Below are 227,102 nucleotides of genomic sequence, written 5' to 3' on the forward strand. Positions count from 1 at the left end.
GTGTGGACAGAGGAGGGTGTAATTTCTGGTTCCCTCTTCACTAACCTTTTAATGCACAGTGCCCCATAGGGGGTGTCAAAGAGAAGCCAGGCCCTGCTCCCCTCCCTCTCCATTGCCCCACAGACTGGATCCAGGGCAACACAGATCTGTTAAGGTTCCCAGATTAGCAAGAAGATCTCCAGTTTTGTGGATCCCTGCCTGGGACCCTGAGCAGCTGTGTCATTCTCCTAATCGGGAGAGCTGCAGAGCTATGGAGAGGGACTCTAGGCTGTGTCTTTATAGTTAGAGACCCTGCCTAGATGGAACTATCCTCAGAGTCAACCAGGAAATTAACCATGGCAATCCCACACACAATACAGCCCTGAACCCACCTACAGCTCTTCCATGGTGATGTCAGAAGTCAGCTAACTTGAGCTGGCATGGCTCCTTTTGTGCTCATTTTAAAACTGGGAGAACAAATTCTGTTAATAGCTTGTTGAAATTTTATTCAAAACTAAAACTGTTTTTGGTCTTTTATTTTAAGAGTGTTGTTGGTAAATGTATTTGAATTTTTTTCTGATATTTACAAAAATCCCCCAAAATCCAAAATGAATTTTGTTTTCAGTTTTTAGTTATTTTAGCTTTGTGACCCTTTTTTCATCTCCCTCAATTTTCCCTTTTCCCATTTTGTTGCTGAAATGGTGGGGGAAGGGAGGAGGAGAAAAGTGTGTGGCGAGGTGAGGGGGGAAAACACTGTGACGAAACGGTAATTTTCTGAAATATTTTTAGGAAGCCTATATGTGTCTCAGTTTCCCCTGTATTTCACTTGGCTATTCAGTGGGGATGACGGGGAAGCACTGTTTGCACTCAGGGCAGGCTAAGGCCTGGCCTATACTAAAAAGTTAGGTTGATCCGGATATATTGTTCATCAGTGTGAAAAATCCACACCTCTGAGTGGTGTGGTTAATCCAACCTAATCCCTGTTGACCTAGCTACTGCCTGTCAGGGAGGTGGATTAACAGAAGAACTCCTCCTATTGGCATTGATAGTGTCTACACTGAAACAGTACAGCAGCACAGCTGTGCCATTTTAGGTGTAGACAGACCTTAAGTTTTCATTGTAAACCAGCCCTCAGAGAGACATGAGCCTAAACAATGGGGTTCTCAACAGTTTGGCTGGGGCTCTGGCTAACCACAATGGACTATTCTTTAGCCTTCATTTCTCTGTGCTAACCTAAGGACTTCCTATGTTGTGTTGCCCTGGACTAATAAACTCTGTTTTGACGATGCTGTTTGAGTGTTACTGCAAACGCTTGGTGAGGTGTGTTAATTCCAGAAGAGTGTATGCTTCTTTACCTAGGGTGACCAGGATGGGGGTAGGGGGCAATAGGAGCCTATATAAGAAAAAGACCCCAAAATCGGGACATCTGGTCACTCTATCTTTACCAGGAGTCTGTCTCAGTTGGACTCACTGAACAGCGCTCACAATGTGTGACAGGAGTGCTGAAGCCCCAAATGCTGTCTGGTGCAATCACGTGGCCTACCCTGTGCAGGAAGAGTTAGACCCTTTGGGTCTGGCACACTGGAGGGGATTCTCCTAGATACTTTCAAATTTTTAATAAATTAAAAAAAAAACAAAAAAAAAGTTTCACCTCTCTTTTTCCTCCCTTCCAGAAAGATAACAGACTAGCAAGCTGGGATGTAAAGCTACCCCGCACACACCAACTGTCCATTTTGACCATGCTGTCGTGTACTAGAAGCTCCCTCGTGTGCTTTGATCTACTTCTGTTTTGGGTGCAGGATAGATTTACTAACCAGTTGCCACTAATTAACTGTTTGTATGAGACAAGGCCTTAGATCGATGGCTGATCCTCAATATTTGAGCTTTAATGTATTTGCTTTTCTTAGCTCTAGAAACAGTTTTGCCAGTGTGTGTTTCTATAGGAAACAGATGTTTTTTTAGTTTCAGCTTCTACTACTTGTTGAGTTCTGCATTTTTACAAAATTATTTAAAGGATGAAGAATTGTTTCCTTAGCTGTTGTTTCTTTCCTATCAACTAAATGTATATGTTTTCAGTCTTCTTGGAAATCCCCACCCCTGATCCCCCGGAGTGATGCAAGTTTTGCGCTGTCCACACTGGTGTTATGTCAGTGGGAGACGCTCTCCTGCAAAATAGCTTCCTCTTCTTGCTGGGGTGAAGTAATTATACCGATGGGAGACTGCTCTCCCATCGTCATAGTGCATCTTCACCAGATGTGCTGCACTGGCACAGCTGCGATGGTGTGCAAAATCCAAAATCAAACATTTTAATTTGGGAACACCAGAAGTTTTTATTTTGATCAAAAATGCCAAAATGAAAATTTCTGAAAAATTTCAGTTCAGAACTTTTAAGAAATAAAGATGTTGAAATATTGGAATTTTATTATGGATGGAAATTCCAATTTAAACTCAACTCCATACAGAACGCTGTAGCATATCTTCTCAGCATGTCAAACCTGCCCTCCGCTCTCTTCACTAGCTTCCCTTAGACTATCATGTCAAGTTCAAGGTTCTTATCTTCAAGGTACTCAGTGGCCTGAGCCCCTGCATATTTGAAGATCACCTAAAGCTCCAGGACCAGGGCCGGCTTTATGACCCATGGGGCCCCATTGGAATACTCGGCGGCGGTCAGGGGCTTCGGCGGCACTTCAGCGGCGGGGGGTCCGCTCCGGGTCTTCCATGGCACCGAAGGACCTCTCGCTGCCAAAATGCCGCCAAAGACCCTGGAGCGGACCCTCCCGCTGCCAAAATGCCACCAAAGACCCCCGGAGTAGGGCCCCTTTAGGCGTGGGGCCCTCTTTGTCACGGAGCCTTATTCTGGAGAATCGGCGTAAAGCCGGCCCTGTCTAGGGCAAAGACCATAGTAGACAATTCCAGTCCTCAGACAGCAAAGAGTCCTGTGGCACCTTATAGACTAACAGACGTTTTACAGCATGCCACAGGACTCTTTGCTGCTTCTATAGAACCAGACTAACATGGCTACCCCTCTGATACTTGACTCCTCAGACAATGGAACTTTCTACAATAAGTGTTTAAAGTTCAGCTGGGTAGGAGACAGAACTTTCTTGTCAGCCAGTCCAAGACAACGGAAGGAACTTTCCTCTTCTCCCCGCCCCCCCAGAACTAAGGACCATCATAAAGCTCTCTGCCTTCTGCTCCAAGTACAGAGTGCACTTCTTTGACCTTCTCTAATATAAAACAATAAACCCACTACAAAAACAAAACCCTACACACACAATTCTTCTCTTGGGGAGAGGACGAGAGGGAATGAACTACATGTGACAGTTGTTGAATGTGCGATTGGAAGCTGCTTGGATACTACAGCGAAGGGGGCAGTATAAGACCACATATAGTATAGACTGGTCGTTCTTTAATGTTTGAGCTAATTCAAAACTGTCAGTTAAGGAAGGTTAGCAAATCCTTTAAAATTAGGGCAGGGAACTGGCATCTTTTTGGCATGGAGTCTCCTGCCCTCATAACAATTCCCTTTCCTGGTACACAGGAGCCAAATGTGGCTTGGCAAGTGGAGAGCTATGATCATGACATGACCGGCCAAGGAATTGTGCACATCCTATTACTGTATTTATTTTTTTACCCTGTTTCACCTCTCTCTGGCTGTCTCATCTACCTGCTATGTCTTATCTAGCATAATAGAGCCCAGCCTGGTTGTGGCATTTAGATGCTACACAATATAAATGTTTAATAATTCTACTACTAATAGTAATATAATTTATTTCCTTCAATCAGTCACCTAACATTAAAATCAATGATTACCAGCTTACCTATGTCATACAAGAATTTTGTCCTGGTCTTACTGTGGTGCCATTAGAAAGTGACACAGTCAACAAATATGCAACCAGTAAAGTCTTGTTGAGCTGGTAGATGATCTGGCAGGACTTGCATCAGTCCAGTGAAGTAAATGGGATAATCTTGCTGATGACATGTGTCCTGGGGCTAATGCATGTCTGAGTGGTCGGGGACTGGTACTGCAGGATGCTGCTGTGATGGTAGCAGATACAAAGCAATTTATTCAGATAGGAAGAGTTAGTATTCTACTTTACAAGCAGTTTTAGGGAACTAGTGGTTTAAATGGTTTACATGATTTCAAATGGGACTAATTAACATTAAAAATGAGAAAAACATTACAACTCCTTCTTTGGTTTTAAAATGTCTTAAATGGTGAGATTCAGGATTATATGTATTTCTTGCAGGAACATTTTCAGGGTGTCCATGAGCCAAATTAGTCTTTGCATAAAATTACACATTGACTTTGTAGTCTATGTTCCTTTCTTTAGAAGACAAACTTTAATTTATACCACTGAATATTACTCAGCATCTGTGGAGTGTAGCAATGAGTAGAGAGAGAACCATCAATAAGACCCTACAAAGCATATTCCTTTTCAGTGGTGTAGCCATTCAGTAGAATAGAAATGCCTTGTACATGCTTGGAATATATATTTTAAAAGTATTCCCAGGTGTAATATAATTAGAATCACAAAATATTCTAATATTTGCTATGCTACAATATATACCAAAATGATATTCTGACAATGTGTACACCCATATAGTTGAGCAAAAGTTCTCTTTTCATTAGCTATGTCTGGAAGATATTATAAATCTTGGTGACTGGAAATTTTGGGGGGCAGGGACTGTCACTTCTGTGTATGTGTCAGTTCCTTGCACAGTGGGGCTCAACCTGATTGAAGCCTGTAGGTGTTGCCACAATGTAAATATTAAGTAGTACTAATTAATACCAATGACAATGATTGATTTAAAAAAAACAAAACCACCATATGGTTTTGAGGATGCTGTCATGCTGCAATTCCATGAGCTCCCATCTTAATAAATACAAAGGTACTGATTGAAGCCAAGAAAAAAAAAACATTTGTTCTCTCCAGGCAAAATTAACAACAGAACATGAAAAATCTTGGACAAAACAGATACTCTAGAGAATGCTGGTGATATTGTTGAGGGGAAGGATTATATTTGCTTTGCTTTTCGTTACTGTTACCTATTTTGTCATAATTTCAAAAGGCAAAATTCTACCAGCTTTGTCCTTAATTTCCTACTATCTGTATATTAAGCTTCTATAGAATTTTATTATTCAGTGATTCATTCAATTCCTCTTTTTTATTTTGGTCTTGCAGACTTGCTTAAGGATCTGCCTTTCCCTTTGAGTTTTCTGCTGTGTAGCCAAATCAGGCGGGTTGACTAATTCTTTGTATTTAGGCATCTCCATTGTAATAATAGCAGAGATTGATGAGTTTTCCTGCTGTCACAGCTTCCCTTTAGATTCTGAATAAATATATTATTGTGCTTGAGGTGGTTATTTCACCTCACACATGTTTTATAATTTCATGTCCCAACTTGTCTTAACTTCAGTGAAAGGAAAGAAACTGGTGGGATCTGTCTAGATGGAGAAATTAACCGACATAACTATGCCAGTATCATTATATAACACCGCAGGTGGACACTGATTCTAGAATAGTTCCTTTTTCCGATTTAGTTTAATATGCTTATACCGGAAATGCCATGTCAGTAAATTCCACTGTGTAGACAAGACTGTAGTTTTGTCTGACAAAAGTATTCTGGTACAAAGTCCAGTCCTCACACGTACTATGGGAGCGGGATTGGCCTGTACAGTCAGACTCACCCCTTCTACCTCTACCTCTACCTCCAGAAATGTGGTGGTAATATTCACCAGTTCAACAATATAATGTACAGAACTATTGAATATTCCCACTGCAGGTATTTAGATAAATGTCATGACCTTTCTTGAAGAAGGCCCTTGGAAATGGTGTATGACAGTTGTCTAGTCTCTACACAGGAAAGCTAGAAATTACCTTTGAAATGCACTGTTCCTGAGATACCTTTTGGCCAGATACCCAAATTGTGTATGCTGAGGCTGGCACATCTGGCAATCCTAATTCAGCAATCTTTGTTTTCGGAATTAAAATTCTGCTTGTCCTGCCGGGAGATTTTAACTGAATAATGCTGTAAAGTTAATTCCTTACCTTCCAGACAGGTGAAATGTGAGCTGTACCAATGTTACTGGAATACTGGAAGTGTTGTCTCACTATCTGTCTGAGGTGTACAGTTTAAATGTAGAGGCTGAGCTTTTATCTGTGTTCTGCTGCAGGCTTTACACTGTTAGCTCCCTAATATCTTTTAGCAATTTCATTGGCCTGGAAACCCAACAACTGACCCAACATTGTCCCAGGAAACTGCACTGAATTGTAACCACTTTGTTTATCACCTGCATTTCTATGGAAAGAGACTTTGCCCTCAGTAAAGAGCGATTCACTTACAAAAGCAAAGTTTGCTCTGTTAATTCCTGCTATTTCAAAATGCCACATGTGACAGGATAGTTCCTTATTTAGAGCCCAGAGCTTTCCCCTGGTCTGTCAGCCCTTTGAAACATAGTAGGATCTGCCAGCCGGCTCCTTACAGAAGGATTTTATTGACAGCAACTAATTACCATTCATCACTTAGTGGAAAGGAAGAAAGGAATGAAACATTTGCCATGACATTCTCCACATTGCTTGTTTTCCTCTCTCTCGTTCACAGTACTTTGCAGCTGCTGGGTAAGTCTCCACTGTGTGTCCACTGTAAAAATTGGATATTAAAGATCTTCACTTCATGCTTTTCCTTGGGCATTTTGATACTTTTTGGTGTAGAGTCTGGCTATTCTTTCTTTGTTAGTAACCTTATAGCTGTGATGTGTGGGACCCGCCTCAGGGAAAGTTGCAGATTCACATAGGATGCACGGGAAGGCACAGGGCCTAGCAGGGTAACAGAAACAGGTACAGAGGGGGAGACAGGACCGGAATTCTGAATGTCATGACTTGCAAATGGTTGTGGCCAGCTTATTGATGGCTCTGCATGGGTGTGCAATGGGGGAAGAAGGTGTAAATAGCTTTCTCTGCCTTCCCTTGCAATGACACCGCTTGTGCAGTGATCACCCCGAGGACAGTTGCTTTGTGGAGCCATTTCTTCATGGCAGCATTATCCAGGTCTCTACCCTCTTTGAGGAAGAGACTACAAGAGCAGGAAATTGCTTCCCCCCCACATTAGGCTGGAGTCTCGTTTCTGATCTGGTCGGTGTGTTTACATGATGGATGAAGGAATGGATGTAGATGATAAAGGATACATCTACACTGCAATCGGAGGTGTGAATTCAGCTCAGGTCGGCATACACGTTCTAACTTTACTCTAGCTAGTACTAGTAAAAATAGCAGCGAAATGTGGCCGCTCAGGCTTCAGTGCAGACTAGCAACACGAGTACATGCCTAGGGTTTCAGGCAAGCTTGTACAGCCTGAGCTGAAGCCCATGCCACTATTTTCAGCTGTGCTAGTTAGCTTTAATCTACCACAAGAATGCCTGCCCGAGCTGCAATCACTTCTTTGACTGCAGTGCAGACATACCCAAACATATAAAGTGTGTGTGTGCATGCACATAGATAGAAAGACCCTACATTTTTAAAAGTGACATGATTTGTGTGCCTCTGTGTTTTGAGCTCCCAACTTTAAACACTTTCAGTGGCTGGATTGGGGCAAGTGTGCAAAAATCACTAGTTAGATATGAAATCTTAAGTCATATTGTAGGCTGAGCTGTTAGGCTGACCTATTATTAAGATTGCCCAACACTCTCCATTATAAGACCATCCTTTTAGTTGCTTATCACTTTGCCAAACTTTAATTGTTTGGGCTGAAATTTTTCATGGATATCTTCCTCAGGCTGAATTTTTTTGGTTCAGCCACTTCTGAGAATGTAATTAGGGAAAATAAAGTTGTTTTTCAATATTAAATTCTGATGACTGGCTTTGGAGAAGAGACTGTATAATTGGCAAGGGCTACCCTTTGTGTCTGGGATCTGGCTTATGCCATTCCTGTGGAAATCTGTCTGAATTTGGTCAAGTTATAAGCTTTTGGAAAATCACAGTTGGCACATATTCCGTGGAGACGATGTATATTTTAGTAACTAATATCTCTGAAGATTCTGTCTTCACAGAGCATATCTGAGCCTCTCTCGGCTACTCTTACAGCTGATCAGACTGCTCATGCACCATTCCCGTAGTGTAACATCGTTTCACAATTCATAAATGTGACCAGACTGCACATGCACCATCCACACAGAGTGACTGTGGGGGGAAATCAGTGCATAGATGGAGGCATGGGATTGGCTGGGTGAGGCTAGGCCTGGGAGCCAGGGAAGGAAACAGGTGGAGAGGGAGACAGTGGATGGTGAACTGAAATTGAATGAGGAGCCAGGGGAGAGTGGGACTGACAGGGCAAGGAAACTGGCAACTGGAACTGGTTGGAGGTGGGAGGAGGTGCAGGGAGGGAAAACAGATCTGATGAGGAGCCAGGCTGCATGGGGGATAACTAGGATTGGCTGGGCAAACCGACTGGGACAAGAAGCCAAGGGAGGGGAGAACAAGGAATCTGGAGAAGGAGACTGGCACTGGGAGCCAGTGGGAACAGAGAGCATGGCCAGGGAAATAGGTGACTGGGGAGATATGGGGGACACATCTGGGCATGGTGGAGGGAACTGGGAATAGCTAGGCAGAGAGACTTGGAGCATGATGAGGGAGATGTGGACTGGAAGAAACTGGTAAAGGGAGTCTGGAGTGGGAGACTAGGACTTGTACAGCAAGGAAATTGGGACTGGGACCAGTAGCCTGAGGAGTGAAGACTGGGACTAACTAGATGAGGAGAATGGGCTTGGGACTTGGAGTCAGTACTAGGACTGGGGCAGGTTGAGGGTTCAAGACTGGGGACAAAGGAGTCTGTGATATCTAAAGCACACTCACCTTCAGAGTCTGAAATGGAACTCAAGATCCCTGAAGCCCACCATTCCTCTGCTGTCAAAGGCAATTGACCGTGGGCCTGGGTGAGCATGAGTGACAGCTCATCTGAATGCCCACCCTTCTCCTTTCACCTATGTTTAAGGCTATCTTGGATTTTGTGAGCAAAACCACATTTAAAATACCCACCCACCCCTTGCTCTCCCCCCTCCCTGCAAAAAAAAAATTCAGAAGTTTAGAAGACTATACAAAATAGAATTGTACTAATAGAATTCAACTCCTGGTTTGATTTTAGTGTTGCTGTTGCTTTAGAATTGATGGTATTTTACAATTAATATCATACATTGATGGACTCTGACAGATTTTGCATTCCATAGAAGTACAGACTGCATAACAGAGTCTATTTGGGCCAATCATAATTAATATTATATATCTTTCTTCCCTTTCCAGGTGACACTGAAAGATTTTGGACTACAGATTCTTTGACAGGTTTCCACTACCAGATAAACTCCCAATCAGCTCTAACATGGCACCAAGCAAGGAAAAGCTGCCAGCAACTGAACGCAGAATTATTAAGCATCACAGAGATACAGGAGCAAACATACCTGAGAGGTAAAGTAACAAAGTAATCAAGAGTGAAAAAGCTGCATTGAAGTTAATGGAAACTCACATTCAGGGCCGGCTTTAGGAAGTGTGGGGCCCAATTCGAACAGTTTCGACGGGGCCCCGGCAGGGATGACTATTTTATATATATAAATAAAAACACATGGGGCTTGTACTCACCTAGCGGTGCTTCGAGTCTTCGGTGGCACTTCGGTGGTGGGTCCTTCACTCGCTCCAGGTCTTCGGCGGCACTGAAGGACCCGCTGCCGAAGTGCCGCCGAAGACCCGGAGCGCTGCCAGGTGAGTAAAAATTAAAAAGGCGCCTCTAGCCAGGGAAGGGATTCTCACTGGGTGCAGGGCCCTCTTAGGCGTGGGGCCCGATTCGGGGGAATTGGTGGAATTGGCCTAAAGCCGGCCCTGCTCGCATTGATGTCAGTGGGACCAGGGTTTCACCCACAGTGATATTTCTGTTTTTGTGTCAATTCTAAATATATCTCAATGGTCTGAGAAACCTTTTCAGTGAGGCAGCAGCATTTACATCACCCTTTAAAGGGATAAAACACATCCCCCCACCCACTAGCCTGCAGTACAGGAAGACTGGCCATTCCCCTATGGGGAGCATAGTGACATTGGCCATTATAGTTGGTCCTATCTTGCATTCCACAAAAAACCAAGAAGCAAGTCTTGGTGCAAAGGTTGTCTCCACATCTCTGCTTCCTCCCACCACTGATCAGGAGTAGCCATAATCTGATCCATAGATTATATGTTTCCTGTAATCTTTAGTGATTATTTATAACTCCAAGAGAATACATGAAGGTCGTTAGTCTCATCCTAATATGGGTGGATTTTACATGCATCAACTTCCAATAACGCCAGTGGAGTTAATGATTTAAGTTCCTTTATAAAAGTCATGAAGGAGGCATCATAAACACCAGTTTGGAACAGGACCAGAAGAGAGCTAATGAATCTTTCATGTGCTATGTTTGTGCTGAAATGAAAAGTTCATTTATTCCTTTTATTTCCTACAGAAATCTCTGTAACCTTTCCACATATATGCTCACATGTATATTGTGTTCCTATTTTCATCTATATATTTTACTAATTGGAAAAGTGATATTTTTATTGGCTCTGTCTGAGAAATGTAAATTTCCTATTTTTAGTTTTACTTCTTTTGGTTCAAAGATTCATTTAATTTCTTTTGTAATTTAGAGATAACTAAAAATATGGATTCTGCTCTCTGGATTGGACTTAATAGTTTGAATTTTAACAGTGGATGGCAGTGGATTGGTAGCAGTCCTCTCAGATATTTAAACTGGGCTCCAGGTAGGTAAATCTGTTTATAATAATCAAAATAGATCTTCTGTTGGTGTAATGTGGTATAGCTCTACTGAAGTCACTGATTTACACTAGCTGATGGTCTGCCCCATCATTTTTAAGAGTAAAATTCTCTGACGCACATTATAGATTTCAACGCCAGTATTTTTTATCACTACAAGCATGGAACTTGTCTATAGAAATGAGTATCATTTGGAGTTAATAATCACTAAACAGATCTGATCCAAATTTTTCCTTAAAATGTAATCCAAAAATGAAAAATATAAATTGAAGCTTCCAGAAGCAGCAAAATATTTAGGAAATAAAGGCATTGCATCTTCTTCACATATTCTCAATATTATACAGCGTTAGAGTAAAACTGATGCTTCATCAAAAATCTTCAACACATTCTATTTAGAGAACAGGGACCACTGCATCCTTTGATGACAGTGTAACTGCAATAATGCAGTAGAAATCAAGCCCACTCTTGCTTACATATTTTCTATTTTTTATTTCTAGGGCCAGTTCCATGAAAACTTGATTGTAACTTGTATGTGTTCATCTGCTTTTGTAGCTGATTTGTTGCTGTAATCAATAATCCAATGCTTGTGACAGGGTATGATTCAGGGGGGAACATGATGGTTTCCAAGCTGCTTCCACAAAATAAACTGGCCATGTAAGTTGACAAATGAGCAGCTGCTCATAGTGGATTGTGCAGATGTTCAAAATATGATCATGTGAACTGCTAGGCTTCTCCTCAGTAGGTCTTGAATATACCTATATGCTTCACTGGGCTTGGCTCTTTGATTAAAGAAAAAGGAAAAAAAGCGGATCTGTCTTCCAAACTCCACCCACTTGTGGCACCAAAATAAGACATCACTCACAATAACATGTGTGGAGCTATCCTTCCCTCTCTACTCTTTCTGATATGTACAATGAAGTAATCAACAATGTTGACATTTAAATTATCATTACTGGGTGTCTGCATTAACACCTCACAGAAATGAATGGGGCAGTTCACACCAGTCAGAGCTATTGCTCCAGGGTCTCTGCAGACACATCTCTGCAGCTTATGCCAGGTCTGCACTACAAAGTTATGTCAACATAAGCCATCACATGCATCTGACGAAGTGGGTATTCACCCATGAAAGCTCATGCTCCAAAACGTCTGTTAGTCTATAAGGTGCCACAAGACTCTTTGCTGCTTTTACAGATCCAGACTAACACGGTTACCCCTCTGATCTATAAGCCACCTTGTGTCAACTTAGGCCTTGGCTACACTTGCAAGTTAGAGCACATTAACTCAGTCCCAGGCGCCCTAACTCCCAAGGTGTCCACACTGGCAAGGCACGTAGAGCACCCTGACTCCACGGCTGGAGCGCCCCTGGTAATCCACTTCCATGAGAAACATAAAGCTTGTTGCGCCACAGCTGGAGTGCCACCGGGCCAGTGTGGATGCCGTGGTCTGTTAATGTGCTCTGATCAGCTTCCAGAAGTGTCCCACAATGCCTGTGCTAGCCACTCTGGTCATTACTTTGAATTCTACTGCCCTTCCCTCAGGTGACCAACCGTCAGACCTGCCCTTCAAATTCTCTGGGAATTTTGAAATTCCCCTCCCTGTTTGCTCAGCAAGGCGTGGAGTGCTCTCAGCACATCTTTCCAGGTGACCATGCCTCCATGCGCCAGGTGATCCCCACTATGGGGCAATGGCGAGGTGCTGGACCTCATTAGTGTTTGGGGGGAGAAAGGAATGCTGTCTAGTCCCAGCTGTGCTCCAGATGTAGGAATTATGATACCTACGGGCAGATATCAAGGGCCATAAGAGAAAGGGGCCATGACCAGGACACACTGCAGTGCAGCGTTAAAGTGAAGGAGCTGCAGAGTGCCTACCACAAAGCGCAGGAAGCAAACCACCGCTCCAGTACTGCCTCCACGACCTGCCGTTTCTACAAAGAGCTGGACGTGATACTTGGGGGTGACCCCACCTCCATAATGAATGAATGGGAATCTTGACTTGGAACAGAGGTTATTTTACCTTTGAATTTTGCAGGAATACTGTGTCCAGTCCTGGTATCCACAATTCAGAAATGATGTTGATAAATTGGAAGGGGTTCAGAAAAGATCCATGAGAATGATTAAAGGATTAGAAAATATGCTTTATAGTGATAGATTCAAAGAGCTCACTCTGTTTAGCTTACCTAAGAGAAGGCTACGGGGTGAGTGTCTGTATGTATCTATACGGGGAACAAACATTTAATAATGAGCTCTTCAGTCTAGCAGAGAAAGGTACAACACAATTCCGTGGCTGGAAGTTGAAGCCAGACAAATTCAGACCGGAAATAAGGAGTAAATGTTTAATGGTGACAATAATTAACCATTGGAACAATTTACCAAGAGTGATGGTAGATTCTCCATCACTGAAATGTTTAAAATCAGGATTGGCACTTTTTCTACAAGCTCTGCTCTAGGAATTATTTTGGGGAAGTTCTGTGGCCTGTGTTATACAGGAGGTCAGGCTAGATGATCCCAAGGTTCCCTTCTGGCCTCAGAATCTATTAACTTTTTTCAGTTTGATTAATCTGTGCAGCTGCTAGCGCTCTACGTCTATTCAGTTTAACAATCATAAAGGCAAGAGAGATCACCAAAAAATTGTTCCTTCTATTGGTGACATGATTTTTTGCAGTGATTACATGGAGATTCTGTTGTATATGTTTGTCAAAGGAAGCCCCGTTCCAGCTCCTGGTAAACTCTGTGCCATGCTGAATCCCAGAAGAGCTTCTAAATGGGAAAACCAGGCATGTAATCAGAAATGTGGCTACATTTGTAAAAGAGGAAATTCCACTTTAGAGTCTCTCAATATGCCTTCAGGTAAGTGTGTCAATTTAATAAAAGGTGATTTGGTTTTTTGTTTTGTTTTGTTTTTGGTAGAAACTGCAGCCTGCAAAGATGTTCAATGGATAAAAAGGAGATGCATTTTGATCGCCATGAAATTACAGAAGTTGTTATTTTTTTAGCCTAGAATAATACTTTAAAAACACTCGTGTGTGTGTGCATGCCTTTGTGCACAAGCAGGTGGGGACACACAATTTTCTATACTGCTTGGTACAAAAGGCCATTATTCCGCCCTTATCCTATATTAACCACTCTGGGAAGAATTCCATTACTCCATTCATCTAAAGCAGGGTGGCTAAATTTTACACAACTAAAAGCCGTATTGGCAATTTGACAGGAGCCAAGGATCGAATTTGCATAAACCATAATTGTAATTTCATGTCCCTAATTGCACAACAGGCACACACCACAGCCACCCTAACCTTTAATGCAAAGAGCTATGGCTACACTTGCACTTCAAAGCACTGCCGCGGCAGCGCTTTGAAGCGCTAAGTGTAGTCAAAGCGCCAGCGTTGGGAGAGAGCTCTCGCAGCACTGTCCGTACTCCACCTCCCTGTGGGGAATAATGTACAGTGCTGGGAGCCGCGCTCCCAGCGCTGGGGCTTTGACCACACTGGCGCTTTGCAGCGCCGCAATTTGCAGCGCTGGAGAGGGTGTGTTTTCACACCTGCTGCAGCGCTGCAAATTTGCAAGTGTAGCCATGCCCACGTCTGTGATGACTACAGCATGCAACGCTTCACGTCCATCTGATCAGGACAGCAGGAGCACTAGTTTTCATTATCCACGTCTCTGTATTAAAAAGCAGCTATGGGCTACATTTTACATTTCCTTGGACTACATTTAGACTGCAGGCTGCCTTTGACCTAAAGCATAGAAATGACAAGTTAGTAGCAGTCACATGCTATACCTAGAAACGATCTTCAATAGGCTGTTTCCAAGGGATGCTTTGAAAGCTGCTGTAAATGCTCAGTGACAAACTTATTAAACTAGAGAGAGATTTTTTTTAAAGAATATTTTAACTGACAATAATAACATGAAAAGGAAATGAGTCAAGATATTTTAAAAAGGGGACCGAAAATTAGGGTCTGAAACCTGTATTCAGTCACCTAAGTGGCCCAATGTAAAAAGGTGACAATTTAAAGACGAGACAATTAGTTGCAATAGTTTACAAAATTATTTCTGTTACTGATAAGCAGTTACTAGAGATTTAGACCATGAGCGTCAATACCTGAAATTTCAAGGGAGCTGCACTATGTGACAAGTCTGGGTAGCTCTGTCCAAGTCTGGGTATTTTATGATATTTAGATGTTTAAATGATAAAGAACCATATTTTATCTATATTCACGTTTAACATATTTAAAATTTGTCATATTTCAATTCTTACTAGAATGTTCTTGAATTTCTGACCTCAAATTTCACCTATATTCAGCTAGATCTCCTGTATTTTATGCACAATAACAGAAAATACTGCCGGTCTCATTTACGTTGTTCCCTTTTACATTGCTCTAAAACATTTTTTATTTTTATTTTAGATCACTTGGGGCCTATTAAATGCCCAGATGGGTGGCTACCATACTCAGGTCACTGTTACATGATTCACAGAGAGCCCAAAGTATGGAAAGAAGCTTTGACCTCATGTAAGAACCAAGATGGAAATTTGGCGAGTATGCATAATATTGCAGAGAACAGCTTTATTGTTTCTCAGCTTGGCTACCGTAAGTATTTCTACAGGCAACTGTTTTGTCTGCAGTATTTATAATGAACAGTTAGCTGGTTTTTATTTTGAACACTACCACTAACATTTATAGCCAAAGAATAGATCAGACTTAAGAGGTGTTTTTTACATAAACACAGAAGAATATTTTTTGTTGACTTATGAAGTAAAAATCTAAGCACAACTAAGTAAAAGTTGTACAGTAGGAAAGGAAAAATTCTATAGCCCCTGAGGCCCAGCTTGTGTGTGCCAACCTGCTTTCTTAGTACATAACGGGGGTGAATCTTGTGCCTCCAACCCCAGTCCCATGCATTGGAGCCTGATGAGTTCTGCAGTGATGAAGGTCTTCTCAGCTCGGCCTCAAGCCAACATTTGAGCATGTGCTTAACTTTAAGCATTGGAGGAGTCCCATTAAAATTGATAGAACTACTCATGCTTAAAGTTGAGCATATGCTTAAATGCATTGCTGCATTGGGGCCCTAGTGAAGAACAGTTGGCAAAAAAAAAAACTCTGCTACTTTGTAAAAACAAAATATGGGCTACTGTGGTTGGTGTCAGCATAAGTTATTTCAGCTTCCTCTCTCTCTAAGAAACCACCAAGTTCCTCCTCCTGTTTGTTTCATGGACCTGCAGGAGACAGTCAGGCTGAGGTGTCTCCAAAGAGTTTTTGGGCTGCCAACATTTTGTAAATCTATTTTTTTTCTTGTGAACCATAATGAGGAAAATGTATTTTTTTTTATAAAGAGAAGTCGAAAAGGTGAACAAGGTACATAGAACTTCATCAAATATGTGACAGGCCAACCACCACAACCGGTGCTGAATTGTGGGATAGCTGGTCTGGTTCTGCAGTTTTCCAGTCAATGGCAACCCTCTGTTGTTAAGAGGGATGCTATTGCTCAATCTCAGCACCTCTAAGGCCACTGCTGACAGAAGACAGAACCAGGCACAAACCAGCATATTCCTGCCTTTATTTTGTCGCTTTAAGTTATCAATAAAGTTTATCAAAAATTGTTTGTATCCCTCCTCTGCCATTGCAAAGGGCATATGTCCCTTTGTTAAAGGCAAGACTTTTTGAGTGAGTCTAAGACTTAACCATGTTAAAATGTAGGCCAGCTTACCCCTCACAGCAGAGAGGAATATGAAGGAGCAACCGGCATTTTTGCTAAAGGAGAAAGACTTACCATAACTCTCTTAGTGCTATATCCCAAAATCCATGACTGAAATCTCATTCCAGACATGGAAATGTACTCTGTTACCTGTAAAAACATCATTAACACACCAACTGCTTTTATGTTAGAGCCAACAGAAGAGCTGTGGATTGGACTGAATGCCCTTAAGATTCAAATGTATTTTGAATGGAGTGATGGGACTCCTGTGACATATATTAAATGGCTACGCGGTCAACCCAGCTATGTAAAGAGACAAGAAGACTGTGTTGTTATGAAGGGACAGGTAAAATAATCCAATTATTTTTCATAGCTCTATAGATTTGAAGGCCAGAAGGGACAGCTGTGATCATCTAGTCTGACCTCCTGTATAACACAAACCATAGAATTTTCCCCTAAATAATTCTAGAGCAGCTCGTTTAGAAAAATATTGAATCATGATTTAAAAATGTGGCTGCTGGAGAATCCACCATGACCCTGGGTAAATTGTTCCAAGGGTTAATTTACTCTCACTGTTAAGAATTTGTGCCTTTTAGTGATGCTAATCAATACATAGTTCAGGCTGAAACTGCCATTCATTATAAGCCTGATTCTGAAACGTTCACATACCTCTCTTCTCCATAACCTTACCAAAAACACATGAAACCACTTGAAATTTCACGTGCCAGATCTCAGCCTAAAGTAAGTTTTCATATAAGTTTGGGACTAATCAGACAGGACATTTATAAGATGTGTGAGATCAAAAGTGAAGGAGTAATATTTTCCTAATGTCTTTTAGCATTTCATATCTCCTAAAGAACTCCTCATTCGTGATTACTGAGCATCTCAGGTTGGCAATACTGCTGCGCCAAAGCATGAAGCTTTTGGAGTAAATGATTATAAGATTTTTTTTTAACATGGGCAAAACAACCTCTTTTTATCTAACCTTGTTCTGAGAGGCAGCAGAACTGTTTTTGTTGAAACTTTCAAAAGAAAAGTTCAACTTCAGGGAAAATTTAAGCTCAAACGGTTAAAGTTTGGCAAATTATAAGCAAATGAAAGCAGGGTCTTATAATGAGAGGTATTAGGCAATTTAGGTGTCACTACTAGCTCGGCCTAGGATATTTTTTTGTTTCCCTCAATGGTAAATGTTAATCCCCTCCCACCATTAAATGGGGGGAAGAACAGAGCTACTGAAGAACAGAAAAATTAAGTAGTTTACATAGTGGGTACTGTGGTCTAATGGATTAAGCATGGACCAGGGCATGCTTGTGGTGGGAGGGATAGCTCAGTGGGTTGAGCATTGGCCTGCTAAACCCAGGGTTGTGAGTTCAATCCTTGAGGGGGCCATTTGGGGAACTGGGGTAAAAATCTGCAGAACGGTCCTGCTTTGAGCAAGGACTTGGACTAGATGACCTCCTGAAGTCCCTTCCAATTCTATGATTCCATTTTAAACCTGGTTCTGACTCTAACTCACTGTATGACACTGTGCATGGGCTAAACTGAGCATCTAGGTTCAGCCTGTGTAAAAGGCAGCATGTAGATGCATACTGGGAAGGAACTGTAACTCAGTCCCCAATCCTTCCCTCTTGCTCAGGGTGCAGCTTACTCTCCTTGCTTGAGCCTGACTAGCTCTCCTGAGGGAGGAGGGACCTATCGCTTCATCTACTTCTTGGTCCTCCCAGTTTCCTCATTCATGCAGGGCAGTATGCAAACGTAGCCAGATTTGTTAAAAATAAATAAATGGAAGGTCACAAAACACCCCAAACCACCATAAATAAAAACAAAAATCATTTCAAGTTGACTGTTTCTCAGCAAAGATCTAATGGCAGATAGCTCTTAGGTCTCTTTTATATAATATAATAAATAATTAAAGAGAAATGTCTAACATCAAAATTAATTAACATTTTGTGGGACATTATGATTTATTTTTAGGTGTGTTTTTCACTTTCTCTCTCACAAAATTCACTGGCTTTCAACGAGTCTGCTACTCATAAGTGTGACATCGTCATACTTATGGGGACATGTTCAAGCCTGCATTACTCCAGTTCTACTCCTTTCACTGGAGTTACAGTAGTGTAGAACTGGAGTAACGCTGTGATGAATCTGGCACATCAATTTTTGATGCAATCTATATTTATCAACCAATTCATGCAACAGATTAAAAATGAGCATGAGCAAGGAGAGAGGAAATGAGCAGTTTTCTAAAGATTATGCGTCCTTCTTCCTGGACATTCTTTTCTCTCTCCCATCATGTTCAGGATGGATATTGGGCAGCTAATGTTTGTGAAAAGAAACTTGGTTATATCTGCAAAAGGACACCTTTACCACAAGCTCCCAGGGAAGTGGAGATCATCGATCCAGGCTGCCAGAGAGTAAGTGTGAAATTGATTATATGGGGAATCTAATAAAGGTCATTTAGCCTATTGGGTTTCATGCTCTTTAAAGTACTTTGTCTCTTCCATCTATTTAGTAACTGCTTTTGAAGGAGCCTGGTGTTTTTTTCCCTTAGCAAGCTGCTCATGTATGTACAGTTTTTATTATCATTCTTTTTCAGATGCAAATCTACTCTGAATTCATTTTTCATTTATATGAATGCTTCCATCTCCTCCCTCTTCTTTATAATGGAGTCCGGCTTCCCTCTCAGTAATAGATATACATAGACCATTTTGGTTAAAAGTCTTCACAACATTCTGTGTTTATTTAAGGCTCTTAACCCAATGAAATAACAAACATAGCACTCACCACAGGCCTCTCTGTCTCAAGTCTCAGATATTCTGTCTCTTCATAGTCTTTAGCATAAGCAACTAATAAGAAAAGGAAATCAATTGAAAGCAGAGAAGAATCTCCCTTCCCAGGCTCCCAGCTCTTCTGGTTCAGATTCCTTACTTGTGGGCTGCCTGGCTGGACTTTCAACATCCCCAACAGGTGATATGGTTCCTAGTCAGCAAACTTAGCAAGTCTCACCTGCCCAGAAATCCACTTGTTTACTCTATGCTGGTTTGGGGTAAGCCTCTGTAGTAGACTCAGGAGTAACAAGCCTAAGGTGGATCACAAGGGGTCCTTCTTTGAATTCTGAAGAGCCACTGTAGTCCGATATTTGTAGCTCTGGTTATATTTAAATAATTTAAATCGTTTTTGTATTTCAAGGTTTTAGAGGCCACAATTCTTGAGCTACATAGACATAATTTCCCTCTGAGCTGAGCAAAGTCAGTGTTTTGTTCTTCTGCCGTGTGCATAACCAAGCCTGCAAATCAGTGTAAGGCCATCCTGATCAGGAAAGATAATCTTCCACTCCAGGAAAATCATACCAACATAAGAGGAGGAAAAGATGGGGAGGGGAGCATTCCCCAGCATTCAGGGGAGGGATAGCTCAGTGGTTTAAGCATTGGCCTGCTAAACCCAGGGTTGTGAGTTCATTTCTTGAGAAGACCACTTAGGGATCTGGGGCAAAATTTGGTCCTGCTAGTGAAGGCAGGGGGCTGGACTCAATGACCTTTTGAGGTCCCTTCCAGTTCTAGGAGATTGGTATATCTCCAATTATTACCCTTTTTATTACCTTTATTAGGTGTGAGCTGCCCCTGGCAGACCTCCCAGCATGATCCCCTGAGTAATAACAATACTGATCTCTGTAGAGGCAGGGAGCTTCCTTTTTTGTTAAATAACAGACCTGCCTATCTGTGGTGATCACAGTCTCTTTTGTTTTCTCAATCAATTCAGTCGATTTCACTTTAATATGTATTTATATGTTAAAGGGCAGAACAGAATCAATATGTTAATCTGTCAAGAACTCATGTGTTTACATCATGTTTGTCACAGGGCTGGAAAAGACATGGTATTCACTGTTATTTGGTTGGACACATGTCTGTAACATTCTCAGAAGCAAATAAGACATGTGAAAGGAGCAATGGTTACCTAGCTACTGTGGAAGACAGGTATGAAAAATATTTTTTTCTACTTTTAAATTTGTGCTGATGACAGGAAAAGCTTTGAAAGTTTTAAATTTTAAAATACTCTAGAACTTTTCTAGTGCTGAGCCAAATACAAAGGATCTCCACAGAGAAAATGAATGCCTATGTGCCTTGGGGTTTTCTATAGTCTCTGTCGTGGTAGTATCTGAGTGCTTCCCAGATCAAATTAGATTTGCAGAGATGGTTCCTCATGGGCTAAATGGAGTCTTATGTTCTTTTCCATTTCCTGGTTATAGGAAGGCTTTATTATTTATTCATTTGCTTCTTTTTCCTTCCAGGTCTCATTCTGACTTTTGATGTTCTGTTTCTGATATTAACCATATCCTACAGCTCCATTATGACCTCACTTGCAAAGAAGAGACACTTCTGGGATTGGATTTTAACTTTCAAGTTTATATTTTGATTTGGTTTATTGAGATGAATATAGTGGTTTAAATTTGGTTTGGCCATTCTTTCATACTGCTTTCATGCATGCATCTACTTCTGTGCATCTCCATACTTGTTGGGATGCTATATCATTTCAGAAATCTTTCCTTACTCTTATCCAGGATTTTCAAATAATGTTTTCTTACTTGTTTCCAGGTTTTCTTTCCTTCATCTCTTCTCACTGCTCAGTCCAAGCATATGTAAACTATGCTTATTGGTCCAGATTTGGCTTGTGAGGGAAATGTAGTGCACACATCTTTCAGTATTCAAAACTGCCAGTGTGTGACATGAGCCATCAGAATGTGTGACAAATGACCAAAATGTGGAACACCTTGTGTTGATGGATTCTAATGACTTTTAATGGTTTATCATTTTAATTTTAATTGACAGATTGTAATAGTTATAAATCTTTCTTTAAACTATTAGTTTAATTAGTTTATATATCCTTGAGGTGAAATATTTGAGCAAAAATATCAGGGGAAAAATATTTTTTTAGTAATAGTTCTTTGTAACAGGGTCAGCACCCACCTCTCGTGAGTGCCCCCTTGTGGTCAGGTGTGAGCCTGCTGTTTCTTAGTTCTTGGAATGAGGTGGCACCCACCTCTCACAAGCAACCCCCCACCCCCCGGCCAGTGGTTTCTTTGGAGGGTCTTCAATGACTCAGCCCTCTGGCTGAATCTCAAACACTGTCTATAGGTGGAACAGCATGAACAAACCCCTTCTGAGATATACAGTGTTTACTTTCCACCACAGCTTCCTCCCTGGAGGCACTGCCCTCTATACCAGCTCAACAGGGCCCAACAAGGTACTCTCCATTGGTACATTCTTTTCGGCAGCAACCCCACCCCCACCCCGCTTAGTCTTTAACTAGATCAACAGGGCCCATTGTGGTACCCTTGCTTAGTTTAGCTAAGTTGTGGGCTCAGTCCTTGCTTGGTCCCCTCAGCCATCCAGGAGTTCCTTCTTAACTCCCTTGGTCTTCAGCACCCCTCCGTGGGCTCAGCCCTGCCATAACTCAGCTGTCTGTGGTCCTGCTGTTCTTTCAGCTGGCCACAAACCTGGTTCTCTCTCTTCTAGCTCCAGGCAGCAACTGACTGCTTTGTCTCTGCTCCTTCTTTTTATATGGTGCTCCATCCGCCCCTCTGATTGGCTGCTTCCCCTATAGCCATTCTAGGCCACCTGGAGGGCTTCTCCTCTTCTCTTTTCTGAGGCAGAGTGAGGCAGGCCTGCGAGGCCTCCAGCAGAGGACCTCTGGACATAGTCCAGCCTATCACATTCCTTTATTAAAAATCAGAGGATAAAGGTTTGTGGGGTCTCTCTTAGCATATGGCCCTCTGTTTCCTAAGGCAGTGATAGCCTCAAAATTTAAACAACAAAACAAAATGCAACGTATAAGGAGCTAATAGACAGCAGCTCCACCATGACCAAACTAGGATCTGCCTCTGCCTTCTCCCTTTTAATTCTCAGGGTACGTCTACACTATGGGATTATTCCAAATTTACAGAAACCGGTTTAGTAAAACAGATTGTATAAAATCAAGTGCACGCAGCCACACTAAGCACATTAATTCGGTGGTGTGCGTCCACGGTCCGAGGCTAGCGTCGATTTCTGGAGCGTTGCACTGTGGGTAGCTATTCCATAGCTATCCCATAGTTCCCACAGTCTCTCCCGCCCTTTGGAATTCTGGGTTGAGTTCCCAGTGCCTGATGGGGCAAAAATCATTGTCGTGGGTGGTTCTGGGTACAGCCTCACCCCTCCCTCCCTGAAAGCAGCAGACAACCGTTTCGCGCCTTTTTTGCTTTGTGAACTGTGCAGACGCCATAACACAGCAAGCATGGACCCTGCTCAGCTCAATACTGTAATCGTGGATGTTTTAAACACCTCGCGCACTCTCGTGCAGTATATGGTGAACCAGGACCTTCAAACCGAGGCGAGGAGGAGGCAGATACGGCAGCGCGGCGATGACAGTGATGAGGATGTAGACACAGAATTCTCTCAAACCGCGGGCCCCTTTGCTTTGGAGATCCTGATGGTAATGGGGCAGATTCTATCCATTGAACGCTGATTTTGGGCCCGGGAAACAAGCACTGACTGGTGGGACCACATTGTGTTGCAGGTGTGGGACGATTCCCAGTGGCTGCGAAACTTTCGCATGCGTAAGGGCACTTTCATGGAACTTTGTGACTTGCTTGCCCCTGCCCTGAAACGCCATAATACCAAGATGAGAGCAGTCCTCACAGTAGAGAAGCGAGTGGCGATAGCCCTGTGGAAGCTTGCAATGCCTGACAGCTACCGGTCAGTCGGGAATCAATTTGGAGTTGGAAAATCTACTGTGGGGGCTGCTGTGATGCAAGTAGCCAAAGCAATCATTAAGCTGCTGCTACGAAAGGTTGTGACTCTGGGAAACGTGCAGGCCATAGTGGATGGCTTTGCTGCACTGGGATTCCCTAACTGTGGTGGGGGGGCAATAGATGGAACCCATATCCCTATCTTGGCACCGGAGCGCCAGGGCACCCAGTACTTTTCAATGGTGCTGCGAGCACTGGTGGATCACAAGGGACGTTTCACCAACATCCACGTGGGATGGCCAGGGAGGATTCATGACGCTCACGTATTCAGAAGCACTACTCTGTTTAAACGGCTGCAGCAAGGGAATTACTTCCCAGACCAGAAAATAACAGTTGGGGATGTTGAAATGCCTGTCGTTATCCTGGGGGACCCAGCCTACCCCTCGATGCCATGGCTCATGAAGCCATACACAGGCAGCCTGGACAGTGGTCAGGATCTGTTCAATTACAGGCTGAGCAAGTGCAGAATGGTGGTGGAATGTGCATTTGGCTGTTTAAAGGCGCGCTGGCGGACATTACTGACTCGCTCAGACCTCAGCCAAACCAATGTCCCCTATGTTATTGCTGCTTGCTGTGTGCTCCACAATCTCTGTGAGAGTAAGGGGGAGACCTTTATGGCGGGGTGGGAGGCTGAGGCAAATCACCTGGCCGCTGATTACACACAGCCAGACACTAGGGAGATTAGAAGAGCACACCAGGAAGCGGTGCGCATCAGAGAAGCTTTGAAAACGAGCTTCATCAATGGCCAGGGTACAGTGTGACTGCTGTGTTTGTTGATGAACTCCCACCCCCCTTGATTGACTCATTCCCTGTAAGCAACTCACCCTCCCCCTTCAAGTACAGCTTACTTATGCAAATAAAGTCACTATAGTTTAAAAATCATGAATTCTTTATTAATTCATTATAAAAAGAGGGAGAGAAGTAAGGGTGTGGTTTGGGAGGAGGATAGGAGGGATGGAGAAGGCCACTAAAATAATTTCACATTAATGCCAGCCTTCTGGTTGGGCTGTCCACAGGGGTGGAGTGGGCGGGTGCACGGAGCCTCCCCCCACGCGTTCTTACACGTCTGGGTGAGGAGGATGTGGAACATGGTGAGGGGTGAGGGTGGTTATACAGGGGCTGCAGCGGCACTCTGTGATCCTGCTGCCATTCCTGAAGCTCCACAGATGCCGGAGCATGTCAGTTTGATCACGCAGCAGCCCCAGAGTTGCATCCCGCCACCGCTGATCTTCCTGCCGCCACCGCTGATTTTCCTGCCGATCTTCCTGCCGCCACCTCTCATCTCGGGTGTCCCTCCTGTCCTCACGTTCACTGGCATCTTTCCTGTAATTTGATACCACCTCCTTCCACTCATTCAGATGAGCTCTTTCCTTGCGTGTAACTTCCATAATATCCGAGAACATTTCATCTCGCGTCTTCTTTTTCCTCCGCCTTATCTGGGCTAGCCTTTGGGATGGAGTAGTGCGGCTTGAAATATTTGCAGCTGCATGAGGGAGAGAAGTATTTAAAAAGGTACATTTTACAGAACAATGGTTATACTCTTTCACAGTGAACAGCACTATTCACCTTACATAGCACATGTGATTTCCCTACAAGGTCACATTTTTCATCTTAATACTGAGTGCCTGCAGCTCTGGGGTTACAGATCTCACAGACACAGGTCCGGGCATCAGAATTCAGCTTGCATGCGGCCATGATAAGCCACTGTCTTTTGGCTTCTGCAGTGATTTACCCCTTCCCCCAACGCATGGCTAATACCATGCTAGTTCCCTGATAATCACCACCCTTCCCCCCGACCACTGCGTGGCTGGTAGCTGGGAAGATCCCCGCTGACCAAACGCGAAAAAGATCATCGGCATTTCACTCCTCCCCTCCCCCCGCTTGGCTACGTGCAGGAAAGGATTTTTTTAAGCTGCTGCAGTACACGAACCCAGTAGGAAAATGGCCATCTCCCTTACTTAAATTCCTGATTTTCAACCAGGTCACAGTGAACAATATCACTTTGCTGAGGATAACACAGCGAGATAAAGAACGGATGCTTCTTGAATGCCAGCAATCACCGGGGCCATTCGCAGCTATGCTTTGCCATGCAATGATACCTGATTACTTGCTACATGCATGGCGTGGTAAAGTGTCCTACCATGGTGGACGGAACAAGGCTGCCTTGCCCAGAAACCTTCTGCAAAGGCTTCTGGAACAAACTTTTCTAAGTAACTATACTGTCTGCGAATGCATCCCAAGTCCTCAGAGCAAATCAATCATTAAAAAACGCTTGCTTAAAAAACAATGTTTGATATTTGCAAAGGTACACTCACCAGAGCTCCCTTCCAGGGCGTCATTGTCTGGGGTAGTGGCTTAGGAGGGTAATTCCGTCAGGGTGAGAAAAAGCTCCTGGCTGTTGGGGCTCACGGAGTGCTGTGTGCTCTCTGCTAGCTCGTCCTCCTCTTCTTCATCGTCATCTTCCCCGTCCGCATAATCCTCAGCCATGGCAGAGATTACAACCCCCACCTCGGAATCCACGGACAGGGGTGGGGTACTTGTGGCGCAGCCCCCTAAAATTGCATGCAGCTCAGCGTAGAAGCGGCATGTTTTTGGCCCTGCACCGGACCTTCCGTTTGCTTCTTTGGTTTTCTGGTAGGCTTGTCTGAGCTCCTTAACTTTCACTCTGCACTGCAGTGAGTCCCTGCTGTGGCCTTTATCCGTCATAGACCTTGAAATTCTTTCAAATACTTTTTCATTTCGTTTTTTGGAACGCAGTTCTGTTAGCACTGAATCCTCTCCCCATATAGCGATCAGATCCAGTACCTCCCATGCAGTCCATGCTGCGGCTCTTTTTCGATTCTCAGGAGACTGCATTGTTACCTGTGCAGATGAGCTGTGCGTGGTCACCTGTGCTGATGAGCTCTCCACGCTGGGGAAGCAGGAAATGAATTTCAAAAGTTTGCGGGGCTTTTCCTGTTTATCTGGCCAGTGCATCAGAGTTCAGAATGCTGTCCAGAGCGGTCACAGTGGTGCACTGTGGGATAGTGCCCGGAGACCAATACCGTCGATTTGCGGCCACACTAACCCTATTCTGATATGTTCATCCCGATATTAGCGCTACTCCTCTCGTCGGGGAGGAGTACAGAAACCGATTTAAAGAGCCATTAAAATCGATATAAGGTGCCTCTTAGTGTGGACGGGTGTGGCGTTAAATCGGTTTAACGCTCCTAAAACCGGTTTAAACGCCTAGTGTAGACCAGGCCTCAGACAAACGTATAATGTCTTATATTATGCAGGAGGAGAAGGAATCATTCCAAATTATTAATAGGCCATAATTAGCATAGAATCTCAGGGTTGGAAGGGACCTCAGGAGGTCATCTAGTCCAACCTCCAATCATGCTTCCTTTCTGGTGTCAGCAGCAGAATTTGTTCAAAGTATAAATTAATAGATTTAAACCAACCATTTTATCAACTTTTAATTCTTTTATCAAGTTTTCCATTCTGAATGATTTCATTAAAAAGAAAACCCATGATTAAATCTTAGTTCTGAAATGTTATTTTCCTTAACAGAAATGAACAAGCCTATCTGATTAGTCTGATTGGGCTAAGGCCTGAAAAGTATTTCTGGATAGGTCTTTCAGATGTAGAGGAACCAGGGACTTTCAAGTGGACCGATGGTGAAGCAGTTCTGTTCTCTCATTGGAATTCAGCAATGCCTGGTATGCACTGCAGTGCTGTGTGATATGTGCTGTCTGTGGTTTTAGTATGTGTTAAGACTGAATATTGAAATTCCCATGAATTTCCACTCTCCGTCCTCTGGTGGATTAGACAGGATTCAGCCATGGGCCCTCTTCTGTATTCTTGCAGGGGAGGAAGGGAGGAGTAAGGAGCAGGCTAGCCACATGAAAATTAGTGGGCTGCTACTCCCGGTCTTGTGTAGTTGTGAAAGCAGGGGCTTTGAAGGTCTAGAGACAATGCTAAGCAGGGGCTGAAGGGGCCTCAACGTTTTCAGAACTTTATCACAGCATTAATGGTTGACATAGTTCATCACACTGGGGAAAATTAGTGCTGGACTTAAGTGGCCAAACAATTAGACCTATAGGGTGCTTAGTCGAGAAATGAAGTAATGGCAAATATATAGATTATTAAACTAAAAATGGTTACACTAGGGTGGGAAGAAGTGACTATCAATGTTCACCTTTTGTGTGTTTTCTCACCGTTTGGCAGAGGTGGGCTCATGGGATTTGTTAACGTACCTGTGCTACTGTTCTGTGTATTCCTATGACACATGGAACCAAGACCCAGATTTTTAAAAGTATGTAGTCATTGTTGCACTCAGTGTTGCAACACCTAACCGATTAGAAGCCTAAATCTTACTTTCAAATGGAATTTAGGCACAATTAATGGAATTTAGGCTCCTAAGTGCCTAAATTCCTTTTGACAATAAGACTTTGCCTTCTAGGTGAGATATGTATTGCAATGCTGAGCACAGCAATGCCTATATACCTTTAAAAATCTGGACCCAACTGACTTTGCATCTGCATTAGAATTTCCATCCTTTGGCTTATAAAAAACAAATTAAAATAGAAATGGAAACAGAAGTTTAATTTCTTTGAGAGAAATATGTAATTATCAATTAGGTTTTTTAAATTTCTTTCATGAAGGAGGAAAGTCAGGCTGTGTTGCCATGGGAACTGGAATTGCAGCTGGATTATGGGATGTTCTTAGTTGTGAGAAGACAGCAAAATTTCTCTGCAAACAGTGGGCTGAGGGTGTGACACATCCTCTGATTCCACTAACAACTCTTGCCCCCACGTGCCCTGAAGGCTGGGATTCAAGCAATTTTATTAGCTCATGCTTCAAAGTAAGTACTAAACTTTCCTGCCTCATTCACTACACACTGTCCATCCCATGCACTGAAAGTTAAAATCTGCTCTCAGTTGTTCCCTAACCTGCATTGTGTAGCGAAATGCACACTTTTTAGAGATTCCATTTCGCAACACTATTGTCAACACCAGGTATTGGAAAATTATGAGTCAGGGTTCCAAGAAATCATGATATTGGCTTAAAATCATGAGTTTTTGTTTTGTTTTGTTTTTTAAATATTGGGTTCTTTTCTACATTGTTTTCAAGCTTTTCCCCTCAACCATGAGGGCTTGAAACATACTTTTCTCTTTTTAAATGAAAGCTGAGATTCTCAGCTGATCGAACTGTGTGTAACTCACGATAAAATCATGAAGGTTGGCAACAGTGTTAAGATAACATTTTCCATGAATAGACATAGGAACCTGGCACCATTCCAAACTTTTTGCACAAAGCACATAATGTGATAGCAAACAAACTCAGTTTCACGTTTGGGATCTGGTGGCACCTAGGCAAATAGAACAACAACATTTAAAAAGTGCTTTCCCTAGTTACTTAAAAGATAAAATAGAAAATTCCTCCTTGTATATATTAAGATAATATATACAAGAAAGCAAAGTAATTTACAGAAACAAAAGTGAATCAGTGACTTCCTAGCCAGAGCTTCCCAGAGGCATTCTTCCATCTCTGTCTCCCAAGCAGTCATTTATACTCTTCCCCTTGTATACCTGGGCAAGCATAAGGAGTAAACAAAGCTGAGGTTAAGCTCTTACTCTTCAGAGACTATGTAATTCTGTTACATTGTATCACACTCAAATTCTTATTTATTTATTTGGATTCCCATTTATGAGATCAAATACTTTCCTGCTGCTGAGACCTCTTCCCCTAGACTTAAATAACCTTAGTTATGGGCTCAGTCCTGCAAGGTGCTGAGCATTCTGGGCCCACAATCCAGCAAAGCACTTAAGCATGTGCTTAAAGTCAGGGCCAGAGTGCTACATCCACATCTCCCTTTCACTCCCATTACTTTGGGTTTTGCTCCAGTCATTTCTCAGTAATCTCCTGATTTTCACACCCCTTGGATATTTAGATATAATCACTCTATTTTTTTCTTCACCAGTTTCAGTGGTCAGAGCTCCTATTAAGTTATACAAACTAGCCTTTTCCCTCTCTGTGTATTGTGACAGCTATGGGTCTTCTCAGTCCTCCCCTTTACTTTTGCTCAAACAAAGTGAAACAATGGACGCTAAGAATTAGGCATTCTATAATCCATATTCCAGGTGTTATTTTCCTTCTGGGTGTTCTTTTGATTTGGTTAGCTGGATTGTATGAAATCCCACTACTGAGAAAGTAGCTGCACTGGGTGTTGTTTGATTTTATTACATAGGGAGGGTATTGTTATATAGTAGCTTATTATGAAATTTGTCCTCATTAGATTTTTGTGAGAGAAGGAAACCAAAAGAAATCATGGTTTGAAGCTGAAGATTTTTGTAGAGAAATGGGAGGACACTTGATCACTATCAACAGAAAAGAAGTAAAGGATTTAATATGGCAGATGGTTTTGTGAGTATTTACAAAATTATTTCTTCTTTCACTTTAATGGCATGTATAAGAAGAATAACAAAAAACACTCTTGTATTCATTCTGAAAGGTTTTAGAAGCCTAAATCTTACTTTCAAATGGGATTTATGCACAGTTAATGGAATTTAGGCTCCTAAGTGCCTAAATCCCTTTTGACAATAAGACTTTGCCTTCTAGGTGAGTTATGCATTGCAATGCTGAGGACAGCAATGCCTGAAAGGGTTAATTTCAAGAAAATATCTGTTCATTATATCTTTATCATTATACCCCACTTATTTTTTAATTACTATATTTAAAATAAACCCCAGGAATTTAGGTGTAACAGAAATCTCAGAATTCAGGAACTTGATGTGCAAATGTTTGTGTATGGGTTGGAGACTTCTAAAAGTGATAACAGAGTTAATTTATGATAATATATCAAATTTACTAACAATTAGAAGAGTTTTATGTCCTGACTATGAAAAGTTGATGGTGGTTGTTAGGATGTTTTTGTTTTTTGTTTTGTTTTGTTTTGCAGATGTAAATGCTAAAATTGGTCATCTAACTGCATGATTGCGCCCACAAATCAGGTAGTTAGGCCTCTAACTGCTAGCATGAGCAGGTGCCAAAATGTGTCCACAAAAATTGAGGTTGCTGTGAAACTTCTTTCAAAATCAGGCCACTTTAGTGTGACTGTACTCTGAAAAGTAACTCTATACAAATGATACAAAGTCTCAATATCTGGTGTTTCCCAGTGAATTCATATCAAAGGCTCTCATTGGCATATACAAGATGGTAGTTTTGTTTGTTTTTTCTTGTTGTTTAAATTGCCAGGTGATGGTGTACTATAAACTTATTTTTCCAATAGATTTAAGAGTGGGAAAGAGACTTTTTGACACTTTGTCCATTTTAGTTTTATATATAATAATATGTAGGATGTATTTGCTTTTTTCATTTTTGTTTTGCTTGGTCATCTGTCTACCAATAGATAGATTAGAGATTCATATCTTGTCTACCCTTTTTTCCTGGAAGAATCTATGGCTTAGTGTAGCTATAAGCTTTTTGGGTCAGGAACTCATTCCTGTGATGTGTTTATACAATACAGAGGACAAGGAGGCCTAGATCTCAGTCTGGGACTGTATCCGCTACTGCACTGGAAATAATAATGAGTATCATGAAAGTGAAACCTAAGCATTGAGAAACAGATTTTTAGTTAGTTAAATTGTTTTACAATTCTTTATTTTTGTTTTAAATGTTGTTGAAATCTCTTAACCCAAACTCCTAACATATAGTTGAGAGAAAAGATCTCTGAGAAAAGCCTGCACCCCTCACCACTTTGATAGAGGGCTGAGATAGCTCCCTCCCACTTCTCTGGTCCTTCAAGTTGTTCTCCATCAAACACAAGGATGACAAATATTTATATTCCCCGTGGGCCTGATGATCTGCTGCAGTCAAGATCTACTTGGTGTGGTAGACAGGAAGCACCATCAGAAGCTGATTATGACACTCTGATCATTGGGCCAGTTCTGTGGTGGCTGCTAGTGGCTATTCTAAACTCTACCAGCTAGTAATGGTTCACAAGGAATTGTCTATCAGCTCAGAATTGTCAGAGACCAGCATGCCTCACATGGAAACTGTGACAGATTTAGGGTAGGAGCTGGTTCTATGTCCTCTGGAGAGATGGGGCTGTTTTTCTCCTACTGGAGTAACACAAACAGAGTGGAATATGGGCCAATATGTCTATGACAGAAAACAAGGAGAAAACACTTTCCCAAGAGGAATACATCATTGTACATCATGAAGAAAGGCAAATGAATATAAACACATTTTCTTCCTTTGCAGGTTCCTTTTATGATATAATTGTATAGAGATTTCAAAATTTTTGAACTGCTATAAGTTCTAAAATGTCTTTTGTATAAAGAGCTTATATCATTGTCCTATTATATACAACCACATATCAAATCATATAATATATTTTAGGGACAAAGGATTTATCTTTCAGCATTTCTGGATGGGTTTGATTTACTTGAATCCTGATGAAGGATATACCTGGATTGATGGTTCTCCAGTGAGTATATTAGTTGTTAGACAATCATTGTCTTTCTGGCTTTTATAATATCTTTTTTGTAATCTTTTCTGAGCCTTTTCTTACTCCCTTCCCATGCCCTCCTAAACTTTCATACCCAGTTCCATAGAACACTCTCTGCCACTGCACTAAACAAGTGCAGTAGTTTAGTCTTCACAGAGGCTATGATGGAGGAAAAGAATCACTTCATATCTTCCACCCCAGCCACACAACCATAAAACAGGAGCATATGCAATCTGAATCCCATGAAATATTCCAACTGGAAAATGTCTTCCATCACCCAAGCTCTAGTGGCCTTCCTTGCTGCTTCATAATATATGGACATGGATATCAATCTGGAAGAAAGATGTGGGGGAAGGGAGCCTTGATGGTTAATAGGTTGATATATGTGGCTCAAAGACAGTTATAATGTCCCACTAGGTCAGCATTACCCCTCAGAGCAATCTGCTTCTAACAGGGCCTATTCATGTCTGAGGTTGGACTATCAAAACTAGTCTGCCACCTCATGGAAGTGAGAGTAGGCTCTGACCTCAGCCTGGAGATGATAAACTGACTTTGACATAGGTAAAATAGAATGCTTCTATAGGGATGTACTACACTTCCTCTGATTTTACACCATTTTACAACCCCATCATTGCAGCCCTGAGTCATAGTTATCAACTAGTAGATGTAATTTCTTCAGCCCATCAGGGTTGCCCTTTTCAGCTATATCAGTGTGCATATAGTACAAGGTGCTCATCTCCCTCTGTACAAAGACTGAGCTTTTTGGTTCCACGACACTTGCTCCTACTGGCCTCAGAAATGATACACTTGGAAGGATCAACCCTTGAGGCTTTTTGACAATGCAGTTCACAACTATAGAAGTAACTAGTAATAGAGCTGTGTTTCCATCATAGGTGATTTATGAAAACTGGAATGAAGAAGAACCCAATAATGACAAAGGAATTGAACACTGTGGAACATTTCAGGGAAGTCCAAAAATGCAGTGGAATGACTTGTATTGTGAGCATTTACTTAATTGGATTTGTGAAATAAAAAAAGGTAGGACTACTGATCTATTTAATTAGAGCAATATAAACAAAGTACAGTACAGACTAACTAAAATTAAAAATAGGTAGGACACTGAGAATCACTCTTTGTCTGAAAGCACAGGAAGGGAACACAGTAGATAAAGAGCAAGGCCATGAATTCTGATCTCTTAACTAAATACAGAGATACAGAAGGTCAAAAAAGGTCCCTTGTATTTTATTTGTGGCCATAGCTCACTATCCCATATATTGAAAATTTTTGCAGTGCAAGGATGCCTATCTCTTTAAGAGGAGTATCTCTCTTTCTTATCTCCTCCCTTTATCTGGATCAGTTTTGTCCAAAGGAGAGCTGGAAGGCAGGAGGTATAGAGCTTCAATTTCCTTGAGCAAAAGTAGCTCTGTTTTATATTGTCTGAGAATATAATAAAAGCGAATGGACCAGTTGGTGTAAAAATCACTTGCTCTGACAAGGAGGAAAAAATAGAGGTTGATTTAGCTTATACTAGCATTGTCCAAGGGGCAGGGCTCTCAGCAGTAGAAAATCCGCAAAAGGTCATTGTGGCAACATGATTGACCCCAAAGCCCACTTTGTCATGTGGCTCACAGGTTGCCCCAATGTCACCCACACTCTAGCAAAACCCAAAAGTGAGTGGTACCACGAGGTGCTGTTTCCCTGGGAGTGCAGGGATTCAGAGAAATAAGGGTTATAGGAATAACTGACCGATACTGAAATAAATACTAAATAAAATAAATATTTAGCTTATTTTGACCCTCTGCCTAATTTTCCTTCCCTCCCCTCCCCGGTTGTGTGTAGAATTTCTGCCCCCTCCCCCTAGTTGAGTATTTGAGTACATAAGCAGAGGGCATGGGCACCAGAACCTGTCTGAACGAGAAGAGAGGGGCAATGTCATCCGTGGTACAGAAATATCTTCGAGGCAAGTTTGAAAGCACCCACTACCCATGTCCCTAAAATAAAAGGAAAGCTGGGGGCACACAAAAAACTGGCTGAGGGTGAGGTGAGGGATGGCAGCACCTGCCCCCAGGCAATGAAACTTCTGAACCCCTGAGATCCATCCTGACAGAAAGACTATTCTGGAACACCAGGAGAGGTACTGGACTGTCACGTTAAAAACCATTTGTCATTTGATTAATCGAAGTTATCTTTCTAGTAAATTACTCATGACTAGGATGTCATCAGAATATTGGCTTCTGTGTACCAACTGAGCAAGCACATCCTGTGCAGCCCCTTTTTAGCATTCTGAACGCTATGTTTTGGTTGGTATCTGTTTATCAGTTATCAATAAGGCTTGACAGGAGGATTTGAGAAACTGTGGGTGGGAGCCCTGATCAGTTCATCTTCATCTTGGACAACCTTTCAGAAATAGAATGAAAAGAAGTAAATGTTGTTATGAATAAGTATTATTATTCTATCACTTTTGGATCTCTGCAGAGAGAGGTTAGCAGTTCTGTTATCAATTCCTGTATTTTGTAATGTTTAACTCTTTTGTTTGGCCTCGGTGTGACCAAGGGACTGTCTTTTGTACGATACAATATTGCTCATGCAGTGTCTTAACATACTGTTCCATAGGGAAGGGATTGTAAAAGTATATAAACTAGCATATTGATATTATATTTTGTAAAATCACCATTATTATTTCTATTGCAGCATTGCCAGGGGAAATGAAACATAGATATAGGGGGAGCCCATAAATGGCAGAGATGTTGGAACTCTGGGACTCAGCACCCTCTTTTCACACAGTGCTGCCCTCAGTAACACAGCGCTCTAAACCAATATCAGTTGTAAACTGAGAGCCAAATTCACTGGTATGCTTTAGCTGCTTTGCACTGCTCTAGCAACGTGAAGCACATGTAAACTCATCTCAGTTAATCAGGGGCTCTGGCTATTTTGCACTGGCAAATCACCCTTAAATGTTAAAACCAAGAAAAATTTATTTTAGGCTGCTACTGCATATCTTCAACTCAATGGAAACATCCTCTTTGGGTTCCTTGATTACTGTTCATGTATGAGATTCTGAGTAATTTTAAAAAATAAGACCAAAAAACCCCAACTAGGTTAAGATGGAGCTAAGGATAGGAGAACTTTAGAGTAATTTAGAGAAATTGGATTTCAGAGATACTGTAATTGTGTTCAAACCAAGCATTACAAATCCAGGAAATTCAGAGTTCAGGTCACACTTAAAAGAAATCCAAATATGATAAGGTTGGAAAATGCACAATTAAGGCACCTAAACAACCTTAACTCTGCCCTGTAATATCACCATGTGGGGAAAAATATGAAAAAAAATAAAATAATTATAAATCACTTTTATCTTTATCAATGACCACAAACAATACTGCATGTGATCACTGCAAGGCAAACTTAAGGTTATTTGACCATTAGATCCCAAATTGAAGCAATAACCTACAGAAGCCTGTTTCTCATTCATACTGTTTCATAAAATCTTCCCCTCAAACAAAATCAGAGAAGGAAGGAGGAAAGGTAACAGCAAAAATAATGGCCTTTGTGCAAACCCCCCCCCCCCAAGGCATACTGAAGAAAGAAGAAGAATTTTCAAGGGGCCAGACCTGGGGCAAGGGACAGGATGGTTTCTTCCTCATTGTCCACTTTCTAACTAGGGCATTAGGACTGTTCTGTTAGAGCCAGGCTTTGGGGCTCTGTGTAAATCTAGCCCTTATAACCAGTGCTTAATTTGTACCAGGGGCTTGCTTGCACTGAGCCCCGGCACCTCTGGGCTTGGCAGTTTGTAGTCCCGGCACCTCTGGGCTTGGCAGTTTGTAGTCCCGGCACCTCTGGGCTTGCTGCATCAGTTATGGATGTAAAATAACTGCTTGAGCCCCGGCACCTCTTTCATTACAAATTAAGCACTGCTTACAATCTATCCTCCTGCATCACCTCCTTCCCACTCTGCCAGTGTTCCCACCTTGTCTGCCTCCTTCTTACTTTCTCAAACAGTCACCTCCATGGGTTCTTCCACACTGTCCTCTGCTTGGTTTGACTCCCCTGAACTCATCTGCAAGATGCCTACCCTCTCTCTCCTTAAATTTCTCTTTAAACTCCACTTTTCTAACACAAACCAAACCATCAAGATAGCACAAGTCAGTGAGGACATGGAGAATTACTTGTAATATTTTTGAAAAATCTGTGTCAAGCTTTGAATCCTCGTGTCTGGTTTGCACCGGTGTAAATGGCAGCATCACTGCTGACACAGGCCTGCAATGGCTTGCTCTGACCCCTACCATATCGTAGAATGTTAATGAAATAATTAATTTCTGTCTAAGTAGGAACATTGAGGGTCTGAACCCATGGATTTCACCTAAGGCAATATATTTTAGAGCACATTTAAAAGTACTATACAGAGTGCATACTTATTGCAACCTAGTACTTTTTATGGACATGTGTGTTTTCTTCAAATGTAACTATTCAATGATATTATGCTAAATGATAAATATATTTTATGTTAGTCTTGTGAAGTTCATGCCAAAAACCTGTGCAATGCATAAGATAATGCTTGATTCCTTTTTTCCCCTGCAAGTCATTGTCATTAGCTACTGCACAAAATCAATTTCTTTGAATAAGTGTTTGAAACATAGCTCATGCTGATATTTTGTTTTACAGGCATACCATTAAAACCTGAACCAAGTACCAAGTTTGGTAGGTATTTTTCCCTCTTGCCAGAAAAAAATACAACTGTATGATGAAAACGTGTACAGTACAGATACCACATATGTCACTTTATTTATCTTTCAGATTACAAAGTCACTGATGATGGATGGGTTATCTATGAAGACAAGCAGTACTACTTCAGCATAGAAAATGTCCCTATGGAGAAAGCTTGGGATATTTGCAAGAAGAAGTTTGCAGATCTTGCTGTCATTGACAGTGAAAGTGAAAGGAAATTTCTATGGAGATATGTAAGAGCCAGACATATTGATTCAAAAATATGTTCAATATAGTGATCATAGACATCTCACGCTCTGTTTCCGAAACTTTGGAGAGAATGCAGAGAGTCCCTTCAGACCCACACCACATCTCATCAGGAGTTAATTGTACAATAGACCAGCATGGTTAATTCATTACATTTACATTTGTACATAAATTAACTTCTTAACAGCCAAATTGCAGTGCAAAATAATAATTTCCAAACTCCACTGTTGTTCCACTTGTTAGGGTCAAAAGTTCCAAAGATAATGGGAGTTTGGACTGAGTCAGGCATGCCGGATAGGCCTTAATGGCCCAATGAAACACCATCTGATGTTGATGTGAGTGCTTCAGGCATGAGCTGCAGTGAAGCAGCTGAGAAAATAAAGGCAACGATCCAGAGAAAAGCACAGGCCCACAATCTTATTTTAGGATTTTATTTACTTTTGGTGAGTAGAGAAAAAGTATGTGACTGCTGAGGAGGTAGAGAGGGAGAAACTGCCATGGGCTGTATTATCTTGGCTGTCTGAGCTCTGCAGAGCTGAGGAGCAGAGAGATGATGTGCATTCCTGTCCTGTTCTATACATTCCTCCCACCATCACTCTTCCTGGCTTTACTTCCTAGCCACAGCATGGATCCTGGATCTGTTCTCGGTGCCCCCTGGGATCCAAAGAAGGGAGAAACAGCACCACAAAGGTGGCTGAGCCCCTTCTAGTTTTCTGCTCAGTATAAAAGATAAATTGTTTTAAATTAGTGTAATCTCTTCATGTTTTAGATTTACACTAAAAACAGAATGAATTCATATTTCATTGGCCTAACTGTCAGCTTTGATCAAAAATTTAGGTAAGTAAAGAAGCAACTTTAAAGTGTGTAATGTGTAATGAATGACTGCTCTTTAGCACTGCTATATTTGAATTTCTTAGATATTCCATTTCCAGGTTTGCTAACTGTGTTGCGAAAATTTACTGTAACTTAGTTTCAGCAGAAAAGTCTGTGTGAAAATGGTTTTCCAGTGTTATACAAACAAAATCTTTTCTTTTTCAATTTCTGAATTTTGGGAGAAAATGTGAGCAAGTCAAGTCCATGTGCCACACTCTGCAGATTTTCATTCTTGGGATTAGTGCCCCTTGCTATGGGCATATTTAGTGTGAGAAGTGTGGTTTCCTTTTTTCCAAAAAGGACAATGATATTGTCTACATCAGGAGTAGACAACCTATGGCGTGCGTGCCAAAGGCAGCATGCAAGCTGATTTTCAGTGGCACTCACACTGCCCAGGTCCTGGCCACTGGTCCGTGGGGCTCTGCATTTTAATTTAATATTAAATAAAGCTTCTTAAACATTTTAAAAACCTTATTTACTTTACGTACAACAATAGTTTAGTTATATATTATAGACCTGTAGAAAGAGACCTTCTAAAAATGTTAAAATGTATTACTGGCACGCAAAACCTTAAATTAGAGTGAATAAATTAAGACTCCGCACACCACTTCTGAAATGTTGCCGACCCCTGGTCAACCTGTACTCTTCATTTCATCATCCTCTACCATCGATTCAGCAGGAAACAAGAACAGGATGGGACCAGACAGCTCTCTGTGGATCATTACTGTTTTAGAAACATACTTGGAAAGGGTTTTCTGGAGCAGATGGGAGTGGAGGAGAAGCATTGGCAATGCCAGCTCCCTCACCCTCACTGGATCATTAAGAGGAGGGGAGGTCAAATGAGCTGCTAGAAATAAGTTCATTCTTCCACATCAGCATGCCAAGTAGAAAGAAAGCAAATGAAGACCAAACATGCAGTGACGTGCTCCCACTCCAGCACTAAAATCTTGAGGGAACAAAGAGATGACTGGGACACTAGTGAGACCTTGAGGTTTCAGGTTTTCTCAGCTTTTGGGGAAGGGCCTGACTTTTACTATATATCTAGCTGTACTAGTAAAATGGAGCAACAACTAGGTTGTGACCTATAGGTGATACCATAATACAAACAATAAATAATAGTAATAATATTAATAATGAATAAAGACTATGTCCGCTACTTGATGCGTAGGGCTTTCACCATGTAACTCTCGCTATTGCGAATGGTATTTCTCTTAAATTTGTTTGCCAAATGATTCCTGTAATGCTAAAACAGTTATGAGGCTCGATATCCAGTAGCTACTGTCATACTGTTTCTTTTAGCTGGCTGGATGGAACCCCAGTGAACTATGTAGCCTGGGCCCCAAACGAACCTAACTTTGCAAATAATGATGAAAACTGTGTGGTCATGAACAAAGATTTTGGTGAGTAATGTGACAATATTTTTGGATAAATGTTAAGGAATGAGTTGTGATAGGGGTGGGGTGAATCCTCCAAAGAAATCTCAATTCTGTTTAACTGACAATGTTGGAGGCTCACCGTTCTGAGGGTGATACTACAAATGTCAATCTCCGAAAGTGATTTTCTCTATTTAATTATTTCCAGGGTTTTGGAATGACATAAACTGTGGTATTAAAAATGCCTTTATTTGTGAAAGGCACAACCATTCTACTCACTCAGAATTTGCTCCAACAGCACCTTCTCCTCTGGGAGGATGTCCTGAAACCTGGCTTTTGTTTAATAATAAGGTACAGTAACAAACATCTACAGTATTTTTCAAGGAAATTAAATATGGAACAAATGAATTATTATCTTTATATATCATTCTATACAGAAAGCTGCATTCTAACTGGATGGTTGAGCCATTTTGGTGATGTCATACTCATATTTAAATCTCTAATGAATTAATTTGAGTGCTTTAAGTGCCTTTAACAGAGGAGTGATTTTTGTATCTGTTAGTAGGCCTAAATCAAAGTTATCCTTCTTTTTTCTGCTATTTGGGTTTGTTTTAGACAAGTTTAGTGAATGAAAATACCAACTGTTCTATTGAGCAGAAAGTTTAAACAGTTTTCTGAATGAGGGTGAACTGGAAAAAATGCAGTAGGTCCACTTTAAATAAATAGCAGGACATCTTAATGTTGTCAGCTTAAATATCAGCAAACTAATAGCTGACAAGGAAAACAAATGTTAAACCTTCTTGTGAAAATACTACTTTGTTCCCTGGCTATGGTAAATGGAAATAGACATGACCACAAGAACATGATAATAAGGAACTACTCCCCTTATGCAAGGGCAGGAAAAGAGGGAAGTAGCAAGTTTCATTAAGAAAAATATACCTCTTCAGTCACTGAGCACTCAGACAAATCAGGGAGATAACTTTTTGTATCAGCATTGCAGAAAGAGAGTCAGATCTTCCTGCTAAATATATATGCACTGAATGAAAAACCTTCTTCTCTTTTTATGTCTAACTGGGTCACTGCCCAAACTATCCCAGAAACCAACTGAATGGGGAGATTTAGTTGTTGATTAAACTTTACAAAAGATTGATTACCCAATGGGTCAGAGCCTCAGCAGGTGTAAATTGATACTGCTCCTTTCACTTCAAAGCTGGTTTACACTAGCTGAAAGTTTTGGCCTAAAAACTTTAATATGCTAATGAGAGACCTAGACTTGAGAGAGATCTGGGAAAGCGGAAATGCCAAAGGTACTATACACAAAGTTTGCTCCAGAGCAGACCCCTTTCTTATCCCTAAAGCAAACCTACTAGAAATACTCAAATGTAAAATCCTCTGCTTATTTCTCTTAGACCATTCTTCTATTCTTTTGCCAGTCCTTAGACAATAATATTTTCAAGAGATAAATAGCATTCATAATTTTTCAGTCTAAGTGACTTTCTTTTTCTGAATTTTAGCCACATTCATGAAGACGATAATGTGTTCCATAAGAAAGCACAGTATGTGTCTCCTTTGTTACAGGCTCCATTTGAACTGAATGCAAAGACTTTGTCTACACTTGCAGCACTGGCACATAGGGTGCGTGTAGCTGTATACCACAGTGAAAAGCAGCCTATGTCTACACTGTGGTGTGTAACTCCATGTGGCAGCAAAAGGCTCTGGTAGTGGGGAAGCAGCTGGGAAAGGTCCTGGCAAGGGAGAGGTGGGGGGAAAGGCTCTGGCAGCATGCTGCTGCTGGAATCTTGCCTCACTGCCTCACTCCTGGGGGAGCCTTTCCCTGCTGTTGGATTCTTTCTCTGTGGCTGGGAAAAGCTCGGTCAACAGGAAGGCAGAGAGGCACTACACTGCTTAAAAAAAAGCAGGGGCGGCGCTGCTTGGGCGAGAAGAGAATTGTGTAGGATATATACCATAAGGTTCTGATGCATCTTTATTCACCTAAGCAGTGTCCCACCATCTACACTGCTGTTTATACCCATGCCAGGGGGCATGCAAAGTCTGCTTTCTACACATCTCTATAAGTGTAGATATAACCAAAATGGCAGCTGCCTCCAGCAGAGAGCACATTCCTAGATCTTTAAAGGTTAAGTACATATAAAAGAAAACAGGTTTTATGATCATGATGATGATGAAAAAAACTAACTCTTATATAGCAGTTTTCTTCAGTAGCTCTCAAAGCGCTTTGCAAGGGAAGTTAATATCATTATCCCATTCTTACAGGTTGGGAAACTAAGGCTCAGAGAGGTGAAATGATTTGCCCAAGGTCATCTAGCAGGCTAGCAGCAGAGCCAGGAATAGAACATAGGTTTCCTAAATCCCAGTCCAGTGCTCTGTCTGTTAGATCACAACTCTCTCCCAATTGACAAACAGCAACCAGCAGGGTGCTGCCAAAACAGGCCTGGATTTAACCCAGTCTGCATCGTATTGTTCAGTTCCTTCTCCCCTTTGGACATTGATAGTTACATTTCACCTTATCCTACAATTATTGCCTAACCTCACTGATGAACTTGGACCAGACATAGTTCCTGCTTGGACGCTCTTAGAGAATTCACTCCTTCTAGCTCACCCCTGAAATCAATGTCCTTTATCAATAGACCTTCTAAATCATAAGTTCTTCCCCAATGCTCATCTTGGATGGCCTGTTGGGGTGGAAGTACTGCACATCCTGCCAGCTCCACTCCTTTTTATCTGGCATTACAAACATTCCCCCACTCTTTGTTCTCAGTATGCATGTGCACTAGGACTGGGTCAAATCTCATGGTTTATGCTTTCTTTGGCATTTTACAGTAAAATGTCCCATTTTCCCCCACAGTGTTATAAAATATTCGGCTCCAGTGAAGCAGAGAGACTGACTTGGCATGCTGCACGAAATACTTGCGTAAAGTTAGGAGGAAACCTGGCTTCTGTACATAACGAACAAGTGCAAGGTATAATATCTGGTCCCTTTGGTACTAGATGAGACAGCTACCCATCTCTAACAATCATAAACATAGTTTATGTAGCTGTAATTTTGAGGCTGCTCCAGTAAACTATGCTGCCTTTGTAGCTAATAGTTAATATAAGAATTAATGAAAACTACTTTGAGAAAAATGTCTGATACCTGCCTAACTTCCAAAGTTCGATGCTAGCATGCATCACCATAGTACTTGAATGCCTTCTGTAACACACTATGCATAGAGGGTACTGAACAGCAGTTCCTAGGTGTGGGGTACAAATTACCTGTGTTGTGGCTGTACTATTTCTGTGTCCTCTCCCAAGGGGCTGTGGTTAGGGTTTTTACACTGAAAACCTTTACTTGTACTTTTCTTAATTGAATCCTCCTATCTCTTTTAAATTACTATTTTTGTAACCGACATTCCTTTCAATCTCACCATCAGGCAATAATCTAGAGTAATAAATTGTAGCATTTGCAAGTTTTTTTAATTCAATACTTAAGCAGTAATTTTATTTTTATTATTTTTTACCATTGTTCAAGTTTTGGGCATGCTGGTGTCTTCAGAGATTGGAGAAAGGGAATCCATTTTTTGTAAAACATATACCTCTGGGGTTTTTGCAGCTTTCCTCACCTTTCATTTGAAGGATGTCATGGCTGAAACCTGGATTGGACTGAACGATGTTAACCAGGAGGGCCATTATCTTTGGACAGATGGGAGTTTATTTGACTATGCAAAGTGGGCCAGGAATTTCCCATTTAGAGATCGTTACATACAAGTTGACTGGACATTTATTACACAGGAGGTAAATAGAACAAATATGACTAAGCCACCATAACCTGGGGCAGAGTAAAGCTTTATGCAAGCAGTTCAACTTGTCTTATTTAGCATCCTTTCATTCAATGAAACCATCGACTGCCACGGAAGGCAGTACTGCAAGAGGAGGGTTTAGGTTTTTTACATTGTCTCCATGTACTAGCAGTTCTGATTGCAAATCTTTTTTTTTTTGCAGAAATCCAGAACTATAGTAGCATGGTGCTTTAACATATTCATTGCAGATATTCAGCGTCCAGTATGTTTTTTTTTAACTTTGCATTATTGTCTTTTACACTATAGGTTGTATGATAATAGTGTAATAGTCTGGATGCACTGTAAGGGATTGCCAGCACTTAACAAATGCTCTTATACCAATCAAATGCAAGCCCCGAAGTTCATTTTTGCTTTTTAAGAAAATACTTATATTTAACCCGCCTCCTCCCAGAATTTTAAATACTTATTTTCTTTTCTTAAAAAGGTCATTTTACGTACACTATGCCACAGAATCAAAATTAGAACAGAAAAAGATTTATTGGGTCTCATTATTAACAGGTAACTTCTATTATTTTGCCAGCATTTTTTTCACTTTTATTAATTCATGTATTCTCTGTCCCGAGACTGACTGTATTGCAATGATGAAGAGATCGGTAGGAGAGGAAGGGAACTGGGGAAACAATGATTGTCAGCAGAACAAAAGCTATATATGCCAGATGGACAGCAGTGAGTTTCATTTTATCAGCCTTCTAATTTAAAGCACATTTAATAACTCCTCTGAGTTCTAGAGTTCCTTGTTTACACAGATACTGTGGCTGCCAATATCTCAAGCATCTGGTGCCAAGAAGCTGCATCTTCTGTCACAGCCCAGAAATTCTAGATGGAATAGCTGTCACCCTATGTTATAGCTCTGAGTTGGGGCTAGATTTCACCTCCAATTTATCTGCACTTCACCCACAGAGTCTGAACACTCAGGTTTTACCCAGGAAGAGTAGATTCCACTCCGGATTTGAGTGAAAAGGGAAAAGTTTATTATTTCAGTTTTCCCATTTGTAAGTTGTGGCCAAGATTTTCAGAAGCGACTAATAATTTTGGGTGCCTGAATTTTTCAGTGCCCATCTTGAGACCCCTCAAAAGGATGTGATTTTCAGAGGGCTGGTGGTCAGCACTTTCTGAAAATCAGAACCATTGAAGAGGTCTCAAGTTGAACACCCTGAAACTGAAGAACTTAAAATCACTTTTGAAAATCTTGTCCTGGAAAAATAGGTAGGGTTTATGTCAAAGTGCTGAACGATAATAAAAGCTAATAAGTAATTACTGTTTTCATAATATTGAAATGCCATACCATTGGTCATGGCATTGTTGGGTTTCTTTGCTGCAATTACAAAAATAAATTGCTGCAATTTAACTGGCACTGCTTGGGAAGGTATAATGTCTGGCCTTAAAGTCTGTGAGTCAAAAGACTTGTCGTCACTACTGGGGAGATCAACTTTGCTGAAATCGATGCAGTGGGTGTCGATTTGGGGGAGGGATCTAATGAAGACCTGCTAAATCAATGGCAGAGTGCTCCCTGGTCAACTCCAGTACTTCAGCTCCCCAAGAAGAGTAAGGTAATTCGATGGGAGAGCATCTCCCATCGATGTAGTGCAGTGAAGACACCGGGATAAGTTGACCTAAGCTATGTCAACTTCAGTTACGTTATTCACGTAGCTGGAGTAGCGTAACTTAGGTCGACTTACCCTGGTAGTGTAGACAAGGCCTCTGTAAACTTCTCTGCAAAATTCTACTGCTGTACCTCATGCCTGCAGCTGTTTTTTTTCTAGTTTTGAGCCTCTCATGACCAGAGATGTCCCTCTGTACATTACTTTGTTGTAGTTTTCCATGCGCTTATTTAATTTATAAGAACAACCACAAAAAGTGCCTATCCCAACATCTACGTGCCCTGGCTAATATTTAAAAAGCACAAGTCCAACAGTAACCTTCACAATATAGGGTATAACTAACAAAATTGTACCCCTTAAAAATCATTAACAGAGAAAAAATGTCTACTGGGGATTAAGTTAAGGACACGATAACAGGTTATACTACTCATCTGGGTCTGTGGGGACTTCACGTAATTTCACTGGCATTACCCAGGTAGGGTCAAAGCTCACAACCCAATTTTCCTCTAGATTTGCAGAGTGGGAAGTGGCTGGAGAACAGATGCATAAAAAGCTCATTTTTGCTCATAGAGCCCAGAGGACGAGGAAAGATGTGGCTAGTTATGGGGAAATGCTGGTCTCAGCTTGATAGCAGACTGGGTGCCACAGCTGGCACTACCGGAAGAACAAAAATTTGGGTCAGAGGATGGCAGCTGAGGATTCCCTTTACATAAGGGAATCTCTGGCTGGCATAAAGCATTCCCCAGTTGCTACTAAAACTGGGTAAGCACAAAGGCAGCAGCTTTAAGCCATTTTTGCCCTACCTTTTCAGGCCCTGTATTGAGCACAACTCAGCCAAGGTCTTTGTGTCTTATTTCTGTATACCATACCATCAGAAGGATAACTCTGGTTTGGTTTTTCGTTTGTACCCCAAACTCTTTCGATTAAACTCTGGAAAGGGAAGAATGAATATTTATTTGTTTGCTTTGCTTGTCCGTTTAGGAAGCAATTTGCCCCAACCCTGTGTACTCATATTTTGAGGATTTAAGTGGTGTCTGTGTTGGGTGAATTTCACAGCTGGCTAGAGGGAAGTCTATCCTGTGACAAGCACCCAGCTGATTTTCACTTGTGACCTAAAGAAGGTGTGGATTCATAGCTCTAGATTTGAACAGCAAACACGATTCATCAAAATATATTCTTTATATTTCTTTGGGTTGTAAATGAGGAATGATTTTCACATATTGCTTGTGCTGTCCCACTAAATTTTTGTAATGCTGCATTTATTTGTGGTGCAATGGTACGACTAACCAGGCCTGAAAACATTTTCATTGTTTTTTTTTCCCCCAAAAAACAACAGATCCTGATTTATTTCATTCCCCAGCAATTCCAGCCTCAGACATTATTCAATATGGTAACAGTAGCTATTCAGTTATCCGCTCCAAAATGAATTGGGAAGAGGCACGAAACAACTGCAAGGAAAAATCTTTAGAACTTGCCAGCACTTTGGATTACTATAGTGCTTTATTCCTGTGGTTACACGTGTTGCAGTTTGGAGAGCCTGCATGGATTGGTCTCAACAGCAATGTGGTAAGAACATGAAATGGGTGAGGTTTGAATAGTACGCTGCTACTCCAAATAGACCTTGAATTTTCCTTTAAATTTTGACCGTATCCATTTTATAGGGCTTTAATAGGTAGACTCTTGATGGTCTCAAGCTGAGTATCAAGTTATGTAGGAATCCTTAACCCTTCTACGTCACGGTTATTCAAAGATATCCTGAGATGCAGCTAGAGTAGCAGGGAAGCTATACTAGGAGAAACAAGTAGTGAGTGGAAAAGGAGAACAATAGAAATGGGGTGAGGAAAGCTGCTTAGCAGTTGGAGGGGAAGTCTAGGAAATGTGGTTCGGATGATAAAGACTGTAGAAAGTTCTTTTCTGTTTCTGAGGAAGCTGCTATTTAACAGATATTGCAAAAGCCCCACTCTTTGCGTGATGGTTGTTTATCCCAGTGGTTGTGGCTGTGGTGGGTGCAAATTCTGCTAGCAAAGACCAACACATTTAGTGTGGATTGGCAGAGGGGTATGTGGTGCTTGTGGAGCTTTTTTCTTCTATTTGAATTTCTGTCTGCAGTTTTTTCAGTAACACAGTTGGGAGTATTACGGGTAGAAGCTTATGGTCTCGTGCTTTTAAATAGTGATTGTGATGTTTTCCCAAATTAATGCTGGGTCACTTTTCCTTTTTAATAAAAGCTTTATTTTGTTGTACACGGACTCAGTGCTTGCAAATGGGGAAATATTGCCTCTGAGAGGTGCCCCAGGGTGGTTTTTAGTTTTCCCAGCTTGGTGGGGCTCAATCCGGTTCTATTTTGTGTTGTTAAGAGGAATCCCTAGATATTGAACCCGGCCCTTGCTGCTGCCAACTCCACCTGGCAGAAGGGTTACAAATGCATAAGGCACACTGTTCTACATCACCCTCAGACCTGCTCAGTACTCATTTGAATGGTGTCATAATAACAATGGCATATGGGTGTTTCCTGCAAAGATAGAGCTGCATATATCATCAGAGGATGTGTGTGAATCCTCTGATCTGAAACAGGAGGCTAGAGTGCAAACAGAAAGTATCATGTTTATGCCTATGAGCTGCCATTTGTTAATTCCATTTGTTTTGCTTTTAGACTGATGGCTATTACAAATGGACTGATAACAGGAGAATCAAATATTCTAACTGGGCTAGAGGGGAACCAAAACAGAAAATAGCCTGTGTCTATCTAGACCTTGATGGAACCTGGAAGACAGCATCCTGTGATGAAAATTATTTCTCTGTCTGTAAACAATCTGATGGTAAGCAATTGAATGTAACATTTTTAGTTTGGTGCCCTGGAATTTGAGAACCTGCACTAGAGGTTGGATTTGGTTTTACAACAAAATATAATATTTAACATATATTAACGGAGAGAGAACCTGTGTCTGTCAAGTACATAACCCTATTTTGCATTAATATTGCATTTTTTCAAACACGTACTCAATGACACAGATTGCTGTTGCTTTTTGGAACTCAGGAGATAGCTAATGAGTTATCTACAATTTCAAAGTCATTCCTTAAAGCCAAACAGAACATGTGTATTATTGGGATAAGTGTCAGTACTTTTAAAGTCTGTAACATGGAGTCTCTATCCAGTTGAAGAAATAAACAGGAGTTTATGGGAGTAGCTCTGGTCTATGAAGTCCAATTGTTGGAGGAAACACTCTGTTCCTTCAAAATAAGCCAAGTGTATACAGTAGCAGAAACTTCTATGTTCTGCCCAATAATGCCACTACATTGCAACAGTTGGAGGGTAGCCTAGATAATTACATCTGGTTACTCCTATTAGCTATGGAAACAATGACTTCTAGATGGCTAATGTGCTATAGGATGCAAAAAAAATCACTGGTGGGACAAGCAGAAATATTACACTTGCAGTGACTCTATAGACTGCATATATAGGCATCATCTATGATAGAACCCAACCTCTTCTGCTTCAGAAAATCAGATCACTTGAACTACAGGAGACTCACCATTAGCTATAGCAGCAGGAGATTTAAAAGTGTGGAGAACTCCACATTTTTGGCTTTAAAGAGTCAGGCCAAGCTTTTTGGTGTGTGTTTCGGCTCATATGAATTTGCATCCCCAAAGTTTCATTGGAATTTTAGATTTACCTGAAAATATTATTTGTTTTCATTTTTGCAAGGTTTGCAAACCTGTACTTATCATCCCTTTGTGAGCCAAATGATAGAATCACATATACCAATCACACAGATTTTAGCAGTTCTGAAATTACATCTTCTAGGCTGCTCTAACCTTTGCTCGCAGCTAATTGTGTGAGCATAGCCAGAGTATGCTGTACTCCAGCCAGTCCTCCTCCCCATGCCTCTCTGCACCAGAGGCTGTGGGAAGGGCATCCTAGAGGTCATAGGAGTAATTTATTTGTTTACATACTTGACCATCAGATGGAGGCCCTGAGCACAAGAACACAGAGCCCATTGGTCCTAAAATGGATTGCTAGGCCCCTGAAGAGAGAGGAATAAGGGATTCTACCACTCTTAGGGATTAAAATTAAAATAGCCTATATTTCTTGAGTGTAGGGTTCTTTTCTTTTCTTTTTACAGGTCATGCACTGAGCTTGATCTGCATATTCAACTCCCACTGATGTCAATGGGAGGTGCTTGTACAGACTGACAGGATTACTGATTTGTGGCCTGACATGATTAATTGCAGAGTATTCTGCGTAACAAGAGGCTGCAACATTAATATATCACAAGTTTAAGGTTGTGCTATACAATGTAATGATTGGAACTGGTTGAAAATTTTCTGCTGGCAGTTTTCCTGTTAGGATGGCTGATTCAACAAAATCTATAGCTCCAACAGAAATGTGTCAATTTTGCTGAAATTTTGTTTTAAAAAAATAAAAAAATATTTATTTCAATAGGATTAACTGTTTTATTTCAACCTTATCAAAGTTTGGCTTTTTTTCTTATGAAATTGTTTATATTATATTATTTATTTAAAAAAATAGAAGAAAACAAAATGTCAAAAACTCTAAATTTCCCAGGGATTAAAATTCTGAGTTTTGCTCAGCTCTAGTGATAATGAAGATTCTGATTTGTATACATTTGATTGTGTTGATGAGCTGTGATTGGGAGCTTCTGCTATTTGGTATCTTTTTTGAGCTTGTAGTATCTACTTACTAAAACGTGCTTAGCAGCTTTTTAATTAACTTTTAAGAACCCTATTTTTTGAAGTCATTGAAGTCAATAGCAAAATTCCCACTGACTTTGCTTTTTAACTGTTTCTTAACAGTTATAGCTCCTACTGATCCTCCACAACTCCCTGGAAAATGTCCTAAATCAAGAAACCCCTTATCTTGGATTCCTTTTCGTGGCCATTGCTACTCCTTTAATGCCCACGGTACCAGCTGGGCTGAATCCTCTACTGAATGCATTCGGTTAGGTGAGTGTTCTCTTTTATTAAAAGGTCAGACTTTAGTATTCACATAAAATTCACATTTAAAAATCATTAATTGTATTACTAATATGGTAAAACATTTGCATGTTAAAACAAAGAATTTTAACATTTAATTTATTTTCTACCATTATTGCTGTTTTCTTGCTTTTTGCATTTCACTCACCTCGGACAATGAAACTAGGCTGATTAGTTTCCCTGGTCATTTATAGTCATCTCAGCTCTTTGGTTCTAATGCATGTGTGTACTGCTTCAATGCTCTTAGGTCTGAGTTTCTATCATCACATTTTATCATTTTATTTTACAATTATAGAGCTAACTATAACAGGATCACTTGGAAATAGTGACCATGATATAATAACATTTAACGTTCCTGTGGTGGGAAGAACACCTCAGCAGCCCAACACTGTGGCATTTAATTTCAGAAAGGGGAACTATGCAAAAATGAGGAGGTTAGTTAAACAGAATTTAAAAGGTACAGTGACTAGAGTGAAATCCCTGCAAGCTACACGGTCACTTTTCAAAGACACCATAATAGAGGCCCAACTTAAATGTATACCCCAAATTAAAAAACATAGTAAAAGAACTAAAAAAGAGCCACCAGGGCTTAACAGCCATGTAAAAGAAGCAGTGAGGGATAAAAAGACATCTTTTAAAAAGTGGAAGTCAAATCCTAGTGAGGTAAATAGAAAGGAGCATAAACACTGCCAAATTAAGTGTAAAAATTTAATAAGAAAAGCCAGAAAGGAGTCTGAAGAACAGCTAGCCAAAAACTCAAAAGATAATAACAAAATGTTTTAAAGTACATCAGAAGCAGGAAGCCTGCTAAACAACTAGTGGGGCCCATGGATGATCGAGATACAAAAGGACCACTTAAAGACAATAAAGTGGAGAAACTAAATGAATTCTTTACATCAGTCTTCATGGCTGAGCATAGGGTGACCAGACATCCTGATATTTAGGTGTTTGTCCCATGTCCTGACCGATCTTTGGTCGGGACACAATTTGTCCCGATATTTTGCTCTGCTGACAGCACTCAGCTTTTTTTTTTGCTCCATCGGCAGCCCTCCTCCCCTCCCCCTCCCCCTCCCCCTCCATCCCCATGTGTCCCGATATTTTCTTCCTCTCATCTGGTCACCCTAACTGAGGATGTTAGGAAGATTCCCAACCCTGAGTCATCCTTTGTAGGTGACAAATCTCAGGAATTGTCACAGATTGAAGTGTCACTAGAGGAGGTTTTGGAATTAATTGATAAACAGTAACAAGTCACTGAGACCAGATGGCATTCACCCAAGAGTTCTGAAAGAACTCAAATGTGAAATTGCAGAACTATTAACTATGGTTTGTAACCTGTCCTTTAAATCAGCTTCTGTACCCAGTGACTGGAAGATAGCTAATTTAATGCCAATATTTAAAAAGGGCTCTAGAGGTATCCCTGCAATTACAGACTGGTATGTCTAACATCAGTACCGAGCAAATTAGTTGAAACAATAGTAAAGAATAAAATTGTTGGACACATAGAAGAACATAAATTGTTGGGCAAAAGTCAACATGATTTCTGTAAAGGGAAATCATGTCTTACTAATCTATTAGAGTTCTTTGAAGGGGTCAACAAACATGTGGACAGGGGGGACCAGTGGACATAGTGTACTTAGATTTCCAGAAAGCCTTTGACAAGGTCCCTCACCAAAGGCTCTTACGTAAATTAAGTTGTCATGGGATAAGAGGGAAGATCCTTTCATGGATTAAGAACTGGTTAAAAGACAGGGAACAAAGGGAATAAATAGTAAATTTTCAGAATAGACAGAGGTAACTAGTGGTGTTCCTCAAGGGTCAGTCCTAGGACCAATCCTATTCAATTTATTCATAAATGATCTGGAGAAAGAAAGAAGAGTAAAAAGTGTAAAAAGGGTAAAAAGTGAGGTGGCAAAGTTTGCAGATGATACTAAACTGCTCAAGATAGTTAAGACCAAAGCAGACTGTAAAGAACTTCAAAAAGATCTCACAAAACTAAGTGATTGGGCAACAAAATGGCAAATGAAATTTAATGTGGATAAATGTAAAGTAATGCACGTTGGAAAAAATAACCCCAACTATACATACAATACGATGGAGGCTAATTTAGCTACAACTAATCAGGAAAGAGATCTTGGAGTCATCATGGATAGTTCTCTGAATGCAGTGTGAGGCGGCAGTCAAAAAAGCAAACAGGATGTTAGGAATCATTTAAAAAGGGACAGAGAATAAGACAGAGAATATCTTATTGCCCTTATATAAATCCATGGTACGCCCACATCTCGAACACTGCCTACAGATGTGGTCGCCTCATCTCAAAAAAGATATACTGGCTTTAGAAAAGGTTCAGAGAAGGGCAACTAAAATGATTAGGGGTTTGGAAAAGAGGCTAGGACTTTTCAGCTTGGAAAAGAGGAGACTAAGGGGAGATATGATAGAGGTATATAAAATCATGAGTGGTATGAAGAAAGTGAATAAGGAAAAGTTATTTACCTGTTCCCATAATAGAAGAACTAGGGGCCACCAAATGAAATTAATAGGCAGCAGGTTTAAAACACACAGCGCACAGTCAACCTGTGGAACTCCTTGCCTGAGGAGGTTGTGAAGGCTAGGACCATAACAGGGTTTAACAGAGAGCTAGATAAATTCATGGAGGTTAAGTCCATTAATGGTTATTAGCCAGGATGGATAAGGAATGGTGTCCCTAGCCTCTGTTTGTCAGAGGGTGGCAATTGATGGCAGGAGAGAGATCACTTGATCATTACCTGTTAGGTTCACTCCCTCTGGGGCACATGGCATTGGCCACTGTCGGTAGACAGGATACTGTACTGGATGGACCTTTGGTCTGACCCAGTATGGCCGTTATGTTCTTTAATCATAAATTGAAAACCTCAATTTTTGTCCGAAACCATTTCAGAGTATCCTTATAAATTTAGAAACAGGAGCGCGCACACAAAAATTCCCAAACTGTGGTTATATCATCAACTGGTGAGGCATGGTCCAAAAGTGGGTTGCACCTATTGCATGAAAGCTGCAAAATCCCTCCTTAGTAAGACCCACCAGTAATCTAGGGAGGGAAAGGAAGAAGCAGCTTTCTCCTTTCTTCTTCCTAATGCTATTGCCTGTGCCGTGCTCCTTCCTCTCTCACCCGCCAACCAATCCAAGAGCAGCACCTCACCCTCCACACCACTCCATTCCAGGGTAGGGAAAGGGAAAGTGATACTTCAAGGGGTGGTGGGACCATCTGCTGAGCTTCCCAACATCCAGAGCTGCATGCTGCACAGACAAGGGTAAGGAGGGAGAAGTTACTCCAGCCTGGGGGAATTAACCTTTTCATCCCTAGCCTCCATCAAGGTCCTCTTCATCCCAACACTTTTGGATCTCCAGCCCACAAAATTCCCCACAAACCAAATCCCATTACCATTTGCTGCAAAATACTATGGACTATAGCGAGTTCCATGCAGGGGTGAAAGTAATTTAAAGGACTTATGAGTACGCCAGAGTCCTGAGCAGGGGGCATGGCCTCAACTGGAAGAGGCGGGGCCTTTAAATACCCAAACCCTTTCCATCAAGATTTAAAGGCCCCAGGGCTTCGGCTGTGACTGGGAGCCCCAGGGCCTTTAAATCACCCCCAGAGCTATCAACTGCAGAGGCAGCTGGGAGCCCCGTGGCTCAAAGGTGATTTAAAGGGCCCAGGACTCCGGCTGCCGCTACCACAGCAGAGCTCCGGGTCCTTTAAATCACCAACAGAAGCCTGCCGCAGCTACCCCGGGGCTCCAACAGCAGGGCTCAAGCAGTGATTTAAAGGGCCCAGGACTCTCCACAGCGGCCAGAGCCCCTGGCCCTTTAAATCACCACTGGAGCCTTGCCGCTGCTACCCTAGGCTCTGGCAGCTGGGCTCGGGTGGCGATTTAAAAGGCCTGGGGCTCTGGCTGTTGCGGGGAGCCCCGGGCCCTTTAAATCGCCAGCCGGGGGAAGCCAGTCTAGTCCAGCATGACGTACTGGTTCTTGCCGGTGTGCCATACTGGACCATACCCCTTTACTTTCACCTCTGGTTCCATGAGATTATTTTGGCTCACTTGCCAAACAAGAATGACAACCATCGGTATATATTGTCTATAAAAATGTACTTTCCCCAATAGCCTCAAAATAGTACTCTGTTTGTGTGATGTAACCTAAAGTTTTCAAATTATGTTTACATTGAAATCCATGTCTTTATTTTCGATTACATCACTTAGGATCCACACTGTTCCCTCCCCTACAGCCTTACCACCTTCTGTATTCTTTATTCATACACCCGCCTATACCCTATTAACTGCAGGGGCATTTATTACAGAACCTTGTACTGTATCAAAAGCCATAACCTGAGACAGGTTTCTATGGCAGGATACAACTTATTTGTTTCCTAATGTTTTGCAGGTGCTACTTTGGTTTCAATAGAAGATTTAGCTGAATCCAAATTTCTAGCAGACACTATAGAGCCACATAAAGGAGAGACAAGTGGGTTTTGGACAGGAATATATAGAAACGTTGATGGTAATTATTTTAGTTTTGATATTTAATCATACATATTCTGTATTAAATAGACTGAAACCTGATTAAAATATGTCATAACTTAGGCTGTAATGAATAGAAAATAGAAATTCATCTGGAAAGATTACTAAGCAGTTACAAAACACAAATTAAACCTATGGTATCTTAATCTGAAAATCTTACTTGGAGGTTTTGGTTTCATCTAGCAAAAGTATGTCCTGTGAAATATTGTAAAAGAGAGAGATTTCTGACTCTTTGGTTTGGTTTCAGTTTTAGGGCCCAAGCATGTAATAAGATCCAAATGAGTGGACCCTTATGCCTGCATGGAGACCTAAGGAATTCAATGGCCTTATGCTTATTAGCTATGTTTTGTGATAAGTGTCTGAACAGCATAACAGGACAGATTCTCATACACCTCCTGAGATGCACAACACAATAGGTGCAGTTCATAGGAAGAGGGGACAGAGGTGCCTTTGCACTGCCTATATTCTTGGCTGTTATGGGGGCCAAAATGAGAGCTGTCTATCGAGGTCTCTTACAGATGCCTATGGACTGTACTGCAGTCCAGAATTCACATAGCACCAAGTGCTGTGGCATGCCCTCTCCCATCCCTTTGAATATCTCCTTATTCTCCCATCACTACCTCCACCATGGCCCCTACTGCTAGCCTGCAAGGGGGCAGCATATCACATCTTGCATCGCCCTACGCTGCTCCTGTGCCAGGGAAATTCTCCCCATCCTCTTGCAGCTCCTTTACAACCCCTTTACACCTCACTTGACTAGTGTGCAAGGAGCAGAGCCAGGGCCAAATTTGGACCCAAAGAGACCCAATGTGAACCTGGCTAGAGGATGTCATCTTTCCGCAGCTGCAGACTAGTTAATCAATACTGGTCATGAGCGGTAAGGAAAGAATTAGACTTACGGTTACCAGGAAAACAGGATTTTTGGAGAACAAGGAAAGAAAATGTTGGAATGGAAGGGAGCAAAATTAGCCTCAGTCTAATGTCATCAGAAGGTTTTCACTCCCCTCCCCCACAATACTTCCAGGATCTTTAAGATCTTTTAGAAACTATGATGAAAATTTTCAAACCAGGGTACCCAAAGTGAAGTATGTAAGTGTCTATATTTAAGCACTTCAGAAAAATCAGCTTTCTTTTCAGTGGGAGTTACCTACACATGACTTTAGGTACTTAAATAAAAGTTGCCTGACTTTGTGGATTTAGGTGCCCAATCCCCAAGTTTGAAACTTTTGTCCCATATACCTGAGAAATACGGGCATATATCATAGAAAACTAGGAAAATGTAATTCTCCATATCTAAGAATGATAATTTGCAAAGATAATGGCAGTATTTCCTTTGGAAAAGAGTAAAGGGAAGTAAAAATCTATTTGCATGTAATGAAATAAGCACCATGAAGATTTTTTAAAATTTTCTTTTTAGAAACTAAGAAAATTAAATATAAATTCAGAGTGACACATATTACCCAAGATTGTTTATAGTGAGTTATGGCTACATTTTTAATGCATTTTGTCATTAGGGTTGTGGTTATGGCTAGACAAAACTGCAGTAGATTTTGTCAACTGGAATAAAGGACAGCCTTCAAATAATCAGTTTGAGTACTGTGTGGAAATGTCTGCATCATCTGGGTACTGGAATACCATTCCCTGCTCTTCCCAAAAGGGGTCCATTTGTAAGAAACCAAAGAGTAAGTGATATGTTAAATCATATGATTTGATGTTGATGGTTTTATTTTAGTAGTAATGCACAGTACATATACTACAAAATACATACTGTTTGTGCTGTGTGAAGTACAGTGTGTCCACATTTCTCCTTTGCTGTTTGCGATTACAACATAAAGCCAAAAATGACTGAACATTCACATAAGGTAAATACCACAGATTAAAGGCCCTATTCACAAATATCATGTGTAAATATAATCTAGAGCCAGTTTTTCTGCATTTCACATTCACATATCAAAAACCTCAGCGCATGCTCTGTGACTCTGTCCATACTTAGAGTGCAAGGGTACAATTTGCTCTAACATGCTGAGGTGGTAAATGGGAGGGCGAAAGCAAAACTTAAGAAAAAGCAAGTAACAAAATGTAACTGAGATTTTAAAAAAATATTCTAAGTTTTACAAAGTTTAATGGACCAGTTGAGTATCCCTCCCCAATTCTTGTGCAAATGTAATGTATGCCTCATATGGCTTACCCAAAACTAACTGCATGTAACTTCACGAGCATTCCTTCCAGGCTTTCCTTCCACCTACTGCTGTAGATGTTTCGATATCTTATTTATTACCTAGTATCAGTGACTACCGCATAGGCACATAAGTAATATCAAGATTTGGGTATCCTCCATGATGTATTCCTACAGTTTCAGACTGTCCCACATAGTTGCACTCAGTGAGCACAGACCAAAGAATGTTCAAGTAATAACTCAGGATGTTACTGAATTTGAAAATTCTTTAAACGTTTCTGCATTTTTTTTCTTTCCTTTTCCAACCTCCTTTAATTTTTTTTGCCTTTGGAGAACAAGAACTGCATTTAAGTGATTTTCTTTTCTTCCTCTTGCCATGTGAAGATACATGGTGTACTGTGTTCCAGTGGCAGGGAGGAAGGCCAGTTCCGGTTAAGCAATCACTAAACTGGATCTTCACCCAGAACTCAAATAGAAATCTTTTAAAAGCTAGAAAAAATGTTTTGGTTAGCATTTATCTTATTGCTGTGCAACTCAGCACCATCTGCCTTTGTCAGGAAGCAGCTCTATCAAAATATCATGAGCTATGCTGCTCTTGTGGTATTTCTGACTCAACTCAAACAGCAAGTACTAGAAATATGATACAAAAGCTTGATTTCCTGTCCAATTTTGCAACATACACAGATTGGTATAAGTTCTACATTTTGTGAGGTTCACCTATTATTAGTCTCTTCTCCTAAGTGGGTGCCCCAGACATCAGCTTTTCATGCAAGTGGTAGCATTAGGGCCTTCCAGATGAGTGAGTGCCTGATTTGAGACAATTCTCCTATATCTTTTATCATGAGTTCATAGCATTATAGACCAATAAACGTTTTGTTGCCAAATATATTGGAAAGTACTAAGTCAGTGCTGACACCTGGTTAGTACTTGTGGGACTGATTGTCTCCAACCCCTATGTGGAAGCTCAATGTGGGGTGAACATGCAAGGAGCCTTCCTACCCTTTTGTTCCCCGAAACAGGGCCCAGCCACAATTGACAGAAAGGGAGCATAGCTGTGGTCACATGGTGGCATAGTAGGCACATTCCCTTTGCACTCCTGTATGCACTGGAAGGCACTATGCCTCCCTCCAGCATGACATTTCGGGGTGCTCCTCTTGGAGATGTGCAAATCTGTACTGCCTCCTGCTCAGGGCTGTGTCTGAAAGATACAGTCTGCCTTTTAATAGCAGTGAAGTCCCACTGCCCATATTTGAAATTTGCACTTGAGTTCATAATCATCCAGTTGCCATTGAAGTATTGGTAAGTGGTATTCATTGTAAAAGCCTTGAAGACAGCGCTCTCATTGCAGACAGCACAGTGAAATAGCATAAGACAACTGAGCTGGTACAAATCAAGTGTTTGAGAACTGAACCCTGTAGATGCAAAAATTATGAGCTGCAAATACTGGAGCATGTTAAACTAAAACCTACCATGTCTTGACTAGGCTGTGTACAGTACAGAAAAGTAGGACATTTTTTCATCATTTGAACATGCTAGGCCAGTTTCTCTCCTGTACTGAGATCTCTTCAGTGCAAGAGATTCGGGGCCATCAGGGAGCCAGCTATGCCAGGGCTGAGTGGGCAGTTGGTATAGGAGCCAGCTCTGGAGTCTTTGCATCAGCAGAGCCCTCCCACAGGGAGAATTCTCAGCTAGGAGGCTGTGGCCAGATCTGGTATCTTTGCACTGCCTGAGAGGTACAACAGGAAAAGTGGTCAGGACAGTGGGGGTGGGAGACTGGCCATTCTCTCAGAGTGGCAGCCATGTTAGTCTGTATCAGCAAAAACAACAAGAAGTATTTGTGGCACCTTAGAGACTAACAGATTTATTTGGGCATAAGCTTTCATGGGCTAAAACCCACTTCATCAGATGCATTTTATGCCCAAATAAATTTGTTAGTCTCTAAGGTGCCACAAGTACTCCTTGTTGTTTTTGGCCATTCTTTGGGGATTATCATTAAATGAGCTATAAAACATGACTGGTGCATCACACATTTTAAGTAATTCCCAAACTTTTTTGGCAGAATGACAACTGCAAATATCTATGTTCACATTAGGCCGTTAGGTCATTAGGTCATTAGGCACATGTTTAACTGTGAGCATGTGAGTAATGCCATTGAAGTCAATGGGACTACTCACATCCTTAAATATCTTCATGAATCAGAGTCTCACTGTGCTTGGACATTATTTGATTATTTATCAAGAAGCAAGTACAGTAAGAAACTTTTATCGCTAAAGTGTTTGGGTTCTGCTACAATGAATGTCAAGTTAAAGTGGGTACCACATTTTTCATCTTTGTTAGTTTCATTTAGGAAATGCATCTACAATAAATGAATAAAGCAGTATGACTAAAGCAGTAATTGTTTGTACAGTGTGTGCTTTACTGCATATATAATTTTAAGGGTAAAATGCAGCTGTTTGCAGATTTTGACTAAATGTGGGGTTATTTGTTTTTGTTTTTGCAAGTGATTGAAGCTCAACCAAGTGAGAATCTAATAATTAAGAAAGGTAGGACTATTTTCTTCACAAATAACTTCAAAGATAAATCCACATAAGTTTATAACTGTTATTTATTGTGTTTTCTGCCATAATTACTATAAAATGCATGTCAATGTCCTAAAATATCCATATATCTTGTTCATGCCTAAGGGCAGGACTCTCTCCCTCCTTAAGTGGGAGTGAGTTTTGAATAACGTTGAGGGGTAAGGTTATTCTTTTTCCATATTCTCCTTTCCATGGTGTCACTTCTTTACAGTCAAAAAATATCTCTGCAAACTGACAATATATTCAAACATAAAATACTGTCTTTCCGCTCCCCTGATCCTGGGCCAGCCAGGGGCTAAATGACCCCCAGATTACCCTGAGGCTACAGGCACCTATAAGGACTATGGCACAGCCTGGGGATCAAGGGAAGTGCCATGTGCTGTGTCCCTCAGCCTGCCCTCTCCCAGGGCTGCCCAGAGGATTCAGGGGGCCTGGGGCAAAACAATTTCAGGGGCCCCTTCCATAAGAAAAAGTTGCAATACTGTAGAATACTATATTCTCGTGGGGGCCCCTGCAGGGTCCGGGGCAAATTGCCCCACTTGCTCCCCCTCTCTGGGCGGCCCTGCCCTCTCCCCTCCCCAATATGCTCCTATGTGGCCTCACAGGTGTAAATCAGCGGTTTGACCAAATGCTCCCTGCTCTCTGAGCTACACTCAACATAGGACTGTAGGTGGGGTGAAGGGGGTGGGGGAAGAAGGTGACTTTAAGTTCATCCCCAGCATGACTTAGAGCTACCTATGACCCCAGGAGGCTGTTGTGGCATCTCAGAATAGCTGAAGTGCATTGGCACCCTGACTGTTTCCTCTTTATCTCAGCCATTTTCTCCATGCTCAGGGCCAGGAGCAGATTGACCTAGAGACAGTGTGCTAGCCTGAGAAAATTCTAGGCTAGGGAAATCATCAGTAGACTGGCTGAGCTAGCTTTCTGGTCTTTTTTAGCTGCCTGAACAGTGCAGAGGGGTCACAGGATGGTTGAGGGTTCTTCAAAAGGAATTAACTCCTGATTTACATCAGTGTGAGTGAGAAGAGACTAAAGCCAATGTTTTTTCTCTAGTCTGCTGCCTAATATCTATCCTAAGAATTGTCTCTCTAGTAATTATTTTTCATTTATTTTCAGAAACACCTGCCCATGGCACAGTTTGGATTCTAAGTATTCTGGTCCTTATTCTAGTAGGAGCAGGCCTCACAGCCTATTTCTTATTCAGGAAAAAAAGACAAAATAAACTACAAACAGATGCCAGCTTCAATAATGTGCTATTAGAACACAGAGATACCGTAACTGGAGAGAGTGACACAAAGGATTCTGCGGACAAGAAAGAGCAAAATGAACACACTGTCATCTAGTGTGATAAAATAACTGAATTGCATGTCTGATTTTGAGAAAAAATTATGTAACTGGAATGAATGAAATCTTAAGCAAATTTGCATTCTCCTAGTACACTGTTTTGAACTCCTCATATATACCTAGTAGCCAAGGCAATTATCCCTTTTATAATCTTGAAAATGTCCTGGAACAATTTCACAGGAGGGAGACTTTTGAACATGCACAGTGTGGATAACTAACAAGTATGGCAAATAGACAACTGAAGAAAACTAAAATGAAACACGTAGCAGTGTGAATTAACACTCAGGCATCTTTGGTTTTTAGAGTCTTGCATCGCCATTAACCATAAAGAGTGTCAAGACAGCTGAATAGTGAGAATTGTCTCAGCAAAGCAGGTATCCTATAAATGTCACTCAAGAGATCCAGCTGTTTAGACTATACATCAGTTCAACATTTAAAAGACTGTAGTGTTATTTCAGTCAAGATAACTTTGATATGTATAATTTATAATTATATAATATATGTAATTATATTATATAATATATAAAAATTTGATCTACAAAATAGATCACAATAATCTTACTTTTACACAAATTGTTTTACCCACTTTATTAGTTCAGTATTATAATCTTAGTTTGTGACTTTGTAATACGATTTCTGTAAGCTAATCAAATTTATGTCATGTGTGGATTAAAATATTTTTCTCACAATATATGAATAGGTGAAAGTCAAATGTAAATGTTTTTCCCTCATTCATACCTCCAGTTTCAGTTTTGTAAAATAAATAAGGCTGTTTATTTCCTACAGGCTTGCATTTTTATGATTCTATGACTATGAATATTTTTGTATCAGCTTCAAATTAACATTAAATATGTAAAGAAAAGGATTTGTTAGATAAGCAATGATCAGCTTAACATGCAGAGCTGCTGATCAAGTGAAGTATTTACTTGTGAGATGGATTGGCTAAGACCATGTGGGAACAATAAAGTATGTACAACAAACGCCTGTCTAAAAAGAGAAATAAACAATAGGGCAGATGCAAAATAAAGCTGTCTGTGCCCATTTTTATTTCAGTTTGATGTGGGTTGTGCATTTCATTATCGTGCCCTCCATGACTTGCTTTGGAAACTGTAACAGTGCTTGAATTGAAATGCTCTGGACCATATGACATACCAACATTTCTTGGTAGCATTCCACCTGACAGAGATACTGGACTCTCTTACCTTTCTGTAAATCTTAGGACATCTGTGCCAGATTGCAGAAAGACCTGTGTCCAAGGAACAAGAGAGAGCCAGGAAATCAAGTGTTCTGAGAAGAAAAACCTGCAAAACCAAACTCTCCTCAAAGCAGAGCCCCCGCTCTGGAACTCCTTTCCTCTGCAATCCCTCTGAGCCAATGTCTAGCCACTTTTAAAATATGGTTCACGATACACCTTTATTTGGCTTCTTCCAGATAATGACATTTTACTTATGGCCCTTATATGTTTGGTTGCTGGGAAGAGGGCTTAGGGGAGAGTCAGTTTCTGTCTCTTTAAGGACTGGGTGAAAGGGTGTGTTTTGTTTTATTTTTTGGTGGCACCTGGGTGACATGATGGTAGGTACCTAAGATAACCCTCATACTAAATAGGTAAAGACAGGTTTCTACATTTCAAAAATGGGCAGTTATGTTTTTGAGGTGAAAAAGAACATGATTTTTAATCTGGGTTTTCTATGGCAGGCAAAGTCAAAGGCCAGATCCTCATGTCACCAGGGTTTGAATCCCCTTCCTCTTGTTTAAAAGCGGTTTGCCAACAAAATTTTGATCCAGATACACGAACAAAACAAAGACAAAGGTGCTCAAAAACACACAAGTAATGTCCCATAATGAAGAAATAGTAACTTACATAAGAAATAGAGAAAAAGGAAACAGCACTTTTAAGTTCTTACGTAAGTTTATAATACAGAGATCTGTTAGCAAGACTAGCAGAAACAGGAGCTAGAAATACTGCACCATCTGTTTCCTGTCAAAACCAATAAGAACATAAGAATGGCCCTACTGGGTCAGACCAAAGGTCCAGCTAGCCAAGTATCCTGTCTTCCGATAGTGGCCAATGACAGGTGCCCCAGAGGGAATGAACAGAACAGGCAATCATCAAATGATCCATCTCCTGTCGCTCGTTTTATCAATAATGATAAAATTGCTTCCAATAGACAATAGAAAACAAATATTAGAAGTTCACATCATAAAGTTCATAACATGAGACATCTCTATAAGACTTAGAGTAGGAGGGACCCTCATTACTCCTTTGTTTCTGGCCTCAAACCCATTTCTTTTGTCATAGTCATGTACTTGTAAGTCAATTCTGAGGCGGACACAGCTTCATTTCAGACCCAGAGGTCTACAAAGTGCTTTTTGATCTCAGATGAAATTATGCTTTCCCTTGCAGTGCATCTTGCAAGAACTGACTTCATAATGGAATTGATTGAAAATTTTTAAAATTTTTAGAAAAATAAATTAGCAAATACTCACCAGCAATCACACACCACACAACAAAAACACTAACCCAGGAACCTATCCTTGCAACAAAGCCCATTGCCAACTCTGTCCACATATCTATTCAGGGGACACCATCATAAGACCTAATCACATCAGCCACATTAGCAGAGGCTCGTTCACCTGCACATCTACCAATGTGATATGTACCAGCAATGTCCCTCTGCCATGTACATTGGCCAAAACGGACAGTCTCTACGTAACAGAATAAATGGACACAAATCAGACGTCAAGAATTATAACATTCAAAAACCAGTAAGAGAACACTTCAATCTCCCCAGTCACTCAATTAACAGACCTAAAAGTTGCAATATTACAACAAAAAAACTTCAAAAACAGACGCCAATGAGAGACTGCTGAATTGGAATTAATTTGCAAAATGGACACCATTAAATTAGGCTTGAATAAAGACTGGAAGTGGATGGGTCATTACACAAAGTAAAATTATTTCCCCATGTTTATTCTTCCCCCACACACACATACTGTTCCTCACACCTTCTTGTCAACTGCTGCAAATGGACCATTTTGATTATCACTACAAAAAGTTTTTTTTCTCTACTGATGGTAATAGCTCACCTTAATTGATCACTCTTGTTAGTGTGTGTATGGTAACACCCATTGTTTCATGTTCTCTATGGGTATATATATATATATCTTCCTACTGTATTTTCCACTGCATGCATCCGATGAAGTGGGCTGTAGCTCACTTAAATTTGTTAGTCTCATTCATACATTCGATGTTGTGTCCCCACTAACGCACATGAATTCAGTGGAGTGCATCCACAGTACCGAGGCTAGCATCGAATAGCGGAGCGTTGCACTGTGGTACCTATCCCACAGTTCCCGCAGTCTCTGCCGTCCATTGGAATTGTGGGTTAAGCTCCCAGTGCATGATGGGGCAAAAAACATTCTTATGGGTTTTTTCTGGGCATATGCCTTCACTCGCTCCTCCCTCCATGAAAGCTACGACAGACACCATGCTGCCAGCAGACGGTGCAGCACGGTGCACCGCCTGTCTCCTGGTATGTTCAATCCACTTCAAATGTGCTCCCCTCTTTCTACCTACTCTTTCATCTAACTATTTTCCGCCATTTCTCAGCCATCGTGAATAGAGCTGCACAGCTTCCACTGCTTTTTCCATGTTGTCTGTCCTTGGCTCCCGTGGAAGCTACAGAAGGCAACAATTCCCTGCCGTCTCTCACCCATCGTGAACAGAGCCACACAGCTTCTGCCACAAACTCTGCTCTCGCCACTTTTTCCATGTTGTCGATCCTGGGCTTCCATTGAAGCTACAGAAGGCAACAATTCCCTGCTGTTTCTCAGCCATCGTGAACAGAGCCGCACAGACAATCTGGAGAAAGCAGCAGAAGCTGTCCTGGGCTCCCATGGAAGCTACAGAAGACAACCATTTACCGCCTTTTATCAGCCATCTTGAACGAAACAGCTCATTTTGTGCCCTTTTTCAAGGATTACCCATGCAGGCGCCATTGCGTGGCAAACATGGAGCCCGCTCAGATCTCTGCTGCAGTTTTGACCATTGTAAATACCTCACACATATCCAGCAGTATGTTCAGTACGTGCAAAACCGGGCAAGGAAGCGACAACAGTGCAATTACTATACTGATGAGAACATGGACACAGACGTTCCTAGATGCAGGGCATGTGGCGATTGGGAGATCATAGTGGCATTGGGGCAGGTTCATGCTGTGGAACGCCGATTCTGGGCCTGGGAAACAAGCACAGACTGGTGGGACTGCATAGTGTTGCAGGTCTAGGATGATTCCCAGTGGCTGCGAAACTTTCTAATACATAGGGCCACTTTCATGGAACTTTGTGACTTGCCGTCCCCTGCCCTGAAGTGCAAAGACACCAAAATGAAAGCAGCCCTCACTGCTGAGAAGTGAGTGGCCATAGCACTGTGGAAGCTTGCAATGCCCGACAGCTACCGGTCAGTCGGGAATCAGTTTGGAGTGGGCAAATCTACTGTAGGGTCTGCTGTGCTGCAAGTAGCCAACACAATCATTGAGCAGCTGCTATGAAGGGTAGTGACTTTGGGAAATGTGCAGACCACTGTGGATGGCTTTTATGTGCTGGGGTTCCCTAACTGCAGCAGGGTGATAGACGGAACGCATATCCCCATTTTGGCCCCAGCACACCATAGCAGCCAGTACATAAACTGCAAGGGGTACTTTTGCATGGTGCTGCAAGCACTGGTGGATCACAAGGGACATTTCACCGACATCAGTGTGGGATGGCCGGGAAAGGTGCATGACGCTCGCATCTTCAGGAACTCTGGTCTGTTTGAACAGCTGCAGGAAGGGACTTACTTTCCAGACCAGAAAATTACTGTTGGGGATGTTGAAATGCCTATAGTTATCCTTGGGGACCCAGCCTACCCCTTAATGCCATGGTTCATGAAGCTGTACACAGGCACCCTGGACAGTAGTAAGGAGCAGTTCAACTATAGGCTGAGCAAGTGCAGCATGGTGGTGGACTGTGCTTTTGGACGTTTGAAAGGGCGCTGGCACAGTTTACTGACTCGGTTAGATCTCGGCACAACCAATATTCCCATTGTTATTGCTGCTTGTTGTGTGCTCCACAATATCTGTGAGAGTAAGGGGGAGATGTTTATGGCGGGGTGGGAGGTTGAGGCAACTCACCTGGCTGCCAGTTTTGCACAGCCAGACAACAGGGCGATTAGAAGAGTGTGTTCCTGTAATGCTTTATGAGACTCCGCAATTGTTTGCCTCCATGCATTCAGCTGGGCCCTATCAGTGCGGGAGGACTGCATGAGCTCAGCGAACATGTCCTCCCGAGTTCGTTTTTTCCGCCTTCTAATCTGGACCAGCCTCTGGGACGGAGTAGATAGGGGCCAAGTTCAAACATTTGCACCTGCGGGAGGAGAAAAAGGGAGGGTAGTATTTTAAAAAATACATTGCAGAGAACAAAGGGGGCACTTTGGTATGAGTAAGCCATCACACACGGCCAGGCAACAGAATTCAGCTTGCAGGCAGCCCCTAGGGGCACGCAGGGTTCTGCTTCTTCTACATTCATTTCAATGCTTTCAAACTGCTGGGCCCCCTTTCCCACAGCAAGCAAAGCCTCGTGGGTTTGCCATGTAAAAGGAGGTCCTGCGGACTCTCTGGGATGATCACTGCACACATAACCACCACCCCTCGCCCCCCACCGCATGGCTCCAGTCAGCTTAGTAAACGCGAACAACCCAGCGCGGCTGGGTCCCCCCACTCACCGCGTGGCCCCGATCAGGCTCTCACTCACCAGGGTCATGGAACAGGAGCCCACCTTGGGAGTGAGGGGAGGCTATTGGATCCAGCGTTAAGATTAGTTCCTGGCTAGAGGGGAAAACGGATTTCCCACTTGCCGCCTGTGCACTGTCCTCCTTCTCCTCCTCCTCTTCGTCCTCCAATGTCTCTTCCTCCTCGCTCCGTGCAACTCCCCCCTTGCAGGTGTCCACGGACAGTGGTGGCATCACCCCCCATAATTGCATGAAGCTCATAATCGCAGAAGCAGAATGTATGGGGCTGTGACCCAGAGTGCCTGGCTTTTTGGTATGCTTGCCTGAGCTCCTTGAATTTTGTACAACACTGCTCTGGGTCCCTGGAGTAGCCTCTTTCCGTCATGGCCCTGGAGACTTTAGCATAGGTATTTGCTTTCTGGGTTTTGGAATGTAGTTCTGCCATAACAGACTCATCTGCCCAGCATGCGATGAGATACAGTACCTCCCGTTCGGACTATGCTGGGGCTCGTCTGCGAATCCAGGACTGCATGGTCACCTGTGATGGTGGACTGTGCTGATGGTCACCTGTGCTACTGGTGACCAAACAGGAAATGAAATTCAAAAGTTCCCGGGGATTTTCCTGCCCACCTGGCTAGCACATTGGAGTTGAGAGTGTTGACCAGAGCGGTCACAAGGGAGCATCCTGGGATAGCTCCCGGAGGCCAATAATGTCGAATTGCATCCACAATACCTTTAACCCAGGACTGCGATCTTGATTTAAGCACTACTCCACTTGCCGAGATGGAGTACAGAAATTGAATTAAAGAGCCCTTTAAATCGAAAAAACCCGTTTGGTCATGTGGACAGAATCTTTTTCTTCTGAAATAACTCAGCTAATTCCAAAATAACAGGCTAGTGTAGACCAGGCCTTAGTTTGTCACAGTGTGGAGGCAACTTCCTGCTTAGCTCTCCTGCTGTTGTAAAAAAGGGGTAGTGAAACAGTCTGAAGCTGGCCTGGATGAACTCATTGATACTCAGACAGGAAACAGGCAAAACCTTACATTCCATAGCTATTTGTTTATCAGCATTTCTTTAGAATTCAGCAGCTTATCCAATGCCTCCCATTTTGCAGAGCTCCTTAAGGATTGTCCTTCCCTCTTGAGTTTATGTGGAGCTGTTATATCAGACAGCTTGTCTAATAGAGCTGTGTGGAGGATGGAAGATCCATTTTGCAACGAATTTTGAGATTTCAAAAACTGGCTTTTTTCTAAACTGGAACCACCCCTGCCTCCCCCCAACACCACATTGTGAAATTCTCCGCAAAGTAGTCAGCTCAACTGAAACATTTCATTTTGATTCATACTCTTGTTTATCATTTTGTATTATAAGATATATTCATAATGTATCATACAAAACAGAAACCATTTTAAATGAAGTCATTTTGAAATAATTGAAATGCTTCATTATGAAAATGTTATAATGGGACATTCTTCTGAAACAGAATTCCAGCTAAGTTGACCTGATTTCTCAAAGCATTTAAATGCTGATGGAATATGGTTCAAAGTTTCTCCAACCAGCTCTGTTCTCTAATGCTTGCATTTGGACCTCTCTATTTCATTATTGCTGCATTGGTAAATCTGATTTTGGATTTTATGAGCACATAAGCACACAGATACCTACCCACCTTTAATTCAAGTTACCACTTCTCTCAGCCTACCTGGTATATGAGGAAGTATAACTATGTAGATTAATTGTTGAGTCAGAACTCTTCTAGCACATATATAGATCCATAATGTCCTGATTAGGTGTGTCACCATTGATTGCCAGGATCCAATACAACTTTCCCTTCACAGAAGTGTGTCCTCATTGATAGATGTGATGCCGTCACTCTCTAGCTAGCTGAATGCCTTCTCTTTTAAATCATATTTTTCAAACAGTGCAATCCGTAATTGTGAGAACTAACTCGCAAAAAAATATAAAATCATGCATGCTATTTCCCCTCTTCATCTTCCCCACCCCTGCCTTCCTCCTTTCATGCTGGAAGAAATGTTAAACATACTGTGGAAGTTTACTCTTGGCTTACACAGTGTAAACCAGGTAGCAGGTCCGGTGGTGGAAGGTCAGCGTTGTGGAGTTTGTGGTGATGCAAGACAGCACATGGGGTGAAACTTTCAAAAGCACCTAGTAGCCCTAGTCTCTTTTTCAGAAGGTGGCTTTCTCTGGCAAATGGAGAATAAACTAAGATAAAGGCCAGCTGTAATGTTAGTGTTAGAACCTTAGCTATTTCCAAGCATTTTGACATTCAGGATTTTGGTCTACAATATTTTAAATTCCTAATGCTTCAATGGCAGCTTGGTCCAGGGGATAGGGTACATGATGGCACAGCCCTGACAACTTGCCTTCTCTGCTAAAAAAGGTATATTTTTAACTCAAGGAAACTAATGTATACAAGCTATCCTGAGGTAAAAACACAGGAAAGAATAGGCATGTTTGTTTTGCTGTGAGATAAACTATGCAAGGTCAACCCCAGGCATATGTATTGTGCTGACCCAGCCTAGCTTACTTCATGATACAACTAAAGTGCCTTGTCTTCACTGTGTTTTGTTTTTTAACCTCAGGAGAGCTCGTGTACGTTAGTTTCCTTGAGGTAAAATATATATTTTTTTAAAGTAATGACAAGGCCTGGGAGTCAGAAGACCTTTTTCTATTCTCTGCTCCACTGCTGGCTTTCTAAGTATGTTTTTGAGAGTTAAAGTTCATTTTTGACGGAAAGGGAACAGCTTTGCTCTTTTATTCTGTTTGCTCCCTGATACCTTCACTAGAGAGTTGATTGACCTGACAGTCCAACAACTGATTCATCTGTGAAACTAACGTAAGTCCAGAAAAACAGTATTGATCTGCCACTATTTATTGCCTGCATTTCTATGGAAGGACATTTTGTTCTTAGGAGCGAAGTTTACACTCTGAATTTGAGTTAGTTTAAAAAGCCACGTGACAGGATATTTCCTTATTTAGAGCCCAGAGCTTTCCCCTGATCTGTCAGCCTTTTGAAACTGAGGAGGACCTGCCACCTAGCTTGTTTGAGAAGGATTTTATTGACAGCAACAAATTACAATACATCTCTTGGTGGAAAGGAGTTAAACATTTGTGATGACTCTCTCCATTTTGCTGGTTTTTCTCTCTCTCATTCACAGTACTTTGCAGCTACTGGGTAAGTCACTGTTTTGTCTCCGGTATCAGAGTGGATTTGAAAATGCTTCTCCTTCTTACCCTTTTCCTTTAACCTTTGACACTCTGGTCCAGTCTGTTTATTTTGCATTTATTATTATTCCTAATTTGAGTGATTTAAAGAAATGGGCTAGAGAGGCTTATCCAGATGTGTTGGATCCTTCTCAGAATAAGGTAAATATTTACTGAAGCAGCAGGGTCCAGGCCTAGCAGGGGAGCAGAAGTAATAGCAGAGGCAGACACACTTAGGTGCAATCTTGAAGATTCCTGTAGGATCTGATTTAATCAGCAATATATATCTATATAAAAGAATAAAACATATTGGATGTGTACCTTCTTCCACTTTAGATGAGCTTGTAAAGGAAAAGATGTGACTTGCAAATAAATAATTGGATGTTGAAGTGGGGCTATGTGGCTGTTAGAAATATATAAGCTTGTGTGTAAAAATGTGTGAAAGATATAGGCAGAAACTGGTTGTGAGCATTGGCACATAAGATTGGATGTGCATATTTAACTCTGAATAAGAACTTTTGGCTCAAATCATGGTTGGCCCTGCATTCTTAGAATCATAGAATCTCAGGGTTGGAAGGGACCTCAGGAGGTCATCTAGTCCAACCCCCTGCTCAAAGCAGGACCAATCCCCAACTAAATCATCCCAGCCAGGGCTTTGTCAAGCCTGATCTTAAAAACCTCTAAGGAAGGAGATTCCACCCCACTCCCCTAAGTAACCCATTCCATGGCTCCACCACCCTCCTAGTGAAAAAGTTTTTCCTAATATCCAACCTAAACCTCCCCCACTGCAACTTGAGACTATTACTCCTTGTTCTGTCATCTGCTACCACTGAGAACAGTCTAGATCCATCCTCTTTGGAACCCCCTCATTCCAAAGAGGATGGCTCTAGATCAGGTAGTTGAAGCAGCTATCAAATCCCCCCTCATTCCTCTCTTCTGCAGACTAAACAATCCCAGTTCCCTCAGCTTCTCCTCATAAGTCCTGTGCTCCAGCCCCCTAATCATTTTTGTTGCCCTCCAATGGACTCTTTCCAATTTTCCCACATCTTTCTTGTAGTGTGGGGCCCAAAACTGGACACAGTACTCCAGATGAGGCCTCACCAATGTCAAATAGAGGGGAATGATCACATCCCTTGATCTGCTGGCAATGCCCCTACTTATACAACCCGAAGTGCCGTTCGCCTTCTTGGCAACAAGGGCACACTGTTGACTCATAACCAGCTTCTCATCCACTGTTATCGCTAGGTCCTTTTCTGCAGAACTGCTGCATAGCCATTCAGTTCCTAGTCTGTAGCAGTCCATGGGATACTTCCATCCTAAGTGCAGAACTTTGCACTTGTCCTTGTTGAATCTCATCAGATTTCTTTTGACCCAATCCTCTAATTTGTCTAGGTCCCTCTGTATCCTATCCCTACCCTCCAGCATATCTACCACTCCTCCCAGTTTAGTGTCATCTGCAAACTTGCTGAAGGTGCAGTCCACGCCATCCTCCAGATCATTAATGAATATGTTGAACAAAACCATCCACAGGACCAGCCCTTGGGGCACTCTGCTTGATACTGGCTGCCAACTAGACATGGAGTCATTGATCATTATCCGTTAAGCATGATGATCTAGACAGCTTTCTATCCACCTTATAGTTAATTCATCCAGTCCATAATTCTTTAACTTGCCAGCAAGAATACTGTGGGAGACCATATCAAAAGCTTTGCTAAAGTCAAGGAATAACACATCCACTGCTTTCCCCTCATCCACAGAGCCAGTTATCTCCTCATAGAAGGCAATTAGGTTAGTCAGGCATGACTTGCCCTTGGTGAATCCATGCTGACTGTTCCTGATCCTCTCCTCTAAGTGCTTCAGAATTGACTCCTTGAGGACCTGCTCCATGATTTTTCCAGGGACTGAGGTGAGGCTGACTGACCTGTAGTTCCCTGGATCCTCCTCCTTCCCTTTTTTAAAGATGGGCACTACATTAGCCTTTTTCCAGTCATCTGGGACCTCCCCCGACTGCCATAAGTTTTCAAAGATAATGGCCAAAGGCTCTGCAATCACATCTGCCAACTCCTTTAGCACTCTCGGATGCAGTGCATCCGGCCCCATGGACTTGTGCTCATCCAGCTTTTCTAAATAGTCCTGAACCACTTCTTTCTCCACAGAGGGCTGGTCACCTCCTTCCCATGCTGTGCTGCCCAGTGCAGCAGTCTGGGACCTGATCTTGTTCATGAAGACAGAGGCAAAAAAAGCATTGAGTACATTAGCTTTTTCCACATCCTCTGTCACTAGGTTGCCTCCCTCACTTAGTAAGGGGCCCACACTTTCATTGACTTTCTTCTTGTTGCTAACATACCTGAAGAAACCCTTCTTGTTACTCATAACATCTCTTGCTAGCTGCAACTCCAAGTGTGACTTCACCTTCCTGATTTCACTCCTGCATTCCTGAGCAATATTTTTATACTCCTCTCTGGTCATTTGTCCAATCTTCCACTTCTTGTAAGTTTCTTTTTTCTGTTTAAGATTAGCAAGGATTCACTGTTAAGCCAAGCTGGTTGCCTGCCATATTTACTATTCTTTCTACACATCAGGATAATTTGTTCCTGCAACCTCTTTAAAATACAGCCAGCTCTCCTGGACTCCTTTCCCCCTCATGTTATTCTCCCAGGGGATCCTGCCCATCAGTTCCCTGAGGGAGTCAGTCTGCTTTTCTGAAGTCCAGGGTCTGTATTCTGCTGCTCTCCTTTCTTCTTTGTGTCAGGATCCTGAACTAGACCATCTCCTGGTCACTGCCTCCCAGCTTCCCATCCACTTTTGCTTCCCCTACTAATTCTTCCCTGTTAGTGAGCAGCAGGTCAAGAAGAGCTCTGCCCCTAGTTGGTTTCTCCAGCACTTGCACCAGGAAATTGTCCCCCACACTTTCTAAAAACGTCCTGGATTGTCTGTGCATTGCTGTATTGTTCTCCCAGCAGCTATCAGGGTCTCCCATGAGAACCAGGGCCTGTAATCTAGTAACTTCTGTTAGTTGCATCTAAAGACCCTAACTAGCATTGGAGCCACTATGCTAAGTACTTTATAAACACATAGTAAGAAACAGTTTCTGCCCATTTGATGCTTACCATCTAAACACACAAAACTGACAGAGTAGAAGAAAATATTTTTTTTATTATTCCCATTGTACAGCTGGAAAACTGAGGCACAGAGAGATTAAATGACTTGTTCAATGTCACACAGGAAAATGGTAGGCAAACTGGGGAGTGAACCCATATCTCCTGATCCTAATCCAGTACCTTAGTCACAAGACCATCTTTCTTCATGGATCTTGATTACTTGGAGTTTCTCAGATTCTGCTCTGTGGCTTCAACTCTGTTCACCACAGAGCTGTGATGTTAAGACACAATCTAACCATTAGGAATGGAAGTCACTGGGAGCTGTGAGTGTTCTGGAGTCTGAAAATGAGGATTATTCCATTTAGATGCCTAAATATGGATTTAGAACCCTAATTTTGGATACCCAAGTTTGAAACATTTAGTGATAATATAGAATAATTCCTCTTCAGTCTTAACTATACCTAATAGTTGTGTGTAGAGCTCTGTTCGATAAGAAATTCTGTGGTCACACTACAACTGCAGCATGGAATTGTGGGCAATAGACTTGTTTAAAATCACTGATCAGAGGTAGGGCCAAAGCCTATTATACATCTAAGAGAGGTTATTTTTATTTTGAAATTCCATAAAGGTATATTCAGTATATTCATTTGATTTAGAAAAGTTAATGTAACAAGATACAGTTAACATCTATACAGGTGATTGAGGCAATTGATCCCCTCAGCCGCCCCCCGCATTAATTTTTTGTTTTGTTTTATCCATTTAAAAACAATTTGACTTCTTAGCCTCCACTGAGAAGAATAAAGTAAGAGGCCCCTGGCACTGACCACACAGGAATACACAATGACAACAAATAAATGAGGAAAAAGCTTCCTCAGCTGATGCTCAGCCTCTTGGCAGCCTTGTCACTCATTCTCGGAGTTCAGATGGATCCTCCTCAGCTGGGTTGTGGGTAATTGTTCTGCCTTGTCACAAAGGGGCTCCTGTGGCACCTGCTTTGCCAGGCCAAGCAGCCTCTCTGCCTCTTCTGTTGCTGAATTCCCCCTGTTGGAGCTGAGCAGGGAAAGAACAGCCAGCAGGAGCACGTGGTGCCAACATGTGAGGCAGCTCAGAACTGTCCCCAGGCTCCTCCAGCCAGACTCAGCCATCCAGCAAGAATTCCCCGCACCAGCCACTGAGCAACCATAGCCCTCCAATAACACCTTAGCTACCCTCCCAGGTAGCACACACTCACCTGAAAATCCTAACACCCAGCTGTCGCCCAACAGCACTCTGTTTACACCCAAAGAACACCCAGGTACCCCAGTCTCCTATCTAAATCCTGCACCTGTGTCCTATCCTTGCCATAGCTTGGAGCAGGGTGTGTTGACCATAAGATGAGATTTATGGTTATAAGCAAATTATTTACAATATAAAAAATAGCTCATTAAATAATTCGTATAAAATGCTACACATGAGCTCCTTCAACACTTGTGTAAGCTCCAGAGCTAGAACATAGGTACTTCTACAGAGGAAATGCCAGTTCTAGCTTTCCCTATTTATGTTAATTGTAATGTTGCTTAACCATAATTACATATTCTGTGTTTCGTTGCTGTAGTGGAATTTGCCTATCATCTGATTGTATAAGTTATATTAGACTCTTACTGTAACTGCACTAATGAAACATTGGATAACAAGCTATTAGTTTTGTATGCAGTGTAGTTGTAACCATGTCAGTCCCAGGATATTAGTGAGACAAGCTGGGCGAGGTAACGTCTTTTATTGGACCCACTTCGGGTTTCCTTTGACGATGAGGCCTGATAGGTATGATATAGCAAGATCATTCTGTGAAAAGTGTTCACCCACAGGTGATAGGGTATTTTTATCTTTTATCATTTTCCTTTGTGAGTTCATTCAAGAGCAGGGTGATTGTGTGGTTTCACCCACATAGTTATTATTGAGGCATTTAGTGCATCCAGAAAAGCTTCTTGGAAGAAGTTTGTTTCACCCACATAGTTGTTATTGGGCCATTTAGTGCAATCAGAAAAAACTTCTTGGAAGAAGTGTGTTTTTGGGACAAAGTTAAAGGAAAAAAGAAAGTTCCATTATAATTATTGCTTTGTTAAAATGAGGTATAATATAAATTCTTACATTTCTTCTTTGCTTGATTGTCTCTTTGTGTTGTGTATGCACAGGTCACACCTGATTTTTTTTTCCTTCCTACTTACTAGGGCTCCTGAAGATACTGCCTCTGTCGCTATAAGTGGGACTTGAACCCACAATCACTTGCCATGAGTAAAAGGCCCATTCTTGATTTAATAAAACAACACCTCACATCGGCTCACTGTTTTCCTCTCAACCTCTCTCCAACCCAAATGCATTAATTATTCTCATTTTGTTTTGCAGATAATGAAATATTTTTAATATATAATAAAGACCTCAAGCACTGTGTACAAGCTCAGAGTTCTAACTCCGTCACAACTGCCACTTGCAACCAGGACACTGAGTCACAAAAATTCAGGTGGGTCTCTGATCACCAGCTTATGAGTGTAGCATTGAGGCTATGCTTGGGAGTGCCTTCAAAGAAAGACCAGGTGGTGATCACTCTGTATCCTTGTAACAAGACAAGTGAACTCCAACACTGGGAATGCAGAAATGAAACCCTTCTTGCAATCCAAGGAGAAGATTTGTTTTTTAACTCTGGCAGCAGAGAAGAAGGAAAAGTTATGCTGCAGAAGGAATCAGGTGTGAGGAGTAAGTGGAAGATCTATGGAACCACAGATGATTTGTGCTCTCAGGGCTATGAAGGTAAAGTCTGAAAATTAATCTTTTTATTGTTCTGAACTAATTTATTTGTGTATGTGTTAGAGTAATTTGATGTATATTCATCTGATTGTATAATCAGCCATGCTCAGTTCTCATATGAGACTATGGCAGAGCATGACCAGGCTTATACATCCCAACCCTGCAAACACACTCTTCACTTTACACACGAATCATACCATGATATGATTTATTCAGCACCATGAAGGAAAAAAGTGTAACATTTGTTGTCTTATTTGTAAAACAAAAATGGAATTACATTATTTTTAATTATTAAATGTAACTGTTAGTCTAGTCAGCTGCAGTATATGTGCTAGTAAAGTACATTGTAGTTACTGGATGAGAGGCACAAATTTATCTCTGCTTACTTTACACTTCAACTTTGATGGCCCATTAATATCAGAAAAGAAAATCAATTCTGTGTACAGTTCCTCCAAATGCTCTAAGTGACTTTAGAAGATGAAAAGTCCTTTTAAAAGTGAACTGAAAAGATATTTACTTAAAAATAAACAATTGTTAAAAATGAAGCTATACAAGGAACACTTTTTTTTTCCATTCAAAGAAATTTATCTTAAAATGAATTTAGTGAAAATAACTAGGTGCTTCCACCAGCTCATGAGCATGAGTTCCGAAAGTTCAATTTCCAGCTGCCACAGCTAATGATAACACTGACCAAATGTGTAAGTCACACAGTGTTTCCTTGGCTGTCTTATGCTGCTCTGAGAGTAACAGTTGGCCATCAGTGACCATGCATGCAGTGGCCCTCCCACGTGGGATACAGAGGATTAGAGAGTTGGGCACCTCAAGCTTCCTTATTTTTATTACTATTTCTATACTGACTTCTATCATTTTGTATCCTCAGATTTGTTTACATTGCTAGGAAATGCCAATGGGGCACCCTGTGTATTCCCTTTCAAGCTGAGTGGTAAATGGTACGCCGAGTGTACAGATGCTGCCAGGTCAGATGGCTTGCTCTGGTGTGGAACAACAGCAGACTTTGACACAGACCAATTGTATGGATTTTGCCCGTTAAAATGTAAGTTCTGAATGTTGATTTAGAATATATAATAGCACAATATTTAGGAAACAGAACAACACTGCTGAAATGTCACTGACAGTGTCATGTTCACAAGGCAGAAACTTGAAGTGATTTATTTTGCATCATCCTCTATCTCCACCCTATAACATTTCGTACAGGGCAATAATGTGAAATCTAGTGCAGTGGAGGCAGCCATATAACATGGTACCTGTGTGCATCTATAATTATAGAAAAAGAACTCTGGCTAATTGGGGACTGTTATCAACTGCAGAGTTTTGAGCAGTATCTCTAGGCAACTCTAAATTCTACTGTAGTCAGCATAAAACCACCAGTGAATCAGGCAGCCACTATCAGTTGCCTCAAGGGCTACTTCCCTTACTGCCAGCTATGGATAGCAGCAGCATATTGCCTCTCCATCTTTGGCAGGCCCCCTATGTTGCAGTTGCAGGTAGGGTGACCAGATGTCTCGATTTTATAGGGACAGTCCTGATATTTGGGGCTTTGTCTTATATTGGTGCCTATTTCTCCCCGTCCTCTGTCCTGATTTTTCACACTTGCTATCTGGGTACCCTAGACATAGGAGCTGGCTATGCTAGATCTATATCCCCTTGGAAGATGTCAGCAGTCGCTTGTGTGGTGAAAGGGAATAGAATGGGCCACAGGACCTGACTCAGCATGAGTAAGGGTTGTAGAATCAGGCCATTACAATCTTCCTGGCGAGCCACATACTCAGTTGATAGCCATATGTAGGGTCAGGAAGGAATTTTCCCCAGGTCAGATTGGCAGTGCCCTTGGTTTTTTTCACTGTTCTTTGCAGCATGTGGGTACAGGCCTCCAGCACTGGTGCACCTTGGTCTGTCGTATTCTTTGCCTGTAGCATATAGTAGTCTAGTCTTCTGTAGGTTGTAATACTTTGATTTGATTTCAGTTGTTGTGCTTAGTGTTTGGGTGCTGGGTGGTGTTGGTGGCCTATGATTTGCAGGAGGTCAGACTAGATGATCTAGTGGTCCCTTCTGGCCCTAAACTCTCTAGCTCCATGACCCTATTGAAATGGATACACACATGAGGTTAGAGAGGTCACACTAGGAAGCTGAACTCTGACTTTACAGAAGATAATACAAATGCAATCTCAGCCTTCATCTTGCATCAATGTCATCATTTGCTTTTAATTTTCTTGCTTTTTCAGAATGAGAAAGTCAAAGACCAGATTCACCAGTTTGCTGTGACTGTTTTGTGCCACTCCTGTGATGCAAAGCAGCTGTGAATCTGCCTTAACCTGTGCTGAATTTGTCCATTAAACTAGAAACAAATAACTCCTTCCTGAGGGTGCAATGGCTGTTGAGTCAACTCTCATCCTTTCTTGGCCTGCCTAACCCCACCTCCCAAATATGGCAGCATGGGAATGCACAGGGAGCCACCCAAGAGTTGTGCTTTATCGTGTCTGAGACTGTAGATATTCTGGGCAGGAATCCCAAATTCTTCCCTACTCTCTACCCCTTGTTGTGGAACCATGTTCAATCTATTATGACTGGGGCTGTGTAGTGCCATGGAGGAAGGAGCAGGATTTGCCCCAGTGTATTTCTTTCTTTGGAAGATTGTCACGTCTGAGCTATGAAACCGAATATATCAGGTGAAATCTTGGCCCCGTTGAAATCAGTGGCTTATCCCATTGACTTCAGTGTGGTCAGGATTTCATCCATGGAGCAAAATAACAGACTCCCACTTTTAAAGAAAGGGTTCTGTTTTCTCGATTGGAATAGTGCAACTTTATAAGTACACTCACAGTTAAATTTTATCATACATTTTATATGTATTAGTCAGAATAAATGTCAACATTTTGTATCCCACTTCTCTCATGCAGATAATGAAACTCACAAATTTTGGACTACAGACCCTTTGACAGGCACCCACTACCAGATAAACTTCCAATCAGCTCTAACATGGCACCAAGCAAGGAAAAGCTGCCAGCAACAGAGTGCAGAATTATTAAGTATCACAGAGATACATGAGCAAATGTATCTGAGAGGTGAATTATGGAAGCAATTCTGAGTGAAAACAAGTTATTTTTCAATATTGGTTCACTAACTTTTCAGTGGTTTAATCATCTATTGTAATTAATGAGACTTTTGAATATTAGCAATATGTGCTAACTCATAGGAAAAAAAACCTAAGCGCAGAAAGTGATGTTTTTGAAACGTGATGTGGAATTACCATTCAAATGGCTTAGAAAGTGTCTGATTTAATTCCTTTTGCAGTAAATACAAGGATATCAACCTCAAAGAAAAGTAGTTTAGGAAATGTCCTTGATATGATAAGACTGAAGGAAGAGCTGTTTTGTTGCATATTACACTAGATACTGCCACTTATAAGCTTACAGTACTGGAAATTCAGCTGTTCCTCATATAGAAATTCCAATACATACAGCATTCTGGGAATTTCCTTTCATATGAAGCACCTGACTGGATTAACTCTGTCAGCAGCTCACATAAATATTGTGCACATAAATATAGGCTCTGTTTGAATTAAGCCTTTGAATGATTTTGCATCAAAACTTAGAGTGAATTTAGTAATAAAAATATTTGCACCACTTAATGCTTTTCATTGCCAAAGCTTATTGCAAACACTTTTGGAAACCACTAAACAGACATCTATTAGCATCTTCAAAACGTTGTGCCTGTAAAGTATTTTACAACTAATATGTGATGATGTATTTTAATTTCTTTTGGTTTAGATTTGATTGACAGGATGAGATCTGCTCTGTGGATTGGACTTAACAGTCTGAATTTCAACTATGGATGGCAATGGAGTGGTGGCAGTCCTTTCAGATATTTAAACTGGGATCTAGGTATGGGTAATTTTTAGAATGGTTTTAAGGATGAAAATCTGCCGCTAGACTGTTGAATGGATCTCAGTTACAATTTTGTACTATCCGACATATAAATATAGCATTTGTAATGAAAGCCATGTGAATAGATCATCATTGGAGCTGAGCTCCACTTTAAAGATCTGACAGTGGAGTTATACTTTAATATGTAATCTGAAAATAAAAAACAAAAACAAAACAGAAATCATCATCTTAAGGAAACCAAGTTCATTAGAAAAGTAAGAGAAAATCGTATATCAAAAGTAAAATGCAATAAAATCCTACAGAGCCTCTGTCTGGGTAACAGCTGGGTTGCATAAGGCATGTATTTAGAGGTAATGTTGAGTCATTTAAGACATCTAACATTCTCTTGGTGCCCCTTAAACTTCACCATCTCCATCTGAGAGCATCTCAAAGTGTCAGTTCTCAGTGGCAGTGGGTTTTAGTCTTTTTCAGAGTTTCTCCTCCTTATTTTTGGGACTTTCTTCTCGTTTTATATCCTAAAGAGTCTTTGATCATCTGAGTCCCTGTGCATTTACATTCTAGCCCTGAAGTAATCTCTACTGTCATCACAGTAACAATGAGGTGGCTCAAATTCAAAATTCCTGTTATGATCTCAGCTGCCTCACAAACCCCAATTTTATTCAACATTATATTTGCTTTCTGAGCAAATGTATTTCATTTTCTTTTCCTGACCCTCACCAAATCTGAAAGTTCCTTTGGTGTTGGGGTATATGGCTACCTACCTTTCCTGACACCATGTCTGGGGGGACGGCTTCAGACGTAGGCCTGCCTCTATCTTCCCCACGACTCCAGGGTTTGTCTATTCCCTGCTGGTCCCATCAAACTTCCTGTCCCACCCTGTTGATTCAAGAGGTAGGGGAGCCTTGTGCCTTGGCCTCCTACCGCCTTCACCCAGGTTGTTTCTGCATTCCCTTGACAATGGGTCATATAGGTCAGTAATAAAATTATCATGTCCGATAATTTTAGCAAATATGATTTTCCACTTATCTTCTTTTACTTTCTAAAAGATAAATAGAATTTATAAAAGGAAAATTAATGTTTCCCTTAAATGCATACAATTTCTCTTAATTGTTAGTGTCTGATTATTCAAACACTGGGGTACATTCTTCTTTCAATACATATGTATATAATTCCTAGCATGAGCTGAAATTATGCACAAGAATCAATAGGAGAACATGCAGTGCACAAAAATATTGGGCCAAATTGTGTCCTCAGATTTCATGAGAGTAAATGAGGGCAGAATTTGTCTCATTAAGTTCACAATTCAGCAGTCATATCAGTATGACCTGACCCCAGTTGAATATTACATCAGATGTTATGTAATTCATATTTTATCATAAGTGTTTAAGGAGACATTGTCAAGTAAAGAGCTATTTTTGAACACATTTCTTTAGCTACAGTATAAAAATAATAATACCAATGAAATGCTGAGTCCATATTCTATATGGGAAAAGATACAAAACAAACCTGAGGATCTGCACTGCCTCTGAGGAATTTCATTGGCTTTGAATTCATTTTTTGAAGGAAATCCTTCTCTGGAACCTGAGAAAATCTGTGCAGTACTAAATCCTAGAAAAGGAGCTAAATGGGAAAACCGTGAATGCGATCAGAAAGTTGGCTATATTTGTAAAAGGGAAAACTCCACTTTGGATTCTTTCTCTCTTCCCTCAGGTAGGTCTGTCAATAAAAATTACAGTAAAAGCTTTTTATTTAAATTGTATGGATTTGGTCTGCAGAGATATGCAACAGAAATGCATTTTTATTTATATGAAATTACAAACTTGCTTCATCCAAGAGTAATTCTTTTTAAAAATCACATATGTTCTGTTTTGCTGGTTGCACAGAACAAACCATTCTACCCATTCCCCTGTTTTAAATACTCTAGGAATAATACCGTTATTTAATTTTACTAAAGTAGGATGCAGGGCCGGCTCCAGACCCCAGCGCGACAAGCACGTGCGTGGGGCGGCACTTGCCGGCAGGGGCGGCAGATTGGGCCGGCGGACCTGCAACAGTCACGCCTGCGGGAGGTCCACCGGAGCCCCGGGGACGACCAGACCTGCCGCAGGCATGACTGCGGAGGGGGCGCTCCTCCCGCGGCTCCAGTGGACCTCCCGCAGGCATGGAGCCGCCGGACCAGCGAACCACCCGCAGCTGCGGGAGGTCCAGCTGAGCCGCGCGACTAGCGGACCCTCACCAGTCAAGCCCGCGGGAGGTCCGCTGCTCCCGGGGCTCCGGGGCGCCTCCCACGCATGACTGCTTGGGGCGGCGGAATATGTAGAGCCGGCCCTGGTAGGATGTCTAATCTTTGGCAACTTTTCTAGAACTCAAATCACACCTAAGTTTAAACAATTTATTTTTATTTTTTTTTAATTTATAAAAACAGAGATGACCATCCAAACCATGGACATCCTGACATAATTTAACTTCACAAAGAAATAAAATGGATTGTGCTTCCCCGCGTAAAGCCAATAGGAGTTCAGGATTTTTAGCACCTGCTACAATGTGTTCTGAACTTCCAAGAATGACTCCCCTTGACTTGAGAGGTCACTGGATCTGGGCCTTAGCAAGCAGCAAGGTGATCACTGGAAGCCCTATAAAGACTGCAGTATGGGCTCATATCACCTCCTGATAAAGTCAAATGGAATTGGTCCCTAGGTATTAGAACCTGTAACTAGCAAAGGGAAAGATTTACTGCAGCACCACTTTTCTGAGAAAATAAAGGCAGCTATCCTGTCTCTGGCAAACTATTTAATGAGAACCTATGATGTAGAAAGTAAACATATACAGAGAGGTAATTGCTACTGTTGGGATTTTGTGGTTCACAATGAGTCTGATGCTGGGTAGAATCAAGGGACTTCGATTCTATGCGATGCGATTCAATGCGATTCAATTCAACAAGGCTTTATTCAATGTGTACAAAGGGAGAGCCCCTGGTACAAAAAATCAGGCAGAGTCCCTCCAGCAAGGAGCCCCTCCCCCTGCTATTTTATAGCACATGGCACTTACATAACAAGTTACATCACATGAACATCTAACCAATCAGATGTTACCATCTAACCAATCAAACATCTAACCTTTCCATAAATGGATTTGTTTATCACATGCTCATAGTTTCTCATTCCACATGCTCATAGTTTCTCATTCCACATGCTGAGCTCACTCCCCTCCCCCTGGCCTTCTCTAGAATGTTCCTAGGGTGGTGAGTCACAGCATGCTTCCCTATGCATAAGCACCCTGCAAACCACATTCCATCCAAAATGAACATAGGCATACCCTTCACTACTGTTGTGATAATATACAAAACATAATTAGATTCAATGCATCATGTGAAAATATTACATCTGGAATTATAAAACATCATTTTGTCCAAATTTGCACATTTTGCAGTGTTGATGTTTTCAAACTGTGAAGTCCAGTTGGCACTGATCTCATTTTTTTCTGTCTTGGTTGAATGTGTTTATATTTTCTACCCCAAATTCTGTGTATCATAGCAGATAGATCTAATAGCCTTACATATTTATATGCAGAATGAGAAAAAAATACTTCCAGTATCTTAACTCTGCTTTTATTTTTAATTAATTGCATAATTAATTTCAAATTTAACCACACTTATTCCAGCCTCTAACTTGAATTGTTCTGAAATATTTTTATTTATTGTAGAGCTCTCTGCATCTCGTAAATGCCCAGAGGACTGGTTGCCATACACAGGTCACTGTTACGTGATTCACAGGGAGCCCAAAGTGTGGAAAGAAGCCTTGGCTTCCTGTAGAAAGAAGGATGGTGATCTGGCCAGTATCCGCAACATTGAAGAGCACAGCTTTATAGTGTCTCAGCTTGGGTACAGTGAGTATTTCCACTATCCTGTAATGTGCACATGTGGATAATTTTAAAAATTAGAAATGTTGTAGCTTTTTAATGGTTTCTATTTAATTTATATGGATATTTACAGGTAAGCACACACATAAATATACATAAATGATACCAGATGACTGATACTAACTTACCATCGCTGTTAATTTACAACATGTCTTTTGAAGGAAATCACAGCCCCCAGTTACTGCAGCGTAGGGTAACTGCAGTGGTCACAAAAGGAGCAGCCGATACTGCTGCTAAGTAGAATGATTTGCTTTCCTGGTGGTATCTCCTATCTCTTCTTGAATGAACGTGAAATAGACATTAAGTAGACATCATTGCCAATTTATCTGGAATGGCTTTGTAATGCAATGTAACAATTTCACCTCATCATCATAAACTCTGCTCCTGAAAATTATTACAATGCAGATAAAAACATAGCCGAATTTATGTTCTTAGAGCCAATTGATGAGCTGTGGATTGGTTTGAATGACCTCAGGATTCAAATGTATTTTGAATGGAGTGATAAGATGCCTGTGACATACACAAAGTGGCTCCATGGAGAACCAACCACTGCAAACAGCAGACAAGAAGATTGTGTTGTTATGAAAGGACAGGTGAAATAATGCAATTATATCTATGCATTAACATCATATTTTCTTTCTGTTTTTTATTTTCAATTAGATGTCCAAAAACTGGAGAACTTGTTTTAGAATAATGCCATATGATGATATCTCTAGTTGCTCGGCAAATTTATGCTTTAAATTTTAGAGAAATTTAGATCAGTATTCAGATATGATAATACATTTACTTCTCTAGCATATCCAGCAATCCTTGTAACTCTGCACCCATGCTTCAGGCCAACTCAATTCAATAGCTGTAGCTGCTTTATGAATCAATTCATGGACTAGCTTCAGGGAAAAATAATAAGCATATTTCTTTTTTACTTTTAAAGGAATGTTACAAAAAAAAGAAAGAAAGAAAGAGAAAATAAGCAGTTGTGTAAAAAATTTTAGTTCCTCTTAACTAACAATCTTCTTCCCAAACTGCCTTCAGGATGGATACTGGGCAGACAGTGTTTGTGATAAGAAATTTGGATACATTTGCAAAAAGAGTCCATTGCAAGACACTCCTGGAACAGTGAAGCACATTGATCCTGGCTGCCAGAAGGTAAGGACAAAATAAATTATGTTTAGATCAGATAAAATCATCCTTGAAATAGCTTGGTATTTTTGTATCTTTGACTAGGACGTTGCTAGTTTATATTTGGTGATGATTTTCAATCTGAAAAAAATGTGGTCCTTCATTTAAACTAAATTTGATTTGAATTCCTTCAGACACATGCACACACACCCCCACATATATATATATAAGCTCTATTTTTTCTCAGTACCCTCTCTGAATGAAACAGAAACTGGTATTGTAGCTTTGGGCATACACGATTCATGTTGGTGTACATATATTTCAACACTGTAATTAGCTATTGGGTAGCACAGTGTGGGGATTTCCGAACTATGTGACATCACTTTCTCAGTGGGTGCAGAATGATGCTGTGTTCTACCAGTGGGAATCTGAATTATTAGAAATGACTAAGCACTAGAACTGTATTCATGAAACCATTTTAAAACAATTTTCTGTGTTTCCTGTTGTTATTTTTCTTCTCTCTTTCCCCTCCTTTTGTTTTCCTTAATATATCATAGAATCATAGGATTAGAAGGGACCGCAATGGTCATCTAGTCTAACCCCCTGCCAAGATGCAGGATTTGTTGTGTCTAAGCCATCCAAGACAGATGGCTCTCCAGCCACTTTTTGAAAAGCTCCTGTGACGAAGCTTCCACAACTTCCGAGGCAGTCTGTTCCATTGTCCTACTGTTCTTACAGTTAGGAAGGTTTTCCTGAGAGTTAATCTAAATCTGCTGTGCTATAATTTGAAGAACCTATTGCCTCTTGTACTGATCTCTATGGCAAAAGAGAACAACTTTTCTCCATCTTTTTTATGGCAGCCTTTCACATATTTGAAGACTGCTAGCATGTTCCCCCCGCCTCTTTATCTCCTCAATATACCCAGTTAATTCAGCCTGTGCTCACAGGTTTAGCATTCAATCCCTTTGATCATCTTTGTCACTCATCTCTGGCTCCTTTACAGTTTCTCTACATCCTTTCTATACATTGGTGTCCAAAATGGGACACAGTATTGCTGGGGCCTAGCCAGCACCGAGTAGAGTGGTACGATCACCTCCCATGACTTGCCTAAAATTGCATTTGCTTTTTTTACAACATCGCATTGGAGGTCGTGATCCACCACACCTCCCAGATCCTTCTGAGCTGTACTGCTTCCAAGCCAGTTTTCCCCCATTCTGTATTTGTGAATTTGGTTTTTCTTCCCTACATTGTAGCACCTTATTTCTTTGTTGAATTTCATTTTATTGTCTATAGTCCAGTTCTCCAATTTATCCCTCTGAATTTTAGCTCTATCCTCCAAAGTATTGGTAACCCTCCCAGCTTTGTTTCATCTGAAAATCTGATCAGTGTGCTCTCTATTCGTACATCCAGGTAGTCAATAAAGATGTTAAACAACACTAGACCCAGAACAGATCCCTGTGGAACCCCACTTGAGACCTCCCTCCAATCTGATTCATTCCATTAATAGTTACTCTTTGTTTGTGGTTGTTTAACTGATTATGTATCCACTTAATGACAGTTCTGTTGAACCCACATTTCTCCTGCTTTCTTATTAGAATGTTATGTGGGACTGTGTCAACTGCTTTGATGAAGTCCAGATATATTATGTCCACCACATTCCCCTATCTACTAAATCAGTTACCCTGCCAAAGAAGGAAATCAAGCTCTTTTGGCATAATTTGTTCTTGGTAAATCCATGCTGGCTGCTAGCGATCACCCCTTTATCCTCCAGGTATTCACAAATTGAATATTTTATACAGTGCTCTAGTGGTTCCCAGGTATTGAAGTCAACCTGACTGGTCTATAGTTTCCCAGCTCCTCCTTTTCCCCCTTGTTAAAGATGGGCACTACGTTAGCCCTTCTCCAGTCTTCTGGGACCCCACCTGTCATCCATGAGTCTGTAAATATTATTGCGAGTGGCTCTAAGATTCCTTCAGCTAATTCTTTCAGTACCTCAGTTAAATAGCATCCAGCCCCGCTGATTTGAAGTCATTGAAATTGATCAGAAGATTTCAGACATGTCCTTTATTTATTTTGATCTGCATCCCTTCCCCTTTATTGTCTATGGTAACTTTGCTAGTCATCTGGGTACATGTTCTTTTTTGTGAGAAGACTGAAGAAATAGAGGCACTGGGCAGCTCTGCCTTCCTATCATCTTGACCGTTACCAGCTCACCTTCTCCTTTGAGCAGCAGACCCACACCACCCTGGATCTTTCTTTTTGTTTGACATATTTGAAGAACCCCTTCTTGTTGTCTCTAACATTTCTTGCAGGTGTAACTCATTCTTTGCCTTGGCTTTCCTGATTTTGTCCCTACACTATTGCACTGTTCCCATGTATACTTCCTTGGTGATGTGCCCCTCCTTCCATTTCCTGTATGTATCCCTTTTGGTTTTTCAATTTTTCAATTTTTTTTTAAACCATTTGAACTAAATTGTGCCTTTTTGTCCGATGAGTTTGGTGATGTTAATGGGCCACTTCACCTTGAATGGTTCCTTAGAGTATGTGTTAACTACTTATGTTGAACTATCTGTTCAACCTTGTATTCAGTTGTGGCACTCTGAGTACCTTTTCCAGGCCTAAGGAAGAGATCTGTGTGTAACCCTTCTGCCAGATGAAGCCAGCAGCAACCAGGGCTGGGTTCAATATCTAGGGGTTCCTTTCCATTGATACAACACAGACCCAGCTCGAGCCCCCACCCAGTAACCTGGGAAATTTACACACCATCCCTGGGTGCCTCTGAGAGGCAATGCTTCCGCACTCTCAAGCACACAGTCTGAGTGTAGAAAAGAAACTTTTAATAAAAAGAGGGAAGTAACTCGACATTAATTTGGGAAAACTCCAAAAACAGGGTTCATAAACATAAACCAGTGTAAAAGACCCACCTCCAAGTAGGTTGTGCAGTGTCCTTTTCCCCTCAGGTTCTTAAGTCCAGCAACCCAAAAGTCCCTTTCATATGCCCAATCCTTCTCTGCACCCCACTCACGGTTACTGTCCTTGGTCAGTGCAGACCCAGAGTTCAGAGGTGCATCTGCAGAGTTCACCTCCCCCCGCCTGGGTGGGCTAAAGAGGTACCTTACTCGCTCCACTGCTCAGGCACTTGCTCACCACCCTTCTCTGACAGCCACCCTGCCTGCCACCTGCTCACAGCTGTCACCGCGCGTCTCCATCAGCTGCCCTGCTGGTGGCTTGCTCACTGCTCTGGCTGCGCCTCTCCACTCTGCGGCATCAGCCACTCATTCACCAGCTGACTGTCAGTCGCCTTCTGCTGCTACCTGCCTTTCTGCTGTGACCTCTGCACATCAGTCATTAGTGATTTTTGGCTCTTTGCAGGCTGGGCAGAAACACAGATTTCAGCTCTGATAGGGCATTTAAATATAACAAAGAGGTGCCTAATTAGCTCTATTCTGTGAACAGTGGGGAGGAACACGTTAAACCAGTCTAGAGAGGACCCTTGATGAGAGTGTGCAGCCTCCTGGCTGGGGATACCTGTTCCCACTCCTCTTACTTTCACAGGGCTCTGACTTTTGAGCCTCTGGCTTATCAAGGTTCTTTCAACTGAGGGCCCCCTCATTTGGGACAGGTTAAGCACAGTCCTGGTTCCCTGTATTCCTACAATAATTACAACATTGGTAACCATATTTCACTATCCCTGCATTCAGAACTAAGATGATTTGTAACCCAACCCCATCCAAAGTTGATCACTTTGACACCACTCTATCTGCTGAATATCTAAGCAGAGCAGGACCAAACTGTATTTACATTAACACACCCAAGTCATTCTCCCTCCCAGCTAGCTGTCAGGGAAGTATTCATTCAAACCCTGCTTACTTGTGTAGCTCAAAAGTTGTCTTTCTCATCAACAGAAGTTGATCCAATAGAAAATATTACCTCACTTACCTTGTCTCTCTTAGGCCAGGTCTACCTACAGAGTTAAGTCGACTTAAGTTATGTCAATGTTCATAAATCACTGTAATTACATCACTTGTGCAAGTTCACACAACGCTCCTAGTGTTGGCAGAGCATGTCCACAGTTGGTGCTTTAGCACCAACAGAGAGAGCAGTGCACCATGGGAAGCTAGCCCACTCTGCAAATTGCCACCTTCTCCTGGTAGGATTTCTGGGAATGGATCACAGTGTATCATGGGGGTGGGCTCAGCACCCCATGATGCAGTTTTCTCTATCCCATAATTCTAAGGGCTTCTGATTGCATTTCCTGCCATTTTTCAGCTGTGACTGTAAAATTTGTGCCCCCCATGTCTGACTGAAAGTATGGACCCTGCTCTGCTCACCAGTCTTGTGATAAGCATTTTGAACATAACAGAGTTGATCCTGTTGTATTATATGAGCTGAAAATCTGAACAGGAATCCATGCTGCCTGCCGTGCTGTGTGCTATGGACAGAAACAATTCAAGATTGATGTTTGCATTCACAGTGCTGCACATGGTGGACTGTTGCTATTGGGTTCAGGAAACAAGCACTGAGTGGTAGTATCAGAGTGTGATGCAGGTATGGGATGACAAGCAGTGGCTGCAGAACTTTGGTATGCACACAGCCACCTTCCTTCAACTCTGGGTGGAGCTCATCCCGACCCTGTGGTGCCAGAACACCAAAATGAAAGCTGTCCTAACAGTGGGAAAGCATGTGGCGATCGCTGTGTGGAAGCTGGCAACTCCCGGCTGCTACCAATCAGTCATTAATCAGTTCAGAGTTGGGAAGTCCACTGTGGGGGTTGCAGTGATTCAAGTGTGCAGGGCCATTAATCGCCTCCTGCTATGAAGGTCAGGGACTCTGGGCAATGTGCTGGAAATAGTGGATGGCTTTGTGGTAACTGGATTCCCTAATAGCGGCAGGGCAATAGGCGCCAACTTCTTATCCATAACACGAGCAATCTGACACTGCCTTGCTCTAATTTTGTTACAAAAAGCTCTATGCAGCTTGTCGAGATGGTTTTATGATGTCGGCGTAGCAGGAGAGTTAAATTGGCAGCAGGAGCATTGTTGTGTGAACACCTCCACAGATTTGTCAACAAAACTTAATTAAATAGACAGAGGAAACCCTAATCAAATAATCCCATTTGTTTTGAATTACTGTTCTTTCCACATCAACTATATCAGCACTACAAAACAAATACTCCCATCTTCTATTTTGATCAAGGACATTGCTTCATTAATTAATTAATTTGTTCTATTGTTGAATAAATTCTCTGTTCTGTATGGTTATAATTTTTTTAACTACAGTAACACCTATTTATCAGCTGTTAAGTGTCAAAAGAGGATAATGCATCATCACTTTGATTTGTAGGTTTGTGGATGTTTACTTAGGCTTAGTTACTTTTGTGAGTTTATTATTGGATTCCAAATTAATATATCATTTTGCAAGGTCAGAGTATAGTCAATATATTATATCACAATCTTTTACTAATTCATGGTCATTCCTGATTGATGTTGACAGGGCTGGGAAAGACGTGGTTTTTACTGTTACTTGATTGGACATACATTTGTAACATTTTCAGAGGCAAAGAAAACCTGTGAAAGGAGTAAAGGTTATCTAACAACTGTTGGAGACAGGTATGAAAAACACTTTTAAATTTGTGCTTTTGATGGAATAATCTTAAAACTTTCTAAAATACTTAAGAACTTTAAAAAAAAATTCCAGAGTTAAAACAGATAAATATAAAAAGTTTGAATCAATACCAAAAATGTTCTATTTCATGAGAAGTTACTCAGAAAATGCATGTTTTTTTCAGACTAACTATTATATTTTGATATGTTCACTTTTGACAGTTCTCCAAACAGGTAGAAAGTAAAGCCATTTGCATCTGTAGCGCTACAAAATTACATTTGAGAAGAAAAAAAACATTTTTGTTTTGGAAAAAAATCGCATTTCCGCTTTACCAGATCTCACCCCCTGCCATGGCTGTCTCTGCTTTATAAGAGCTAGTGTTCAGTACAGCAGTTACTCATGCTACAAACTATGTAACTCAGAGAAGCATTTTCACATAAAAACAAATGTTATTGAAACTAAATTTTATGAGTGTATCACAATAGCTTGGTGTGCTAGGTCCTTATCAAAGAGTCAGCAATACAAGGATTATTCAGATCCAAAAAAAAACAAACCCCAAATGCAAGTCGGTAAATTAAATCAAAGCCTAGGAGGGCTTTTAGAGCAGTGTCAGCATGAGATGATGGCATGATAATGAAGAACAAAGTGGGGAAAATAAGCAGAAAGAGAAAAACACGAAAAAGTCAGAATGAGAGCTGGGAGCAAATGAAGGACCTGCTGGTGAGAGACAGCGATCCTGGATGAAAGAAAGGGCTCAAAGGGGATAGTTTGAAAGGGTCTGGGAGAATGGAGAAAGTGAAAGAGGGATATACAATAGTAAAGGACACTGAAGACTGGAACACCATTAATGCAGCTATAGAAAGGGGATGGTGCCTCGCAGCAGAGAGGAAATATACCTGTGCCAGCACTTGGTAAACTTTTGAAATCTCAGTCATTTGTGGACATTACAAATTATGAGAAAATTAGGTTTAATCTCAGTTTGCCACTTCCTCTCTTTACAGATATGAGCAAGCCTATCTAACTAGTCTGATTGGGCTGAGGCCTGAAAAATATTTTTGGATCGGTCTTTCAGATGTAGAGAAACAAGGGACTTTCAAGTGGACCGACGGTGAAGAAGTTCTGTTCACTCACTGGAATTCAGCAATGCCTGGTATGTTTTGTCATAGGTATTTTCCATGGGCTTGTCTACTTTGTGCAGCAACACACCCCACAGGTGTGTAAATTCTAATGCACATTGCAACAGGGCTGCCACTTCCTGAGCAGTCTCTCTTGGTCATAGTGCCCATTACAGTGGCTTCCCCTTGTTCGTCCCCCTACTGGGCCACTTAGACTCCCCACAGGAGGGTCGGCTCTAGGTATTTTGCCGCCCCAAGCATGGCAGGCAGGCTGCCTTCAGCGGCTTACCTGCAGGAGGTCCCCGGTCCTGCAGATTCAGCGGCACGCCTGCGGGAGGTCCACCGAAGCTGCGGGACCAGCGGAGCCTCCACAGGCATGCCACTGAAGGCAACCTGCCTGCTGCCCTCGCGGCGACCGGCAGTGCCCCCCGTGGCTTGCCGCCCCGGGCACGCGCTTGGCGTGCTGGTGCCTGGAGCCGCCCCTGCCCCACAGCCTTCCTTATAAATCCTACTACCCTCCACTTGAGGTTGGTTTAATGCCCATAAACAGTCCTGCCCATAAAGTCCCATCACTGCAATCCAAAGGGTCACACTTATCTCTGGCTCTTCTACCATCCACACAGAGCTCTTTTCCTGCCACAGCCCACTCTTCACAGGGTTGCTTCTCATAGCCCTGGAGTTCAGCTTTCTGGCTCTGGCTTCTTCTCTTGCCAGCATCCCTCCTCCCCTCCCCCCCGTTCCAAGGAAGAAGGCAATCAATTTACTGTCCTGCTCCAGAGAGCTCCTCCAAATTGGCTGAAAGAGAGGGGAGCCCTGCCCCACCCTACATTCCATGGCTCCCAATACTGGGCCCTTAACAGAACAGCATCCTGGGGTTTTCCCTGTATCCAACTCCTTATTCCCTGGGACTGCTTCCTCTCTTCCACTACCAGGCCATTTCCTCAGCCTTTGTTCATTCCAAGTCCCTGGAACAGAGTCTTCTGGATCCCCTCTACTCTTAAAGGGCCAGTATACCCTGTTACATGCAGCAGCAGCATGGGGCACACTAAGTGGCTCGTGTCGACTCTGCTGGCATGCACTAAAAGTTCCTTAGTGCAGGTCATTGTAGTACTGTTTCAATCTTACTTCATTAATGTGTATTAGAGAACTTTTAGTGCATGCCAACAAGGTCTACATGGGCCTGTTAGTGTGCAACGTGTTGGTGCGCATTAGAATTAAGACCAGAGTGTATTGCTATACCATGCAGAGGAGCCCCATGGCTTGAATCCATTTTTTAAAGGCTGGATTTTGAAATTCCAGTGAAATTTCATTCTTCAGCAGGGGTGATGTATAGACTGGTTAGCAACTCTCAAATACATCTTCAGTGAATGTTGCCATGATTACAGTGGTAGCTGCATCTCTGTGCCCTTTATGGTTTCTCTGAGTGCTCCTCCTCAGGTATTAGGTCACATGCCTTTACCTATTCCAGGGTAGAATTTCACAATTCTCCCATTCTTTGGCTGATCCTGGGCTACAGGACCCTGTGTATCAACTGCTATTACCCTGCAGATCTGGCTGAGTTTGGGCACCTGCAGTTCTTCCATTGAGGAGTTTGTGACCAGTGGTATACAGAGATCAGATTAGAGCTGGGCAAATATTGGAGGGAAATAGTAAATTTGCCAAAAATGCATTTTGGGGGTTATCCAAACTATTTGGCCATTTCAGAACAAAGTATTTTGACTTTTCATTCAGAAGCAGAGTTTCATTTTGAAAATTAGGTGGTTTTTTTTTTCTTTTTAAAGTGTGGATGAAAAGACACCCAAAACAAAAGGTAAAACAGAAAAAAATCATTTCAAATTGAAGGAAAGGTTTCTTTCAACTCAAAATCATTTTTTTCCCATCCTTTTCATTTTGGGGAGAAAAAAATGAAAAAAAGATCATGTAAGTTTAAATGGAAGTGATTTTTTTTCCATTAATTATTTACTCTACTATAGCTCAGACAGCCTTCTTTTTTAAAAAAGTGTTGATTTGAACATTGTAGGAACAAAGCCTCTTTAAAGAAAAAAGGATTTTAAAACAACAAACAGTCTTCATGTATATCTATCATAAATGTCTTGTCTTAGACCCTGATGTTAGACCTATGCAGGCCTAACTTCTTTCAGCTCACCCAACAGTTTATTATGTCTCAGTCTGGTTCCCTTCAATTAACTATTGCCTTGAGAGTGTGACCCTCTTTTAACTTGGCTATAGTTCTTTTGTTCTTCTATGTTGCCAGACTTTCACCCTTCCTGGTCCAAACCATTTTGCAGGTTGGCTGAAGAGGAGGTCAAACCATCCAAGCTAACAGTTGTGGCATTGTCTCTTAACAACTCTTGAATGTTTCCTGAGAAGTGGCTAGCTTGAGTCATTCTTTTCTTTCCTGCCTGTTTTCCAAGACAACCCACTACTGAGTTAACCGAATATATTCATATAGTTAACATCCCAAAAACGAGGCCAATATATATTATTCACAAAGCACTACAGAGCAGTTCCAAATCTGTCACAAATGACTCTATTGCCAGCTTGGTACCACTATGAAAGATGTCATGAGTGATCTGCTGTTTATATCAGTTTAGTCAGCTTTTAACCCACCAAGACAAAAAGCCAAAACGTAGGATCAGAATCCTGAAATTTGCTATTGTTGTTTATGGGCAAGTATCACAGACCACTAAGTACTAGGGCCTGATCCTCCTTTGGCCTGCCCAATGTATAGCCATTTACATCAGGGTCAAGTGGGTGTAAATACTGTCATTCTGATCTGGTAGCATTTTCCGTTCACTTTTCACTTATTTTTGCACCACTGCAAAGAATCAGACTCCAGGTCTGTGTAGCTCGTGTCTCATTGACCTACCATGAACATCTAATAGATTTCTCCTTTAAGGGCTACACTCTTAGCTTCTCTTGGAATTAAAAGGAGTTTCCCAGGCTCAGGGTTGTGATTCCAAACTATTTTCTGTTTTTCCAACTAGCCAGGACCAAAGCATTTCTCCTTATTGTGCTTTTGAGATAATAACCAAGATTGCATTCATAGACTGATAGAAGATTAGGGTTGGAAGAGACCTCAGGAGGCCATCTAGTCCAACCCTCTGCTCCACACCAACTAAATCTTCCCAGCCAAGGCTTTATCAAGCCGGGCCTTAAAAAACCTCTAAGGATGGAGATTCCACCACCTCCCTAGGTAACCCATTCCAGTGCTTCATCACCCTCCCAGTGAAATAGTTTTTCCTAATATCCAATCTAGACCGCCCCCACTGCAACTTGAGACCATTGCTCTTTGTTCTGTCATCTGCCACCACAGAGAATAGCCGAGATCCATCCTCTTTAGAACCCCCCTTCAGGTAGTTGAAGGCTGCTACCAAATCCCCCCTCACTTTTCTCTAAATAAGCCCAGTTACCTCAGCCTCTTCTTGTAAGCTATGTGCCCCAGCTCCCTAATCATTTGTTGTGCCAAATAGAGGGGAATAATCACTTCCCTCAATCTGCTGGCAATGCTCCTACTAATGCAGCCCAATATGCCATTGGCCTTCTTGGCAACAAGGGCACACTGTTGACTCATACCCAGCTACTCATCCACTGTAATCCCCAGGTCCTTTTCTGCAGAACTGCCACTTAGCCAGTCAGTCCCCAGCCTGTAGCAGTGCATTGGATTTTTCTGTCCTAAGTGCAGGACTCTGCACTTGTCCTTGTTGAACCTCATCAGATATCTTTTGGCCCAATCCTCCAATTTGTCTAGGTCACTCTGGACCCTATCCTTACCCTCCAGTGTATCTACCTCTTCCCCCAGCTTAGTGTCATCTGCAAACTTTCTGAGGGTGCAATCCATCCCATCATCTGGCTCATTAATGAAGATGTTGAACAAAATCAGCCCCAGGACCAACCCCGGGGCACTCCACTTGATACCAGCTGTCTACTAGACATTGAACCATTGATCACTACCCATTCAGCCTGGTGATCTATCCCCCTTTCTATCCACCTTATTCACTCAAGCCATACTTTTTTAACTTGCTGGCAAGAATACTATGGGAGACAGTATCAAAAGCTTTGCTAAAGTCCAAGATATATCACCGCTTTCCCCATATTCACAGAGCTAGTTATCTCATCATAGAAGGCAATCAGGTTGGTCAGGCATGACCTGCCCTTGTTGAATCCATGTTGACTGTTCCTGATCACCTTCCTCTCCTCCAAGTGTTTCAAAATGGATTCCTTAAAGACCTGCTCCATGATTTTTCCAGGGACTTAGGTGAGGCTGACCGGTCTGTAGTTCCCTGGATTCTCCTCCTTCCCTTTTTTAAAGATGGATACTATATTTGCCTTGTTCCAGTTGTCCAAGATCTCCCACTATCACCACAAGTTTTCAAAGATAATGGCTAATGGATCTGCAATCACATCAGCCAACTCCCTTAGCACCTTTGGATGCATTAGATCTGGACCCATGGACTTGTGCATGCCCAGCTTTTCTAAATAGTCCTTAACCTGTTCTTTCGCCACTGAGGGTTGCTCACCTCCTTCCCATAATTCCTTAAATATATATTGCAGTCAGAGGTATTTGTAGTTCTTCTTTCACAATCCTTACAAGGGTACAAGCTACCTTGTGTAGAGAATGAAAGGAGGATGGATTGGATAGAAAAAGTACTACAGAAAACTGGCTGTAAGATGTTGACTAGTTTGCAGGCATGTGTTTAGCTGCTCTCAGGTGGTTTCTGTATCTGCTTTCCATGCTCCTATCTATTCATCCATTTTGTTCCTCTTATCTCTTTATTACTGGGTTAGACAGCTTGCGGTAAGATTTCTTTTAAATAATACAATACATATGATCAACAGAACCACAGAAAAGTTTGACAAAAACTGGTTGCTTTATGGAAGTGGTCCATGGAATATTGTTCCAAATGGCTTTCAGGCTCTGAGACCACATACTGCCAAATAAAGAATGTGAAAGTCAGGTGAGTATGTGGATGTGTGAACATTTCAGAAGTTATTTGTAGGATCTTGATCATTTCAAGATGACAGACTACCAGTTACTTGCATTGTCACAGAAAAGACCTAGGCAGGGTGTCCTTTAGATACCAATGATTGCCCATGCATTTGAGATTTAAAATTTTTGGCACAGGAGTTAAGATGCTGGACAACTCCAATCTCGTCTTTTCAGTTTAAATGATTCACTTTGCAAAACTCTTTATTCGAGCAGCCAGATAACTATTACCCAATTCCAATACAGGTTTCACTCTCATAAAACATAATAAAATGAGATATGCAAATTACAGGGGGAACAAAAAGAAAAAAAAAGTGTGCATTTTAATTTCATTTATATCTCATGAAGGAAGAAAGCCAGGGTGTGTAGCAATGAGAACTGGAAGTGCAGCTGGACTATGGCATGTTCAGGACTGTGAAGAAAAGGCAAAATTTCTCTGCAAACAACCAGCTGAAGCAATGACCCTTCATCCTCCTGTTCCAGAAAAAAAATCTTACTCCAAATGCCCCATGGGTTGGGATTCAAACAATAACATCAGTTCATGCTTCAAAGTAAGTATTAAATTTCCAAACTAATAATGAACTGGATACATGCAGATAGATACAAAGAAAGTCTAGACTTCAGAGACTACCAGGCTATGGTACAAACATAACAAGCTAGTGTATAGACTATGTATAGGTCTTGTTTTAACTGTCAATTATCAGTGAAACAGCCGACTATCTGAACAGGGCATTCTGTAATCCAATTTAAATACATTTACTTTTATATGATTAGCTATTTGATTTCCCAGATTGTCTTAAATCCCCATACAGGAAAATAGCAAGGATGTCTTTTTTTCAATGCATATAACCTAATATACAGTGTTTAATTGTAAAATATATCATTAGCCTTTTGTGAGAGAAGGAAACCAAAAGAAATCATGGCTTGAAGCTCGAGATTTTTGTAGAGAGATAGGAGGAGATCTGGCTGCCATCAATAGTGAAGAAGAAGAAGAAGTGATACAGCATTCAATAGTGTAAGTATAGGCATCATAATTGGTCTTTCAGTATAACAATATTGCAGTATCAGAGAGGTAGCTGTGTTAGTCTGGATCTGTAAAAGCAGCAAAGAGTCCTGTGGCACCTTATAGACTAACAGAAGTTTTGAAGCATGAGCTTTCATGGGTGAATACCCACTTTGTCGGATGCATGTATATTGCAGTATAACATGTTGTATAACAAAACTAAAAATGCTATTGGATCCTTCCTAAGATAGTCAGTTGAAAATCTATTAATATGTATAGTTAGGTTTATTAGAAAAAGGGTTGAGTCAATACAAAAACTTCACAAGTTAAACAGACTTGCTATGTACTAATTTCTAAGTATGGTTGGGAAGATTGGTTCAGATGGTACAAAAAACTTAAGAACAATGGGAAGAAATGAATGGCCAATGTTTCCATTTAGGACTCATTTCTAACTACATTTCCTAGAAATGTAGGACAGGAAGGGACCTCGAGGTCATCCATTTTCCCATACTGAGGCCAGACCAAATATATCTGGATATATCTGATAGCTATAAGTGGTTCTGAACGTTTCCAGGCTAATGTACTCCTCTCAGGAGTCTGATTTGTCTTGGCTAACCCCAAGTTTCATCTCACTTAAAAACTACTTGGTTAAAAATCAGACATAAAAATACAAAAGTGCAACAGCACACTATTTCTGAAAAATTGCTTACTTTTCTATTTTTATGATATAATTATAAAACAAATCAGTTGGAATATAAATATTTTACTTATATTTCAGTGTATAATATATAGAGCACTATAAACAAGTTAGTAGGAAATTTTAGTTTGTACTGATTTCCCTACTGCTTTTTATGTAGCCTGCTATAAAATTAGGCAAATATCTAGATGAGTCGATGTACCCCAGGAATACCTCTGGGTATCCCCAGTGGCATGTGTACCCCTGGTTGAGAACCACTGGCCTAGACTGTTCCTAACAGGTGTTTGTTTAACCTGTTCTTAAAAACCTTTGGAGACGGGGATTCCACAACTGCCTTGGTGACCTATTCCAGTATTTAACAATCCTTATACTTAGAATGTTTTTCCTAATATCTAAGCTAAATGTCCATTGCTGCAGATTAAGCCAATTACTTCTTTTCCTAACTTTAGTGGACATGGAGAACAATTGATTCCCACCCTCTTTATAACAGCCCTTAAAATATTTGAAGACTATTACTAGGTTCTCCCTCGGTCTCCTTTTCTCTAGGCTAAGTGTACCCATTTTTAAACCTTTCCTCATACTCAGGTTTTCTAAATCTTTTAACATTTTTTTGTTGGTCTCCTCTGGACTCTCTCCAATTTGTCCACTTTTCCAAGTGTGGCACCCAAAACTGGACACTGTACTACAACTGATGCCTCACTAGTGCAGACTACAAAGGGACAATTACCTCCCATGTCATACAGACGATATTCATGTTAACATACCCAATAATGATATTAGTCTTTTTAGCAACTGTATCACACTATTGGCACATACTCAATGTGATCCACTATAGCCCCCAGATCTTCTGCAGTACTACTGCGTAGCCAGTTATTCCTCATTTTGTATTTGTATATTTGATTTTTCTTTCCTAAGTGTATTACTTTGCACTTGTCTTTATTGAATTTCATCTTGTTGGTTTTAGATGAGTTCTCCAATTTGTCAATGTCATTTTGAACTCTAACCCTGCCCTCCAAAGTTCTTGCAATCCTTCCCTACTTGCTGTCATATGCAAATTTTATAAGCAGACTCTTCACTCCATTATCCAAGTCATTAATGAAAATAATGAATAGTAGTGGACCCCTCTACATATATCCTCCCAGTCTGACAGTAAACCATTGATAACTACTCTGTGATTATGGTCGTTCAACAAGTTGTGCACCCACGTTATAGCTGTTTCAGCTAGATCTTATTTCCCTACTTTGATTATAAGAATATCCTGTGGGACTATGTCAAAAGCCTGACTAAAATCAAGATATATCTCATCAACTGCTTCCCCTCTATCCACTAGACCAGTAATCTGATCAAAGAATATTTGCTACACCATTTTCAAACAAAGTAGTAGTTTATAATCTATGTGGACTATTTTTTCCTAAAGGAAGGCAATAATGAAACATTAAAAAAGAAAAACAAGCTAACAATTTTTTTCATCGGCATTTGTCACACAAGGGAATATTTTGCATCGCGTTGATGATTATGAAAATTTATGGGGGCTAGATGCCTAACTGCACTTTCTGCTTTTGAAAATCTCCATCAAAATTAGTTGATGGTAATTTAGTACTTGAGACGTCTCCTATGCAGAGGTTTGTGTCAACACTTCACTACCATGTACCAGAATATTTATCTGCAGATCCTGACACAATTAATTTAAATTATTAGGTTTAAAGTTCTGAGTATTCCTCTAAGCCTCCAACAGATATGAGAGATTTGTATAGAGAGCCTTCAAATTTGCTGAACTGCTGTAAGTACTAACATTGATTGTGTATAATGATGACCTATATCCTGTGATATTTATGTGCTATTCTATTTCTATCTCACATTTTAGGGACAAAGGACTGTCATTTCGGCCTTTCTGGATTGGTTTATTTTGTCTGGATCCTGATGAGGGCTTTTTTTGGAGCGATGGGTCTCCAGTGAGTGATTTAGTTTTTAGCCATATAGCTGTGTTTCTAACTTCATCATCCTTGGAGTGACTGGGGGCCAGTTCAGTAAGGGATATGGACTGAAGATAACTATAATCTTCCAGTAGGCCATCAGCTCACTGGTGAAATGATTGGACAGCAATCTCCTCAGTGTGTTCTGGAATCAAGTGGGGCCCATTAGTCTTTGAGATTATACCATCGAAACAAGTGGTAGTAGGGACTATTGAAGGACTCTGACTACTGGCTTGGAGACAATTATATTACTGTAACAAAGATATAATAAAGCCTGTCCAAAATGTATTTAGTTACTGCATGCAGATATATAATGCAGTTCCCGTTCTCAAATTAATTTTTAGCCCCACTTGATATCTCTTCTTACAAAGGCTGAATTTGTTGCTTCCATAACACATCCATCTGGTGTTGGCACAAAAAGCAAGAGCCTGGCTTGAAATTAAACCTGGGTGTTCTCACCTCCCTTGCCAGTGAGAGCATAATTTTTGTCCCTCTTTAGGAAGAAAATAAAAACCAAATTGTGTTTCTACTATAGATGAGGTACAAAAACTGGTATAATGCTGAACCTAATAATGAGCATGGAATTGAATATTGTGGAACAGTCAATGAAGAGTTTTCCATGAACTGGATTAACACACACTGTGAACATTTTAATGATTGGATTTGTCAAATAGAGAAAGGTAGGTTAAATTCTATTTTAAATTAGAATAGTAAACAAAAAAACAATGACCAGTTAGCTGGACTAATTATATTAAATTGATGTGACCCTGAGAATCATTCTTTCCATAAGGGGACGTGCAGTGAGACTGAGACACAATGGTTCTCACAGATATAATGAGATGGAGTTAATTCAGACCTTAAAACAATGTCATTAAAGTCGCTCATTGACCAAAACACACACAAAAGGAGACAGAAAAGAACAGCAAACATAGAAAATGCAGCTTCTATCTCTGGTGCTGAGTCTTACCTGCAACCTCACTGTTGTAGATGCACAGACACAGCACCAGTTGTTATCAGCCACTCTGTCACTGTTACCTGGTAAAATTCTATCAGCATCAGGTTGTTTAGGGTGTTGCTTTTGCTGCCTCATTAGTCACAGGCTCATAAGAGTATTGCAAAAGAGATTGTCTTGGTTGCTTAAACTCATCTCTTATTAAACAAAAGGCAAAAAAGACAGACAGACAAAAGAGAAGAAATAAGGGAGGAAAGGGACACATGAGATAGGGGTCTCACATTCCAGGTTTAGCCAGAACGGGTGGAGGTGACAAAGTCACCTGGGTCCCTCTCTCTGGCCCTGTCTATTCAGCACATCTCTCAGGATCAGGACAGTGAAGCTCCAATGGTGGCACAGTGGATCCTGGGGTCCCAAGAGATGGTAGGGGTGGCAGCCACACTGGTAAAGTTCAGTCCTTTAAGTCAACTCTTCTAATTATTTTGACCCTCCCTCTGAAGTCTCTTTTTAGGACCCCAAAAGGGAGTGATGGGCAGAATAGCCCACTACTTCATTATTTTGTCCACCAGTGAAGCCAAATTTCCAACACACCAGTTTTGGTCCATTAATTTCCAGTTCCATCCTCCTCTGTTTACCAGTAGACCTGGTTTTTGGACTAATTCAGTCTTCCTGGCTTTAACTTTTGATGACTTTCATAACCAACTTTATGTAACAGACTGAGTTGGGCTTTTGATACTTTGGAGAACTTTCATCCCTCCCCTCCCCTAGGCTTTTAAGGAGGCAGCGAGCTGTCCTGTCCTGTCCTTCCCCTCTTTACATCTTTGGAATTACAATCAAAGTAGGTCTTTGTCTAACAAATCAACTGGTAAGAATGTTCAGTAGACAGGCTACCCACCCTTTATCCAGCTGCAAGACTCAAAATCTGCTGCAGGGCTGAGAGGTGCTAGGGCACCTGCAGTTGTACCTCAGTTCTGGAGCATCTTGAAGCCCTATAGTTAAAGGGCTAGCAGCAGTGGAAGAAACAGCAGAGTTCCATTCCTATTATTGCTAAAGTGGTAGGAGCTGGGGAGTCAATCTGAACATACCAATGATTTGGAGCATATCACTTCATTGTATTTTCCCTCTTATTCTTCCCAAAGGCATAAGTTAGTTTCACCCCCCCCCATAAAACACATTTTATTACACAAATATAAAAGTAATATATAGTGTGTCATATGATGGATTGCTAAAATCCAGTACATTGGAGGGATTCATGCTTTCTTTAAACTTAAAAACTTGGGGGCTCAAAATAATATTTTGCTGAATGAAAAAAATCCTTTAATATCATGAGCATATGTCAAAAATATAGAAAATTAATTTTTCCTTTCCTTTACAGGAACACCACTTAAACCAGAACAAACAAGCTCTTCTGCGAGTAAGCTCCTGTCTATTTCATCTTATCTGGAGAATAGTACAATATAACAAGAATAGCCTACCTTCATGCACACTAGGTATAGAACATGGAGTTTCATTATTTATCTTGCAGAGTATGAACTCACTGAAGATGGATGGATTATATATGGGGGCAAGCAATATTTTTTCAGCACAGAAAGTTTCCCCTTGGAAAAAGCTAGGGAGTTCTGCAAGAAGAATTTTGGAGACCTTGTTGTCATTGAGAGCAACAGTGAAAGAAAGTTTCTATGGAAATATGTAAGCAAACACTTTATTACTTAATTCAGCACAGTCAGCATATGCCACATATGCTTATGAAATACAGGAGAATGTGCATTTTCACATCATCTCTCCTCTACAGTGTCTGCAATAATTTGAATATTAATTGGAAAAGGACATATATAAAGCAGCTTCTTAACAGAAAATTAAATGTTCAAAATAATAGCTGGCAGATTCTGCTGCTGCTCCACTTATTAGGCTCAAAAGTCAACTATACCTGGTCTTAGTCAATTATACTCCTCTGAATCCAGTGGATGTTTTGCTTGAGTCAGGTGTTGCCCAATCAGGCCCTTGAAAGGTTCAAAATGTTGCAAGTGTGGGAACTGACAGAGTTGCTAATATCATAAAGTCCCTATTGCAAAAAAATCACTGCATTAGGCTGGTGATTTTGGTGTGTGAGAGAATATGAACAAGCAGAGAAGGAGATTTTGAGGCATAGTTAATTAACGGATTGATCTAAAAGAAAACATGTAGGTGTTTTTTTACCCTGAACAACCTAAATAATTTAAACTAGATTCTTCCTAAAATTAAGGATGGAATACTTACCTTCCATGCAGCCTCACCAGGGCAATAATCTCCCTCCTGGAAGGCATTGTGCAGCGCTGCACACAGTGCCCCACAAAGAATTCTCTTAAAATCAGGAATATGCTTGCCAGGCTGGCTTGGATACATTTCTAACTGCTTTGATTATAGCAGTATGGCATCCAGAACTAGCTGGAAAGCATTCAAGCTAATAAGGCAAAAGTTTGTATTCTTGCAGATGTGATCCATATTTCCACTGAGTTGCAAGTCATTTTCAGCTGTACAGACAGTCGACAAGATTATTCCAATCCAAATAATTTCAAAATAATCTGCTTTTCATATCAAATAGCTTTTGTTATATATATGGAAGAATTTAATTAAAATCACATCCTTGTGTTTAGATTTTAAGAAACGGCAAAAAGGAGTCATATTTCATTGGTTTAATTCTGAGTGTCGATCAACAGTTTACGTAAGTAAACAAGCGATATCTAGTTTTATTCCATGGAGTAGTTAACATCTTGTATGTAGTGCATTGATTCATAAAGGGACTTGGTAGGGTTCACGATCATCACCAGTGTCTCCCCTTGTATCCTGGTAAGCTGTTCCAGTGGTTTTCATCTCCAGCGGCCCTGTAGGCCTCTGTGTGTAATTCAGCTTTCCGGCTGAGAAGCAGCTAAGTCAAATCCCTTTTGGGGTAACAAAAGCTCAAACGAATATCCCAAAGTCTCTCAACAATCAGCCCTTCCTTGGGACTCTGTTTTCAATCTCCTTTCTCAGCTACTCGAGAGTCTTCTTCCTCAGCTCCAGTATTGGACAGTGGCCCCTCCAGCTGCCTTCCTGAGGTATCGGTTCTCCTGCAGTATCTGTCTCAGGCCCCTTCATGGGAGTCACTCTGCTCCATGTGATTCCTCCCTTCAGACTGAACTCTCTCCCTTTGATGATGACCCCATGTCCATTAACTTATCACCGGATACCGCTTATTCAGACCTTCTGGCTGAAAAGCCACTTATTAATTACAGCATAGATGCAACAGAGGTAACTAATTGGCTATTAACTCCTTTCCAGCTAAAATGGGGTTTCATCCCATCACGTGACCCTTAAAAAGGAGTTATAAAAATGGTTTCAGGTAGTTATATTATGTGTTGAAAGATAAACTCAGTGAGTTTAATTATGTTTCAAATGACCTGCATCTTAATGAAGGGTTTTTTTATGGGGAATGTAAGTGCTGTGAATACAGAGATAATCACCATGTAAAATAAAATTTATACTATATTCTTTACCTTATGTGCAGGGCTTTAGTTACCTTTAATCCTAACAGAAGTTGAGCCTAACATCACATATGCAAAGTAGTAAATATACTTATACACTTGTGATATTTCTATCAAATGATTTCTGTAATAAAACAAATGGATTTGCGTAATTTCTTTTGTAAAAAGAAAGTAACCAGTAATTACTAGGCTATTTGGTTTTTTAGCTGGATGGATGGAAGCCCAGTGCACTACGTAGCTTGGGCAAAGAATGAGCCAAACTATGCAAATGCTGAAGAAAATTGTGTGGTCATGTATAAAAACTTCGGTGAGCTACACATTTTGATGTTTGTGTATGTATACGTGTTTGTGTGGCTATATCTTTCCCCCATGTGTTTGTTAACTGGCTTCCCCTCTTTTTATATGTAGAAAAGATAACTTTGGAAAAAAACAATGTACCCATAATAAAAGATTCTCACTCTTGCGGGTTATATCCCACCCAGGCAAATGCAGTGTTGGGCAAAAGTGTAAGCTAAAAAGTGATGAGTGGAACCAGGCGTGCAGGGGAATCCAGCCCACTTTAAAAAGTTTACTGCTCTGCAGACAAATAGGGCAAAATCCAGGCCCCACTGAAGTTGATGGGAGTTTTGCCATTGACTTCACGGGGGCCAGGATTTAACCCCCAGTTGGTAACCAGAGTAAGGCTGGCCAAAGAATGGGGAACATAGTTAAGTGCCTAATGGGCATGTTGAGGTTTGTGTTTAATCCTGTATTTCCTCAAAGAAAGCCACACACTGTCTCTTTTTTAGTTTGAGCTCTCGAGAATAAGGAAATAGGTGCCCAAAAGCTTGAAACTTTGGCTGAGAGTACAGGATGGCAGTACATTAATTGCTTAACTGTACGTCTCCCCAGGGGCGGCTCTAGGTATTTTGCCGCCCCAAGCATGGCAGGCAGGCTGCCTTCGGCGGCTTGCCTGCGGGAGGTCCCACGGATTTGGCGGCACGCCTGCAGGAGGTCCGCTAAAGCCACGAGACCAGCAGACCCTCCTCAGGCATGCCGCCGAAGGCAACCTGCCTGCCGCCCTCACAGCAACTGGCAGAGCGCCCCCCGTGGCTTGCCGTCCCAGGCACGTGCTTGGCGTGCTGGTACCTGGAGCCGCCCCTGCGTTTCCCCCACATAGTCTCTGTTCCCACTTACACTGGATTCCAGATACCTAAACTATGCACCACCCAAGGATTAGCGGGCTCAAAGCCTTTGTGCAAGCATTGCAGGTGGGATGTAATTAATAAACTTTCCCAATTCCAGGAACTAGTGACAGTTGACTTGACACACAGTCTGTGGCATTCCCAGGGGGAATAAAAACATGGGGAGGTGATAAATTTTCACCAGAAATGTCAAACTCATCCAATGGCTTATTTTCTATATTTAAATTGCTTTCAGGTTTGTGGAATGATATCAACTGTGGTAATCCAGATGCCTTTATCTGTGAAAGGCATAGTAGTAGTGCTGTAAACTCAACATTTGCTGTGACAGCACCTTCTCCTCCAGGAGGGTGTCCTGAAAGTTGGCTTTTGTTTAGAAATAAGGTATGGTAGCAAACTTCTACAATACATTTATCATAAGAAGAAGGGAAATTCAGATCTGAATTTGAACACTATATATTATAGCTAATGCAACTCAATTAACTTCTATTTTCTTTTGCTTATAAAGTAAATATCTGACTTTTCCCCAGTGTTACAAATTTTTTGGCTCCAGAGATGAAGATAGAGTTATGTGGATTCCTGCACGTAGAACTTGTGTAAAGTTTGGAGGAAACCTGGCTAGCATACCTAATGAACAAGTGCAAGGTACAGTATATAGACCCTTTAGGGATTAGATGAGACACCAATCAATTCCTGCAAAAAAAAGCATGCCAAAATAGGGGAGTGTGTATTATACTATCTCTTCCTGTTATTGTTCAGGTGAAAGAATTTATGAACCTTCCTTCTAAGAAATATATATATTTTGATAACATATACAAGTCCTTTATTATACCAGCCAGGCCAATGGAAGTGGCAAACACCAGGTATATTGGGTGGCGATGGTAGTTGTGGTGCTAAAAGTTGGTTCCCTGTGCTTACCCCATATTCCCTGACCACACCAAATGGGATATGTTTAGTCTACTGGTGTACTGGTAAAATAAATAAATAAATAAAAGGCGGGTAAACTAACTGAAACTAAACTTAAGCTATGTCTACACTACCACTTATGTTGGTATATCTTATGTCACTCAGAGGTGTGAATAAGCCACCGTCCCCGAGCGACATAAGTTACATCAACCTAAGCACCAGCATGAACAGCGCTATGTCAGTGGGAGAGCTTCACTAGAGAGCTTATAGCAGCTCAGCTGCATCAGTGTAGCCTCTAGTATAGCCATAGCCTGAGAGAGACAGGGTGGGTGAGATAATATCTTTTATTCCTCCAACTTCTCTTGCTGAAAGAGATGAGCTTTTGAGCTTCACAGAATTCTTCTTGTGATCCCATAAAAGATATTAACTCTACATATTGTTATTCTGGAAGGTGTTAATGGGTACCATCAAGTGGATGTCTGATCTATAGACAAATACAGACCTGTTTCAAGTGGATGGGTATGCTAAGCATCCTTCTTTCAGACTCAATGAAAGGAACAAATAAGCCCCCTTAATATAGTGATAGCTGGAAACAATCAGAATCTGCTGGCCAAGGCACTGAGCAACATGGCAAATCCTGGGAGTGGTTGCAAACACAGTGGCTAGAGGATTGACTCTGAGCTGTGTGCATGGGCACCTGGTTATATGGGTCTGTGAGAAAGAAAGATGGCAGCTTGATAACCTGGACAGCCCAGGTTACTGAAACACCATCTTTCCTTCTGGAGCTGGCCTAGAAGCAGAAGAGGTGGAGGAGGCAAGGATGGCATCTCCTCATGCTGCTTCCTCCACATCTTCCGTTTCTGGGCCTGCTCCAGAAGGGGAGAAGATAGCTCAGTAATCAGGTTGCCTAGCCACCATCTTTCCTTCTAGAAAAAAAAAAGCCAGGTCTGGGGTTATCCCCTGGGGTTCACCCGGATTATTGAGCCACCATCTTTCTTTCCAGAGTGAGGAGCCAGGTCCAGGGGTTCCCCCAGGGTCCACCCAGGTTACCAACCTGCCATATCACATTCTGGAGCAGGGAGCCAGGCCCGGGGGATCCCCCTGGGGCCCACCCAGGTTAATAAGCTGCCATTTCTCTTTCTGGAGTAGGGAGCTGGGTCCCGAGAATATTTTCAAATTTTTCTCCTACCTGGGGGGCTCCACCCTCAGGCTCCAAAGTATAGAGGACTTTGCCCCTTATACCTCCACTCAGGACTTCACCCTCAGACCCCAGGATCCCACCAAAAAATTCACAAATCTGGCAGCTATGTATGTGTGTCTGTGTGTGGTGGGGAGGGGGAAAGGGGATGTAGAAAGCTAGCAAACAGCGAGAGAAGTGTCATGAGTGCAACCCTGGGAAGGAGCAGAGAGCCAGAGATCCTTGGACATAGGACTCACTGGCAAGATAAGGTTGGAAGTACTGAGCATGGAAACTACCTGTTGCTGTTGGTTTCTACTGTGCTCGGGGAAACAGGACTTCGTGTACCTTCTTCATCAATGGACAGGATTACACCAAAGAAACCTCCGAGTTGTGTCCTCAATTTCTCCTCCTAATGGAAAAAAATCCTGAATTTTGGCTAACTGCTCGGGACAAGGGGCAACAACATTAATCGCAGCTGTTTCAATAGAAGACCAACTTCATGCACCATTCACCTGCCCCTACTGCCATTCATGTTCATCCTTAAATGTCGTGTGTTACGGTGCTATTCGCTATGGGGCGTCTCAGGGTGCCTTGCCATGCAAGGGAACTTTTAGTGCACCATAGCAGCAAGCTGCCGCACTGAAGAAACACAATCTGGCTTGCTGTACACTAACTCATCATGTAGACACTGAATTCGGATACATGGATGTTAAATTCAAGCACATGAGTGAACAACAATATGAGCAGGCAGGACTTAGTAGATTTTCAGTGGCCTTAGATATGATGCCCTGCTTTGCCCTTACCCATGTTTCTCCACAGATCCAGGCCTTTTGCCCTCTGAGCCTTTTCCCAGCCAAGAGCCTGGATCCATGGTTCTGGCCCAATTCTGCTCTGCCAGATACTAATCTAAAGATGTAAAATGTTGCATTTACAAGATTATTTAAAATTAAATAATTAAGCAGATTTTGTTTGTTTTTTGTAACCATGCCCTAGTCCTGGACATGCTGGCATTTTCCTTGATTAGAGGAAGGCATGTGCCAGGTTTCCTTCCCTTCCTTCCTCATGCATCTTCCTTTCCTATAAACATTTATTTGGCTTTATTTCAGCTTTCCTCACTTACCACTTAAAAGATGCTAAAACTGATACCTGGATTGGATTGAATGATATAAATTCTGAGCTCAACTTTGTTTGGGCAGATGGAAGTGGTGTCTACTACACCAACTGGATTGCAGGTTCACCTGTAGTTGGAGAAATCATCCTATACGATTCTCTGCGGCCAGAGACTGGCGACAATCTGCTTCAGGTAAACAATAATTAGAGATTTCCAATAAACACTCCATGCATCTGAAGAAGTTGTTTTTTTTAACCCATGAAAGCTTCTGTCCAAATAAATCTGTTAGTCTTTAAGGTGCCACCAGACTCCTCGTTGTTTTAATAAACTCATTGGAAAAGGCAATCCAACTTTAAATAACCTGCTCAATTTACTTCCTATATAGGTGACTTTGTTTTCCCAGTGTTCATGTCTGTTGCATTTGGGAATAGAGTGGCAATATTGCAAGGGTCAGGTCTTCTGTTGATGTAATAGGAAAGTTTAAATGGTGGCTTTCATCACTCCCCTATTTCTCAAGTAAGAACAAAGTGAATTTTGCAATGATGTTCTAAAATATTGTAGGAGAGTTGGGCTGACTTCAGTCACAAGGATACAAGAGGAAACTATTAGCTATTTGTTTTGGAGAACATTTTTTAATGTATTACTGACATAAAAAGAGACACCATCTGTTTTGAAAGAGCTTGTGGGTAACAAAAAGAGAAGATGTATCTATGAAGCTGGGAAGATACCACATGCATTCAACTTTTATTTTACTTCCAATCTTTTTAAAGAATAGTTAGTTTGAAGATATTTCAGTGTCAATAGATATTTCTGAAGTAGCACTGGTAGAAATTAGAAACTGGCAATCAGGCTCATTGTTTAATGGTGAGTTAACACTGGGAAAATCATCATGCATCCCTGTCAACATTTGAAATAAAAAAATAGTATATTTTAATTAACACAATTTTGCATACACTTGCACAAATATACATTGATTTGCATTGACATATTGCCTATTTACCCCTCTTACATCCATTCCCTGCATTCAAAACTTACATTTTCACACCACTCTATTCCCAGCCTTTCCACCTACCCACAGACACATTCTCCATTCCCAACTCACTCCACGCCTCTTCCAATTTCTTCTGCATTTACCCATCCATTTATTCTTCACATGCACACACATCCGGTACCTGCCCCTGATTGCTAGCTGCTATGGAATCTTTCCCTTGCTCAGTAAAATGTACAAATGATCAAAACCAAAAGGAGAGTGTAAAATGAAGGAATATGTCACTCTTATTATTTTTGTTTGCTACCAATTTATTCACCTTCTGATCCTCCCTCTCACGCACATCCCCTCTCCACATACAGACACTTTACACATTTTTGAAATTGGGTGTAAATTATCTATTATACCATCTTTAACCTGTGGAGTTTTTATTTAAAATATCTGAGTTTTTATCAGTCTGATCATTTGACTTGTCCTTCCCTCTTTGCGAACATTATTACCCAAAGACCTAACTAGGGAGATAGGATGGTCCTAATTGGTGCTGTGAAATGTAATTGGTAACAAGTAAAGCTGATGGCGTGACAGAATGTTTATAGTCCTATTTTAGTACATTTGCTTTTTGTATTTAATTCTCTTCTCAAGAATAGTAGTATCTCTCCAGTATCTCCAGAATAATAACAGAAATGTGAAATTGATAAGCAGGCAGAGGCTAGAGCTGAGGAAGTAGCTGCACTGAAACAGCCCCTAGGAATAGGAGCAGGGGGCTTGGCTACACTTGCAGGTGTGCAGCGCTGGGAGTTACAGCTGTGTTCGTACAGCTGTGTAGGGAAAGCGCTGGAGTGTGGCCACACTGACAGCTACCAGCGCTGCAGTGTGGCCATATTTGCAGCATTTGCAGCGGTGTTGGGAGTGGTGCATTATGGGCAGCTATCCCAGCATTCAAGTGGCTGCAACGTGCTTTTCAAAAGAGGAGGGTGGGGTGGAGTGTGACAGGGAGCGGGGGGGAGAGAGAGAGAGTGGATTTTTGGAGCCGACACTATCGGCTCCCTGCCTTGCAAATTCTGAGCACTTCCCCGACCCCTCATTCACTCTTAAATGCAAATAGCCTGCAGACCAGATAAGCAGCTGCTCCGGCTGACTCCCATCTCCCCCCCCTCCCCCCCGCCCCGCCGTGCTGTTTCTGTCCTCAAGCAAACACTAGGCTGTGGACATTCATCCCCCTGCCTGCCTCATTCACAGCAAACAGTAGCTGTGTTTGTTTTTTAGATAAGCAGCTCCGGGAGCCCCGAGTTCACAACAAAACAAAGAGAGTTCTTTAGTTATAAGCATTATGGGAAAATTGTGGAGGTCAGTTACAGCATAGTAAGATTAATCACTGTTTACACTGGCACTCCAGCGCTGCAGCACCTGCGCTGCAGTCGTTATTCCCCAGGCAGACGTGGAGTACAACCAGCGCTGTAGCCAGGAAGATACAGTGCTGTATGTGCCTTGCAAGTGTGGACGGTGAGTGAGTTGCAGCCCTGTAAAGCCACCACCAGTGCTGCAACTCTCCAGTGTAGCCAAGCCCTGTGTGTAAAAGAATGCCACATGGGAGAAGGTGTTGCTGGATGTAAATTACACACCAAATACCAGCAGAATTCAAATGTGCAAGAATACAGGGACTGAAACTGCCCAGGGCTATAATTCCAGAAGAAGAAAAAGGCTTTCTTCTTTGTTGCTGACGTTTTTTTAGTAATTCATATATGCTTTTTTCCCCTAGCTGGATTGTGTTGTTGTGAAAACAGGTCCTGTTGATAAGATAGGGCAATGGAAGGATGAACCGTGTTATGAAGACAGAGGATTTATATGCCAGATGGACAGTGGTGAGCTCTGTTTCACTAGTTCTGCAAACTAAAAACACATTAAAAACTCATTTTGCAATTGTTTGTGGATTAAACATGGTTTGTATGCATCGTAGATCAATCCTGTTCTTAAGTTATATGAGTTTCTCTGCCTCAATGATACTAGTGCACTTCATAAAAATAAATATATAGGGTCACATGTTCTCCTCTTTCCTGTGGCACAAAAGGGAGCGTTCAGAGTAACATTTTGCTAAATCTATCCTGATGTCTCTTTGTGAGTAAGCCATGAGTACATGGCATGCTCCCTGAAGCAGACATTGTACCACTGGAATGGAACCAAGGGGCAGGAATACTGCAGTCCCTAATTATTCACCCTTTCTCCAAACATTTGGTACCATGAGGGTACAGGAATGTGGCTTCAAGTCTCAGCTTTTTGAAGGTTTTTGACTTTAACATTTAGAGTGTTTGTGTTTGCATCCGTAAGAGAGTGGATCTGCATAAGTTTTTGCAAAAAAAAAATCTAAATGATAATGAAAGCAGCTAAGAATTGGAATGCTACTTTTCCTGTTTTGTTTTACCACATGGGGATGTTAATGCTAATGCTGAGGGTGTAATGCAGTGGCACTTGTTTGATCTAGCCATGGTCTGTGCCAATGTTATGTAAAGTTCCATAGCAACTGGAGTATACCTCATGGTGGGTCTATAACAGTCTACTAGTCCTGATCTTCTCTTGAGCAGCGAAATTGAATGATATCTAATTTAGTTGTGGATCTGTACTGGGAATAAATTACTTCTATGGATTATGGAAATGGTACCAAACTCACTCTCGCTTTTGGCCTACCAAGGTATGAATTCAACATTGTAGATGTAAACCACTACTGCATTACTCCACTTTGTCACCATGCCACCCTCCCCAACCTGAAAATGCAGCGTTTTCAGTCAGAAGTGTTCACTGCTGTTTTGAAAATGTCAGTTTCTCATGAATGTCCAGTGAGGAAGGTTTTTCATTAATAATTAATGCTACACTACTTATGTTCTGAAGACTTCAGATGCTTGTTGTTCACTGGCACAAGATAAATCTTTGCACCCAAAGTTTATCTTTGCATGTTTTGTTTTGTTTTTGTGCTACAGACCCTAAACTGTCTCATTCCCCAACAACAATTCCAGCCTCTGACTTTACTCGTTGTGGTGATAGTAGCTGTTTAGTCATCCGTTCCAAAATGAAATGGGAAGAGGCACGAAAAAATTGCCAGGAGAAATCCTCAGAACTTGCCAGTATTTTAGATCCCTACAGCCAATCATTTCTGTGGCTCCAGGTGTTAGAATATGGAGAGCCTGTATGGATTGGTCTTAACAGCAATGTGGTAAGAACAACAAATACGTTGCTGCTTCTCCAGGTAATATTAGAACTCTTATTCCCTTTTTAAATGGTAGGAGCATCTATTATCACAAGACTGTTTTAGCTGCACCCCTTATGGTCTCACACTGAGCATCTGAAACCTCTATGAAATCCTGTCAGAATGCAAGGGTGAGACCAGCAAGACATGAGGATGAGGGAGGCTACAGGAAACGTGGAGGAGACAAGCAACAGGCAGCTATGGGTACAAGGTGTGGTGGCAAGACATAAAGCCATAGTAATGGGAAAAGGGGGAAACATAGAGGAGAGTTGAGCAGTGAAGCAGTGGGTGAGGGCAGCCTTTGAAAGACTTGGTAGGTAAAGAAGCAGAGTGTGGAAAAGGAAGACCGACAGAAGTGGAGGTAGGGGCTGAAGACCAGCAGCAGGCAGAAGAGGTCATTTTTCCTTTATACCAGTTCTTAAACTTAGCGATCAGTAGTTTAAACCCTTCCTTCTCTGTTGTGTATTTGTTTATCCCAGTGGGTAGCTCTGCAGTGACACCACATCTAAGGTTCCCTAATGGCTACTTAAAAATTTTTCCCAATGAAGAAATCTTTTGGATTGTTTCTTAAATATACAATTTATAAGCTTTGGGGGGAGGGATAGCTCAGTGGTTTGAGCAGTGGCCTGCTAAACCTAGGGCTGTGAGTTCAATCCTTGAGGGGGTCATTTAGGGATTCGTTCTGCTTTGAGCAGGGGGTTAGACTAGATGCTCTCTTGAGGTTCCTTCCAACCCTAATAATCTATGAATTCCTAAAGAATTTCAGCTATAAGGGCTGCAACCTATTCTGTTTTCATTCTTTTATAACCTACTTTATTATTCTAACATATCTGTTCAGCACACTTCCCCCCTTGTACAGTGCCATAGTCATGTAGGTCCTATATAAATAATAAATTTACAATATGACATTATTAATCTTATTATTCCTGTGCTGCTGACAAGAGGTGCTCACTTCAAATTTTAAATTATATATAGATACCAAATTACTTTAATACTATATAATGCTATAATTATGCTAAAAGCCACCCTTGAATTGATTTTGCTTCCAGACCAATGGCAATTACAAATGGATCGATAAATGGAGAATGGGGTATTCTAAGTGGGCCAGTGACGAGCCAAAGCAGACAATAGCTTGTGTCTATCTAGACCTTGATGGAACCTGGAAGACAGCATCTTGTGATCAAAAATACTTCTCTGTCTGTAAACAGTCTGATGGTAAGCAATAAAATTTAACAGTTTACATTGTGGAGCCTGGAGATTCATTTAAGTTCACTGACGAGTTGTATTATAAGCATTCAGAAAAGATACTTGCTTCCTCTCTTGAAAAACCCAATCCTAAACCATAATACAAGATTTAGAGGCTATCAAGTTCTAAAAACTCAAAATTCTTCCCAGAAACCAATCAGTTTACTCATTATTAAGGTCACTTTTCAGTTCCTTTGGACTGAGCAGGCATCATGCTCTACACGTAGGCTATTTAAGCATTTGACAAGGGTAATGGAGAGGAATACTCTGCATGACCTCGAACTGCAAGTGAATGCAAACATTTCTTCATAATAAAACATTTAATCAATGAAACAACTTTGTAAACAAAGTTGTTTCATTGATTAAATGTTTTATTATATGAGCTTCTGGACATAAATAAAACCATAGTGCTTTGCAGTGAGGGACAATATTAATAGTTATGTTTAATTTTTTGGCTTAAATTTTTACAAAACATATTTTTCAGTGAGAAATAGGTTTTGTCAAACAGTTCCTCCCTGCCCTCCTTTTTAACAACTAAATGTTTGTTTTTTCAAAAAAAAGAAAAATTTTGGAGGGGGGGAGAATTTTTGTCATATTTGAAATTTTTCATTGTAAAATTGTGTGGAAATTCCTACCTTCTCTCAGCTTTTTACTGTTTCCCCCACTGAATAGGTGAGAGGAAAAGTTAAAAAGGTGAGAGAGAAAGTAACGCTTTTACTTTAAAGTCTTATTATGAAAACTTTTCATTTTTAACAGTAACACTTACTTTGTACTTTTTAATTTTCATTTTAAGTGAGAGAAGATCATTTTTTTCCAGTGGAAAAAAAAATTATAAAATGAGTTTTCCCCACTTAGTTTCTTTTTTTAAAATCTCCATATCCTCTCCCCCTACCAAAAAAACATAATAATAATAATGATACCCCAAATCAAAAACCCTTGAAGAACAAACAAAACAAAACAAAAACAATGTATACCTTTTCTAGTTATTTTTATCATCTATCTAAACAATCACTCCTTAATCTACTTGGCCCATTTAATCACTCTGCAAAACAAAATAATAATAATAATAATAAAATAAATAATATGGGCCCAGTTACCCCTTGCCATAGGAAAACCCATTCATTTAGATAAGTAAGTTTTATTGTGATTTCCAGATTTTAAACTTCATCTAAAAAAATAATTACAATCTCCCTAACAAAGTTCGGGAAGCTGGGATAGATGGTTTAGTTTTGCGTCATTAGTATATAATGGAAAAGCCAGGTTGGTTGTGGTTTCACAAAATCGTGTCAGGCCATTCATAGAAGTAATATAGTTTCTGTGGTCCAGCATCTCCCACAATTTTGTACGTCTGGGCTGCTTTCCTCTCTCTGCAGTTCAGACAGAAGCGCTCCTTTTGCTCCTCATTCTCACAGATGTACCAGGAGACAAAATATTCCCCTAGAAAAAAGACTGGAATTTAGGTTGGGGGGGGGAGTTCAGAGGGACCTCAGCCCCCCCAAATCCACTGAATGACAGAGATTGCATAGGCTTCCACCCAGAGCTGAAGCTGGGGGACAGGATTTCCTATTTCAGAGAGAAATGATTTTCATTGACCACAGCCAGGGAAATAGTGAGCCATGAGCTAATGCTCCCACATGACATCATCTCCAGAGATCCTTTAAAACATAGTCTGATCCAGAATGAAAATATCTCATCTTCTGAATACGGGAGTGATAAAAAGTGTTTTCTCAGAAGAAGGATTCTCTGGGTTCTACTCCATCATTTTCTTCATTGTACAGAAACTCATGGGGGGTATCAGAGCCATTCTCAACCTCCAAAGGCTGAAGAAGTGGATGAAAATAGTGGTGATGATAAGAGCCAGAGTCAGGTCATAGGGAACTCACCTGTACCCCTTCCTGGACAACATCCTGATCAGAGCTCCATTGCAATCAGCAGCACACAGGATCATGTCTAGGATGTTGAATCTCCTCCAGGCACAAGGCTTCATCATCAGTGCCAAGAAAAGTTCTCTGGCTCCATCCAGAAATTTGTTTTCTTGCTCCAGAGCCACAGGAGACCTGCTATAGCACTATGCCTCCAACTGCTATGTCATGTGCATGGATCACACCATGACGATAATCACGTATCATAAATCTTTAAGCCTTCATACTAAAGATGTGGGAACACTCCCTGCAACACAGGGGATCAAGTATGGGTTCCAGCACAGGTGTTCAACACTTTACAGTGGTGGTCAGGCCATTACAGTGTCCACAAGGGCATGCCCATCTGCCTTCCAGATTTTTTAGTTTTCACAACCAATGCCAGCCTCAAGGGCTGGCAAGCACCCATGGAAATCCAAACAGCCTAGGGCATATGGAACCAGGAAGAAAAGGCTCACAGAATGAACCTCCTAGAGCTGAGAGTGGTGAAGCTAGATCTTCAAAGATTCCAGCCCCACCCTAAGGAGGAACCATGTCGTGACTACAGTCGCGTATTTAAACAACCAAAGGGGAACCAAGGAGTCTGGCACTACAAACGAAAGCAATGGAAATAATAATGTGGGCAGAACAGTTCCTCCTTTCCCTCAATGATTCACATCAAAGGGGACCTGAACTAAAAGGTGCAGGGTCAGCACCTCCAAGTGTTGCCTGAATCAGGTTTTCAATCTCATTGTTCAGATGTTCAGCCTCCCTTCAAACAATCTGTTCTCAAATAGTGTAAACAAAAAGAGGCCAAAATACTTCACAGGAGAGGCAGAGCCCAGATCCATGGAGACAGATACTTTATTGCACAGTTGGCTGCAGGGCCTACTTCGTCCTTTTCACCCGTGCCACTATTGGGGACCATGATCAAGAAAATACAATGAGAACAGGAGATGGTAATACTGATAACTCCTCACTGACCAAGGAAACCTTGGTTCTCAAACCTGATAGAGCTGACACTGGACCCCATTCCAGCTTCAGTGTAGACCAGACATCCTCTTGCAAGGTCCTCTTCTTTATCTGGACCTGAAATGGCTTCAGCTAACAGCCTGGCTATTACGACGGAAGTACTAGAAGGTCTCATTCTGTCCTCCAGCATCATTAAGACATTGCTTTCATCTAGGAGAGTATCAACACAAATATACTCTGTGTGGGCCAGATTCAACAACTGGTGCCAGGAGCACAAGGTGTATCCCAGAAATCTAGGAATTCCAACCATTCTTGACTTTCTAGGAACACATGGACAGAGGCCCTCAGCCCAGCACTATTGTACATCAGCTCTTTGCACCATTATACATTCTTCCCTGCACTATTGCCTGCTCTTAATAGCATGCTATTCACAGGATTCTTTGGCTCCCTGTCAGACAGTCCAGAGTAGCCGGATTCCTCCAGTCTAATTAGCCAGACTGACAGTCAATCCACTCTTCCCAAAATGAAACCTTCTACTAGTGTTGAGGGCTCTAACAAGCCATCTCTCTGAGTCTCTTACTTCAATGTCAGCCTTTTATTTATCGATTAAAACTTGTTTTTTAGTATCTGTCATGTGTGCCAGACAAGGTTTGGGGCTGACAGTCTTATCTATACCAGAGCCATACTGCATGTTCCACAAGGAAAAGCTGATGCTCAGGACATCAGAATCCTTTCTTCCCAAGGTAAATTCCTCCTTCCATACTTCCCAAGAGGTTGTGCTTCCTTTGTTCTGTCCAAAACGTAAATATCCAATGGAAAATGTGTCACACCATAGATGTCCGAAGAGTGTTGAAAATCTCAAGCATATAGAATCCATGAGAAGATTAGGGTCACTATTTGTGTCCTTCCACCCAATATGCTAGAGACTCAAAGCTTCCAAGTCCTCCATAATTAGGTGGCTTGACCTATGTATTGTGGAAGCCTACAAATCATTGGAGGTCCCTGTCTCAGAAGGGATCAAGCCGCACTCCAGAAGATCCAAAGCATGGATGGAACAAGGAAGTGCATCCACTTCGGAAATTTGAAAAGCAATCACTTGGTCTATCATGAATACCTTCATTATGTACTACGTGGTGGATCCTCCAACTTCTGCAAAGGCTCCTTCATCAGGAATGTGCTGCAGGTGGTAGCCCTGAAATAATACAGACCTTTGAGCAAGCTCACAAAAAGGGGATATTTCTTTTCTACCAACATTTCACTGCTCACTACTTTCCAGACATCCAGAATTGTGGAAGACACTAGGCTGCAAAATGGTGCTTACTGATAATTTCCTTTCTGCTAGCAGTGTTTTCCATGATTCTACCCACTCTGGGAGCTCATAAGTCAGGGTCATATATTAAGTGGTTAGACCATCTTCCTTGGGCTAATGTATTTATTTTGTTACTTCTAGAATATTTATTAATAATGCTGTTGTGCAAGTTTTACAGCTAGGGAATAACTCATTGGGCAGCAAGCAGCAACAGAGGTGGTATGGTCAGACAATGGAGGCACCAAAACACTGATCATTTCTGTGAGCTGCAGAGAAGACAGCAGCCCAGCCCAGATGTCCAGAATTGTGGGTGATACTGCTAGAAGAAAGGAAATAATTGGTAAGAAATTTTCTATTCTTAACAGTTATGGCCCCTACTGATTCTCCACAACTCTTTGGAAGATGCCCTGAATCAGAGGAACACAGATCTTGGGTTCATTTCCGCAGTCATTGCTACTACATCGAGTCCTCGTATACAAGAAACTGGGCCCAGGCTTCCCGAGAATGCACTCGATTAGGTGAGTATCATTTTTTTAAGAATGAAGACTTAGACACATGTAAAAACAATATTATTCAAAAAATAGTCATCAAACTTTAGATCATTAAAAAACAAATTGACTTTTTCAGTGTTAATGATTTTTATTTATTATTTAGATTTCACACGACTTGGACAACAAAACTAGATTGATTAGCTTCACTGTCTAGTTTTCATGCATTAGAAATTTCATAGTTGTTTAGCACCCAGATCAGGTGGAAGACTCTCAGTTTTGGGCACCTCCTCCCAAGCTGGTGAGCATCTGCTAGTGGCAGAAAAGGGAAGCTGGGGGAGGGAGGAAGGAAGAAAAGCACTCTAACCCTCATCTCTGTGGGTAAGTCTGGGAGAACTGCTCAAGGGTAATAACTCATAGAGATTCTGCCTAGATGGTAATCCCTAACCTCCCCCATGTTTCCTTAATTGTTCCAATATATTTCTGACTTCTAGCCAGATTTCATAACAGATTAAATATTAGACACTATATTTCTGAATGTTTAATAACAATTTAAACTCAAGAGTGGGTACAAAGATTTTCAGGAGCATTGCATATAGTTGCTGGGAAGCAATAACAATGTTCAGCAAATAGCAAAAATGCAATATACATAGGCATTTTACTGTGCAAGTGTGTTAAAAATAAACCACTAAAATGATTACACAAATATGTAATTTAGTCATAAGGAAAAGGGTAATTTTACACTAACAAGCAAAATTCAAGGAGAGCTATATTGTTCCATTGTATCACACACAGAACTTCCATTCTCTGCAGTGGATGTTTTGTGCAAAAATCAGTGATATGACACAGCCTCAAGAATTAATTGCTTTCAGTTGTTCATAAAACTTAGAAAATTAGCTTTTCTCCCAAAAGGCAGATTTTTTTCAGTTATGTCTTGTTAATGCTTTTTTTCAGATGCTACTTTGGCTTCTGTAGAAGACCATGCTGAATCCATCTTTCTGTCACATAGCATAAAGCCACTTGAAAGTAAAATAACAAGCTTTTGGATAGGAATGACCAAAAATGTGAATGGTAATTTCTTACTTTCAGTAGTCAATAATATAAATAGACCATTATGGTGTCAGGGGTCAGTACTCAGTAACAGACTTAAAGGTGGCAATTTTGCAACAGAAAAGCTTCAAAAACAGACTCCAACGAGAAACTGCTGAACTTGAATTAATATGCCAACTAGATACCATCAATTTAGGTTTGAATAGAGACTGGAAATGGCTACACCATTACACACATTGAATCTATTTCCCCATGTTAAGTATCCTCATATCTCTTGTTAAACTGTCTGTAATGGGCTATCTTGATTATCACTACAAAAGTTTTTTCTCTTAATTAATTAGCCTCTTAGAGTTAGTGGGCAACTCCCACCTTTTCATGTTCTCCGTATGTGTATATAGAACTCCTTACTATATGTTCCATTCTATGCATCTGATGAAGTGAGCTGTAGCCCACGAAAGCTTATGCTCAAATAAATTTGTTAGTCTCTAAGGTGCCACAAGTACTCCTGTTATATTAAAGTTTTAACCCTGTACTGTGCTTTTTGTAAATAAAATTTCTGCTCATTTTAAGATTTTCCTATTGGCAACAATCCAGGTCTAGATTAAAGTGCCAGCCCTACTTAGAAGATTGGCATTTTTTGAATGACTCATTAATCTGTAATAACCAATAGGAATTTAGATCTGCTTGTGAGGAAAACAGGATTGGGGAGGGGGTGAAGTCAGAAAGATAAATATCACACTGAAAATATGGAAGGGAGATAGACAAGATAAATGCTATCTGAGTATATAAGATACTTAAAGACACATTTTGCTAACAATTATTGCATACATATATCAGTTTTAATTCATACTTAAAATTGGAAATAATTATGGTAATTATGTGCTCTGTTTGGCAATTCCTAATCACTGTAGCTTTCTTAGACATGAGTCGGTAGTTAAGATATTATCCAGTACAACGTTCAACTATGATCTGATCTGTCCTGTAAGATACATTTCCCTGAAACCAAAAACTATAAGTAAAATGACTCAATCTGGATGCAGACCAGAGAAGGAGAAAGGCTATTTACTAGTACATTTGATCCAGTAATGATAGTCTTGGTTTGGTGATTAAATCAAAGCTTAAAATATCATCTGGTGGCTGACAAATAGAGGAGTCCTTTACAAACTCTGGGGCTCCATCTGTTGATACCTCTGTTCTGGTATTTTAAATACTTTTAAGCCTTTCAACATATTCTTTCAGTCTAAACAGTTAACCTTTTAACATTAGGTCAGTGGTTATGGAGAGACAACACTGCAGTGGATTTTGTCAACTGGAATGAGGAAGAGCCTTCAAGTTATGGTAATGAGAAGTGTGTCGAAATGTATGCATCATCTGGGTACTGGAATGATGCTCAATGTTCCTACAAAAGAGGATATATTTGTAAAAAATCAGAAAGTAAGTGATATTTGCAATATATTGGGGTTATGGTTAATAATGTGTATAATGGGTGTATACATTAAAATGCATGCTGCATAGTATTATAGCAGAGCACAAGCTCTGCTATAGTCAAGATATATACATATTACAGATATTGTGTGTGTGTGTGTGTATATATATATTTATATAAAAATATATAAAACCATACACATTGAGGGTGAAGTCAAAGATCACTTATACTTTATTAAAGGCCAAATTTTATCCAGGTTAAACACAAAACTCCCATTGACTTCAATGAGGTCAGGATTTCACCAAAAATACCACGCACACCTGTGTTTAGAAGTAACAAGTTTGGTTTCACCTCATCTTAAATATATATAAAAATGATTGTTGTGATGGACAGTCTCCCTTTAAAGAAAAGTAATATGCTAGAATTGGATTTTCCTTATTCACCATCATCCTACCATGCTGATGGAGTACAGAATTGTGATTCACACCCATGCCAATCTTGTAGCATTCCACAACTCCTGTACTGTAAGGTTTATTATAAATAACGTTTATTAAAACATTTGCACTTCTTTGGTATTAAAATAGTTTTGGGGAAAATATTAAGGATAATTGAACCAGTTCAAATTATATAAGACAAGACCAACTAGAACCTTCCTTCAGAACATGAAATAAACATGATTTTCTGAGGATTAGAAAAGTGTGGTTAACTTCACATTTTTATATTTCTGTGTATCTTTGCACTACCTGGTGCTGTTAGGAAACAGAAATACCCTAGTATTGTGAGCAAAGATATTCCAGTGGTATTTCTAAGCCAATTGAGGCGTCCATTCCGGCAAGCCTCCTATTTTAGAAAGCACTTAAGCATGTGCTCAAGTCCCATAGAAGAGAGATGCTTAAAGATAAGAACATGCTAAGGTGCTTTCCTGTGCTGGAGTCTGATGTAAGAAATATTGGAAGTCATGCAAGATCCTGATTTCCTGCCCATATCTCAGCTGAAGAGAGTCTGATACTTACCAGAATTAGACAGCCAAGCGTTCTGAGCTTCACACATTCTTAGCTCCATCTCTTAAGGGAGTTCAACAGTACCAAAAGCAGGGTATGTGGAAGCCACAGATTTTCATGCTTATGGGATGGCACCATCAAGACCATCCATGTGAGTGCATCTGGAATAAATGTCTTGCTTTATTTCTTTTTGAAAGGTATTAAAACAGTATTGACTGAGGAGCCACCAGAGAGGAAAGGTATGATTATTTTTCTTTTTAATTAAAGTAAGGAGAAACCTAAATAGAGTAAAAGCATAATAATTATTTAGAGTAAGTTTCTGGACCATATAATTATTACTAATAGCATTTCAAAATAATAAAACCACATGCATTATTTGTATCTAAATACAGAAAATTGGCTTTCATTTTTAATTGTGGTGTTTAATATAACTTATTATATTTCCTCCTTTACTTCTGTTAGCAAAATCTCTCCAGGAACTGAGAACATAGGCGCATATCTTGCTTTTTAAAATTGTGATTAGCAATATCACTTTCCACTCCTACATTCCTGGAATCTCTCATATCATTCTGGTATGCAATTGCTCTGTGTTTATTTACAGGAGAGAAAAAGGATGAAGAGGTTTCTGGATCACCCACCAACATCACTTGGCTTGTAATTATTCTGGTCATTCTGATTCTATCAGGATCTGGATGTGCAGCCTATTTCTATGTCAAGAAAAAAAAACAAGACAACTTCTTACCTATTGTAACTCGAATGAGTGATACAAAAGAATCTGCCGATAACCAGGAGCAAGATGAGCATGCTGTTGCCTAGTGGGATAAAATGATTGAATAATATGTCTAATATTAATGAAATTATACAATTGGAATAAGTGAAATCTTAGGCCAACATTGCTTTCTCTTACCCCAAATAGTAGTCTGTTTCACAATCTCTGCATATATGTATACGTAACATAAATAAAATATACTGGTAGACATGATTATTCCTTTTGTAGTCTTGTAAATTTTCTAGATCTACAAATTTGTGTCCAATAAAACATAGTATGAACTATTTATCAAGTGGGCAAATGCATACATTTCAGAGATCTAAAATGAGCCACACAGCAAGATGAACTAGCATTAAAGCATCTTCAGGTTTTACAGAAATCCGATCTGCCATCATTCGTAAAGACATCCTGTTCATGCAAACTGTGAGAATTCCTTCTGCAAAGCACCCTGCCAACTTCAGTTCAAAGAACCAGCACAATCTTTTAGCTTTTAGGAATGTATATCAGTTCTACATATAAAAAACTGTGAATGAAATCCTGACCCCATTGAAGTCAATGATAAAACTCCCATTGATTTAACTGGGGTCAGGATTTTGCCCTGTGCAGTTGTTTCAATTAGGATAACTTTGGGATATCCATATCTACATCTCTAGAGAGAAGGAATACAGTAGCTCTGCCTTTATGTTAATTTTTCCCCACTCTTTTAGTTCAGCATTAGCTGTAATGTGCAAAGACTGAAATATTTCAGAAATCTGATTTACAACTTAAGATTCACAGAAATCAAATTATAAAATCATATCAAACTTCAGCCATGTGAAATAAAATATTTCCCCCATCAATATATAAATAAATGGGTGGAAACCAAATGTAAATGTTCCTTCATTCATGCCTTCAACTCGTGTTCTTTGAAATGAGACTGTAATTTTCTATAATTTTGCATTTCTATAATAGTCTGTGAAAATGAACATTTTCCTATCAACTTTAAATTAACAATAAAAATCATTAAGAAAATGATCTGTCCATTAGACAATACTACTTGGGAATGAGGACTTCAGGATGCTGAGCTGCCACTTTTATATGATCTAGTGATGTTTTTGTTTGTGGCTTTGGTCCAGTGCAGCATACAGGTCTCTAAATTAGAGAAATAAAAAGGATTCACAAATAATTTGTAACTAGAGTGTTTCCATTTTTGTTTCAAGTTGACTTGTTTGTGTATTTCAGTATAGGCCCCTCCATGACTTTCCAATCAATTGGCTGCTATAGCAATGCTTGGCTTGAGATGGTATGGGCTAGTATGGCCTACCAGCATTTTGCTGTAATGGGCCTATTCTTGGCTTACTTTATCTTTCTGTAAATTTCAGGAGTTCTGTTCTCTATGGTAAGTTGTAGAATGGTCTTTCTCTAAGTCACAGGAGGGGAGCTCAGCATCAAGGGGCCTGAAGAGAAAAACCAGCAAATGCAAACACTCATCTGAAGCAGGAACTATATGGGAAGCAGGTGCTCATCAAAATACATCTGTGATAGGGGACAGGTTTTCTCTCATGCCACTTTATGGATATTGTGATTAGTCAGAGTACTTGCCTTGTCCCCATGGATAAATGACAAGACAACTTTGACAGACAGTCCTTTGCTCTGGTACTCCTTTACTCTGCAGTTCCTCTAAGCTCACATCTGGTCACTCTTCAGGTATGGTGCCAGATACACCTTTATTTGGCTTTTGCTAAATAGTGGTAATTTTAATTAGGCATCTTTATTGGTTGGTAGCTGGAGGGAACTTAGGGTGGAAAGAGCTTTATTAATATCGCCCAGATAACAGAGTGATACATACATTTCCTTCTTGATCTTTTGGTTTCTTCCCTGTGGCTAGCCACTGCAGTCCTTTGCACCTTAGTAGAGAGGACATGTGTCTATGCCCTTTTGACCGAAGCTGAGTGAGAGGTTAGGATTCAAATACTACAGTGTTGAAGGATTTATAGACTTCATAAGACACCAGAGGATGAAGGATTTTGCTCTATTTTGGTACTTTCTGCATGAAATTTTCCTGCCAATAATTCACGAATCATATTACTGGTAAAACAAGATTTATTAAAAATAGAGAGAAAAATGTAGTAATATAAAAGAATCTGTTTGCATAACTTACCTAATTCTGCATACTTTGCAAAGCCAATTTTGTAGGCTTCCCTTATATACAAAGGAAAAAGGAACTTCTTCCATCCCTAGAAAGCAAGTCCCTTCTTACCCAACCTACTTATCACGTTGTCAGTGTTAGCATTTATTATCATGAAGGATGAGGTTACCTTAATTTTTCCACAAGGAGGGGTTTTTTTTTTTAAGGATTACTGTCTGGAGGAAATGCAAAAGTCTCCCTCTCTCTCTCTCTTTTTGTATGAGTGTGTGTGTGTGTCTTCCATACAATGTCCATTTTCTCCTTATCTCCTCTGGGAGTTCCCACACCTTCCTGTCTCCAAGTCCAGCATTTTTGTAGGCCATCTTGATATCCACCTCCCTTAGCACTTCTTGCCAATCAAGGTGATTGACCTCTGATTCTCATAGCTAATGTCCTTCACTATAGGAGTTAAACCACAGCCTTAGGTCTCTTTTAAAATTTCTCAACAATTTTCCATTGCCATAAAATATATATTAGTGCTAGAACCAGCCCCTCTATCACAGGTACATAAGAAACCCTCATATTAAACAGGTAAAGACAGGGGTTTACATTTCAAAACTGGGTAGTAGTGTGTATTTGAGGGAAACAAAGCCATGATTTTTAGTTTGGGTTTTCTGCAACACGGTATGTCTGAGGGCTGGTCAACAGTGAAAACTTACATTGGCTTAGCTCCATCTCTCAGGGGGGTAAAAAAATCCACAACTCTGATAGACAAGGGTATGCTGACCTACTCCTCCCCGTGTAGACAGGGCTAGGTTGACAGAAGTATTCTTCCATCAACCCAGTTACCACCTCTTGGAGAGATGGATTAAGAGGAGAATCCCCCTCCCATTGCTCTAGTGAGTGTCTGTATGGAAGTTCTAGAGTGGCACAGCTGTAGCACTGTGGCATTTTAAGTGTAGACATACTCAAAGACACAATCCTTCATGCCTCAAGAATTTGAGTCTGAACTCCTTGTTTAAGAGATTTACCTAGCTGCTGATTTTGAACGAGACGCATGTCTGAAAGAAAGACAAAAGGGCCTACAAAGACTTCAGTTACTTTAATATCCCAAAGTGAAGAAACAGTAACTTCCATTACCAATAGAGAAATCACGTCTTTTAAATCCTTACATAAGTGAATAAAAAAGGAGAACTCCAAACGAAGAGAGTGGAACCCAGAACCAGAAAAACACCATCTCTTCCCCTTATAAACAAATGCTGATATGACTGTTTTTTAGGAAACATGGAAAGAAAAAAAAAAGATAATGAAATTCATTCAATCACACATGTGCCTTGATGACTTCAGGTTTGTGGCTCTGGCCTGTTCCTTTTGTGGTTGTCATTAGAATCATAGAGATGTAGGGCTGGAAGGGACCTCAAGGGGTCATCAAGTCCAGACCCCTGCACTGAGGCAGGACCACGTAAACCTAGACCACACGTGACAGATGTTTGTCTTACATGTTCTTAAAAAGCTCCGGTGGTGGGGATACCGCAACCTATTCCAGAGCTTAACCAGCCTTATAGTTTGAAAGGTTTTCCTAATATCTAACCTAATCTCCCTTGCTGCACATTAAGCATATTACTTCTTGTCCTGCTTTCAGTAGACATGGAGAACAATTGATTTCTGTCCTCTTTATAATAGTCCTTAACATATTTCAAGGCAGTTATCAGGTCCTGCCACAGCCTTCTTTTCGTAGACTAAACAGACCCAGCTTTTTAACCTTTCCTCACAAGTCAGGTTTTCTAAACCTTTTTTCATTTTTGTTACTGTCCTCTGGACTGTCTTGAATGTATCCTCATCTTTCCTAAAGTGTGGCACCCAAAACTGGGACACAGTTCTCCAGCTGAGGCCTCACCAATGCTGAGTAAATCAGGACAATTACCTCCCATGTCTTACATATGATATTCCTGTTAATACACACCAGAATTATATTAGCCTTTTTCACAACTGGATCACATTGTTAGATCATATTCAATTTGTGATACACTATAGCCCCTAGGTAATTTTCAGCTGTGCTACCACTTAGCTGGTAGTCCCCATAGTTGTACATTTTCCTTAAGTGTAATACTTTGCACTTGTCTTTAGTGATTTTCATCTTGTTGATGTCAGACCGGCTCCAGCTCCTCCTCAGTGCGGGTAAGTTTGGGGGATGACTCCCACTCACTACCCTCATGGTGCACGCAGCCAGGGCACCCCTGAATACACAGCCCTGGGGGGGGAGGGCACAATGGGAAGCAAGGGTCAGAGAACAGAGCAGGGACCAAGTGGCTGACCTGCAGGGAGTGGGGGGACCAGTAGAGCTCCCAGCTCAGCCCGGACAGGGGAGAAGGGGTACCATTTAGGGAGGGTTCGGGGGAGGCACTTGCCCTTGAGTTTGGTACCAGAGATTTGCTCGCGGTGTACGTCCCAGACGGAGCTCTTAACTGCAGTGCTTCACAGTCAGGTCCCCTGCTCCAGGCGCCAGGATTCTCTGGCTACAGCTCCCACGTGCAGTCAGTTTCTTCCACTAGTGGCTCCCAGCTTGTGTGGCTTTAGGTGCACACATATGGCAAAGGCAACGAGCAGCCTGAGTGTGGAATGTAATGAGTTCTGCGGAGGAGAGGTGCTACTCCCCGCTTGTACCCTGGAGCAGGGAGTCAATATTCTGTTTATAAACAGAGCTAGGGTGATTAAGACAAGAAAAGGCTGGTAATTAAATTAAATTAAGGATCTGGAAGTCATTAGAGGAGCCAGGCACTCCAGTTCCTAGATCTGTCAAACAGGAATCCCTCTGCATAGGGGGTGTTGAAAAGAGATCCCATGGGATGAGTAGTATTATCAGCATGGAAGAAATACAGCCAAGGTTACATTCAGAAAAGAGGGAGATATGAGAAGGATAGGTGGAAAGAAGGGCCAAAACGAAGGGAAGGGATAGCAGTGGCATAAAGAAGTTCCTGCTCTACCTGTGGTACTTATGAGGCCCCATTACTGTAGTATCTGAGCACCTCACAATGTCTAATCTATTTCTCATAACCACTCTCTGAGGTCGAGCAGTGCTGTAATCCCCATTTTACAGATGGGGCCCTGAGGCACAGAGAGACTAAGGGCCAGATTTTCAAAGGTATTTAGGCACTTTGTGGGATTTTCAAAAGTGCCTAGAAAGTTAGGTACTTTGTAAACCCCAGTAGATACCAAGCTGCATCTCTGGGGTCCCAAAAATCTTTGAAATTGTCCGTAAGGCACTGGCCTGAGATCATACAGGAAGTCCCTGGGGGAAGTAGGAAAATGAACCCAGCTTTCTCAGGGGTAGCAAACTCTCTCTCTGCTGTACACCACCGACATCCCACCCACCAGGTAAGTCCCCTTCAGCTGCCGCAAATTGGCCTCTCAATAGCTGACTAATGTTACAGTAGCACTCAAAAGCATTAATTAGTAGTAGTTCCCCATTGTGCTAGGCTCCACACAAACCATTAAGAAAGCCCAGTTCCTGCCTCACAGATGTCAATCTAACCCTTATAATTCCAAATTGCAGGCATGCAAGTATTATTATTTCCATTTTACAGCAATAGGAACTGAGACACAGCATACAAACACTGAATGGTACTTTATATGTTTTTTTAATTTTGAACACCAGCGTTACAAACTGACTGGTCAACCACACAGCTCATTTGGAACCAGAAATATGCAACCAGGCAGCAGCAGAGACAAAAAAAACCAATCACAGCACAGTACCCCGTTAAATGTAAATTACTAAAATAGAAAGGGAAAGTTTAAAAAAAAAGGTTTGACAAGGTAAGGAAATTATTTCTGTGCTTGTTTCATTTAAATTAAGATGGTTAAAAGCAGCATTTTTCTTCAGTATAGTAAAGTTTTAAAGCTGTATTAAGTCAATGTTCACTTGTAAACTTTTGAAAGAACAACCATAACATTTTCTTCAGAGTTATGAACAACCTCTATTCCCAAGGTGTTCGAAACTCTGAGATGCTAATGTATATACAAATGCTAAATAATAAACAAGACAAAATTTTCTGAACTTTAAAATGTGTAATTTTCTTGGTGTTTGGTTTTAAATATTCTCCTGTGAGAACTACAACTCACTCACTGTGGTGATATGTTTAAGAGCCTAAACAGAAGTGAAAGTGACTTGAAAGTGTCAGTTTAACTCCTGTTCAAAGTCACTTTCTAGTCCATTATTTGTAACAGGGTAAAACACCCCTAGAGCCCCAGGCAGGCGCAGTATAAACTCATGCGAACTTGCCCTAGTAGAATGTTTCCAAAAGGTAAATGATCTGTTCCAAGCTTAGTGAACTGCAAAAAGTAAGTAGCCTAAATGATAGAACATAATCTAGCTATTTCTACAATTGCTTTAATTGTTGTATTAAAGAGTTACTTTACTTTGTTACTATCAGAGGGGTAGCCGTGTTAGTCTGGATCTGTAAAAGCAGCAAAGAATCCTGTGGCACTTTATAGACTAACAGACGTTTTGGAGCATGAGCTTTCGTGGGTGAATACCCACTTCGTCGGATGCAAGTAGTGGAAATTTCCAGGGGCAGGTATATATATGCTCATGAGGTTGATGGAAAGACCATACATACAAAGTAAGACCATACATTAACATTTTAAAACTAATTAGCGTTCCTTAAGTGACTTGCCACAAGAGGTCAGAACATGTTAGTATTAGAGCTGAGTAGGTCTAATATATATTTAATTTTCTTTCTTTATATAGGAATTAGATACAGTGCTCCTGGCAGCTAATTTCTAAGTTATTATCTGAAAAAAAGCTAGCGATTTCAGGTGCCTAAGTAGCCCCTAGACTCAGGGTTAAAGTTGCCTCCCTGGAAATGGTGCCCTGCAGAGTGGTGCTTGGGCTGCGCTCCACCCTCTGGCCTGTGTTTTCAGGCTGCCCCTCCCACCCTGGGGCTGCATGTGCCTGGGCAGCCTGCACTGTGAAGGATGTGAGTCGAAGCCAGCAAGGGTCGGCACGGGTAGGGATAAGGGATCCTCGACATATATTGCCTTTGACTGAAGCAAAACAGGAACCCAGTTTAAATGAGAAAAAGGAATTAAAAAGATGTTGATGGCATTTTGCCAGCTGGGTAGCAACAGCTGGTTGGCATTCTGATGCTTCAACGGCAGCTAATCCTGCTCTGAGCTGGATTAACTGTCAGGTTTAAAATATAGTTGCTATAGTTCACACAGAACCAGGATTTTGGCCTTCGTGAAGCAGGTAGGAGTAGGAGTAGGAAGTAGGGCTGAGTGACTCAGTTACACGACTCTTCCATTCCCACTTGGGACACTGGATTTGATACGTGATTTGAAAACAACACCAGATTTTATATTGATGCTAAATTTCCTCAGTGAGGAACTGAGGAAAAGGACACTGCCCAGTGTATGCTGGGGTGGGTGCTTTGCTTACGATATCATGCTTTTGAATATGGTTGTGGTGTTTCCCCAAACTAATGGTTTGGTTCCCTTTCACTTTTAATAAAAGTTGTCATTTGTTATACACAGACTCGGTGCATGTGAGAGGGGAAGTATTGCCTCTTAGAGACATCCAGGGGTGGTGGTAAGGTTTCCCAGATTACTGGGTAGGGGCTCAAGCCAGTTCTGTTTGTTATTGCTAAGAGGAACCCCTACATAGTGAACCTGGCCCTTGCTGCTGCTGACTTCACCTGGCAGAAGTGTTACACTTGTATTTCATTTACATTGTAACTGAAGGGATTTCTTTTAGGAGTAACAGTGTGGGGTGAGAGAGGTGCAGCAATCAGCCAGTAGAGTGACTGTCAGAGAAGGGTGGTGAGCGAGTGCCCGAACAGCAGAGCATTGAACTTTCCCCAGCAATTTTTTAAAAGTACATCAGAAGCAAGAAGCCTGCCAAACAATCAATGCGACAACTGGACAACCAAGATGATAAAAGAACACTCAAGGAAGACAAGGTCATAGAGAAACTAAATGAATTATTTGCATCAGTGTTCATTGCAGATGTTATGAAGGAGATTCTCAGACTTGAGCAATTCTTTTTAGGAGACAAATCTGAAGCACTATCCCAGATTGAGGTGTCAGTTGAGGAAGATTTGGAACAAATTGATAAATTAAATAGTAATAAGCCACCAAGACCAGAAGGTATTCACCTAGGACTTCTGAAGGAGCTCAAATATAAAATTGCAGAACTACTAACTGGTATGTAACCAATCACTTAAATCAGCCTCTGTACCAGATGAGTGGAGGATAGAAAATGTAATGCCAATTTTTTAAAAAGGCTCCACAGGCAATCCTGGCAATTACAGGCCGGTAAGCCTAACTTCAGTACCAGGCAAATTGGTTGAAGAACAGAATAATCAGAGACACAGATGAACATGATATGTTAGGGGACAGTCAACATGGCTTTTGTAAAGGGAAATCACACTTCACCACTCTATTAGAATTCTTTGAGGGTGACAAGAAGTGTGTGGACAAGGATGAGCCAGTTGATATAGTGTACTTAGACTTTCAGAAAGCCATTGGAGAAAGGTCTCACAGCAAAGGCTTTTAAACAAAGTAAACATGGGCTATGAAAGAAAATCTTTTCATGGATCAGTAAGGGGCAGGGATGCTGGATTAATTTTTATAGAGCTATTGAACCAAACTGTAAACCCTGTATATAAATGGAAACCACTTCAAGTTAGAGGGTGTATCAGCACCACTAGTTCCAGCACCTATGGTAATGGAGTAAACGATAGGAAAAGGAGTAGGAATTAATAGTCAGTTTTCACAGTACAAACAGGTAAACAGCAGGGTCCCCCAAGGATCTGTAAGGGGACCTCTACTGTTCAACATATTCATAAATGATCTGGAAAAGGGGACAAACAGTGACGTGACAAAAATTGCAGATGATAAAGGTGAACCTGTCCATAATTAACTCTCTCCAGCCTAAATCTCTCCTGCTTTCAGCCTAATTAGCTCATTGGGCCACCCGGCCTAATTCAGCTCTTGCAGGGCTAGTGTGGGGAGTCCACTGCATCACATGTATAAAAAAATGAGTGTAAAAGAAGTGCAATGGTTAATTAAAGTTGGAGCCCAACATTCATACATCAACATACAACTTTTTTTGTTTTTTATTTATTAATATATAATGAAAGAAGACAGCAGAGCTGTGTTGTCATGAGAACTGTAAATACAGGGGATTAGGGACTGTACAGAACTGTAAAGAGAAAGCAAAATGTCTTTGCAAACAACTAGCTGAACCAGTGTCCTCCTCCTGTTCGAGAAGAAATTCCTGTGTCCAACCGCCCCAGAAGTTGGGATTCAAACAATATTAGTTCATGCTTTAAAGTATTAAATTTCCAAACTAATAATGAAATTGATACATAACTGAAGCACACAGAAGTAAAGAGATGTAATCTGTATTCATATAGCTCCTTCCATCCAGAAGAATCCAAATCCACTGTACAAATATAAGATGTCAGGCAGATTATAGATAGGCATCACTGGAGCTGTCATTCCATCAATGAAAGACTAGATTGTATGAACAGGACATTCTGTGAGCCATGATAAACAGGTTCACTTTTATATGATTTGGTGTTTGATTTTGCAGTACTATGAAAATAGCTGAGATTTCTTTCATAATACAGTGCATTATACTGTGTTATCTTGTAAAGTATATTATTTGCCTTTTGTGAGAGAAGGAAAACAAAAGAAATAACAGCTTTAAGATTGAGATTTTTGAAGAGAAATTGTAGGAGTGCTGGCCACCATCAACAGTGATTCCTATAGAAAGAGGTAATGGAAAAATCAGCAAGGTAAGCATCTGCACTGTACTGTACAATATCTTGCATAAGAATAACAAAAATGCTTTTCTGAAAGTTGGTTTCACTTGAAAAATGTATATATATATACGAAGTAACATTTATAAAAAAGCAGTGTCTAGATACTGCAAACCTTCATGAATTAAACATAGTTTTCATTTACAGATTTCAGAATGTGGTTTTGGAATTTATAAAATTGGAATAGGGTTCTTTTTGACAACTTAGGAAAATTTACAATCAATAGGAAAACATTTGTTGGTCCAATGCATTTATTTCTCACATATTAGTAACACTATTTACTGAATCATTTTTCAGACAAAGGAGTAGTTAATAATCAACACAGATATTTTCTTTATTTAGAGAAAGTAAAAAAAAAAAAAAAAAGTAGAAGCAAAGATTTTGTTTATCATTTGCCACCAAGTTAATTAATGATAATCCAACATTTGGGGCCTGTTTTATTAATTTAGATGGAATATATGGACCAAAGGTGTTAAATCAATGCAGTCACTGTCCAACACTTAACAGTGTAAAACAAGGGTTTGGAATACAGAGACCTCCACTTACTTAGTACCATGGCAAACACACCATTAATGATCCTTTAAACTTTTTTTATTAAAGATAGATAAAAGAAGGAAAAGCAGTTAAAATAGTCAAAATGTAAAGTATTAAGGAAGGTGTTCATTTTAACAATAGTTCTTGTTCCTTTTCCCTTTAGCTGGCAGAATTTTTAGAAGAAAAAACCCTTGTTTGACAGTCTGTTAGATGGTATCTAAGGTGTCAATAACTGTCCTTTTGTGTAAAAGAGAAAAAGTTAGTTGAGATGAATTGTAGCTGTTGCTGCTGCTGTTAAAGCAGGGGTGAAAGTAACTTAAAGGACTTAGCAGTACACCGGAGTCCTGAGCAGGGCGGGGCCTCAACCAGAACAGGCGTGGCCTCAGCAGGAAGAGGCGGGGGCCTTTCAAGATCCCGGGACCTTTAAATCACCCCGGAGCTACCAGTTGCAGAAGCAGCTGGGAGCCCCTGGGCTCAGGGGTGAATAAAAGGGCCCGGGACTCTGGATGCCGTGGAGCTCCGAGCCCTTTAAATCACGGCGGGAGCCTTGCTGCTGCTACCCTGGGGTAGCAGGGCTCAGGATAGGGCTGGGGTAGCAGCAGCAGGGCTCCAGAAGTGATTTAAAGGGCCCGGTGCTCCTGCCACTGTGCGGAGCCCCGGGCCCTTTAAAGCACCAACGGATTTCCAGCAGCAGGGTTCGGGTGGCGCTTTAAAGGGCCCGGGACTCCCCACAGGGGCCGGAGCCCTGGGCCTTTTAAATCATTGCCGGAGAAGCCGGTCCAGTCCAGTCTGGCTTACTTTCACCTCTGTGTTAAAGTCCAATCCGATTTCATCCCAAGTGGATTGAAATTCAGCTGGAGCAAGTAGTGGTGACAATGTGATCTGGGTCCCTCTCTCTCTGGCCTGGTCAGGGATCTCTTAGGATTAGGATGAAGTATGTCCAGGGTCCTGGGAGACAGTAGGGGTGCCAGCCTTGATAGCGAAGGTCACTCCAGGAGGCGCCATCTGTTCTTCCTTCTTTTCCTCCTGAAGTCTCTTTTTTTAAGGGCCCGAAAGGGAGTGATGGGTGGAATGGTCCATCCCCTAATTATTTCATCTACCAATTAGGCCTAATATCTGACACACCAATTTTGGTTAATTAATTTCCGGTTCCACTTCTTCAGTTTTTACCAAGCATGATTTTGGCATCGTCCTTAGTGTCTCTGCCTGGCTCTCTTGCACCTGTTTATAAAATTAATTATTGAAAACAACTTTCCCTACTTAACATCAACATTCGTCTGTGAGTATCATAATGTAGATGCCAGGCCCCAGAGTATTAGGTTTAAAACCCTAAATGTTCCTTTACATCTCCACCATCGGTAAGATATTTTTATAGAGAGCCGTCAAAGTTGTTGGTACGATGCAAGTCACAAAACTGATTGGTCCTGATTCTCATTTACACTGTTACCTCACAGACCTCTGGCAGCGTAAACTCTGCCAACGTGGTGAAAAGGGGCCTCAGCTTGAATGAGTTGTGTGTGAAGACACATATCCCTTGTCTATATTTATATATTAATCTATATAGAGACTTTTTTTTAGGGAGAAAGGCCTGCACTTCAGCCTTTCATTCCTTGAATGTGTATGTTTGGAGTGATGGCTCTCCAGTGAGTAGCTCAGGTTTTATTTCACCATAGCTGTCTTTCTAAATTTATAATCCTTTTCGCAATCTTTTTTCTGTATATTTCTGCTTCCCTTCACTCTTCAGTTAGTCTAGATCTTTAACAACATTCACATTAAGGAACATGTGTGTCACTCACAGTTACAAGCTTCTTTATAGTGAAATGTGATCAGTGTTCACTTCTGTTCTCAGCTGCATATTCATGAAAAGTTTTTATGTCTAGAAGGGATCACTATGATCATCTAGTATGACCTCCCTGCATCACGGAGGCAGAGCTCTCACTTGTTCTGGATTTTGCAGGACATTCTGTATCTAGGTTGACACAGGCTCCCTGTTCTGCTGCAACACAGGGAGGCATTGTTCTATTGGGGAGAACTCAGAAAGGGAGGGAGGCCAGCCCTCCCTCATGCATTATCTTTTGACCTAAGGGAAGATGCACTGTGGTGGGAGCCAGGGGGTCATGTGTTCTAGTCTCACTCTTCTCAGTGCTTTCTATATTTTTGCGCACTTCATAGCCTTTATTATTCAGCAAGGCCTCATACCCCTACCATAAAAGGCAGCCAAGTACCAACCTCTACTTTTACAGATGACAAAGCAAATTGCACAATATTGGAAGTGAGGCTAGAACCCTGATCGTTAATATGACAGAGCCAAGTCTCAGCCATGCTCTTCTTTGGAATGAATATACTAGTTTATGGTGTCTAACCACTAGACATACTCACCTCCCTAAGCCCAGAGTAGAACCCAGGGATTCCTATCCCCAACATTCTACTACTGTCTAGCAAATAGTTTTGCAATTCACTTGCAAAGGTGCTTTACTTCTGCCTCAAGTGGCTTCTCCAGATAGAGATGTCATAGTGTTTCTTTTAGTTCAAATGACAGTAGTCTGTGTTGTGATTTGAAGGTCCAAGGGTTGAACTCGGATTGTATTTGACAAATCAGGTATGGGTCATTTGGATTGTGGATTGTGGAATTTGGTTTTTCCTAGTTTTTTGTTTGTTTTTAATGGTTTAGTAAAACCATTAAAGTGGGGAAAAAAACCTGCTAAGGTTGTTACATCTAAAAACCAATGCAAGCTGCCAATTATGATGTGATATGGAACAATGCACAGGTGTTCTATATTTCAGTGATTTGGCACACATTTTGATTGCTCGTGTCACACACTGGCGCATTTAAAGGTTCAGGCCTTTAATTGCAGGCCATAGGATTTCATCCATGGATTTCTTGAGGGGAGAGAGAGCTTATTTTCTAATATGTAAATCAGCTTTGTAAAGGTCAATAATAATAGCTAGACCATATTTTTTTAGGAAATTAGAAGAGATTTTTCAGAAGCATCCAAGGGGCACAAATTCACAGAAAAACTGGTGGTGCTCCGAAATCCTTATGCACTTTTGAAAATCTTCCTTTCAATTTCTGTTGAAAGACACCAAGTGAAGATAATTTACTGCTTCCCTTGGTAAGCTGTTCCAATGGATAACTATCCTCACTAGTAAGAATTTGTCTCCTTATTTACATTCTAATTTTTGTACCTTCGATTTTCAGACATTGAATTGAGTTATGTATTTGTGTGACTCCCTATTGTCAGATATTGTCTACCTCTGTTGGTACTTTTATAAATTGCAATCAAGTTGCCTCTTTACTTTCTCATGAATAAGCAATATTTATAGAGCTTGTTGAGTATGGAAATTTTGTCGAAAGGTCTTAGAATCCATGACGTTTATGATTTTTCGCAATGTGAAAAAACACGTGTTTTATTATGGAGAAAGTGGGAAAAAACTAAAATACCCACAAAGGTTTTATGAAATGAAATACAAAACACAAACTACATGATTCATTTGGTAAGTATGTTTATTCCTTAAATATAAAAAGAAACATTTCATTTTGGACGATAAACATGCAGTACTTCAGGTGAATCGCAAAAACACAATAATCAAGTCTGCAATTTACAAACTAGCTAAGAATTCCTCAAGTGATGGCACAGGTGGTTGAGCAAAGTTACTCAGAATATCTAGAAACTACATCAGCAAGTTTGTCACCAGGTGAAAGACAACTAAAGGGGAGAGAATATTTGCCCCTTTTTGCCCTGAGCACAATGTTTGATATCTGTCACTGACTGAGTCGCATGTCTGGAGCTGTAAAGTAGATAGAATACTCTTCAAATTAAAATATTGTACTTTATTCTGTTTCCAAGTAGAGGCAATTTGGATTTACCAGGCTATCTACCACCTGCAAACTTCCACTTGTCTAGACTTCACAAGTGCTGTACTAGTAGAAAAGAATAACTTGTCCTCCACCACATACAAGGCAAAGGAATGTATAAAAAAAAAAAGTATCCTTCATCCCTTGCCAGTCCAGTGTGTCATGATGTATGGAATCATGGAACCACGGTCCTCCTTAAAAAAAGACCTTTATTATACAGAATAGTTATAAAAATAGTTTAACTATACAGCCTGAGTTTGCCTAATCTAGCTTTATATATAGGGGCTGTATATTGTCTGGAATGCTGTACAGCCCACAGTGCCATCTAGTGATTTAATAAAATACTGCAAGTACATATAATTACAGAGTACAACTACTGTCCTTTAACAAGAAACAACAATTAAAGTTGGATTTATACCATAGGTGAAGTATAAAAATTAGCACTATACCTCCAAAAATAAACTCTGTGGAGTGGTCAGAACAGCATTCCATAAAATGGGATGATATGGCACATGGATATTTTCTTAACTGGATTTCTCAAATAAAGAAAGATGGGTAATTTTCTGTTTTAAATTAGAACACTAACAAAAATCAATCAATTAGCTGGACTAATTCAAACTAAAATAGGTGAGAGTCTCAGAATCACTTTTTTTTTCATAAAGCGAGATGCAAAGGGAATGGAACACAATGGGCCAGCACATGTAGTGAGAGTTGATTCAGATCTCATAATTAACTTCTGAGATTACAAACACAGGGGCATCTTGCTATTATATTTATGGTTAACACATTCTCTTTCTATAGCCTGATGAGAGGTATAGTCTTTTTCCAAAGCTCACATGCTTAATTTATGAATATAGTGAGTGTAACAAAAGAGGGACTATCTTCATTTTGTGCTGTTTGCTAATTCTTTGCCTACCAGACTAACAGAATTATCACATACACATTCCTCTTTAGGCTGACATTTGTCCATCACTACTTGGTATGTAAAACACTACTTTTCTCCAAAGGTGTGTAATGGGGGAAGCAAGTGTAGTTCCCTGCCCACCCTGAAAGTTGATTCGCTATGTGACACTGGGCAAGTCACAGACTCTGGGTGCTTCAGTTTCCCCTCTATAATTAAGTGATAACACATATCTATCTCACAGATGTGCTGTGAAGATTAATTAACTGTTTGTAAATTGCTTTGAAATCCTTGAATTACAAAACCTATAGAAATGCAAAGTACAGTATTACAATATTTTATTCTTATTAATGATGTGAGGCTTGCAGGAATTCTCCTAGCTAGAGTTCTTAACTTTTTATACAAGCCATTTCCTTATCCCTTATGAAGAGGTTTAATGGCTTCCAACTCTCAGTTCCTTTTTTACTATTGGGGTAAATGAGCTCCCCTGTGTCCCTGATGCTACTTTGCCACAGCGATGTTAGGGCATAATTCACTAATTCTCCATTATTTAATCTTAGATTTTTAATTAGTTCTACTTTTCCCATGCAGTATTTTCCAAAAGGTGAAATGATACTGTGAGCTCTGAGGCAGGCTGGTTTTGGTGCATCACAGAGTTTTAGTTGCTAAAATTCCTTTAATCTCCCCCGACTTTTCCTAACTCTTAATACTGGTATATATCATACCCTTTATATTGCTTTGTTGTGTCTATTTTCCCCTCTCCTTGATTCTTCAGGATTTCAGCATGCAGAAGAAGTCAGCTAGTGGCTTTTTAAAAATTGTCATGAGTGTGGTCACAAGATGTTCGTTATGAAAAACATGAGAGATGCCTTAAATGTTTCTGAAAGGATTGTGACTGTCTCAGCTGTAGCATCTGCGCACAGATTTTGTGGGCTGTGTTCCCTACGCCAGAAAGCTCTGTTGACTTCCACAGTGTTTCCAATAAGAGCAAGGGAATTTTGTCGGTGTTAGCAGCAGTGGCTCCAGACACTAGCGCTCCAAGCGGGTACGTGGGGCGGCAAGCCACGAGGGGCGCCCTGCCGGTCCCTCTTAGGGTGGCAGTCAGGCAGCCTTCGGCAGCTTGCCTGCAGGAGGTCCCTGGTCTCGCGGATTCGGTGGCTTGCCTGCGGGAGGTCCGCTGGTCCCGCGATTCGGCAGCAATTCGGCGGCGGGTATGCCGAAGCCACAGGACCGGCGGACCTCCCGCAGGCAAGCCGCCGAATCAGCGGGACCAGGGACCTCCCACAGGCAAGCTGCCGAAGGCAGCCTGCCTGCCATGCTTGGGCGGCAAAAAACCTAGAGCCGCCCCTGTTAGGAAGTCTCCACCAGCTCTTCATTAACATTTGACTTAGAATGCTAAGAGACTGCTATTGTATATTACATAAAATACACAGTGGAGATAAGTGTCTGGAGGAGTTTATCTCAAGGCATGCTACCTTCGGGTGACCTGTTTTTAACTACAGACCTAATGAACATATTTTTTAGTGTGTGTTTGTGTGTGTGTGTGTGTGTGTGTATATATATATATATATATATATATATATATATATCTCCTCACATATTTTCTGAACATACATCTTGCAAGAATTATGATAACCAGTGTGACACAGAATTTCATTAAAACCTTATGTGACATGCATTTGGCAAATCCAAGGGATCCCTCTAAGAACATCCGAATGGCCATACTGGTCAGATCAATAGTCCATCTACAGGGCCGGCTCTAGGTTTTTTGCCGCCCCAAGCAAAAAAATTTTGGCTGCCCCCCCATCCCAGCCCTGGGCTCCCCCCGCACCCCCCTGCTGCCACAGCCCTGGGCTCTCCCACCCACACCCCCTGCCGCCCCAGAGCTGGGCTCTCCCTTTCCCCCCTACCAGTGCCTCCCACACACACCTCCTGCCGCCCCAGCCCTGGGTTCTCCCCCCCCACACCTGCACACTCCTTCCACCGCAGTCACTGGTAACTCGCTCCCAGGGCGGGTCATTCAGCAGGAATTTTGGATGTGCACAAAACACAGACAGGATTGGTTCCCACGTGGTTACAGAGCTGCAGTAAAGTGGAACAATTTTCAGCTTGAGTGATTAGAGGATATCTGGATGCATATTATAAGACTGTCCTCCATAAATGAGGAAAAGTTGAGGTGCCTTTATTATTCTTTTGTTCCACTCTTTCTTTCTATGGGGAATTTGCCAATGCAATATCACTGTCTTCCTTTTAAACAAACAAACAAATAAAAAAAGGCAGTGGCTGTTGAAAATAGCAATTCCAGTTCTAACACTGGGAAGCATTTCTTGCTCAATTTTATCCTACTTTTTCTACAGCAAGGATCTGTGTATTTGATTTGGGAGAAATGAAGTAACAGCTGCCCAAACTGAGCTTGAGTGCTCCTGAATTTTGAGGTGTTCAAATCTGGAAGGCAGGTGCTGGGTGGGTGTGTGTGTGGGGGGGGGCTGTGGGCTCCTCGGGGGAGCACGGCAGCATGTATGCAGCAGCGTGTCTGGAGCTGCGCAGAGCCAGACACGCTGGTCTGAGTGGCACGGTAAGGGGGCTGGGGGGTTGGAGAAGGGGGTTCCGAGGGAGCAGTCAAGGGACAGGGAGCAGGGGGGTTGGATGGGGTGGAGGTTCAGGGGGTCAGTCAGGGGCAGAGAGAAGGGGGGGTTAGATGGGTCAGAAGTTCGGGGGGCAGTCAGGGGACAGGCAGCGGTTGGATAGGCATGGGAGTCCCAGGGGTTTGTCAGGGAACAGGTAGGGGGTAGGGTCCTGGGGGTAAGTTGGGGGGGTCTCAGGAGGGGGCAGTTGGGGACAAGGAGAAGGGAGGCTTAGATAGGGGGTGGGGTCCCAAGGGGCAGTTAGGGGCAGGGATCCCAGGAGGGGGTGAACAGGGGACAAGGAGCAGCAGCACTTAGATAGGGGGTGGGGTCCTGGGGGGCAGTTAGGGGCAGGAGTCCCAGGAGGGGGTGAACAGGGGACAGGGAGCGGGGGAGGGAGTTGGATGGATTGGGGTTTCTGTGGGGGGCAGTCAGAGGGAGTGGATGGTGGCAAGGTGGGGCTACCCTCCCTCCCAGTGGAGTGTCCTGTTTTTTGAATGTTAAAATATGGATCCCTACCATTCACGGCACTCACAGCACACTGCCGCATGAGGTCCCCCTCCTTCCTTTCCAGTTGGTAGCAGCCAAGGGAATGCTGGGAAATGTAGTTCTTTCCTTGCTCCAGGGCTGGCTCTATAGGCAGGGAGCTAACCAAGGAACTACCCAGAGCCCCCTGTTGGTTCTCAGCTCCCATGGCACCCCTGCAAATGGGCTGCCCCAAGCAGGTGCTTGCTTTGCTGGTGCCTAGAGCCACCCCTGTCCATGTAGCCCAGTATTCTCTCGTGACAGAGGCTAGTGCAAGATGCTTCAGAGGGAATGGACAGAACAGGGCAAGCAGCAAGTGATCTAACCCCTGTCACCCCACACCAACTTCTGGCAGAAAGAGCATGGGATGTATCCTTGTCCACCTTCACTAATAGCCACCGATGAACCTATCCTCTATACACTTAGCTAATTCCTTTTGAATCCAGTTATACTTTTGGCTTTCACAACATTCCCTGGCAATGAGCTCCACGTGTTGACAATGTGTTGTGTGAAGATGTTTGTTTCAAACCTGCTTCTATTAATTTCATTGGGTGACCCCTGTTTCTTGTATTATGCGAAGGTGTAAATAACACTTCCCTATTCACCGCCTCCACATAAATAATGATTTTATAAACTTCTATCAAATCTCTCCTTAGTCATCTCTTTTCTAAACTGAACGGTCCCAGTCTTTTAGTTTCTCCTCCTATGGAAGCTGTTCAATCCCTTAACCATTTTGTTGCCTTCTATGTACCTTTTCTAATTCTGATATATCTTTTTGAGACAGGGCAACCAGAACTGCATGCAGTATTCAAGGTGTGGGCAAACCATGGACTTAAATAGTGGCATTATGATGTTTTCTTTCTTATTTTCTATTCCTTTCCTAATGGTTTCTAACATGTGGTTAGGTTTTTTTTACTACCACTGCACATTGAACAGATGTTCTCAGAGAATAATCTATGATGACTCCAAGATCTCTTTCTTGAGTGTTTACAGCTAATTTAGACCCCATCATGTATCATTGTGGTTATGTTTTCCAATGTGCATTACTTTACATGCTCATTCTACAGTCATTTTTCACTTCCTTTTCACAACCTATGAATCTGAACAATTACGATATTCTGTGGAAAATATCAAGACTATTAAAGCATTTGTTTGGATGAAGCAATACTTAGAGAGCTTCCTTAGCTGGCAGCAGCCCCAAGCAACTCCCATGATGAAGTGGGAACTTTGGAAATGTTACACAGTCTCAAGCTGTATTCCTTCTTCTCCAGTAAGCTTTGCTGTGTATAGGGAACGGGTTGCTGTGCATCTCCCCCAGCTTGTCCAAAGATTACCCATTTCGCTCGTGTGGATTTTTAAATGCAAGCAGCACCCTATGGGAGGTCTGAGTGACATGGGGAACATTATCACAGAGGCCACTGCCCTTTTTCCCATTCATGGCAATATCAGGCCCAAAATTAGGACAACCAGGAATGAAATCAAGTACCAGAGGGGTAGCCATGTTAGTCTGTATCTGTAAAAAGTGACAAAGAGTCCTGTGGCACCGTATAGACTAATGGATGTATTGGAGCATAAGCTTTCATGAGTGAATAGAAAGTGGGTATTCACCCACGAAAGCTCATGCTCCAATACGTCTGTTAGTCTATAAGGTGCCACAGGACTCCTTGTCACTTTTTACAGGAATGAAATGTAATGATTCAATGAGCTACATATATTAAGGATGCCAGCTAAACTATACACCCAGAACATCAGAAATAGAACGCACTACCTCCTGCTTAAAAATACACAAGGAGAAGATAGGTATCTGCTAGCTCTAATAACAAAGAAGAGCTTATCTAGAAATATACGAAATGCTGCAGTTTCCAGGTGTCTCTTTTTGTTGTTGTCATTCACCTGTGAATTCACTGCCCATGGCTCCCCAGAGGTCACTTGGCACTTGATGTCTGAACCAGCCAAAAATTCAGCAAAAAGCACCAAGCTTCATTCTTTTCTGGGGTAAAATTAGGCAAAGCCACCAAGTTGTGCATGGTTTCAAACAACACCATAAATTCTTTCTGGAAATGCATGGGAAGAGACGGGTTTTACTTAAAATTTGCAAACAATAAGTAAACTTTCAATTAACCTGGGCCAAATTTTGTATTTCAAATCCAGAAACCATGCAAGTTTTCACACGGTGTAAAACTTCATAACAGAAAGTCCATACTGTTGTTTATAACCTGTTTATAAGCAGGAAGGACACCAGAGAATGCCAATCACAAGCACCTAAGTAGGTCTGATTCATACCCAGTAGAGGGCAGTGGTACACATGCAAGCAGTAGTACATTACATTACATCACCACTATATCATCACACTTAACCTACATTGCAAGTTAAGTCTTTCCAGAAAATAGGTTTTGATTATTGTTGCTATTGTATATTATAGCATAAATATAACCCCTGCTCCCAGCATATAAAATCTAAAGAATGGATATAATGGATACAAAATGCACTGGGAGATCCAGAGAAGGATATTAATATGCAGCAGTGTTTTGTTTGGTTTTTCTTCTGATTTTACTTTCTCCTCGTTTATAATATTGGGTTAGAGAGGACATTTAACATGGATTAGAGACTGTCGGCATTGCAACATGTTCAAGTGAGTTAAGATACTCATTTAACTAAAAAGTCATTCTACCTTATAAAATAAATACATGAGAATATTTTATCTTTCTTCTTCTATTTATCAAAACAAATACTTCTCTTTGGCAACTATTTTAATAACCAGTAGCCAAAAACAAAGACAGCTTGGTTGTTAATTAAACCTCATGCATGAGTCCTGGGAATGAAGGCATGCCTTTTTGCTTCAGAAACATAGGTAACTACTCTAGAGTAAATGATAAATCTCTTCTAGCTGTCGGTTGTATTAGACTTTGTCTTTTTTTAAAAATATCAAACCAGCTATAGCTAAAGAATGAGACTGTCAAAAACATTTGAACAAGTCTGATTCTACACAGCAGAGGCCAGCGGTGCTGCATATTATAGTATATGACTAATATAAAAATCTACTTTTCTTTTTTTTAAGACAATCATAATATCAAAATAGAAAAATAAAACACAAAAAATTACCCCAAATTAGAACCTTTTCTCCCAGCTTTCACTCCAACAGTCATGGTGGTTCTCATCAAATTGAACTCCAGTTGCAAACTACTTCGTTTTAGTTTTCATTTCACAAAATCAAAATTTCATTTCTGAGGAACCAGAACTATTCTGATTTTCACCTTAGGTTGCTGGGATGAGATTCCATACTGGACCCCTGACATATGCATGCGTGCGTGCAAACGTGTGGACGCACACACACACACACCCCCTATCTCTCTTCTCCTTCTTAACTAACTCATTGCCCAGTGAACACTGTGCCAAACTAATCCCCGCATACACCATTTTATGGAGACTCCTGAAGAGCTTTTGAAAAATCCAAATCTGAAGATTCTGTGCAAAGGAGTTTGGGAGCTATGATGTGGCAAAAATAAAAAAGCATAAAGATTGCACCAAATGTGATTTACTCCTAGCTTTTTAGATGCCCATAACTTAGAAGTAGCTTGCCCAAATCACCACAGACTTGGCCAACATGTCCTGTTCTAGTCACGCTGTAAGCTTACAAATGTTGAAGTAGAAATAACCGTACTGTAAGCAGAGTCAGGATGAGCTCTACCCTGACATCTGGTGGTAAATTATGGGGAGTGCAGAAAGAAATTTCATGTATTCGCATTGGTATTTCAATTATTTGCATTGGCACTCCCACTCCCATTAGCATAGAGCACAGCAGCCTGGGATGGCTATTTTCACCGCTGTGGGATCCCCAATTTCTTTGTTATTGGGGCAGGAGGAATGAAATGTTGTCACCCTGATTGGGTAAATGGGGAACTACAAAATTGTCTTGTGATGGGGGGTTTCATTGTCAGCTGGATAGCGCTTGCTAGATGGGGCACATGGGTTCCAAAACCCATTGAAAAGAGAGAGGCTGGGGACAGATGTCTGTACTTGGTGGTGCAGGCTCCTTGTGTGAGCCAGAAGCACCAGTTCCACCTATGCCTCTCTCCACAGTGGAATGTCAGAGTTAATTTTTTGATTCCCTTAAGAATCGAGATACCAGTTACTGAGCTGAACTCATGGGCACTGGGTTCCCCTACTATAAGCTGGAATCACTGAAGAGCTGGACTTGCTGAGCTGAGAGCACTGAGTACTGTGCTAATGAGTGGGGGAGCCTGAAGCCATACTGTGGAGCAGAGCAGCTGGCAGAGCAGAGTGGAGCAGTTTGTGCAGCCACTGGGTGAGTGGAGCCAAGCAGCTCGCGAGGATGGCTGGAGTGGCTCACAGGACAGCTGGTGGACCAGAGCAGCTGGCAGAGCGGAGCAGCCCACAGAGCAAGCAGAGCTGAGCTGTTTGCGGGGACGACTAGTGGAAGCAGAGCCCCACGAAGAGGCAGGGCAGTTGGCCCCGAAACCACGTAAGGTGCCCCTTTCTACCCAGGCTGGGGAGGGGGACCTCTGCAGAGAGACTCTTGAGCTCTGAGGCTGCACTGACCTGGGACAGAGACTTTTGGATTGTGGGACTTTTGGGACTGTGGGTGATTTGGGGGTTGCTGGACACAAGGGCCCCGAGAGAAGGACATGGCCCAATTTGCTGGAGTGGGTCTTTGCTCACGGTTTGACCTATGAACTCTAGCTGAGGTATTTTCCCAATTTAATGCTTGTTGTTTGTCATGTAATTAAACCTTTTCTGCTACACCAAGACTCTGTGCTTGCGAGAGGGGAAGTATTGCCTCTTCGAGGCGCCCAGGGGTGTGTGTAAGATTTTCCCAGGTCACTGGGTGGGGGCTCGAGCTGGTTTTGCATTATGTTGTGGGGAAGGGACCCCTATGTATTGAACCTGGCCCTTGCTGCTATTGTTTCGGCCCGGCAGAAGGGTTACATTTATGTTTGATGTGGCTTGGGTGGGAAAATAGGCTTATAATGAAGAACCAATTGCATCTTTTAACTAATGAGAAGTTATTGCCTTTCCATAATCATTTAAAGTTGTCAGACGATGGTCCTGCCAATAACATGTGTTTCTAAGAAGCACATGAGCATGTACTTAACTTTTAAGAATGTGCTTTGGTCACATTGCTTTCATATATGTTTAAAGTTAAGCAAAGGTTTTTGCTAGATTAGGGCCAGAGTGCTCAGCACCTTGCCGGATCTGAGCCCTTAATTTTTGGCCAATATGTTTCAGCTAAAGCAAAAGCGGAGAATGTCATTTCCGGTTTACTGTAAAATTTGAAGCTTGTTTTAACTTTAATCAACATTTTTTTCTATTGAAAGAGAGCCACTATGCACTTTATCTCAAAGATTGAATTTAGATTAGTAGAAACATGAAGAAGAAATTACATACATCACTCGCCATGAGAGTGTGTATCTGCCTATTACATGCTGCATGCATTCTGCCTCTCAAAATGACGGAAAAATGTACACAGGAAAATGACTTTATCTTTTAATTCTTTTTGCAGTAAAATATCAAATGGGAATAAATCTGTAAGTGGTTTCTGTAGTTTTGATGCAGTTGGTCTGCTGTGAAATTAGGCTTGGTATGTATTACATTTGGATGTGGATCTGGAACTAGGCCTGGACTCAACTCTCTGTCCAAAGTTAATGTGTCTCAGCTGTATCCCCATTTTTCAAAGATTAACATTCAGTTTTTAATAAAAAAAAATCTGAGTCAAAAGAAATGTAACCTCCTGATACAGATTTTTTTTTTTAAAAAGTTTAACCTCCAGGTACTAAGGCAATTAATCCACTACTATGCTTTTCCTTTTAAGCTAATGGGTGCCAATTGATTTATTCTGCTTTGTGTGGTTATTTTCTGTTTTTCATTTGGGCTACAGGTTGTATTCAAGTGCATCTATTTGCTTTTTAAAATAAAAAAGAAAGGTAATTGAAATAGGCAGTGAAAGCTATTAATGTTGATGTTTATAGCAATGTAACACAGGCTTTACAGACACCTGAGTCCAGTGCTGACTCCCATACAGGGATGGCTGGTAGTGAGAGGCTAATGGAGGTACGCCTCACAATTTTAATCTCCTTCCCTTTATTTCTTTAAATCAAAAAAACCCTTTTGTTGCAGCTGCCTTTCTTTCCCTGGTCTCCCCAGCAGCACAATGGAGAGAGTAGCAGGGAGAGTGGACAGGGCTGGTGCAACCCATTAGGCAACCTAGGCGGTCGCCTAGGGCACTAGCATTTGGGGGGCAGCATTTCAGGTTCTTCAGTGGCAACCGTGGCGGCCAGATCTTCGGCCACCCCGGTCATCGTCGGCATTTAGACAGAGGGAGCTGGGACAGGGGGGCACGGGAAAGGCCGCCTGCAGCAAGTAATGGGGGAGGGCAGCACACAGGGGAACTCCCCGCCCCAGCTCACCTCTTCTCCACCTCCGTCCTTGAGCACACCGCCCCGCTCTGCTTCTTTCCCTCTCGGGCTTGTGGCACCAAACAGCTGATTGGCGCCGCAAGCCTGGGAGGCAGGAGAAGTGGAGCGGTGATGGCGTGCTCAGGGAGGAGGCAGAACAGAGGTGAGCTGGGGCGGGGAGCTGCTGCACGGCTCCCCAGGCCGGGGAGAGCTGCCGTGGGGCGGGGGGTGTCTCAGGATGGGGGGGGGGGTGTGAAGAGCTGCCACAGGGCTCAGGGAGGGGGGGTGCAAGGTGGAAGTTTCGCCTAGGGCGCGAAACATCCTAGCACCCGCCCTGAGTGTGGAGGAGAGGCTGGTAGATTCTAGCCCCTTCTGTATAGCACAGAAAGTGTAGTCACTGGAGGGAGAGGCTCGAAGTTCTTGGCACCATCCTAACATCAGAACCATAGAGAGCAATCTGGTAGCTGTACTGCAGATGGTGACTTCTAGGCTCAGTTCCACAAAGGTATTTATTCTCCTAAATACCTCTGTGGCTCTGAGCCCTAGTTCCTAAGGCCCAGCTATACAAAGAATGCACTGATTCAACTAGGTCCGTTTCTAAATTGATTTTATTAAATTGGTATAGCTCCTTTGTGAGGATTGTCGCATGGTGGACTGGGCCCTTTAAGAGGGACTGGGTTGAGCCGCCTGTGCTTCATTAACAGCCTCTCAGTGGGGCCTCATAGACCACAGCTGGTCCCTATAAGAGATAACAGGAAGCTGCAGAGAGTATGGTGATGCTCAGGGAGAGACAACCAGAGGAAATTGTGGTAGAGGCTGCAGAGGAGGAGGATCTTGCCTAGGGGAAAGAGTTTAGGCTGGAAGCCAGAGCCAGAAGGCTGACAAAGGCTGAGAGCCAGGGAGAGCAAATTTCATGGGATTAGGAAAAAAAGACACCAGCCAGGTGGGCCGGGGACTGGGAAGTAAAATTTTCATTTGTGTGGACTTTTGCTGGATTTTAATTTGGGGTTTGAAGTTTCATTTTAAGTTTGTTAATAAACTTAGGCCCCAAGAAAGGGTAATTTTGGCCATAAAAAGCCTGTGTGGAGTTTGAGGAGAAAAGTGAAGGGGAAACTGAGGCAGGCTGCCCACAAAGCCACCCCTGGCCATGAGTGGGTGTTTGGAAGGTGGTTGGTCCCTTACATGGACACATAAGTTAGTTTAAGATTGGTTAATATCACGTTGAGTAAGGTAAAGTGCCAACTTCAAACCAGTAAACTAAAGGTAGAATAAGAGTAAAGAATCAAGGAATGTAAACAGACACAATTCTTCCGTTGCCTATTACCAATGCTAGAAGTCTGAGTAAAAGACAAGGAATTTGAAATACTCATGTATTGAAAAAATGTGATCTAACTGGCATTACTGAAACCTGATAGGATGATTCACATATGAGAATGCCCTGATGGTAATGTTAAAGTCACAGGATACACCCTATTTAGGAAAGATAACATGGAAAGAAGGGGAGTGGAAGGGCCTTCTACATTCAGAAGAAGGACAGGAGTTGCCAAGCTTATAGATCAATGAACCAACTGATAAATCACAAAACAAGATACTAGTGGGGTCTGCTATAGACGAAATCAGAAAAGGGAACAGCTTTCTAAACATATATCTATAATATGTGGAAAAAATGTGTTACCATAGTATGGGGATCTAAAATCTCTGGGCACATGCTGCTACTATTAAAATATTCCATTTACATAGATAACTTTCTAACACAAAAATTATTGCAACCAACTTGGGATACATCTATATTAACCCAAATTCTGATGGCTAAATATGAATTGATCACTGAACTAAAAACTTACGGTAGCCTAAGTGCAAGTGATCACGTCCTAATTTAATTTTTTATGTGCAAATAGAATAAAATCGCAACCAGTAATATATATATACACAGACATACACCGGGTGCTTTTCAAAGGAGAGTTTCCCAGAGCTGAAAACAATCATGAGCAGGACTAAGTGTGAGTAAAAAGTTAAACATAGCATGTGAATGACAATTTGGAATTGTTTGTTTTGCTAAATGCCCCAAACCTCCACAATTCGGCAATCACAAAAGACGACTTGTTTGGTTAAAAAATCAACCTCGTTAAGAGGGTCAGTGAAAGCAGCATTAATAAATTATCTCTAAAAAGGAGGAATCTGGTAGCATTGAACACAAATCGGTAGTTATGAAATGCATACATGGGTAAGGGAAGCTAAATATATCAAAGTGAAAACTAAGGTCAGTATGGTTAAGGACAACAATAAAGAATTCTTTAAATATACCAAGAACAAAGAAATCCTAGCCATGGCACAGGTCCTGTTGTAATAATTGGGGGCTAGCAGGCCTATTTTAAAAGTATTTTAGAAAAGATTTCAGAGACAGAAAGACTAAGTTAATTTAAATAGAGAAGGTCTAATGCTACCACCAAGGACTGTGTTAAGATTGTGACTAGTAAATAGGATTGCCAATTTTCTAATCACAGAAAACCGAAAACACTAGCCCCACCCTTCCTCGAGGCCCCCATCCCTGCCGTGCCCCTTCCCTGAGGCCCCGCCCCCCACTCACTAAATCCCTCCTGCCTCAGTGGCTTGCTCTCCCCCACCCTCACTCACTTTCACTGGGCTGCAGGTTGAGGTAGGGGGTTGGGCTGCAGGAGGGGTGAGGGCTCTAGGATGGGGCCAGGGATGAGGGCTTCGAGGTGTGGAAGGTGGCTCCAGGCTGAGACAGGGAGTTGGGGTGTGGGAGGGGGTGAGAGCTCCAGCTTGGGGTGCAGGCTCTGAGGTGGGGTTGGGGATGAGGGATTTAGGGTGCAGGAGGGGGCTCCAGGATGGAGGGGAGTGAGGGATTTGGAATGTGGGAGGGGGCTTCAGGATGAGACACAGGGTTGGGGTGTCAGAGGGGGTGACGGCTCTGGGCTGGGGTGCTGGCTCTAGAATGGGGCTGGGGATGAGGGGTTCATGGTGCAGGAGGTGGCTCCAGGCTGGGGGATGGGGCCAAGGGATTCGGAGTGCAGGAGGAGGCTGTAGGTTGAGGCAGGGGATTGGGGTGCAGGAGGGGGTGGGGCACTGGGATGGGGGGCAAGGACTCTGGGGTGAGGCCAGGGATGAGGGGTTTGGGGTGCAGGTTTTGGGGGGCAGGGAGGTTGGGGTTCTGAGTTGGGGTGTGGGCTTACCTCGAGCAGCTCCCAGTCAGCAGCACAGCAGTGCTAAGGCAGGCCCCCTGCCTATCCTGGCACCGCACTGCACCCTGAAAGTGGCCAGCAGGTGTGGGTCCTAGGAGGGGGGGCCAGGAGGCTCTGCATGCTACTTTCACCCACAGGCACCCCCCTCCTCCAGCTCCCATTGGCCAGGAGCAGGGGCAGCGCATGGAGCCCCATGGCCCCGCTCGCCTAGGAGCCAGACCTGCTGGCTGCTTCTGGCGCACAGTGCAGTGCCAGGACAGGCAGGGAGCCTGCCTTAGCCCTGCTGCGCCGCTGACTGGGAGCCGCTTGAGATAAGCCCATGCCCCAACCCTCTGCCCCAGCGGTGCTGACCAGAGCCTCCAGGGTCCCTTTTCGACCAGATGTTCCAATCGAAAACTGGACATCTGGTCACCCTACCAATAAACAGGGAAAGGAGGGTACCAGAAATTAATGGACCAAAACTGGTGCTTCAGAAACTAGGCCTCGCTGATGAACAAACTAGAGGATGGATTATTCTGCCAATACCCCTTTTTGGGGTCCTTAAAAAGAGACTTTGATAGCGATTACTATCACTACTGCAGCTGTGGTGGTAGGATATTCATTGTGATATCCAGATCTTGGCACACCAGTGGGGATGCTTGACCATCCCCACTGCACCAGCAAGGACCCCCAGGCTGCTAGATGTGCCATCATGCTCTGTCTTCCTCACCATCATGTCCCCTTTTCTATCCCCCTCTATTTTTCTCCTGTCCTATCTCTCAGTCTGAGAGAGGCCTGACCAGACCAACCACAGACAATTCTTGCCTGGCCAATTACTGGGTCATTCATATGAGATATTTTATGCCAAAATTAATCAATTTTCATAGTGCTCTCATTTTCAGGAAGTGCATCACGGATTTGATAATCGCTAAATTCAGAAAGCAGAGAATCCATTTGTTGCACACTAGTCACATCAGGAAATTGATCAATTTCACCTATATATCTTGGAAAGATGCTGATAAATGACTTAGCATAAGCCAGGTTCTTAAGTACAGGTCTTGTAAAGGTGTTGCCTCTTTCATGTAATCCAGTGCTTTGCAACAAATTGCACAGCTTCAATCAAGTATGTTTTATATGCTCCTTCTATTGCTCATGTTTTTCCTTGCTGCGTAGTTACATGTCTCAAAGCCCACAAGCACTTCAGATGTCAGTAACTGCACAGAAGAGTGTAATTTAGTCCCATAGCATTTTGACTTGCAGCTATCAAAGAGGGTTGCACAGATTTCAAAAGAATATCTTTGTATAGCAGCATCATTGTTGGGTGCAAAACGTTTGGAGGAGTAAGTAGAACTTTTTAAACATGGGCAACACTGCATTCAAAAGCTATAAATACACCTTTGTCAAAGGATTCTGGAAGCTCAGATGTATTATTAGTTCCCATGGTCCAGCAGCACCTCTTTGCTCTTCCTCATCCAAGATATTGACAAAGTAGGAATTTATCCATCCCAAGTAGCCAAGGTACATTCAGTAGTCCTCTCCAAAGACATCCAGTGTGTTTTCTCATGCTTCACAATTTTCTTCACACTGGTATTGCAAAATGCCATGTACTCATTCAGTGATGCCACTCCTTTGACACTTCTCTGAAAGTCGTAGTAAATGTCAGTGATCAAATCCTCATCTGCAGTATTTCAGTGAATGTTCTGCTATTAAGTACACGGTGGTAGAGGCATCCCACTGCATACACTCCCTGGTTTGTTGTTTGTTTGGTTTTAATTCAAGACAATATACTGTTGTTTGCAGCATTGTTCCCCAAGTATGTAGCACATTTATTGCAGCTAACGTGTTTTGATAACACGTTGTTAGTTGCATCAAACAATTTCTGAGATGGATTCAGTAAGGAAGCTATCATATCTAAAAAGTCAGTAACTGTAAGGCCAGTTTCTGGATAGTCATATGTAACCAAGATTGGAAAACGCTTCTCGATCTCGTCTGAACTAGCATCCAGTGCCAAACCAAAATATTGTTCATGGCCGTCAGTCACATTCTGTAGGTTTTCAAGTACTTTAGGTGTGACTGCCCCTTTTTAATATGTGTTGTTTTTGTGGTGGCACACACAGAGCTCTCAGCAATTTTGGAGCCTGGGAACATTTCTTTGAATAAAGGTCTAACATGATCACTGCTACCAAGAGGAATGTTATTCTCCAAAATAAATCCTGTAAATAAAACTTCAGCTTTGATTATACTATCACTCGTTTTGCTCCAGCGGGGGTGGAGGGGAAGCTGCCAATGATTTTGACTGTGTCACAGCCTTGGCACAGCTTGCTTGTTTCTCCATAACAGTGTGTCTTGAAATATCATTGTATCCACCATGACTAACAGAAAAATCAGCTCCACATTACAGAAATCAAATGTTAGCCCTCGCTTTGACTTTTGTAGAAAATGATGCTCATGCTGTGCTCCCCAGAGCCCTTAAACTGACAGTTTTTTCCTTGGTGAAGCCTCAGTGACTTATCAGTCGTTGCTCCTGTTGAGCCTTAGCCAGGGCTGGATTAAGACATAGGCAAGTGCCTGGGGCCTAACTTGAGCTCCAGCTGGTCTGGTTCAGATGCTGATGTAGGAGTCTCTGTATCTGGCACTGGTGTGACCACTGCTGGACTCCTGTGACCAGTTCTGATGCCCACAATTCAAGAACGATGTTGATAAATTGGCAAGGGCTCAAAGAAATCCACAAGAATGATTAAAGGATTAGAAAACATGCTTTATAGTTATAGATTCAAGGAGCTCAGTCTATTCAGCTTAACAAAGAGCAGGTTAAGAGGTGATAGTCTATAAGTACCTACATGGGGAACAAATATATAATAATGGGCTCTTCAGTCTAGCAAAACAAGGTATAAAGCTGTTGCATCGCAGAGGAGCAGGGACAGAGTCTGACAACCCATGTGATCATAAGCAGAGAGTACGTGCCTGCCTGGGCGATCCAAAGCACTTTACATAAAGGTATTTTGGGTCACATAAATTCAAAGCCATTCTCCCAAATTTCCTAGATTTATGCCTACAACTCCCCGCTTTAAGAATACTCAACAACCTTTAGGCCGAATTTTCTCAAACCTTAAAAACAAAAAACAAATAGGCTCTAAAAAACAGGGGTTAGTAATGGGGAGGGGTAATATCATTTACAATCCAATTAGGGAGGGCAATACATGCTAAAAAAAAAAATTCCACAACACAGGGCGCAGCCTGCAAAATAAACCCCAAAATCCAATCAATACCACAGTTTTTAGCAGGAGTCCCAAATTTTTTCCTGCCAGTGTGCAATTCTTTGCTTCTTTACCAGGGTCAGTTCTCAATGTCTTTTTAGTCAGAAATTTCTAGACACTGGCAATATCAATGATGTGAGTGTTTTTTCTCCTGTTCCACCACCATCGTGGTTCAAGTTCTACGGGGGAAATTATCAGGACATCATCCTATACATTCAGGCAAAGCAAAAATTATCTCAATCAATTAAATCATTCAGGGAGGATCAAACAAAAAGAATCCTGGCATAGCAAACAAGCAACTTTCCTCCAGGGGCCCAGGTTGTGTACATCGTGTGGCTCTTTCAGACATTCCATCCACCACTGCAGCAGACATCTCTGATACTAACACAGTTGCAATTGCTTCACTGCTACTGCTTGCAGCCTCAAATCCCGAATGAGCAGTGGTAATATCTTGGACTAGTTCAGGAAATAATTTTCCAGGCACTGCTTCTAAAGGCTTTAAAGTTTCAGCTGAGGTTTCCATAGATGTTACAGTTTCTGCAATGATTTGTTCTTCAATTGCTGCAGCTGTAACAGGCACAAATGTTTTTTGAGCCCCAGAGCTTTCAATACTAAAAATGGGTGAGCCAGTATCTGCCAGCTGCACAGCTAAATTCTCTTGCTCCTCTTCGTCTCCCTTTCCACACACAGGCAGTTCTTGAGGACACATGTCGCTCTGTAGAGGGGCCCCATTTACAACTGCCCCTGGGCATTCTGATACTAGGTTAGATGGCGCATCTCCTACATCATTCTGCATGGGGGCCTCAGCTGCAACCGCTTCAGTGTGCTCTAATTCCAAGGTAAACACAGTATCTTCTACCTCTGTCGTCCCAGGTGCCTCAGTTACCCCACTCTGCATTGCATCCCCAATAAAAGCTTCCTGAGTGATTTGCCGCCCATCGGATCCCTGAAGCCGAGCAGTTCGGGTGGGCTTGCACAAAGTAATGTCCATAGCAAAGGCAGTTTGGGGAGGGCCAGTGGATCCAAACCCTCGAGACCCGCGGTCAATTGGGGTCGATCGGGGCACACATCTTGAAAGGTATTAACTGAGCAAGACGTGTACCAGCAGTTATAGTCACAGGGGGACAAAGGGCGCGTACCATTATCCCAATATTCCCCGTATAGTCGGCATCAATAAGGCCAGGCAAAACAAAAATACCTTGTTTCGATGTCGACGAACGGCCAATCAAAAGGGCACTCAGTCCAAATCCTAATGGACCATCGGTGTTGGAAGGAAGAACTTGAACCTCGTCAGTCTCTAAAACTACATCTGTCGCTGTGGCCAAGTCCACTCCGGCACTGCCACGGGTTGCTCCGGTGAGGTGTTCCAGGCAGCCGGGTTGGCGGGTGGAGGCACTTGTGTCGTCGCGCTCCTCCGAGGGGCGCTCCGTGATCCGTTTCCCGGCAGCGGTGTTCCATCCTTCGTGTAACGCGCCCAACAGTCGGCGGCGCGATGTCCAAACTTATCACATCGTGTGCAAGCGCCAGTTGCAGCTTCAGGTGACACATCAGAGGCCTGCTGCCCATTTTGCATAGGGCAGTCCCGCCGGAAATGCCCGGGTTTTCCACAACCAAAACAGGGGCCGGCTGGCCGGGTCGGTCTTCTAGCCCCCCGCTGTCCCCCGAGCAGGGGTTGTAACGCCACGGCCAGTGCAGAGGCCTGTGCCTTAGCATGAATTGTATCTGTCTCCTCAAGCATAGCGGCCCTACCACATGCCTCAATCATTTCCATCAGGGTCGCAGTCTTGGGCAAGGTGGCTAATATACGGCGGCAAGTGGGATTTGCATTCTGGGTGGCAAGATCAAGTCCAACTGCAGTTCTGGCTTCTGGCGTCAGATTGGGAGATCTATCAATAGCCTCTCGAAGGCGATCCAAAAAGGTGGAATACGGTTCCGATGGGCCTTGTGTAATTTTAGCATAGGGAGGGACCGGCTTTCCCATCTGGGGCACCGCTTTAAAGGCAGCCAAAGCTAGTTCCTGTGATTGCTGCAGGATCCGGGGCTCAAGGCGAGCTTGCAAGTGCGGGTCAACAAAGCGACCGGCTCCCAAAAACATATCAGCAGTGGACAGGCGCCGAGGATCATTATCCGGTAAATCCAAATTGCGGACAAGAGCCAAGTCAACTCTCTTAGCCCAATCATCTTTCCACAACAGTTTCTGTGTAGGTGTAAGAAGCATGTCAGCTAGCTTAATCACATCGTACGGACACATTGCTTGGCCAACAAATATCTGTTCAATGATAGACTGTACATACGGATTATCTAGTCCATAAGCCATGATCGATTTCTGTGCCTCACGGATCAACTTCCAGTCCAAAGGGGCCCACCGTCTATGATTAGGGTGTTGAGGGTCTGGCGTAATCACCGGAAAGGCCTCAGGTGTTAGACCTTCAAGGATGGCTTCTCTTAAAACTCCATGCCAGCGCTGTACCGGATCCGGAGGGTCCCCAGTTGGAGGGTCCCCGGGGCCAGGCGGGGCGGGGGGGCGAGTCGAATGAAAGCACTTGTGAAGATGCGATCGCGATGATCCAGGTGGAAGACCTTCCAATTGGTCCAACTTGTCACATATATGCTGCAGCTGTCGACCCTGGCGCTCCATCTCCTTATAGAAGGCATCAGACTGAGTAAACTGAGGAAACGTAGTCAAATCGGGATATGGGTTCGATGGCACATGTTCCACCCGAGCCTCTTCTGTCCCCCCGCAATCGTGGCACCCCCAGGTCCCGTGGACACGGCATGGCTTTGGAGGGGGTGCATACGGCAAGGCTGTCTCCATAGGCTCGGGCGTATCGGGGGGTAACGGGACCGTAGCAGGATCAATCATGTCGGGGCCGATAGCCACATTGGAGGGTAGTGGGGCCGTAGCAGGGGCAACATCATCCATAGGGTAGGGGTTGGAAGCCAAAGGTATCACCGTGTCCTCACCACCGAAAAACTCTCTGGCTCCAACCGGCAACACAGAAGGCATTCCGGGCGTTGGGCGGCAAAGCTCAGAAAGGGCCGCCTGCACTCCTGCCTCGGCCGCGAGAGTTTCTACTATCTCCTTCGCCTTATTCCATACTGGACTCAGGGAGAAGGCCTCCTTATCGCCCCGAGCCACCGACTTCCAAAGCTCGGAGCCTAGCTGCTCCCAAACAGTTTTATCAAAAATTGTACTTGGTTGAACAGAAAGTCCCCTTCTCCGTCCCCACCGCAGCAGACGGGATAACTTATCAGAGGGGAGCTTCTCTCCCTGCCGCTCCGCGATGCGCATCAAATATTCATGCACCGTCCTTTCTTCCGCTGATGCAGCGGTTCCCATGTTAGCTGCTCACCTCTGGGCTGGGGTGTGCCTCCCTTTTCAGACGCCCTGCGGCTTGCCGCTCGACACTGAGCTCAGGTGCGCCCCTCTTTTCGGACGCCCTGCGGCTCCTAGCCGCTCGACACTGAACTCAGGTGCGCCCTTCTTTTCGGACGCCCTGCGGCCGCCGCTCGACACTGAGCTCAGGTGCGCCCCTCTTTTCGGACGCCCTGCGGCTCCTAGCCGCTCGACACTGAGACTCAGGTGCGCCTCCTTTTCTTCTTTTCAGTTCAGGCCACCAACACTGTCCGCATTCAATCACGTCGGGGTCACCATTTGTTGCATCGCAGAGGAGCAGGGACAGAGTCTGACAACCCATGTGATCATAAGCAGAGAGTACTTTATTCATTTCCAGCATGCTCTTTATACTCTTAAAGCAGGCAAGCAAGCAGTTGCTAATTGGTTAACAAATTTAACACACCCGCAGCTGTAACTTCATAGAACTAGCCAAGGCCAACTTCTCAAAACAAAGCTCAAAGCCTAATTAACCCATCCTAAAAACCTAAACATCTTAGCTTCCCACACTACCAACTGCCAAGCTAGCAAAATATTCTCAACATAAAGCGATCCAGTGGCTGGAAGTTGAAGCCAGACTAATTCAGACCGGAAATAAGGCGTACATTTTTAATGGTGCGAGTAATTAACCATTGGAACAATTTACCAAATGTTGTGGTGGATCCTCCATCACTGACAATTTTGAAATCAAGATTAGATTTTTTCTAAATGATACATTCTAGGAATATTAGGGGAAAGTTCTATGGCCTGTGTTACAAAGGAGGCAAGACTAGATGATCACAGTGGTCCCTTTTGGCCTTGGAATCTATGAACTCCCTGTAATTCTGCAATATCCTTTTTGAGACGGAGTGACCAGTGCTGTGCAAAGTACTCTAGATGAGGCCACACCATCAATTTATATAAAGTCACTACAGTATTCTCCTTATTATTCTCCAGCCCATTCCCTATGCAGCCTAGCATTTTGTTTGTTTGTTTTAAATACAGCTGCACATAGGGCCAAAGTCATTACTGAGCTATCTACAGTGATGTACAGGTCTCTTTCTTGAGTTGATATAGTTAATTTAGAACCCTGTACTCTGTATGGGTAGTTTCAGTTTTTCCCTCCAATGTGCATTACTTTGCATTTATCAATACTGACTTTTATTTGTCATCACACTGCCCTTTCAGCTAGCTTCATTAGGTCCCTCGGAAGCTGGCTAACTTAAATAACTTTGTCACATCCACCACATGCTCTTCTCACTGCTAATCTGGCTTCCATTCTGGAATTTTAAATACTTTTAAGTCTTTGAACATTGTGTTTCATTCTCTACAGATAAATCATCATCTAATCTTCTATTATTCATATATTTCTCTTTAACACTAGGCAAGTGATGATGAATGGACAACACCACAATGGATTTTGTCAACTGGAATGAAGGAGAGCCTTTTAATCAGTGGGATGAGCTCTGTGCCCAAATGTATGCATCATCTGGATACTGGAATAATGCTTAGTATTCTCACAGTATAGGCTATATTTGGTTTAAAACAAAATTGATTACTATATACTGGGTATATGATTAGCAATGCCTATAGTAGGTATGCTATGGAAATGTATGCTGTACAGTATATAGTGTGTATGTACCTATATATTATTGATATTGTGTGTGAAGACAGAATATATTTGACCATTATACTGTGGGTGTGTGGGCGTGTAAAAGCATTCAAAATATAGTACCTAAGACACTAAATGTTCTGTTCTCAGACTAGGTCATCTAAGGCCAGCTTTTACCCATGTTAAACAGAAAATATCAGATGAACACATTGCAACCATTAAGTGTTCCTTTATGTTAAATAACTATCAGCTGCAGTTATACAGAGGACTGGAAACGTTTGGCTAACTTTCTTTTTAAAAATATTTCTGTGCATCTTTACATCTTTACTGATGCTACTAGGAAGCAGAGAAGCCATAATATTGTGAGCAATGACATGCATGTGGTAGTTCTGACCTAATCAATACGAGAGATGGAAATCCTCCTGATTTCTTTCCCAACATCTCAACGAAAGAGTTTCAGGTACTTAGGAGAAAGAAACATCCAAGCATTTGAAGTTCACAAGATCTTAGCCTCATCTCTCAAGGGAGGGCAGTAACAAGAGCAGCCCACTCAAAGGTTTCTGCTTTTCAAGCTTCAGTAGTGGCCACATCAGGACCATCCACATGAGTGCTCCATTCACCCACACATACAGAACAGCAATAGTTTCTGACCATTATGCAACACAGAAGTCTTCATTTTAGTTTCTGAATAGGTGGAAACACTGAGACATTGATGAAATAGGTTTATCTCCTTTATATGTATGAAAGGGGAAGGAATCCCTCTGTTCACATTTGAAATCTGCATTCAAGCGGACAGCCATCCAGTTGTCTCCCGCATGCTGGGGAGTGATGCTAATTTTTAAAAAATTGAGTATAGTCATTGTCCAGGATAGGCAAATTGGAAAAATAAAAGTAGAAATTAGTGAAAGTCATGCATTTAAGAATATTGCCCTGAAGGTCTAATTGTTGTTGGTTTCAAATATTGGAGGACATTTAAACTAAAAATCTGCTATTTCTTGAAGAGGCAGCAGTAGATAATGAGCTAGGATTGATGTTTGGTATGAAATTAACATTTATATCTTGTGTCATCTGCTTGGATTGGAATTACTTTCAGAGTTGACTGATGTTGCATGTGTGTTTAGTAATTTCCATTTAAACTTGCCAGACAAATGTCAAAATATTTCTGTATCTAGAAAAATAATTGTCTGAATATTATATAATCTGATTAGTTAAAAATGAAGGGGGGGTTCTCTTTGGTGTTTTGGCTCACTTTCACTGCCTATTAAGTTCAAGTTTTTGTCACATTGTTCATCTTCATTGGTTTCAGTTCATAAATGCACCTACACTATGAACAAATGATTAATTCTGTATTTGTTGTTGTATAGTTTTCTGTACAATGAAAATATTTCTAAACCCAGGATAAATGTATTTTTTTCCTTTTGAAAGTTAATGAAGTGGAACCAACTGAGAAGCCCCCACAGGAGAAAGGTTGGGGTTATTTTATTTTAAATAAATTAAAGAGAAGTCTACCTAGAGTAAGTGTGATATGCCTTATTTGGCATAAGTGTGACATTACCTTATTTGGAGGCCCAGAACACGAGCTATGCACCACCTAAGTCTTACTAAAGTCCAATTTTTGTGGCTGAGTTTCATGCTAGATGCACATATCTGAAGAATTAAGTGAGATTCAAGTGGAGTATAAGTCTCCCTTCAGGGTGACTTCCTTACATGGGTAAATTTCATCCTTGAAACAAAATCTTTTGATATTAAAATTATAAAAATCCTACAACATCTTTATGCCTCATTTGTTTCTGAATGCAGGAAATTAGATTTCATTTTTAATTGTTTAGTTTTATTTACATTTCATATTTCTCTTTATATGTTGCCCTTATTTTAAAACGTTTCCAAGGATTGGAAACATACAAACATAATAAATTGCTTTTATGTTAAGATTAGAGGTATTGTTTTCCATTGTCACTGTCAACATGCCTCCGTGGGTCACAACTGAGACTACCAAATTCAGGACAAACTGCTGAGAAATAGGGCAGACACACCCCAAAGCTGGTGGTTATTCTTCCATGAGATGTACCAAACCAGCAACAAAATTAAACTTCTGTCTCACCACACTGGCTAACAAGAAGACAGAAATGCAGCTTCCTTAGGTGTTCCAGTCCTGGATTCAACACCTAGACACTAGATTTAAAAATGAGTAGTTATTTAAAACCAATTTCGTCAAACAAAAGGGTTCTTCTGGTCCCAAAGGACCAGCCATGTACCCAAGTCAATATACAACTAAGATCTTACCCAATAATTGCATTGTTGCCAATCCTTTAGTATCTAAAATCTAGAGGTTTATTTATAGAAAGAAAGAAAGAAAGAAAGAAAAAGAAAAATGAGAGTTAAAATTAACTAAAGGAATCAAATACATACAACAATTGCAAAGTTCTTGGATCAGGCTTGTAGAATGATGGAATAAACTGCTGGCTTGTTAAGTCTCTGGCTGTTTCCAAATCACATAAGGTTCTCAGTCCCTTGGTTAGAATGCTCTCATTAGTATAAGTTCATAGTCCAGACGTTTGAGCAGGAAAGAGGCAAAATAGAGATATTTCCAGGGCCTTTTATAGCTTCTGCCATGTGGAGGGAAATCCAATGTTTCAGACAAAGCCCTCAGCACAGCTAGTGGAAAACCACAGGTAGCAAGATGGTGTTTAGAGTCCTATGGGCAAGTCACATGTCCATGCATGATTTCACTTAGCCACAGTAGAAGACATTACTTACACTCCAGATCAGGGGTCGGCACCTTTGGCACGCGGCTCATCATTGACTGTTCACAGGCATGGCCCCCCGCAGCTCCCAGTGCCCGCAGTTCGCCATTCCCGGGCAATGGGAGCTGCAGGAAGCAGCAGCCAGCACATCCCTGCAGTCCGTGCCACTTCCCGCAGCTCCCATTGGCTGGGAATGGCAAACTGTGGCCACTGGGAGCTGCAAGGGGTTGTGCCTGCGAGCGTTCAATGTAAACAAAATGTCTTGTGGCCTGCTAGCAGATTACCCTGATGGGCAATGTGCCGAAGGTTGTCGACCCATGCTCCAGATGGAACGTTCACAGGGAAGTCCATTAAGTATAGATAGGCATCCCCCACGGTCCATTGTGAGTTAAGTGTTTCCTGATGAGCCACTTAACTTGAATAGCCCCTTCAAGATGTGCAGACTAAATACCTTGTGGGTGCTACCCATGATCATATTCAGCAAATCATAACTTTTCTATTGCCACCTTATTTGATACATTTTGTATAAGATTTGTTGCAATTATATAATAGTGGTAGCAACAATGAGCTACATGGCCATATTTTAATCAGATAGTGTCACAGTCATATTCCTAGAATCTCCCATATTCTTTAGCAACTGCTTTGCACTGATTTACAGGAGAGAAAAAGCATGAAGAGGCTCCTGAATCTATTCATAGTATGATTTGGTTTGTAGATATTCTGGTCCTTTTTATTCTAGTGAGCACTGGATTCTGTCTATTTCTTCTACAGAAAAAAAAAAGGACACAGCCAACTCCAAACAGACGATAGATTCTCTGACACACTAGTAAAATATGGCTTTTTTGTTCCAGGAGGTAGAAATGCAAAGAATTCTGTGGCCAATACCGAGTGGAATGAACAGTCTGTCCTCTAGTGTGATAAAATAAGAATTGTTCCTGAGCTTGATAAAACTATGCAACTACAATACATGAAGCATTAACTCTAAATTGTATTTCATCAGTTAAAATAGTAGCTGGTTTTGTGCCTTCTGTATATATATATTTTTAAATTTCAGCATAAACAGTTATTCTTTTTACAGTCATACTTATGGGGGATATTTTATGGAACATTATATTCAGTCAGTCAGGTAGAGCAAACAGATAAACAAGACTTAAAAACTAAAATGTAACTCAGTAATTCTCAAACTTTTTCATACTGTGGGACCATTTCTTAAAATTAATCAACCCCTCCTTGGCTCCCTCCTCTCCCAAATCTTCCAGCAGCAGCTATAATGCTTGGCTACAGAATAAGTAATATTAGCACAATATCATGGAGAAAAATGTGTGTGTGTGAGGGGGGGAGAACCTTGCTTTAATGCAATGAGATTGGCTGCTTGCGGTGCTTAATTTGTGCTAAATTACAAATTAAGCACTGTCTGCTTGGTTACATTTCCTTCACGTATAGGTGTTGTTTCCGTCATCTCCCTGAGTGTAGGACTTTGTTTTTATTATTTAATCTCTATTCATTGCCCGTAGCCCTATTGCTCTAAGCTTTTCAGGTCACTGTAATTTAGTTCTGTATGCTAAGTATCTAATTGAATATTATTTACAAAGCTGATCATGGGTAAAAGCCCTCGAGAAATGTAAGTCCTGCCTTGGGCAGCAACTAGCAGCCCACATCACTGTATAAAGACAGACTCCTTCCTGTTGTGATAGAGGTATCTTGTTAAATCACGTAGAAGTGTTTCATGAGTCAGACTTTGAGAACAAGTGCTGTAAGGCAAAGCATTGTGGATATCCTCAGTTTTTATTCGAGCTGATTATTTAGTACAAAAGCGATTTATGAATGTTTTTGTGAAGTAGCATAAGCTGCACAAAGGAACTTTTGATTTGCTCTCAAACACATCATGATGGTTATCCCACAGCACTGACTTTCTGAAGATGTTGTGCACATTGCTTAAGTGGATTCCCTTTCAGGTGGGAGGGTGAATCATCAAAATATAGGGTTAACAATGGATTTTTCAAATGTAAGCTAATGGTAAGTGGTTTATTTTTCATTCAAAATACAACTCAAAGCTCTATAATGATATGCTAAATGGTATAATTTTGTATTTGGTATATTAAAACTCCCCTTTTCTGGAAATGTGCATTTAAGGTATAAATAACTTACTTCCTTTATTTGCTCATTAGAAATAAACTTGTTTGGAAACCTAAGGGAGCAGACACTTATTTGATGTTACAATCAATCAAAACGATGAGACCAAAGTAACCAAAACTGAGAAGGAGTATAAACTCATTTTGTACATCTATTTAACTTAAATGGCTTTGAGATAGTGCAACCAGCTGGCATGGTTGTTTAATGACCATAGTATAATATTTGGATCCCTTTCAAATAATTAACTAACTGTGCTGCCAAAGATGAGGCAATGAAGAACATTAGAACATAATTACCCTAAAAAATGTTGTGTGAACTGAAGAATAAAAATGAGCAGCAACATCCACTTGCAAATGCATGATATTGTCCCCTGCTAGTATAAAAGACTTTTCAAATAGATATGTGTATATATATTGTGATGGGTTCATTACAGCTATAACGAAGGTAACTGAACAGTAGTCTCCACAGATAGATTGGGCCATGTTAACACTGGATTTATACCAGTTTTCACCAACATAAATCCTGATGCAAATAATCATCAGTGGAAAGGCCATCAGAGAGGAAATTGCAGTGGCATCAATATGTCACAAGTTATGTAACTTAGATGATCTCACTATCCGTATACATGTTCAGTCCCTTTATTAGTCCTTTCTAGATTTTTGTTCCAATGATATCTTGTGGCAATGAGTTCTACAAGTTACTTTTTTTTTTTTTTTAAGAAAAAATAATTGTGCCTACCCCTTTCTGGGCATGAATCCCCCAGAGCATCAGAGGCCTTGCTTACCTCTGGAGGTATAATAAGGCTCTCTGCACCAGGTTTAATGAATATGTTCTCTTGACTTTATTTTCAGCAAAGAGGTCTTCCTCTTTGCCCTTGTTGTTTTGGAGGATATATGTGACATCTATTCCTCTCCTCGCTTCCTGTTGTTCTGGTTGAGGGGAAATATTAATGTTAATTACTTTGTAGTGAAGCATGTAATAGTGGGATTTGAGAGGAAGAATGGTCTTGTGATTCATTCACTCTGGAAATTCGGGTCTAGTTCCCTGCTCTGTCACAGACTTACTGTTTGACCTTGGGCAAATCATTCCTTCTCACTGTCCCTCAGTCTGAACAATGGAGATAATAATACTTCCTTTCTCTTCCTTGTTTATTTAGTTTGTAAGCTGCTTGGGACAGAGACTGTTTTGTACTATCTCTGTGTACAGTTACCTAGAGCAATAGGACTTTGATCTCAGTTAGGAACAAATGTAATACAAATAAATACCAACTTGCCTATCGATGAAAAGAAACTTCACTACAAGTGCAAAGACAGTCACCTGAAATAAACTGCAGTAAATGTATTTCTTTTCCACTTCAATATAAGTAGAGATTCCCTATACCTGATTTGAAAATCTCATCACCTGCTAAGCAGAGGGATAGCTGAAGAGTCCTGGACTAATATAGGGTATGCTCCAGAACCATCCATAAATATGTACTTCCTATAAAATTCATGTCAATAGTATTAATTTATTTTAACTCACTGACAAACTTTAAAATATAACTATGCTTGGTAGAATTAGATTTTTATTGGTAAACGTTAATTTCACTCTATGCACACAAACCAATGAAAAATATTTCAATTTATAGTCATCTTAATTTACAAACAGGCACAGTAAGAAAAATGGTGCTTGAGAACTTATTAGTGTTTGATGTAAGGATATTTACTTTGTGAATTTTGACATGGGATGTTGACAATTTGTTTGAATGATGATAAAGCATTAATTTTTTAATCTTCAGGTCTGCTGCCATTAAATAATTGTTTGACACGCAACACCATGCATAACTTCCTGCAACTGTGAACATTTAATGAAAACTGGAAACAATTTTAAAAAATAAACATTGATATTATCTGTCGAAATTATAAAAAAAATAAAAATCGAATTCTGCCGAGCCTAAGTAAAACATATTGGTAGGACTGACTAAACAGGCCAATTAAGTGAATAGCCTAGGGTGATGTTAAAGCCCTGAAATTATTTATGGGAGCACTTCCGGATTAATTTATTGAAAAAGATGTGATTTGCATTGAAACACAACTTGTATTGTGCGGAGAATGAAATCCTTTCATATTACAATACACTCCCTATGGATCTAATTACAGCAGACGTTCACACATCACACTGATAACATGGAGGAAATCTGCAGTTCCACAGGGTTCTCTCTTCATTTGATGTAATTGCTGTGATTAGTAAGGGGACTCAAGGCTCATTTGCGTAGTCCATCAAAATACATTATTCAGTATTTAAGGAACAAGAGTTCAGTATCAATAGCAGTTTTCATCAGTAAGCTGCAAGCTACCAAGGGTTTTTTTGCTAAGATGTTGCATAGATCCTCTCCCACCTTGCCATATAAATAAAATTAAGCTGTTTGCTAGGTTGGTGGCACTTACAGGAATGTTTCGGTTGGCTAAGAGCACAGTTCTATAAAGAGTTTTAATATTCCTACATTGTATAATCATTGATCTTTTGACAACCATTAAATTGCAGAGTGCAGCTGTAAATGGCATTTAGAAATGGCTAACTTGCTTTTGTTCTGACAACAGGTGTGTAGGTGGGAGAAGTCTTACTAGTTCACTTTTGCAAAAATGAGTTACAAAAAATAATTCTTTAAGAGAAGAGGGTAGCTGCAGGAGCTTGTCATGCCCCCTATCTGGTTACATTACTTTACCTAACTATCCTCTCTCACACTCACTAAAAATAGAAGTTCTGATCATCTTATACAAACTCTTTGGGCCAAAAGGGTGTGAGAGTAGAATTTAGCCCTTTATACCTGAAACTGGTGGTCGTCCAGCTCTGTACTTGAGGCAGCAGAGTTGCCCAGCAGCATCCCAGGCATCTGAGCAGCCCTCTTTAGGCCAGCACTTCTCACCTTAGTAAGGGAGGGGCCTAGAAAAGGTGGCCTAAAAATTGCCTGCCCTACAACAGCTGGCCAGCAAGCCGCGGCTGGCAGTTTAACCCAATCTGCGGCCGAAACCAAAAGAAGAATTTGAGAAAACTTACCATTGGTGTATGGAATGTTTGTACCCTCATGGATCGAGAAGCTGTTGCAAGACCTGAGAGAAGGACAGCTCTCATTGCTCGAGAACTAGCCCGCTACAACATTGATATAGCGGCATTAAGCGAAACAAGATTGCCTGGGGAAGGTTTCTTGAGCGAACCAGGAAGTGGTTACACCTTCTTCTGGAAGGGTAAGACTGAGACAGAGGACAGAATACATGGAGTTGGTCTGGCAATAAAAACCTCATTGATGCATCAACTCCCAGACCTTTCAGTGGGTATCAATGAAAGATTGCTGAAACTACGCTTCCCACTAAATGCCAAACGTCATGCCACCATCATTAGTGCATATGCACCCACTCTAACATGCTCTGACAACTCAAAGGAACAATTCTATGAAGATCTCGACAGACTGATCAAGGCCACACCTGTAACAGACAAACTACTCCTACTTGGAGATTTCAACGCCCGAGTCGGGGCTGACAACGAGAACTGGAAAGGAGTAACCGGGCCACATGGTGTAGGCAAAATGAACAGCAATGGACTATTCCTTTTGAGCCTTTGTTCTGAAAATGACCTGACCATTACCAACACTCTGTTCCGACAAGTGGATAAATACAAAGCGACGTGGATGCACCCTAGGTTCAAACAGTGGCATCTGATAGATTATGCCATTGTCAGAAGGCGAGTCATCCGAGACGTAATGATCACCAGAGTAATGCGAGGCGCAGAGTGCTGGACAGACCACAGATTAGTCAGGACGTCTCTCCAACTTTACATCACTCCCTTTCGGCACAAACGCCTAAGCATGTGTGACCTGCTTTCAACATAGCCAAACTGAAGGATGCTCAATGTTTCAACAACTTTCAGAAGAGTCTTGATGACAAACTGACATCCCACGGACAACTGATCGGTACTGCAACCGAAAAGTGGGACCAGTTCAAGCAGATGGTGACTGACACAGCAATAACATCTCTTGGACCAAAGAAAAGAACACATCAGGATTGGTTTGATGAGAACCAAGAAGAAATATGCTCAGCTCTGGAAGTAAAGAGAAAAGCCTTTATCGAATGGCAGAATGATCCCTCCTCAGTCTCCAAACGGGACCATTTCAAGTACCTTCAGAGCAAAACACAGAAAGACCTCCGTCAGATACAAGACAACTGGTAGGAGAGCAAAGCCAAAGAAATCGAGCACTATGCTGAGACCCACAACTCAAAGATGTTCTTCAGTGCTATTAAGACTGTCTATGGACCTTCTACACTAAGGACCACCCCACTGCTCTCATCAGACAACACAACGCTGATTAAAGATAAAGAAGGCATCAACGAAAGATGGCGAGAACACTTTATCAACCTTCTCAATAGACCATCAATCGTGAATAATAACGTCCTCAATGAAATTCCACAACAACCTGCTCTGACAGATCTTGACTCTCTGCCCACTATAGATGAGATTAAGAAAGCTGTTAGCCAGATGAGTTCAGGAAAAGCTCCTGGAAAAGATGGGATACCAGCAGAGATATACAAAGCAGCAGGTTCAGCAGCACTAGCAGCGTTACACAGCGTGATCATCAGCATCTGGGAGGATGAAAACATACCACAGGACCTCCACAACGCTACTATTGTCTCTCTTTTCAAGAACAAAGGCAGCAAAGCAGAATGTGGAAATTATAGAGGCATATCCCTCCTCTCTGTTGGAGGGAAAATCATCACCCGCATCATCTTGAACCGCCTAATAGCCAGTATTTCCAAAGCAAACCTACCTGAAAGTCAATGTGGTTTTCAACCTGGCCGGAGCACAGTTGACATGGTGTTTGCTGTCAGACAAATACAAGAGAAGTGCACTGAACAGAACATGCACCTGTATGCTGTCTTCATAGATCTGACAAAGGCGTTTGATACCATCAACAGGGAAGCCCTTTGGACTATTCTAACATGACTTGGCTGCCCAAGAAAATTTGTCCAGATTATACGCCTTTTTCATGACAGCATGACAGGCGAAGTATTGTCTGATGGAGCCACATCTGCCCCCTTCAACATCACCAACAGCGTGAAACAAGGATGTGTTCTCGCTCCTGTCTTATTTAACCTGTTCTTTGCATGCGTCCTCAACCATGCAATGAAAGATCTGGATCGAGGTATATATTTGAAATACCGGCAAGATGGTTCACTTTTTGACCTCCGTCGCCTGAATGCAAAGACTAAGACAGTGCAGAAACTCCTTCTTGAGGCATTCTTTGCCGACAACTGTGCCCTCATGGCTCACACTGAAAATGATCTTCAGCACATTGTCAACAAGTTTGCTGAGGCCTCGCAACTCTTCGGACTAACTATCAGCCTCAGAAAGATAGAAGTTCTCCATCAACCTGTACCTGGACCAAATGCTTCTGTCCCAAGTATCTCCATTGATGGCACTCAGCTTAAAGTAGTGGAGAACTTTAAATACCTGGGTAGTGTCATATCCAGTGATGGATCACTGGATAATGAGATCAACGCACGAATATCCAAAGCAAGCCAGGCACTTGGCTATCTGCGTGTCAAAGTTTTAAACCACCACAAAATCCGGATGTCAACAAAACTGCTTGTACGGGTGTGAAACATGGACACTATATAGGCGTCACATCAAGCAGCTTGAAGCATTCCACATGCGTTGCCTCCGCAACATCATGAAGATCCGCTGGCAAGACAAAGTGCCCATTCTCGAAGTCCTCAAGAGAGCCCAGATGACAAGCATCGAAATGATGATCATGAAGTCACAGCTACGTTGGACCGGTCATGTCAGCCGCATGGATGCCAATAGAATCCCCCGCCAGCTTCTCTATGGTGAGCTCTCCCAGGGCATCCGGCATATAGGTCATCCACGAAAATGTTACAAGGACACCATCAAAGCCAATCTGCAGTATAGCAGTATCAAACCCAGGGACCTTGAGGACGCCACCAGCGACAGAACACAGTGGTGTGCAACAGTCAGAAATACCTGCATCACCTTTGAGGAAGACCGCTGCCGGCGTCTACAAGAGGCACGCGAACGACGTCACAGAGCACCAGCAGCGCACAACCCACTGACTGACGGGTGGAGATGGACCTAGCGAAGGGGATTAAAACCAATAGCAAAAGGTTTTTTAGCCATATAAATAGGAAGAAAACCAAGAAAGAAGAAGTGGGACCGCTTAAAACTTTGAACGGAGTGGAGATTAGGGATAATCTTGGAATGGCACAATATCTGAACGAATATTTTGCCTCGGTCTTCAATGAGGCTAATGAAGGGCTAAGGAATAGTGATAGAGGGACCGATGGGAATGAGGATATGGGGGTAGACATTACGGTATCGGAGGTGGAAACCAAACTTGAACAGCTTAACGGAAGTAAATCGGGGGGTCCGGATAATCTTCACCCTAGAATATTAAGGGAATTAGCGAGTGATATTGCTAGCCCGTTAGCGATGATTTTTAATAAATCTCTAAATTCGGGGATTGTACCGTTAGACTGGAGATTAGCTAATGTAGTTCCTATATTCAAGAAGGGAAAAAAAGTGACCCGGGTAACTACAGGCCTGTTAGTTTAACATCTGTAGTATGCAAAGTCATGGAAAAATTTTAAAAGAGAGAGTGGTTACGGAGCAGGAGGCCGATGGCAACTGGGATAGTTTACAGCATGGATTTACGAAAGGTAGATCGTGCCAAACCAACCTGATCTCCTTCTTTGAGAAAGTAACAGATTTTTTAGACAAGGGAAATGCGGTGGATCTAATATATCTGGATTTCAGTAAGGCGTTTGATACGGTACCGCATGAGGAATTACTGGTTAAATTGGAAAAGATGGGGATTGAAATGAAAATCCAGAGGTGGATAAGGAGCTGGTTAAAGGGGAGACTGCAGAGAGTAGTATTGAAGGGGGAACTGTCGGGTTGGAGGGGGGTTACCAGTGGAGTTCCTCAAGGTTCGGTTTTGGGTCCGATTTTATTCAATCTATTTATTGCTGACCTGGGAACCAAGAGTAGGAGTGGGCTGATAAAGTTTGCGGACGACACCAAGTTGGGAGGTATTGCCAATTCGGAAAAGGATCGGGATATCCTCCAGGGAGATTTGGATGACCTTGTAAATTGGAGTATTAGTAACAGGATGAAATTCAATAGTGAGAAGTGTAAGGTTATGCATTTAGGGATGACTAACAAGAATTTTAGTTATAAGCTAGGGACGCACCAGTTGCAAGTAACGGAGGAGGAGAAGGACCTAGGAGTCCTGGTTGATCGTAGGATGACTATGAGCAGGCAATGTGATGTGGCCGTTAAAAAAGCAAATGCGGTCTTGGGATGCATTAGGCGAGGTATTTCTAGTAGGGATAAGGAGGTGCTAGTCCCGTTATATAAGGCGTTGGTGAGACCTCATCTGGAGTATTGTGTGCAGTTTTGGTCTCCCATGTTTAAGAAGGATGAATTCAAATTGGAACGGGTACAAAGAAGGGCCACTAGAATGGTCCGAGGAATGGAAGGCCTGTCGTATGAAAGGAGACTTGAGGAGCTCGGTTTGTTTTCCCTAACCAAAAGAAGGATAAGAGGAGATATGATTGCACTCTTTAAATATATCAGAGGGATAAATACCAGGGAAGGAGAGGAATTATTTCAGCTCAGTGCTAATGTGGACACGAGGACAAACGGATATAAATTGTCAGTCAGGAAATTTAGGCTTGAAATTAGACGAAGGTTTCTAACTATCAGGGGAGTGCAATACTGGAACAGCCTACCGAGGGAAACAGTGGGGGCGAAGGACCTCCATGACTTTAAGATTAAGCTAGATAAGTTTATGGAGGAGATGGTATGATAGGATACCGGGCTTAGTCAATAGGTTAATTAAGTGCCGCACTGGTAAATAGTACATGGGTCAATGATATGATATTCTTAACCTTTTTCCAGAGGGTATGGCTGGAGAGTCTTGCCTGCATGCTCGGGGTTCAGCTGACCGCCATATTTGGGGTCGGGAAGGAATTTTCCTCCAGGGTAGATTGGCTGTGGCCCTGGAGGTTTTTCGCCTTCCTCCGAAGCATGGGGCAGGGGTCGCTTGCTAAAGGAGTAGGGGGATCGGCTTATGTGGCCTGCATCTTGCAGGAGGTCAGACTAGATGATCATATTGGTCCCTTCTGATCTTGAATTCTATGATTCTATGATTCTATGACTGCGAACTTCCCATGCACCATCTGCAGCCAAATGTGAACCTCTAGAATTGGCTTGTATAGCCATCAGAGGGCACACCATGAGATCAACAATAGATGATTTGCTCAGATTTGTCATCATCGGATCGATGGACTACCAAGAACCTGAAACTGGATCTGAATTTCAAGGAACTCCTGGTTTTTGTCACTCTTCTTGAGTCACATGTTTCTATTTGTGAACATCTATTAGAGTAGTAAACTCCAGCACTTTCCAGACATTTTTCCATGATACCTGTCCAACACTGACTGTATTTTTCCAAGATAGAATATTCCACCTGCCTCACTCTCAACCCTGGTCCTTACCATGGCCTTGCTATCTAGAAAGATCTCTAGCTAAGTGTGGATCAACAGAATTAGAATAATATCTCATTTATTCATAACTTGTCTATCTTAAATCAGATATGATGATAACAATTCTTTATAAGAAGCAGCAAACACAACAATCTGATGCACACAGTCAACATCATATGCTATACTAGAAAGTCTCTGATTCAGAACATCTCAGTTCTCTAACATCAAAGTATTTAATACTTAGCATTTTATATTTAAAATGTTTATGTACAATGGAGCAGCAATTTACCCATTACCCAGAGGCTAATCGGTAAATTAGGAAACCATTTAAGAAAATAAAAGCGTTTGGAAGGCTGGCAGGGTTAGCTATTACCAAAAAAAAAAAAAGGAACTTCCGTTGCAGTTCTGCCATAACTAATTTAAGAACAACTGTACTAAAGTACAATCAATTAGGCAACAAAATTTCCTTCTCTAAAGTAAATTATAAACATGACCTGAAAGCTCTCTGCCATCCATAACGCTATCCTACAGTAGCTACAGATTCACTAATTTATCTGTATTTGCCATAGTGCCCAGAGTCCCTATCAAATTGGATTTAAAATACATGCAAGAGGTGGTTCCTGCCCATCGTTATCAGCTGGCACTTTCCAGTAGGCGTTATGTTGGTAGTGGGCCTAGATGAGGGATTTGAAGGAAGAGACAGTAGTGGTTTTACAGTCTAGTTCACAGAGGACATTGTATGTGCACAGGGTGGGATGGTAGAAGACACAAAGAAACTGTGGGGAGAAATGAGTGATTGAGTGGCAGAGACTGGCATCAAAATAGACAGGGAAGCTCAGTACAATATTAATTTGAGCCATAAGTGACATTGCCGCAACACTAGTGCAAAATTCATTTAATAAGCAGTATGACTTGCAATAGGAGTTGACTGTTCCTTTGAAAATCCCAGTCTCCATTGCCTATAACATTTATTATTCATTACTCTTTAACATATAGTAAATTTAGTCTTACTAGCCCAATGCACATGTTAATATAATATATTACTAATATTTTTCTCCACATCTCCTTTCAACACCTCTCTGCTGTTATAGTTTGTCAGATCTATACCTCTAAAAATACTGCCTTCTCTGAAAGAGTTAAAAAAAATCACTCTTTGTGTGTATAGTCTTATCTGGACAAAACACATTCTCAATTTTAGTTCTTAAAATATGTTCAGAACATCTGCGATCACTGAGATTTCTATGGACAAATTTGACACCTTTTCCATGTTTACTCTCCATGTGAGACTTTCCTAATATTACATTATGCAGGGTATTTACTTGTTAGCTTGTCATAGCATATAATCATAGACTCGTAGAACTGGAAGAGACCTCGAGAGGTCATCTAGTCCAGTCCCCTGCACTCATGGCAGGACTAATTATCTAAACCATTCCTGACAGGTGTTTGCCTAACCTGCTCTTAAAATATCCACTGATGGAGATTCCACAACCTCCTTAGGCAATTTATTCCAGCGCTTAACTACCCTGACAGTTAGGAAGTTTTTCCTAATGTCCAACCTAAACTTCCCTTGCTTCAATTTAAGCCCATTGCTTCTTGTCCTATCCTCAAGAAAAATAATTTTTCTTCCTCCTCCTTGTAACAACCCTTTACATACTTGAAGACTGTTATCATGTCCCCTCTCAGTCTTTTCTTTTCCAGACTAACGAAACCCAGTTTTTTCAATCTTCCCTCATAGGTCATGTTTTCTAGACCTTTAATCATTTTTGTTGCTCCTCTCTGGACTCTCTCCAGTTTGTCCACATCCTTCCTGAAATGTGGCGTCCAGAATTAGACACTATACTCCAGTTGAGTAGAGTTGAGTAGAGCGGAAAAATTACTTCTTGTGTCTTTCTTACAACACTCCTGTTAATTCATCCCAGAATGATGTTCGCTTTTTTTGCAACAGTGTTACACTGTTGACTCATATTTAGCTTGTGGTCCACTATGACTCCAAGATCCTTTCCACAGTACTCCTTCCTAGGCAGCCATTTCCCATTTTGTATGTGTGCAACTGGTTGTTCCTTCCTAAATGGAGTATTTTCCTAAATGGAGCATCATAATGATGATGCTATAGGAAAGCACTGAAGGTAGAGGAAGCACTTAAAATCATGAGTCCTTGTTTTCAGTTACTTATAAATTTCTGGAAAAAAAATCTCTTTGGGTTGAAATTTTCACTTGTTCTGAGCACGCAGATGAATGTTTGTGGGTGTTTGGTATCAATCTGTTCACTCATTTGTGATTTATCAAGCTTAAAATAAAATGTACTTTAATAAAAATGTCAGATATCTTTGCATTTGAATAACTAATAATTAGGTCTGTTTTAAAAATATTAAAATGTCTAGTGAGCACACAAGTATTTGTGCATGCTCCTGTTTGCCATTACTTTATCTTATTGAAGTGGTTTGTTTGTATTTTGCTTTTCACTCAGGTTCAACTGGCCAGTTTCACTTTTGTTTATAGTTGGTTTCACTTGCAGGTTCTCAGGAACTATCACAGTGCAGTTGTTAGCTGCTTAGATACTATACTGATAAGCACAATATAAGAACCAGTATAGAATAGAATAGAATTGTCTTTGTGTAGGAGACGGTTTGCATTTAAAAACACATGCTTATCATTATTTATGGTAACATTTCTGTTCATATTAAGTTAAATCCAGCCTCCTTCTCCAAAGGTTTTGCGGACCCTACTCAGGGAGTATGGCTCACTCTGCATCCCCACACAGCAGGTTTGGGAGATAGGACATGGATGAGCTTGGTAGCTCTGCCCCTATGAAGATCCATTAGTCATTGACTTCTCCTACCCCCTTCCAGTGCAGGGACCCAGGAATGACTTGGGCTACTGAAGCTGGAAGATTGCAGTTTCAGCCACAGAGCAATGTAAGAAGGCAGGGAGAGTTTCTTTCACCTTTTTTCCAGTTCTCCATCTGCACCAAGCCCAGCTGTTCAAGTTTGGTATAGGTGAGAGTTTTGATGCTCTCTGATTTTGTTTGTTTATTTTACCATAGACTCTGTTTGGGGCCCATTCTCCATGGAGAGTGTCCCTTTAAGAAAAAATGTGAGTTTCTACAGAGATGCCAGAAAATATTTGTACTCTGATTTCACATTTGTGCCCAGAACAAAGATTTCAGTTAAAACAGAAATTCAGGTATTCTTCAGATGTTATAAAACTGCTTACGTATTTTAATATTGTAGAGAAAATGGTGTTCTCATGTGTATTATCTACCATAATGAATATTGTTAAGCAGATACCATACATCCTGCCATCTGCTGATGTTAATTAGGGAATGTTTACATAAAATGATAACTACCAAAATAATTAGCTAAATACACTCAATAATGTGATGCCTAAAACCTGCCAAGAAGAACATGTACTAATTCCTATCCACCTCCATTGTTACCTTAAGAACAGCTCTCTCCATAGCAACTGAAAACTTTTCAAGGCAGCAATAAACTAATCCTCTCCAGCTTCCAGAGCACCATCAAGGAATTTTAAAAACATCGAACTTTCCAGCAGCTAAATACTTTTGGGGATTCAAAAGGCCACAAAGCTAGAGATATACAATCATTTATTTTTTTCTGCTGAAGGTAAGAACATGGTGTTAGAAATGGTTGTGTCCCTATAATTGTGATGTTTTTAAATGCTAACCTATTTCTAAATGTTAACTTAAAGCTAAAATACATTTTGAAACATCAAAACCTTTCAGAGTGTGCTATCCCATGCTAACTTTTATCTGAATGCATGCCAAGTTATAACTCAGCAAAAGTTTTTAGTTTACTCTACTTTAGCAATCTGTTAGCACAGCATTTCTAAAAAGGAAATCAGATCTGTATTATTTTACAGTGAAAAGAAGCAGATGTTGCTTGTGGCTATTTAACATATGTATGTATATTTCCAAAGGCCTGCTCCTCAGTAAAGGGAGAACTCTTTAGTGGAAAACAAAAGTTAAACTCCTTTACAACTGGCATGCTCCTATATCAAGACAGATTACAGTAAGGACAGAGCTTACAGTACTTTAGGAAAGATATGTCTAGGATAGTTTGCTTTTATTGTTTGGAACACTATCTTTGCATCTAGGATTATTAAAAGTGAGAACTAGTTACTTCTGAGACATTTCTACATTTTTCAAGTTGTATGAATGACATAATTACAGCAATTTTGCAGCTCTTTCCTCTGACCATAAAGCAGCATTAATTTCCTGTTCAAATGTTTTGGGTTTGTTTTCCCCCCCCTGCTTTATAGCTAATGTTAATTAATGAAGATGAAAACCACTGTAAGTCATTGCTAAGCATCTGTACTACTGAACATTTATATCAGAATTCCTGCACAATGCTTTATTTGCTCCTCATATACAAGTACATGTACTAGCCCTTGGGAATCTGTTTCCTAATGGAGTAAAAGAGAAAGCAATTATATTTGTTCCTGTACTTACTAAAGGAGATTATGATCAAATATAGTAACATAACAGGGAAATTACAAATGTGTATTATACTCAAAACTTTTAATGTGAAGGAAGGGCAGTCCAATTTAACCACTTACCAGTAATTCTACAGAATGTTTAAGGCCACTGTCATCTTAGTTTCCTGCTGTTTTAGGCTGTAAAGTCCCTACAAATGCCCTGTTGTTCAGAAACAGCTTGTCACTGCAAATCAGCTTAGCCAACCAATTAATAAATCCTTTCAAACATATTGCAGTCACTCTAATTAAATGTTTTTTGTTTTTCTTTACCATACAAATTCCTCAGGGTTCAACTTTAAGCTGTGAACTACGAACCACCATTCAACTCTCAACACAGACACGCACTTACAGGAAGAAGAGAAAATGTGTTTTCTGACCAAGCATCCAGCTTTTTGGGTGGCATTTTCCGCTTTCATATTTGGTGTGGTCGCTGCAGAAACACAGTCTGGGAAAGAGCACAAGCAGGAAAGCAGCTACGCTCCCAGCCAAGGCTATCTGATGGAAGTTTTACGCATTCTCTCAGCTGACAACTACACTGAGCTCCACAAGAATCACTCAAGAAAACTGCTCAAAATGTTATTGGAGAGAGCTGAATGTCCACAGTGGATTTATGGGATGCAGGAGGATTGTAATCTGGTTAGTGTGTCAATTAATGAAGGGTACATTTAAAAGATGAGTTCAGAAATCATTTATTCGGGTGAAGCCATTCTAATGCATATCATGGGCACACACGGCATTCATTCTTTCAAAAAAAAATGAACTGCTATAATTATTTAATTGCTAATGATTTATATTGCTTATTTATTTTTGTAAAGAGGGCCCCCAAGTACTTCAAGTACACCTTAAAAACAATTTATCTTTCACTTATTGCCAGATATTTCAGATATTTATTTTCAAACTAAGGTTTTCCTCTTTACTTCATCCTACAGTTATATCGTTAGCTTGAATTTGAAACACAAAAAGAAATTTCTGTTGTAGTTAGAGATGGATGGGGAGAAATAGGAATGGTTTTGTGAAATGTCATCATTCTGGTTGTTATTTTGCAAAACTCAAACCCCAACCCATGGTTTGTTCAGATCCATATGCCATTTCCCCCAAGCCTGCAAGGTTTAGGGGTGGTTTTGGAAAAAAATGTTCTGGTCAAGGTAGATCAAGAGCAGATAAAGGATTCTGCAAATCCAGACTCTGGGATTGGAAGAATTCCAGGGTATTAAAATGTTTGGAATCACAGCTCCATGTGGGGGCTCAATCCCCTAGTAAATTCAGACTACTGACTGGCCTATTTCTTCCCACTGCTTTGACCACGGAAGGAAAAGGGGAATAGGATGCCAGATTCAGGTACGAGGGAGACTATGCTGTGGTTGAGGGCCCAGATGGAAAGAAATGTAGATTTGGAAGATGCTCCAAATTTGGATTGGGACCCCCAGAAAGTTGATGGATTCTGGCTCCAATTAAGATTAATTCAGCTTGTTCTAGGTCTGGCTTATCTCTAACAGCAGGGAATTATACAGAGAGTATTGTGGCTTCATGTCAGAATCAAGAAGCAGCAGGTGGTGAAGGCTAATGATGGGGAAAGCTGACATTTACTGTGAAAGTAAAATGCTCCCTATACTCAACAGGACCAATGTGTTGGAGAGGAGATTTCAGTCCTCTGCTGTAGAGCACCTACTCATTTAAATAGCCATAGTAACAAATGCTGACATTTTTCATAACTGCCCCAGGGTGAGTGAGCATTGGTAAATAATGTAGGGCTCCATGCTCCCCTACAGGGGTTAGTCCTGCATAGAGGAGTGGGAACTTCCTGGGAATTCTTCCATCCTGGGCCAAGGTTTTCCTTGTGTTTGTGACCTATTTATAGAAAGTGCAGGGATGATGGCAAAGGAAAGATTTTCTGAACCCTTCTCACATTTTCTGCTGGGCTGACCTGGGCAAATAGCAAGGTCCATGCAGTACAGTGGCTTTTTTAGAAGACTGAAATCCTGCAAGATGAGCTAACAAACACCCAAAATGGAGGAAAACTCATGACAGCAATTGTTCTTGAAACATCTGCAGTCTTTAGAATCAGAAATTCGCCCTCCTCCTTGACACTGGAACTAACTTCCCAAACAGTGGGGGCAGGGAAGCTTCCCTCCTCCCCACCAACAAAACCAGAAAATGGATCAGACTCACAATTCCCTTCTGAATCTGGGATCCCAGCCATCACAAACCATTGCTTTTTCAGACTATTTAACTTGCAAACAAGACTCCATCCTGCATTTAAATCATTGCCCTGAAGTTCTGTACCTTTATTAGACTCTTTCTTTTTTCTTTACTAATTGACCCTCCAAATCCATGGCCATGTGCTTGATGCTCCTTAAGCAGTATCTGGCATTACTCTATCTCCCAAGTGCACAAAAAAGGTATACCTTCTTCTGTATTGTCGGAATCCTTACTAATAATCATTAAAAAATAGGGAGTTCAGGAAAAAAACATTCTGCTCCCATATTCAGAAAGGGACTTGTTTGTTTTAGAAAATAAGCATTCTGAAAGTAAGGTCATGCAGGTGTTTGTGACTCTAACATGTTGATAACAGCAAAATAACTAGTGATGAATCAATCTATATTCCCAGTCAATCAATCCTCCCAGTGGAGGATCCCACAATAACAGCAACTCTTTCAGTGCACCTGCTGCGCTCCCGGTAGCAATTTCCTTTTCAAACATCTTGCTTGCCAGCACCAACAACCTTAGTGACTTGAAGTTATCCTTACTAGACCTTGAGGTATAATTATAGAAATCTCTGAAAAGCCTCCTCTCCATACAGTATGTGTGTTTTATCACCCACTGGGTAAATATGAAAGGATAGATTGGCTTAACATGAGCCCTTTAGGGAAATGAGCTAGAAGAATTAAATGTATTCCTCCTAGTCCAAAACAATAATACACAAAGACAGTAACGTGAATACATGTCATCAGTACAGAAGAAGGTATGCCTTCTTTGTATACTTGGGAGATAGAGTAGTGCCAGATGCTGCTTAAGGAGCATCAAGTACATGGCCATGGATTCTGAAGGTCAATTAGTAAAGGCTAGTATTGTAGATGTTAGACAGGACACAGGGGGCAGATCCTAATCTAATTTACTTACCAGTGTAAATGTTTAATTTGGCTGTTGGTACCCACAGTACATAACCTTTTCTAACATTCCTCTTGGGGTGGATTTAGGTTGGGAATATTTCTATTAAAATGTCTGTGAAACATCAGCTCACTCATTTGCTTATAGTTGAGGGAACATATGAAACCTGAGCGCCATAATCTGCATTTGATTCAAGTTTTTTTGGGGGGTAAACATTCAAGGAATAGGTTTTGACATATACGGTGTACCAGATACACCAGTACACATCTGTAGCCATAAACATAGTTTAACCCAGTAAACTAGGTTTTCTGGCTGCTTTGAATCATTGGAATGGGGCAAAATAGCTGAAGTGTGTTGTTGTATCTTGCCTAGTGACTATGATTTAGGTGCTTTTGTCTACTTTAGTCATAGGTACTGGAACTAGGGATGCTACCGCACCCCCTGGCTTGAAGTGGTTTCCATTATTACAGGATTTAATGGCTCTCAGCACCCCCACTATGAAAATTTGTTCCAACACCCCTGTTTATAGTCCTTGTGATCTACCATGACAGTGGAGATCAACTCAAGTGCTCAAGATATGCTTGGATTTAAATAGGGGGGAGCTATTAGCATCCTTCCAATGGGACCAGCTGATATGGCCTACAAATCACAACAGGGACAGGATATTTTCAGGAAGGGGCTTTCTGTTCTGGCACTTGCTCACCCACTTACCCTAGTCTGAGAGCACGTGCTGGTTTTCTAGGCCTATCCGCTCATAAAGCCTTTTGCCTGAGGTGACATTGGAAGGGTCTGAGTGTGAGGAGAGATGATGCCTTATTGGCATTGAGCTATTTTGTTTTTAAAATATTATACCTGCTCTTAGGGGGGGAATTCAGAGCAGCACAGACCCATGGATGACTTCTGTCTCTCTTGAGTCCCATTCTGATGACTTAATTGACGCATAGGCTTTGTGCTGACCAAATGTTCTGATAGCACAATTAATAAAAATAAATAAATACAGCTCTGAAGATACAGGGCCCAATTCTGCTCCGTTAGCCTGTAAATGTGGAGTAACTCTAGTGTTTCCTTTGACTGGGAGATGATCTAGATGACTTCTTGAAGTTCCTTCCAGCCCTATGTTTCTATGCTTTGTATGATTCTATCACTCACACTGGGATTTTTCAACCTGTGGGTCATGACCCAAAGTTGGATCACCAGAATGTTTCAAAGGATCATGTGGCAGCTCCTGTGGCTCTGGTCCCATGGGACTTGCTAGGCTCAGTGCCCAGCTCCAGGCATTGTGACCTCCAGGGTTGCAGTGCCGCTCAGGTTTATTCCAACTGCCCCTCCATCATGATGATGGGGAAACTGATCTAGCTCAATTTGAGTGAGAGAACCAGGTCGCAACGCTACTCAGACAGATTTGTCCCAGCAGGCTCCTCATCAGGGGCTGCAGCAACACAGGATGAAACAGCTGGAGTAGGGAGCCAAACTGAGCCCAGCCAGCCCCACAGGACCTAGCCTCTTCCAGGACTTCCCACTACCACCCCACACAGCCTATTTACTAGGTTGCAATAGGCCATCACCTGCCACCCCACAACTCTCTGGAGCAGGACCCAACCTCCAACCTTGGCCTATTTACTGGGTTGTGAGTCACAGGCCATCAATGTTTACAGATGGATCCTGACACCAAAAAGGTTGAGAACCACTGCCTCACACTGATATAACTCAGGTCCAAATTTGGCTTTTTCTGGCCTTCATTCTGCAAACCCACACAAGTGCAAGTGGAGGCCTTGCAGCAGTTAAGGTAAGGTTAAGCGCTAGCTGTAGTCCTTTGCACCGAGGGCCAGAATTAATGCCTAGTGATGTCAATGGGGATCTGTAAATGGACTACAACAGTCCTGAGGGGGAGTAAGTCTCAAATCCTTTGGGCATTTGCCCCCTTGCTCACAAGCAGGCATGGTTTATGAAAGGCAGCACAGAGAGTGATTTGTCAGCCATGCAGCAGCCCTCATTACTGCAAGATTGGATTTCCATGTGCTTCCCCTGCTGTCCCTATTGCTCATCACATTTTACCTTATACACACCCCACTCTGCATCTGTGCAGCCTCAAGACCAGTCTCTTTGACATAAAGTTGATTCTCCTACTCTGTTCTCTAATCCTATTTTCAGTGGATTAATAGTGACATGTAATTTGAAATTAATTTCCATTTGTTTTAATTATTCGCAGTGCCTTGAACCAGATGCTTTGTTATTAATAGCTGGTGGAGATTTTGAAGACCATCTCAGTGAAGAAGTATTCCAGAGAATTTCCCTCATTCTTCTCTACTATATTATTCATCAAAGAGACATCTGTTCTTCAGAGCTCAGTCTGAGTAACAAGGATTATAAATTTTACCTACACAGCATGCTCAGTTTAAGGCGTGATGAAGACTGCTATTATTTCTCAAGGAATGAAACTGAAGACATATTGGCTGCAATAAGGCAACATTTTAAAACTCCTGAAAGCCAGGTAAACACATACCCCCAGCACTCCAAAACACTTACCAAAGATCTAAAGGCTAAAACCTAGTTCTGCCATCAAATTGCAATCAAATAATGTGGTCCCTAGGGGACCATACCCGCTTGGGACAAATTAGAGCAGCCCTTTAGCTGATCTAACCTGCGCTGGAGCTGGGGATAGAGAAGAGAATCAAGTTTCTGTAACCAGTTCCCTGCTGGTCCTTCACTGTGCTACATCCATCAGATACTGGATGTAGCAGGGGATCTGCCAAAAGATGTGGCTGTTTCTTTGACGTGCCAGATACATCTGAAGCTAATCTACCTACCATAGTCAGTTCCTTCCACAGAAAGAGTCATCCAAAGAAGACTAAACTTACGTTAGGAATGTATAATTATTCATTATTCATGTATTCATTATATTTAGCTGTAAACATCCTTTTAAAACCAGGAAATACATGGCAGGTATAACTCACCTAGTATTTATTGTTATTTATTTATGTCAGTGCCTAGGGACCAACCAAGAATAGGGCTCCATTGTGCCAGGTGCTGTACAAACACAGAATGATAGACAGTCCCTGCCCCCAAAAGTTTACAATCTAAATAATCTATTCTCCTTACAATGTACAGTAATCAAAACCACTTACCAGATTTTCAAAGTTAGAGAGTTGTTATAATATATATTGACCTGCTGTGAAAAGTTCATCACCCCTTTGGATGCTACACAACTCTGTCCTCGTCTGATGCTTACTCTCCCATTCTTCTTTTCTTTTCCATCTCACTGCTCTTTAATTTACACCACACAGTGGTAGCAGCAATCAAGGCAAACAGAAGATTGCTAGAAGCCACTAGCTATACAGCATAAAGCAGCACGCCTGCAATTCCTCTTTCTCTTCGTGTGCTTTGTGTAACCTTTTCCCGTCATAAATTATTCATTGACTAGTACAGTTGGTTCTAAGTATCACTGAAAGTGCCGATTTCCAGGAACTCAAACAGTATCTCAGCAGCTATAAAGAGGCATCGGTGGGTATTAGGCATGTCAGCATGGAGTAACAATCCATACAGCGCTTTACCGTGTGGTCTGTTTGCTTACACTGGCAGTGCACTCGGTATGTCTGTTTAGTGTCTGTGATTTCATCGTTCACGGAGAGGAGACTGGGGAGACTCTTTGTGAACGGTAGTGAAATCATTACAGCCTATCTAATGCTTTGAATCATAACATCTGTGGTTAGGAGAAAGGGTAGGTGATCCAGGGGAAGAAAACCATTTTGGTCAGTTTTTACATGTTATGATTGTTTAAAATTTGTTTCCTTCTCACCATAGCAACTAATATATTCAATTTGGTAGGAAAGAAAAGTCTTCAGCTTGTATGGAGATATATTGGCAGTGAATTTGACGTTAGAAATACTTGCTTTTCTTCATGGTGCACAGCGGGGTCCTGGTTTGGGATTGGGGCACCTAGGTGCTATGATGATACAAATAAATAATAATAATAATTAATAATAATACATGAATAATTAACCAGCTAGCCACTAGCCAAGGTGGGGTTACATGTGTATGTGTCTATGGCTGCTATCTGTGTAAAATGGACACGCCACTCAGAATGGTGCGCTTATGAGGCTGCAGCACATTTAAGGCAAAATGAAAAGCTGGCCTCAAAGGTCTCTCATTCACAGCTGGACATGAAGACCTGAGCTTCATGCACAAAAATGCTCACACATTTACAGAACTATGTCTGTGCACATCTCTACTGCAATGACACATGCAATTACTAGGATATTTTGATGGCTAAGTACACTTTTACTCATGCAACTGTGATGATTACATGTGCAGCTGAACTAAATGGACATGGAAACATAGGCATACAAGTGGACACTGGAAATCAATTTCTTAAAATTGATCTCATACATTTCCTTCTTCTTCATCTTCTTCTTCGATTACAGTAACTTAGAGGCCCCAGGCCAAGATCAGGTCCTCACTGTGCAAGGCACCATACGCATGTGCTGTAAGAAACAGTCTCTTCCCCCAAGAGACTGCAGTGTAACTAGATAAAAGAGACAAAATGTCAGAGAAAGTGAATGTTATCACCCCTGTTCTATAGACGGGGAACTGAAACACAAAAGTATTAGGGGAATTGCCCGAGGCTGTACCTGAAAGTTGTGGCAGAGCTGGGAATTAAATCTAGATCTGCAGTGTTACAGTCCAGTGCCTTAACCACAACATCCACATCTCTTCTTCCTCTTCTGCCACTTTTTGGGATTGTACTGGCTACACTCTAGGCAGCAAAAATCTTGAACAAAAAAATTAAGCAGAAATGGCATGAAGACAACAATAAATAAAAATAACTTGAAGTAGCTAATTGAATGTGGTGTTTTTAACTGCTGCCTCAAGTTCCTTTCCCTCCTTCCCAAACTGGCTTCCTCCCCATTACTGAAACTGATTTCATGTTGGTCTCTAACCACCTCTTCATAGCATAATCGCAGATCCAGTATTTCATTCTCATTCTCTTTGAATCTCTTCCGCTTTTCACGCTGTTGATTATACATTCTGTCCTAACAACCTATCCCCCTGGGCTTCTGCAATGCTGTGTTCTCTTGCTTCTTTTCCTGCCTATCTGATGATTTACACTAATGTGACCAAGAACCACTTAACTAAATTTTTATTCTGTTTGCAGTGTGTTGATGTAAGCATTCTGGAGAAAGAAGCTGCCATATTGGACAGTGACGGTGCTGATGAAAATACACTTCCTCGCCTGGCTGCTACAATCATTACTTTGGCTCTCCAAGGAGTCTGCCTCGGGAAAGCAAGTTTACCCACCCCAGAATTCTTTATAAAATATATTTTCAGTTCTCTAAACAGCACTAATGAACTCCAAGTAACAGGTAGGGCTGTGTATTTCAGGTTTGCCTTTTGTGTCAGTACATTTTAGGTACTTCTTAAATCAGGGTTTCAACCACTATTTCATCGTTTGTATTTGATAGGTAGAACTCTTCTAAATGTAAAAAGAAGGCTGGGAGACAAGATCCTTCTTTATTTTGAAAATCATTTGGGGCCCTATAAAATAAATAGTAATAATCATATATAAAGTGACCTCAGTTTGTCTTCGACAGCTAGTTCTGGAGATTGTATCAGGTAGATGTAGACTGGGACACAGGGAGCTTCTCAGGGCAGATGAAGTTTGTTCACCCTGTCTTGACTGGATGTTTTCTGATCTTTACTCAGAGCTCCTTTATGTATTATTTTTCCCTACCCACTTTCTGAAGTCACCAACCTCCAGTGAGACTGGAACACGTAAAGTCCATTTGGTATAGAAATTCCACTTCAGTTCTAAAAGATCTTTTGACAGATGCAACTAAACTTAACTACAAATAAGTAGGCCCAAGATTTTTTTGACTGGGCCTAAAATTAAGTAATCTAAACCAGTAGCCTTGTTTTCAACAGTGTTGAGCATCCATCTCCCATTATCTTCACTGGGGAGCTGCAGGATGCTCAGCACCTTTGAAAATCAAACCACTTATTTAAGTGCCTACCAGGGCTTTAGGAACTTAACTTTAGGCACCTACTTTTCTTGTTTGTGGTTCATTGACTAATGGTAGCTCTTTACAAGGATCTCAAAGTGCTTGAAAACATTAATTAATCTGTGTGATGCACCAGTGAGCTAAGTAAGTATTAATATCCCTATGATGTGTATATTGAGTCACAAGGGGCCAAGTGATCCCAGCGATGGTAACACAAAAAACAAGCTTGTGCATAAAAGAATTCAAGCATCTTGACTCTTAGACCTGTTCTCGAATTCATAGATCACACTCACTCCCATTAACCCTGGTTATGTAACAAACACTTTCCCTTAAAAAATGTCAGTGTAGAACTCATAAAATAATTGACTTATGACAATGAACAGAGCCAGTTAGAATGCAGAGAGGCACTGTGCTATTTAAGTAGCTATCAAGAGTGAAATCCAGATTGGGGCCACTGAAGTCAATCACAAAACTCCTGTTGACTTCAATGGAGTCAAAATTTCACCCACAGAATCCAGAGGATATTTTTAACCAGATTGGAACAGTGCTAGCATATTTTAAACCAAAACTCATTGACGTTCATCTTTTAAATATATTTACATGTCAAATATAAACTGGAAAAAAGGGCTAGAATTGGCAGCATATAGGAAAAAATGAAAATAAACTGATTACAGTGACAACTTTTAGAAAGAAGCTTTAGCTCAAGAGAAAGGAAGTAAATCGAAATCTTAGCATACATTTTTCTTTAAGAAAAAGGTCAACATTTCTTTTTTCAAGCACTGATGGGGACAATTGTTCTAAATAAAAATGAAATTTATAAAACAAAGTATTGCCATCATGTAGAAACATTCTTAACATCTGTTTGGTAGCTAAATACCCTATCTGAAATTAATTGGTGGGCTCAGCCCAGTTCTTAATGGACAAAGTCTCCATTTCACAAAAATCACCACAATGACCCTAATTCTGCAAGTTATTCCATGTTGGCCCATGGCATCCATCCACATACAATAACTTACAGGATCATGGACACTATTTATCAGTACCTCGTTGATGCTTTCAGCAGAGCTATCAATGATTATATGGCCACAAAGGGTGAACTGGCTTCTTATCTCCTAGAGATCATCAAGAGGAAAACATTAATGTGGCAGTGTGGAGACAGGGCCGCCCAGAGGATTCCGGGGGCCCGGGGTCTTCAGCGGTGCGGGGCCCCCGCTTCGGCGGTAAGTCGGCGGCGGGGCGTCCTTCCGTTCCAGGACCCGCCGCCAAAGTGCCCTAAAGACCCACGGCGGGGACCCCCAGCCGCCGAATTACCGCCGAAGACCCGGCTGCACTCCGGCGGTGGGTCCCGCTTTGGCTGTAATTCGGCGGCAGGGGGGTCCTTCTATCCCGGAGAGGAAGGACCCCCCGGCCAGCGAAGACCGGGAGTGAAGAAACTCCGGGGGCCCGGGCCCTGCGAGAATTTTCCGGGGGCCCCGGAGCAAGTGAAGGACTCCGCTCCAGGGGCCCCGAAAAACTCTCGTGGGGGCCCCTGCTGGGCCCGGGGCCTGGGGCAAATTGCCCCACTTGCTCCCCCCCCCCCAGGCGGCCCTGTGTGGAGAAGTAACTGCTTACTGTATAGCTGACTTCATACTCTAGAGCTGTCAAGATGGGATCTTCACATTTACTAGAGAAAAAAGTTATTAAAAAAGTATTGTTAAATAAATCCTCAATACTGATTTTCAATAAATATTACAGCGCTGGGGAAGTCCAAAAGACTGGAAGAAAACTAATGTTGTGCCAGTGACTTGGAAGAAAACACAAAATTGTCACTGTCAAAGAGTGCAAATGACACAAAAATTGAGATAGTGGTAAAAGTCACTTGTTCAGAGCAATCTGGATTGCTAAATAATCTGGGCACAAGCAAACAATATGTGTTTTAATATGGTTAAATAAATGTCAATGTATATATCTGGGAACAAAGAATGTATGCCCTATTTACAGAATGGTGGACTCTATCCCGGAAGCAGTGACTCTGAAAAAGATTTGAGCTGAACACAAACTCCCAATGTTATGCTGTGGCAAAAAGGGCTAATGTGACCCTGGTATATATAAACAGGGGAATCTTGAATAGGAGCAGAGATTATGTTATCTCTGTAGTTGGCACTGGTGTGACCACTACTGTAAAACTGTGTCCAGTTCTGGTACCACAATTCAAGAAGGACGTTAATTAATTGAAGAAGGTTCAGATAAGAGCTACAAGAATAATTAAAGGGTTGAAAAATATGCCTCACAGTGATAGACTCGAAGAGCTCAATCTATTTATTTTAACCAAGAGAAGATTAAGGGGTGACTTGATTGCAGTCTGAAAGTATCTACATTGGGAACAAATATTTAATATTGGGCTCTTCAATCTGGCATAGGAGGGTATAACATGATCGAATGGTTGGAAGTTGAAGCTAGATAAATTCAGACTGGAAATAAGGTGTAAATTTTTGACAGTGAGTGTAATTAACCACTGGAACAATTCAGCACAAGTGTTGTGTTGGACTCTCCATCACTGACCATTTCAAAATCAAGATTGGGTGTTTTTCTAAAAGATACACCCTAGGAATTTTGGGGGGAAAGTTCTGTGGCCTGTGTTATACAGGAGCTCCAACTACATGATCACAATGGTCCCTTCCGGCCGTGGAATCTATGAATATGATATATATTTTGACATTTTGAACAATTGCTGTTTCATCTTTCTCTTTAATTTGTGTTTATAATGAGGTAACATCACATTTTTCTAATAAATTCCTAGAAATAGACCAACTCCTAAGCATGCTGAGGGATGGAAAGACCTGCAATGCAAATGGACAAATGTACAGTCACAAAGAAAGACGTCATGGCATGACAATCAGAGATGCTGGATATTTAAATATTCCACTCACATCAAGACAAAAGAATGGGGAATATATAAGTGGTTATCACGAAGATAATGAAAGCACTGCTGATTGGGATCAGGTTAATTTATTTTTTACTATTCTTACCAACAGTTGGAATTGGATGTCAATTACAAAAGTTCAGGTTGTTTTGCAAATATATAGTGCAAAGGATAAATCACTTCAATGGATAACATTTATGAATTTTGTGATTTTGTAAAAGTCAGATACAAACACACACACACACACACACACACACACACACACACATATATATATATATAACTGGCCTTTGTGCTTTAGACTCAAGTCAAAGCAGCCAGGACATGTCTGAAAATGTAGGCTTTTTTTCTTCTTCTTTGTAACCCGGTCCTCAGGTATGGTTGCAGTCTTCTTCCTTTTCTCCTCTGGGGTTCCTGTGTTCACCTATAAGTGCACCAGGTTCCTCTACCCAAGGAAACCTCTCTTAGTGCAAAGAACACAGAGGGCCTATTTGTTGGGAAAATTCCAACACCCAACTCACACAGAGGCATGTTAATCACAGCACAATAAAATAAAATAGCGATCACAAATTCCAGAAAAATAAAACAGTAACTTGGGCTTTGTTAGGTATGGGTAGCTCAGGTGAGAGAAAAATGGAAAAGAGGAGTAGGATAATAAAAAATAAAAACAACAAAACATAAACACTACCACCTTAACGTTTTTTGGACAATTTATTTAGGAAGTTTTAACAAGTTTATAAATCTTTGATATGTAAATATCAGAAACAAAATACCCCTCCTATCATTTACAGCCAATAAAAACCGCACTGTGCTCCCTCCTCGCACCTGCTTAGGCAAATAGTTTAGGCTCAGTCTTTGGTGGGCAGTACAGCGCTGAAATCAGTGGCCAGCTTAAAACGCAATATCAAATTAAATAAAGTCTTCACACCAAGGATGGTAAGATTGTCCTTGTGGCTCTCTGGTCCAGATTCAAATGTGCAGGGTAGCTTGGCCCTGAGTGTCCTCAGCCTTTTGGGTTTCTGGTCTCTACTGAGATGACACTGATCACTGTCCCAGAAATCCCAAAGTCTTTCCTTGGGAGGAATGTGGAGGGCCAAGGGTCCTCCCTGGCTGAGTAGCTCCTTTCCCTACTAAACTGTCTCCAAACAAAACCAAAAGTAATATTTCCATACTGAACCCTTTGTCTCTGATTGGTTCTCATAGTGTTCCTTTTCAGTTCTGTCTCTGGCCTGGATCCCAGACAATCTGGGAAACAGAGTCTGAGCCTCTGTAGCCATCAGGGCCACCCAGAGGATTCCGGGGGCCTGGGGTCTTCGGCGGCAGGGGGGCCCTTCCGTTCCGGGACCCGCTGCCAAAGACCCGGCTGCACTTCAGCGGCAGGTCCCGCTTCGGCGGTAATTTGCCGGCAGGGGGTCCTTCCACCCTGGAGCGGAAGGACCCTCCACCCCGGCGAAGACCAGGAGAAGAAGAAACTCCGGGGCCCGGGACCCACAAGAGTTTTCTGGGACCCCTGGAGCGAGTGAAGGACACCATTCCAGGGGCCCTGAAAAACTCTCTGGGCCCGGTGCCTGGGGCAAACTGCCCCTCTTCCCCCCCCACCCCCCGGGCAGCCCTCGTAGCCATTGCGGCTGTCGTACAGCTGCAAATCCCCTATAGGCTTAATGTGGTATTTCAGAAGTAGCCCTTCCAAAGGGATTACATTTTTTAATAATACATTTTAAGATGATTCAAAGCCTAGTGGTTTTACTCTCTTGAGTGGATAAAAGATGTACATCTGGCTTTCATTTAATGTTCATTTTATGATATGAAGATGACACAATTGCCTTCTGATTCAATGCCATCCTGACAGTTGTTTAGCTGAGTGATTTTATTTTGAATTCATATCCCATCAGTATAATTATTTTCATTCTGGTGGACCTCAAAGGAGAGTCATGTCAATCAGCCAAGTAGATGTTTAAAGCAAATGTGGCCCCAAAATAACTTAAATGAAGATCATAGGCAGTAGTGATGCCAGGAGTACAAGGAATATAATTCCCCTGGGTGGAAAGCCAATTTACAAAACTGAGCACTTTTTAGAACTTTTTGGAACTTGGACTTCCAAGACTGTCCTTGAATCAAAGGCTGTGCATTATTCTAGACATGGCAGTCAAGCTGAGAGCCAAAGTATTTTTGTGTAGCCTTTGAAAGGTTATAAAGATACATTTGGAGAGAAGAGATTTGACATCCTTTTCTGATATCTAGCTTCTATTTTTCATTCCATTTCTCTTCTTACTAACTATTTACATTTTCCTTGACAGATCATTCCTTTAGAAGAATTTGTATTTGAATGTTATTGCTAATTTTATCTTCTGTTTTCCACACGTCCCTAAGATAGCCATTGTGTTCCATTAGTAACAGATGCTGTTACATGTAAGAAATGGACTGATTTCTTGCTTGCTTCTGCCAGTTCATTTAAGGGCTGTAATTTAGTTTTTCAGATATTAGCTTCATATTTTGATATATAATGCCAGAAAAGTAGGTCACTGCAGTCTTTTTAAAACTCATCTTTGTCTTCAATGATTTTTAAAGTGCATATAAAACTTAAGTAAATAGTAAGATGAACTAATAAGAGCTATAAGAATTAGTCACATAAAATTATATAACTCATGTCTATATGTTAATGTATGGCTTCTCATAAAGAAATCTATGTGAGGGGAAAGGAAAGTCATGCATCTATCTGGTGTTTCATAAGAGAAAATGTAAGCTCTATTTATCTTTTTCTGTATTATTCCCCTCAAAGACTGTATAGATTTTTTTCATTAATAACAAAGGCCCTTATCTTTTCGTCCTCGTGTTAAAAGGCACACAGAGGCCACGGTTTATGGTAGAAGATGCAAAGGTTCTAGTCACCTACATTCATTTGGAAGGGATATAAAACCTCATGCTTTAGAGCTTAAGACAACTTCTAATAAATGGGAGTTAATAAAAATTTCCCCATAGACAGGTTATGCCGGAACTGCCTGCTGCAAGGTTTCTTGTACCTTCCTCTGAAGCAGCTGGTGCTGGCCATTGTCAGAGTCAACATACTAAACTAGATAGACCTCTATTCACAGTGGGGTAGTTCCTGTATTATCCTGGTGGCAGGGCCACCTATGCTCATAGAAGACAAGGATCCTCAGGACTCATTGATTGATTGATAGTCCTTTATTCACTCAAGCTGTCACTAAAGTCCAAAGAGAATGTTGCCTTGGTAAAGGATGAGCAAGGACAGAAGGATTTCTCCCATTATTGGTATTACTAAAGAATAACTAGAACCTTCTTTCATTTACATGGTAATTTTCTTCCTAAAAGAAGCCAAATAGTTTTATAAGTTTAACTTATAAATTTTAATTAATAAAACTTATATATAGGGATCATTTCATCATTAGTGATATGCAGCCACCTTTGAGGTGAAAAGAACAAGCATTTAACAATGCACAGCAGTGGGGACAAGAAATGAAGAGTACCTTTACTCTCTTCAATTCAGGGTGTATGTATGTAGTCAGAATACAATTTCTTGAGCTGGAATTTTGCCAAGATATTGGAATTAGCAACCATGTTCTTATGAAAAGTGTCATGGGAACTTTAATAAATACAAATGATCAGGACCTCCATTTAATGTCTCATCTGACCAATGGTGCTGTTCCCCTAACATAATACTGGGGGACTGGTTCAGTTCTTCTGCAAATAAAGAGTGACATCAGCTAAGTAACATTTCTGCAGCATCTAATTCCCTCCCTGCCACATACATACACAAAGTACTGACTCAGGCAACAATATGGAAATCCATGTTGTACCTGAATTGATCCTTATTACTGTCATGTAATGAATGAGCATTAGAATGCAAAATCTTTAGTCGTTGTATTAAAACATGCTCCAAAAAATAAATCTTAATACCAAAACTAGATTATCTCACTAATACTTGACGGAGGTAAAAACAACAGGGTGTTTTCTACAAGTAGTAGTAAACTCCATGCAATGCTTAGTATATCTATGTTATGATTCAACTAGTAAAGCTTTATAGCTTTAATTAGCTCTATGTGTTATGAAGGGCACAGATATGCAGCACAAATACAGAGTTCATTGCAATACTACCGCAAACTCTGGCTGCTAACTTCCAACCTTTGTTCCAAACATACAAGTAGAAAGCCATAATTTAATGGATGTGGTTTAATTAGGTTGCAATTTTATTCACGTAACCTATCTGGAAGTACCTAGCTATAAATCATACAGTGGGCAGGTCATCATTCCTGCCTCACTTGTTTCTACCTATCTGGGAGAGCTGCCATCAGCTTTCCCCCTTCCCAATTTGTCTCAGCCTGTTGCTGGGATCCTGCTGCCCTCCCGTCATATGAGGATAAAGGAAGGATGGAGAAAAAAAGGGGGGCGTATCTCCATACTGTACCAGATGTTAGGAGCCCACACCCTTTTTCCAGCTTCTAAGTAAGACTTTATAACTTCCATTAGCCCAATATGTAGGGTGACCAGACAGCAAGTGTGAAAAATCGGGACAGAGGGTGGGGGATAATAGGAGCCTATATAAGAAAAAGACCCCAAAATCAGGACTGTCTCTATAAAATCGGGACATCTGGTCACCCTACCTATATGTTAAGAAGGACACAGACACACAGCACAAATATAGACCTCACTGCAAATATCCGGCCTGCTAACTTCCTAACTTCTACTGACTCTTAAAGGGTCAGCAGGTGCCATCTTTGAATACTCAATAGCAGCAGAATGCCAGCTGCTGTTAATAGTCTTAGCATTAAAAATAGTCTTGACTGAGAAATATGCTATACACATATTTAAATATAATAATGGGCCAGACCCTCAGGTGATGCAAACTGGCTTCACTGGAAACTACACTGACTCACAGCATCTGAGGATCTGGCCCCTTGAAATGTGAAAGTGAAGATGACACATAAGGTTTTCGTCAATAAACAAAAACTTCATTATCTTTTATTTTAAAAGATGTAACCAGGACAGCACAAATGGAAAATGCGACTTTTCTTTGGGATCCACTTTTCATGTTTTTTAAAGTTCATGATTCCATGTCATTTAAAAAGTCCTGCAAATCCGCATTTAACCTGAGCATCAGACTCAGTTAATGGTATCTATATTTAGTAACCACATATCCTTTCCCACATAGGCTTGCTTCTCTGCCAGTGAGCTTGTGAAGATATTTTTACAAAACAGTCCTTCGTCCATCTCTAAAGAAAATTTCAAGCAAATCAGCCCAGCGATCATTCAGCAACTACTGAGCTGTTCTTGTCAGCTTACAGAATCCAAGCAAACAAAGCTGCCACCAACAACTCTGGAAAGTGAGTTATGTTGCCATTGTGAAGTATTGCATTGTGCTAATTCAGGTGAAGGGTTGCAGGAGTTTAGCTTTCTGGAGCCTTTGTATTCATTAGTAACTAAGAATCCTGTGGCACCTTATAGACTAACAGACGTTTTGCAGCATGAGCTTTCGTGGGTGAATACCCACTTCTTCGGATGCAAGCAGTGGAAATTTCCAGGGGCAGGTGTGTATATATAAGCAAGCAAGAAGCAAGCTAGAGATAACGAGGTTAAATCAATCAGGGAGGATGAGGCCCTGTTCCAGCAGCTGAGGTGTGAAAACCAAGGGAGGAGAAAGTGGTTCTGTAATTGGCAAGCCATGAATTACAGAACCAGTTTCTCCTCCCTTGGTTTTCACACCTCAGCTGCTGGAACAGGGCCTCATCCTCCCTGATTGATTTAACCTCGTTATCTCTAGCTTGCTTCTTCCTTGCTTATATATACACACCTGCCCCTGGAAATTTCCACTGCTTGCATCCGAAGAAGTGGGTATTCACCCACGAAAGCTCATGCTGCAAAACGTCTGTTAGTCTATAAGGTGCCACAGGATTCTTTGCTGCTTCTACAGAACCAGACTAACACGGCTACCCCTCTGATATTAGTAACTAAAAGACAAAACACCCAGATGTTTATACACCAAAGAATTTCACAGCGTGCGTGCTACACAGTACCATACAATGAGAAGTTCAGGGATCCAGTAACTATATCACTCTCTTATCAAAAGAACTCTCATTTGGGCTGATTTTTCTTCCTTCTTAGATGCTTGTCAGAGATACAGACAGTAGGTATAATGGCTATAGTGCCATGAGAGGACCTCCCAGTAGTAGAGACTGGGGCCTACTTTGCCCCTATGTTTCTCCAGTTTTACATTGGCATAACTTTATTGGTTTCAACTGGGATGCTCTGGCATAAAACTGGAGTAACGCAATGATGAATCAGGCCTCGGTGCTGTAACATCTGTTATTTTACACCATGATATGCTGAATTAGTAGTGTTAAGATGCTCTCCAGAAAGTAAATGTGTATGAAAAGTGCAGATTTTCACGTTGTGAAATTTTCACAGTGAAAGTGAAGGTTTTTGTGAGATGTTGTTGTGAAAATAAAAATTAGCAGCTTTTCAAGCTCATCTACTGTCCTATGGCAAGAAAAAATTAGCTCCAGGCTTTGTACACCTTGGACTGTAGAAAGAAACCAATTAGAAAAATTTCTCAGGGCACATATCAATCCATTCAGTGCCTATGTCTATTGTATTGTGCCTTACTCACCTGGTAGCTTGCCAGCTTCATTGGGGGCTAATAAATGTTCCCCATGCATCCTTCCATCTGTCTGGAATAGAGCTTTAGCTCCCTGAACTACAATTGTTAGTCAAGATGGTCAAGGATGCAACCCCATGCTGTGGGTGTCCCTAAAGCTCTCATTGCCAGAAACTGGGACTGGATGACAGGGGATAGATCACTCGATAATGGCCCTGTTCTGTTCATTCCCTCGAAGCACCTGGCAGTGGCTGCTGTGGGAAGACAGGATACTGAGCTAGATGGACCGCTGGTCTGACCCAGTATGGCCATTCTTAGGTTCTTAAACTGGATTAATTAGGCGGCTGCTGGGAATGGACTGAACCACAGTTCCACATTGTATATTTGTACTGTCCGTGTGCATTGATTAAACAACATGGTAGATCATTGGCTGGAAGGAGGTTTGTAGACATCCCACTAGTACTCAAAGGAGACAGGAACCTACAAAGTAGCAAGAGGTACTGAGACTCCGCAAAAAGAGTTATTTATTTTCTTCAAGTCCCTGTTACCGTAGTGTCTCACACTCTTCCAAGTATTCATCCTCAAAACATCTCCATGAGGTAGTGAAGTACCATCATCCCCATTTTACAGCTGGGATACCAAGGCACAGAGAGGCTAACTGACTTGCTAAGGCCACACAGGAAGTCTTTCACACAGCTGGGAATTGAACAAGAGTCTTTTAAAGCTCAGGCAAGCATCCAAACCACCAGATCATCCTTCCTTCTCTAATGGTGATCTCTTTGGAGTGAAAGAGACCATGTGTGAGAGATGAAGGCCTTTTGACCACATAGGTCTCTTTGCAGGATTAAGGCCTACATTTGAGGAGTCTCCCAAAAGAGAAGACAGGCAAATGACCTGATGTAAGACAAAAGTAGCCTAATGACCTGAGTTTCATTCCCAGATTTTTCAGTTAGTTGCTGGGTGGTCAGGGGCAGCTCTGTTTTTTGCCACCCCAAGCATGGCAGGCAGGCGGCTTTCGGTGGCGTGCCTGCAGGCGGTCCGCTGGTCACACGGATTCGGCAACACACCTGTGGGAGGTCCACTGGTGCTGCGCCATCGGTGTCCCCGCCACCTAATTGCCCCTGAAGCCGTGGGACCGGCGGACCTTCCTCAGGCACACTGCCAAAAGCCGCCTGCTGGCTGCCCTCACAGCAACCAGCAGGCCGCCCCCCGTGGCTTGCCGCCCCAGGCACGTGCTTGCTGCGCTGGTGCCTGGAGCCGCCTCTGTGAATGGTCTTGAGTAAGTCACTTAGGCCTAAATTTTCAAAAGTGTCTGCTAATGTAGGGTGCCTTAGTGTTTGGGTGTGTAACTGGCGTTACGTAGGATCCAATGTTCTGAGGTGCTGAGCACTTTCTGCTCCTGGTGCATAAAAAAAACTTGATGCACCCAAATTAGTGGACACTTTTGAATATTTTGTCTTTAATTTCTTTGTGTCTGTTCCCCATTTTGTGACTTACCTACCTCACAAGGGTGAAGGGTGTGGTGTGTATTAGTTAGTTCATGTTGTACAGCAGCTTAAAAATGTAAGCACATACATGTGGGTAACCTCCCAATCACTCTGCTGAATTAGGAAAAAGAGGTTATCACTCCTGATCGCATCCCTAAAGGAAGTGTGTCCACACCACACAACAAATTCAATTTGGAACAGTAGGCGTGATGTGTTCACAGGAGGCCTATGAGCTGTCTACTAAGAGCATATTTATCTCTTTAAGGCATGAAATCCAGTGGATTCAGCATTTTTACCTACAGGTCTTTGGCCAATGAATGCTTTAGAACATAAAAACGGCCATACCAGGTCAGACCAAAGGTCCATCTAGCCCAGTATCCTGACTACTGACAGTGGCCAATGCCAGGTGCCCCAGAGAGAGTGAACCTAACAGGCAATGATCAAGTGATCTCTCTCCTGCCATCCATCTCCATCCTCTGACAAACAGAGGCTAGGGACACCATTCCTTACCCATCCTGGCTAATAGCCATTTATGGACTTCACTTCCATGAATTTATCCAGTTCTCTTTTAAACGCTCTTATAGTCCTAGCCTTCACAACCTCCTGAGGTAAGGAGTTCCACAAGTTGACTGTGCGCTGCGTGAAGAAGAACTTTATTTTATTTCTTTTAAACCAGCTGCCTATTAATTTCATTTGGTGACCCCTAGTTCTTGTATTATGGGAATAAGTAAATAACTTTTCCCTATCCACTTTCTCCACATCACTCATGATTTTATATACCTCTATCATATCCCCCCTTAGTCTCCTCTTTTCCAAGTTGAAGAGTCCTAGCCTCTTTAATCTTTCCTCATATGGGACCCTCTCCAAACCCCCCCTAATCATTTTAGTTGCCCTTTTCTAGTGCCAGTATATCTTTTTTGAGATGACGAGACCACATCTGTACACAGTATTTGAGATGTGGGTGTACAATGGATTTATATAAGGGCAATAATATATTCTCAGTCTTATTCTCTAGCCCCTTTTTAATGATTCCTAACATCCTGTTTGCTTTTTTGACCGCCGCTGCACACTGTGTGAACATCTTCAGAGAACTGTCCACAATGACTCCAAAATCTTTTTCCTGACTCGTTGTAGCTAAATTAGCCCCATCATATTGTATGTATAGTTGGGGTTATTTTTTCCAATGTGCATTACTTTACATTTATCCACATTAAATTTCATTTGCCATTTTGTTGCCCAATGACTTAGTTTTGTGAGATCTTTTTTAAGTTCGTCACAGTCTGCTTTGGTCTTAACTAACTTGAGCAGTTTAGTATCATCTGCAAACTTTGCCACCTCACTGTTTACCCCTTTCTCCAGATCATTTATGAATAAGTTGAATAGGATTGGTCCTAGGACTGACCCTTGGGGAACACCACTAGTTACCCCTCTCCATTCTGAGAATTTACCATTAATTCCTACCCTTTGTTCCCTGTCTTTTAACCAGTTCCCTTTTATCCCATGACAGCTTAATTTACGTAAGAGCCTTTGGTGAGGGACCTTGTCAAAGGCTTTCTGGAAATCTAAGTACACTATGTACACTTTGCAGACCTTGAACCCCCTCTTCCTTCTGTTATGCTGCCTGTCCCTTATATATAGCAAAACAATGTGGTACAACTCAAGAATTTCCCTCCTGTTTATTCCCACAGTTCAGAATATAGGGTCTCAAATAATTGTTAAAGCTGGACTTGGTTTTATTCTGATTTCTTTTCCACAGAGTATGGCTACAGCACTGTTGCAGTTTTACTTATTACTATTGGATCTATGTTTGGTACAACCCTCATTTTCTTCAGCTCCTGTCAAGAAATCTATACACTCATTTTACAGCTGTTTGTGGGTTTAGCTGTTGGGACCCTCTCTGGAGATGCTCTGCTACATCTTATTCCACAGGTAACATGACGGTTTGTATTTTCAACATGAAGTGTTCTTATATATATAAAGAAATGCATATCTAGTGAAGCTGCATTCCTTTGATTCTCCCGCAACACTGATTGACAGGAACTCAGATGCTCTCATCTTTAAAAAATAAAGCTGTCTATGAGATCTGAGAACCAGCATTCTAGTTATACTAGGGGCTATGTAAAATCAGAAAGAGATTTCAGGTTGGGAAATAAAGAAGCAGAAGCCAAAGAATGATGAATGCTGAAGAAACACAAGTACTGTTTTAATATATAGGTACTCAGTGATTAAAAGAAATGGGGGGGAGTATATGAAAAACAGGTAAGACAGGGCTAGCTCTAGGTTTGTGTGGGGCTCTGTGGCAAGTGCCAACAACTTTTCTCAGCTGGTGTAGTCAGGGAGGCTGGACTGCCAGGCCTACCTCCTCCCCTCACAGGGTTGTTGGAATGGAGTTCTGTAGCACAGAACCCATAGAAAATACAGGGCCTTATGCAAGCTGCACACTCCACATATGCTTAAGGCAGGTCATGTAAGGAGAACTGATTCAGGAGAATGCTGTTCAGAGTTTTCCCTGAGCATCAGCAGCCCCAGACCCAAGTTGTTCTAAAGTTCCAGGGGCTTTCAGAGACATACAGTTCTGCTGTCATGAACTGCAGTAAAAACACCTCAGTGGTAGGATTTTCTTTTACATTCACAACATCTATTTTACATACATGACAGTGTAAAAGAAAAGACAAGCCTTTGATTAGTTATTCATTTGGTTTTTCTGTTTTTTCTCTGTATTGCACAACTCAGAATAAGTAACTGAAGGGTTCTAACAAAAGGGGTTTAACAATTTCATTTACTTGGTAAGTTGGGCAAAACACATTTCTGATGCTTCTCCATCTTAAAATGTTCATTCTGGTTTAAGAGATAGTAAAAGTTCTTTGAGGTATTCCATATAACTAAAAATGGGAAAGACCATCAAAACCAGTAATATTTCTGGAACTAGAGCTGGGAGAGATTTTCAAAAGCACCAAAAGGATTTAGGAGCACTAGGTCTCATTAAAAGTCGGTAGAATTTGTGCTCCTAAATCCCATGTGTGCTTCTGAAATTCTCCCCCTCAACTTTTAAAGTGCTGTGTCCAGTATGTATCTCTTTTAAAGTGCCAGCTTTCAAATGAAGTCAGAACACCTCCAAGGAAGGTTATGATGTTCTTTCACAACATAGAAACTGGAGCAAAGACCATGAGCAGAAGGGTTAATTGATTATTTTCAGCATGAATTTGACTTTTGAAGATGATCCGAACAATTTGTTAAACTGTAAACATCTAAACAAAATATACAAAGGAAAATCCTCTTGTCAATACAATTAAATCTGCCTCTAGAAATAATATTACTTTTACTGGGAAGAGATAACAGAAGCATAATGGAGGCCATTAATAATTAATTTCATTAATCTATACTGGTTTTCCAGCACAGCAACTTAAAATACAATTAAAGTCTTGAGAGTGGTAATAAAAGTAAAGTTGAGGGATAAAGCTATTATAGCTTACTCTAGCAAAAGTCAAAACAATTTTCCCCCTTTTATTTCACCTCTATATCTAGATTCTTGGTTTACATAAACATGAAGCTCAGGAGATGGAACACATCTATGAAGGGAAAGAATATGTCTGGAAAATGTTGGGAATGATTGGAGGAATTCATGGATTTTTTCTGATAGAAAAATGTTTCTTTCTTTTGGTATCACCAAGTGATCAGGTAGAACTTTCTTTTTACCCCTTTTAAAATCCTTTTTGTTTTTGAGATTATAAACTGCACAGTAAATTTGAAAAAGCTTTTGGAAAAATAATTGCCCTTGCTTAGAAGTGAAATGAAGCATAAACTGCCTCTTCCCAAATTGCTCCCATCAGACTGATTTTGCTTTGTACCATTCTGTTTTGGTGCATAGGTTTGATGTGTTGAACTGTAAAAAAGGCCAGTTATTTTAATTATTGTATTCTATAAGCAGACTTCCGTGGCTGGCATGGGAACAGGTAAAGAGCATGTCTCTCTTTGAAAGAGTAATGAGAGTTTCTTTTCCTAGGCATTGTTTGAAGAGCTCAAAGACTCACATGTTATCCAGGCTTTTTAAAATGACACTTTAAAGAATTATACTTTAAAATTTACCAAATTGCTTATAATTTTCTACCCCAAAGGATTTTGAAAATTAGTATAAATGTTGAGCTCCGTAGACTCCTGCATTATATGGGTACTGTCTCCTTGTTGGCTGCTCTGCTCTCAGTAATTCTATTATTTTATCTCAGTGTGCCTTGTGTTTGAAAATGTCATTATGTACCAGATATAATGTAGCACAAAATGTGATGCTTCATTAAGTCTCTGAGTATGGGAGGCTCTCTTAATGCCACTTCAAATGGCATTTGCTGCTGCTGTTTTACAAAGGATGCTTAATCAGAGGCCTAATTTAGATATCTGGGTCCCAATCCTGTATTCTTCATAAACCCAAAATACCTACTACCTTTGAGGAATACAGGATTGTCATAAAAATTATGTAAAATGAATGGAATGTGAATATTTTGCTAACTATATTATGTGGGTTTGCTTTTAAGATGTTAAGAGCAAAGTTGAAATCTACTATATAAAGAATAATGAATAAAGAGAAAGGGACTTTATAATTTTTTTTACAAGACTTTAATAAACCCATTCGGTTGAGGGCCATCTGAACACTAAACCTTAAATAATTTGTTTATCCCAGCTTGTAACTCTAAACTTCAGCTTTAAAAAAATAATTTCCTATAATACCCTCTGGTTCTCACAGATTTTTCTGGTTCAGTTTGCAGTTTTCTGAGCTGAAAAGGCATTAACAAATGTTTATCACAGCTAGCATTCTTTTCAATTGTTTTTATTCTCAAGTCAACAACTTTCATAGGTCAAATAAAAGCTATATCTGAACATGAAACTGACAGAGGCTGCACCTGTGTTCATCTGGCTTCAGAACTAATTGCAAAGCATCTTCATCCAGCAGGGCCTTTCATTAGTTAATGGGCACTTGGGGCATTCCCATGATCTTCCAGTGGAATCTGAATTAAATGACCATTCAGGCAGAGGCAAAACTACTTCAACCATACAGTTGGTAGGTTACTGATATGAAATGCTTTACTAACTTGATTTCCTTCTTTCTCTGTGTTTCAAAAAATAAACCCAATTAACTTCATAACTGAATAATATTTATAGTGTTTATTGATTTTTGCCTTATTCCATGACCTCAAAAAAGAATGTATTGTCAGAAATCTGTAAATTTGTTAGACCACAATAAGCATTTTCAGACATATTTTATTCACAAATATTTACAAAGCCAATCTATCAATATATGTCAGGTCGATGTAATAAACCTCCATATATGCCACTTCCCTAGAAGATTTTTAAAACATCTACTTTCTTCCTGGTTTTCCAATGTAAATCACATCTCTGAGGAGCCAGATCCTTCAGTCCTTATAGCGGCAATACTCCCTTCAATCTTCAAGTTGGAGTAAGGACTGCAAGATAGTGTCCAAAGAGATTATAGTGTATAAATTAGTTACCAGCTGAAAACTTGGGCTATATGCAGTCATTTTTCCATTAACATGAATAATATGTAAACAAAACCAGATGGGCTGAAAATAGTGCTTTCCCATTAGAAATTCTGTAGGTTCCCATTAGATCTATGGAGAGTGCCCAAGCAAGATGTTCGATAGATACACACACACACACACACACACACACACACACACACATACTCAACTACTTAAATTGATAGGTTTTGGCATTTTTGGAAGCACAGTTTGTTCTTCATATTATATGTAGTTTCAGGATATGCTAATTGTAGTCTTGTTATTTTAGTCAGAGAATCTCAAACTTTCCCATATTATGGTCCACATTTAATGAAGAGATGGTTATCAACAAGAGCAATATGAGCCAGTATTGGTTCACAGAACACAGTTTGGGAACTGTTGACTGAATGCCTGTAAGCAGACCAGTGAAGATAATTTACTAAATTTTGACCCCATATGGTCACTTCCAGTTTCTTCATTAAGTAATCAATCATTCCTTTCAGCTGGCAAACTGAAAGATCATCCTAAAGTTACATATTGATAATATGAACTAGTGTGGCTTGGCTTGTTTGAATGAGAGCTACCCATTTTTTTCAGGATCATATGGGTAACAATGAGACAAAACACTGGCTGACTATGAAGAGATATTAAAAAGACTGGGACTTTTTAGCTTGGAAAAGAGATGACTAAGGGGGAGATCTGATAGAAGTCTATAAATCATGAATGGTGTGGATAAGGAAGTCAAATCCCCTGTCTAGACAAAGGCTGACAAAGCAGAGGAGACACAATGCCACTGTGAAGGACATATTCATCACTTCTCACTAATCATTTTATCTCTGCTTTTATTGTTTTTTTGGAAGGGGTCAGGATGCTCTAGCAGTGAATGTGAATGCTGATGAAATAAAATGTGCTGTACTACAATTCTGATGCAATTAATGAATTGGATATGAGGGACTTTTTTATTTGCATCTCAGATAGGGTGACCAGATGTCCCAGTTTTATAGGGACAGTCCCGATTTTGGGTCTTTTTCTTATATAGGCTCCTATTACCCCACCCCAGTCCTGATTTTTCAAATTTGCTGTCTGGTCACCCTAATCTCAAACAGCCCTGTTAGCACATTTTGAAGAATAGAAGGGAGAAATGGGACGGGAAGAAGTATGTGAGGATGGGCTGGAAGAGGGAATAAAGTACTAAAATCAGGGATCTTTGTTACCTGATCATGTGTGCACATTTTTGCTACCTACTGTCTCAATATCCACGTGGCCAAGCATCTCAATATCTGCCTGGTTGCTATGTATTTTTTTCATCTCCTCAAGTCTTGCAATTTCACAGAGAAACTACACCTGAGTGATGTAGAAAGTTTTAGGTGTAGGAGTGTGAAAAATTCATATGCCTCATGTGTAGTGTAGACAAGCCCTTAGTTATGGACTCCAATCTTCACCATTTTTCTTTCAAGATCCTGTAGCTGCATGCACAGTCGTGTGATGCAACAAAACCCATTATCCCATGAGAAACTGTACCAAAATGCTGAATTATAACTTAATCGTTTTTCAGCTCTGCATTTCCAGCTCAAAAGTTTGTTTCATCTCTGAAATGTGTTTTTCTCAGGGCACTACAATGCTACTGAATTGTTTTTGTTTGGGTCTAAATTAGACTGTAAGCTCCTGGGGGCAAGGACAATCTCTCTTGTGCGTGGAGTTCAGTAAATAATTCTAATGATGATAATAGTATATATTGTAGATGGCAGCAGCTAACTTTTCCTTTAATGAACAGTGAATCTATTTAAGTTTTCACTGTTTAATAACAGCAGATCAAAACAATCCCTCTACGATGACCCAGTCTCTTTCCTTTTAATTAGAGAAGTCCCGAAGACTCTGAGTCTGAAATTCCTCCAGACAGCAAGGCGACAAGCAGCAAGAGTAAGTATTGATAAAAAGATTAAACAAGCAGCATAAAAAAACCTTAAGGCCTGAGATGGGATTGAAAGTGTGAAACAGGCTCAGCTCTGTGTTTTCTATGTATTACGTCACCATGTCTGATTCTGCCTGGCTACATAATTAAATCTCTGCTTAAAGACCCGTTTCCAGCCAACCAGACCCATAACTGTAAAGTTCATTAATCTTATACTGTCCTTGCTTCAATGTTTGTTTACCCACCCTTGCAAACTACTTTACTGAAGCCCTTTACTTAAAGGGAAACCCCCACATATTTACCACCAAACATCTTTTTATAATTGTAGACCTTGCTTGGGCCTTTCCTTATTGCAAAGATATTGAAATTGTCATCACTTCTCATTTTCTGGCTCTCTCACCACACTATAATTTCCCTTCTGACTTTTTCTGTCTCCTTTATGGTAATGAAATCATGGTTATTAAAATCAGTGGTGACTTGTTCCTTATATGGGACTCTGGGCTCATAATACTTCTCAGTCTATCAGTAGCTTTAGACTGAACTGATATCCCATTAAATAATTTTGAAATAGTTTTTACTTCTCTGCTCTGCTTTTCCTTAATTTAAGAAATAAGAAAAAATGATGTGGACCTAATTCTGCTCTTGATTGCACGCATGTAACCCTGTTGAATTCAACAGAGCAGCAGGAGTGCTACTGGGAAATAGCATTTTACTAAAATCTATATATTTATCTTATTCTACTCCCCTTTATCCAGTGACAATTAATTTCAGGACATGACCCTGAATTCTTGGTAGTCTCACTGTCTTCTGCCAGCCCTTTAGTGTTATTCTCTGATACTGTGGAATTCATTTCCATTTCAGGGCATAGATCTCATTTTTGGAAAACTGGATTTCCATTGCTTGAATCTGACCTTCCCTTCAGCATACAATCTAGTCCCAGTTTCACTGTCACTATCTACTCCATCTGTCAATGGTTCAGTGCTGTTCAGTCATCACTCTCTACTAATCATCTAAAACATGTTCCACACAAGGTCAAGATTATCTGCTCCAAGTACAGCATGCCTGTATTTGGGAAAATTTCCCAATTATCTCTTTTTCAGTATTCTGTGTTTGATTTCATATTTTGGCCATAACTATCAATTCTTCTCTGCATTAGAAGGTTAGGAGTAATAGTTGACTGAAAGTATGTTTTGAAAAATAACTAACTTTCAAAGGTTTTGTACTGATTTTTTTTATCATGATCCCTTCTGTTAATATCAACAACCCATATTATCACTTTGTAATTGTATTTCCTGATTCACATTAGACTAACCAGAAGTCCTATAGGCACTTAGTGTTAGCCCTGAAAACATTGAACTAGAGCCCTATGCATGAGCAAATGTAAGGGTTAAGCCATTACCTTGTAAGAACTTCAGAAGTGTGATCTGTAGTAGAAATGCTACCCACCAGTAGCTCTATGAAAATTAAAGAGCAAAATTCCAATCCCTGGTTTTATGCAAAGAATCAATTGAAATTTGCATGTTAAATGCAACGTTGTTCAAAGAAGAAGAATTTGTATCCAAATACTCATTTTCTAAGAGGTACTATAAGAAGTTTTACAGTCACAGCAGAAAAGTGCATTGACATAATTGCTAATAACACGATTTAGATTTAAAATAGAACTAAAATAAATTAGGTTAAAAGCACTCCAATTTTTTCGTGTATGTATTTACTTAAATTTCAGTCAAGTGTGTTCATATAGGTTACATTTGCACAAGCTTTAAAATGCCTAGCACTTCATAAAGTTAACCTGACTCCCATTTTATATTATAGATAATAGGCTGGAATGAGTTCCAGCCATTATAGTATGTTTTCTTCAACAACTGTTACTAATAAAACAGGCTAATAACATCTTGTGCCGAGCCACAATTTCACCCTAGCCAGTGCATATTACAAATCACAAACTTAATGTAGTGCAGCAATCTGTTATTTCTATGTAATTCTTGTCCTGCACTATTGAGTATAAACTGCCTATAGTGTTTAGAAAGAGCTATTTAAGCTGGGGACAGGCACGTCTGGCTCTGTGAGCTGGCAGGAAAATCTACCAAGCCTGCCAATATTACTGAATCCCCAGAGCTTCCAGGCAACTGGAGAGGATTTTCTGAATACAGTTGTAGGACTTTATTTTCTGTGTGTTTTCTTTTATAACAGTTTTGAAGGCTTCAGTTCTAGCCAGTTTACGTAAGAAAAACATCTCTCCCATCTCCTTAAAAACACTCTCCTCTACAAAAATGCCACTGCAGTAAAACCTCATAACAACATTCAGTGAGGTCTGTGGAATGCCACATTACATCTCCAGGTTGTCATGCAGTAGCTGGAGGGGAAGGAAGAGTCAGGAAATAGATGAGTTTATAGAGGCAAACCCTGCCACTGCCTTGACAGCTACAGAGGGATAGCTCAGGGGGGATAGTTCAGTGGTTTGAGCCTTGGTTTGCTAAACCCAGGGTTGCGAGCTCAATCCTTGAGTAGGCCGGGGCAAAATCGTACTTGGTCCTGCTAGCAAAGGCAGGGGGCTGGATTCAATGACCTTTCCAGGTCCCTTCCAGTTCTATGAGATAGGTATATCTGCATATATTAAAGAGGCAGGTGTTGGCAGTGGGACTGAATCAGTAGAGTTCCACTCTATTGGCAGAGTGGAGGGGCAGTAGGCAAGATTCCCTGGAGGCATGCAGATATGCATTGTAGTCAATTGGGCAGAATGTATGTACCAAGGGAGGTGCAGGACATGGGGAGCCAAGTATGGGTTGCAAAGTCCACTCACCATTGAGCTGGAGTAACCTCCATGTAGCAGTTCTGCAGCTGCAGGAGATGGTTCCTTCCCTCATGCAGGCCAGCTGCTGGAAAGAGGATTTGCCCAATATTGCTTAACTGTATTTCAACATGCAAGCTGCAAGATCACTTGTTTTCAGTGCTCCATCGCACACAAGCAATATGAGCTTCAATGCTAAAGGGAGGTCATGGAAAGAAAAACAGCTATCTGTATTCATGAGTGATGTTACAGACAGGAGTGCTAGGAATGAACAAAACAGCTATTAATTGATTAGAACAAAGGTCAGAATTGAGTATGATGTGATGATGATTTGAGGTTGATTACATTTTGGATTCTATCTCCTGTGAAATACTATGCTTAAAGATGAGAACATGAAAACATAATTTTTCCCTTGTTCAAGACACTAAAAGTATCATTTACATGAGCCTAGCAGGGATAAGGCCATGCAGATGCACCTTCTCAGTCTGTTGATGGCCCACCTGATTGACTGAGGAAGCTAGTAGACCTGCCCTTAGGCTCAGTGGCAGTGGTAGCGGTAGCTCACAGGCTGCTCAATTCACATGCCTGCAGATTCTCTGCCTCCCTGTGCTCACCTTTCTCCAAGATCTGCTTCTGCCCTGCCCATAGCCTTGGCCCTGTCCTGCACCTGGCCTTGTTTCAGTCCTGTTCCCACCTTGTGCTCACCTTGGAACCAGCCTTGCTTGTGCTTTCCCTGACTCCAGGTAATCTGGTTCTGACCCTTGACTCTGATTTCCGGCTCTGACTCTGTCTTGACCTTTGGCTCTGGCATTTGGAGTCTGACTATGGTTCTGATCCTGATTCTGACTCTGTCTTGAACCTTGGTTCTGGCATTTTGGACTCCTACTCTTGCTCCAACCCCTCTGCCGGACTGCCTAAGATCTGGTCTCTTGACAAGGCCAAATTCTTCTCTTACTTATAGATGTGCAACTCTCTGACCCCCCCCCCCCCCAGTGTATAAATGCCTACCTTTTAAGACAGAAACGATTTGAGTTGGGAGGGGGAGGGCAAATATGAGCTTTAGCAGCCCAGGGTAAGCTGTATGAGATGCACTGAAGGTAACGTACTCAACTGGACTCAGACCAACTTTTTGTCTCAACAATCTACCTAGTAGAAAAGGCTCAAAGGAAGCTACTTCCTAGTGTTTGCATCTCTGAACTATTCTATTAACTATTTTCTCATACTGAAAATCTTGAAACCTCTGTAATAAGAACAAATTGGGTAGGTTGTATAATCCTCTGCTTGTGTTGGCTTTTTGCAACACAAAAACTTTAATCCATTGGGGAAAAAAGGTTGTAGGAAGCCTAAAGCCTAGGAAGACATGTTTTTCCTTGTACTTTTGACTTTGTTCCCTAGGCAAAGGAATTAGTTTGTTGGCAATAATGGTTTTGGTGGGTGACAGTCTTCACAATTTTGCCGATGGCCTGGTAATAGGAGCAGCATTTTCATCCTCAACAGAAACGGGTGTTACCACGACGATTGCTATCTTATGCCATGAAATTCCCCATGAAATGGGTAAGCAAATATAAATACACATTTTTCCTAAATGGCTCAAGTAAAGGAGCTACGGCTCTGTGTTTTTGGCTTTACAGAAACATTTAAGGCTGGATCCTGCCCTGTTCTAACACGAATGCACTGAGTGGGTGGGGTAAAGAGGGCGTGTAGCTCCCTTCATCCCATCCCCTGCATAGGCAGTAGAACAGGAGCTCTCCCTAGTGCTTGGTTACTGCTCCAAGCCACATCCCCAAGCATGCATGGTCTGTCAGCTGGCGAGGATGGGGTTGGCACATCCAGTGCATATGCTATGGTTTGTAGCACAAATTTTCCGGCATGTTATTTTTGATTGAAGCACTGCTGACATCACTCTGCTCCCTGCCCCTCACAGGATAGCTCCCTAATTGGGCACAGGATGTTCTTTCCACTACACGTTAAATTTGTTTCAGCCCAAAGGAAAGGAAAGAGTAAATAAGGACAGCACAAGCCCTGATCTTTAAAGTCCTTTCATAGTGCACAGCAGGGATCCCAGCGATGCTGCGCTCTAGAGCAAGTGCGAATGGAGACTACGCATGAGCACACAGGCATAATCCTCCACACAGTGGAATTGCCCCCTGTTCCCTTATTCTCAAGCACGTGGGCAAAAAAAATGGTGAGATGTGGATGCAGAATGGGCATGTCTGAGGAAATATGGGGTTAAATGAGACACTTACCAACTCCCCCACACACATTGGTCTTACTCCTGCCATTAGGAGTAATTTAATGTGACCAGAGAGCAGTGCTCTCAGTATTGAGGATGGGTTTCTGGCACTGCTCTTCCTGCTTATTACCTTTGACATTGCACATGTATGCGCAACACTCCACTTCTGCACTGTAGAGAATCAAACTTCTGAACTGTAGAGAATCAAATCCTTAGTGAACAAAATATCTGGTACCAGTGATGACAAATAAATGAACTGTTTTTCTAGCAGATAGCTCTTTTTTCAGATCTTCTTTCTATATTTAGTTCAAAAGCTTGCGTCTTTCACCAAGAGAAGTTGGTCCAATAACAGACATTACCTCACCTAGCTTCTCTTACTAGCAGACAGTCCAGCATGATAAAATAACAGTTTCATTGGAGCTAAACTTTCCCTTTTTCTCCATTGTTTCCTCATACTACGTTTTTTCAGAAGTTTGAGACTATGCCTGGCATTGCATTGATATACATACATATGGTGGTAGGTGGATCAGAATGTTGGATTTGTTTATTTTCTTATGGATTTACAACTCAAATGTTGGACATATGAATAATTTACCAAAATCTGTGTGTGTGTGGCTGGGGATTCCTGGAAAACAGGCAAGTTTATAAAAACAAAAAAATCTGACAAAAATATTGAATGGCTGATACTGGTATCAGACCAGCTGGCCCAGTGGAGTTACACCAGTGTAAAACTGGTGTGAGATCAGAATCTGGTGCTCAGATACTTGTGCAATGTATTTGTCATGCAGTGGGTTCTTCTAGAAGAGAAGCTTCTTGAGGGCTGATTCTGATCCAGCTTAGACCAAGGAAGAAAATTAGGAGTAACTCCACTGAAAACTAGGAAATTACACAAGTGTAAAACCTGTGCTCCTGAGATCAGAATCAGCCACTGTGTTTCTCTTTCTGACACACAGCACCTGTAAATAGAGATCCAAAGACCATGTTAAAGACATAATCACATGATTTCTACTGGCAAGTTCCCAATCAAGAAAGATTTAGAAACTCTGGGAAAGCATGTGACTTCACGTTTGCATGTATCCAAGTTGGAAACGTCACAGAACATTGAGAACTAGTGGAGAGTCCTCCCTGTATACTGTATGCTATCTTTAGGAACAACTGAACAAATATGACTGGATATGTAACTTCCTGCTAGCTGCACAAATTTACAATCATTTCTACAGAAATGTAAGGGCAACCCTCCAGCATCCAATACTCTGTGTGTGTGTGTGTGTGTGTGTGTGTGTGTGTGTGTGTGTGTGTGTGTGTGTATAATGCTATCTAAACTATTATCATTGATATCCTACTGCCTGCCATGTAATCTTGAAAATGCTTTATCAGCTAAATAATATCTTTTTTTTTCTCTATTTTCTCTATGCAGGTGATTTTGCTGTGCTGTTAAGTACAGGTCTCTCCACAAAAATTGCATTATTAATGAATTTTATAAGTGCTCTAACTGCCTTCATAGGGCTTTACATTGGCCTTTCAGTATCAACTGACTCCTGTGTTCAGAACTGGATTTTTACTGTCACAGCCGGAATGTTCTTGTATTTATCATTAGCAGAAATGGTGAGCACTGCAGTCTCTTCTATTACATTTTTCTTTTGAAAACAGTCATGTCATAAAGGAATATAAGAAAGGACTGTAAGCTCCTTGGGCAGGGATGGTTTTCTTCCCTGTGTTTGTACAGTGCCTTGCACAATAAGACCCCATTTATGGTCGATGCCTAGCCACTAATGTAATAAACATGATAAATAAGAAAAAGGGGGAAATAAAGGCTATAAAGAGTAAGAAATTAGATGAAATTGAGGGATCTACATTTTATAGTCCAGGAAAGAGTACAGAATAGTTCCAATTCTGGTTCAAAATTTGAACCGAAGTGTTTTAAGTATTAAGATCCAGGGCTTTTGGTTTTGCTCTTTATTGAGATTCAGAACTTTAATTTAGAGCCAAAATTTTGAGATAGGGTTTTGATTTTGGCCCATCTTTCGTTTAAATATTTTTATCAAGTTTTGAAGAATATAACAACAAATAAAAAACCATGTAAATACAGTAAAATACCATGACTCTAGATTTATGTTCAAATGTTGATTTGGACCTACACATAACAGGTTGATAAGAAGAGATCCATATGATACTGTTACATGAAAATAATAATAAAAAAGCTGAATGGCATGCATCAGGCTCAGAGACAAGTATTTTCACAGTCTATTGTGAGACATACAATTAAGATACACTATCCTCAATATTGTGATTCGAGAGGTCATGTAGGGTGAAAAGTCAGTGTGTAAATAGCTTTTAATCTGACACTAAACATTTGGTGCCTTTGTATCTGATCTAAACCTTACAGAGAAAAATATAAAAGGTAATTTTTAAAAGCATAGTTAATGGGTTATGCTTTTAATTTATGTACCCACTAAAGGTCAAGTCAATAGGAATTTTTCCAATAATTTCAGCGGGAGAAGGATTGGTCCCTATATATAGTACAAAAACAAAATATTCAAAACTGCTTTATTCCCATAAAAAAGAAACTCTAATTTTACCAAGTGTTTACTTACATGAAGTTTCTTTAAAAATATTGAGAAGTTAACACATTTTGGATCCTCATTTGGTAATTCTCTCTAATGTTGGTAAAAGATTCACAATGATAGAATTAGATCAATTGAAATATTTCACTTTGAATAGTTGTGATAACATACAGTGTGTGCTACAGATTTGCAACTATATTCAGAAACTCAGGATTTAAGTCTTTTTATATGAAGTTTGTCAAGTTTTCCCATAAGACTTTTTTTCCCAGAGATGAATATATCTGGCTTTCATTCTAGTATCTTATTCTTTTTTTAGCTTCCTGAAATGACTCACATTCAGACACGGCGACCCTGGTTGATGTTTCTCCTACAGAACCTTGGATTACTATTAGGTTGGCTTTGCCTCTTTCTTTTAGCTATATATGAACAGAAAATTAAAATATAATGTTTCTACTGGAAATTTCTAAATATCAGTCATGAATTTGTATAGCATTATTTCCATTTTTTCATGCCCGCTATAGTCATTTTAAAATTATGTCGGTGGGATTTTTGTATCTAAAGTTAAGTAGGTAACAATTTCACTTTATTAACTTATTGTTCAGATTTTGTAATTTTTTTAAAACATGAATGTTTAGACTGATGTTTTATTTGTTATTGAGTTTACCAAAACTCTTATGATCAAACTCACAGGAGCTTCTCTTTAGTTTATTGAGTCCATTCTAGTTAAATGCTTCAAGTGATCTCTGCTACTCTGATTGAAGAAAAGAATACAAGTTTTTATATACAGTAATCCAACTGAAAAGGAACATAGTTCAAGAGTTTGAAGCATAAAATATTGTTACCTCTTAATGCCAAGAATAAATTTCTATGAAACTGAAAACTATAGTCAAGCTGATTTACTGAGTTAAATACCACACAATCTCATTCTAATACAATGTGCATTATCTACCTTGCTGATGTACTGACAAAGTTTTGTTGTCATGTCTTGCTGGCCCACTGTCACACAGGAAACTCTGGCAAACAAGTGTTAAAACCTGTGACAATATTAGAACACAGTTGAGCAATGTCAGAATATTCATTCGTGTCTGCATTGTATTATGTGTATGTTATGCATATTGGCATCTATGGAAGCCAATCAGATCATTAGATAATATCATCAGTCAGAAAGTAGTTTATTCATACAAATACAATATGCTTTTAATGAAAATCTGTTCCTACTGTCTGAAATGTACATTGATCCAGCAACCCCTCTGTCACTCGAGTGGTTTTATGCAAGTAGCCCCTATTGACTTCAGTGGGATTATTCCCCTGAGTAGACCACTCAGTTAAGTAAGGACTGGAGAATCAGACCCTAAACAAATTTTGACAATAACAGCCTGACTCTGAGGTGCTGTGTGACTTCAGTGAGGTATTTTATAATTAAAGTCTGTAATTTATTTGGCATAAGGATTCCCTCCCGCATTTAATTTCTTTTCTGTAAACTACATCACAGACTTGCTCTTTGACTGAAAATTCTTATTTCTCTTATTTGCTGAAAGAGGGAGAGCCAGTTACGGAACAAAATTGTATTCTGTGTACAACCAAATGCACATCTTTCTTCTTTTCTCTGTCTTAGGTACTCATATGGCCTGCATTACCATAGTATCGGAGCGTCCCCCAGTCTTTTCATGTATTTGTTCTAACATCTCTGAAGTAGGAAAGTACTGTTATCCTCACTTTGCAGATGGGGAACTGAGGTACAGGGGAACTAAGGACAATATTTGTAAAAGTATTTTAGGCTACTAGGGATGCAGACAGGCACCAAATGGGATTTTTGAAAGCACCCATATGCCTAACTCGCACTGATTTCAATGGGTGTTACGTATCTATGCACTTTTGAAAATCCTGCTGGGAATTTATCTACTTCTTTAGGTGCCTAAATATCTTTAAGAAACCTGGCCCTGAGTGACCTACACAAGTTCACACAGGAAGTCTTTGTCAGTTCAGGGAACAGCACCCAGATGTCCTGACTCCCATGCTAGCCCTGAACCACTTGTGCTCAAGGGACATAAGATTCTGATGCTGCTTATTCTGTTACATTAACTTTGAGAGATTCAAATTTCATTGAGAAGCTGTGACTGATGGCTTTCTGTCCCACTTCACATTTTCTAGGAGTTTGTGTTTAATTTTAGTAAGGTGAGATTTCAAAAAATGGATCTCTCAATATTTCATCTGCTAGTGATGGAGCTGAGTCACTTCATGACCTTCAACAGACAGTCAATTCAAGACACCGCTGGATGTAAGAAAATCTATTCTTGTTTCAGGAAGGCCAAGTGAATATTGGAAACATTTGTTATTTCAAAGAGCAGAGCTACTATATTTTGAGTATGTGCATGCAGGCTGTTCAGTACCAAAGAAAGCAAAGCTACCAACTGAACAAGATTTTGCATCGTGGTTTGAAGTTGAATAATGAAATGTTTTTCTACCTGTTGTCAAAAAGTTTCTGGAAAGAACAAGGTTTATATTTTTGTAGTATATTTTCCAAAATAAAATAATAATATTTGCTTAAGTACTTGAGTGTGCTAGCAAGATTTGTGCATATAAATGTACCTGCACTTGCTTAGAAAATATACTCTTTTGACTTTAAAAAAAAAAGGCAAATACCCTGGTCTCACTGAACAACCAGCCATATTTACATATCCTCTACCAAACACAAAATCTGATTTGTCAGAATACTGGGTAGTCACCTGGTGTAGTCACTCAGATTCTATAACTGTGATATTTTCAGTAGATGAGCAATCCAGTCACCAATTTTCACAACTGTTGACTATATCACAAGCCTACAGAAGAGGATTTGGGTACATGTAGTACCCAAGAGAGCTGATCTACCTCACCATTTCATTAAGGCTGATCTTTCAGCGATAATCTTTTTCACACCAAAGGAGACTTCAGCAGATTTCAGGAAACACTGAAGATGAAGTATTACTATGATGTAGAATGCTAAACTGTAGTTTAAAAAAAAGGGTAAGTTTTCCTTGGTCATGATTAATATGCTGCATAAATTGATAGGAGTTTGCCACATAGATATCTACAATAAGTCAGTCTCATCAAAAAAAAAGAACCATTTACAGTACTCTACTCTTATCTTTTTTTTGTCAAGGTGACCTCCAAGAACTGAAAAAGAAATAAGAGAATCCTGTTTCACCTCCGTTTAAGGGAGAGTATAAAACTACGGTGGAACTGAATTCATTCTTTTCTTACACAAGGGATGGAGACTGTTTTGTCTGGCTCAAATTTTGCAGACCTTCCTCAAAGACAATGTTTATTGTCTTTAATGGGCTCAATACTGAAGTCCTTAGATAGTTCTTTCTCAAACAAAACTCCAATTGAATTCAAGGGGTCAGATTCTTCTCTATTACTCCCTTTTTAAACTGACAGAGAGTAGATTCTTCCCCCTTGACTTCTGTCAAAACATCTATCAAGGCAAATCCCAAGTAAATACTGCAGAACATTATCATTTGTTGTCCTTAAATCAAGACTGCATAGTCTTCTAAAAGATACACAATTGCTCAAACAAATGTTATGGACTTGATGCAGAAATTACTGGGTGAGGTTCTCTAGCCTGTGTTATGCAGGAGGTCAGACTAGATCAGGGGTCTCAAACACACGACCCATGGGCCTCATGCGGCCTGCCGGGTTATTTTCTGCGGCCCGTGAGCTCCTCACGGCCCCCCCCCGCCCTCCCCAGCATTTACCTAGAGTCGCTCTGGCCCGACACGCACCAGGAGCAGGGCAGGCTCCCTGCCTGCCTGCCTGCCCTGTCCCTGTGCCGCTCCAGGAAGCAGACAGAACCTGGGGGATGAGAGGCGCAGGGGTGTGTGTTGATGTTGCTTCAGGCACCGCCCCCAGCAGCTCCCATTGGCCATGGTTCCCCAGAGCCCGCCCCCCCGAACCTCTCCTGTGGTTCCCCTGCCACATCCCTCCTGCACCCTAACCCCCTTCCCTGTGAGCCGCCTGCCGCACCCTGCACTCGACCCTCTGCCCTGACCCCCCTGCCACACCCCTCCTGCACCCCAACCCCCTGCCCTGACACCCTGCCGCACCCCTCCTGCACCCCTTGGGGGCAGAGAGGGGGCAGAGTTGGGGTGAGGATTTCAGGGAAGGGGTTGGAATGAGGGCAGGGAAGAGGTGGGAAGAGGCAGGACGGGGCAGGGCTTCATGGAAGGGGTGGAGTGGGGGCGGGGCCGAGGGCGGTTGTGGGGGAGGTGTCAGTAATGCGGCCCTCAGGCCAATGTACTCATGTGTCCCTCGTGGTCATTTGAGTTTGAGACCCCTGGACTAGATGATCACAGTGATCACATCTGCCCTTAAAATTCAAGAATCTATAAATCTATTAAATTTGTTACCAGAAAGGGGTTAATATTTCTTTTGTTTTTCCATACATTCTCAGTTTTCAGCCATTCTTAGGATGAAACACAAGAGAGGATCTCCCTCGCATACGCACGCGCACACACACACACGCACACACACACGGAATATCTGTTTGGTAGAATTGTTTTTCCTGAAAGTTATATGGCAGAAGAACTCATAAAAAGTAGTTCCAGTTCCAAGCTCTCGAGTCTTCTAAGTGTTGGAGGGTTGACCCTGTTTGCCCGTTCTTGTTTATGTTATGCATTACTCACTGGCTTCTAAGATAAATACTACCTTCCTTACAGCCAGCTTTCTTAATGCCTTTGGAACATTTCTGGAGTCTGTCCTTAAGTGTCTATTCCATCACTGAACTTTGTGCCTTAAACATGAACTTGGCATCTCTCCAGTGATAGAATAATGTACCAACATGGCCTATAATGTAAGAAACGAGGTTCATTTTGATATTGTAATCTAGCAGTAATACAGACAAATAGGCTGACATAACTCAGCTTTGCCTCTCATTCTTAGGAAGACTGTCATGACTTTAAAAGAGTTGAATGTTCTTAGGCCTAGGAATCAATGTGCAGCAGTTTTATTTCAAAGGGCAGAGTAGAGCTGAGAACTTTATAATAAAGGTGGGATGTACTTTTTGTCCAGTGTCATTAGTTTTCATTGCTTTACTGTAACCTTCTCTCATCCCTTCCTCTCATCTTAAAAAGAACCTGCTTCCTATTTTGAATGTATTCTTGTCTTATCTGTAGCCAGATGCCTAAGAAAAGATTGCACCATGTTTTTAACCAAAACAAGAAAATGCAGTTTAGTTCACAGGAAAATTATTTGCCCTAGATCCTCTAAGTATTTAGGGACCTAATTTCCATTGAAATCAGTTGTAGTTGGGAGCTGAAATGCCTTTCACAATCTGGACCTTTGCACCTAGCTCCTGTCTTGGGGCACAAAGGAGGACAAAGGTGTAAAAAGCCTCTTCCTAGATAAGAAGGCGTAGCTAAGTATCTTACATAGATTTCATAAGATGTAGTGAAGTAGCCTAGATGACCTACCGTGAGACTCTTCCAGCCTTAATAATGAACTTCTCACCCTACCAAATCCTGAGCACTCTCTCCAGGTAGATTCTGACACTTCAGTAAAGGCACATAGAAACCATAAATCAGATTTTGTTCTCCAAAAGATCTTGCAGGAAACTACTTAGTGTGCCTATCTCAAGTACTTGGCTACTAGAGAATGCCTGAGACTTCTGAGTAGATCTATTCTTAGAAGCAGATGCTTGTTGATGTGGTGTGAGAAAGTGCTTGAATCTTCACTCTGGCCAAAATAGTACCAGAAAGTCAGGAACATTACTGTTGTGTAGGCTTACTGCTCTGAAAGCAAAGGTGTGTTTTACCAAATACCAACAAGCACCAGTGTCAGTATAACATTTAGGACCTGTCTATAGGGTGATTTAGTACCCAGCAAGCCTGTGTGTGAATCTAGAACGCACACTAAGTGGCCCTGTGGACCCTGCTGCAGCATGTTCAAAGCCCCATAGTACATCCTGATATGGTGTTGTTTCTAACACAGTTTAAAACAGCAGTAGATCAAAGCACACTACAGAACTTTCAGTGGACAGCGGCATGATCCACATGGCCACTTAGTGTGTGGCAGGCTAAGGTGTTGTAGATTAACACCCTGACTTGCTGCACACTAAATAGAAATGCCCAGTCTTCTGGTGGTCTATTTTCCTGGTGGTGCCATTTACATACCTTGGCCTGGATTCCCCAATACGTTGCAACTTGTGTAGTCATTTACATATTTGCAAACTGAATGCAGAGTGCAAAGTACTACAAAATCATTTTGCACAAGTGGAAATGGTTTCACAAGGAGTGAGGCACTGGAGAATCAGGCCCTTTTTGTAAACTACTGGGGCAATGAGTACAAGTGACAATATATTCTAAATTGCACAGTTTTATCATTCTGTGATAGTGCAGAGGAAGTCTCATCCTACTTACAAGTAGAAAGGACAAAATCAGAGTCTGCCAAGATAAGGTGTGTGACCAGCCAGAACAAACGCGTGTCAAGGAAAATTTTTTAAGCATATTGCAATAGTACAACTGGCCACAAAGAAAATAGCAAGAATATGTCAAATAAAGCTGTCCCTTCTCATTTAATTGGTTCGCAGCAGCATACACAAAATCCACACAGAACTTCTGCCAGTGCTGCTAAAAAAAATCTCCTGTCTGACCATTTTAATATTTTAATTATTATGAAACAGGCCCTTTTTATAACACTTAAATGAAAAACATATATTGACAATATGATCCACAAGTTCATAGCCATGTATTTTGAAAAATACATATTCATGCCTGATGTAACCATAATTTTGTATATATTATTTGTATTTAGTAATTAAAGATGGAAAAGACCTTCTAGGAGATATAGTTCTTCCCCCAGCACCTCCTAAGATTACTAAATAAATAAAACTACTTTTTAGTATGCCTTTTTGTACTTGCAATTAGTAGGAGAGAATATGCCATTTCTCTAGACAGCAGAGTGTCTTACTGCCTATCATAATGGTGTCTGGCATTATAAAAGTGAAGTGAGAAAGTACATGACTAGCCGTTGTAAATTATTTACTGGTGTGTGGTATTTTAACATACCATGAAAATACTTGTGTTGGATTTTAAATTACTAACTGTCCCTCTTCAATTGCAGTTCTCCCCCACAGAGCTATGTCTTTTAGAATAAGATATAGTGGGATCCTCTTAAGGTGAAATCAAGTGGGTTTTCTTTTTCTTTCTGTTGTTTTTCTCCAAAATTCACTATGTGTTGAGTTTCACTATAAGTGGGGAAAAACTATCCTGCAAAAGATCTCCTTCCATGTACTCCAGCAGTGGTGGCAAGACCATTCTTCCCCACTCTTCCCCACCTTGAATTTGCGCTGACAGCTGTTGATGAGTTTGGGTAACATCTGAAAGAACAGTTCTTTGCTCCCACAGGAGAATAGTTATAGCAAGAGCAATTCCTGTTCACTTCTTGTGGGAACACATGAAGTAAGGCCTTGTCTACACACAAAACATGCCCCAGTTTAACTAAAATTGAGTTTAAAAATTCGCACCCCCATATTCATACCCTATACACAACTGCAATAATATTTGTACAAAATATGCTTGTGAGGTATCATAGGAAAGCTAATAACACACTGGTTATTTTAATATCATTGTAAAATGCATGTGTTAATGTTATATGTGAAGTTATTAATTCTCTTTGTATGCTGTTACTAGAACATGTTTAAGACCAGACAGCCTAGCTTAGGTAAAGGTGATAAACAGGTTTGTCCTAGACAAAGGAATGTGGGTTTAACTGCAATTTACATGTTTGCAGTAAACACAACCATCAAGCTTAACTGTTGGGGTATAGCCTGATCCTGAACTTGAGAGTCAGAGAATAAACATGGCTCCTGCACTCCAGAGACTGAATCCCCAGGAGGCCTTCTTGACTTGTAAAACAAAAGCAATCCCTTTGGAAACATGAGGAACAGCGAGAAATTCCATCTTTATCCTTTACCTAGGGGACAAGGAAACCAAATGATTTGATCTCTGTGAGGGGTCCTGGCCAGGCAGGCCAGTAAAAATCTGGTAAGGAGACTGGATGAAAGAAACCATCTTGAAAAAAGACTCTTTCTTGCTACGTTAAGTTTTAGACTTTTATGTGTGTGTTTTCACTTTTATGTGCTTGTAACCATCTCTACCTTTATCTCTTTTCCTTGGTATCATTTAATCTATGCCTTTTGTTAATAAACTTGTTTTGCTTTCATTATAAATCATCAGTGCTGCATAAGTTCAGTAAACTGTGTGCTTCTAGAAAGCTAACAGGTTGGAGCACTTTACTGTCTCTCTAAAGGCAGTGAACCTAAAACTTCCTTTGTGAGTGTCCAATGAGAAGGACTGGTCCCTGCAGTAGGACAATTCTGGGGAGAATTTGGGACTGGAAGGGTATTAAGGTCAGCCTACAAGGAGCAACCAGGTTGGGCAAAGCCAGGGTGAGGTCAACTTGTGGGCTGCTGGCAAGCTGTTTTGATCAGAGTCCTGGACCAAACCTGCACAGCCACAAGACAACCAGGGTTACAAGGCAGATGGTGACTGACTCCCTTACTAGTCTGGATGAACGCCAAAAAGTTACAAAAGTGAGCTTGTGGAAACCTCTTTGTTGATGCTCTTAAATCAATTTAGTGTTGTGTATAAAGACAAGGCTCAACACAAGAAGCTAGGGATTCTTTCTCTCCCACTCTAGACTCTAGCTTGGCGGGAAAGGTGCTTTTCAAAAATGAATTTGCTGTTTGATTTAGGTAACATTATCAAACATGTTAATTATGGTAGTGCCTAAGGGCCAGCTGAGAATGGGGCCTCATTGTGCTAGGCCCTGTGCAAACACAGAGAAGTAGATGGTCCCTGCCCTGAGGAGCTTACAATCTAAATAGACAAGATGGACAGGGTGGGGGAAGGAGTAGAACACACAAGTAGAGTGAACAATGCTATGACAGCAAATGTCCTGTTAGTTCCATTTGGGGAGGGGATCAGCTCAGCGGGAAGAGAAGGTGGGTGAGGGCAACAGGGCAGGTGAGAAGAAGATAAGAGGGAGAAGAGGCTGTGAAGAGGGAGGAGAAGGGTTGGAGCAAACAGTCAATCAACACAGAACAGTCTAACGTTTTCACTGGAATGTCCAGAGGTCCCTGCTTTGGCTACTTCTGGTTCTATTGGCTGGAGTCTCTGGCTGGCTGCTCTCTACAGCTCTCCCACAGGGTCACTTGGTGCAGGGAGGTGGGGAACCATCTGGTGCTCCCACAGTCTGTGTATGGGGGTCTTCCCTACACAATTCTGGGTCCATGGGAGTGCTAGGGGGAAGGGTGTTCCCATCTGGGCCCCATTTTACTTCCCCCTCCCCCATGCACCAGTCACTGCTTTGTCTGCATTGTCCTATCAGCTACATAACCTGAAACACCCATTACACCTTGTGTGAATCCAGGTGAACACCTTTACAATTGTGTTAGCTGGCTGGGTTGCATGTAGACTCCCTCCTATATTTTTATTCTGTCCTCCCTTTGTGCTCCCCCTCATCACTTCACATCCATTATGGGCATTGCAGATTCAAAACACTAAGAACAAGGCAGTAGGCTCCTGGGTTTCTCAAGAGTGACAACAGGAAAGAGAAAAGAGGCAGCGTGTAGCATCACATTTGGTAGACTAACAAAAGTAACAGCTATAATATCCTTTTGATATTTTTTTTTCTCATGCCACATTTCTGCATTATGCTAGTCACGTTCAGATAGGCCTGCCCCCACATTCACAGGGAGTACATTTCTGAAAAGTACATTTTAAATGGTTAATTGCACAGTAAAAGGACCCTTTACTCTTTCTGCATTCATTTATGCTACAGAAACTGCCAAATATGATGTCGGGTATTAAACTTGCCGTCCCCCATAATTCAGCTTGGTTGATGGAGTATGTTCTCTTGTTTTTAAAACCTGATGAGAAATAGACAGGTTTTGTTATGTAAACATATTCATGTTCATTTGATTATATAACAGCATAAGGTCAAGTGTCTGTTAGACTGCTCTCTACTGCTTATTTCAATCAGACACGTTTACTTCTTAACATGTAAATGCATAAATCATGAGCCAGTCTCTTTTTCTCACAGTTTTTTTTTTTTGCTGGTGTAACTCTATTGACATCAGTGGAGTTAGTCCTAATTCACACCAGTTTAAGTGGAAGTAGAATCAGAGTCCTTCAGGCCTTTGCAGAGGCTCCCATCTGCCTAGTGTGTCCGTTACTTTGATCTACACTATAAGAAATACACTCCAGTTCTGTCACATAGCTGAGGACCAGCATTGCTTATGAAGTACTGAAGGTTCTCGGGCATCAATCTAATGAAAAACATATTGCATATTCATTTATCCCCAATGACTATTTAAAACATAAAATGTAAACATCTCTGAGATTAACGTACTCAGTTTAGCAAACCTGTATCTGGTTTACATCCCTCAGTCACCACACTGACATTTTGTTAGCTAATTCATTGAGCAACTGATTAGAAAGCAGCAGCAGAAACAAAAATCAGCACTTCACCATTTTCAGCAAAGTAGGAGCAAATTAAATTTGCCCAGTCTAACCGGATCATGTAATATCCTCTGATAAGTATAACACTCCAGTTCTAGCTGCCTCATGTTATTGTTTTCTGGTGATAGATAAGCTGGCTCAAATACTCCTGCCATAATTCATCTGTTGTAAGAGAAAAAAACAAGCTGAAAGTAAACTTGCAAATCATACACCGCCATACCTTATTATACTGTCATGTAACTGAATCCTGGTGGGCTTCAGCTTTCAGCTTTGAGAAGGTCAAATGGAACAAAACAAATGCAGCCCCATATAACAATGGAGACAGACTAATGTCCTTCTTAAATATTTGTGGATGCTAAGTAATGACCATTGGTGGCAACACAGCATGTCTGGCATTACACTACTTCTCTATACCACTGTGTATTTGCTACAATAAGAATGGTACAGAAATGTACCCACCTGTTTAATCACTGTAATTGTCTAATAGTTCCACTTATATCAAGTTACAACCATAATGTATTTTAAATAAAAAAAGGGACTGATCATCATTTCCCACAGAAAATCCAGTGAGAAAGGAAGAGTTACTCCCAAAATATTGTATCTTGCAATGACTTGTTCACCACATTACCCCATCAGTTATGCCTGATAGAAGGGGAAGAGGGTAGAGAGCCTCAGGTCAGGAAACAATGGGAAACCCAAACCTCATGGATGCCAGACCAGTTGCACAGCGCAGTTGTGCCCTCCAGGCACCCCTTATCCCTTGGCAAAATGGCTAGCTCAAAGTTGCCCTACTGTGGTTATACACTGCTACCCCTTTGGTTGATGATTAGTGTCACAGTAGGAAAGTAAACACTGGTCCAATCAGCATTAAAATTCATTGCAAATGCATTAGACTTTTGACAAAGAGACATGAGGCACAGGGCAATCTTCATGTAGCAGAACTGCTGCAGATTCCATGGGAGGTGTGGCACATTGCATAAGGCTATTGTTTAACCCTTCAACACAGGCCCAGCCAGCCACTTCCCAGCACATTATTGCTCCTGTTGGTATCAGAGTTGAGGAGCATTAGGACCATGTGGCCATTTACTTTTTAAATTTTAATCAAGTAAGTAAATGTTTGTGTGTAAATCCTATGAAATCACATTCCTGAAAAGGACATAGGAATAAAGCTGGTCAAAAAATCTGGTTAAAGTATTTTTTGATGGAAAATTGTTTTTTTGATGCAAGAACTTTTTTGCGAAAAGTGTCTGCCATGGAAAATTCTGACTTCTCATAGAAAAAACAAACACCTTAAAACATACCATTTTTTTTATTCAGAAAAGGTGCATCATGCCTGCATGCTCCTCTGTGAGCTGGGCTCCCCAGCCAGACTACATTTGTCATGATGCATGGAATCCACAGACGACCTATCCTGCACCCTGGAGGTTCAGCAATAGGGGCTGCCATGGTGCATCATGGAAGATGTAGTCTGGCTTGGAAGACCAGCTCATAAAGAAGCATGGGGACATGAGGCACTCAAATTACAATTCGTATGAGATACTGTGGCAGCATTTCTGAATAGAAATTTTCAGTATTCTGCTACAAATTTTCAGTTTCATTTTTTCCTTTTTTTTTTTTTTGGACAAAAAGTCAAAAATTTCTCTGGATGGGGGGAAGGGTCAGAAACATTTTCCGAACAGCTCTACACTGAAATTGTGTCTCTGTTTATTCACACTATGCAGGGATCAAGCAATAAATAATACTTCTGGTTATTTTAGTTTTTATTTCTAGGTTCTGGTCGGACAATTACCTATAGTAATAGAATGATATACTAATCCAGGGGTGGCTAACCTGTGTCTCCGGAGCCGCATGCGGCTCTTCAGAGATTAATATGCGGCTCTTTGCATAGGCTGAAGCTACAGATGCTAACTTTCCAATGTGCTGTGGGGTGCTCACTGCTCAACCCCCTGCTCTGCTGTAGGTCCTGCCACCACATCACCCTTCTCAGGCTCAGATTGGCCACTCCTGTACTAATCAGATGCATATACTTAATTTCATTCCAAAGGAATATAGTAATATAGTGTGTGTATGATATATAATTAACATCTTATGTGGATTCAAGGCTCCCCCCAAAACTGAACAGTTCTTACACCAAATCTGCTATGGAACCTTTTGAAACATTCCCCTGCAAACTTTAATTCTATCTCTCAGCTCTTGTTGACTCAGATTCTGAGTCTTCTAGCTGGATATGTGTGGACATGTGAAGCAGCTACACATCAGTTGACTAACAAAATTAATTGAAATTGTTAAATCCAAAGCATAAACCGTTCTCAAGGAAAATATCTGGCTTTTAAAAATAAACAATCACTTTGCAATTAGTAAGCTTTCTCACTTTCCTGCCTTCACCATATGCCTGCTACACTTTTGTTAACCCCCAAATGTGCCCATCAGTTAACATTTTTGGCTTGAACAGGGTCTCTTCTCTTTCTAAAATTGTTCCCAGTGGACCATGAGCTTAAAAATGCTCAGTTACTAAGATATCTGTTTATCTGAGTGACTTCTTCAGTTCAAGCTGCAATACCCTCCAAGCCATAGACTGCTTCAGCTCTGATAAGAACAAAATATGTTATACAAGACTAATTTATTACAGCCATGAAACAAAGAGAGTCCAGTGTATATAGAATATTATGCAATTAATACAGCTTAATGATACTTGATAAGACAAAACCTTTACTATATTTGTACCCAGAGTGCTTGATTCACTTCTGTATTTACACCAGTTTTATACCTGCGAGACTGTATTGACATCAGTGGGGTCACACCAACATAAAACATAATAGAGATTCGGTACTCCAGCATTGGCTCATAGGACCATTGTTAATAAAGGCACAAGCTAGGGCAAGCCATATTCTAGTCTTTGCCAAGGGCCAAATGTAAGAAAGAATCTGGCCCCCTCAAAGGGAGCTAATTGGGTATACATAGATTATATGCACAGTACAACAGTTATAGTTAGCTGTAAGAGAACACCGGACAGGCTGCTGTGTTTTCAGGAAACAAACAAATTAGCTGTTGTATGTAGGATTTCAATTAAACTGTAATTATATAAACACTAACAGAAACGTACAATGAAGGAACTGGAGTGGACTGCAAAAGGGAAGCAGAGATAAAATCATGATGGGATATAGTTTTCCCAGTGGTCAAAACCTACCAAACTACTCTAATGTCAACAAACTTCTCTCTGCTAGCTTGGAAACTTTGTTTAAAATAAATTCAGATTTTTATTGTATGTTTTTATACATCAGACTACCCACACTAAGGCACCTATAGCACCTTAAATTAGCCACAGCTGGGCTGGCTGAGGTCTAATGAAAGCTAATGATCAGAAAGCTCCTGACAGAGTCTGGATCCTGCTGGCTCAAGCTAGAGTGAGAACTCCTACTATTTCTCTTCCTCAAAGAAGGGCTTGCATTTTATAAAGTGGAGAAGAAAAGGACTAAACTAGATTTAGTTCTTTCTTTTATTAGGAGACAGTAGTCTCTTCTCTTAGCTCTAGCTTAACTGTCTCTCAGTCAACTCATAATGTTTTAAAGAAGGTAAAGAAAAATGTTTCTTGTTTTGCTCTAGAAAAGAGTTAGAACAATAAACTGGAGCCATAATTGAACAGGAAGAAGAGAAACTCTCTTGCCACTCTGTGTCAATTTCACTCATATGCATATCCCAAAAGCGAAGAAATTCTCAACGCAAGAAGAGGAAATAGAAAAGAACACGTGGAAGGTAGTTGAGGTGAATGAAAAAAACTCCTAGTCTCTGCCTTCAAGACTTATGATCTCAAGTATCCCTTAACAGAGAGAGAGAAGGAAAATCTCACAGTGACAGCAAGAAGAATGAGGAGTACTTGTGGCACCTTAGAGACTAACAAATTTATTTGGGCATAAGCTTTCGTGGACTAAAACCCACTTCATTGGATGCATGCAGTGGAAAATACAGTAGGAAGATATATATACACAGGGGACATGAAAAAAATGGGTGTTGCCATACTAACTATAATGAGAGTAATCAGTTAAGGTGGGCTATCATCAGCAGGAGAAAAAAAACTTTTGTAGTAATAATCAGGATGGCCCATTTCCAACAGTTGACAAGAAGGTGTGACTAACAGTAGGGGAAAAATTAGCATGGGGAAATAGGTTTTACTTTGTATAATGACCCATTCACTCCCAGTCTTTATTCAAGCCTAATTTAATGGTGTCCAGTTTGCAAAATAATTCCAATTCTGCAGTTTCTCATTGGAGTCTGTTTTTGAAGGTTTATTTGTTGGAGTATTAAAGAATCCTGTGGCACCTTATAGACTAACAGACGTTTTGCAGCATGAGCTTTCGTGGGTGAATACCCACTTCTTCGGATGCAAGTAGTGGAAATTTCCAGGGGCAGGTATATATAAGCAAGCAAGAAGCAAGCTAGAGATAACGAGGTTAGATCAATCAGGGAGGATGAGGCCCTGTTCTAGCAGTTGAGGTGTGAAAACCAAGGGAGGAGAAACTGGTTCTGTAATTGGCAAGCCATTCACAGTCTTTGTTTAATCCTGAGCTGATGGTGTCAAATTTGCAGATGAACTGGAGCTCAGCAGTTTCTCTTTGAAGTCTGGTCCTAAAGTTTTTTTGCTGCAGGATGGCCACCTTAAGATCTGCTATTGTGTGGCCAGGGAGGTTGAAGTGTTCTCCTACAGGTTTTTGTATATTGCCATTCCTAATGTCTGATTTGTGTCCATTTATCCTTCTCCTTAGAGACTGTCCAGTTTGGTCGATATACACAGCAGAGGGGCATTGCTGGCATATGATGGCATATATTACATTGGTGGACGTGCAGGTGAATGAACCGGTGATGGTGTGGCTGATCTGGTTAGGTCCTGTGATGGTGTTGCTGGTGTAGATATGTGGGCAGAGTTGGCATC

At 41.2% G+C, this 227,102-nt stretch overlaps 3 protein-coding genes and 1 long non-coding RNA gene across 7 annotated transcripts; 3 read left to right on the forward strand and 1 right to left on the reverse strand.

Annotated features, from left to right (window-relative positions):
• The first annotated feature begins 5,375 nt into the window (after positions 1-5,375).
• On the forward strand, positions 5,376-61,106 carry LOC123363284 (macrophage mannose receptor 1-like). Its single transcript, XM_045004149.1, has 30 exons — positions 5,376-5,399; positions 6,337-6,357; positions 6,389-6,602; positions 9,276-9,437; positions 10,638-10,751; positions 13,464-13,610; positions 15,167-15,349; positions 16,646-16,800; positions 18,755-18,868; positions 20,313-20,428; positions 26,791-26,939; positions 27,885-28,084; positions 29,519-29,646; positions 31,624-31,711; positions 32,626-32,770; positions 36,395-36,430; positions 36,527-36,690; positions 37,473-37,540; positions 38,876-38,976; positions 39,158-39,300; positions 41,816-41,930; positions 42,560-42,741; positions 43,370-43,472; positions 45,744-45,973; positions 47,061-47,226; positions 49,223-49,372; positions 53,819-53,935; positions 55,470-55,637; positions 58,633-58,674; positions 59,827-61,106. The coding sequence occupies exons 1-30, from the start codon at positions 5,376-5,378 to the stop codon at positions 60,051-60,053; spliced, it is 3,972 nt and encodes a 1,323-aa protein (XP_044860084.1). The 3' UTR covers positions 60,054-61,106.
• Positions 61,107-68,868: 7,762 nt separating this feature from the next.
• LOC123365152 (macrophage mannose receptor 1-like) lies at positions 68,869-122,673 on the forward strand. 2 transcript variants are annotated; one of them, XM_045007808.1, is made up of 30 exons: positions 68,869-69,014; positions 74,527-74,928; positions 75,806-75,979; positions 77,844-78,008; positions 78,714-78,827; positions 80,394-80,540; positions 82,533-82,715; positions 83,184-83,341; positions 83,781-83,894; positions 89,361-89,476; positions 90,473-90,621; positions 95,922-96,124; positions 96,461-96,588; positions 99,138-99,225; positions 99,782-99,926; positions 101,574-101,612; positions 101,724-101,887; positions 102,832-102,899; positions 103,905-104,005; positions 105,118-105,263; positions 105,410-105,524; positions 108,072-108,268; positions 110,824-110,926; positions 112,037-112,269; positions 113,352-113,517; positions 118,092-118,244; positions 119,169-119,285; positions 120,531-120,698; positions 121,889-121,930; positions 122,293-122,673. In XM_045007808.1, the coding sequence occupies exons 1-30, from the start codon at positions 68,954-68,956 to the stop codon at positions 122,505-122,507; spliced, it is 4,374 nt and encodes a 1,457-aa protein (XP_044863743.1). In that variant the 5' UTR covers positions 68,869-68,953; the 3' UTR covers positions 122,508-122,673. The 2 variants fall into 2 exon arrangements, with proteins under 2 accessions (XP_044863743.1, XP_044863744.1); XM_045007809.1 differs by lacking the exon at positions 77,844-78,008.
• A 54,262-nt stretch (positions 122,674-176,935) lies between these two features.
• On the forward strand, positions 176,936-214,169 carry SLC39A12 (solute carrier family 39 member 12). Of its 3 annotated transcripts, XM_045007810.1 has the most exons (12): positions 176,936-177,208; positions 181,890-182,171; positions 184,833-185,040; positions 188,456-188,658; positions 193,746-193,917; positions 198,432-198,604; positions 200,201-200,353; positions 201,615-201,725; positions 204,042-204,102; positions 208,278-208,436; positions 210,533-210,720; positions 211,996-214,169. In XM_045007810.1, exons 1-12 carry the CDS (start codon positions 176,936-176,938, stop codon positions 212,122-212,124), a joined length of 2,112 nt encoding a protein of 703 aa, XP_044863745.1. In that variant the 3' UTR covers positions 212,125-214,169. The 3 variants fall into 3 exon arrangements, with proteins under 3 accessions (XP_044863745.1, XP_044863747.1, XP_044863748.1); XM_045007812.1 differs by lacking the exons at positions 176,936-177,208; positions 181,890-182,171; positions 184,833-185,040 and having other exon boundaries at positions 188,600-188,658; positions 201,618-201,725; XM_045007813.1 differs by lacking the exons at positions 176,936-177,208; positions 181,890-182,171; positions 184,833-185,040; ... (2 more) ...; positions 198,432-198,604; positions 201,615-201,725 and having other exon boundaries at positions 200,296-200,353; positions 203,991-204,102.
• On the reverse strand, positions 183,952-206,965 carry LOC123365154. Its single transcript, XR_006577452.1, has 3 exons — positions 206,895-206,965; positions 184,309-184,448; positions 183,952-184,202 (listed from the first exon to the last, which is right to left on the reverse strand). It is a non-coding gene; the product is annotated as an uncharacterized LOC123365154 (long non-coding RNA).
• Positions 214,170-227,102: the final 12,933 nt, after the last annotated feature.

Source organism: Mauremys mutica, chromosome 2, assembly GCF_020497125.1.
Source record: "Mauremys mutica isolate MM-2020 ecotype Southern chromosome 2, ASM2049712v1, whole genome shotgun sequence".
In the NCBI taxonomy this organism is placed as follows: domain Eukaryota; kingdom Metazoa; phylum Chordata; order Testudines; family Geoemydidae; genus Mauremys; species Mauremys mutica.

Excerpts from the sequence above, each read along its gene's own strand:
- LOC123363284 (XM_045004149.1), top strand. The coding sequence starts at position 5,376 with ATGTCCCAACTTGTCTTAACTTCA. Across the intron at positions 9,438-10,637 it reads GGAGCAAACATACCTGAGAG|AGATAACTAAAAATATGGAT; the intron begins GTAAAGTAACAA and ends TTTGTAATTTAG. Across the intron at positions 20,429-26,790 it reads CTAGCTACTGTGGAAGACAG|AAATGAACAAGCCTATCTGA; the intron begins GTATGAAAAATA and ends TTTCCTTAACAG.
- LOC123365152 (XM_045007808.1), top strand. The coding sequence starts at position 68,954 with ATGACTCTCTCCATTTTGCTGGTTTTTCTCTCTCTCATTCACAGTACT. Across the intron at positions 74,929-75,805 it reads GTGCTCTCAGGGCTATGAAG|ATTTGTTTACATTGCTAGGA; the intron begins GTAAAGTCTGAA and ends TTGTATCCTCAG. Across the intron at positions 105,525-108,071 it reads ACCTAATGAACAAGTGCAAG|CTTTCCTCACTTACCACTTA; the intron begins GTACAGTATATA and ends GCTTTATTTCAG.
- SLC39A12 (XM_045007810.1), top strand. The coding sequence starts at position 176,936 with ATGTGTTTTCTGACCAAGCATCCAGCTTTTTGGGTGGCATTTTCCGCT. Across the intron at positions 200,354-201,614 it reads TGGTATCACCAAGTGATCAG|CAGGGCCTTTCATTAGTTAA; the intron begins GTAGAACTTTCT and ends ATCTTCATCCAG. Across the intron at positions 210,721-211,995 it reads ATTTATCATTAGCAGAAATG|CTTCCTGAAATGACTCACAT; the intron begins GTGAGCACTGCA and ends TTCTTTTTTTAG.